Raw genomic sequence first — 288,358 nt, forward strand, 5'->3', positions numbered from 1 at the left:
TGCTTCTCCAAGTAAGTAAGATCATTTGTGACTCACAGACGGTGCTTGACGTCCTGTCATCCGCATCAAGAACATGGAGACTACTGAGAAGGCACGTCACTCTCCCTTAAGTGCTAAGATATACGCATGCGCTGTGTAGCGTTCGAGACATCTCTGTTTCACAGTTGAAAGCAGAGAGAACGACGGAGATTACGAATGGTACACATAAACCACGACGTGAGTGTAAGAAATTATCGTTGCTCAGCCTGTAATCGAAATTATGTTACAAAATGTGGCACACAGGAGATGTAAATGAAAAATTTTCGGCATTCGTTGTAAATATAATAAAGACACATGCAGATTTGAAATCTTAATTTACATGATTGCACATTTTCGACAAAATAAAATGGTGCTCAATGGGCGTTCTAGATGTGTTTCTAAAGGATGAATTTCCTTATTCAATGTAAAATAACTGCATTAAAGAATAGAATAATGTGTTGACATTATCGAGTGCAATATTTTCTTCGCACCACTACCAAGAGAGGGTACATGTGACGGCTAGAGACGGTAATATTGGTTATTAAAGTGGTTTTTTCTTTCTCTAAGTGATGGAAGGAATTGCATTCGAGATTGAAACTGCAACGTGGATCCACAAGGTAACAACAGTTCGTTTCAGATGCGGCAGTGTACTTTCTCTTCGAAACGTGAAGTAAGAAATAAAGAAGTACACTATACACATTAGTTGTCGTGATAAATCGGCGAGTAAGCTGTGAGTATGGAGAAAAAATAGTTCGTTGACATCGCAGATTGTACGTAAAGTAGCGGTGGAAAGGGTTACACTGGCGGCTGGGAGTGGTGGCGTGCTCCTGTAATCCAGCGACCTGGAGGCCGGGTGTAGTGGATAGTCTGAGGATGGGAGTACTGTTTCGCAGCATCCTGTGTTGATCTGGCGTCCGCACTGAGATCGCCGTCTATATGGTCGCTTAAGAGGAATCTTGGGCGACCAGGTTAGCTAAGGAGGGGTGCACCGGGCCAGGCAGGAAACTGAGCAGCCAAAAGTCCCCGTGGCGGTTAGCAGAGGGATAGCGTCAGAGAGTGGGAACTGTGTAGCAGCCTGTCCGATACGACGAGACCTACAACCAACTGTTTTTAGTCTCACTTGCCCTTACTTTCGGTATTCCCTCATATTCCTACGTTTTCTTCTTAGATCAAACAATTACGCACACATTATTTGCTCGAGAGTGTCACCCTTTCTTCGAATTCCGCATTCAGCCATTACAAAATTCAGGCACATACCTCAACACTGGACCACATATTTTTCCATGAATTGTATTTGCAATTGCTAACTGAGATGAGCTGCTTCACTAGTGACTTCAAAAAATAACGAAGGCTAGATTTGACACACTTTTAAAACTATCATCTCTCAGTATATATGTCTGTAGAAATTTATTTCCAAGTATTGGACATGTGTGTTTCTTGCACGCAAGTGCTCAACATAAAGGCACATGCGAGAAAACCTTCTGGAGTGATTGCTTCTCCAAGTAAGTAAGATCATTTGTGACTCACAGACGGTGCTTGACGTCCTGTCATCCGTATCAAGAACATGGAGACTACTGAGGAGGCACGTCACTCTCCTCTAAGTGCTAAGATATACGCATGCGCTGTGTAGCGTTCGAGACATCTCTGTTTCACAGTTGAAAGCAGAGAGAACGACGGAGATTACGAATGGTACACATAAACCACGACGTGAGTGTAAGAAATTATCGTTGCTCAGCCTGTAATCGAAATTATGTTACAAAATGTGGCACACAGGAGATGTAAATGAAAAATTTTCGGCATTCGTTGTAAATATAATAAAGACACATGCAGATTTGAAATCTTAATTTACATGATTGCACATTTTCGACAAAATAAAATGGTGCTCAATGGGCGTTCTAGATGTGTTTCTAAAGGATGAATTTCCTTATTCAATGTAAAATAACTGCATTAAAGAATAGAATAATGTGTTGACATTATCGAGTGCAATATTTTCTTCGCACCACTACCAAGAGAGGGTACATGTGACGGCTAGAGACGGTAATATTGGTTATTAAAGTGGTTTTTTTCTTTCTCTAAGTGATGGAAGGAATTGCATTCGAGATTGAAACTGCAACGTGGATCCACAAGGTAACAACAGTTCGTTTCAGATGCGGCAGTGTACTTTCTCTTCGAAACGTGAAGTAAGAAATAAAGAAGTACACTATACACATTAGTTGTCGTGATAAATCGGCGAGTAAGCTGTGAGTATGGAGAAAAAATAGTTCGTTGACATCGCAGATTGTAGGTAAAGTAGCGGTAGAAAGGATTACACTGGCGGCTGGGAGTGGTGGCGTGCTCCTGTAATCAAGCGACCTGGAGGCCGGGTGTAGTGGATAGTCTGAGGATGGGAGTACTGTTTCGCAGCATCCTGTGTTGATCTGGCGTCCGCACTGAGATCGCCGTCTATATGGTCGCTTAAGAGGAATCTTGGGCGACCAGGTTAGCTAAGGAGGGGTGCACCGGGCCAGGCAGGAAACTGAGCAGCCAAAAGTCCCCGTGGCGGTTAGCAGAGGGATAGCGTCAGAGAGTGGGAACTGTGTAGCAGCCTGTCCGATACGACGAGACCTACAACCAACTGTTTTTAGTCTCACTTGCCCTTACTTTCGGTATTCCCTCATATTCCTACGTTTTCTTCTTAGATCAAACAATTACGCACACATTATTTGCTCGAGAGTGTCACCCTTTCTTCGAATTCCGCATTCAGCCATTACAAAATTCAGGCACATACCTCAACACTGGACCACATATTTTTCCATGAATTGTATTTGCAATTGCTAACTGAGATGAGCTGCTTCACTAGTGACTTCAAAAAATAACGAAGGCTAGATTTGACACACTTTTAAAACTATCATCTCTCAGTATATATGTCTGTAGAAATTTATTTCCAAGTATTGGACATGTGTGTTTCTTGCACGCAAGTGCTCAACATAAAGGCACATGCGAGAAAACCTTCTGGAGTGATTGCTTCTCCAAGTAAGTAAGATCATTTGTGACTCACAGACGGTGCTTGACGTCCTGTCGTCCGTATCAAGAACATGGAGACTACTGAGGAGGCACGTCACTCTCCTCTAAGTGCTAAGATATACGCATGCGCTGTGTAGCGTTCGAGACATCTCTGTTTCACAGTTGAAAGCAGAGAGAACGACGGAGATTACGAATGGTACACATAAACCACGACGTGAGTGTAAGAAATTATCGTTGCTCAGCCTGTAATCGAAATTATGTTACAAAATGTGGCACACAGGAGATGTAAATGAAAAATTTTCGGCATTCGTTGTAAATATAATAAAGACACATGCAGATTTGAAATCTTAATTTACATGATTGCACATTTTCGACAAAATAAAATGGTGCTCAATGGGCGTTCTAGATGTGTTTCTAAAGGATGAATTTCCTTATTCAATGTAAAATAACTGCATTAAAGAATAGAATAATGTGTTGACATTATCGAGTGCAATATTTTCTTCGCACCACTACCAAGAGAGGGTACATGTGACGGCTAGAGACGGTAATATTGGTTATTAAAGTGGTTTTTTCTTTCTCTAAGTGATGGAAGGAATTGCATTCGAGATTGAAACTGCAACGTGGATCCACAAGGTAACAACAGTTCGTTTCAGATGCGGCAGTGTACTTTCTCTTCGAAACGTGAAGTAAGAAATAAAGAAGTACACTATACACATTAGTTGTCGTGATAAATCGGCGAGTAAGCTGTGAGTATGGAGAAAAAATAGTTCGTTGACATCGCAGATTGTAGGTAAAGTAGCGGTAGAAAGGATTACACTGGCGGCTGGGAGTGGTGGCGTGCTCCTGTAATCAAGCGACCTGGAGGCCGGGTGTAGTGGATAGTCTGAGGATGGGAGTACTGTTTCGCAGCATCCTGTGTTGATCTGGCGTCCGCACTGAGATCGCCGTCTATATGGTCGCTTAAGAGGAATCTTGGGCGACCAGGTTAGCTAAGGAGGGGTGCACCGGGCCAGGCAGGAAACTGAGCAGCCAAAAGTCCCCGTGGCGGTTAGCAGAGGGATAGCGTCAGAGAGTGGGAACTGTGTAGCAGCCTGTCCGATACGACGAGACCTACAACCAACTGTTTTTAGTCTCACTTGCCCTTACTTTCGGTATTCCCTCATATTCCTACGTTTTCTTCTTAGATCAAACAATTACGCACACATTATTTGCTCGAGAGTGTCACCCTTTCTTCGAATTCCGCATTCAGCCATTACAAAATTCAGGCACATACCTCAACACTGGACCACATATTTTTCCATGAATTGTATTTGCAATTGCTAACTGAGATGAGCTGCTTCACTAGTGACTTCAAAAAATAACGAAGGCTAGATTTGACACACTTTTAAAACTATCATCTCTCAGTATATATGTCTGTAGAAATTTATTTCCAAGTATTGGACATGTGTGTTTCTTGCACGCAAGTGCTCAACATAAAGGCACATGCGAGAAAACCTTCTGGAGTGATTGCTTCTCCAAGTAAGTAAGATCATTTGTGACTCACAGACGGTGCTTGACGTCCTGTCATCCGTATCAAGAACATGGAGACTACTGAGGAGGCACGTCACTCTCCTCTAAGTGCTAAGATATACGCATGCGCTGTGTAGCGTTCGAGACATCTCTGTTTCACAGTTGAAAGCAGAGAGAACGACGGAGATTACGAATGGTACACATAAACCACGACGTGAGTGTAAGAAATTATCGTTGCTCAGCCTGTAATCGAAATTATGTTACAAAATGTGGCACACAGGAGATGTAAATGAAAAATTTTCGGCATTCGTTGTAAATATAATAAAGACACATGCAGATTTGAAATCTTAATTTACATGATTGCACATTTTCGACAAAATAAAATGGTGCTCAATGGGCGTTCTAGATGTGTTTCTAAAGGATGAATTTCCTTATTCAATGTAAAATAACTGCATTAAAGAATAGAATAATGTGTTGACATTATCGAGTGCAATATTTTCTTCGCACCACTACCAAGAGAGGGTACATGTGACGGCTAGAGACGGTAATATTGGTTATTAAAGTGGTTTTTTCTTTCTCTAAGTGATGGAAGGAATTGCATTCGAGATTGAAACTGCAACGTGGATCCACAAGGTAACAACAGTTCGTTTCAGATGCGGCAGTGTACTTTCTCTTCGAAACGTGAAGTAAGAAATAAAGAAGTACACTATACACATTAGTTGTCGTGATAAATCGGCGAGTAAGCTGTGAGTATGGAGAAAAAATAGTTCGTTGACATCGCAGATTGTAGGTAAAGTAGCGGTAGAAAGGATTACACTGGCGGCTGGGAGTGGTGGCGTGCTCCTGTAATCAAGCGACCTGGAGGCCGGGTGTAGTGGATAGTCTGAGGATGGGAGTACTGTTTCGCAGCATCCTGTGTTGATCTGGCGTCCGCACTGAGATCGCCGTCTATATGGTCGCTTAAGAGGAATCTTGGGCGACCAGGTTAGCTAAGGAGGGGTGCACCGGGCCAGGCAGGAAACTGAGCAGCCAAAAGTCCCCGTGGCGGTTAGCAGAGGGATAGCGTCAGAGAGTGGGAACTGTGTAGCAGCCTGTCCGATACGACGAGACCTACAACCAACTGTTTTTAGTCTCACTTGCCCTTACTTTCGGTATTCCCTCATATTCCTACGTTTTCTTCTTAGATCAAACAATTACGCACACATTATTTGCTCGAGAGTGTCACCCTTTCTTCGAATTCCGCATTCAGCCATTACAAAATTCAGGCACATACCTCAACACTGGACCACATATTTTTCCATGAATTGTATTTGCAATTGCTAACTGAGATGAGCTGCTTCACTAGTGACTTCAAAAAATAACGAAGGCTAGATTTGACACACTTTTAAAACTATCATCTCTCAGTATATATGTCTGTAGAAATTTATTTCCAAGTATTGGACATGTGTGTTTCTTGCACGCAAGTGCTCAACATAAAGGCACATGCGAGAAAACCTTCTGGAGTGATTGCTTCTCCAAGTAAGTAAGATCATTTGTGACTCACAGACGGTGCTTGACGTCCTGTCATCCGTATCAAGAACATGGAGACTACTGAGGAGGCACGTCACTCTCCTCTAAGTGCTAAGATATACGCATGCGCTGTGTAGCGTTCGAGACATCTCTGTTTCACAGTTGAAAGCAGAGAGAACGACGGAGATTACGAATGGTACACATAAACCACGACGTGAGTGTAAGAAATTATCGTTGCTCAGCCTGTAATCGAAATTATGTTACAAAATGTGGCACACAGGAGATGTAAATGAAAAATTTTCGGCATTCGTTGTAAATATAATAAAGACACATGCAGATTTGAAATCTTAATTTACATGATTGCACATTTTCGACAAAATAAAATGGTGCTCAATGGGCGTTCTAGATGTGTTTCTAAAGGATGAATTTCCTTATTCAATGTAAAATAACTGCATTAAAGAATAGAATAATGTGTTGACATTATCGAGTGCAATATTTTCTTCGCACCACTACCAAGAGAGGGTACATGTGACGGCTAGAGACGGTAATATTGGTTATTAAAGTGGTTTTTTCTTTCTCTAAGTGATGGAAGGAATTGCATTCGAGATTGAAACTGCAACGTGGATCCACAAGGTAACAACAGTTCGTTTCAGATGCGGCAGTGTACTTTCTCTTCGAAACGTGAAGTAAGAAATAAAGAAGTACACTATACACATTAGTTGTCGTGATAAATCGGCGAGTAAGCTGTGAGTATGGAGAAAAAATAGTTCGTTGACATCGCAGATTGTAGGTAAAGTAGCGGTAGAAAGGATTACACTGGCGGCTGGGAGTGGTGGCGTGCTCCTGTAATCAAGCGACCTGGAGGCCGGGTGTAGTGGATAGTCTGAGGATGGGAGTACTGTTTCGCAGCATCCTGTGTTGATCTGGCGTCCGCACTGAGATCGCCGTCTATATGGTCGCTTAAGAGGAATCTTGGGCGACCAGGTTAGCTAAGGAGGGGTGCACCGGGCCAGGCAGGAAACTGAGCAGCCAAAAGTCCCCGTGGCGGTTAGCAGAGGGATAGCGTCAGAGAGTGGGAACTGTGTAGCAGCCTGTCCGATACGACGAGACCTACAACCAACTGTTTTTAGTCTCACTTGCCCTTACTTTCGGTATTCCCTCATATTCCTACGTTTTCTTCTTAGATCAAACAATTACGCACACATTATTTGCTCGAGAGTGTCACCCTTTCTTCGAATTCCGCATTCAGCCATTACAAAATTCAGGCACATACCTCAACACTGGACCACATATTTTTCCATGAATTGTATTTGCAATTGCTAACTGAGATGAGCTGCTTCACTAGTGACTTCAAAAAATAACGAAGGCTAGATTTGACACACTTTTAAAACTATCATCTCTCAGTATATATGTCTGTAGAAATTTATTTCCAAGTATTGGACATGTGTGTTTCTTGCACGCAAGTGCTCAACATAAAGGCACATGCGAGAAAACCTTCTGGAGTGATTGCTTCTCCAAGTAAGTAAGATCATTTGTGACTCACAGACGGTGCTTGACGTCCTGTCGTCCGTATCAAGAACATGGAGACTACTGAGGAGGCACGTCACTCTCCTCTAAGTGCTAAGATATACGCATGCGCTGTGTAGCGTTCGAGACATCTCTGTTTCACAGTTGAAAGCAGAGAGAACGACGGAGATTACGAATGGTACACATAAACCACGACGTGAGTGTAAGAAATTATCGTTGCTCAGCCTGTAATCGAAATTATGTTACAAAATGTGGCACACAGGAGATGTAAATGAAAAATTTTCGGCATTCGTTGTAAATATAATAAAGACACATGCAGATTTGAAATCTTAATTTACATGATTGCACATTTTCGACAAAATAAAATGGTGCTCAATGGGCGTTCTAGATGTGTTTCTAAAGGATGAATTTCCTTATTCAATGTAAAATAACTGCATTAAAGAATAGAATAATGTGTTGACATTATCGAGTGCAATATTTTCTTCGCACCACTACCAAGAGAGGGTACATGTGACGGCTAGAGACGGTAATATTGGTTATTAAAGTGGTTTTTTCTTTCTCTAAGTGATGGAAGGAATTGCATTCGAGATTGAAACTGCAACGTGGATCCACAAGGTAACAACAGTTCGTTTCAGATGCGGCAGTGTACTTTCTCTTCGAAACGTGAAGTAAGAAATAAAGAAGTACACTATACACATTAGTTGTCGTGATAAATCGGCGAGTAAGCTGTGAGTATGGAGAAAAAATAGTTCGTTGACATCGCAGATTGTAGGTAAAGTAGCGGTAGAAAGGATTACACTGGCGGCTGGGAGTGGTGGCGTGCTCCTGTAATCAAGCGACCTGGAGGCCGGGTGTAGTGGATAGTCTGAGGATGGGAGTACTGTTTCGCAGCATCCTGTGTTGATCTGGCGTCCGCACTGAGATCGCCGTCTATATGGTCGCTTAAGAGGAATCTTGGGCGACCAGGTTAGCTAAGGAGGGGTGCACCGGGCCAGGCAGGAAACTGAGCAGCCAAAAGTCCCCGTGGCGGTTAGCAGAGGGATAGCGTCAGAGAGTGGGAACTGTGTAGCAGCCTGTCCGATACGACGAGACCTACAACCAACTGTTTTTAGTCTCACTTGCCCTTACTTTCGGTATTCCCTCATATTCCTACGTTTTCTTCTTAGATCAAACAATTACGCACACATTATTTGCTCGAGAGTGTCACCCTTTCTTCGAATTCCGCATTCAGCCATTACAAAATTCAGGCACATACCTCAACACTGGACCACATATTTTTCCATGAATTGTATTTGCAATTGCTAACTGAGATGAGCTGCTTCACTAGTGACTTCAAAAAATAACGAAGGCTAGATTTGACACACTTTTAAAACTATCATCTCTCAGTATATATGTCTGTAGAAATTTATTTCCAAGTATTGGACATGTGTGTTTCTTGCACGCAAGTGCTCAACATAAAGGCACATGCGAGAAAACCTTCTGGAGTGATTGCTTCTCCAAGTAAGTAAGATCATTTGTGACTCACAGACGGTGCTTGACGTCCTGTCATCCGTATCAAGAACATGGAGACTACTGAGGAGGCACGTCACTCTCCTCTAAGTGCTAAGATATACGCATGCGCTGTGTAGCGTTCGAGACATCTCTGTTTCACAGTTGAAAGCAGACAGAACGACGGAGATTACGAATGGTACACATAAACCACGACGTGAGTGTAAGAAATTATCGTTGCTCAGCCTGTAATCGAAATTATGTTACAAAATGTGGCACACAGGAGATGTAAATGAAAAATTTTCGGCATTCGTTGTAAATATAATAAAGACACATGCAGATTTGAAATCTTAATTTACATGATTGCACATTTTCGACAAAATAAAATGGTGCTCAATGGGCGTTCTAGATGTGTTTCTAAAGGATGAATTTCCTTATTCAATGTAAAATAACTGCATTAAAGAATAGAATAATGTGTTGACATTATCGAGTGCAATATTTTCTTCGCACCACTACCAAGAGAGGGTACATGTGACGGCTAGAGACGGTAATATTGGTTATTAAAGTGGTTTTTTCTTTCTCTAAGTGATGGAAGGAATTGCATTCGAGATTGAAACTGCAACGTGGATCCACAAGGTAACAACAGTTCGTTTCAGATGCGGCAGTGTACTTTCTCTTCGAAACGTGAAGTAAGAAATAAAGAAGTACACTATACACATTAGTTGTCGTGATAAATCGGCGAGTAAGCTGTGAGTATGGAGAAAAAATAGTTCGTTGACATCGCAGATTGTAGGTAAAGTAGCGGTAGAAAGGATTACACTGGCGGCTGGGAGTGGTGGCGTGCTCCTGTAATCAAGCGACCTGGAGGCCGGGTGTAGTGGATAGTCTGAGGATGGGAGTACTGTTTCGCAGCATCCTGTGTTGATCTGGCGTCCGCACTGAGATCGCCGTCTATATGGTCGCTTAAGAGGAATCTTGGGCGACCAGGTTAGCTAAGGAGGGGTGCACCGGGCCAGGCAGGAAACTGAGCAGCCAAAAGTCCCCGTGGCGGTTAGCAGAGGGATAGCGTCAGAGAGTGGGAACTGTGTAGCAGCCTGTCCGATACGACGAGACCTACAACCAACTGTTTTTAGTCTCACTTGCCCTTACTTTCGGTATTCCCTCATATTCCTACGTTTTCTTCTTAGATCAAACAATTACGCACACATTATTTGCTCGAGAGTGTCACCCTTTCTTCGAATTCCGCATTCAGCCATTACAAAATTCAGGCACATACCTCAACACTGGACCACATATTTTTCCATGAATTGTATTTGCAATTGCTAACTGAGATGAGCTGCTTCACTAGTGACTTCAAAAAATAACGAAGGCTAGATTTGACACACTTTTAAAACTATCATCTCTCAGTATATATGTCTGTAGAAATTTATTTCCAAGTATTGGACATGTGTGTTTCTTGCACGCAAGTGCTCAGCATAAAGGCACATGCGAGAAAACCTTCTGGAGTGATTGCTTCTCCAAGTAAGTAAGATCATTTGTGACTCACAGACGGTGCTTGACGTCCTGTCATCCGCATCAAGAACATGGAGACTACTGAGAAGGCACGTCACTCTCCCTTAAGTGCTAAGATATACGCATGCGCTGTGTAGCGTTCGAGACATCTCTGTTTCACAGTTGAAAGCAGAGAGAACGACGGAGATTACGAATGGTACACATAAACCACGACGTGAGTGTAAGAAATTATCGTTGCTCAGCCTGTAATCGAAATTATGTTACAAAATGTGGCACACAGGAGATGTAAATGAAAAATTTTCGGCATTCGTTGTAAATATAATAAAGACACATGCAGATTTGAAATCTTAATTTACATGATTGCACATTTTCGACAAAATAAAATGGTGCTCAATGGGCGTTCTAGATGTGTTTCTAAAGGATGAATTTCCTTATTCAATGTAAAACAACTGCATTAAAGAATAGAATAATGTGTTGACATTATCGAGTGCAATATTTTCTTCGCACCACTACCAAGAGAGGGTACATGTGACGGCTAGAGACGGTAATATTGGTTATTAAAGTGGTTTTTTCTTTCTCTAAGTGATGGAAGGAATTGCATTCGAGATTGAAACTGCAACGTGGATCCACAAGGTAACAACAGTTCGTTTCAGATGCGGCAGTGTACTTTCTCTTCGAAACGTGAAGTAAGAAATAAAGAAGTACACTATACACATTAGTTGTCGTGATAAATCGGCGAGTAAGCTGTGAGTATGGAGAAAAAATAGTTCGTTGACATCGCAGATTGTACGTAAAGTAGCGGTGGAAAGGGTTACACTGGCGGCTGGGAGTGGTGGCGTGCTCCTGTAATCCAGCGACCTGGAGGCCGGGTGTAGTGGATAGTCTGAGGATGGGAGTACTGTTTCGCAGCATCCTGTGTTGATCTGGCGTCCGCACTGAGATCGCCGTCTATATGGTCGCTTAAGAGGAATCTTGGGCGACCAGGTTAGCTAAGGAGGGGTGCACCGGGCCAGGCAGGAAACTGAGCAGCCAAAAGTCCCCGTGGCGGTTAGCAGAGGGATAGCGTCAGAGAGTGGGAACTGTGCAGCAGCCTGTCCGATACGACGAGACCTACAACCAACTGTTTTTAGTCTCACTTGCCCTTACTTTCGGTATTCGCTCATATTCCTACGTTTTCTTCTTAGATCAAACAATTACGCACACATTATTTGCTCGAGAGTGTCACCCTTTCTTCGAATTCCGCATTCAGCCATTACAAAATTCAGGCACATACCTCAACACTGGACCACATATTTTTCCATGAATTGTATTTGCAATTGCTAACTGAGATGAGCTGCTTCACTAGTGACTTCAAAAAATAACGAAGGCTAGATTTGACACACTTTTAAAACTATCATCTCTCAGTATATATGTCTGTAGAAATTTATTTCCAAGTATTGGACATGTGTGTTTCTTGCACGCAAGTGCTCAACATAAAGGCACATGCGAGAAAACCTTCTGGAGTGATTGCTTCTCCAAGTAAGTAAGATCATTTGTGACTCACAGACGGTGCTTGACGTCCTGTCATCCGTATCAAGAACATGGAGACTACTGAGGAGGCACGTCACTCTCCTCTAAGTGCTAAGATATACGCATGCGCTGTGTAGCGTTCGAGACATCTCTGTTTCACAGTTGAAAGCAGAGAGAACGACGGAGATTACGAATGGTACACATAAACCACGACGTGAGTGTAAGAAATTATCGTTGCTCAGCCTGTAATCGAAATTATGTTACAAAATGTGGCACACAGGAGATGTAAATGAAAAATTTTCGGCATTCGTTGTAAATATAATAAAGACACATGCAGATTTGAAATCTTAATTTACATGATTGCACATTTTCGACAAAATAAAATGGTGCTCAATGGGCGTTCTAGATGTGTTTCTAAAGGATGAATTTCCTTATTCAATGTAAAATAACTGCATTAAAGAATAGAATAATGTGTTGACATTATCGAGTGCAATATTTTCTTCGCACCACTACCAAGAGAGGGTACATGTGACGGCTAGAGACGGTAATATTGGTTATTAAAGTGGTTTTTTCTTTCTCTAAGTGATGGAAGGAATTGCATTCGAGATTGAAACTGCAACGTGGATCCACAAGGTAACAACAGTTCGTTTCAGATGCGGCAGTGTACTTTCTCTTCGAAACGTGAAGTAAGAAATAAAGAAGTACACTATACACATTAGTTGTCGTGATAAATCGGCGAGTAAGCTGTGAGTATGGAGAAAAAATAGTTCGTTGACATCGCAGATTGTAGGTAAAGTAGCGGTAGAAAGGATTACACTGGCGGCTGGGAGTGGTGGCGTGCTCCTGTAATCAAGCGACCTGGAGGCCGGGTGTAGTGGATAGTCTGAGGATGGGAGTACTGTTTCGCAGCATCCTGTGTTGATCTGGCGTCCGCACTGAGATCGCCGTCTATATGGTCGCTTAAGAGGAATCTTGGGCGACCAGGTTAGCTAAGGAGGGGTGCACCGGGCCAGGCAGGAAACTGAGCAGCCAAAAGTCCCCGTGGCGGTTAGCAGAGGGATAGCGTCAGAGAGTGGGAACTGTGTAGCAGCCTGTCCGATACGACGAGACCTACAACCAACTGTTTTTAGTCTCACTTGCCCTTACTTTCGGTATTCCCTCATATTCCTACGTTTTCTTCTTAGATCAAACAATTACGCACACATTATTTGCTCGAGAGTGTCACCCTTTCTTCGAATTCCGCATTCAGCCATTACAAAATTCAGGCACATACCTCAACACTGGACCACATATTTTTCCATGAATTGTATTTGCAATTGCTAACTGAGATGAGCTGCTTCACTAGTGACTTCAAAAAATAACGAAGGCTAGATTTGACACACTTTTAAAACTATCATCTCTCAGTATATATGTCTGTAGAAATTTATTTCCAAGTATTGGACATGTGTGTTTCTTGCACGCAAGTGCTCAGCATAAAGGCACATGCGAGAAAACCTTCTGGAGTGATTGCTTCTCCAAGTAAGTAAGATCATTTGTGACTCACAGACGGTGCTTGACGTCCTGTCATCCGCATCAAGAACATGGAGACTACTGAGAAGGCACGTCACTCTCCCTTAAGTGCTAAGATATACGCATGCGCTGTGTAGCGTTCGAGACATCTCTGTTTCACAGTTGAAAGCAGAGAGAACGACGGAGATTACGAATGGTACACATAAACCACGACGTGAGTGTAAGAAATTATCGTTGCTCAGCCTGTAATCGAAATTATGTTACAAAATGTGGCACACAGGAGATGTAAATGAAAAATTTTCGGCATTCGTTGTAAATATAATAAAGACACATGCAGATTTGAAATCTTAATTTACATGATTGCACATTTTCGACAAAATAAAATGGTGCTCAATGGGCGTTCTAGATGTGTTTCTAAAGGATGAATTTCCTTATTCAATGTAAAACAACTGCATTAAAGAATAGAATAATGTGTTGACATTATCGAGTGCAATATTTTCTTCGCACCACTACCAAGAGAGGGTACATGTGACGGCTAGAGACGGTAATATTGGTTATTAAAGTGGTTTTTTCTTTCTCTAAGTGATGGAAGGAATTGCATTCGAGATTGAAACTGCAACGTGGATCCACAAGGTAACAACAGTTCGTTTCAGATGCGGCAGTGTACTTTCTCTTCCAAACGTGAAGTAAGAAATAAAGAAGTACACTATACACATTAGTTGTCGTGATAAATCGGCGAGTAAGCTGTGAGTATGGAGAAAAAATAGTTCGTTGACATCGCAGATTGTACGTAAAGTAGCGGTGGAAAGGGTTACACTGGCGGCTGGGAGTGGTGGCGTGCTCCTGTAATCCAGCGACCTGGAGGCCGGGTGTAGTGGATAGTCTGAGGATGGGAGTACTGTTTCGCAGCATCCTGTGTTGATCTGGCGTCCGCACTGAGATCGCCGTCTATATGGTCGCTTAAGAGGAATCTTGGGCGACCAGGTTAGCTAAGGAGGGGTGCACCGGGCCAGGCAGGAAACTGAGCAGCCAAAAGTCCCCGTGGCGGTTAGCAGAGGGATAGCGTCAGAGAGTGGGAACTGTGCAGCAGCCTGTCCGATACGACGAGACCTACAACCAACTGTTTTTAGTCTCACTTGCCCTTACTTTCGGTATTCGCTCATATTCCTACGTTTTCTTCTTAGATCAAACAATTACGCACACATTATTTGCTCGAGAGTGTCACCCTTTCTTCGAATTCCGCATTCAGCCATTACAAAATTCAGGCACATACCTCAACACTGGACCACATATTTTTCCATGAATTGTATTTGCAATTGCTAACTGAGATGAGCTGCTTCACTAGTGACTTCAAAAAATAACGAAGGCTAGATTTGACACACTTTTAAAACTATCATCTCTCAGTATATATGTCTGTAGAAATTTATTTCCAAGTATTGGACATGTGTGTTTCTTGCACGCAAGTGCTCAACATAAAGGCACATGCGAGAAAACCTTCTGGAGTGATTGCTTCTCCAAGTAAGTAAGATCATTTGTGACTCACAGACGGTGCTTGACGTCCTGTCATCCGCATCAAGAACATGGAGACTACTGAGAAGGCACGTCACTCTCCCTTAAGTGCTAAGATATACGCATGCGCTGTGTAGCGTTCGAGACATCTCTGTTTCACAGTTGAAAGCAGAGAGAACGACGGAGATTACGAATGGTACACATAAACCACGACGTGAGTGTAAGAAATTATCGTTGCTCAGCCTGTAATCGAAATTATGTTACAAAATGTGGCACACAGGAGATGTAAATGAAAAATTTTCGGCATTCGTTGTAAATATAATAAAGACACATGCAGATTTGAAATCTTAATTTACATGATTGCACATTTTCGACAAAATAAAATGGTGCTCAATGGGCGTTCTAGATGTGTTTCTAAAGGATGAATTTCCTTATTCAATGTAAAATAACTGCATTAAAGAATAGAATAATGTGTTGACATTATCGAGTGCAATATTTTCTTCGCACCACTACCAAGAGAGGGTACATGTGACGGCTAGAGACGGTAATATTGGTTATTAAAGTGGTTTTTTCTTTCTCTAAGTGATGGAAGGAATTGCATTCGAGATTGAAACTGCAACGTGGATCCACAAGGTAACAACAGTTCGTTTCAGATGCGGCAGTGTACTTTCTCTTCGAAACGTGAAGTAAGAAATAAAGAAGTACACTATACACATTAGTTGTCGTGATAAATCGGCGAGTAAGCTGTGAGTATGGAGAAAAAATAGTTCGTTGACATCGCAGATTGTAGGTAAAGTAGCGGTAGAAAGGATTACACTGGCGGCTGGGAGTGGTGGCGTGCTCCTGTAATCCAGCGACCTGGAGGCCGGGTGTAGTGGATAGTCTGAGGATGGGAGTACTGTTTCGCAGCATCCTGTGTTGATCTGGCGTCCGCACTGAGATCGCCGTCTATATGGTCGCTTAAGAGGAATCTTGGGCGACCAGGTTAGCTAAGGAGGGGTGCACCGGGCCAGGCAGGAAACTGAGCAGCCAAAAGTCCCCGTGGCGGTTAGCAGAGGGATAGCGTCAGAGAGTGGGAACTGTGTAGCAGCCTGTCCGATACGACGAGACCTACAACCAACTGTTTTTAGTCTCACTTGCCCTTACTTTCGGTATTCCCTCATATTCCTACGTTTTCTTCTTAGATCAAACAATTACGCACACATTATTTGCTCGAGAGTGTCACCCTTTCTTCGAATTCCGCATTCAGCCATTACAAAATTCAGGCACATACCTCAACACTGGACCACATATTTTTCCATGAATTTTATTTGCAATTGCTAACTGAGATGAGCTGCTTCACTAGTGACTTCAAACAATAACGAAGGCTAGATTTGACACACTTTTAAAACTATCATCTCTCAGTATATATGTCTGTAGAAATTTATTTCCAAGTATTGGACATGTGTGTTTCTTGCACGCAAGTGCTCAGCATAAAGGCACATGCGAGAAAACCTTCTGGAGTGATTGCTTCTCCAAGTAAGTAAGATCATTTGTGACTCACAGACGGTGCTTGACGTCCTGTCATCCGTATCAAGAACATGGAGACTACTGAGGAGGCACGTCACTCTCCTCTAAGTGCTAAGATATACGCATGCGCTGTGTAGCGTTCGAGACATCTCTGTTTCACAGTTGAAAGCAGAGAGAACGACGGAGATTACGAATGGTACACATAAACCACGACGTGAGTGTAAGAAATTATCGTTGCTCAGCCTGTAATCGAAATTATGTTACAAAATGTGGCACACAGGAGATGTAAATGAAAATTTTCGGCATTCGTTGTAAATATAATAAAGACACATGCAGATTTGAAATCTTAATTTACATGATTGCACATTTTCGACAAAATAAAATGGTGCTCAATGGGCGTTCTAGATGTGTTTCTAAAGGATGAATTTCCTTATTCAATGTAAAATAACTGCATTAAAGAATAGAATAATGTGTTGACATTATCGAGTGCAATATTTTCTTCGCACCACTACCAAGAGAGGGTACATGTGACGGCTAGAGACGGTAATATTGGTTATTAAAGTGGTTTTTTCTTTCTCTAAGTGATGGAAGGAATTGCATTCGAGATTGAAACTGCAACGTGGATCCACAAGGTAACAACAGTTCGTTTCAGATGCGGCAGTGTACTTTCTCTTCGAAACGTGAAGTAAGAAATAAAGAAGTACACTATACACATTAGTTGTCGTGATAAATCGGCGAGTAAGCTGTGAGTATGGAGAAAAAATAGTTCGTTGACATCGCAGATTGTAGGTAAAGTAGCGGTAGAAAGGATTACACTGGCGGCTGGGAGTGGTGGCGTGCTCCTGTAATCCAGCGACCTGGAGGCCGGGTGTAGTGGATAGTCTGAGGATGGGAGTACTGTTTCGCAGCATCCTGTGTTGATCTGGCGTCCGCACTGAGATCGCCGTCTATATGGTCGCTTAAGAGGAATCTTGGGCGACCAGGTTAGCTAAGGAGGGGTGCACCGGGCCAGGCAGGAAACTGAGCAGCCAAAAGTCCCCGTGGCGGTTAGCAGAGGGATAGCGTCAGAGAGTGGGAACTGTGTAGCAGCCTGTCCGATACGACGAGACCTACAACCAACTGTTTTTAGTCTCACTTGCCCTTACTTTCGGTATTCCCTCATATTCCTACGTTTTCTTCTTAGATCAAACAATTACGCACACATTATTTGCTCGAGAGTGTCACCCTTTCTTCGAATTCCGCATTCAGCCATTACAAAATTCAGGCACATACCTCAACACTGGACCACATATTTTTCCATGAATTGTATTTGCAATTGCTAACTGAGATGAGCTGCTTCACTAGTGACTTCAAACAATAACGAAGGCTAGATTTGACACACTTTTAAAACTATCATCTCTCAGTATATATGTCTGTAGAAATTTATTTCCAAGTATTGGACATGTGTGTTTCTTGCACGCAAGTGCTCAGCATAAAGGCACATGCGAGAAAACCTTCTGGAGTGATTGCTTCTCCAAGTAAGTAAGATCATTTGTGACTCACAGACGGTGCTTGACGTCCTGTCATCCGCATCAAGAACATGGAGACTACTGAGAAGGCACGTCACTCTCCCTTAAGTGCTAAGATATACGCATGCGCTGTGTAGCGTTCGAGACATCTCTGTTTCACAGTTGAAAGCAGAGAGAACGACGGAGATTACGAATGGTACACATAAACCACGACGTGAGTGTAAGAAATTATCGTTGCTCAGCCTGTAATCGAAATTATGTTACAAAATGTGGCACACAGGAGATGTAAATGAAAAATTTTCGGCATTCGTTGTAAATATAATAAAGACACATGCAGATTTGAAATCTTAATTTACATGATTGCACATTTTCGACAAAATAAAATGGTGCTCAATGGGCGTTCTAGATGTGTTTCTAAAGGATGAATTTCCTTATTCAATGTAAAATAACTGCATTAAAGAATAGAATAATGTGTTGACATTATCGAGTGCAATATTTTCTTCGCACCACTACCAAGAGAGGGTACATGTGACGGCTAGAGACGGTAATATTGGTTATTAAAGTGGTTTTTTCTTTCTCTAAGTGATGGAAGGAATTGCATTCGAGATTGAAACTGCAACGTGGATCCACAAGGTAACAACAGTTCGTTTCAGATGCGGCAGTGTACTTTCTCTTCGAAACGTGAAGTAAGAAATAAAGAAGTACACTATACACATTAGTTGTCGTGATAAATCGGCGAGTAAGCTGTGAGTATGGAGAAAAAATAGTTCGTTGACATCGCAGATTGTACGTAAAGTAGCGGTGGAAAGGGTTACACTGGCGGCTGGGAGTGGTGGCGTGCTCCTGTAATCCAGCGACCTGGAGGCCGGGTGTAGTGGATAGTCTGAGGATGGGAGTACTGTTTCGCAGCATCCTGTGTTGATCTGGCGTCCGCACTGAGATCGCCGTCTATATGGTCGCTTAAGAGGAATCTTGGGCGACCAGGTTAGCTAAGGAGGGGTGCACCGGGCCAGGCAGGAAACTGAGCAGCCAAAAGTCCCCGTGGCGGTTAGCAGAGGGATAGCGTCAGAGAGTGGGAACTGTGTAGCAGCCTGTCCGATACGACCAGACCTACAACCAACTGTTTTTAGTCTCACTTGCCCTTACTTTCGGTATTCCCTCATATTCCTACGTTTTCTTCTTAGATCAAACAATTACGCACACATTATTTGCTCGAGAGTGTCACCCTTTCTTCGAATTCCGCATTCAGCCATTACAAAATTCAGGCACATACCTCAACACTGGACCACATATTTTTCCATGAATTGTATTTGCAATTGCTAACTGAGATGAGCTGCTTCACTAGTGACTTCAAAAAATAACGAAGGCTAGATTTGACACACTTTTAAAACTATCATCTCTCAGTATATATGTCTGTAGAAATTTATTTCCAAGTATTGGACATGTGTGTTTCTTGCACGCAAGTGCTCAACATAAAGGCACATGCGAGAAAACCTTCTGGAGTGATTGCTTCTCCAAGTAAGTAAGATCATTTGTGACTCACAGACGGTGCTTGACGTCCTGTCATCCGTATCAAGAACATGGAGACTACTGAGGAGGCACGTCACTCTCCTCTAAGTGCTAAGATATACGCATGCGCTGTGTAGCGTTCGAGACATCTCTGTTTCACAGTTGAAAGCAGAGAGAACGACGGAGATTACGAATGGTACACATAAACCACGACGTGAGTGTAAGAAATTATCGTTGCTCAGCCTGTAATCGAAATTATGTTACAAAATGTGGCACACAGGAGATGTAAATGAAAAATTTTCGGCATTCGTTGTAAATATAATAAAGACACATGCAGATTTGAAATCTTAATTTACATGATTGCACATTTTCGACAAAATAAAATGGTGCTCAATGGGCGTTCTAGATGTGTTTCTAAAGGATGAATTTCCTTATTCAATGTAAAATAACTGCATTAAAGAATAGAATAATGTGTTGACATTATCGAGTGCAATATTTTCTTCGCACCACTACCAAGAGAGGGTACATGTGACGGCTAGAGACGGTAATATTGGTTATTAAAGTGGTTTTTTCTTTCTCTAAGTGATGGAAGGAATTGCATTCGAGATTGAAACTGCAACGTGGATCCACAAGGTAACAACAGTTCGTTTCAGATGCGGCAGTGTACTTTCTCTTCGAAACGTGAAGTAAGAAATAAAGAAGTACACTATACACATTAGTTGTCGTGATAAATCGGCGAGTAAGCTGTGAGTATGGAGAAAAAATAGTTCGTTGACATCGCAGATTGTAGGTAAAGTAGCGGTAGAAAGGATTACACTGGCGGCTGGGAGTGGTGGCGTGCTCCTGTAATCAAGCGACCTGGAGGCCGGGTGTAGTGGATAGTCTGAGGATGGGAGTACTGTTTCGCAGCATCCTGTGTTGATCTGGCGTCCGCACTGAGATCGCCGTCTATATGGTCGCTTAAGAGGAATCTTGGGCGACCAGGTTAGCTAAGGAGGGGTGCACCGGGCCAGGCAGGAAACTGAGCAGCCAAAAGTCCCCGTGGCGGTTAGCAGAGGGATAGCGTCAGAGAGTGGGAACTGTGTAGCAGCCTGTCCGATACGACCAGACCTACAACCAACTGTTTTTAGTCTCACTTGCCCTTACTTTCGGTATTCCCTCATATTCCTACGTTTTCTTCTTAGATCAAACAATTACGCACACATTATTTGCTCGAGAGTGTCACCCTTTCTTCGAATTCCGCATTCAGCCATTACAAAATTCAGGCACATACCTCAACACTGGACCACATATTTTTCCATGAATTGTATTTGCAATTGCTAACTGAGATGAGCTGCTTCACTAGTGACTTCAAAAAATAACGAAGGCTAGATTTGACACACTTTTAAAACTATCATCTCTCAGTATATATGTGTGTAGAAATTTATTTCCAAGTATTGGACATGTGTGTTTCTTGCACGCAAGTGCTCAACATAAAGGCACATGCGAGAAAACCTTCTGGAGTGATTGCTTCTCCAAGTAAGTAAGATCATTTGTGACTCACAGACGGTGCTTGACGTCCTGTCATCCGTATCAAGAACATGGAGACTACTGAGGAGGCACGTCACTCTCCTCTAAGTGCTAAGATATACGCATGCGCTGTGTAGCGTTCGAGACATCTCTGTTTCACAGTTGAAAGCAGAGAGAACGACGGAGATTACGAATGGTACACATAAACCACGACGTGAGTGTAAGAAATTATCGTTGCTCAGCCTGTAATCGAAATTATGTTACAAAATGTGGCACACAGGAGATGTAAATGAAAAATTTTCGGCATTCGTTGTAAATATAATAAAGACACATGCAGATTTGAAATCTTAATTTACATGATTGCACATTTTCGACAAAATAAAATGGTGCTCAATGGGCGTTCTAGATGTGTTTCTAAAGGATGAATTTCCTTATTCAATGTAAAATAACTGCATTAAAGAATAGAATAATGTGTTGACATTATCGAGTGCAATATTTTCTTCGCACCACTACCAAGAGAGGGTACATGTGACGGCTAGAGACGGTAATATTGGTTATTAAAGAGGTTTTTTCTTTCTCTAAGTGATGGAAGGAATTGCATTCGAGATTGAAACTGCAACGTGGATCCACAAGGTAACAACAGTTCGTTTCAGATGCGGCAGTGTACTTTCTCTTCGAAACGTGAAGTAAGAAATAAAGAAGTACACTATACACATTAGTTGTCGTGATAAATCGGCGAGTAAGCTGTGAGTATGGAGAAAAAATAGTTCGTTGACATCGCAGATTGTAGGTAAAGTAGCGGTAGAAAGGATTACACTGGCGGCTGGGAGTGGTGGCGTGCTCCTGTAATCAAGCGACCTGGAGGCCGGGTGTAGTGGATAGTCTGAGGATGGGAGTACTGTTTCGCAGCATCCTGTGTTGATCTGGCGTCCGCACTGAGATCGCCGTCTATATGGTCGCTTAAGAGGAATCTTGGGCGACCAGGTTAGCTAAGGAGGGGTGCACCGGGCCAGGCAGGAAACTGAGCAGCCAAAAGTCCCCGTGGCGGTTAGCAGAGGGATAGCGTCAGAGAGTGGGAACTGTGTAGCAGCCTGTCCGATACGACGAGACCTACAACCAACTGTTTTTAGTCTCACTTGCCCTTACTTTCGGTATTCCCTCATATTCCTACGTTTTCTTCTTAGATCAAACAATTACGCACACATTATTTGCTCGAGAGTGTCACCCTTTCTTCGAATTCCGCATTCAGCCATTACAAAATTCAGGCACATACCTCAACACTGGACCACATATTTTTCCATGAATTGTATTTGCAATTGCTAACTGAGATGAGCTGCTTCACTAGTGACTTCAAAAAATAACGAAGGCTAGATTTGACACACTTTTAAAACTATCATCTCTCAGTATATATGTCTGTAGAAATTTATTTCCAAGTATTGGACATGTGTGTTTCTTGCACGCAAGTGCTCAACATAAAGGCACATGCGAGAAAACCTTCTGGAGTGATTGCTTCTCCAAGTAAGTAAGATCATTTGTGACTCACAGACGGTGCTTGACGTCCTGTCATCCGTATCAAGAACATGGAGACTACTGAGGAGGCACGTCACTCTCCTCTAAGTGCTAAGATATACGCATGCGCTGTGTAGCGTTCGAGACATCTCTGTTTCACAGTTGAAAGCAGAGAGAACGACGGAGATTACGAATGGTACACATAAACCACGACGTGAGTGTAAGAAATTATCGTTGCTCAGCCTGTAATCGAAATTATGTTACAAAATGTGGCACACAGGAGATGTAAATGAAAAATTTTCGGCATTCGTTGTAAATATAATAAAGACACATGCAGATTTGAAATCTTAATTTACATGATTGCACATTTTCGACAAAATAAAATGGTGCTCAATGGGCGTTCTAGATGTGTTTCTAAAGGATGAATTTCCTTATTCAATGTAAAATAACTGCATTAAAGAATAGAATAATGTGTTGACATTATCGAGTGCAATATTTTCTTCGCACCACTACCAAGAGAGGGTACATGTGACGGCTAGAGACGGTAATATTGGTTATTAAAGTGGTTTTTTCTTTCTCTAAGTGATGGAAGGAATTGCATTCGAGATTGAAACTGCAACGTGGATCCACAAGGTAACAACAGTTCGTTTCAGATGCGGCAGTGTACTTTCTCTTCGAAACGTGAAGTAAGAAATAAAGAAGTACACTATACACATTAGTTGTCGTGATAAATCGGCGAGTAAGCTGTGAGTATGGAGAAAAAATAGTTCGTTGACATCGCAGATTGTAGGTAAAGTAGCGGTAGAAAGGATTACACTGGCGGCTGGGAGTGGTGGCGTGCTCCTGTAATCAAGCGACCTGGAGGCCGGGTGTAGTGGATAGTCTGAGGATGGGAGTACTGTTTCGCAGCATCCTGTGTTGATCTGGCGTCCGCACTGAGATCGCCGTCTATATGGTCGCTTAAGAGGAATCTTGGGCGACCAGGTTAGCTAAGGAGGGGTGCACCGGGCCAGGCAGGAAACTGAGCAGCCAAAAGTCCCCGTGGCGGTTAGCAGAGGGATAGCGTCAGAGAGTGGGAACTGTGTAGCAGCCTGTCCGATACGACCAGACCTACAACCAACTGTTTTTAGTCTCACTTGCCCTTACTTTCGGTATTCCCTCATATTCCTACGTTTTCTTCTTAGATCAAACAATTACGCACACATTATTTGCTCGAGAGTGTCACCCTTTCTTCGAATTCCGCATTCAGCCATTACAAAATTCAGGCACATACCTCAACACTGGACCACATATTTTTCCATGAATTGTATTTGCAATTGCTAACTGAGATGAGCTGCTTCACTAGTGACTTCAAAAAATAACGAAGGCTAGATTTGACACACTTTTAAAACTATCATCTCTCAGTATATATGTCTGTAGAAATTTATTTCCAAGTATTGGACATGTGTGTTTCTTGCACGCAAGTGCTCAACATAAAGGCACATGCGAGAAAACCTTCTGGAGTGATTGCTTCTCCAAGTAAGTAAGATCATTTGTGACTCACAGACGGTGCTTGACGTCCTGTCATCCGTATCAAGAACATGGAGACTACTGAGGAGGCACGTCACTCTCCTCTAAGTGCTAAGATATACGCATGCGCTGTGTAGCGTTCGAGACATCTCTGTTTCACAGTTGAAAGCAGAGAGAACGACGGAGATTACGAATGGTACACATAAACCACGACGTGAGTGTAAGAAATTATCGTTGCTCAGCCTGTAATCGAAATTATGTTACAAAATGTGGCACACAGGAGATGTAAATGAAAAATTTTCGGCATTCGTTGTAAATATAATAAAGACACATGCAGATTTGAAATCTTAATTTACATGATTGCACATTTTCGACAAAATAAAATGGTGCTCAATGGGCGTTCTAGATGTGTTTCTAAAGGATGAATTTCCTTATTCAATGTAAAATAACTGCATTAAAGAATAGAATAATGTGTTGACATTATCGAGTGCAATATTTTCTTCGCACCACTACCAAGAGAGGGTACATGTGACGGCTAGAGACGGTAATATTGGTTATTAAAGAGGTTTTTTCTTTCTCTAAGTGATGGAAGGAATTGCATTCGAGATTGAAACTGCAACGTGGATCCACAAGGTAACAACAGTTCGTTTCAGATGCGGCAGTGTACTTTCTCTTCGAAACGTGAAGTAAGAAATAAAGAAGTACACTATACACATTAGTTGTCGTGATAAATCGGCGAGTAAGCTGTGAGTATGGAGAAAAAATAGTTCGTTGACATCGCAGATTGTAGGTAAAGTAGCGGTAGAAAGGATTACACTGGCGGCTGGGAGTGGTGGCGTGCTCCTGTAATCAAGCGACCTGGAGGCCGGGTGTAGTGGATAGTCTGAGGATGGGAGTACTGTTTCGCAGCATCCTGTGTTGATCTGGCGTCCGCACTGAGATCGCCGTCTATATGGTCGCTTAAGAGGAATCTTGGGCGACCAGGTTAGCTAAGGAGGGGTGCACCGGGCCAGGCAGGAAACTGAGCAGCCAAAAGTCCCCGTGGCGGTTAGCAGAGGGATAGCGTCAGAGAGTGGGAACTGTGTAGCAGCCTGTCCGATACGACGAGACCTACAACCAACTGTTTTTAGTCTCACTTGCCCTTACTTTCGGTATTCCCTCATATTCCTACGTTTTCTTCTTAGATCAAACAATTACGCACACATTATTTGCTCGAGAGTGTCACCCTTTCTTCGAATTCCGCATTCAGCCATTACAAAATTCAGGCACATACCTCAACACTGGACCACATATTTTTCCATGAATTGTATTTGCAATTGCTAACTGAGATGAGCTGCTTCACTAGTGACTTCAAAAAATAACGAAGGCTAGATTTGACACACTTTTAAAACTATCATCTCTCAGTATATATGTCTGTAGAAATTTATTTCCAAGTATTGGACATGTGTGTTTCTTGCACGCAAGTGCTCAACATAAAGGCACATGCGAGAAAACCTTCTGGAGTGATTGCTTCTCCAAGTAAGTAAGATCATTTGTGACTCACAGACGGTGCTTGACGTCCTGTCATCCGTATCAAGAACATGGAGACTACTGAGGAGGCACGTCACTCTCCTCTAAGTGCTAAGATATACGCATGCGCTGTGTAGCGTTCGAGACATCTCTGTTTCACAGTTGAAAGCAGAGAGAACGACGGAGATTACGAATGGTACACATAAACCACGACGTGAGTGTAAGAAATTATCGTTGCTCAGCCTGTAATCGAAATTATGTTACAAAATGTGGCACACAGGAGATGTAAATGAAAAATTTTCGGCATTCGTTGTAAATATAATAAAGACACATGCAGATTTGAAATCTTAATTTACATGATTGCACATTTTCGACAAAATAAAATGGTGCTCAATGGGCGTTCTAGATGTGTTTCTAAAGGATGAATTTCCTTATTCAATGTAAAATAACTGCATTAAAGAATAGAATAATGTGTTGACATTATCGAGTGCAATATTTTCTTCGCACCACTACCAAGAGAGGGTACATGTGACGGCTAGAGACGGTAATATTGGTTATTAAAGTGGTTTTTTCTTTCTCTAAGTGATGGAAGGAATTGCATTCGAGATTGAAACTGCAACGTGGATCCACAAGGTAACAACAGTTCGTTTCAGATGCGGCAGTGTACTTTCTCTTCGAAACGTGAAGTAAGAAATAAAGAAGTACACTATACACATTAGTTGTCGTGATAAATCGGCGAGTAAGCTGTGAGTATGGAGAAAAAATAGTTCGTTGACATCGCAGATTGTAGGTAAAGTAGCGGTAGAAAGGATTACACTGGCGGCTGGGAGTGGTGGCGTGCTCCTGTAATCAAGCGACCTGGAGGCCGGGTGTAGTGGATAGTCTGAGGATGGGAGTACTGTTTCGCAGCATCCTGTGTTGATCTGGCGTCCGCACTGAGATCGCCGTCTATATGGTCGCTTAAGAGGAATCTTGGGCGACCAGGTTAGCTAAGGAGGGGTGCACCGGGCCAGGCAGGAAACTGAGCAGCCAAAAGTCCCCGTGGCGGTTAGCAGAGGGATAGCGTCAGAGAGTGGGAACTGTGTAGCAGCCTGTCCGATACGACCAGACCTACAACCAACTGTTTTTAGTCTCACTTGCCCTTACTTTCGGTATTCCCTCATATTCCTACGTTTTCTTCTTAGATCAAACAATTACGCACACATTATTTGCTCGAGAGTGTCACCCTTTCTTCGAATTCCGCATTCAGCCATTACAAAATTCAGGCACATACCTCAACACTGGACCACATATTTTTCCATGAATTGTATTTGCAATTGCTAACTGAGATGAGCTGCTTCACTAGTGACTTCAAAAAATAACGAAGGCTAGATTTGACACACTTTTAAAACTATCATCTCTCAGTATATATGTCTGTAGAAATTTATTTCCAAGTATTGGACATGTGTGTTTCTTGCACGCAAGTGCTCAACATAAAGGCACATGCGAGAAAACCTTCTGGAGTGATTGCTTCTCCAAGTAAGTAAGATCATTTGTGACTCACAGACGGTGCTTGACGTCCTGTCATCCGTATCAAGAACATGGAGACTACTGAGGAGGCACGTCACTCTCCTCTAAGTGCTAAGATATACGCATGCGCTGTGTAGCGTTCGAGACATCTCTGTTTCACAGTTGAAAGCAGAGAGAACGACGGAGATTACGAATGGTACACATAAACCACGACGTGAGTGTAAGAAATTATCGTTGCTCAGCCTGTAATCGAAATTATGTTACAAAATGTGGCACACAGGAGATGTAAATGAAAAATTTTCGGCATTCGTTGTAAATATAATAAAGACACATGCAGATTTGAAATCTTAATTTACATGATTGCACATTTTCGACAAAATAAAATGGTGCTCAATGGGCGTTCTAGATGTGTTTCTAAAGGATGAATTTCCTTATTCAATGTAAAATAACTGCATTAAAGAATAGAATAATGTGTTGACATTATCGAGTGCAATATTTTCTTCGCACCACTACCAAGAGAGGGTACATGTGACGGCTAGAGACGGTAATATTGGTTATTAAAGTGGTTTTTTCTTTCTCTAAGTGATGGAAGGAATTGCATTCGAGATTGAAACTGCAACGTGGATCCACAAGGTAACAACAGTTCGTTTCAGATGCGGCAGTGTACTTTCTCTTCGAAACGTGAAGTAAGAAATAAAGAAGTACACTATACACATTAGTTGTCGTGATAAATCGGCGAGTAAGCTGTGAGTATGGAGAAAAAATAGTTCGTTGACATCGCAGATTGTACGTAAAGTAGCGGTGGAAAGGGTTACACTGGCGGCTGGGAGTGGTGGCGTGCTCCTGTAATCCAGCGACCTGGAGGCCGGGTGTAGTGGATAGTCTGAGGATGGGAGTACTGTTTCGCAGCATCCTGTGTTGATCTGGCGTCCGCACTGAGATCGCCGTCTATATGGTCGCTTAAGAGGAATCTTGGGCGACCAGGTTAGCTAAGGAGGGGTGCACCGGGCCAGGCAGGAAACTGAGCAGCCAAAAGTCCCCGTGGCGGTTAGCAGAGGGATAGCGTCAGAGAGTGGGAACTGTGTAGCAGCCTGTCCGATACGACCAGACCTACAACCAACTGTTTTTAGTCTCACTTGCCCTTACTTTCGGTATTCCCTCATATTCCTACGTTTTCTTCTTAGATCAAACAATTACGCACACATTATTTGCTCGAGAGTGTCACCCTTTCTTCGAATTCCGCATTCAGCCATTACAAAATTCAGGCACATACCTCAACACTGGACCACATATTTTTCCATGAATTGTATTTGCAATTGCTAACTGAGATGAGCTGCTTCACTAGTGACTTCAAAAAATAACGAAGGCTAGATTTGACACACTTTTAAAACTATCATCTCTCAGTATATATGTCTGTAGAAATTTATTTCCAAGTATTGGACATGTGTGTTTCTTGCACGCAAGTGCTCAACATAAAGGCACATGCGAGAAAACCTTCTGGAGTGATTGCTTCTCCAAGTAAGTAAGATCATTTGTGACTCACAGACGGTGCTTGACGTCCTGTCATCCGTATCAAGAACATGGAGACTACTGAGGAGGCACGTCACTCTCCTCTAAGTGCTAAGATATACGCATGCGCTGTGTAGCGTTCGAGACATCTCTGTTTCACAGTTGAAAGCAGAGAGAACGACGGAGATTACGAATGGTACACATAAACCACGACGTGAGTGTAAGAAATTATCGTTGCTCAGCCTGTAATCGAAATTATGTTACAAAATGTGGCACACAGGAGATGTAAATGAAAAATTTTCGGCATTCGTTGTAAATATAATAAAGACACATGCAGATTTGAAATCTTAATTTACATGATTGCACATTTTCGACAAAATAAAATGGTGCTCAATGGGCGTTCTAGATGTGTTTCTAAAGGATGAATTTCCTTATTCAATGTAAAATAACTGCATTAAAGAATAGAATAATGTGTTGACATTATCGAGTGCAATATTTTCTTCGCACCACTACCAAGAGAGGGTACATGTGACGGCTAGAGACGGTAATATTGGTTATTAAAGTGGTTTTTTCTTTCTCTAAGTGATGGAAGGAATTGCATTCGAGATTGAAACTGCAACGTGGATCCACAAGGTAACAACAGTTCGTTTCAGATGCGGCAGTGTACTTTCTCTTCGAAACGTGAAGTAAGAAATAAAGAAGTACACTATACACATTAGTTGTCGTGATAAATCGGCGAGTAAGCTGTGAGTATGGAGAAAAAATAGTTCGTTGACATCGCAGATTGTAGGTAAAGTAGCGGTAGAAAGGATTACACTGGCGGCTGGGAGTGGTGGCGTGCTCCTGTAATCAAGCGACCTGGAGGCCGGGTGTAGTGGATAGTCTGAGGATGGGAGTACTGTTTCGCAGCATCCTGTGTTGATCTGGCGTCCGCACTGAGATCGCCGTCTATATGGTCGCTTAAGAGGAATCTTGGGCGACCAGGTTAGCTAAGGAGGGGTGCACCGGGCCAGGCAGGAAACTGAGCAGCCAAAAGTCCCCGTGGCGGTTAGCAGAGGGATAGCGTCAGAGAGTGGGAACTGTGTAGCAGCCTGTCCGATACGACCAGACCTACAACCAACTGTTTTTAGTCTCACTTGCCCTTACTTTCGGTATTCCCTCATATTCCTACGTTTTCTTCTTAGATCAAACAATTACGCACACATTATTTGCTCGAGAGTGTCACCCTTTCTTCGAATTCCGCATTCAGCCATTACAAAATTCAGGCACATACCTCAACACTGGACCACATATTTTTCCATGAATTGTATTTGCAATTGCTAACTGAGATGAGCTGCTTCACTAGTGACTTCAAAAAATAACGAAGGCTAGATTTGACACACTTTTAAAACTATCATCTCTCAGTATATATGTGTGTAGAAATTTATTTCCAAGTATTGGACATGTGTGTTTCTTGCACGCAAGTGCTCAACATAAAGGCACATGCGAGAAAACCTTCTGGAGTGATTGCTTCTCCAAGTAAGTAAGATCATTTGTGACTCACAGACGGTGCTTGACGTCCTGTCATCCGTATCAAGAACATGGAGACTACTGAGGAGGCACGTCACTCTCCTCTAAGTGCTAAGATATACGCATGCGCTGTGTAGCGTTCGAGACATCTCTGTTTCACAGTTGAAAGCAGAGAGAACGACGGAGATTACGAATGGTACACATAAACCACGACGTGAGTGTAAGAAATTATCGTTGCTCAGCCTGTAATCGAAATTATGTTACAAAATGTGGCACACAGGAGATGTAAATGAAAAATTTTCGGCATTCGTTGTAAATATAATAAAGACACATGCAGATTTGAAATCTTAATTTACATGATTGCACATTTTCGACAAAATAAAATGGTGCTCAATGGGCGTTCTAGATGTGTTTCTAAAGGATGAATTTCCTTATTCAATGTAAAATAACTGCATTAAAGAATAGAATAATGTGTTGACATTATCGAGTGCAATATTTTCTTCGCACCACTACCAAGAGAGGGTACATGTGACGGCTAGAGACGGTAATATTGGTTATTAAAGAGGTTTTTTCTTTCTCTAAGTGATGGAAGGAATTGCATTCGAGATTGAAACTGCAACGTGGATCCACAAGGTAACAACAGTTCGTTTCAGATGCGGCAGTGTACTTTCTCTTCGAAACGTGAAGTAAGAAATAAAGAAGTACACTATACACATTAGTTGTCGTGATAAATCGGCGAGTAAGCTGTGAGTATGGAGAAAAAATAGTTCGTTGACATCGCAGATTGTAGGTAAAGTAGCGGTAGAAAGGATTACACTGGCGGCTGGGAGTGGTGGCGTGCTCCTGTAATCAAGCGACCTGGAGGCCGGGTGTAGTGGATAGTCTGAGGATGGGAGTACTGTTTCGCAGCATCCTGTGTTGATCTGGCGTCCGCACTGAGATCGCCGTCTATATGGTCGCTTAAGAGGAATCTTGGGCGACCAGGTTAGCTAAGGAGGGGTGCACCGGGCCAGGCAGGAAACTGAGCAGCCAAAAGTCCCCGTGGCGGTTAGCAGAGGGATAGCGTCAGAGAGTGGGAACTGTGTAGCAGCCTGTCCGATACGACGAGACCTACAACCAACTGTTTTTAGTCTCACTTGCCCTTACTTTCGGTATTCCCTCATATTCCTACGTTTTCTTCTTAGATCAAACAATTACGCACACATTATTTGCTCGAGAGTGTCACCCTTTCTTCGAATTCCGCATTCAGCCATTACAAAATTCAGGCACATACCTCAACACTGGACCACATATTTTTCCATGAATTGTATTTGCAATTGCTAACTGAGATGAGCTGCTTCACTAGTGACTTCAAAAAATAACGAAGGCTAGATTTGACACACTTTTAAAACTATCATCTCTCAGTATATATGTCTGTAGAAATTTATTTCCAAGTATTGGACATGTGTGTTTCTTGCACGCAAGTGCTCAACATAAAGGCACATGCGAGAAAACCTTCTGGAGTGATTGCTTCTCCAAGTAAGTAAGATCATTTGTGACTCACAGACGGTGCTTGACGTCCTGTCATCCGTATCAAGAACATGGAGACTACTGAGGAGGCACGTCACTCTCCTCTAAGTGCTAAGATATACGCATGCGCTGTGTAGCGTTCGAGACATCTCTGTTTCACAGTTGAAAGCAGAGAGAACGACGGAGATTACGAATGGTACACATAAACCACGACGTGAGTGTAAGAAATTATCGTTGCTCAGCCTGTAATCGAAATTATGTTACAAAATGTGGCACACAGGAGATGTAAATGAAAAATTTTCGGCATTCGTTGTAAATATAATAAAGACACATGCAGATTTGAAATCTTAATTTACATGATTGCACATTTTCGACAAAATAAAATGGTGCTCAATGGGCGTTCTAGATGTGTTTCTAAAGGATGAATTTCCTTATTCAATGTAAAATAACTGCATTAAAGAATAGAATAATGTGTTGACATTATCGAGTGCAATATTTTCTTCGCACCACTACCAAGAGAGGGTACATGTGACGGCTAGAGACGGTAATATTGGTTATTAAAGTGGTTTTTTCTTTCTCTAAGTGATGGAAGGAATTGCATTCGAGATTGAAACTGCAACGTGGATCCACAAGGTAACAACAGTTCGTTTCAGATGCGGCAGTGTACTTTCTCTTCGAAACGTGAAGTAAGAAATAAAGAAGTACACTATACACATTAGTTGTCGTGATAAATCGGCGAGTAAGCTGTGAGTATGGAGAAAAAATAGTTCGTTGACATCGCAGATTGTAGGTAAAGTAGCGGTAGAAAGGATTACACTGGCGGCTGGGAGTGGTGGCGTGCTCCTGTAATCAAGCGACCTGGAGGCCGGGTGTAGTGGATAGTCTGAGGATGGGAGTACTGTTTCGCAGCATCCTGTGTTGATCTGGCGTCCGCACTGAGATCGCCGTCTATATGGTCGCTTAAGAGGAATCTTGGGCGACCAGGTTAGCTAAGGAGGGGTGCACCGGGCCAGGCAGGAAACTGAGCAGCCAAAAGTCCCCGTGGCGGTTAGCAGAGGGATAGCGTCAGAGAGTGGGAACTGTGTAGCAGCCTGTCCGATACGACCAGACCTACAACCAACTGTTTTTAGTCTCACTTGCCCTTACTTTCGGTATTCCCTCATATTCCTACGTTTTCTTCTTAGATCAAACAATTACGCACACATTATTTGCTCGAGAGTGTCACCCTTTCTTCGAATTCCGCATTCAGCCATTACAAAATTCAGGCACATACCTCAACACTGGACCACATATTTTTCCATGAATTGTATTTGCAATTGCTAACTGAGATGAGCTGCTTCACTAGTGACTTCAAAAAATAACGAAGGCTAGATTTGACACACTTTTAAAACTATCATCTCTCAGTATATATGTCTGTAGAAATTTATTTCCAAGTATTGGACATGTGTGTTTCTTGCACGCAAGTGCTCAACATAAAGGCACATGCGAGAAAACCTTCTGGAGTGATTGCTTCTCCAAGTAAGTAAGATCATTTGTGACTCACAGACGGTGCTTGACGTCCTGTCATCCGTATCAAGAACATGGAGACTACTGAGGAGGCACGTCACTCTCCTCTAAGTGCTAAGATATACGCATGCGCTGTGTAGCGTTCGAGACATCTCTGTTTCACAGTTGAAAGCAGAGAGAACGACGGAGATTACGAATGGTACACATAAACCACGACGTGAGTGTAAGAAATTATCGTTGCTCAGCCTGTAATCGAAATTATGTTACAAAATGTGGCACACAGGAGATGTAAATGAAAAATTTTCGGCATTCGTTGTAAATATAATAAAGACACATGCAGATTTGAAATCTTAATTTACATGATTGCACATTTTCGACAAAATAAAATGGTGCTCAATGGGCGTTCTAGATGTGTTTCTAAAGGATGAATTTCCTTATTCAATGTAAAATAACTGCATTAAAGAATAGAATAATGTGTTGACATTATCGAGTGCAATATTTTCTTCGCACCACTACCAAGAGAGGGTACATGTGACGGCTAGAGACGGTAATATTGGTTATTAAAGAGGTTTTTTCTTTCTCTAAGTGATGGAAGGAATTGCATTCGAGATTGAAACTGCAACGTGGATCCACAAGGTAACAACAGTTCGTTTCAGATGCGGCAGTGTACTTTCTCTTCGAAACGTGAAGTAAGAAATAAAGAAGTACACTATACACATTAGTTGTCGTGATAAATCGGCGAGTAAGCTGTGAGTATGGAGAAAAAATAGTTCGTTGACATCGCAGATTGTAGGTAAAGTAGCGGTAGAAAGGATTACACTGGCGGCTGGGAGTGGTGGCGTGCTCCTGTAATCAAGCGACCTGGAGGCCGGGTGTAGTGGATAGTCTGAGGATGGGAGTACTGTTTCGCAGCATCCTGTGTTGATCTGGCGTCCGCACTGAGATCGCCGTCTATATGGTCGCTTAAGAGGAATCTTGGGCGACCAGGTTAGCTAAGGAGGGGTGCACCGGGCCAGGCAGGAAACTGAGCAGCCAAAAGTCCCCGTGGCGGTTAGCAGAGGGATAGCGTCAGAGAGTGGGAACTGTGTAGCAGCCTGTCCGATACGACGAGACCTACAACCAACTGTTTTTAGTCTCACTTGCCCTTACTTTCGGTATTCCCTCATATTCCTACGTTTTCTTCTTAGATCAAACAATTACGCACACATTATTTGCTCGAGAGTGTCACCCTTTCTTCGAATTCCGCATTCAGCCATTACAAAATTCAGGCACATACCTCAACACTGGACCACATATTTTTCCATGAATTGTATTTGCAATTGCTAACTGAGATGAGCTGCTTCACTAGTGACTTCAAAAAATAACGAAGGCTAGATTTGACACACTTTTAAAACTATCATCTCTCAGTATATATGTCTGTAGAAATTTATTTCCAAGTATTGGACATGTGTGTTTCTTGCACGCAAGTGCTCAACATAAAGGCACATGCGAGAAAACCTTCTGGAGTGATTGCTTCTCCAAGTAAGTAAGATCATTTGTGACTCACAGACGGTGCTTGACGTCCTGTCATCCGTATCAAGAACATGGAGACTACTGAGGAGGCACGTCACTCTCCTCTAAGTGCTAAGATATACGCATGCGCTGTGTAGCGTTCGAGACATCTCTGTTTCACAGTTGAAAGCAGAGAGAACGACGGAGATTACGAATGGTACACATAAACCACGACGTGAGTGTAAGAAATTATCGTTGCTCAGCCTGTAATCGAAATTATGTTACAAAATGTGGCACACAGGAGATGTAAATGAAAAATTTTCGGCATTCGTTGTAAATATAATAAAGACACATGCAGATTTGAAATCTTAATTTACATGATTGCACATTTTCGACAAAATAAAATGGTGCTCAATGGGCGTTCTAGATGTGTTTCTAAAGGATGAATTTCCTTATTCAATGTAAAATAACTGCATTAAAGAATAGAATAATGTGTTGACATTATCGAGTGCAATATTTTCTTCGCACCACTACCAAGAGAGGGTACATGTGACGGCTAGAGACGGTAATATTGGTTATTAAAGTGGTTTTTTCTTTCTCTAAGTGATGGAAGGAATTGCATTCGAGATTGAAACTGCAACGTGGATCCACAAGGTAACAACAGTTCGTTTCAGATGCGGCAGTGTACTTTCTCTTCGAAACGTGAAGTAAGAAATAAAGAAGTACACTATACACATTAGTTGTCGTGATAAATCGGCGAGTAAGCTGTGAGTATGGAGAAAAAATAGTTCGTTGACATCGCAGATTGTAGGTAAAGTAGCGGTAGAAAGGATTACACTGGCGGCTGGGAGTGGTGGCGTGCTCCTGTAATCAAGCGACCTGGAGGCCGGGTGTAGTGGATAGTCTGAGGATGGGAGTACTGTTTCGCAGCATCCTGTGTTGATCTGGCGTCCGCACTGAGATCGCCGTCTATATGGTCGCTTAAGAGGAATCTTGGGCGACCAGGTTAGCTAAGGAGGGGTGCACCGGGCCAGGCAGGAAACTGAGCAGCCAAAAGTCCCCGTGGCGGTTAGCAGAGGGATAGCGTCAGAGAGTGGGAACTGTGTAGCAGCCTGTCCGATACGACCAGACCTACAACCAACTGTTTTTAGTCTCACTTGCCCTTACTTTCGGTATTCCCTCATATTCCTACGTTTTCTTCTTAGATCAAACAATTACGCACACATTATTTGCTCGAGAGTGTCACCCTTTCTTCGAATTCCGCATTCAGCCATTACAAAATTCAGGCACATACCTCAACACTGGACCACATATTTTTCCATGAATTGTATTTGCAATTGCTAACTGAGATGAGCTGCTTCACTAGTGACTTCAAAAAATAACGAAGGCTAGATTTGACACACTTTTAAAACTATCATCTCTCAGTATATATGTCTGTAGAAATTTATTTCCAAGTATTGGACATGTGTGTTTCTTGCACGCAAGTGCTCAGCATAAAGGCACATGCGAGAAAACCTTCTGGAGTGATTGCTTCTCCAAGTAAGTAAGATCATTTGTGACTCACAGACGGTGCTTGACGTCCTGTCATCCGCATCAAGAACATGGAGACTACTGAGAAGGCACGTCACTCTCCCTTAAGTGCTAAGATATACGCATGCGCTGTGTAGCGTTCGAGACATCTCTGTTTCACAGTTGAAAGCAGAGAGAACGACGGAGATTACGAATGGTACACATAAACCACGACGTGAGTGTAAGAAATTATCGTTGCTCAGCCTGTAATCGAAATTATGTTACAAAATGTGGCACACAGGAGATGTAAATGAAAAATTTTCGGCATTCGTTGTAAATATAATAAAGACACATGCAGATTTGAAATCTTAATTTACATGATTGCACATTTTCGACAAAATAAAATGGTGCTCAATGGGCGTTCTAGATGTGTTTCTAAAGGATGAATTTCCTTATTCAATGTAAAACAACTGCATTAAAGAATAGAATAATGTGTTGACATTATCGAGTGCAATATTTTCTTCGCACCACTACCAAGAGAGGGTACATGTGACGGCTAGAGACGGTAATATTGGTTATTAAAGTGGTTTTTTCTTTCTCTAAGTGATGGAAGGAATTGCATTCGAGATTGAAACTGCAACGTGGATCCACAAGGTAACAACAGTTCGTTTCAGATGCGGCAGTGTACTTTCTCTTCGAAACGTGAAGTAAGAAATAAAGAAGTACACTATACACATTAGTTGTCGTGATAAATCGGCGAGTAAGCTGTGAGTATGGAGAAAAAATAGTTCGTTGACATCGCAGATTGTAGGTAAAGTAGCGGTAGAAAGGATTACACTGGCGGCTGGGAGTGGTGGCGTGCTCCTGTAATCAAGCGACCTGGAGGCCGGGTGTAGTGGATAGTCTGAGGATGGGAGTACTGTTTCGCAGCATCCTGTGTTGATCTGGCGTCCGCACTGAGATCGCCGTCTATATGGTCGCTTAAGAGGAATCTTGGGCGACCAGGTTAGCTAAGGAGGGGTGCACCGGGCCAGGCAGGAAACTGAGCAGCCAAAAGTCCCCGTGGCGGTTAGCAGAGGGATAGCGTCAGAGAGTGGGAACTGTGTAGCAGCCTGTCCGATACGACCAGACCTACAACCAACTGTTTTTAGTCTCACTTGCCCTTACTTTCGGTATTCCCTCATATTCCTACGTTTTCTTCTTAGATCAAACAATTACGCACACATTATTTGCTCGAGAGTGTCACCCTTTCTTCGAATTCCGCATTCAGCCATTACAAAATTCAGGCACATACCTCAACACTGGACCACATATTTTTCCATGAATTGTATTTGCAATTGCTAACTGAGATGAGCTGCTTCACTAGTGACTTCAAAAAATAACGAAGGCTAGATTTGACACACTTTTAAAACTATCATCTCTCAGTATATATGTCTGTAGAAATTTATTTCCAAGTATTGGACATGTGTGTTTCTTGCACGCAAGTGCTCAACATAAAGGCACATGCGAGAAAACCTTCTGGAGTGATTGCTTCTCCAAGTAAGTAAGATCATTTGTGACTCACAGACGGTGCTTGACGTCCTGTCATCCGTATCAAGAACATGGAGACTACTGAGGAGGCACGTCACTCTCCTCTAAGTGCTAAGATATACGCATGCGCTGTGTAGCGTTCGAGACATCTCTGTTTCACAGTTGAAAGCAGAGAGAACGACGGAGATTACGAATGGTACACATAAACCACGACGTGAGTGTAAGAAATTATCGTTGCTCAGCCTGTAATCGAAATTATGTTACAAAATGTGGCACACAGGAGATGTAAATGAAAAATTTTCGGCATTCGTTGTAAATATAATAAAGACACATGCAGATTTGAAATCTTAATTTACATGATTGCACATTTTCGACAAAATAAAATGGTGCTCAATGGGCGTTCTAGATGTGTTTCTAAAGGATGAATTTCCTTATTCAATGTAAAATAACTGCATTAAAGAATAGAATAATGTGTTGACATTATCGAGTGCAATATTTTCTTCGCACCACTACCAAGAGAGGGTACATGTGACGGCTAGAGACGGTAATATTGGTTATTAAAGTGGTTTTTTCTTTCTCTAAGTGATGGAAGGAATTGCATTCGAGATTGAAACTGCAACGTGGATCCACAAGGTAACAACAGTTCGTTTCAGATGCGGCAGTGTACTTTCTCTTCGAAACGTGAAGTAAGAAATAAAGAAGTACACTATACACATTAGTTGTCGTGATAAATCGGCGAGTAAGCTGTGAGTATGGAGAAAAAATAGTTCGTTGACATCGCAGATTGTAGGTAAAGTAGCGGTAGAAAGGATTACACTGGCGGCTGGGAGTGGTGGCGTGCTCCTGTAATCAAGCGACCTGGAGGCCGGGTGTAGTGGATAGTCTGAGGATGGGAGTACTGTTTCGCAGCATCCTGTGTTGATCTGGCGTCCGCACTGAGATCGCCGTCTATATGGTCGCTTAAGAGGAATCTTGGGCGACCAGGTTAGCTAAGGAGGGGTGCACCGGGCCAGGCAGGAAACTGAGCAGCCAAAAGTCCCCGTGGCGGTTAGCAGAGGGATAGCGTCAGAGAGTGGGAACTGTGTAGCAGCCTGTCCGATACGACCAGACCTACAACCAACTGTTTTTAGTCTCACTTGCCCTTACTTTCGGTATTCCCTCATATTCCTACGTTTTCTTCTTAGATCAAACAATTACGCACACATTATTTGCTCGAGAGTGTCACCCTTTCTTCGAATTCCGCATTCAGCCATTACAAAATTCAGGCACATACCTCAACACTGGACCACATATTTTTCCATGAATTGTATTTGCAATTGCTAACTGAGATGAGCTGCTTCACTAGTGACTTCAAAAAATAACGAAGGCTAGATTTGACACACTTTTAAAACTATCATCTCTCAGTATATATGTCTGTAGAAATTTATTTCCAAGTATTGGACATGTGTGTTTCTTGCACGCAAGTGCTCAACATAAAGGCACATGCGAGAAAACCTTCTGGAGTGATTGCTTCTCCAAGTAAGTAAGATCATTTGTGACTCACAGACGGTGCTTGACGTCCTGTCATCCGTATCAAGAACATGGAGACTACTGAGGAGGCACGTCACTCTCCTCTAAGTGCTAAGATATACGCATGCGCTGTGTAGCGTTCGAGACATCTCTGTTTCACAGTTGAAAGCAGAGAGAACGACGGAGATTACGAATGGTACACATAAACCACGACGTGAGTGTAAGAAATTATCGTTGCTCAGCCTGTAATCGAAATTATGTTACAAAATGTGGCACACAGGAGATGTAAATGAAAAATTTTCGGCATTCGTTGTAAATATAATAAAGACACATGCAGATTTGAAATCTTAATTTACATGATTGCACATTTTCGACAAAATAAAATGGTGCTCAATGGGCGTTCTAGATGTGTTTCTAAAGGATGAATTTCCTTATTCAATGTAAAATAACTGCATTAAAGAATAGAATAATGTGTTGACATTATCGAGTGCAATATTTTCTTCGCACCACTACCAAGAGAGGGTACATGTGACGGCTAGAGACGGTAATATTGGTTATTAAAGTGGTTTTTTCTTTCTCTAAGTGATGGAAGGAATTGCATTCGAGATTGAAACTGCAACGTGGATCCACAAGGTAACAACAGTTCGTTTCAGATGCGGCAGTGTACTTTCTCTTCGAAACGTGAAGTAAGAAATAAAGAAGTACACTATACACATTAGTTGTCGTGATAAATCGGCGAGTAAGCTGTGAGTATGGAGAAAAAATAGTTCGTTGACATCGCAGATTGTAGGTAAAGTAGCGGTAGAAAGGATTACACTGGCGGCTGGGAGTGGTGGCGTGCTCCTGTAATCAAGCGACCTGGAGGCCGGGTGTAGTGGATAGTCTGAGGATGGGAGTACTGTTTCGCAGCATCCTGTGTTGATCTGGCGTCCGCACTGAGATCGCCGTCTATATGGTCGCTTAAGAGGAATCTTGGGCGACCAGGTTAGCTAAGGAGGGGTGCACCGGGCCAGGCAGGAAACTGAGCAGCCAAAAGTCCCCGTGGCGGTTAGCAGAGGGATAGCGTCAGAGAGTGGGAACTGTGTAGCAGCCTGTCCGATACGACGAGACCTACAACCAACTGTTTTTAGTCTCACTTGCCCTTACTTTCGGTATTCCCTCATATTCCTACGTTTTCTTCTTAGATCAAACAATTACGCACACATTATTTGCTCGAGAGTGTCACCCTTTCTTCGAATTCCGCATTCAGCCATTACAAAATTCAGGCACATACCTCAACACTGGACCACATATTTTTCCATGAATTGTATTTGCAATTGCTAACTGAGATGAGCTGCTTCACTAGTGACTTCAAAAAATAACGAAGGCTAGATTTGACACACTTTTAAAACTATCATCTCTCAGTATATATGTCTGTAGAAATTTATTTCCAAGTATTGGACATGTGTGTTTCTTGCACGCAAGTGCTCAGCATAAAGGCACATGCGAGAAAACCTTCTGGAGTGATTGCTTCTCCAAGTAAGTAAGATCATTTGTGACTCACAGACGGTGCTTGACGTCCTGTCATCCGCATCAAGAACATGGAGACTACTGAGAAGGCACGTCACTCTCCCTTAAGTGCTAAGATATACGCATGCGCTGTGTAGCGTTCGAGACATCTCTGTTTCACAGTTGAAAGCAGAGAGAACGACGGAGATTACGAATGGTACACATAAACCACGACGTGAGTGTAAGAAATTATCGTTGCTCAGCCTGTAATCGAAATTATGTTACAAAATGTGGCACACAGGAGATGTAAATGAAAAATTTTCGGCATTCGTTGTAAATATAATAAAGACACATGCAGATTTGAAATCTTAATTTACATGATTGCACATTTTCGACAAAATAAAATGGTGCTCAATGGGCGTTCTAGATGTGTTTCTAAAGGATGAATTTCCTTATTCAATGTAAAACAACTGCATTAAAGAATAGAATAATGTGTTGACATTATCGAGTGCAATATTTTCTTCGCACCACTACCAAGAGAGGGTACATGTGACGGCTAGAGACGGTAATATTGGTTATTAAAGTGGTTTTTTCTTTCTCTAAGTGATGGAAGGAATTGCATTCGAGATTGAAACTGCAACGTGGATCCACAAGGTAACAACAGTTCGTTTCAGATGCGGCAGTGTACTTTCTCTTCGAAACGTGAAGTAAGAAATAAAGAAGTACACTATACACATTAGTTGTCGTGATAAATCGGCGAGTAAGCTGTGAGTATGGAGAAAAAATAGTTCGTTGACATCGCAGATTGTAGGTAAAGTAGCGGTAGAAAGGATTACACTGGCGGCTGGGAGTGGTGGCGTGCTCCTGTAATCAAGCGACCTGGAGGCCGGGTGTAGTGGATAGTCTGAGGATGGGAGTACTGTTTCGCAGCATCCTGTGTTGATCTGGCGTCCGCACTGAGATCGCCGTCTATATGGTCGCTTAAGAGGAATCTTGGGCGACCAGGTTAGCTAAGGAGGGGTGCACCGGGCCAGGCAGGAAACTGAGCAGCCAAAAGTCCCCGTGGCGGTTAGCAGAGGGATAGCGTCAGAGAGTGGGAACTGTGTAGCAGCCTGTCCGATACGACCAGACCTACAACCAACTGTTTTTAGTCTCACTTGCCCTTACTTTCGGTATTCCCTCATATTCCTACGTTTTCTTCTTAGATCAAACAATTACGCACACATTATTTGCTCGAGAGTGTCACCCTTTCTTCGAATTCCGCATTCAGCCATTACAAAATTCAGGCACATACCTCAACACTGGACCACATATTTTTCCATGAATTGTATTTGCAATTGCTAACTGAGATGAGCTGCTTCACTAGTGACTTCAAAAAATAACGAAGGCTAGATTTGACACACTTTTAAAACTATCATCTCTCAGTATATATGTCTGTAGAAATTTATTTCCAAGTATTGGACATGTGTGTTTCTTGCACGCAAGTGCTCAACATAAAGGCACATGCGAGAAAACCTTCTGGAGTGATTGCTTCTCCAAGTAAGTAAGATCATTTGTGACTCACAGACGGTGCTTGACGTCCTGTCATCCGTATCAAGAACATGGAGACTACTGAGGAGGCACGTCACTCTCCTCTAAGTGCTAAGATATACGCATGCGCTGTGTAGCGTTCGAGACATCTCTGTTTCACAGTTGAAAGCAGAGAGAACGACGGAGATTACGAATGGTACACATAAACCACGACGTGAGTGTAAGAAATTATCGTTGCTCAGCCTGTAATCGAAATTATGTTACAAAATGTGGCACACAGGAGATGTAAATGAAAAATTTTCGGCATTCGTTGTAAATATAATAAAGACACATGCAGATTTGAAATCTTAATTTACATGATTGCACATTTTCGACAAAATAAAATGGTGCTCAATGGGCGTTCTAGATGTGTTTCTAAAGGATGAATTTCCTTATTCAATGTAAAATAACTGCATTAAAGAATAGAATAATGTGTTGACATTATCGAGTGCAATATTTTCTTCGCACCACTACCAAGAGAGGGTACATGTGACGGCTAGAGACGGTAATATTGGTTATTAAAGTGGTTTTTTCTTTCTCTAAGTGATGGAAGGAATTGCATTCGAGATTGAAACTGCAACGTGGATCCACAAGGTAACAACAGTTCGTTTCAGATGCGGCAGTGTACTTTCTCTTCGAAACGTGAAGTAAGAAATAAAGAAGTACACTATACACATTAGTTGTCGTGATAAATCGGCGAGTAAGCTGTGAGTATGGAGAAAAAATAGTTCGTTGACATCGCAGATTGTAGGTAAAGTAGCGGTAGAAAGGATTACACTGGCGGCTGGGAGTGGTGGCGTGCTCCTGTAATCAAGCGACCTGGAGGCCGGGTGTAGTGGATAGTCTGAGGATGGGAGTACTGTTTCGCAGCATCCTGTGTTGATCTGGCGTCCGCACTGAGATCGCCGTCTATATGGTCGCTTAAGAGGAATCTTGGGCGACCAGGTTAGCTAAGGAGGGGTGCACCGGGCCAGGCAGGAAACTGAGCAGCCAAAAGTCCCCGTGGCGGTTAGCAGAGGGATAGCGTCAGAGAGTGGGAACTGTGTAGCAGCCTGTCCGATACGACCAGACCTACAACCAACTGTTTTTAGTCTCACTTGCCCTTACTTTCGGTATTCCCTCATATTCCTACGTTTTCTTCTTAGATCAAACAATTACGCACACATTATTTGCTCGAGAGTGTCACCCTTTCTTCGAATTCCGCATTCAGCCATTACAAAATTCAGGCACATACCTCAACACTGGACCACATATTTTTCCATGAATTGTATTTGCAATTGCTAACTGAGATGAGCTGCTTCACTAGTGACTTCAAAAAATAACGAAGGCTAGATTTGACACACTTTTAAAACTATCATCTCTCAGTATATATGTCTGTAGAAATTTATTTCCAAGTATTGGACATGTGTGTTTCTTGCACGCAAGTGCTCAACATAAAGGCACATGCGAGAAAACCTTCTGGAGTGATTGCTTCTCCAAGTAAGTAAGATCATTTGTGACTCACAGACGGTGCTTGACGTCCTGTCATCCGTATCAAGAACATGGAGACTACTGAGGAGGCACGTCACTCTCCTCTAAGTGCTAAGATATACGCATGCGCTGTGTAGCGTTCGAGACATCTCTGTTTCACAGTTGAAAGCAGAGAGAACGACGGAGATTACGAATGGTACACATAAACCACGACGTGAGTGTAAGAAATTATCGTTGCTCAGCCTGTAATCGAAATTATGTTACAAAATGTGGCACACAGGAGATGTAAATGAAAAATTTTCGGCATTCGTTGTAAATATAATAAAGACACATGCAGATTTGAAATCTTAATTTACATGATTGCACATTTTCGACAAAATAAAATGGTGCTCAATGGGCGTTCTAGATGTGTTTCTAAAGGATGAATTTCCTTATTCAATGTAAAATAACTGCATTAAAGAATGGAATAATGTGTTGACATTATCGAGTGCAATATTTTCTTCGCACCACTACCAAGAGAGGGTACATGTGACGGCTAGAGACGGTAATATTGGTTATTAAAGTGGTTTTTTCTTTCTCTAAGTGATGGAAGGAATTGCATTCGAGATTGAAACTGCAACGTGGATCCACAAGGTAACAACAGTTCGTTTCAGATGCGGCAGTGTACTTTCTCTTCGAAACGTGAAGTAAGAAATAAAGAAGTACACTATACACATTAGTTGTCGTGATAAATCGGCGAGTAAGCTGTGAGTATGGAGAAAAAATAGTTCGTTGACATCGCAGATTGTAGGTAAAGTAGCGGTAGAAAGGATTACACTGGCGGCTGGGAGTGGTGGCGTGCTCCTGTAATCAAGCGACCTGGAGGCCGGGTGTAGTGGATAGTCTGAGGATGGGAGTACTGTTTCGCAGCATCCTGTGTTGATCTGGCGTCCGCACTGAGATCGCCGTCTATATGGTCGCTTAAGAGGAATCTTGGGCGACCAGGTTAGCTAAGGAGGGGTGCACCGGGCCAGGCAGGAAACTGAGCAGCCAAAAGTCCCCGTGGCGGTTAGCAGAGGGATAGCGTCAGAGAGTGGGAACTGTGTAGCAGCCTGTCCGATACGACGAGACCTACAACCAACTGTTTTTAGTCTCACTTGCCCTTACTTTCGGTATTCCCTCATATTCCTACGTTTTCTTCTTAGATCAAACAATTACGCACACATTATTTGCTCGAGAGTGTCACCCTTTCTTCGAATTCCGCATTCAGCCATTACAAAATTCAGGCACATACCTCAACACTGGACCACATATTTTTCCATGAATTGTATTTGCAATTGCTAACTGAGATGAGCTGCTTCACTAGTGACTTCAAAAAATAACGAAGGCTAGATTTGACACACTTTTAAAACTATCATCTCTCAGTATATATGTCTGTAGAAATTTATTTCCAAGTATTGGACATGTGTGTTTCTTGCACGCAAGTGCTCAGCATAAAGGCACATGCGAGAAAACCTTCTGGAGTGATTGCTTCTCCAAGTAAGTAAGATCATTTGTGACTCACAGACGGTGCTTGACGTCCTGTCATCCGCATCAAGAACATGGAGACTACTGAGAAGGCACGTCACTCTCCCTTAAGTGCTAAGATATACGCATGCGCTGTGTAGCGTTCGAGACATCTCTGTTTCACAGTTGAAAGCAGAGAGAACGACGGAGATTACGAATGGTACACATAAACCACGACGTGAGTGTAAGAAATTATCGTTGCTCAGCCTGTAATCGAAATTATGTTACAAAATGTGGCACACAGGAGATGTAAATGAAAAATTTTCGGCATTCGTTGTAAATATAATAAAGACACATGCAGATTTGAAATCTTAATTTACATGATTGCACATTTTCGACAAAATAAAATGGTGCTCAATGGGCGTTCTAGATGTGTTTCTAAAGGATGAATTTCCTTATTCAATGTAAAACAACTGCATTAAAGAATAGAATAATGTGTTGACATTATCGAGTGCAATATTTTCTTCGCACCACTACCAAGAGAGGGTACATGTGACGGCTAGAGACGGTAATATTGGTTATTAAAGTGGTTTTTTCTTTCTCTAAGTGATGGAAGGAATTGCATTCGAGATTGAAACTGCAACGTGGATCCACAAGGTAACAACAGTTCGTTTCAGATGCGGCAGTGTACTTTCTCTTCCAAACGTGAAGTAAGAAATAAAGAAGTACACTATACACATTAGTTGTCGTGATAAATCGGCGAGTAAGCTGTGAGTATGGAGAAAAAATAGTTCGTTGACATCGCAGATTGTACGTAAAGTAGCGGTGGAAAGGGTTACACTGGCGGCTGGGAGTGGTGGCGTGCTCCTGTAATCCAGCGACCTGGAGGCCGGGTGTAGTGGATAGTCTGAGGATGGGAGTACTGTTTCGCAGCATCCTGTGTTGATCTGGCGTCCGCACTGAGATCGCCGTCTATATGGTCGCTTAAGAGGAATCTTGGGCGACCAGGTTAGCTAAGGAGGGGTGCACCGGGCCAGGCAGGAAACTGAGCAGCCAAAAGTCCCCGTGGCGGTTAGCAGAGGGATAACGTCAGAGAGTGGGAACTGTGCAGCAGCCTGTCCGATACGACGAGACCTACAACCAACTGTTTTTAGTCTCACTTGCCCTTACTTTCGGTATTCGCTCATATTCCTACGTTTTCTTCTTAGATCAAACAATTACGCACACATTATTTGCTCGAGAGTGTCACCCTTTCTTCGAATTCCGCATTCAGCCATTACAAAATTCAGGCACATACCTCAACACTGGACCACATATTTTTCCATGAATTGTATTTGCAATTGCTAACTGAGATGAGCTGCTTCACTAGTGACTTCAAAAAATAACGAAGGCTAGATTTGACACACTTTTAAAACTATCATCTCTCAGTATATATGTCTGTAGAAATTTATTTCCAAGTATTGGACATGTGTGTTTCTTGCACGCAAGTGCTCAACATAAAGGCACATGCGAGAAAACCTTCTGGAGTGATTGCTTCTCCAAGTAAGTAAGATCATTTGTGACTCACAGACGGTGCTTGACGTCCTGTCATCCGTATCAAGAACATGGAGACTACTGAGGAGGCACGTCACTCTCCTCTAAGTGCTAAGATATACGCATGCGCTGTGTAGCGTTCGAGACATCTCTGTTTCACAGTTGAAAGCAGAGAGAACGACGGAGATTACGAATGGTACACATAAACCACGACGTGAGTGTAAGAAATTATCGTTGCTCAGCCTGTAATCGAAATTATGTTACAAAATGTGGCACACAGGAGATGTAAATGAAAAATTTTCGGCATTCGTTGTAAATATAATAAAGACACATGCAGATTTGAAATCTTAATTTACATGATTGCACATTTTCGACAAAATAAAATGGTGCTCAATGGGCGTTCTAGATGTGTTTCTAAAGGATGAATTTCCTTATTCAATGTAAAATAACTGCATTAAAGAATAGAATAATGTGTTGACATTATCGAGTGCAATATTTTCTTCGCACCACTACCAAGAGAGGGTACATGTGACGGCTAGAGACGGTAATATTGGTTATTAAAGTGGTTTTTTCTTTCTCTAAGTGATGGAAGGAATTGCATTCGAGATTGAAACTGCAACGTGGATCCACAAGGTAACAACAGTTCGTTTCAGATGCGGCAGTGTACTTTCTCTTCGAAACGTGAAGTAAGAAATAAAGAAGTACACTATACACATTAGTTGTCGTGATAAATCGGCGAGTAAGCTGTGAGTATGGAGAAAAAATAGTTCGTTGACATCGCAGATTGTAGGTAAAGTAGCGGTAGAAAGGATTACACTGGCGGCTGGGAGTGGTGGCGTGCTCCTGTAATCAAGCGACCTGGAGGCCGGGTGTAGTGGATAGTCTGAGGATGGGAGTACTGTTTCGCAGCATCCTGTGTTGATCTGGCGTCCGCACTGAGATCGCCGTCTATATGGTCGCTTAAGAGGAATCTTGGGCGACCAGGTTAGCTAAGGAGGGGTGCACCGGGCCAGGCAGGAAACTGAGCAGCCAAAAGTCCCCGTGGCGGTTAGCAGAGGGATAGCGTCAGAGAGTGGGAACTGTGTAGCAGCCTGTCCGATACGACGAGACCTACAACCAACTGTTTTTAGTCTCACTTGCCCTTACTTTCGGTATTCCCTCATATTCCTACGTTTTCTTCTTAGATCAAACAATTACGCACACATTATTTGCTCGAGAGTGTCACCCTTTCTTCGAATTCCGCATTCAGCCATTACAAAATTCAGGCACATACCTCAACACTGGACCACATATTTTTCCATGAATTGTATTTGCAATTGCTAACTGAGATGAGCTGCTTCACTAGTGACTTCAAAAAATAACGAAGGCTAGATTTGACACACTTTTAAAACTATCATCTCTCAGTATATATGTCTGTAGAAATTTATTTCCAAGTATTGGACATGTGTGTTTCTTGCACGCAAGTGCTCAGCATAAAGGCACATGCGAGAAAACCTTCTGGAGTGATTGCTTCTCCAAGTAAGTAAGATCATTTGTGACTCACAGACGGTGCTTGACGTCCTGTCATCCGCATCAAGAACATGGAGACTACTGAGAAGGCACGTCACTCTCCCTTAAGTGCTAAGATATACGCATGCGCTGTGTAGCGTTCGAGACATCTCTGTTTCACAGTTGAAAGCAGAGAGAACGACGGAGATTACGAATGGTACACATAAACCACGACGTGAGTGTAAGAAATTATCGTTGCTCAGCCTGTAATCGAAATTATGTTACAAAATGTGGCACACAGGAGATGTAAATGAAAAATTTTCGGCATTCGTTGTAAATATAATAAAGACACATGCAGATTTGAAATCTTAATTTACATGATTGCACATTTTCGACAAAATAAAATGGTGCTCAATGGGCGTTCTAGATGTGTTTCTAAAGGATGAATTTCCTTATTCAATGTAAAACAACTGCATTAAAGAATAGAATAATGTGTTGACATTATCGAGTGCAATATTTTCTTCGCACCACTACCAAGAGAGGGTACATGTGACGGCTAGAGACGGTAATATTGGTTATTAAAGTGGTTTTTTCTTTCTCTAAGTGATGGAAGGAATTGCATTCGAGATTGAAACTGCAACGTGGATCCACAAGGTAACAACAGTTCGTTTCAGATGCGGCAGTGTACTTTCTCTTCCAAACGTGAAGTAAGAAATAAAGAAGTACACTATACACATTAGTTGTCGTGATAAATCGGCGAGTAAGCTGTGAGTATGGAGAAAAAATAGTTCGTTGACATCGCAGATTGTAGGTAAAGTAGCGGTAGAAAGGATTACACTGGCGGCTGGGAGTGGTGGCGTGCTCCTGTAATCAAGCGACCTGGAGGCCGGGTGTAGTGGATAGTCTGAGGATGGGAGTACTGTTTCGCAGCATCCTGTGTTGATCTGGCGTCCGCACTGAGATCGCCGTCTATATGGTCGCTTAAGAGGAATCTTGGGCGACCAGGTTAGCTAAGGAGGGGTGCACCGGGCCAGGCAGGAAACTGAGCAGCCAAAAGTCCCCGTGGCGGTTAGCAGAGGGATAGCGTCAGAGAGTGGGAACTGTGTAGCAGCCTGTCCGATACGACGAGACCTACAACCAACTGTTTTTAGTCTCACTTGCCCTTACTTTCGGTATTCCCTCATATTCCTACGTTTTCTTCTTAGATCAAACAATTACGCACACATTATTTGCTCGAGAGTGTCACCCTTTCTTCGAATTCCGCATTCAGCCATTACAAAATTCAGGCACATACCTCAACACTGGACCACATATTTTTCCATGAATTGTATTTGCAATTGCTAACTGAGATGAGCTGCTTCACTAGTGACTTCAAAAAATAACGAAGGCTAGATTTGACACACTTTTAAAACTATCATCTCTCAGTATATATGTCTGTAGAAATTTATTTCCAAGTATTGGACATGTGTGTTTCTTGCACGCAAGTGCTCAGCATAAAGGCACATGCGAGAAAACCTTCTGGAGTGATTGCTTCTCCAAGTAAGTAAGATCATTTGTGACTCACAGACGGTGCTTGACGTCCTGTCATCCGCATCAAGAACATGGAGACTACTGAGAAGGCACGTCACTCTCCCTTAAGTGCTAAGATATACGCATGCGCTGTGTAGCGTTCGAGACATCTCTGTTTCACAGTTGAAAGCAGAGAGAACGACGGAGATTACGAATGGTACACATAAACCACGACGTGAGTGTAAGAAATTATCGTTGCTCAGCCTGTAATCGAAATTATGTTACAAAATGTGGCACACAGGAGATGTAAATGAAAAATTTTCGGCATTCGTTGTAAATATAATAAAGACACATGCAGATTTGAAATCTTAATTTACATGATTGCACATTTTCGACAAAATAAAATGGTGCTCAATGGGCGTTCTAGATGTGTTTCTAAAGGATGAATTTCCTTATTCAATGTAAAACAACTGCATTAAAGAATAGAATAATGTGTTGACATTATCGAGTGCAATATTTTCTTCGCACCACTACCAAGAGAGGGTACATGTGACGGCTAGAGACGGTAATATTGGTTATTAAAGTGGTTTTTTCTTTCTCTAAGTGATGGAAGGAATTGCATTCGAGATTGAAACTGCAACGTGGATCCACAAGGTAACAACAGTTCGTTTCAGATGCGGCAGTGTACTTTCTCTTCCAAACGTGAAGTAAGAAATAAAGAAGTACACTATACACATTAGTTGTCGTGATAAATCGGCGAGTAAGCTGTGAGTATGGAGAAAAAATAGTTCGTTGACATCGCAGATTGTACGTAAAGTAGCGGTGGAAAGGGTTACACTGGCGGCTGGGAGTGGTGGCGTGCTCCTGTAATCCAGCGACCTGGAGGCCGGGTGTAGTGGATAGTCTGAGGATGGGAGTACTGTTTCGCAGCATCCTGTGTTGATCTGGCGTCCGCACTGAGATCGCCGTCTATATGGTCGCTTAAGAGGAATCTTGGGCGACCAGGTTAGCTAAGGAGGGGTGCACCGGGCCAGGCAGGAAACTGAGCAGCCAAAAGTCCCCGTGGCGGTTAGCAGAGGGATAACGTCAGAGAGTGGGAACTGTGCAGCAGCCTGTCCGATACGACGAGACCTACAACCAACTGTTTTTAGTCTCACTTGCCCTTACTTTCGGTATTCGCTCATATTCCTACGTTTTCTTCTTAGATCAAACAATTACGCACACATTATTTGCTCGAGAGTGTCACCCTTTCTTCGAATTCCGCATTCAGCCATTACAAAATTCAGGCACATACCTCAACACTGGACCACATATTTTTCCATGAATTGTATTTGCAATTGCTAACTGAGATGAGCTGCTTCACTAGTGACTTCAAAAAATAACGAAGGCTAGATTTGACACACTTTTAAAACTATCATCTCTCAGTATATATGTCTGTAGAAATTTATTTCCAAGTATTGGACATGTGTGTTTCTTGCACGCAAGTGCTCAGCATAAAGGCACATGCGAGAAAACCTTCTGGAGTGATTGCTTCTCCAAGTAAGTAAGATCATTTGTGACTCACAGACGGTGCTTGACGTCCTGTCATCCGCATCAAGAACATGGAGACTACTGAGAAGGCACGTCACTCTCCCTTAAGTGCTAAGATATATGCATGCGCTGTGTAGCGTTCGAGACATCTCTGTTTCACAGTTGAAAGCAGAGAGAACGACGGAGATTACGAATGGTACACATAAACCACGACGTGAGTGTAAGAAATTATCGTTGCTCAGCCTGTAATCGAAATTATGTTACAAAATGTGGCACACAGGAGATGTAAATGAAAAATTTTCGGCATTCGTTGTAAATATAATAAAGACACATGCAGATTTGAAATCTTAATTTACATGATTGCACATTTTCGACAAAATAAAATGGTGCTCAATGGGCGTTCTAGATGTGTTTCTAAAGGATGAATTTCCTTATTCAATGTAAAATAACTGCATTAAAGAATAGAATAATGTGTTGACATTATCGAGTGCAATATTTTCTTCGCACCACTACCAAGAGAGGGTACATGTGACGGCTAGAGACGGTAATATTGGTTATTAAAGTGGTTTTTTCTTTCTCTAAGTGATGGAAGGAATTGCATTCGAGATTGAAACTGCAACGTGGATCCACAAGGTAACAACAGTTCGTTTCAGATGCGGCAGTGTACTTTCTCTTCGAAACGTGAAGTAAGAAATAAAGAAGTACACTATACACATTAGTTGTCGTGATAAATCGGCGAGTAAGCTGTGAGTATGGAGAAAAAATAGTTCGTTGACATCGCAGATTGTACGTAAAGTAGCGGTGGAAAGGGTTACACTGGCGGCTGGGAGTGGTGGCGTGCTCCTGTAATCCAGCGACCTGGAGGCCGGGTGTAGTGGATAGTCTGAGGATGGGAGTACTGTTTCGCAGCATCCTGTGTTGATCTGGCGTCCGCACTGAGATCGCCGTCTATATGGTCGCTTAAGAGGAATCTTGGGCGACCAGGTTAGCTAAGGAGGGGTGCACCGGGCCAGGCAGGAAACTGAGCAGCCAAAAGTCCCCGTGGCGGTTAGCAGAGGGATAGCGTCAGAGAGTGGGAACTGTGTAGCAGCCTGTCCGATACGACGAGACCTACAACCAACTGTTTTTAGTCTCACTTGCCCTTACTTTCGGTATTCCCTCATATTCCTACGTTTTCTTCTTAGATCAAACAATTACGCACACATTATTTGCTCGAGAGTGTCACCCTTTCTTCGAATTCCGCATTCAGCCATTACAAAATTCAGGCACATACCTCAACACTGGACCACATATTTTTCCATGAATTGTATTTGCAATTGCTAACTGAGATGAGCTGCTTCACTAGTGACTTCAAAAAATAACGAAGGCTAGATTTGACACACTTTTAAAACTATCATCTCTCAGTATATATGTCTGTAGAAATTTATTTCCAAGTATTGGACATGTGTGTTTCTTGCACGCAAGTGCTCAGCATAAAGGCACATGCGAGAAAACCTTCTGGAGTGATTGCTTCTCCAAGTAAGTAAGATCATTTGTGACTCACAGACGGTGCTTGACGTCCTGTCATCCGCATCAAGAACATGGAGACTACTGAGAAGGCACGTCACTCTCCCTTAAGTGCTAAGATATATGCATGCGCTGTGTAGCGTTCGAGACATCTCTGTTTCACAGTTGAAAGCAGAGAGAACGACGGAGATTACGAATGGTACACATAAACCACGACGTGAGTGTAAGAAATTATCGTTGCTCAGCCTGTAATCGAAATTATGTTACAAAATGTGGCACACAGGAGATGTAAATGAAAAATTTTCGGCATTCGTTGTAAATATAATAAAGACACATGCAGATTTGAAATCTTAATTTACATGATTGCACATTTTCGACAAAATAAAATGGTGCTCAATGGGCGTTCTAGATGTGTTTCTAAAGGATGAATTTCCTTATTCAATGTAAAATAACTGCATTAAAGAATAGAATAATGTGTTGACATTATCGAGTGCAATATTTTCTTCGCACCACTACCAAGAGAGGGTACATGTGACGGCTAGAGACGGTAATATTGGTTATTAAAGTGGTTTTTTCTTTCTCTAAGTGATGGAAGGAATTGCATTCGAGATTGAAACTGCAACGTGGATCCACAAGGTAACAACAGTTCGTTTCAGATGCGGCAGTGTACTTTCTCTTCGAAACGTGAAGTAAGAAATAAAGAAGTACACTATACACATTAGTTGTCGTGATAAATCGGCGAGTAAGCTGTGAGTATGGAGAAAAAATAGTTCGTTGACATCGCAGATTGTACGTAAAGTAGCGGTGGAAAGGGTTACACTGGCGGCTGGGAGTGGTGGCGTGCTCCTGTAATCCAGCGACCTGGAGGCCGGGTGTAGTGGATAGTCTGAGGATGGGAGTACTGTTTCGCAGCATCCTGTGTTGATCTGGCGTCCGCACTGAGATCGCCGTCTATATGGTCGCTTAAGAGGAATCTTGGGCGACCAGGTTAGCTAAGGAGGGGTGCACCGGGCCAGGCAGGAAACTGAGCAGCCAAAAGTCCCCGTGGCGGTTAGCAGAGGGATAGCGTCAGAGAGTGGGAACTGTGTAGCAGCCTGTCCGATACGACGAGACCTACAACCAACTGTTTTTAGTCTCACTTGCCCTTACTTTCGGTATTCCCTCATATTCCTACGTTTTCTTCTTAGATCAAACAATTACGCACACATTATTTGCTCGAGAGTGTCACCCTTTCTTCGAATTCCGCATTCAGCCATTACAAAATTCAGGCACATACCTCAACACTGGACCACATATTTTTCCATGAATTGTATTTGCAATTGCTAACTGAGATGAGCTGCTTCACTAGTGACTTCAAAAAATAACGAAGGCTAGATTTGACACACTTTTAAAACTATCATCTCTCAGTATATATGTCTGTAGAAATTTATTTCCAAGTATTGGACATGTGTGTTTCTTGCACGCAAGTGCTCAACATAAAGGCACATGCGAGAAAACCTTCTGGAGTGATTGCTTCTCCAAGTAAGTAAGATCATTTGTGACTCACAGACGGTGCTTGACGTCCTGTCATCCGTATCAAGAACATGGAGACTACTGAGGAGGCACGTCACTCTCCTCTAAGTGCTAAGATATACGCATGCGCTGTGTAGCGTTCGAGACATCTCTGTTTCACAGTTGAAAGCAGAGAGAACGACGGAGATTACGAATGGTACACATAAACCACGACGTGAGTGTAAGAAATTATCGTTGCTCAGCCTGTAATCGAAATTATGTTACAAAATGTGGCACACAGGAGATGTAAATGAAAAATTTTCGGCATTCGTTGTAAATATAATAAAGACACATGCAGATTTGAAATCTTAATTTACATGATTGCACATTTTCGACAAAATAAAATGGTGCTCAATGGGCGTTCTAGATGTGTTTCTAAAGGATGAATTTCCTTATTCAATGTAAAATAACTGCATTAAAGAATAGAATAATGTGTTGACATTATCGAGTGCAATATTTTCTTCGCACCACTACCAAGAGAGGGTACATGTGACGGCTAGAGACGGTAATATTGGTTATTAAAGTGGTTTTTTCTTTCTCTAAGTGATGGAAGGAATTGCATTCGAGATTGAAACTGCAACGTGGATCCACAAGGTAACAACAGTTCGTTTCAGATGCGGCAGTGTACTTTCTCTTCGAAACGTGAAGTAAGAAATAAAGAAGTACACTATACACATTAGTTGTCGTGATAAATCGGCGAGTAAGCTGTGAGTATGGAGAAAAAATAGTTCGTTGACATCGCAGATTGTACGTAAAGTAGCGGTGGAAAGGGTTACACTGGCGGCTGGGAGTGGTGGCGTGCTCCTGTAATCCAGCGACCTGGAGGCCGGGTGTAGTGGATAGTCTGAGGATGGGAGTACTGTTTCGCAGCATCCTGTGTTGATCTGGCGTCCGCACTGAGATCGCCGTCTATATGGTCGCTTAAGAGGAATCTTGGGCGACCAGGTTAGCTAAGGAGGGGTGCACCGGGCCAGGCAGGAAACTGAGCAGCCAAAAGTCCCCGTGGCGGTTAGCAGAGGGATAGCGTCAGAGAGTGGGAACTGTGTAGCAGCCTGTCCGATACGACGAGACCTACAACCAACTGTTTTTAGTCTCACTTGCCCTTACTTTCGGTATTCCCTCATATTCCTACGTTTTCTTCTTAGATCAAACAATTACGCACACATTATTTGCTCGAGAGTGTCACCCTTTCTTCGAATTCCGCATTCAGCCATTACAAAATTCAGGCACATACCTCAACACTGGACCACATATTTTTCCATGAATTGTATTTGCAATTGCTAACTGAGATGAGCTGCTTCACTAGTGACTTCAAAAAATAACGAAGGCTAGATTTGACACACTTTTAAAACTATCATCTCTCAGTATATATGTCTGTAGAAATTTATTTCCAAGTATTGGACATGTGTGTTTCTTGCACGCAAGTGCTCAACATAAAGGCACATGCGAGAAAACCTTCTGGAGTGATTGCTTCTCCAAGTAAGTAAGATCATTTGTGACTCACAGACGGTGCTTGACGTCCTGTCATCCGTATCAAGAACATGGAGACTACTGAGGAGGCACGTCACTCTCCTCTAAGTGCTAAGATATACGCATGCGCTGTGTAGCGTTCGAGACATCTCTGTTTCACAGTTGAAAGCAGAGAGAACGACGGAGATTACGAATGGTACACATAAACCACGACGTGAGTGTAAGAAATTATCGTTGCTCAGCCTGTAATCGAAATTATGTTACAAAATGTGGCACACAGGAGATGTAAATGAAAAATTTTCGGCATTCGTTGTAAATATAATAAAGACACATGCAGATTTGAAATCTTAATTTACATGATTGCACATTTTCGACAAAATAAAATGGTGCTCAATGGGCGTTCTAGATGTGTTTCTAAAGGATGAATTTCCTTATTCAATGTAAAATAACTGCATTAAAGAATAGAATAATGTGTTGACATTATCGAGTGCAATATTTTCTTCGCACCACTACCAAGAGAGGGTACATGTGACGGCTAGAGACGGTAATATTGGTTATTAAAGTGGTTTTTTCTTTCTCTAAGTGATGGAAGGAATTGCATTCGAGATTGAAACTGCAACGTGGATCCACAAGGTAACAACAGTTCGTTTCAGATGCGGCAGTGTACTTTCTCTTCGAAACGTGAAGTAAGAAATAAAGAAGTACACTATACACATTAGTTGTCGTGATAAATCGGCGAGTAAGCTGTGAGTATGGAGAAAAAATAGTTCGTTGACATCGCAGATTGTAGGTAAAGTAGCGGTAGAAAGGATTACACTGGCGGCTGGGAGTGGTGGCGTGCTCCTGTAATCCAGCGACCTGGAGGCCGGGTGTAGTGGATAGTCTGAGGATGGGAGTACTGTTTCGCAGCATCCTGTGTTGATCTGGCGTCCGCACTGAGATCGCCGTCTATATGGTCGCTTAAGAGGAATCTTGGGCGACCAGGTTAGCTAAGGAGGGGTGCACCGGGCCAGGCAGGAAACTGAGCAGCCAAAAGTCCCCGTGGCGGTTAGCAGAGGGATAGCGTCAGAGAGTGGGAACTGTGTAGCAGCCTGTCCGATACGACCAGACCTACAACCAACTGTTTTTAGTCTCACTTGCCCTTACTTTCGGTATTCCCTCATATTCCTACGTTTTTTTCTTAGATCAAACAATTACGCACACATTATTTGCTCGAGAGTGTCACCCTTTCTTCGAATTCCGCATTCAGCCATTACAAAATTCAGGCACATACCTCAACACTGGACCACATATTTTTCCATGAATTGTATTTGCAATTGCTAACTGAGATGAGCTGCTTCACTAGTGACTTCAAAAAATAACGAAGGCTAGATTTGACACACTTTTAAAACTATCATCTCTCAGTATATATGTCTGTAGAAATTTATTTCCAAGTATTGGACATGTGTGTTTCTTGCACGCAAGTGCTCAACATAAAGGCACATGCGAGAAAACCTTCTGGAGTGATTGCTTCTCCAAGTAAGTAAGATCATTTGTGACTCACAGACGGTGCTTGACGTCCTGTCATCCGTATCAAGAACATGGAGACTACTGAGGAGGCACGTCACTCTCCTTTAAGTGCTAAGATATACGCATGCGCTGTGTAGCGTTCGAGACATCTCTGTTTCACAGTTGAAAGCAGAGAGAACGACGGAGATTACGAATGGTACACATAAACCACGACGTGAGTGTAAGAAATTATCGTTGCTCAGCCTGTAATCGAAATTATGTTACAAAATGTGGCACACAGGAGATGTAAATGAAAAATTTTCGGCATTCGTTGTAAATATAATAAAGACACATGCAGATTTGAAATCTTAATTTACATGATTGCACATTTTCGACAAAATAAAATGGTGCTCAATGGGCGTTCTAGATGTGTTTCTAAAGGATGAATTTCCTTATTCAATGTAAAATAACTGCATTAAAGAATAGAATAATGTGTTGACATTATCGAGTGCAATATTTTCTTCGCACCACTACCAAGAGAGGGTACATGTGACGGCTAGAGACGGTAATATTGGTTATTAAAGTGGTTTTTTCTTTCTCTAAGTGATGGAAGGAATTGCATTCGAGATTGAAACTGCAACGTGGATCCACAAGGTAACAACAGTTCGTTTCAGATGCGGCAGTGTACTTTCTCTTCGAAACGTGAAGTAAGAAATAAAGAAGTACACTATACACATTAGTTGTCGTGATAAATCGGCGAGTAAGCTGTGAGTATGGAGAAAAAATAGTTCGTTGACATCGCAGATTGTAGGTAAAGTAGCGGTAGAAAGGATTACACTGGCGGCTGGGAGTGGTGGCGTGCTCCTGTAATCCAGCGACCTGGAGGCCGGGTGTAGTGGATAGTCTGAGGATGGGAGTACTGTTTCGCAGCATCCTGTGTTGATCTGGCGTCCGCACTGAGATCGCCGTCTATATGGTCGCTTAAGAGGAATCTTGGGCGACCAGGTTAGCTAAGGAGGGGTGCACCGGGCCAGGCAGGAAACTGAGCAGCCAAAAGTCCCCGTGGCGGTTAGCAGAGGGATAGCGTCAGAGAGTGGGAACTGTGTAGCAGCCTGTCCGATACGACCAGACCTACAACCAACTGTTTTTAGTCTCACTTGCCCTTACTTTCGGTATTCCCTCATATTCCTACGTTTTTTTCTTAGATCAAACAATTACGCACACATTATTTGCTCGAGAGTGTCACCCTTTCTTCGAATTCCGCATTCAGCCATTACAAAATTCAGGCACATACCTCAACACTGGACCACATATTTTTCCATGAATTGTATTTGCAATTGCTAACTGAGATGAGCTGCTTCACTAGTGACTTCAAAAAATAACGAAGGCTAGATTTGACACACTTTTAAAACTATCATCTCTCAGTATATATGTCTGTAGAAATTTATTTCCAAGTATTGGACATGTGTGTTTCTTGCACGCAAGTGCTCAGCATAAAGGCACATGCGAGAAAACCTTCTGGAGTGATTGCTTCTCCAAGTAAGTAAGATCATTTGTGACTCACAGACGGTGCTTGACGTCCTGTCATCCGCATCAAGAACATGGAGACTACTGAGAAGGCACGTCACTCTCCCTTAAGTGCTAAGATATACGCATGCGCTGTGTAGCGTTCGAGACATCTCTGTTTCACAGTTGAAAGCAGAGAGAACGACGGAGATTACGAATGGTACACATAAACCACGACGTGAGTGTAAGAAATTATCGTTGCTCAGCCTGTAATCGAAATTATGTTACAAAATGTGGCACACAGGAGATGTATATGAAAAATTTTCGGCATTCGTTGTAAATATAATAAAGACACATGCAGATTTGAAATCTTAATTTACATGATTGCACATTTTCGACAAAATAAAATGGTGCTCAATGGGCGTTCTAGATGTGTTTCTAAAGGATGAATTTCCTTATTCAATGTAAAATAACTGCATTAAAGAATAGAATAATGTGTTGACATTATCGAGTGCAATATTTTCTTCGCACCACTACCAAGAGAGGGTACATGTGACGGCTAGAGACGGTAATATTGGTTATTAAAGTGGTTTTTTCTTTCTCTAAGTGATGGAAGGAATTGCATTCGAGATTGAAACTGCAACGTGGATCCACAAGGTAACAACAGTTCGTTTCAGATGCGGCAGTGTACTTTCTCTTCGAAACGTGAAGTAAGAAATAAAGAAGTACACTATACACATTAGTTGTCGTGATAAATCGGCGAGTAAGCTGTGAGTATGGAGAAAAAATAGTTCGTTGACATCGCAGATTGTACGTAAAGTAGCGGTGGAAAGGGTTACACTGGCGGCTGGGAGTGGTGGCGTGCTCCTGTAATCCAGCGACCTGGAGGCCGGGTGTAGTGGATAGTCTGAGGATGGGAGTACTGTTTCGCAGCATCCTGTGTTGATCTGGCGTCCGCACTGAGATCGCCGTCTATATGGTCGCTTAAGAGGAATCTTGGGCGACCAGGTTAGCTAAGGAGGGGTGCACCGGGCCAGGCAGGAAACTGAGCAGCCAAAAGTCCCCGTGGCGGTTAGCAGAGGGATAGCGTCAGAGAGTGGGAACTGTGTAGCAGCCTGTCCGATACGACCAGACCTACAACCAACTGTTTTTAGTCTCACTTGCCCTTACTTTCGGTATTCCCTCATATTCCTACGTTTTCTTCTTAGATCAAACAATTACGCACACATTATTTGCTCGAGAGTGTCACCCTTTCTTCGAATTCCGCATTCAGCCATTACAAAATTCAGGCACATACCTCAACACTGGACCACATATTTTTCCATGAATTGTATTTGCAATTGCTAACTGAGATGAGCTGCTTCACTAGTGACTTCAAAAAATAACGAAGGCTAGATTTGACACACTTTTAAAACTATCATCTCTCAGTATATATGTCTGTAGAAATTTATTTCCAAGTATTGGACATGTGTGTTTCTTGCACGCAAGTGCTCAACATAAAGGCACATGCGAGAAAACCTTCTGGAGTGATTGCTTCTCCAAGTAAGTAAGATCATTTGTGACTCACAGACGGTGCTTGACGTCCTGTCATCCGCATCAAGAACATGGAGACTACTGAGAAGGCACGTCACTCTCCCTTAAGTGCTAAGATATACGCATGCGCTGTGTAGCGTTCGAGACATCTCTGTTTCACAGTTGAAAGCAGAGAGAACGACGGAGATTACGAATGGTACACATAAACCACGACGTGAGTGTAAGAAATTATCGTTGCTCAGCCTGTAATCGAAATTATGTTACAAAATGTGGCACACAGGAGATGTAAATGAAAAATTTTCGGCATTCGTTGTAAATATAATAAAGACACATGCAGATTTGAAATCTTAATTTACATGATTGCACATTTTCGACAAAATAAAATGGTGCTCAATGGGCGTTCTAGATGTGTTTCTAAAGGATGAATTTCCTTATTCAATGTAAAATAACTGCATTAAAGAATAGAATAATGTGTTGACATTATCGAGTGCAATATTTTCTTCGCACCACTACCAAGAGAGGGTACATGTGACGGCTAGAGACGGTAATATTGGTTATTAAAGTGGTTTTTTCTTTCTCTAAGTGATGGAAGGAATTGCATTCGAGATTGAAACTGCAACGTGGATCCACAAGGTAACAACAGTTCGTTTCAGATGCGGCAGTGTACTTTCTCTTCGAAACGTGAAGTAAGAAATAAAGAAGTACACTATACACATTAGTTGTCGTGATAAATCGGCGAGTAAGCTGTGAGTATGGAGAAAAAATAGTTCGTTGACATCGCAGATTGTACGTAAAGTAGCGGTGGAAAGGGTTACACTGGCGGCTGGGAGTGGTGGCGTGCTCCTGTAATCCAGCGACCTGGAGGCCGGGTGTAGTGGATAGTCTGAGGATGGGAGTACTGTTTCGCAGCATCCTGTGTTGATCTGGCGTCCGCACTGAGATCGCCGTCTATATGGTCGCTTAAGAGAAATCTTGGGCGACCAGGTTAGCTAAGGAGGGGTGCACCGGGCCAGGCAGGAAACTGAGCAGCCAAAAGTCCCCGTGGCGGTTAGCAGAGGGATAGCGTCAGAGAGTGGGAACTGTGTAGCAGCCTGTCCGATACGACCAGACCTACAACCAACTGTTTTTAGTCTCACTTGCCCTTACTTTCGGTATTCCCTCATATTCCTACGTTTTCTTCTTAGATCAAACAATTACGCACACATTATTTGCTCGAGAGTGTCACCCTTTCTTCGAATTCCGCATTCAGCCATTACAAAATTCAGGCACATACCTCAACACTGGACCACATATTTTTCCATGAATTGTATTTGCAATTGCTAACTGAGATGAGCTGCTTCACTAGTGACTTCAAAAAATAACGAAGGCTAGATTTGACACACTTTTAAAACTATCATCTCTCAGTATATATGTCTGTAGAAATTTATTTCCAAGTATTGGACATGTGTGTTTCTTGCACGCAAGTGCTCAACATAAAGGCACATGCGAGAAAACCTTCTGGAGTGATTGCTTCTCCAAGTAAGTAAGATCATTTGTGACTCACAGACGGTGCTTGACGTCCTGTCATCCGCATCAAGAACATGGAGACTACTGAGAAGGCACGTCACTCTCCCTTAAGTGCTAAGATATACGCATGCGCTGTGTAGCGTTCGAGACATCTCTGTTTCACAGTTGAAAGCAGAGAGAACGACGGAGATTACGAATGGTACACATAAACCACGACGTGAGTGTAAGAAATTATCGTTGCTCAGCCTGTAATCGAAATTATGTTACAAAATGTGGCACACAGGAGATGTAAATGAAAAATTTTCGGCATTCGTTGTAAATATAATAAAGACACATGCAGATTTGAAATCTTAATTTACATGATTGCACATTTTCGACAAAATAAAATGGTGCTCAATGGGCGTTCTAGATGTGTTTCTAAAGGATGAATTTCCTTATTCAATGTAAAATAACTGCATTAAAGAATAGAATAATGTGTTGACATTATCGAGTGCAATATTTTCTTCGCACCACTACCAAGAGAGGGTACATGTGACGGCTAGAGACGGTAATATTGGTTATTAAAGTGGTTTTTTCTTTCTCTAAGTGATGGAAGGAATTGCATTCGAGATTGAAACTGCAACGTGGATCCACAAGGTAACAACAGTTCGTTTCAGATGCGGCAGTGTACTTTCTCTTCGAAACGTGAAGTAAGAAATAAAGAAGTACACTATACACATTAGTTGTCGTGATAAATCGGCGAGTAAGCTGTGAGTATGGAGAAAAAATAGTTCGTTGACATCGCAGATTGTACGTAAAGTAGCGGTGGAAAGGGTTACACTGGCGGCTGGGAGTGGTGGCGTGCTCCTGTAATCCAGCGACCTGGAGGCCGGGTGTAGTGGATAGTCTGAGGATGGGAGTACTGTTTCGCAGCATCCTGTGTTGATCTGGCGTCCGCACTGAGATCGCCGTCTATATGGTCGCTTAAGAGGAATCTTGGGCGACCAGGTTAGCTAAGGAGGGGTGCACCGGGCCAGGCAGGAAACTGAGCAGCCAAAAGTCCCCGTGGCGGTTAGCAGAGGGATAGCGTCAGAGAGTGGGAACTGTGTAGCAGCCTGTCCGATACGACCAGACCTACAACCAACTGTTTTTAGTCTCACTTGCCCTTACTTTCGGTATTCCCTCATATTCCTACGTTTTCTTCTTAGATCAAACAATTACGCACACATTATTTGCTCGAGAGTGTCACCCTTTCTTCGAATTCCGCATTCAGCCATTACAAAATTCAGGCACATACCTCAACACTGGACCACATATTTTTCCATGAATTGTATTTGCAATTGCTAACTGAGATGAGCTGCTTCACTAGTGACTTCAAAAAATAACGAAGGCTAGATTTGACACACTTTTAAAACTATCATCTCTCAGTATATATGTCTGTAGAAATTTATTTCCAAGTATTGGACATGTGTGTTTCTTGCACGCAAGTGCTCAACATAAAGGCACATGCGAGAAAACCTTCTGGAGTGATTGCTTCTCCAAGTAAGTAAGATCATTTGTGACTCACAGACGGTGCTTGACGTCCTGTCATCCGTATCAAGAACATGGAGACTACTGAGGAGGCACGTCACTCTCCTCTAAGTGCTAAGATATACGCATGCGCTGTGTAGCGTTCGAGACATCTCTGTTTCACAGTTGAAAGCAGAGAGAACGACGGAGATTACGAATGGTACACATAAACCACGACGTGAGTGTAAGAAATTATCGTTGCTCAGCCTGTAATCGAAATTATGTTACAAAATGTGGCACACAGGAGATGTAAATGAAAAATTTTCGGCATTCGTTGTAAATATAATAAAGACACATGCAGATTTGAAATCTTAATTTACATGATTGCACATTTTCGACAAAATAAAATGGTGCTCAATGGGCGTTCTAGATGTGTTTCTAAAGGATGAATTTCCTTATTCAATGTAAAATAACTGCATTAAAGAATAGAATAATGTGTTGACATTATCGAGTGCAATATTTTCTTCGCACCACTACCAAGAGAGGGTACATGTGACGGCTAGAGACGGTAATATTGGTTATTAAAGTGGTTTTTTCTTTCTCTAAGTGATGGAAGGAATTGCATTCGAGATTGAAACTGCAACGTGGATCCACAAGGTAACAACAGTTCGTTTCAGATGCGGCAGTGTACTTTCTCTTCGAAACGTGAAGTAAGAAATAAAGAAGTACACTATACACATTAGTTGTCGTGATAAATCGGCGAGTAAGCTGTGAGTATGGAGAAAAAATAGTTCGTTGACATCGCAGATTGTAGGTAAAGTAGCGGTAGAAAGGATTACACTGGCGGCTGGGAGTGGTGGCGTGCTCCTGTAATCCAGCGACCTGGAGGCCGGGTGTAGTGGATAGTCTGAGGATGGGAGTACTGTTTCGCAGCATCCTGTGTTGATCTGGCGTCCGCACTGAGATCGCCGTCTATATGGTCGCTTAAGAGGAATCTTGGGCGACCAGGTTAGCTAAGGAGGGGTGCACCGGGCCAGGCAGGAAACTGAGCAGCCAAAAGTCCCCGTGGCGGTTAGCAGAGGGATAGCGTCAGAGAGTGGGAACTGTGTAGCAGCCTGTCCGATACGACCAGACCTACAACCAACTGTTTTTAGTCTCACTTGCCCTTACTTTCGGTATTCCCTCATATTCCTACGTTTTTTTCTTAGATCAAACAATTACGCACACATTATTTGCTCGAGAGTGTCACCCTTTCTTCGAATTCCGCATTCAGCCATTACAAAATTCAGGCACATACCTCAACACTGGACCACATATTTTTCCATGAATTGTATTTGCAATTGCTAACTGAGATGAGCTGCTTCACTAGTGACTTCAAAAAATAACGAAGGCTAGATTTGACACACTTTTAAAACTATCATCTCTCAGTATATATGTCTGTAGAAATTTATTTCCAAGTATTGGACATGTGTGTTTCTTGCACGCAAGTGCTCAGCATAAAGGCACATGCGAGAAAACCTTCTGGAGTGATTGCTTCTCCAAGTAAGTAAGATCATTTGTGACTCACAGACGGTGCTTGACGTCCTGTCATCCGCATCAAGAACATGGAGACTACTGAGAAGGCACGTCACTCTCCCTTAAGTGCTAAGATATACGCATGCGCTGTGTAGCGTTCGAGACATCTCTGTTTCACAGTTGAAAGCAGAGAGAACGACGGAGATTACGAATGGTACACATAAACCACGACGTGAGTGTAAGAAATTATCGTTGCTCAGCCTGTAATCGAAATTATGTTACAAAATGTGGCACACAGGAGATGTATATGAAAAATTTTCGGCATTCGTTGTAAATATAATAAAGACACATGCAGATTTGAAATCTTAATTTACATGATTGCACATTTTCGACAAAATAAAATGGTGCTCAATGGGCGTTCTAGATGTGTTTCTAAAGGATGAATTTCCTTATTCAATGTAAAATAACTGCATTAAAGAATAGAATAATGTGTTGACATTATCGAGTGCAATATTTTCTTCGCACCACTACCAAGAGAGGGTACATGTGACGGCTAGAGACGGTAATATTGGTTATTAAAGTGGTTTTTTCTTTCTCTAAGTGATGGAAGGAATTGCATTCGAGATTGAAACTGCAACGTGGATCCACAAGGTAACAACAGTTCGTTTCAGATGCGGCAGTGTACTTTCTCTTCGAAACGTGAAGTAAGAAATAAAGAAGTACACTATACACATTAGTTGTCGTGATAAATCGGCGAGTAAGCTGTGAGTATGGAGAAAAAATAGTTCGTTGACATCGCAGATTGTACGTAAAGTAGCGGTGGAAAGGGTTACACTGGCGGCTGGGAGTGGTGGCGTGCTCCTGTAATCCAGCGACCTGGAGGCCGGGTGTAGTGGATAGTCTGAGGATGGGAGTACTGTTTCGCAGCATCCTGTGTTGATCTGGCGTCCGCACTGAGATCGCCGTCTATATGGTCGCTTAAGAGGAATCTTGGGCGACCAGGTTAGCTAAGGAGGGGTGCACCGGGCCAGGCAGGAAACTGAGCAGCCAAAAGTCCCCGTGGCGGTTAGCAGAGGGATAGCGTCATAGAGTGGGAACTGTGTAGCAGCCTGTCCGATACGACCAGACCTACAACCAACTGTTTTTAGTCTCACTTGCCCTTACTTTCGGTATTCCCTCATATTCCTACGTTTTCTTCTTAGATCAAACAATTACGCACACATTATTTGCTCGAGAGTGTCACCCTTTCTTCGAATTCCGCATTCAGCCATTACAAAATTCAGGCACATACCTCAACACTGGACCACATATTTTTCCATGAATTGTATTTGCAATTGCTAACTGAGATGAGCTGCTTCACTAGTGACTTCAAAAAATAACGAAGGCTAGATTTGACACACTTTTAAAACTATCATCTCTCAGTATATATGTCTGTAGAAATTTATTTCCAAGTATTGGACATGTGTGTTTCTTGCACGCAAGTGCTCAGCATAAAGGCACATGCGAGAAAACCTTCTGGAGTGATTGCTTCTCCAAGTAAGTAAGATCATTTGTGACTCACAGACGGTGCTTGACGTCCTGTCATCCGCATCAAGAACATGGAGACTACTGAGAAGGCACGTCACTCTCCCTTAAGTGCTAAGATATACGCATGCGCTGTGTAGCGTTCGAGACATCTCTGTTTCACAGTTGAAAGCAGAGAGAACGACGGAGATTACGAATGGTACACATAAACCACGACGTGAGTGTAAGAAATTATCGTTGCTCAGCCTGTAATCGAAATTATGTTACAAAATGTGGCACACAGGAGATGTATATGAAAAATTTTCGGCATTCGTTGTAAATATAATAAAGACACATGCAGATTTGAAATCTTAATTTACATGATTGCACATTTTCGACAAAATAAAATGGTGCTCAATGGGCGTTCTAGATGTGTTTCTAAAGGATGAATTTCCTTATTCAATGTAAAATAACTGCATTAAAGAATAGAATAATGTGTTGACATTATCGAGTGCAATATTTTCTTCGCACCACTACCAAGAGAGGGTACATGTGACGGCTAGAGACGGTAATATTGGTTATTAAAGTGGTTTTTTCTTTCTCTAAGTGATGGAAGGAATTGCATTCGAGATTGAAACTGCAACGTGGATCCACAAGGTAACAACAGTTCGTTTCAGATGCGGCAGTGTACTTTCTCTTCGAAACGTGAAGTAAGAAATAAAGAAGTACACTATACACATTAGTTGTCGTGATAAATCGGCGAGTAAGCTGTGAGTATGGAGAAAAAATAGTTCGTTGACATCGCAGATTGTACGTAAAGTAGCGGTGGAAAGGGTTACACTGGCGGCTGGGAGTGGTGGCGTGCTCCTGTAATCCAGCGACCTGGAGGCCGGGTGTAGTGGATAGTCTGAGGATGGGAGTACTGTTTCGCAGCATCCTCTGTTGATCTGGCGTCCGCACTGAGATCGCCGTCTATATGGTCGCTTAAGAGGAATCTTGGGCGACCAGGTTAGCTAAGGAGGGGTGCACCGGGCCAGGCAGGAAACTGAGCAGCCAAAAGTCCCCGTGGCGGTTAGCAGAGGGATAGCGTCAGAGAGTGGGAACTGTGTAGCAGCCTGTCCGATACGACCAGACCTACAACCAACTGTTTTTAGTCTCACTTGCCCTTACTTTCGGTATTCCCTCATATTCCTACGTTTTCTTCTTAGATCAAACAATTACGCACACATTATTTGCTCGAGAGTGTCACCCTTTCTTCGAATTCCGCATTCAGCCATTACAAAATTCAGGCACATACCTCAACACTGGACCACATATTTTTCCATGAATTGTATTTGCAATTGCTAACTGAGATGAGCTGCTTCACTAGTGACTTCAAAAAATAACGAAGGCTAGATTTGACACACTTTTAAAACTATCATCTCTCAGTATATATGTCTGTAGAAATTTATTTCCAAGTATTGGACATGTGTGTTTCTTGCACGCAAGTGCTCAACATAAAGGCACATGCGAGAAAACCTTCTGGAGTGATTGCTTCTCCAAGTAAGTAAGATCATTTGTGACTCACAGACGGTGCTTGACGTCCTGTCATCCGTATCAAGAACATGGAGACTACTGAGGAGGCACGTCACTCTCCTCTAAGTGCTAAGATATACGCATGCGCTGTGTAGCGTTCGAGACATCTCTGTTTCACAGTTGAAAGCAGAGAGAACGACGGAGATTACGAATGGTACACATAAACCACGACGTGAGTGTAAGAAATTATCGTTGCTCAGCCTGTAATCGAAATTATGTTACAAAATGTGGCACACAGGAGATGTAAATGAAAAATTTTCGGCATTCGTTGTAAATATAATAAAGACACATGCAGATTTGAAATCTTAATTTACATGATTGCACATTTTCGACAAAATAAAATGGTGCTCAATGGGCGTTCTAGATGTGTTTCTAAAGGATGAATTTCCTTATTCAATGTAAAATAACTGCATTAAAGAATAGAATAATGTGTTGACATTATCGAGTGCAATATTTTCTTCGCACCACTACCAAGAGAGGGTACATGTGACGGCTAGAGACGGTAATATTGGTTATTAAAGTGGTTTTTTCTTTCTCTAAGTGATGGAAGGAATTGCATTCGAGATTGAAACTGCAACGTGGATCCACAAGGTAACAACAGTTCGTTTCAGATGCGGCAGTGTACTTTCTCTTCGAAACGTGAAGTAAGAAATAAAGAAGTACACTATACACATTAGTTGTCGTGATAAATCGGCGAGTAAGCTGTGAGTATGGAGAAAAAATAGTTCGTTGACATCGCAGATTGTACGTAAAGTAGCGGTGGAAAGGGTTACACTGGCGGCTGGGAGTGGTGGCGTGCTCCTGTAATCCAGCGACCTGGAGGCCGGGTGTAGTGGATAGTCTGAGGATGGGAGTACTGTTTCGCAGCATCCTGTGTTGATCTGGCGTCCGCACTGAGATCGCCGTCTATATGGTCGCTTAAGAGGAATCTTGGGCGACCAGGTTAGCTAAGGAGGGGTGCACCGGGCCAGGCAGGAAACTGAGCAGCCAAAAGTCCCCGTGGCGGTTAGCAGAGGGATAGCGTCAGAGAGTGGGAACTGTGTAGCAGCCTGTCCGATACGACCAGACCTACAACCAACTGTTTTTAGTCTCACTTGCCCTTACTTTCGGTATTCCCTCATATTCCTACGTTTTCTTCTTAGATCAAACAATTACGCACACATTATTTGCTCGAGAGTGTCACCCTTTCTTCGAATTCCGCATTCAGCCATTACAAAATTCAGGCACATACCTCAACACTGGACCACATATTTTTCCATGAATTGTATTTGCAATTGCTAACTGAGATGAGCTGCTTCACTAGTGACTTCAAAAAATAACGAAGGCTAGATTTGACACACTTTTAAAACTATCATCTCTCAGTATATATGTCTGTAGAAATTTATTTCCAAGTATTGGACATGTGTGTTTCTTGCACGCAAGTGCTCAACATAAAGGCACATGCGAGAAAACCTTCTGGAGTGATTGCTTCTCCAAGTAAGTAAGATCATTTGTGACTCACAGACGGTGCTTGACGTCCTGTCATCCGTATCAAGAACATGGAGACTACTGAGGAGGCACGTCACTCTCCTCTAAGTGCTAAGATATACGCATGCGCTGTGTAGCGTTCGAGACATCTCTGTTTCACAGTTGAAAGCAGAGAGAACGACGGAGATTACGAATGGTACACATAAACCACGACGTGAGTGTAAGAAATTATCGTTGCTCAGCCTGTAATCGAAATTATGTTACAAAATGTGGCACACAGGAGATGTAAATGAAAAATTTTCGGCATTCGTTGTAAATATAATAAAGACACATGCAGATTTGAAATCTTAATTTACATGATTGCACATTTTCGACAAAATAAAATGGTGCTCAATGGGCGTTCTAGATGTGTTTCTAAAGGATGAATTTCCTTATTCAATGTAAAATAACTGCATTAAAGAATAGAATAATGTGTTGACATTATCGAGTGCAATATTTTCTTCGCACCACTACCAAGAGAGGGTACATGTGACGGCTAGAGACGGTAATATTGGTTATTAAAGTGGTTTTTTCTTTCTCTAAGTGATGGAAGGAATTGCATTCGAGATTGAAACTGCAACGTGGATCCACAAGGTAACAACAGTTCGTTTCAGATGCGGCAGTGTACTTTCTCTTCGAAACGTGAAGTAAGAAATAAAGAAGTACACTATACACATTAGTTGTCGTGATAAATCGGCGAGTAAGCTGTGAGTATGGAGAAAAAATAGTTCGTTGACATCGCAGATTGTAGGTAAAGTAGCGGTAGAAAGGATTACACTGGCGGCTGGGAGTGGTGGCGTGCTCCTGTAATCCAGCGACCTGGAGGCCGGGTGTAGTGGATAGTCTGAGGATGGGAGTACTGTTTCGCAGCATCCTGTGTTGATCTGGCGTCCGCACTGAGATCGCCGTCTATATGGTCGCTTAAGAGGAATCTTGGGCGACCAGGTTAGCTAAGGAGGGGTGCACCGGGCCAGGCAGGAAACTGAGCAGCCAAAAGTCCCCGTGGCGGTTAGCAGAGGGATAGCGTCAGAGAGTGGGAACTGTGTAGCAGCCTGTCCGATACGACCAGACCTACAACCAACTGTTTTTAGTCTCACTTGCCCTTACTTTCGGTATTCCCTCATATTCCTACGTTTTTTTCTTAGATCAAACAATTACGCACACATTATTTGCTCGAGAGTGTCACCCTTTCTTCGAATTCCGCATTCAGCCATTACAAAATTCAGGCACATACCTCAACACTGGACCACATATTTTTCCATGAATTGTATTTGCAATTGCTAACTGAGATGAGCTGCTTCACTAGTGACTTCAAAAAATAACGAAGGCTAGATTTGACACACTTTTAAAACTATCATCTCTCAGTATATATGTCTGTAGAAATTTATTTCCAAGTATTGGACATGTGTGTTTCTTGCACGCAAGTGCTCAGCATAAAGGCACATGCGAGAAAACCTTCTGGAGTGATTGCTTCTCCAAGTAAGTAAGATCATTTGTGACTCACAGACGGTGCTTGACGTCCTGTCATCCGCATCAAGAACATGGAGACTACTGAGAAGGCACGTCACTCTCCCTTAAGTGCTAAGATATACGCATGCGCTGTGTAGCGTTCGAGACATCTCTGTTTCACAGTTGAAAGCAGAGAGAACGACGGAGATTACGAATGGTACACATAAACCACGACGTGAGTGTAAGAAATTATCGTTGCTCAGCCTGTAATCGAAATTATGTTACAAAATGTGGCACACAGGAGATGTATATGAAAAATTTTCGGCATTCGTTGTAAATATAATAAAGACACATGCAGATTTGAAATCTTAATTTACATGATTGCACATTTTCGACAAAATAAAATGGTGCTCAATGGGCGTTCTAGATGTGTTTCTAAAGGATGAATTTCCTTATTCAATGTAAAATAACTGCATTAAAGAATAGAATAATGTGTTGACATTATCGAGTGCAATATTTTCTTCGCACCACTACCAAGAGAGGGTACATGTGACGGCTAGAGACGGTAATATTGGTTATTAAAGTGGTTTTTTCTTTCTCTAAGTGATGGAAGGAATTGCATTCGAGATTGAAACTGCAACGTGGATCCACAAGGTAACAACAGTTCGTTTCAGATGCGGCAGTGTACTTTCTCTTCGAAACGTGAAGTAAGAAATAAAGAAGTACACTATACACATTAGTTGTCGTGATAAATCGGCGAGTAAGCTGTGAGTATGGAGAAAAAATAGTTCGTTGACATCGCAGATTGTACGTAAAGTAGCGGTGGAAAGGGTTACACTGGCGGCTGGGAGTGGTGGCGTGCTCCTGTAATCCAGCGACCTGGAGGCCGGGTGTAGTGGATAGTCTGAGGATGGGAGTACTGTTTCGCAGCATCCTGTGTTGATCTGGCGTCCGCACTGAGATCGCCGTCTATATGGTCGCTTAAGAGGAATCTTGGGCGACCAGGTTAGCTAAGGAGGGGTGCACCGGGCCAGGCAGGAAACTGAGCAGCCAAAAGTCCCCGTGGCGGTTAGCAGAGGGATAGCGTCAGAGAGTGGGAACTGTGTAGCAGCCTGTCCGATACGACCAGACCTACAACCAACTGTTTTTAGTCTCACTTGCCCTTACTTTCGGTATTCCCTCATATTCCTACGTTTTCTTCTTAGATCAAACAATTACGCACACATTATTTGCTCGAGAGTGTCACCCTTTCTTCGAATTCCGCATTCAGCCATTACAAAATTCAGGCACATACCTCAACACTGGACCACATATTTTTCCATGAATTGTATTTGCAATTGCTAACTGAGATGAGCTGCTTCACTAGTGACTTCAAAAAATAACGAAGGCTAGATTTGACACACTTTTAAAACTATCATCTCTCAGTATATATGTCTGTAGAAATTTATTTCCAAGTATTGGACATGTGTGTTTCTTGCACGCAAGTGCTCAGCATAAAGGCACATGCGAGAAAACCTTCTGGAGTGATTGCTTCTCCAAGTAAGTAAGATCATTTGTGACTCACAGACGGTGCTTGACGTCCTGTCATCCGCATCAAGAACATGGAGACTACTGAGAAGGCACGTCACTCTCCCTTAAGTGCTAAGATATACGCATGCGCTGTGTAGCGTTCGAGACATCTCTGTTTCACAGTTGAAAGCAGAGAGAACGACGGAGATTACGAATGGTACACATAAACCACGACGTGAGTGTAAGAAATTATCGTTGCTCAGCCTGTAATCGAAATTATGTTACAAAATGTGGCACACAGGAGATGTATATGAAAAATTTTCGGCATTCGTTGTAAATATAATAAAGACACATGCAGATTTGAAATCTTAATTTACATGATTGCACATTTTCGACAAAATAAAATGGTGCTCAATGGGCGTTCTAGATGTGTTTCTAAAGGATGAATTTCCTTATTCAATGTAAAATAACTGCATTAAAGAATAGAATAATGTGTTGACATTATCGAGTGCAATATTTTCTTCGCACCACTACCAAGAGAGGGTACATGTGACGGCTAGAGACGGTAATATTGGTTATTAAAGTGGTTTTTTCTTTCTCTAAGTGATGGAAGGAATTGCATTCGAGATTGAAACTGCAACGTGGATCCACAAGGTAACAACAGTTCGTTTCAGATGCGGCAGTGTACTTTCTCTTCGAAACGTGAAGTAAGAAATAAAGAAGTACACTATACACATTAGTTGTCGTGATAAATCGGCGAGTAAGCTGTGAGTATGGAGAAAAAATAGTTCGTTGACATCGCAGATTGTACGTAAAGTAGCGGTGGAAAGGGTTACACTGGCGGCTGGGAGTGGTGGCGTGCTCCTGTAATCCAGCGACCTGGAGGCCGGGTGTAGTGGATAGTCTGAGGATGGGAGTACTGTTTCGCAGCATCCTGTGTTGATCTGGCGTCCGCACTGAGATCGCCGTCTATATGGTCGCTTAAGAGGAATCTTGGGCGACCAGGTTAGCTAAGGAGGGGTGCACCGGGCCAGGCAGGAAACTGAGCAGCCAAAAGTCCCCGTGGCGGTTAGCAGAGGGATAGCGTCAGAGAGTGGGAACTGTGTAGCAGCCTGTCCGATACGACCAGACCTACAACCAACTGTTTTTAGTCTCACTTGCCCTTACTTTCGGTATTCCCTCATATTCCTACGTTTTCTTCTTAGATCAAACAATTACGCACACATTATTTGCTCGAGAGTGTCACCCTTTCTTCGAATTCCGCATTCAGCCATTACAAAATTCAGGCACATACCTCAACACTGGACCACATATTTTTCCATGAATTGTATTTGCAATTGCTAACTGAGATGAGCTGCTTCACTAGTGACTTCAAAAAATAACGAAGGCTAGATTTGACACACTTTTAAAACTATCATCTCTCAGTATATATGTCTGTAGAAATTTATTTCCAAGTATTGGACATGTGTGTTTCTTGCACGCAAGTGCTCAACATAAAGGCACATGCGAGAAAACCTTCTGGAGTGATTGCTTCTCCAAGTAAGTAAGATCATTTGTGACTCACAGACGGTGCTTGACGTCCTGTCATCCGTATCAAGAACATGGAGACTACTGAGGAGGCACGTCACTCTCCTCTAAGTGCTAAGATATACGCATGCGCTGTGTAGCGTTCGAGACATCTCTGTTTCACAGTTGAAAGCAGAGAGAACGACGGAGATTACGAATGGTACACATAAACCACGACGTGAGTGTAAGAAATTATCGTTGCTCAGCCTGTAATCGAAATTATGTTACAAAATGTGGCACACAGGAGATGTAAATGAAAAATTTTCGGCATTCGTTGTAAATATAATAAAGACACATGCAGATTTGAAATCTTAATTTACATGATTGCACATTTTCGACAAAATAAAATGGTGCTCAATGGGCGTTCTAGATGTGTTTCTAAAGGATGAATTTCCTTATTCAATGTAAAATAACTGCATTAAAGAATAGAATAATGTGTTGACATTATCGAGTGCAATATTTTCTTCGCACCACTACCAAGAGAGGGTACATGTGACGGCTAGAGACGGTAATATTGGTTATTAAAGTGGTTTTTTCTTTCTCTAAGTGATGGAAGGAATTGCATTCGAGATTGAAACTGCAACGTGGATCCACAAGGTAACAACAGTTCGTTTCAGATGCGGCAGTGTACTTTCTCTTCGAAACGTGAAGTAAGAAATAAAGAAGTACACTATACACATTAGTTGTCGTGATAAATCGGCGAGTAAGCTGTGAGTATGGAGAAAAAATAGTTCGTTGACATCGCAGATTGTACGTAAAGTAGCGGTGGAAAGGGTTACACTGGCGGCTGGGAGTGGTGGCGTGCTCCTGTAATCCAGCGACCTGGAGGCCGGGTGTAGTGGATAGTCTGAGGATGGGAGTACTGTTTCGCAGCATCCTGTGTTGATCTGGCGTCCGCACTGAGATCGCCGTCTATATGGTCGCTTAAGAGGAATCTTGGGCGACCAGGTTAGCTAAGGAGGGGTGCACCGGGCCAGGCAGGAAACTGAGCAGCCAAAAGTCCCCGTGGCGGTTAGCAGAGGGATAGCGTCAGAGAGTGGGAACTGTGTAGCAGCCTGTCCGATACGACCAGACCTACAACCAACTGTTTTTAGTCTCACTTGCCCTTACTTTCGGTATTCCCTCATATTCCTACGTTTTCTTCTTAGATCAAACAATTACGCACACATTATTTGCTCGAGAGTGTCACCCTTTCTTCGAATTCCGCATTCAGCCATTACAAAATTCAGGCACATACCTCAACACTGGACCACATATTTTTCCATGAATTGTATTTGCAATTGCTAACTGAGATGAGCTGCTTCACTAGTGACTTCAAAAAATAACGAAGGCTAGATTTGACACACTTTTAAAACTATCATCTCTCAGTATATATGTCTGTAGAAATTTATTTCCAAGTATTGGACATGTGTGTTTCTTGCACGCAAGTGCTCAACATAAAGGCACATGCGAGAAAACCTTCTGGAGTGATTGCTTCTCCAAGTAAGTAAGATCATTTGTGACTCACAGACGGTGCTTGACGTCCTGTCATCCGTATCAAGAACATGGAGACTACTGAGGAGGCACGTCACTCTCCTCTAAGTGCTAAGATATACGCATGCGCTGTGTAGCGTTCGAGACATCTCTGTTTCACAGTTGAAAGCAGAGAGAACGACGGAGATTACGAATGGTACACATAAACCACGACGTGAGTGTAAGAAATTATCGTTGCTCAGCCTGTAATCGAAATTATGTTACAAAATGTGGCACACAGGAGATGTAAATGAAAAATTTTCGGCATTCGTTGTAAATATAATAAAGACACATGCAGATTTGAAATCTTAATTTACATGATTGCACATTTTCGACAAAATAAAATGGTGCTCAATGGGCGTTCTAGATGTGTTTCTAAAGGATGAATTTCCTTATTCAATGTAAAATAACTGCATTAAAGAATAGAATAATGTGTTGACATTATCGAGTGCAATATTTTCTTCGCACCACTACCAAGAGAGGGTACATGTGACGGCTAGAGACGGTAATATTGGTTATTAAAGTGGTTTTTTCTTTCTCTAAGTGATGGAAGGAATTGCATTCGAGATTGAAACTGCAACGTGGATCCACAAGGTAACAACAGTTCGTTTCAGATGCGGCAGTGTACTTTCTCTTCGAAACGTGAAGTAAGAAATAAAGAAGTACACTATACACATTAGTTGTCGTGATAAATCGGCGAGTAAGCTGTGAGTATGGAGAAAAAATAGTTCGTTGACATCGCAGATTGTAGGTAAAGTAGCGGTAGAAAGGATTACACTGGCGGCTGGGAGTGGTGGCGTGCTCCTGTAATCCAGCGACCTGGAGGCCGGGTGTAGTGGATAGTCTGAGGATGGGAGTACTGTTTCGCAGCATCCTGTGTTGATCTGGCGTCCGCACTGAGATCGCCGTCTATATGGTCGCTTAAGAGGAATCTTGGGCGACCAGGTTAGCTAAGGAGGGGTGCACCGGGCCAGGCAGGAAACTGAGCAGCCAAAAGTCCCCGTGGCGGTTAGCAGAGGGATAGCGTCAGAGAGTGGGAACTGTGTAGCAGCCTGTCCGATACGACCAGACCTACAACCAACTGTTTTTAGTCTCACTTGCCCTTACTTTCGGTATTCCCTCATATTCCTACGTTTTTTTCTTAGATCAAACAATTACGCACACATTATTTGCTCGAGAGTGTCACCCTTTCTTCGAATTCCGCATTCAGCCATTACAAAATTCAGGCACATACCTCAACACTGGACCACATATTTTTCCATGAATTGTATTTGCAATTGCTAACTGAGATGAGCTGCTTCACTAGTGACTTCAAAAAATAACGAAGGCTAGATTTGACACACTTTTAAAACTATCATCTCTCAGTATATATGTCTGTAGAAATTTATTTCCAAGTATTGGACATGTGTGTTTCTTGCACGCAAGTGCTCAGCATAAAGGCACATGCGAGAAAACCTTCTGGAGTGATTGCTTCTCCAAGTAAGTAAGATCATTTGTGACTCACAGACGGTGCTTGACGTCCTGTCATCCGCATCAAGAACATGGAGACTACTGAGAAGGCACGTCACTCTCCCTTAAGTGCTAAGATATACGCATGCGCTGTGTAGCGTTCGAGACATCTCTGTTTCACAGTTGAAAGCAGAGAGAACGACGGAGATTACGAATGGTACACATAAACCACGACGTGAGTGTAAGAAATTATCGTTGCTCAGCCTGTAATCGAAATTATGTTACAAAATGTGGCACACAGGAGATGTATATGAAAAATTTTCGGCATTCGTTGTAAATATAATAAAGACACATGCAGATTTGAAATCTTAATTTACATGATTGCACATTTTCGACAAAATAAAATGGTGCTCAATGGGCGTTCTAGATGTGTTTCTAAAGGATGAATTTCCTTATTCAATGTAAAATAACTGCATTAAAGAATAGAATAATGTGTTGACATTATCGAGTGCAATATTTTCTTCGCACCACTACCAAGAGAGGGTACATGTGACGGCTAGAGACGGTAATATTGGTTATTAAAGTGGTTTTTTCTTTCTCTAAGTGATGGAAGGAATTGCATTCGAGATTGAAACTGCAACGTGGATCCACAAGGTAACAACAGTTCGTTTCAGATGCGGCAGTGTACTTTCTCTTCGAAACGTGAAGTAAGAAATAAAGAAGTACACTATACACATTAGTTGTCGTGATAAATCGGCGAGTAAGCTGTGAGTATGGAGAAAAAATAGTTCGTTGACATCGCAGATTGTACGTAAAGTAGCGGTGGAAAGGGTTACACTGGCGGCTGGGAGTGGTGGCGTGCTCCTGTAATCCAGCGACCTGGAGGCCGGGTGTAGTGGATAGTCTGAGGATGGGAGTACTGTTTCGCAGCATCCTGTGTTGATCTGGCGTCCGCACTGAGATCGCCGTCTATATGGTCGCTTAAGAGGAATCTTGGGCGACCAGGTTAGCTAAGGAGGGGTGCACCGGGCCAGGCAGGAAACTGAGCAGCCAAAAGTCCCCGTGGCGGTTAGCAGAGGGATAGCGTCAGAGAGTGGGAACTGTGTAGCAGCCTGTCCGATACGACCAGACCTACAACCAACTGTTTTTAGTCTCACTTGCCCTTACTTTCGGTATTCCCTCATATTCCTACGTTTTCTTCTTAGATCAAACAATTACGCACACATTATTTGCTCGAGAGTGTCACCCTTTCTTCGAATTCCGCATTCAGCCATTACAAAATTCAGGCACATACCTCAACACTGGACCACATATTTTTCCATGAATTGTATTTGCAATTGCTAACTGAGATGAGCTGCTTCACTAGTGACTTCAAAAAATAACGAAGGCTAGATTTGACACACTTTTAAAACTATCATCTCTCAGTATATATGTCTGTAGAAATTTATTTCCAAGTATTGGACATGTGTGTTTCTTGCACGCAAGTGCTCAACATAAAGGCACATGCGAGAAAACCTTCTGGAGTGATTGCTTCTCCAAGTAAGTAAGATCATTTGTGACTCACAGACGGTGCTTGACGTCCTGTCATCCGTATCAAGAACATGGAGACTACTGAGGAGGCACGTCACTCTCCTCTAAGTGCTAAGATATACGCATGCGCTGTGTAGCGTTCGAGACATCTCTGTTTCACAGTTGAAAGCAGAGAGAACGACGGAGATTACGAATGGTACACATAAACCACGACGTGAGTGTAAGAAATTATCGTTGCTCAGCCTGTAATCGAAATTATGTTACAAAATGTGGCACACAGGAGATGTAAATGAAAAATTTTCGGCATTCGTTGTAAATATAATAAAGACACATGCAGATTTGAAATCTTAATTTACATGATTGCACATTTTCGACAAAATAAAATGGTGCTCAATGGGCGTTCTAGATGTGTTTCTAAAGGATGAATTTCCTTATTCAATGTAAAATAACTGCATTAAAGAATAGAATAATGTGTTGACATTATCGAGTGCAATATTTTCTTCGCACCACTACCAAGAGAGGGTACATGTGACGGCTAGAGACGGTAATATTGGTTATTAAAGTGGTTTTTTCTTTCTCTAAGTGATGGAAGGAATTGCATTCGAGATTGAAACTGCAACGTGGATCCACAAGGTAACAACAGTTCGTTTCAGATGCGGCAGTGTACTTTCTCTTCGAAACGTGAAGTAAGAAATAAAGAAGTACACTATACACATTAGTTGTCGTGATAAATCGGCGAGTAAGCTGTGAGTATGGAGAAAAAATAGTTCGTTGACATCGCAGATTGTACGTAAAGTAGCGGTGGAAAGGGTTACACTGGCGGCTGGGAGTGGTGGCGTGCTCCTGTAATCCAGCGACCTGGAGGCCGGGTGTAGTGGATAGTCTGAGGATGGGAGTACTGTTTCGCAGCATCCTGTGTTGATCTGGCGTCCGCACTGAGATCGCCGTCTATATGGTCGCTTAAGAGGAATCTTGGGCGACCAGGTTAGCTAAGGAGGGGTGCACCGGGCCAGGCAGGAAACTGAGCAGCCAAAAGTCCCCGTGGCGGTTAGCAGAGGGATAGCGTCAGAGAGTGGGAACTGTGTAGCAGCCTGTCCGATACGACCAGACCTACAACCAACTGTTTTTAGTCTCACTTGCCCTTACTTTCGGTATTCCCTCATATTCCTACGTTTTCTTCTTAGATCAAACAATTACGCACACATTATTTGCTCGAGAGTGTCACCCTTTCTTCGAATTCCGCATTCAGCCATTACAAAATTCAGGCACATACCTCAACACTGGACCACATATTTTTCCATGAATTGTATTTGCAATTGCTAACTGAGATGAGCTGCTTCACTAGTGACTTCAAAAAATAACGAAGGCTAGATTTGACACACTTTTAAAACTATCATCTCTCAGTATATATGTCTGTAGAAATTTATTTCCAAGTATTGGACATGTGTGTTTCTTGCACGCAAGTGCTCAACATAAAGGCACATGCGAGAAAACCTTCTGGAGTGATTGCTTCTCCAAGTAAGTAAGATCATTTGTGACTCACAGACGGTGCTTGACGTCCTGTCATCCGTATCAAGAACATGGAGACTACTGAGGAGGCACGTCACTCTCCTCTAAGTGCTAAGATATACGCATGCGCTGTGTAGCGTTCGAGACATCTCTGTTTCACAGTTGAAAGCAGAGAGAACGACGGAGATTACGAATGGTACACATAAACCACGACGTGAGTGTAAGAAATTATCGTTGCTCAGCCTGTAATCGAAATTATGTTACAAAATGTGGCACACAGGAGATGTAAATGAAAAATTTTCGGCATTCGTTGTAAATATAATAAAGACACATGCAGATTTGAAATCTTAATTTACATGATTGCACATTTTCGACAAAATAAAATGGTGCTCAATGGGCGTTCTAGATGTGTTTCTAAAGGATGAATTTCCTTATTCAATGTAAAATAACTGCATTAAAGAATAGAATAATGTGTTGACATTATCGAGTGCAATATTTTCTTCGCACCACTACCAAGAGAGGGTACATGTGACGGCTAGAGACGGTAATATTGGTTATTAAAGTGGTTTTTTCTTTCTCTAAGTGATGGAAGGAATTGCATTCGAGATTGAAACTGCAACGTGGATCCACAAGGTAACAACAGTTCGTTTCAGATGCGGCAGTGTACTTTCTCTTCGAAACGTGAAGTAAGAAATAAAGAAGTACACTATACACATTAGTTGTCGTGATAAATCGGCGAGTAAGCTGTGAGTATGGAGAAAAAATAGTTCGTTGACATCGCAGATTGTAGGTAAAGTAGCGGTAGAAAGGATTACACTGGCGGCTGGGAGTGGTGGCGTGCTCCTGTAATCCAGCGACCTGGAGGCCGGGTGTAGTGGATAGTCTGAGGATGGGAGTACTGTTTCGCAGCATCCTGTGTTGATCTGGCGTCCGCACTGAGATCGCCGTCTATATGGTCGCTTAAGAGGAATCTTGGGCGACCAGGTTAGCTAAGGAGGGGTGCACCGGGCCAGGCAGGAAACTGAGCAGCCAAAAGTCCCCGTGGCGGTTAGCAGAGGGATAGCGTCAGAGAGTGGGAACTGTGTAGCAGCCTGTCCGATACGACCAGACCTACAACCAACTGTTTTTAGTCTCACTTGCCCTTACTTTCGGTATTCCCTCATATTCCTACGTTTTTTTCTTAGATCAAACAATTACGCACACATTATTTGCTCGAGAGTGTCACCCTTTCTTCGAATTCCGCATTCAGCCATTACAAAATTCAGGCACATACCTCAACACTGGACCACATATTTTTCCATGAATTGTATTTGCAATTGCTAACTGAGATGAGCTGCTTCACTAGTGACTTCAAAAAATAACGAAGGCTAGATTTGACACACTTTTAAAACTATCATCTCTCAGTATATATGTCTGTAGAAATTTATTTCCAAGTATTGGACATGTGTGTTTCTTGCACGCAAGTGCTCAGCATAAAGGCACATGCGAGAAAACCTTCTGGAGTGATTGCTTCTCCAAGTAAGTAAGATCATTTGTGACTCACAGACGGTGCTTGACGTCCTGTCATCCGCATCAAGAACATGGAGACTACTGAGAAGGCACGTCACTCTCCCTTAAGTGCTAAGATATACGCATGCGCTGTGTAGCGTTCGAGACATCTCTGTTTCACAGTTGAAAGCAGAGAGAACGACGGAGATTACGAATGGTACACATAAACCACGACGTGAGTGTAAGAAATTATCGTTGCTCAGCCTGTAATCGAAATTATGTTACAAAATGTGGCACACAGGAGATGTATATGAAAAATTTTCGGCATTCGTTGTAAATATAATAAAGACACATGCAGATTTGAAATCTTAATTTACATGATTGCACATTTTCGACAAAATAAAATGGTGCTCAATGGGCGTTCTAGATGTGTTTCTAAAGGATGAATTTCCTTATTCAATGTAAAATAACTGCATTAAAGAATAGAATAATGTGTTGACATTATCGAGTGCAATATTTTCTTCGCACCACTACCAAGAGAGGGTACATGTGACGGCTAGAGACGGTAATATTGGTTATTAAAGTGGTTTTTTCTTTCTCTAAGTGATGGAAGGAATTGCATTCGAGATTGAAACTGCAACGTGGATCCACAAGGTAACAACAGTTCGTTTCAGATGCGGCAGTGTACTTTCTCTTCGAAACGTGAAGTAAGAAATAAAGAAGTACACTATACACATTAGTTGTCGTGATAAATCGGCGAGTAAGCTGTGAGTATGGAGAAAAAATAGTTCGTTGACATCGCAGATTGTACGTAAAGTAGCGGTGGAAAGGGTTACACTGGCGGCTGGGAGTGGTGGCGTGCTCCTGTAATCCAGCGACCTGGAGGCCGGGTGTAGTGGATAGTCTGAGGATGGGAGTACTGTTTCGCAGCATCCTGTGTTGATCTGGCGTCCGCACTGAGATCGCCGTCTATATGGTCGCTTAAGAGGAATCTTGGGCGACCAGGTTAGCTAAGGAGGGGTGCACCGGGCCAGGCAGGAAACTGAGCAGCCAAAAGTCCCCGTGGCGGTTAGCAGAGGGATAGCGTCAGAGAGTGGGAACTGTGTAGCAGCCTGTCCGATACGACCAGACCTACAACCAACTGTTTTTAGTCTCACTTGCCCTTACTTTCGGTATTCCCTCATATTCCTACGTTTTCTTCTTAGATCAAACAATTACGCACACATTATTTGCTCGAGAGTGTCACCCTTTCTTCGAATTCCGCATTCAGCCATTACAAAATTCAGGCACATACCTCAACACTGGACCACATATTTTTCCATGAATTGTATTTGCAATTGCTAACTGAGATGAGCTGCTTCACTAGTGACTTCAAAAAATAACGAAGGCTAGATTTGACACACTTTTAAAACTATCATCTCTCAGTATATATGTCTGTAGAAATTTATTTCCAAGTATTGGACATGTGTGTTTCTTGCACGCAAGTGCTCAGCATAAAGGCACATGCGAGAAAACCTTCTGGAGTGATTGCTTCTCCAAGTAAGTAAGATCATTTGTGACTCACAGACGGTGCTTGACGTCCTGTCATCCGCATCAAGAACATGGAGACTACTGAGAAGGCACGTCACTCTCCCTTAAGTGCTAAGATATACGCATGCGCTGTGTAGCGTTCGAGACATCTCTGTTTCACAGTTGAAAGCAGAGAGAACGACGGAGATTACGAATGGTACACATAAACCACGACGTGAGTGTAAGAAATTATCGTTGCTCAGCCTGTAATCGAAATTATGTTACAAAATGTGGCACACAGGAGATGTATATGAAAAATTTTCGGCATTCGTTGTAAATATAATAAAGACACATGCAGATTTGAAATCTTAATTTACATGATTGCACATTTTCGACAAAATAAAATGGTGCTCAATGGGCGTTCTAGATGTGTTTCTAAAGGATGAATTTCCTTATTCAATGTAAAATAACTGCATTAAAGAATAGAATAATGTGTTGACATTATCGAGTGCAATATTTTCTTCGCACCACTACCAAGAGAGGGTACATGTGACGGCTAGAGACGGTAATATTGGTTATTAAAGTGGTTTTTTCTTTCTCTAAGTGATGGAAGGAATTGCATTCGAGATTGAAACTGCAACGTGGATCCACAAGGTAACAACAGTTCGTTTCAGATGCGGCAGTGTACTTTCTCTTCGAAACGTGAAGTAAGAAATAAAGAAGTACACTATACACATTAGTTGTCGTGATAAATCGGCGAGTAAGCTGTGAGTATGGAGAAAAAATAGTTCGTTGACATCGCAGATTGTACGTAAAGTAGCGGTGGAAAGGGTTACACTGGCGGCTGGGAGTGGTGGCGTGCTCCTGTAATCCAGCGACCTGGAGGCCGGGTGTAGTGGATAGTCTGAGGATGGGAGTACTGTTTCGCAGCATCCTGTGTTGATCTGGCGTCCGCACTGAGATCGCCGTCTATATGGTCGCTTAAGAGGAATCTTGGGCGACCAGGTTAGCTAAGGAGGGGTGCACCGGGCCAGGCAGGAAACTGAGCAGCCAAAAGTCCCCGTGGCGGTTAGCAGAGGGATAGCGTCAGAGAGTGGGAACTGTGTAGCAGCCTGTCCGATACGACGAGACCTACAACCAACTGTTTTTAGTCTCACTTGCCCTTACTTTCGGTATTCCCTCATATTCCTACGTTTTCTTCTTAGATCAAACAATTACGCACACATTATTTGCTCGAGAGTGTCACCCTTTCTTCGAATTCCGCATTCAGCCATTACAAAATTCAGGCACATACCTCAACACTGGACCACATATTTTTCCATGAATTGTATTTGCAATTGCTAACTGAGATGAGCTGCTTCACTAGTGACTTCAAAAAATAACGAAGGCTAGATTTGACACACTTTTAAAACTATCATCTCTCAGTATATATGTCTGTAGAAATTTATTTCCAAGTATTGGACATGTGTGTTTCTTGCACGCAAGTGCTCAACATAAAGGCACATGCGAGAAAACCTTCTGGAGTGATTGCTTCTCCAAGTAAGTAAGATCATTTGTGACTCACAGACGGTGCTTGACGTCCTGTCATCCGCATCAAGAACATGGAGACTACTGAGAAGGCACGTCACTCTCCCTTAAGTGCTAAGATATACGCATGCGCTGTGTAGCGTTCGAGACATCTCTGTTTCACAGTTGAAAGCAGAGAGAACGACGGAGATTACGAATGGTACACATAAACCACGACGTGAGTGTAAGAAATTATCGTTGCTCAGCCTGTAATCGAAATTATGTTACAAAATGTGGCACACAGGAGATGTAAATGAAAAATTTTCGGCATTCGTTGTAAATATAATAAAGACACATGCAGATTTGAAATCTTAATTTACATGATTGCACATTTTCGACAAAATAAAATGGTGCTCAATGGGCGTTCTAGATGTGTTTCTAAAGGATGAATTTCCTTATTCAATGTAAAATAACTGCATTAAAGAATAGAATAATGTGTTGACATTATCGAGTGCAATATTTTCTTCGCACCACTACCAAGAGAGGGTACATGTGACGGCTAGAGACGGTAATATTGGTTATTAAAGTGGTTTTTTCTTTCTCTAAGTGATGGAAGGAATTGCATTCGAGATTGAAACTGCAACGTGGATCCACAAGGTAACAACAGTTCGTTTCAGATGCGGCAGTGTACTTTCTCTTCGAAACGTGAAGTAAGAAATAAAGAAGTACACTATACACATTAGTTGTCGTGATAAATCGGCGAGTAAGCTGTGAGTATGGAGAAAAAATAGTTCGTTGACATCGCAGATTGTACGTAAAGTAGCGGTGGAAAGGGTTACACTGGCGGCTGGGAGTGGTGGCGTGCTCCTGTAATCCAGCGACCTGGAGGCCGGGTGTAGTGGATAGTCTGAGGATGGGAGTACTGTTTCGCAGCATCCTGTGTTGATCTGGCGTCCGCACTGAGATCGCCGTCTATATGGTCGCTTAAGAGGAATCTTGGGCGACCAGGTTAGCTAAGGAGGGGTGCACCGGGCCAGGCAGGAAACTGAGCAGCCAAAAGTCCCCGTGGCGGTTAGCAGAGGGATAGCGTCAGAGAGTGGGAACTGTGTAGCAGCCTGTCCGATACGACCAGACCTACAACCAACTGTTTTTAGTCTCACTTGCCCTTACTTTCGGTATTCCCTCATATTCCTACGTTTTCTTCTTAGATCAAACAATTACGCACACATTATTTGCTCGAGAGTGTCACCCTTTCTTCGAATTCCGCATTCAGCCATTACAAAATTCAGGCACATACCTCAACACTGGACCACATATTTTTCCATGAATTGTATTTGCAATTGCTAACTGAGATGAGCTGCTTCACTAGTGACTTCAAAAAATAACGAAGGCTAGATTTGACACACTTTTAAAACTATCATCTCTCAGTATATATGTCTGTAGAAATTTATTTCCAAGTATTGGACATGTGTGTTTCTTGCACGCAAGTGCTCAACATAAAGGCACATGCGAGAAAACCTTCTGGAGTGATTGCTTCTCCAAGTAAGTAAGATCATTTGTGACTCACAGACGGTGCTTGACGTCCTGTCATCCGTATCAAGAACATGGAGACTACTGAGGAGGCACGTCACTCTCCTCTAAGTGCTAAGATATACGCATGCGCTGTGTAGCGTTCGAGACATCTCTGTTTCACAGTTGAAAGCAGAGAGAACGACGGAGATTACGAATGGTACACATAAACCACGACGTGAGTGTAAGAAATTATCGTTGCTCAGCCTGTAATCGAAATTATGTTACAAAATGTGGCACACAGGAGATGTAAATGAAAAATTTTCGGCATTCGTTGTAAATATAATAAAGACACATGCAGATTTGAAATCTTAATTTACATGATTGCACATTTTCGACAAAATAAAATGGTGCTCAATGGGCGTTCTAGATGTGTTTCTAAAGGATGAATTTCCTTATTCAATGTAAAATAACTGCATTAAAGAATAGAATAATGTGTTGACATTATCGAGTGCAATATTTTCTTCGCACCACTACCAAGAGAGGGTACATGTGACGGCTAGAGACGGTAATATTGGTTATTAAAGTGGTTTTTTCTTTCTCTAAGTGATGGAAGGAATTGCATTCGAGATTGAAACTGCAACGTGGATCCACAAGGTAACAACAGTTCGTTTCAGATGCGGCAGTGTACTTTCTCTTCGAAACGTGAAGTAAGAAATAAAGAAGTACACTATACACATTAGTTGTCGTGATAAATCGGCGAGTAAGCTGTGAGTATGGAGAAAAAATAGTTCGTTGACATCGCAGATTGTAGGTAAAGTAGCGGTAGAAAGGATTACACTGGCGGCTGGGAGTGGTGGCGTGCTCCTGTAATCCAGCGACCTGGAGGCCGGGTGTAGTGGATAGTCTGAGGATGGGAGTACTGTTTCGCAGCATCCTGTGTTGATCTGGCGTCCGCACTGAGATCGCCGTCTATATGGTCGCTTAAGAGGAATCTTGGGCGACCAGGTTAGCTAAGGAGGGGTGCACCGGGCCAGGCAGGAAACTGAGCAGCCAAAAGTCCCCGTGGCGGTTAGCAGAGGGATAGCGTCAGAGAGTGGGAACTGTGTAGCAGCCTGTCCGATACGACCAGACCTACAACCAACTGTTTTTAGTCTCACTTGCCCTTACTTTCGGTATTCCCTCATATTCCTACGTTTTCTTCTTAGATCAAACAATTACGCACACATTATTTGCTCGAGAGTGTCACCCTTTCTTCGAATTCCGCATTCAGCCATTACAAAATTCAGGCACATACCTCAACACTGGACCACATATTTTTCCATGAATTGTATTTGCAATTGCTAACTGAGATGAGCTGCTTCACTAGTGACTTCAAAAAATAACGAAGGCTAGATTCGACACACTTTTAAAACTATCATCTCTCAGTATATATGTCTGTAGAAATTTATTTCCAAGTATTGGACATGTGTGTTTCTTGCACGCAAGTGCTCAGCATAAAGGCACATGCGAGAAAACCTTCTGGAGTGATTGCTTCTCCAAGTAAGTAAGATCATTTGTGACTCACAGACGGTGCTTGACGTCCTGTCATCCGCATCAAGAACATGGAGACTACTGGGAAGGCACGTCACTCTCCCTTAAGTGCTAAGATATACGCATGCGCTGTGTAGCGTTCGAGACATCTCTGTTTCACAGTTGAAAGCAGAGAGAACGACGGAGATTACGAATGGTACACATAAACCACGACGTGAGTGTAAGAAATTATCGTTGCTCAGCCTGTAATCGAAATTATGTTACAAAATGTGGCACACAGGAGATGTAAATGAAAAATTTTCGGCATTCGTTGTAAATATAATAAAGACACATGCAGATTTGAAATCTTAATTTACATGATTGCACATTTTCGACAAAATAAAATGGTGCTCAATGGGCGTTCTAGATGTGTTTCTAAAGGATGAATTTCCTTATTCAATGTAAAATAACTGCATTAAAGAATAGAATAATGTGTTGACATTATCGAGTGCAATAGTTTCTTCGCACCACTACCAAGAGAGGGTACATGTGACGGCTAGAGACGGTAATATTGGTTATTAAAGTGGTTTTTTCTTTCTCTAAGTGATGGAAGGAATTGCATTCGAGATTGAAACTGCAACGTGGATCCACAAGGTAACAACAGTTCGTTTCAGATGCGGCAGTGTACTTTCTCTTCGAAACGTGAAGTAAGAAATAAAGAAGTACACTATACACATTAGTTGTCGTGATAAATCGGCGAGTAAGCTGTGAGTATGGAGAAAAAATAGTTCGTTGACATCGCAGATTGTACGTAAAGTAGCGGTGGAAAGGGTTACACTGGCGGCTGGGAGTGGTGGCGTGCTCCTGTAATCCAGCGACCTGGAGGCCGGGTGTAGTGGATAGTCTGAGGATGGGAGTACTGTTTCGCAGCATCCTGTGTTGATCTGGCGTCCGCACTGAGATCGCCGTCTATATGGTCGCTTAAGAGGAATCTTGGGCGACCAGGTTAGCTAAGGAGGGGTGCACCGGGCCACGCAGGAAACTGAGCAGCCAAAAGTCCCCGTGGCGGTTAGCAGAGGGATAGCGTCAGAGAGTGGGAACTGTGTAGCAGCCTGTCCGATACGACCAGACCTACAACCAACTCTTGTTAGTCTCACTTGCCCTTACTTTCGGTATTCCCTCATATTCCTACGTTTTCTTCTTAGATCAAACAATTACGCACACATTATTTGCTCGAGAGTGTCACCCTTTCTTCGAATTCCGCATTCAGCCATTACAAAATTCAGGCACATACCTCAACACTGGACCACATATTTTTCCATGAATTGTATTTGCAATTGCTAACTGAGATGAGCTGCTTCACTAGTGACTTCAAAAAATAACGAAGGCTAGATTTGACACACTTTTAAAACTATCATCTCTCAGTATATATGTCTGTAGAAATTTATTTCCAAGTATTGGACATGTGTGTTTCTTGCACGCAAGTGCTCAACATAAAGGCACATGCGAGAAAACCTTCTGGAGTGATTGCTTCTCCAAGTAAGTAAGATCATTTGTGACTCACAGACGGTGCTTGACGTCCTGTCATCCGTATCAAGAACATGGAGACTACTGAGGAGGCACGTCACTCTCCTCTAAGTGCTAAGATATACGCATGCGCTGTGTAGCGTTCGAGACATCTCTGTTTCACAGTTGAAAGCAGAGAGAACGACGGAGATTACGAATGGTACACATAAACCACGACGTGAGTGTAAGAAATTATCGTTGCTCAGCCTGTAATCGAAATTATGTTACAAAATGTGGCACACAGGAGATGTAAATGAAAAATTTTCGGCATTCGTTGTAAATATAATAAAGACACATGCAGATTTGAAATCTTAATTTACATGATTGCACATTTTCGACAAAATAAAATGGTGCTCAATGGGCGTTCTAGATGTGTTTCTAAAGGATGAATTTCCTTATTCAATGTAAAATAACTGCATTAAAGAATAGAATAATGTGTTGACATTATCGAGTGCAATATTTTCTTCGCACCACTACCAAGAGAGGGTACATGTGACGGCTAGAGACGGTAATATTGGTTATTAAAGTGGTTTTTTCTTTCTCTAAGTGATGGAAGGAATTGCATTCGAGATTGAAACTGCAACGTGGATCCACAAGGTAACAACAGTTCGTTTCAGATGCGGCAGTGTACTTTCTCTTCGAAACGTGAAGTAAGAAATAAAGAAGTACACTATACACATTAGTTGTCGTGATAAATCGGCGAGTAAGCTGTGAGTATGGAGAAAAAATAGTTCGTTGACATCGCAGATTGTACGTAAAGTAGCGGTGGAAAGGGTTACACTGGCGGCTGGGAGTGGTGGCGTGCTCCTGTAATCCAGCGACCTGGAGGCCGGGTGTAGTGGATAGTCTGAGGATGGGAGTACTGTTTCGCAGCATCCTGTGTTGATCTGGCGTCCGCACTGAGATCGCCGTCTATATGGTCGCTTAAGAGGAATCTTGGGCGACCAGGTTAGCTAAGGAGGGGTGCACCGGGCCAGGCAGGAAACTGAGCAGCCAAAAGTCCCCGTGGCGGTTAGCAGAGGGATAGCGTCAGAGAGTGGGAACTGTGTAGCAGCCTGTCCGATACGACCAGACCTACAACCAACTGTTTTTAGTCTCACTTGCCCTTACTTTCGGTATTCCCTCATATTCCTACGTTTTCTTCTTAGATCAAACAATTACGCACACATTATTTGCTCGAGAGTGTCACCCTTTCTTCGAATTCCGCATTCAGCCATTACAAAATTCAGGCACATACCTCAACACTGGACCACATATTTTTCCATGAATTGTATTTGCAATTGCTAACTGAGATGAGCTGCTTCACTAGTGACTTCAAAAAATAACGAAGGCTAGATTTGACACACTTTTAAAACTATCATCTCTCAGTATATATGTCTGTAGAAATTTATTTCCAAGTATTGGACATGTGTGTTTCTTGCACGCAAGTGCTCAACATAAAGGCACATGCGAGAAAACCTTCTGGAGTGATTGCTTCTCCAAGTAAGTAAGATCATTTGTGACTCACAGACGGTGCTTGACGTCCTGTCATCCGTATCAAGAACATGGAGACTACTGAGGAGGCACGTCACTCTCCTCTAAGTGCTAAGATATACGCATGCGCTGTGTAGCGTTCGAGACATCTCTGTTTCACAGTTGAAAGCAGAGAGAACGACGGAGATTACGAATGGTACACATAAACCACGACGTGAGTGTAAGAAATTATCGTTGCTCAGCCTGTAATCGAAATTATGTTACAAAATGTGGCACACAGGAGATGTAAATGAAAAATTTTCGGCATTCGTTGTAAATATAATAAAGACACATGCAGATTTGAAATCTTAATTTACATGATTGCACATTTTCGACAAAATAAAATGGTGCTCAATGGGCGTTCTAGATGTGTTTCTAAAGGATGAATTTCCTTATTCAATGTAAAATAACTGCATTAAAGAATAGAATAATGTGTTGACATTATCGAGTGCAATATTTTCTTCGCACCACTACCAAGAGAGGGTACATGTGACGGCTAGAGACGGTAATATTGGTTATTAAAGTGGTTTTTTCTTTCTCTAAGTGATGGAAGGAATTGCATTCGAGATTGAAACTGCAACGTGGATCCACAAGGTAACAACAGTTCGTTTCAGATGCGGCAGTGTACTTTCTCTTCGAAACGTGAAGTAAGAAATAAAGAAGTACACTATACACATTAGTTGTCGTGATAAATCGGCGAGTAAGCTGTGAGTATGGAGAAAAAATAGTTCGTTGACATCGCAGATTGTAGGTAAAGTAGCGGTAGAAAGGATTACACTGGCGGCTGGGAGTGGTGGCGTGCTCCTGTAATCCAGCGACCTGGAGGCCGGGTGTAGTGGATAGTCTGAGGATGGGAGTACTGTTTCGCAGCATCCTGTGTTGATCTGGCGTCCGCACTGAGATCGCCGTCTATATGGTCGCTTAAGAGGAATCTTGGGCGACCAGGTTAGCTAAGGAGGGGTGCACCGGGCCAGGCAGGAAACTGAGCAGCCAAAAGTCCCCGTGGCGGTTAGCAGAGGGATAGCGTCAGAGAGTGGGAACTGTGTAGCAGCCTGTCCGATACGACCAGACCTACAACCAACTGTTTTTAGTCTCACTTGCCCTTACTTTCGGTATTCCCTCATATTCCTACGTTTTCTTCTTAGATCAAACAATTACGCACACATTATTTGCTCGAGAGTGTCACCCTTTCTTCGAATTCCGCATTCAGCCATTACAAAATTCAGGCACATACCTCAACACTGGACCACATATTTTTCCATGAATTGTATTTGCAATTGCTAACTGAGATGAGCTGCTTCACTAGTGACTTCAAAAAATAACGAAGGCTAGATTCGACACACTTTTAAAACTATCATCTCTCAGTATATATGTCTGTAGAAATTTATTTCCAAGTATTGGACATGTGTGTTTCTTGCACGCAAGTGCTCAGCATAAAGGCACATGCGAGAAAACCTTCTGGAGTGATTGCTTCTCCAAGTAAGTAAGATCATTTGTGACTCACAGACGGTGCTTGACGTCCTGTCATCCGCATCAAGAACATGGAGACTACTGGGAAGGCACGTCACTCTCCCTTAAGTGCTAAGATATACGCATGCGCTGTGTAGCGTTCGAGACATCTCTGTTTCACAGTTGAAAGCAGAGAGAACGACGGAGATTACGAATGGTACACATAAACCACGACGTGAGTGTAAGAAATTATCGTTGCTCAGCCTGTAATCGAAATTATGTTACAAAATGTGGCACACAGGAGATGTAAATGAAAAATTTTCGGCATTCGTTGTAAATATAATAAAGACACATGCAGATTTGAAATCTTAATTTACATGATTGCACATTTTCGACAAAATAAAATGGTGCTCAATGGGCGTTCTAGATGTGTTTCTAAAGGATGAATTTCCTTATTCAATGTAAAATAACTGCATTAAAGAATAGAATAATGTGTTGACATTATCGAGTGCAATAGTTTCTTCGCACCACTACCAAGAGAGGGTACATGTGACGGCTAGAGACGGTAATATTGGTTATTAAAGTGGTTTTTTCTTTCTCTAAGTGATGGAAGGAATTGCATTCGAGATTGAAACTGCAACGTGGATCCACAAGGTAACAACAGTTCGTTTCAGATGCGGCAGTGTACTTTCTCTTCGAAACGTGAAGTAAGAAATAAAGAAGTACACTATACACATTAGTTGTCGTGATAAATCGGCGAGTAAGCTGTGAGTATGGAGAAAAAATAGTTCGTTGACATCGCAGATTGTACGTAAAGTAGCGGTGGAAAGGGTTACACTGGCGGCTGGGAGTGGTGGCGTGCTCCTGTAATCCAGCGACCTGGAGGCCGGGTGTAGTGGATAGTCTGAGGATGGGAGTACTGTTTCGCAGCATCCTGTGTTGATCTGGCGTCCGCACTGAGATCGCCGTCTATATGGTCGCTTAAGAGGAATCTTGGGCGACCAGGTTAGCTAAGGAGGGGTGCACCGGGCCACGCAGGAAACTGAGCAGCCAAAAGTCCCCGTGGCGGTTAGCAGAGGGATAGCGTCAGAGAGTGGGAACTGTGTAGCAGCCTGTCCGATACGACCAGACCTACAACCAACTGTTTTTAGTCTCACTTGCCCTTACTTTCGGTATTCCCTCATATTCCTACGTTTTCTTCTTAGATCAAACAATTACGCACACATTATTTGCTCGAGAGTGTCACCCTTTCTTCGAATTCCGCATTCAGCCATTACAAAATTCAGGCACATACCTCAACACTGGACCACATATTTTTCCATGAATTGTATTTGCAATTGCTAACTGAGATGAGCTGCTTCACTAGTGACTTCAAAAAATAACGAAGGCTAGATTTGACACACTTTTAAAACTATCATCTCTCAGTATATATGTCTGTAGAAATTTATTTCCAAGTATTGGACATGTGTGTTTCTTGCACGCAAGTGCTCAACATAAAGGCACATGCGAGAAAACCTTCTGGAGTGATTGCTTCTCCAAGTAAGTAAGATCATTTGTGACTCACAGACGGTGCTTGACGTCCTGTCATCCGTATCAAGAACATGGAGACTACTGAGGAGGCACGTCACTCTCCTCTAAGTGCTAAGATATACGCATGCGCTGTGTAGCGTTCGAGACATCTCTGTTTCACAGTTGAAAGCAGAGAGAACGACGGAGATTACGAATGGTACACATAAACCACGACGTGAGTGTAAGAAATTATCGTTGCTCAGCCTGTAATCGAAATTATGTTACAAAATGTGGCACACAGGAGATGTAAATGAAAAATTTTCGGCATTCGTTGTAAATATAATAAAGACACATGCAGATTTGAAATCTTAATTTACATGATTGCACATTTTCGACAAAATAAAATGGTGCTCAATGGGCGTTCTAGATGTGTTTCTAAAGGATGAATTTCCTTATTCAATGTAAAATAACTGCATTAAAGAATAGAATAATGTGTTGACATTATCGAGTGCAATATTTTCTTCGCACCACTACCAAGAGAGGGTACATGTGACGGCTAGAGACGGTAATATTGGTTATTAAAGTGGTTTTTTCTTTCTCTAAGTGATGGAAGGAATTGCATTCGAGATTGAAACTGCAACGTGGATCCACAAGGTAACAACAGTTCGTTTCAGATGCGGCAGTGTACTTTCTCTTCGAAACGTGAAGTAAGAAATAAAGAAGTACACTATACACATTAGTTGTCGTGATAAATCGGCGAGTAAGCTGTGAGTATGGAGAAAAAATAGTTCGTTGACATCGCAGATTGTAGGTAAAGTAGCGGTAGAAAGGATTACACTGGCGGCTGGGAGTGGTGGCGTGCTCCTGTAATCCAGCGACCTGGAGGCCGGGTGTAGTGGATAGTCTGAGGATGGGAGTACTGTTTCGCAGCATCCTGTGTTGATCTGGCGTCCGCACTGAGATCGCCGTCTATATGGTCGCTTAAGAGGAATCTTGGGCGACCAGGTTAGCTAAGGAGGGGTGCACCGGGCCAGGCAGGAAACTGAGCAGCCAAAAGTCCCCGTGGCGGTTAGCAGAGGGATAGCGTCAGAGAGTGGGAACTGTGTAGCAGCCTGTCCGATACGACCAGACCTACAACCAACTGTTTTTAGTCTCACTTGCCCTTACTTTCGGTATTCCCTCATATTCCTACGTTTTCTTCTTAGATCAAACAATTACGCACACATTATTTGCTCGAGAGTGTCACCCTTTCTTCGAATTCCGCATTCAGCCATTACAAAATTCAGGCACATACCTCAACACTGGACCACATATTTTTCCATGAATTGTATTTGCAATTGCTAACTGAGATGAGCTGCTTCACTAGTGACTTCAAAAAATAACGAAGGCTAGATTCGACACACTTTTAAAACTATCATCTCTCAGTATATATGTCTGTAGAAATTTATTTCCAAGTATTGGACATGTGTGTTTCTTGCACGCAAGTGCTCAGCATAAAGGCACATGCGAGAAAACCTTCTGGAGTGATTGCTTCTCCAAGTAAGTAAGATCATTTGTGACTCACAGACGGTGCTTGACGTCCTGTCATCCGCATCAAGAACATGGAGACTACTGGGAAGGCACGTCACTCTCCCTTAAGTGCTAAGATATACGCATGCGCTGTGTAGCGTTCGAGACATCTCTGTTTCACAGTTGAAAGCAGAGAGAACGACGGAGATTACGAATGGTACACATAAACCACGACGTGAGTGTAAGAAATTATCGTTGCTCAGCCTGTAATCGAAATTATGTTACAAAATGTGGCACACAGGAGATGTAAATGAAAAATTTTCGGCATTCGTTGTAAATATAATAAAGACACATGCAGATTTGAAATCTTAATTTACATGATTGCACATTTTCGACAAAATAAAATGGTGCTCAATGGGCGTTCTAGATGTGTTTCTAAAGGATGAATTTCCTTATTCAATGTAAAATAACTGCATTAAAGAATAGAATAATGTGTTGACATTATCGAGTGCAATAGTTTCTTCGCACCACTACCAAGAGAGGGTACATGTGACGGCTAGAGACGGTAATATTGGTTATTAAAGTGGTTTTTTCTTTCTCTAAGTGATGGAAGGAATTGCATTCGAGATTGAAACTGCAACGTGGATCCACAAGGTAACAACAGTTCGTTTCAGATGCGGCAGTGTACTTTCTCTTCGAAACGTGAAGTAAGAAATAAAGAAGTACACTATACACATTAGTTGTCGTGATAAATCGGCGAGTAAGCTGTGAGTATGGAGAAAAAATAGTTCGTTGACATCGCAGATTGTACGTAAAGTAGCGGTGGAAAGGGTTACACTGGCGGCTGGGAGTGGTGGCGTGCTCCTGTAATCCAGCGACCTGGAGGCCGGGTGTAGTGGATAGTCTGAGGATGGGAGTACTGTTTCGCAGCATCCTGTGTTGATCTGGCGTCCGCACTGAGATCGCCGTCTATATGGTCGCTTAAGAGGAATCTTGGGCGACCAGGTTAGCTAAGGAGGGGTGCACCGGGCCACGCAGGAAACTGAGCAGCCAAAAGTCCCCGTGGCGGTTAGCAGAGGGATAGCGTCAGAGAGTGGGAACTGTGTAGCAGCCTGTCCGATACGACCAGACCTACAACCAACTCTTGTTAGTCTCACTTGCCCTTACTTTCGGTATTCCCTCATATTCCTACGTTTTCTTCTTAGATCAAACAATTACGCACACATTATTTGCTCGAGAGTGTCACCCTTTCTTCGAATTCCGCATTCAGCCATTACAAAATTCAGGCACATACCTCAACACTGGACCACATATTTTTCCATGAATTGTATTTGCAATTGCTAACTGAGATGAGCTGCTTCACTAGTGACTTCAAAAAATAACGAAGGCTAGATTTGACACACTTTTAAAACTATCATCTCTCAGTATATATGTCTGTAGAAATTTATTTCCAAGTATTGGACATGTGTGTTTCTTGCACGCAAGTGGTCAGCATAAAGGCACATGCGAGAAAACCTTCTGGAGTGATTGCTTCTCCAAGTAAGTAAGATCATTTGTGACTCACAGACGGTGCTTGACGTCCTGTCATCCGCATCAAGAACATGGAGACTACTGAGAAGGCACGTCACTCTCCCTTAAGTGCTAAGATATACGCATGCGCTGTGTAGCGTTCGAGACATCTCTGTTTCACAGTTGAAAGCACAGAGAACGACGGAGATTACGAATGGTACACATAAACCACGACGTGAGTGTAAGAAATTATCGTTGCTCAGCCTGTAATCGAAATTATGTTACAAAATGTGGCACACAGGAGATGTAAATGAAAAATTTTCGGCATTCGTTGTAAATATAATAAAGACACATGCAGATTTGAAACCTTAATTTACATGATTGCACATTTTCGACAAAATAAAATGGTGCTCAATGGGCGTTCTAGATGTGTTTCTAAAGGATGAATTTCCTTATTCAATGTAAAATAACTGCATTAAAGAATAGAATAATGTGTTGACATTATCGAGTGCAATATTTTCTTCGCACCACTACCAAGAGAGGGTACATGTGACGGCTAGAGACGGTAATATTGGTTATTAAAGTGGTTTTTTCTTTCTCTAAGTGATGGAAGGAATTGCATTCGTGATTGAAACTGCAACGTGGATCCACAAGGTAACAACAGTTCGTTTCAGATGCGGCAGTGTACTTTCTCTTCGAAACGTGAAGTAAGAAATAAAGAAGTACACTATACACATTAGTTGTCGTGATAAATCGGCGAGTAAGCTGTGAGTATGGAGAATAAATAGTTCGTTGACATCGCAGATTGTACGTAAAGTAGCGGTGGAAAGGGTTACACTGGCGGCTGGGAGTGGTGGCGTGCTCCTGTAATCCAGCGACCTGGAGGCCGGGTGTAGTGGATAGTCTGAGGATGGGAGTACTGTTTCGCAGCATCCTGTGTTGATCTGGCGTCCGCACTGAGATCGCCGTCTATATGGTCGCTTAAGAGGAATCTTGGGCGACCAGGTTAGCTAAGGAGGGGTGCACCGGGCCAGGCAGGAAACTGAGCAGCCAAAAATCCCCGTGGCGGTTAGCAGAGGGATAGCGTCAGAGAGTGGGAACTGTGTAGCAGCCTGTCCGATACGACCAGACCTACAACCAACTGTTTTTAGTCTCACTTGCCCTTACTTTCGGTATTCCCTCATATTCCTACGTTTTCTTCTTAGATCAAACAATTACGCACACATTATTTGCTCGAGAGTGTCACCCTTTCTTCGAATTCCGCATTCAGCCATTACAAAATTCAGGCACATACCTCAACACTGGACCACATATTTTTCCATGAATTGTATTTGCAATTGCTAACTGAGATGAGCTGCTTCACTAGTGACTTCAAAAAATAACGAAGGCTAGATTTGACACACTTTTAAAACTATCATCTCTCAGTATATATGTCTGTAGAAATTTATTTCCAAGTATTGGACATGTGTGTTTCTTGCACGCAAGTGCTCAGCATAAAGGCACATGCGAGAAAACCTTCTGGAGTGATTGCTTCTCCAAGTAAGTAAGATCATTTGTGACTCACAGACGGTGCTTGACGTCCTGTCATCCGCATCAAGAACATGGAGACTACTGAGAAGGCACGTCACTCTCCCTTAAGTGCTAAGATATACGCATGCGCTGTGTAGCGTTCGAGACATCTCTGTTTCACAGTTGAAAGCAGAGAGAACGACGGAGATTACGAATGGTACACATAAACCACGACGTGAGTGTAAGAAATTATCTTTGCTCAGCCTGTAATCGAAATTATGTTACAAAATGTGGCACACAGGAGATGTAAATGAAAAATTTTCGGCATTCGTTGTAAATATAATAAAGACACATGCAGATTTGAAATCTTAATTTACATGATTGCACATTTTCGACAAAATAAAATGGTGCTCAATGGGCGTTCTAGATGTGTTTCTAAAGGATGAATTTCCTTATTCAATGTAAAATAACTGCATTAAAGAATAGAATAATGTGTTGACATTATCGAGTGCAATATTTTCTTCGCACCACTACCAAGAGAGGGTACATGTGACGGCTAGAGACGGTAATATTGGTTATTAAAGTGGTTTTTTCTTTCTCTAAGTGATGGAAGGAATTGCATTCGTGATTGAAACTGCAACGTGGATCCACAAGGTAACAACAGTTCGTTTCAGATGCGGCAGTGTACTTTCTCTTCGAAACGTGAAGTAAGAAATAAAGAAGTACACTATACACATTAGTTGTCGTGATAAATCGGCGAGTAAGCTGTGAGTATGGAGAAAAAATAGTTCGTTGACATCGCAGATTGTACGTAAAGTAGCGGTGGAAAGGGTTACACTGGCGGCTGGGAGTGGTGGCGTGCTCCTGTAATCCAGCGACCTGGAGGCCGGGTGTAGTGGATAGTCTGAGGATGGGAGTACTGTTTCGCAGCATCCTGTGTTGATCTGGCGTCCGCACTGAGATCGCCGTCTATATGGTCGCTTAAGAGGAATCTTGGGCGACCAGGTTAGCTAAGGAGGGGTGCACCGGGCCAGGCAGGAAACTGAGCAGCCAAAAATCCCCGTGGCGGTTAGCAGAGGGATAGCGTCAGAGAGTGGGAACTGTGTAGCAGCCTGTCCGATACGACCAGACCTACAACCAACTGTTTTTAGTCTCACTTGCCCTTACTTTCGGTATTCCCTCATATTCCTACGTTTTCTTCTTAGATCAAACAATTACGCACACATTATTTGCTCGAGAGTGTCACCCTTTCTTCGAATTCCGCATTCAGCCATTACAAAATTCAGGCACATACCTCAACACTGGACCACATATTTTTCCATGAATTGTATTTGCAATTGCTAACTGAGATGGGCTGCTTCACTAGTGACTTCAAAAAATAACGAAGGCTAGATTTGACACACTTTTAAAACTATCATCTCTCAGTATATATGTCTGTAGAAATTTATTTCCAAGTATTGGACATGTGTGTTTCTTGCACGCAAGTGCTCAGCATAAAGGCACATGCGAGAAAACCTTCTGGAGTGATTGCTTCTCCAAGTAAGTAAGATCATTTGTGACTCACAGACGGTGCTTGACGTCCTGTCATCCGCATCAAGAACATGGAGACTACTGAGAAGGCACGTCACTCTCCCTTAAGTGCTAAGATATACGCATGCGCTGTGTAGCGTTCGAGACATCTCTGTTTCACAGTTGAAAGCACAGAGAACGACGGAGATTACGAATGGTACACATAAACCACGACGTGAGTGTAAGAAATTATCGTTGCTCAGCCTGTAATCGAAATTATGTTACAAAATGTGGCACACAGGAGATGTAAATGAAAAATTTTCGGCATTCGTTGTAAATATAATAAAGACACATGCAGATTTGAAACCTTAATTTACATGATTGCACATTTTCGACAAAATAAAATGGTGCTCAATGGGCGTTCTAGATGTGTTTCTAAAGGATGAATTTCCTTATTCAATGTAAAATAACTGCATTAAAGAATAGAATAATGTGTTGACATTATCGAGTGCAATATTTTCTTCGCACCACTACCAAGAGAGGGTACATGTGACGGCTAGAGACGGTAATATTGGTTATTAAAGTGGTTTTTTCTTTCTCTAAGTGATGGAAGGAATTGCATTCGTGATTGAAACTGCAACGTGGATCCACAAGGTAACAACAGTTCGTTTCAGATGCGGCAGTGTACTTTCTCTTCGAAACGTGAAGTAAGAAATAAAGAAGTACACTATACACATTAGTTGTCGTGATAAATCGGCGAGTAAGCTGTGAGTATGGAGAAAAAATAGTTCGTTGACATCGCAGATTGTACGTAAAGTAGCGGTGGAAAGGGTTACACTGGCGGCTGGGAGTGGTGGCGTGCTCCTGTAATCCAGCGACCTGGAGGCCGGGTGTAGTGGATAGTCTGAGGATGGGAGTACTGTTTCGCAGCATCCTGTGTTGATCTGGCGTCCGCACTGAGATCGCCGTCTATATGGTCGCTTAAGAGGAATCTTGGGCGACCAGGTTAGCTAAGGAGGGGTGCACCGGGCCAGGCAGGAAACTGAGCAGCCAAAAGTCCCCGTGGCGGTTAGCAGAGGGATAGCGTCAGAGAGTGGGAACTGTGTAGCAGCCTGTCCGATACGACCAGACCTACAACCAACTGTTTTTAGTCTCACTTGCCCTTACTTTCGGTATTCCCTCATATTCCTACGTTTTCTTCTTAGATCAAACAATTACGCACACATTATTTGCTCGAGAGTGTCACCCTTTCTTCGAATTCCGCATTCAGCCATTACAAAATTCAGGCACATACCTCAACACTGGACCACATATTTTTCCATGAATTGTATTTGCAATTGCTAACTGAGATGAGCTGCTTCACTAGTGACTTCAAAAAATAACGAAGGCTAGATTTGACACACTTTTAAAACTATCATCTCTCAGTATATATGTCTGTAGAAATTTATTTCCAAGTATTGGACATGTGTGTTTCTTGCACGCAAGTGCTCAACATAAAGGCACATGCGAGAAAACCTTCTGGAGTGATTGCTTCTCCAAGTAAGTAAGATCATTTGTGACTCACAGACGGTGCTTGACGTCCTGTCATCCGCATCAAGAACATGGAGACTACTGAGAAGGCACGTCACTCTCCCTTAAGTGCTAAGATTTACTCATGCGCTGTGTAGCGTTCGAGACATCTCTGTTTCACAGTTGAAAGCACAGAGAACGACGGAGATTACGAATGGTACACATAAACCACGACGTGAGTGTAAGAAATTATCGTTGCTCAGCCTGTAATCGAAATTATGTTACAAAATGTGGCACACAGGAGATGTAAATGAAAAATTTTCGGCATTCGTTGTAAATATAATAAAGACACATGCAGATTTGAAACCTTAATTTACATGATTGCACATTTTCGACAAAATAAAATGGTGCTCAATGGGCGTTCTAGATGTGTTTCTAAAGGATGAATTTCCTTATTCAATGTAAAATAACTGCATTAAAGAATAGAATAATGTGTTGACATTATCGAGTGCAATATTTTCTTCGCACCACTACCAAGAGAGGGTACATGTGACGGCTAGAGACGGTAATATTGGTTATTAAAGTGGTTTTTTCTTTCTCTAAGTGATGGAAGGAATTGCATTCGTGATTGAAACTGCAACGTGGATCCACAAGGTAACAACAGTTCGTTTCAGATGCGGCAGTGTACTTTCTCTTCGAAACGTGAAGTAAGAAATAAAGAAGTACACTATACACATTAGTTGTCGTGATAAATCGGCGAGTAAGCTGTGAGTATGGAGAAAAAATAGTTCGTTGACATCGCAGATTGTACGTAAAGTAGCGGTGGAAAGGGTTACACTGGCGGCTGGGAGTGGTGGCGTGCTCCTGTAATCCAGCGACCTGGAGGCCGGGTGTAGTGGATAGTCTGAGGATGGGAGTACTGTTTCGCAGCATCCTGTGTTGATCTGGCGTCCGCACTGAGATCGCCGTCTATATGGTCGCTTAAGAGGAATCTTGGGCGACCAGGTTAGCTAAGGAGGGGTGCACCGGGCCAGGCAGGAAACTGAGCAGCCAAAAGTCCCCGTGGCGGTTAGCAGAGGGATAGCGTCAGAGAGTGGGAACTGTGTAGCAGCCTGTCCGATACGACCAGACCTACAACCAACCGTTTTTAGTCTCACTTGCCCTTACTTTCGGTATTCCCTCATATTCCTACGTTTTCTTCTTAGATCAAACAATTACGCACACATTATTTGCTCGAGAGTGTCACCCTTTCTTCGAATTCCGCATTCAGCCATTACAAAATTCAGGCACATACCTCAACACTGGACCACATATTTTTCCATGAATTGTATTTGCAATTGCTAACTGAGATGAGCTGCTTCACTAGTGACTTCAAAAAATAACGAAGGCTAGATTTGACACACTTTTAAAACTATCATCTCTCAGTATATATGTCTGTAGAAATTTATTTCCAAGTATTGGACATGTGTGTTTCTTGCACGCAAGTGCTCAACATAAAGGCACATGCGAGAAAACCTTCTGGAGTGATTGCTTCTCCAAGTAAGTAAGATCATTTGTGACTCACAGACGGTGCTTGACGTCCTGTCATCCGCATCAAGAACATGGAGACTACTGAGAAGGCACGTCACTCTCCCTTAAGTGCTAAGATATACGCATGCGCTGTGTAGCGTTCGAGACATCTCTGTTTCACAGTTGAAAGCACAGAGAACGACGGAGATTACGAATGGTACACATAAACCACGACGTGAGTGTAAGAAATTATCGTTGCTCAGCCTGTAATCGAAATTATGTTACAAAATGTGGCACACAGGAGATGTAAATGAAAAATTTTCGGCATTCGTTGTAAATATAATAAAGACACATGCAGATTTGAAACCTTAATTTACATGATTGCACATTTTCGACAAAATAAAATGGTGCTCAATGGGCGTTCTAGATGTGTTTCTAAAGGATGAATTTCCTTATTCAATGTAAAATAACTGCATTAAAGAATAGAATAATGTGTTGACATTATCGAGTGCAATATTTTCTTCGCACCACTACCAAGAGAGGGTACATGTGACGGCTAGAGACGGTAATATTGGTTATTAAAGTGGTTTTTTCTTTCTCTAAGTGATGGAAGGAATTGCATTCGTGATTGAAACTGCAACGTGGATCCACAAGGTAACAACAGTTCGTTTCAGATGCGGCAGTGTACTTTCTCTTCGAAACGTGAAGTAAGAAATAAAGAAGTACACTATACACATTAGTTGTCGTGATAAATCGGCGAGTAAGCTGTGAGTATGGAGAAAAAATAGTTCGTTGACATCGCAGATTGTACGTAAAGTAGCGGTGGAAAGGGTTACACTGGCGGCTGGGAGTGGTGGCGTGCTCCTGTAATCCAGCGACCTGGAGGCCGGGTGTAGTGGATAGTCTGAGGATGGGAGTACTGTTTCGCAGCATCCTGTGTTGATCTGGCGTCCGCACTGAGATCGCCGTCTATATGGTCGCTTAAGAGGAATCTTGGGCGACCAGGTTAGCTAAGGAGGGGTGCACCGGGCCAGGCAGGAAACTGAGCAGCCAAAAGTCCCCGTGGCGGTTAGCAGAGGGATAGCGTCAGAGAGTGGGAACTGTGTAGCAGCCTGTCCGATACGACCAGACCTACAACCAACCGTTTTTAGTCTCACTTGCCCTTACTTTCGGTATTCCCTCATATTCCTACGTTTTCTTCTTAGATCAAACAATTACGCACACATTATTTGCTCGAGAGTGTCACCCTTTCTTCGAATTCCGCATTCAGCCATTACAAAATTCAGGCACATACCTCAACACTGGACCACATATTTTTCCATGAATTGTATTTGCAATTGCTAACTGAGATGAGCTGCTTCACTAGTGACTTCAAAAAATAACGAAGGCTAGATTTGACACACTTTTAAAACTATCATCTCTCAGTATATATGTCTGTAGAAATTTATTTCCAAGTATTGGACATGTGTGTTTCTTGCACGCAAGTGCTCAACATAAAGGCACATGCGAGAAAACCTTCTGGAGTGATTGCTTCTCCAAGTAAGTAAGATCATTTGTGACTCACAGACGGTGCTTGACGTCCTGTCATCCGCATCAAGAACATGGAGACTACTGAGAAGGCACGTCACTCTCCCTTAAGTGCTAAGATATACGCATGCGCTGTGTAGCGTTCGAGACATCTCTGTTTCACAGTTGAAAGCACAGAGAACGACGGAGATTACGAATGGTACACATAAACCACGACGTGAGTGTAAGAAATTATCGTTGCTCAGCCTGTAATCGAAATTATGTTACAAAATGTGGCACACAGGAGATGTAAATGAAAAATTTTCGGCATTCGTTGTAAATATAATAAAGACACATGCAGATTTGAAACCTTAATTTACATGATTGCACATTTTCGACAAAATAAAATGGTGCTCAATGGGCGTTCTAGATGTGTTTCTAAAGGATGAATTTCCTTATTCAATGTAAAATAACTGCATTAAAGAATAGAATAATGTGTTGACATTATCGAGTGCAATATTTTCTTCGCACCACTACCAAGAGAGGGTACATGTGACGGCTAGAGACGGTAATATTGGTTATTAAAGTGGTTTTTTCTTTCTCTAAGTGATGGAAGGAATTGCATTCGTGATTGAAACTGCAACGTGGATCCACAAGGTAACAACAGTTCGTTTCAGATGCGGCAGTGTACTTTCTCTTCGAAACGTGAAGTAAGAAATAAAGAAGTACACTATACACATTAGTTGTCGTGATAAATCGGCGAGTAAGCTGTGAGTATGGAGAAAAAATAGTTCGTTGACATCGCAGATTGTACGTAAAGTAGCGGTGGAAAGGGTTACACTGGCGGCTGGGAGTGGTGGCGTGCTCCTGTAATCCAGCGACCTGGAGGCCGGGTGTAGTGGATAGTCTGAGGATGGGAGTACTGTTTCGCAGCATCCTGTGTTGATCTGGCGTCCGCACTGAGATCGCCGTCTATATGGTCGCTTAAGAGGAATCTTGGGCGACCAGGTTAGCTAAGGAGGGGTGCACCGGGCCAGGCAGGAAACTGAGCAGCCAAAAGTCCCCGTGGCGGTTAGCAGAGGGATAGCGTCAGAGAGTGGGAACTGTGTAGCAGCCTGTCCGATACGACCAGACCTACAACCAACTGTTTTTAGTCTCACTTGCCCTTACTTTCGGTATTCCCTCATATTCCTACGTTTTCTTCTTAGATCAAACAATTACGCACACATTATTTGCTCGAGAGTGTCACCCTTTCTTCGAATTCCGCATTCAGCCATTACAAAATTCAGGCACATACCTCAACACTGGACCACATATTTTTCCATGAATTGTATTTGCAATTGCTAACTGAGATGAGCTGCTTCACTAGTGACTTCAAAAAATAACGAAGGCTAGATTTGACACACTTTTAAAACTATCATCTCTCAGTATATATGTCTGTAGAAATTTATTTCCAAGTATTGGACATGTGTGTTTCTTGCACGCAAGTGCTCAACATAAAGGCACATGCGAGAAAACCTTCTGGAGTGATTGCTTCTCCAAGTAAGTAAGATCATTTGTGACTCACAGACGGTGCTTGACGTCCTGTCATCCGCATCAAGAACATGGAGACTACTGAGAAGGCACGTCACTCTCCCTTAAGTGCTAAGATTTACTCATGCGCTGTGTAGCGTTCGAGACATCTCTGTTTCACAGTTGAAAGCACAGAGAACGACGGAGATTACGAATGGTACACATAAACCACGACGTGAGTGTAAGAAATTATCGTTGCTCAGCCTGTAATCGAAATTATGTTACAAAATGTGGCACACAGGAGATGTAAATGAAAAATTTTCGGCATTCGTTGTAAATATAATAAAGACACATGCAGATTTGAAACCTTAATTTACATGATTGCACATTTTCGACAAAATAAAATGGTGCTCAATGGGCGTTCTAGATGTGTTTCTAAAGGATGAATTTCCTTATTCAATGTAAAATAACTGCATTAAAGAATAGAATAATGTGTTGACATTATCGAGTGCAATATTTTCTTCGCACCACTACCAAGAGAGGGTACATGTGACGGCTAGAGACGGTAATATTGGTTATTAAAGTGGTTTTTTCTTTCTCTAAGTGATGGAAGGAATTGCATTCGTGATTGAAACTGCAACGTGGATCCACAAGGTAACAACAGTTCGTTTCAGATGCGGCAGTGTACTTTCTCTTCGAAACGTGAAGTAAGAAATAAAGAAGTACACTATACACATTAGTTGTCGTGATAAATCGGCGAGTAAGCTGTGAGTATGGAGAAAAAATAGTTCGTTGACATCGCAGATTGTACGTAAAGTAGCGGTGGAAAGGGTTACACTGGCGGCTGGGAGTGGTGGCGTGCTCCTGTAATCCAGCGACCTGGAGGCCGGGTGTAGTGGATAGTCTGAGGATGGGAGTACTGTTTCGCAGCATCCTGTGTTGATCTGGCGTCCGCACTGAGATCGCCGTCTATATGGTCGCTTAAGAGGAATCTTGGGCGACCAGGTTAGCTAAGGAGGGGTGCACCGGGCCAGGCAGGAAACTGAGCAGCCAAAAGTCCCCGTGGCGGTTAGCAGAGGGATAGCGTCAGAGAGTGGGAACTGTGTAGCAGCCTGTCCGATACGACCAGACCTACAACCAACCGTTTTTAGTCTCACTTGCCCTTACTTTCGGTATTCCCTCATATTCCTACGTTTTCTTCTTAGATCAAACAATTACGCACACATTATTTGCTCGAGAGTGTCACCCTTTCTTCGAATTCCGCATTCAGCCATTACAAAATTCAGGCACATACCTCAACACTGGACCACATATTTTTCCATGAATTGTATTTGCAATTGCTAACTGAGATGAGCTGCTTCACTAGTGACTTCAAAAAATAACGAAGGCTAGATTTGACACACTTTTAAAACTATCATCTCTCAGTATATATGTCTGTAGAAATTTATTTCCAAGTATTGGACATGTGTGTTTCTTGCACGCAAGTGCTCAACATAAAGGCACATGCGAGAAAACCTTCTGGAGTGATTGCTTCTCCAAGTAAGTAAGATCATTTGTGACTCACAGACGGTGCTTGACGTCCTGTCATCCGCATCAAGAACATGGAGACTACTGAGAAGGCACGTCACTCTCCCTTAAGTGCTAAGATTTACTCATGCGCTGTGTAGCGTTCGAGACATCTCTGTTTCACAGTTGAAAGCACAGAGAACGACGGAGATTACGAATGGTACACATAAACCACGACGTGAGTGTAAGAAATTATCGTTGCTCAGCCTGTAATCGAAATTATGTTACAAAATGTGGCACACAGGAGATGTAAATGAAAAATTTTCGGCATTCGTTGTAAATATAATAAAGACACATGCAGATTTGAAACCTTAATTTACATGATTGCACATTTTCGACAAAATAAAATGGTGCTCAATGGGCGTTCTAGATGTGTTTCTAAAGGATGAATTTCCTTATTCAATGTAAAATAACTGCATTAAAGAATAGAATAATGTGTTGACATTATCGAGTGCAATATTTTCTTCGCACCACTACCAAGAGAGGGTACATGTGACGGCTAGAGACGGTAATATTGGTTATTAAAGTGGTTTTTTCTTTCTCTAAGTGATGGAAGGAATTGCATTCGTGATTGAAACTGCAACGTGGATCCACAAGGTAACAACAGTTCGTTTCAGATGCGGCAGTGTACTTTCTCTTCGAAACGTGAAGTAAGAAATAAAGAAGTACACTATACACATTAGTTGTCGTGATAAATCGGCGAGTAAGCTGTGAGTATGGAGAAAAAATAGTTCGTTGACATCGCAGATTGTACGTAAAGTAGCGGTGGAAAGGGTTACACTGGCGGCTGGGAGTGGTGGCGTGCTCCTGTAATCCAGCGACCTGGAGGCCGGGTGTAGTGGATAGTCTGAGGATGGGAGTACTGTTTCGCAGCATCCTGTGTTGATCTGGCGTCCGCACTGAGATCGCCGTCTATATGGTCGCTTAAGAGGAATCTTGGGCGACCAGGTTAGCTAAGGAGGGGTGCACCGGGCCAGGCAGGAAACTGAGCAGCCAAAAGTCCCCGTGGCGGTTAGCAGAGGGATAGCGTCAGAGAGTGGGAACTGTGTAGCAGCCTGTCCGATACGACCAGACCTACAACCAACCGTTTTTAGTCTCACTTGCCCTTACTTTCGGTATTCCCTCATATTCCTACGTTTTCTTCTTAGATCAAACAATTACGCACACATTATTTGCTCGAGAGTGTCACCCTTTCTTCGAATTCCGCATTCAGCCATTACAAAATTCAGGCACATACCTCAACACTGGACCACATATTTTTCCATGAATTGTATTTGCAATTGCTAACTGAGATGAGCTGCTTCACTAGTGACTTCAAAAAATAACGAAGGCTAGATTTGACACACTTTTAAAACTATCATCTCTCAGTATATATGTCTGTAGAAATTTATTTCCAAGTATTGGACATGTGTGTTTCTTGCACGCAAGTGCTCAACATAAAGGCACATGCGAGAAAACCTTCTGGAGTGATTGCTTCTCCAAGTAAGTAAGATCATTTGTGACTCACAGACGGTGCTTGACGTCCTGTCATCCGCATCAAGAACATGGAGACTACTGAGAAGGCACGTCACTCTCCCTTAAGTGCTAAGATATACGCATGCGCTGTGTAGCGTTCGAGACATCTCTGTTTCACAGTTGAAAGCACAGAGAACGACGGAGATTACGAATGGTACACATAAACCACGACGTGAGTGTAAGAAATTATCGTTGCTCAGCCTGTAATCGAAATTATGTTACAAAATGTGGCACACAGGAGATGTAAATGAAAAATTTTCGGCATTCGTTGTAAATATAATAAAGACACATGCAGATTTGAAACCTTAATTTACATGATTGCACATTTTCGACAAAATAAAATGGTGCTCAATGGGCGTTCTAGATGTGTTTCTAAAGGATGAATTTCCTTATTCAATGTAAAATAACTGCATTAAAGAATAGAATAATGTGTTGACATTATCGAGTGCAATATTTTCTTCGCACCACTACCAAGAGAGGGTACATGTGACGGCTAGAGACGGTAATATTGGTTATTAAAGTGGTTTTTTCTTTCTCTAAGTGATGGAAGGAATTGCATTCGTGATTGAAACTGCAACGTGGATCCACAAGGTAACAACAGTTCGTTTCAGATGCGGCAGTGTACTTTCTCTTCGAAACGTGAAGTAAGAAATAAAGAAGTACACTATACACATTAGTTGTCGTGATAAATCGGCGAGTAAGCTGTGAGTATGGAGAAAAAATAGTTCGTTGACATCGCAGATTGTACGTAAAGTAGCGGTGGAAAGGGTTACACTGGCGGCTGGGAGTGGTGGCGTGCTCCTGTAATCCAGCGACCTGGAGGCCGGGTGTAGTGGATAGTCTGAGGATGGGAGTACTGTTTCGCAGCATCCTGTGTTGATCTGGCGTCCGCACTGAGATCGCCGTCTATATGGTCGCTTAAGAGGAATCTTGGGCGACCAGGTTAGCTAAGGAGGGGTGCACCGGGCCAGGCAGGAAACTGAGCAGCCAAAAGTCCCCGTGGCGGTTAGCAGAGGGATAGCGTCAGAGAGTGGGAACTGTGTAGCAGCCTGTCCGATACGACCAGACCTACAACCAACTGTTTTTAGTCTCACTTGCCCTTACTTTCGGTATTCCCTCATATTCCTACGTTTTCTTCTTAGATCAAACAATTACGCACACATTATTTGCTCGAGAGTGTCACCCTTTCTTCGAATTCCGCATTCAGCCATTACAAAATTCAGGCACATACCTCAACACTGGACCACATATTTTTCCATGAATTGTATTTGCAATTGCTAACTGAGATGAGCTGCTTCACTAGTGACTTCAAAAAATAACGAAGGCTAGATTTGACACACTTTTAAAACTATCATCTCTCAGTATATATGTCTGTAGAAATTTATTTCCAAGTATTGGACATGTGTGTTTCTTGCACGCAAGTGCTCAACATAAAGGCACATGCGAGAAAACCTTCTGGAGTGATTGCTTCTCCAAGTAAGTAAGATCATTTGTGACTCACAGACGGTGCTTGACGTCCTGTCATCCGCATCAAGAACATGGAGACTACTGAGAAGGCACGTCACTCTCCCTTAAGTGCTAAGATTTACTCATGCGCTGTGTAGCGTTCGAGACATCTCTGTTTCACAGTTGAAAGCACAGAGAACGACGGAGATTACGAATGGTACACATAAACCACGACGTGAGTGTAAGAAATTATCGTTGCTCAGCCTGTAATCGAAATTATGTTACAAAATGTGGCACACAGGAGATGTAAATGAAAAATTTTCGGCATTCGTTGTAAATATAATAAAGACACATGCAGATTTGAAACCTTAATTTACATGATTGCACATTTTCGACAAAATAAAATGGTGCTCAATGGGCGTTCTAGATGTGTTTCTAAAGGATGAATTTCCTTATTCAATGTAAAATAACTGCATTAAAGAATAGAATAATGTGTTGACATTATCGAGTGCAATATTTTCTTCGCACCACTACCAAGAGAGGGTACATGTGACGGCTAGAGACGGTAATATTGGTTATTAAAGTGGTTTTTTCTTTCTCTAAGTGATGGAAGGAATTGCATTCGTGATTGAAACTGCAACGTGGATCCACAAGGTAACAACAGTTCGTTTCAGATGCGGCAGTGTACTTTCTCTTCGAAACGTGAAGTAAGAAATAAAGAAGTACACTATACACATTAGTTGTCGTGATAAATCGGCGAGTAAGCTGTGAGTATGGAGAAAAAATAGTTCGTTGACATCGCAGATTGTACGTAAAGTAGCGGTGGAAAGGGTTACACTGGCGGCTGGGAGTGGTGGCGTGCTCCTGTAATCCAGCGACCTGGAGGCCGGGTGTAGTGGATAGTCTGAGGATGGGAGTACTGTTTCGCAGCATCCTGTGTTGATCTGGCGTCCGCACTGAGATCGCCGTCTATATGGTCGCTTAAGAGGAATCTTGGGCGACCAGGTTAGCTAAGGAGGGGTGCACCGGGCCAGGCAGGAAACTGAGCAGCCAAAAGTCCCCGTGGCGGTTAGCAGAGGGATAGCGTCAGAGAGTGGGAACTGTGTAGCAGCCTGTCCGATACGACCAGACCTACAACCAACCGTTTTTAGTCTCACTTGCCCTTACTTTCGGTATTCCCTCATATTCCTACGTTTTCTTCTTAGATCAAACAATTACGCACACATTATTTGCTCGAGAGTGTCACCCTTTCTTCGAATTCCGCATTCAGCCATTACAAAATTCAGGCACATACCTCAACACTGGACCACATATTTTTCCATGAATTGTATTTGCAATTGCTAACTGAGATGAGCTGCTTCACTAGTGACTTCAAAAAATAACGAAGGCTAGATTTGACACACTTTTAAAACTATCATCTCTCAGTATATATGTCTGTAGAAATTTATTTCCAAGTATTGGACATGTGTGTTTCTTGCACGCAAGTGCTCAACATAAAGGCACATGCGAGAAAACCTTCTGGAGTGATTGCTTCTCCAAGTAAGTAAGATCATTTGTGACTCACAGACGGTGCTTGACGTCCTGTCATCCGCACCAAGAACATGGAGACTACTGAGAAGGCACGTCACTCTCCCTTAAGTGCTAAGATATACGCATGCGCTGTGTAGCGTTCGAGACATCTCTGTTTCACAGTTGAAAGCACAGAGAACGACGGAGATTACGAATGGTACACATAAACCACGACGTGAGTGTAAGAAATTATCGTTGCTCAGCCTGTAATCGAAATTATGTTACAAAATGTGGCACACAGGAGATGTAAATGAAAAATTTTCGGCATTCGTTGTAAATATAATAAAGACACATGCAGATTTGAAACCTTAATTTACATGATTGCACATTTTCGACAAAATAAAATGGTGCTCAATGGGCGTTCTAGATGTGTTTCTAAAGGATGAATTTCCTTATTCAATGTAAAATAACTGCATTAAAGAATAGAATAATGTGTTGACATTATCGAGTGCAATATTTTCTTCGCACCACTACCAAGAGAGGGTACATGTGACGGCTAGAGACGGTAATATTGGTTATTAAAGTGGTTTTTTCTTTCTCTAAGTGATGGAAGGAATTGCATTCGTGATTGAAACTGCAACGTGGATCCACAAGGTAACAACAGTTCGTTTCAGATGCGGCAGTGTACTTTCTCTTCGAAACGTGAAGTAAGAAATAAAGAAGTACACTATACACATTAGTTGTCGTGATAAATCGGCGAGTAAGCTGTGAGTATGGAGAAAAAATAGTTCGTTGACATCGCAGATTGTACGTAAAGTAGCGGTGGAAAGGGTTACACTGGCGGCTGGGAGTGGTGGCGTGCTCCTGTAATCCAGCGACCTGGAGGCCGGGTGTAGTGGATAGTCTGAGGATGGGAGTACTGTTTCGCAGCATCCTGTGTTGATCTGGCGTCCGCACTGAGATCGCCGTCTATATGGTCGCTTAAGAGGAATCTTGGGCGACCAGGTTAGCTAAGGAGGGGTGCACCGGGCCAGGCAGGAAACTGAGCAGCCAAAAGTCCCCGTGGCGGTTAGCAGAGGGATAGCGTCAGAGAGTGGGAACTGTGTAGCAGCCTGTCCGATACGACCAGACCTACAACCAACTGTTTTTAGTCTCACTTGCCCTTACTTTCGGTATTCCCTCATATTCCTACGTTTTCTTCTTAGATCAAACAATTACGCACACATTATTTGCTCGAGAGTGTCACCCTTTCTTCGAATTCCGCATTCAGCCATTACAAAATTCAGGCACATACCTCAACACTGGACCACATATTTTTCCATGAATTGTATTTGCAATTGCTAACTGAGATGAGCTGCTTCACTAGTGACTTCAAAAAATAACGAAGGCTAGATTTGACACACTTTTAAAACTATCATCTCTCAGTATATATGTCTGTAGAAATTTATTTCCAAGTATTGGACATGTGTGTTTCTTGCACGCAAGTGCTCAACATAAAGGCACATGCGAGAAAACCTTCTGGAGTGATTGCTTCTCCAAGTAAGTAAGATCATTTGTGACTCACAGACGGTGCTTGACGTCCTGTCATCCGCATCAAGAACATGGAGACTACTGAGAAGGCACGTCACTCTCCCTTAAGTGCTAAGATATACGCATGCGCTGTGTAGCGTTCGAGACATCTCTGTTTCACAGTTGAAAGCACAGAGAACGACGGAGATTACGAATGGTACACATAAACCACGACGTGAGTGTAAGAAATTATCGTTGCTCAGCCTGTAATCGAAATTATGTTACAAAATGTGGCACACAGGAGATGTAAATGAAAAATTTTCGGCATTCGTTGTAAATATAATAAAGACACATGCAGATTTGAAACCTTAATTTACATGATTGCACATTTTCGACAAAATAAAATGGTGCTCAATGGGCGTTCTAGATGTGTTTCTAAAGGATGAATTTCCTTATTCAATGTAAAATAACTGCATTAAAGAATAGAATAATGTGTTGACATTATCGAGTGCAATATTTTCTTCGCACCACTACCAAGAGAGGGTACATGTGACGGCTAGAGACGGTAATATTGGTTATTAAAGTGGTTTTTTCTTTCTCTAAGTGATGGAAGGAATTGCATTCGTGATTGAAACTGCAACGTGGATCCACAAGGTAACAACAGTTCGTTTCAGATGCGGCAGTGTACTTTCTCTTCGAAACGTGAAGTAAGAAATAAAGAAGTACACTATACACATTAGTTGTCGTGATAAATCGGCGAGTAAGCTGTGAGTATGGAGAAAAAATAGTTCGTTGACATCGCAGATTGTACGTAAAGTAGCGGTGGAAAGGGTTACACTGGCGGCTGGGAGTGGTGGCGTGCTCCTGTAATCCAGCGACCTGGAGGCCGGGTGTAGTGGATAGTCTGAGGATGGGAGTACTGTTTCGCAGCATCCTGTGTTGATCTGGCGTCCGCACTGAGATCGCCGTCTATATGGTCGCTTAAGAGGAATCTTGGGCGACCAGGTTAGCTAAGGAGGGGTGCACCGGGCCAGGCAGGAAACTGAGCAGCCAAAAGTCCCCGTGGCGGTTAGCAGAGGGATAGCGTCAGAGAGTGGGAACTGTGTAGCAGCCTGTCCGATACGACCAGACCTACAACCAACTGTTTTTAGTCTCACTTGCCCTTACTTTCGGTATTCCCTCATATTCCTACGTTTTCTTCTTAGATCAAACAATTACGCACACATTATTTGCTCGAGAGTGTCACCCTTTCTTCGAATTCCGCATTCAGCCATTACAAAATTCAGGCACATACCTCAACACTGGACCACATATTTTTCCATGAATTGTATTTGCAATTGCTAACTGAGATGAGCTGCTTCACTAGTGACTTCAAAAAATAACGAAGGCTAGATTTGACACACTTTTAAATCTATCATCTCTCAGTATATATGTCTGTAGAAATTTATTTCCAAGTATTGGACATGTGTGTTTCTTGCACGCAAGTGCTCAGCATAAAGGCACATGCGAGAAAACCTTCTGGAGTGATTGCTTCTCCAAGTAAGTAAGATCATTTGTGACTCACAGACGGTGCTTGACGTCCTGTCATCCGCATCAAGAACATGGAGACTACTGAGAAGGCACGTCACTCTCCCTTAAGTGCTAAGATATACGCATGCGCTGTGTAGCGTTCGAGACATCTCTGTTTCACAGTTGAAAGCACAGAGAACGACGGAGATTACGAATGGTACACATAAACCACGACGTGAGTGTAAGAAATTATCGTTGCTCAGCCTGTAATCGAAATTATGTTACAAAATGTGGCACACAGGAGATGTAAATGAAAAATTTTCGGCATTCGTTGTAAATATAATAAAGACACATGCAGATTTGAAACCTTAATTTACATGATTGCACATTTTCGACAAAATAAAATGGTGCTCAATGGGCGTTCTAGATGTGTTTCTAAAGGATGAATTTCCTTATTCAATGTAAAATAACTGCATTAAAGAATAGAATAATGTGTTGACATTATCGAGTGCAATATTTTCTTCGCACCACTACCAAGAGAGGGTACATGTGACGGCTAGAGACGGTAATATTGGTTATTAAAGTGGTTTTTTCTTTCTCTAAGTGATGGAAGGAATTGCATTCGTGATTGAAACTGCAACGTGGATCCACAAGGTAACAACAGTTCGTTTCAGATGCGGCAGTGTACTTTCTCTTCGAAACGTGAAGTAAGAAATAAAGAAGTACACTATACACATTAGTTGTCGTGATAAATCGGCGAGTAAGCTGTGAGTATGGAGAAAAAATAGTTCGTTGACATCGCAGATTGTACGTAAAGTAGCGGTGGAAAGGGTTACACTGGCGGCTGGGAGTGGTGGCGTGCTCCTGTAATCCAGCGACCTGGAGGCCGGGTGTAGTGGATAGTCTGAGGATGGGAGTACTGTTTCGCAGCATCCTGTGTTGATCTGGCGTCCGCACTGAGATCGCCGTCTATATGGTCGCTTAAGAGGAATCTTGGGCGACCAGGTTAGCTAAGGAGGGGTGCACCGGGCCAGGCAGGAAACTGAGCAGCCAAAAGTCCCCGTGGCGGTTAGCAGAGGGATAGCGTCAGAGAGTGGGAACTGTGTAGCAGCCTGTCCGATACGACGAGACCTACAACCAACCGTTTTTAGTCTCACTTGCCCTTACTTTCGGTATTCCCTCATATTCCTACGTTTTCTTCTTAGATCAAACAATTACGCACACATTATTTGCTCGAGAGTGTCACCCTTTCTTCGAATTCCGCATTCAGCCATTACAAAATTCAGGCACATACCTCAACACTGGACCACATATTTTTCCATGAATTGTATTTGCAATTGCTAACTGAGATGAGCTGCTTCACTAGTGACTTCAAAAAATAACGAAGGCTAGATTTGACACACTTTTAAAACTATCATCTCTCAGTATATATGTCTGTAGAAATTTATTTCCAAGTATTGGACATGTGTGTTTCTTGCACGCAAGTGCTCAGCATAAAGGCACATGCGAGAAAACCTTCTGGAGTGATTGCTTCTCCAAGTAAGTAAGATCATTTGTGACTCACAGACGGTGCTTGACGTCCTGTCATCCGCATCAAGAACATGGAGACTACTGAGAAGGCACGTCACTCTCCCTTAAGTGCTAAGATATACGCATGCGCTGTGTAGCGTTCGAGACATCTCTGTTTCACAGTTGAAAGCACAGAGAACGACGGAGATTACGAATGGTACACATAAACCACGACGTGAGTGTAAGAAATTATCGTTGCTCAGCCTGTAATCGAAATTATGTTACAAAATGTGGCACACAGGAGATGTAAATGAAAAATTTTCGGCATTCGTTGTAAATATAATAAAGACACATGCAGATTTGAAACCTTAATTTACATGATTGCACATTTTCGACAAAATAAAATGGTGCTCAATGGGCGTTCTAGATGTGTTTCTAAAGGATGAATTTCCTTATTCAATGTAAAATAACTGCATTAAAGAATAGAATAATGTGTTGACATTATCGAGTGCAATATTTTCTTCGCACCACTACCAAGAGAGGGTACATGTGACGGCTAGAGACGGTAATATTGGTTATTAAAGTGGTTTTTTCTTTCTCTAAGTGATGGAAGGAATTGCATTCGTGATTGAAACTGCAACGTGGATCCACAAGGTAACAACAGTTCGTTTCAGATGCGGCAGTGTACTTTCTCTTCGAAACGTGAAGTAAGAAATAAAGAAGTACACTATACACATTAGTTGTCGTGATAAATCGGCGAGTAAGCTGTGAGTATGGAGAAAAAATAGTTCGTTGACATCGCAGATTGTACGTAAAGTAGCGGTGGAAAGGGTTACACTGGCGGCTGGGAGTGGTGGCGTGCTCCTGTAATCCAGCGACCTGGAGGCCGGGTGTAGTGGATAGTCTGAGGATGGGAGTACTGTTTCGCAGCATCCTGTGTTGATCTGGCGTCCGCACTGAGATCGCCGTCTATATGGTCGCTTAAGAGGAATCTTGGGCGACCAGGTTAGCTAAGGAGGGGTGCACCGGGCCAGGCAGGAAACTGAGCAGCCAAAAGTCCCCGTGGCGGTTAGCAGAGGGATAGCGTCAGAGAGTGGGAACTGTGTAGCAGCCTGTCCGATACGACGAGACCTACAACCAACCGTTTTTAGTCTCACTTGCCCTTACTTTCGGTATTCCCTCATATTCCTACGTTTTCTTCTTAGATCAAACAATTACGCACACATTATTTGCTCGAGAGTGTCACCCTTTCTTCGAATTCCGCATTCAGCCATTACAAAATTCAGGCACATACCTCAACACTGGACCACATATTTTTCCATGAATTGTATTTGCAATTGCTAACTGAGATGAGCTGCTTCACTAGTGACTTCAAAAAATAACGAAGGCTAGATTTGACACACTTTTAAAACTATCATCTCTCAGTATATATGTCTGTAGAAATTTATTTCCAAGTATTGGACATGTGTGTTTCTTGCACGCAAGTGCTCAACATAAAGGCACATGCGAGAAAACCTTCTGGAGTGATTGCTTCTCCAAGTAAGTAAGATCATTTGTGACTCACAGACGGTGCTTGACGTCCTGTCATCCGCATCAAGAACATGGAGACTACTGAGAAGGCACGTCACTCTCCCTTAAGTGCTAAGATTTACTCATGCGCTGTGTAGCGTTCGAGACATCTCTGTTTCACAGTTGAAAGCACAGAGAACGACGGAGATTACGAATGGTACACATAAACCACGACGTGAGTGTAAGAAATTATCGTTGCTCAGCCTGTAATCGAAATTATGTTACAAAATGTGGCACACAGGAGATGTAAATGAAAAATTTTCGGCATTCGTTGTAAATATAATAAAGACACATGCAGATTTGAAACCTTAATTTACATGATTGCACATTTTCGACAAAATAAAATGGTGCTCAATGGGCGTTCTAGATGTGTTTCTAAAGGATGAATTTCCTTATTCAATGTAAAATAACTGCATTAAAGAATAGAATAATGTGTTGACATTATCGAGTGCAATATTTTCTTCGCACCACTACCAAGAGAGGGTACATGTGACGGCTAGAGACGGTAATATTGGTTATTAAAGTGGTTTTTTCTTTCTCTAAGTGATGGAAGGAATTGCATTCGTGATTGAAACTGCAACGTGGATCCACAAGGTAACAACAGTTCGTTTCAGATGCGGCAGTGTACTTTCTCTTCGAAACGTGAAGTAAGAAATAAAGAAGTACACTATACACATTAGTTGTCGTGATAAATCGGCGAGTAAGCTGTGAGTATGGAGAAAAAATAGTTCGTTGACATCGCAGATTGTACGTAAAGTAGCGGTGGAAAGGGTTACACTGGCGGCTGGGAGTGGTGGCGTGCTCCTGTAATCCAGCGACCTGGAGGCCGGGTGTAGTGGATAGTCTGAGGATGGGAGTACTGTTTCGCAGCATCCTGTGTTGATCTGGCGTCCGCACTGAGATCGCCGTCTATATGGTCGCTTAAGAGGAATCTTGGGCGACCAGGTTAGCTAAGGAGGGGTGCACCGGGCCAGGCAGGAAACTGAGCAGCCAAAAGTCCCCGTGGCGGTTAGCAGAGGGATAGCGTCAGAGAGTGGGAACTGTGTAGCAGCCTGTCCGATACGACGAGACCTACAACCAACCGTTTTTAGTCTCACTTGCCCTTACTTTCGGTATTCCCTCATATTCCTACGTTTTCTTCTTAGATCAAACAATTACGCACACATTATTTGCTCGAGAGTGTCACCCTTTCTTCGAATTCCGCATTCAGCCATTACAAAATTCAGGCACATACCTCAACACTGGACCACATATTTTTCCATGAATTGTATTTGCAATTGCTAACTGAGATGAGCTGCTTCACTAGTGACTTCAAAAAATAACGAAGGCTAGATTTGACACACTTTTAAAACTATCATCTCTCAGTATATATGTCTGTAGAAATTTATTTCCAAGTATTGGACATGTGTGTTTCTTGCACGCAAGTGCTCAACATAAAGGCACATGCGAGAAAACCTTCTGGAGTGATTGCTTCTCCAAGTAAGTAAGATCATTTGTGACTCACAGACGGTGCTTGACGTCCTGTCATCCGCATCAAGAACATGGAGACTACTGAGAAGGCACGTCACTCTCCCTTAAGTGCTAAGATATACGCATGCGCTGTGTAGCGTTCGAGACATCTCTGTTTCACAGTTGAAAGCACAGAGAACGACGGAGATTACGAATGGTACACATAAACCACGACGTGAGTGTAAGAAATTATCGTTGCTCAGCCTGTAATCGAAATTATGTTACAAAATGTGGCACACAGGAGATGTAAATGAAAAATTTTCGGCATTCGTTGTAAATATAATAAAGACACATGCAGATTTGAAACCTTAATTTACATGATTGCACATTTTCGACAAAATAAAATGGTGCTCAATGGGCGTTCTAGATGTGTTTCTAAAGGATGAATTTCCTTATTCAATGTAAAATAACTGCATTAAAGAATAGAATAATGTGTTGACATTATCGAGTGCAATATTTTCTTCGCACCACTACCAAGAGAGGGTACATGTGACGGCTAGAGACGGTAATATTGGTTATTAAAGTGGTTTTTTCTTTCTCTAAGTGATGGAAGGAATTGCATTCGTGATTGAAACTGCAACGTGGATCCACAAGGTAACAACAGTTCGTTTCAGATGCGGCAGTGTACTTTCTCTTCGAAACGTGAAGTAAGAAATAAAGAAGTACACTATACACATTAGTTGTCGTGATAAATCGGCGAGTAAGCTGTGAGTATGGAGAAAAAATAGTTCGTTGACATCGCAGATTGTACGTAAAGTAGCGGTGGAAAGGGTTACACTGGCGGCTGGGAGTGGTGGCGTGCTCCTGTAATCCAGCGACCTGGAGGCCGGGTGTAGTGGATAGTCTGAGGATGGGAGTACTGTTTCGCAGCATCCTGTGTTGATCTGGCGTCCGCACTGAGATCGCCGTCTATATGGTCGCTTAAGAGGAATCTTGGGCGACCAGGTTAGCTAAGGAGGGGTGCACCGGGCCACGCAGGAAACTGAGCAGCCAAAAGTCCCCGTGGCGGTTAGCAGAGGGATAGCGTCAGAGAGTGGGAACTGTGTAGCAGCCTGTCCGATACGACGAGACCTACAACCAACCGTTTTTAGTCTCACTTGCCCTTACTTTCGGTATTCCCTCATATTCCTACGTTTTCTTCTTAGATCAAACAATTACGCACACATTATTTGCTCGAGAGTGTCACCCTTTCTTCGAATTCCGCATTCAGCCATTACAAAATTCAGGCACATACCTCAACACTGGACCACATATTTTTCCATGAATTGTATTTGCAATTGCTAACTGAGATGAGCTGCTTCACTAGTGACTTCAAAAAATAACGAAGGCTAGATTTGACACACTTTTAAAACTATCATCTCTCAGTATATATGTCTGTAGAAATTTATTTCCAAGTATTGGACATGTGTGTTTCTTGCACGCAAGTGCTCAGCATAAAGGCACATGCGAGAAAACCTTCTGGAGTGATTGCTTCTCCAAGTAAGTAAGATCATTTGTGACTCACAGACGGTGCTTGACGTCCTGTCATCCGCATCAAGAACATGGAGACTACTGAGAAGGCACGTCACTCTCCCTTAAGTGCTAAGATATACGCATGCGCTGTGTAGCGTTCGAGACATCTCTGTTTCACAGTTGAAAGCACAGAGAACGACGGAGATTACGAATGGTACACATAAACCACGACGTGAGTGTAAGAAATTATCGTTGCTCAGCCTGTAATCGAAATTATGTTACAAAATGTGGCACACAGGAGATGTAAATGAAAAATTTTCGGCATTCGTTGTAAATATAATAAAGACACATGCAGATTTGAAACCTTAATTTACATGATTGCACATTTTCGACAAAATAAAATGGTGCTCAATGGGCGTTCTAGATGTGTTTCTAAAGGATGAATTTCCTTATTCAATGTAAAATAACTGCATTAAAGAATAGAATAATGTGTTGACATTATCGAGTGCAATATTTTCTTCGCACCACTACCAAGAGAGGGTACATGTGACGGCTAGAGACGGTAATATTGGTTATTAAAGTGGTTTTTTCTTTCTCTAAGTGATGGAAGGAATTGCATTCGTGATTGAAACTGCAACGTGGATCCACAAGGTAACAACAGTTCGTTTCAGATGCGGCAGTGTACTTTCTCTTCGAAACGTGAAGTAAGAAATAAAGAAGTACACTATACACATTAGTTGTCGTGATAAATCGGCGAGTAAGCTGTGAGTATGGAGAAAAAATAGTTCGTTGACATCGCAGATTGTACGTAAAGTAGCGGTGGAAAGGGTTACACTGGCGGCTGGGAGTGGTGGCGTGCTCCTGTAATCCAGCGACCTGGAGGCCGGGTGTAGTGGATAGTCTGAGGATGGGAGTACTGTTTCGCAGCATCCTGTGTTGATCTGGCGTCCGCACTGAGATCGCCGTCTATATGGTCGCTTAAGAGGAATCTTGGGCGACCAGGTTAGCTAAGGAGGGGTGCACCGGGCCAGGCAGGAAACTGAGCAGCCAAAAGTCCCCGTGGCGGTTAGCAGAGGGATAGCGTCAGAGAGTGGGAACTGTGTAGCAGCCTGTCCGATACGACGAGACCTACAACCAACCGTTTTTAGTCTCACTTGCCCTTACTTTCGGTATTCCCTCATATTCCTACGTTTTCTTCTTAGATCAAACAATTACGCACACATTATTTGCTCGAGAGTGTCACCCTTTCTTCGAATTCCGCATTCAGCCATTACAAAATTCAGGCACATACCTCAACACTGGACCACATATTTTTCCATGAATTGTATTTGCAATTGCTAACTGAGATGAGCTGCTTCACTAGTGACTTCAAAAAATAACGAAGGCTAGATTTGACACACTTTTAAAACTATCATCTCTCAGTATATATGTCTGTAGAAATTTATTTCCAAGTATTGGACATGTGTGTTTCTTGCACGCAAGTGCTCAACATAAAGGCACATGCGAGAAAACCTTCTGGAGTGATTGCTTCTCCAAGTAAGTAAGATCATTTGTGACTCACAGACGGTGCTTGACGTCCTGTCATCCGCATCAAGAACATGGAGACTACTGAGAAGACACGTCACTCTCCCTTAAGTGCTAAGATATACGCATGCGCTGTGTAGCGTTCGAGACATCTCTGTTTCACAGTTGAAAGCACAGAGAACGACGGAGATTACGAATGGTACACATAAACCACGACGTGAGTGTAAGAAATTATCGTTGCTCAGCCTGTAATCGAAATTATGTTACAAAATGTGGCACACAGGAGATGTAAATGAAAAATTTTCGGCATTCGTTGTAAATATAATAAAGACACATGCAGATTTGAAACCTTAATTTACATGATTGCACATTTTCGACAAAATAAAATGGTGCTCAATGGGCGTTCTAGATGTGTTTCTAAAGGATGAATTTCCTTATTCAATGTAAAATAACTGCATTAAAGAATAGAATAATGTGTTGACATTATCGAGTGCAATATTTTCTTCGCACCACTACCAAGAGAGGGTACATGTGACGGCTAGAGACGGTAATATTGGTTATTAAAGTGGTTTTTTCTTTCTCTAAGTGATGGAAGGAATTGCATTCGTGATTGAAACTGCAACGTGGATCCACAAGGTAACAACAGTTCGTTTCAGATGCGGCAGTGTACTTTCTCTTCGAAACGTGAAGTAAGAAATAAAGAAGTACACTATACACATTAGTTGTCGTGATAAATCGGCGAGTAAGCTGTGAGTATGGAGAAAAAATAGTTCGTTGACATCGCAGATTGTACGTAAAGTAGCGGTGGAAAGGGTTACACTGGCGGCTGGGAGTGGTGGCGTGCTCCTGTAATCCAGCGACCTGGAGGCCGGGTGTAGTGGATAGTCTGAGGATGGGAGTACTGTTTCGCAGCATCCTGTGTTGATCTGGCGTCCGCACTGAGATCGCCGTCTATATGGTCGCTTAAGAGGAATCTTGGGCGACCAGGTTAGCTAAGGAGGGGTGCACCGGGCCAGGCAGGAAACTGAGCAGCCAAAAGTCCCCGTGGCGGTTAGCAGAGGGATAGCGTCAGAGAGTGGGAACTGTGTAGCAGCCTGTCCGATACGACGAGACCTACAACCAACCGTTTTTAGTCTCACTTGCCCTTACTTTCGGTATTCCCTCATATTCCTACGTTTTCTTCTTAGATCAAACAATTACGCACACATTATTTGCTCGAGAGTGTCACCCTTTCTTCGAATTCCGCATTCAGCCATTACAAAATTCAGGCACATACCTCAACACTGGACCACATATTTTTCCATGAATTGTATTTGCAATTGCTAACTGAGATGAGCTGCTTCACTAGTGACTTCAAAAAATAACGAAGGCTAGATTTGACACACTTTTAAAACTATCATCTCTCAGTATATATGTCTGTAGAAATTTATTTCCAAGTATTGGACATGTGTGTTTCTTGCACGCAAGTGCTCAACATAAAGGCACATGCGAGAAAACCTTCTGGAGTGATTGCTTCTCCAAGTAAGTAAGATCATTTGTGACTCACAGACGGTGCTTGACGTCCTGTCATCCGCATCAAGAACATGGAGACTACTGAGAAGACACGTCACTCTCCCTTAAGTGCTAAGATATACGCATGCGCTGTGTAGCGTTCGAGACATCTCTGTTTCACAGTTGAAAGCACAGAGAACGACGGAGATTACGAATGGTACACATAAACCACGACGTGAGTGTAAGAAATTATCGTTGCTCAGCCTGTAATCGAAATTATGTTACAAAATGTGGCACACAGGAGATGTAAATGAAAAATTTTCGGCATTCGTTGTAAATATAATAAAGACACATGCAGATTTGAAACCTTAATTTACATGATTGCACATTTTCGACAAAATAAAATGGTGCTCAATGGGCGTTCTAGATGTGTTTCTAAAGGATGAATTTCCTTATTCAATGTAAAATAACTGCATTAAAGAATAGAATAATGTGTTGACATTATCGAGTGCAATATTTTCTTCGCACCACTACCAAGAGAGGGTACATGTGACGGCTAGAGACGGTAATATTGGTTATTAAAGTGGTTTTTTCTTTCTCTAAGTGATGGAAGGAATTGCATTCGTGATTGAAACTGCAACGTGGATCCACAAGGTAACAACAGTTCGTTTCAGATGCGGCAGTGTACTTTCTCTTCGAAACGTGAAGTAAGAAATAAAGAAGTACACTATACACATTAGTTGTCGTGATAAATCGGCGAGTAAGCTGTGAGTATGGAGAAAAAATAGTTCGTTGACATCGCAGATTGTACGTAAAGTAGCGGTGGAAAGGGTTACACTGGCGGCTGGGAGTGGTGGCGTGCTCCTGTAATCCAGCGACCTGGAGGCCGGGTGTAGTGGATAGTCTGAGGATGGGAGTACTGTTTCGCAGCATCCTGTGTTGATCTGGCGTCCGCACTGAGATCGCCGTCTATATGGTCGCTTAAGAGGAATCTTGGGCGACCAGGTTAGCTAAGGAGGGGTGCACCGGGCCAGGCAGGAAACTGAGCAGCCAAAAGTCCCCGTGGCGGTTAGCAGAGGGATAGCGTCAGAGAGTGGGAACTGTGTAGCAGCCTGTCCGATACGACGAGACCTACAACCAACCGTTTTTAGTCTCACTTGCCCTTACTTTCGGTATTCCCTCATATTCCTACGTTTTCTTCTTAGATCAAACAATTACGCACACATTATTTGCTCGAGAGTGTCACCCTTTCTTCGAATTCCGCATTCAGCCATTACAAAATTCAGGCACATACCTCAACACTGGACCACATATTTTTCCATGAATTGTATTTGCAATTGCTAACTGAGATGAGCTGCTTCACTAGTGACTTCAAAAAATAACGAAGGCTAGATTTGACACACTTTTAAAACTATCATCTCTCAGTATATATGTCTGTAGAAATTTATTTCCAAGTATTGGACATGTGTGTTTCTTGCACGCAAGTGCTCAACATAAAGGCACATGCGAGAAAACCTTCTGGAGTGATTGCTTCTCCAAGTAAGTAAGATCATTTGTGACTCACAGACGGTGCTTGACGTCCTGTCATCCGTATCAAGAACATGGAGACTACTGAGGAGGCACGTCACTCTCCTCTAAGTGCTAAGATATACGCATGCGCTGTGTAGCGTTCGAGACATCTCTGTTTCACAGTTGAAAGCAGAGAGAACGACGGAGATTACGAATGGTACACATAAACCACGACGTGAGTGTAAGAAATTATCGTTGCTCAGCCTGTAATCGAAATTATGTTACAAAATGTGGCACACAGGAGATGTAAATGAAAAATTTTCGGCATTCGTTGTAAATATAATAAAGACACATGCAGATTTGAAACCTTAATTTACATGATTGCACATTTTCGACAAAATAAAATGGTGCTCAATGGGCGTTCTAGATGTGTTTCTAAAGGATGAATTTCCTTATTCAATGTAAAATAACTGCATTAAAGAATAGAATAATGTGTTGACATTATCGAGTGCAATATTTTCTTCGCACCACTACCAAGAGAGGGTACATGTGACGGCTAGAGACGGTAATATTGGTTATTAAAGTGGTTTTTTCTTTCTCTAAGTGATGGAAGGAATTGCATTCGTGATTGAAACTGCAACGTGGATCCACAAGGTAACAACAGTTCGTTTCAGATGCGGCAGTGTACTTTCTCTTCGAAACGTGAAGTAAGAAATAAAGAAGTACACTATACACATTAGTTGTCGTGATAAATCGGCGAGTAAGCTGTGAGTATGGAGAAAAAATAGTTCGTTGACATCGCAGATTGTACGTAAAGTAGCGGTGGAAAGGGTTACACTGGCGGCTGGGAGTGGTGGCGTGCTCCTGTAATCCAGCGACCTGGAGGCCGGGTGTAGTGGATAGTCTGAGGATGGGAGTACTGTTTCGCAGCATCCTGTGTTGATCTGGCGTCCGCACTGAGATCGCCGTCTATATGGTCGCTTAAGAGGAATCTTGGGCGACCAGGTTAGCTAAGGAGGGGTGCACCGGGCCAGGCAGGAAACTGAGCAGCCAAAAGTCCCCGTGGCGGTTAGCAGAGGGATAGCGTCAGAGAGTGGGAACTGTGTAGCAGCCTGTCCGATACGACGAGACCTACAACCAACCGTTTTTAGTCTCACTTGCCCTTACTTTCGGTATTCCCTCATATTCCTACGTTTTCTTCTTAGATCAAACAATTACGCACACATTATTTGCTCGAGAGTGTCACCCTTTCTTCGAATTCCGCATTCAGCCATTACAAAATTCAGGCACATACCTCAACACTGGACCACATATTTTTCCATGAATTGTATTTGCAATTGCTAACTGAGATGAGCTGCTTCACTAGTGACTTCAAAAAATAACGAAGGCTAGATTTGACACACTTTTAAAACTATCATCTCTCAGTATATATGTCTGTAGAAATTTATTTCCAAGTATTGGACATGTGTGTTTCTTGCACGCAAGTGCTCAACATAAAGGCACATGCGAGAAAACCTTCTGGAGTGATTGCTTCTCCAAGTAAGTAAGATCATTTGTGACTCACAGACGGTGCTTGACGTCCTGTCATCCGCATCAAGAACATGGAGACTACTGAGAAGGCACGTCACTCTCCCTTAAGTGCTAAGATATACGCATGCGCTGTGTAGCGTTCGAGACATCTCTGTTTCACAGTTGAAAGCACAGAGAACGACGGAGATTACGAATGGTACACATAAACCACGACGTGAGTGTAAGAAATTATCGTTGCTCAGCCTGTAATCGAAATTATGTTACAAAATGTGGCACACAGGAGATGTAAATGAAAAATTTTCGGCATTCGTTGTAAATATAATAAAGACACATGCAGATTTGAAACCTTAATTTACATGATTGCACATTTTCGACAAAATAAAATGGTGCTCAATGGGCGTTCTAGATGTGTTTCTAAAGGATGAATTTCCTTATTCAATGTAAAATAACTGCATTAAAGAATAGAATAATGTGTTGACATTATCGAGTGCAATATTTTCTTCGCACCACTACCAAGAGAGGGTACATGTGACGGCTAGAGACGGTAATATTGGTTATTAAAGTGGTTTTTTCTTTCTCTAAGTGATGGAAGGAATTGCATTCGTGATTGAAACTGCAACGTGGATCCACAAGGTAACAACAGTTCGTTTCAGATGCGGCAGTGTACTTTCTCTTCGAAACGTGAAGTAAGAAATAAAGAAGTACACTATACACATTAGTTGTCGTGATAAATCGGCGAGTAAGCTGTGAGTATGGAGAAAAAATAGTTCGTTGACATCGCAGATTGTACGTAAAGTAGCGGTGGAAAGGGTTACACTGGCGGCTGGGAGTGGTGGCGTGCTCCTGTAATCCAGCGACCTGGAGGCCGGGTGTAGTGGATAGTCTGAGGATGGGAGTACTGTTTCGCAGCATCCTGTGTTGATCTGGCGTCCGCACTGAGATCGCCGTCTATATGGTCGCTTAAGAGGAATCTTGGGCGACCAGGTTAGCTAAGGAGGGGTGCACCGGGCCAGGCAGGAAACTGAGCAGCCAAAAGTCCCCGTGGCGGTTAGCAGAGGGATAGCGTCAGAGAGTGGGAACTGTGTAGCAGCCTGTCCGATACGACGAGACCTACAACCAACCGTTTTTAGTCTCACTTGCCCTTACTTTCGGTATTCCCTCATATTCCTACGTTTTCTTCTTAGATCAAACAATTACGCACACATTATTTGCTCGAGAGTGTCACCCTTTCTTCGAATTCCGCATTCAGCCATTACAAAATTCAGGCACATACCTCAACACTGGACCACATATTTTTCCATGAATTGTATTTGCAATTGCTAACTGAGATGAGCTGCTTCACTAGTGACTTCAAAAAATAACGAAGGCTAGATTTGACACACTTTTAAAACTATCATCTCTCAGTATATATGTCTGTAGAAATTTATTTCCAAGTATTGGACATGTGTGTTTCTTGCACGCAAGTGCTCAACATAAAGGCACATGCGAGAAAACCTTCTGGAGTGATTGCTTCTCCAAGTAAGTAAGATCATTTGTGACTCACAGACGGTGCTTGACGTCCTGTCATCCGTATCAAGAACATGGAGACTACTGAGGAGGCACGTCACTCTCCTTGAAGTGCTAAGATTTACGCATGCGCTGTGTAGCGTTCGAGACATCTCTGTTTCACAGTTGAAAGCAGAGAGAACGACGGAGATTACGAATGGTACACATAAACCACGACGTGAGTGTAAGAAATTATCGTTGCTCAGCCTGTAATCGAAATTATGTTACAAAATGTGGCACACAGGAGATGTAAATGAAAAATTTTCGGCATTCGTTGTAAATATAATAAAGACACATGCAGATTTGAAACCTTAATTTACATGATTGCACATTTTCGACAAAATAAAATGGTGCTCAATGGGCGTTCTAGATGTGTTTCTAAAGGATGAATTTCCTTATTCAATGTAAAATAACTGCATTAAAGAATAGAATAATGTGTTGACATTATCGAGTGCAATATTTTCTTCGCACCACTACCAAGAGAGGGTACATGTGACGGCTAGAGACGGTAATATTGGTTATTAAAGTGGTTTTTTCTTTCTCTAAGTGATGGAAGGAATTGCATTCGTGATTGAAACTGCAACGTGGATCCACAAGGTAACAACAGTTCGTTTCAGATGCGGCAGTGTACTTTCTCTTCGAAACGTGAAGTAAGAAATAAAGAAGTACACTATACACATTAGTTGTCGTGATAAATCGGCGAGTAAGCTGTGAGTATGGAGAAAAAATAGTTCGTTGACATCGCAGATTGTACGTAAAGTAGCGGTGGAAAGGGTTACACTGGCGGCTGGGAGTGGTGGCGTGCTCCTGTAATCCAGCGACCTGGAGGCCGGGTGTAGTGGATAGTCTGAGGATGGGAGTACTGTTTCGCAGCATCCTGTGTTGATCTGGCGTCCGCACTGAGATCGCCGTCTATATGGTCGCTTAAGAGGAATCTTGGGCGACCAGGTTAGCTAAGGAGGGGTGCACCGGGCCAGGCAGGAAACTGAGCAGCCAAAAGTCCCCGTGGCGGTTAGCAGAGGGATAGCGTCAGAGAGTGGGAACTGTGTAGCAGCCTGTCCGATACGACGAGACCTACAACCAACCGTTTTTAGTCTCACTTGCCCTTACTTTCGGTATTCCCTCATATTCCTACGTTTTCTTCTTAGATCAAACAATTACGCACACATTATTTGCTCGAGAGTGTCACCCTTTCTTCGAATTCCGCATTCAGCCATTACAAAATTCAGGCACATACCTCAACACTGGACCACATATTTTTCCATGAATTGTATTTGCAATTGCTAACTGAGATGAGCTGCTTCACTAGTGACTTCAAAAAATAACGAAGGCTAGATTTGACACACTTTTAAAACTATCATCTCTCAGTATATATGTCTGTAGAAATTTATTTCCAAGTATTGGACATGTGTGTTTCTTGCACGCAAGTGCTCAACATAAAGGCACATGCGAGAAAACCTTCTGGAGTGATTGCTTCTCCAAGTAAGTAAGATCATTTGTGACTCACAGACGGTGCTTGACGTCCTGTCATCCGCATCAAGAACATGGAGACTACTGAGAAGGCACGTCACTCTCCCTTAAGTGCTAAGATATACGCATGCGCTGTGTAGCGTTCGAGACATCTCTGTTTCACAGTTGAAAGCACAGAGAACGACGGAGATTACGAATGGTACACATAAACCACGACGTGAGTGTAAGAAATTATCGTTGCTCAGCCTGTAATCGAAATTATGTTACAAAATGTGGCACACAGGAGATGTAAATGAAAAATTTTCGGCATTCGTTGTAAATATAATAAAGACACATGCAGATTTGAAACCTTAATTTACATGATTGCACATTTTCGACAAAATAAAATGGTGCTCAATGGGCGTTCTAGATGTGTTTCTAAAGGATGAATTTCCTTATTCAATGTAAAATAACTGCATTAAAGAATAGAATAATGTGTTGACATTATCGAGTGCAATATTTTCTTCGCACCACTACCAAGAGAGGGTACATGTGACGGCTAGAGACGGTAATATTGGTTATTAAAGTGGTTTTTTCTTTCTCTAAGTGATGGAAGGAATTGCATTCGTGATTGAAACTGCAACGTGGATCCACAAGGTAACAACAGTTCGTTTCAGATGCGGCAGTGTACTTTCTCTTCGAAACGTGAAGTAAGAAATAAAGAAGTACACTATACACATTAGTTGTCGTGATAAATCGGCGAGTAAGCTGTGAGTATGGAGAAAAAATAGTTCGTTGACATCGCAGATTGTACGTAAAGTAGCGGTGGAAAGGGTTACACTGGCGGCTGGGAGTGGTGGCGTGCTCCTGTAATCCAGCGACCTGGAGGCCGGGTGTAGTGGATAGTCTGAGGATGGGAGTACTGTTTCGCAGCATCCTGTGTTGATCTGGCGTCCGCACTGAGATCGCCGTCTATATGGTCGCTTAAGAGGAATCTTGGGCGACCAGGTTAGCTAAGGAGGGGTGCACCGGGCCAGGCAGGAAACTGAGCAGCCAAAAGTCCCCGTGGCGGTTAGCAGAGGGATAGCGTCAGAGAGTGGGAACTGTGTAGCAGCCTGTCCGATACGACGAGACCTACAACCAACCGTTTTTAGTCTCACTTGCCCTTACTTTCGGTATTCCCTCATATTCCTACGTTTTCTTCTTAGATCAAACAATTACGCACACATTATTTGCTCGAGAGTGTCACCCTTTCTTCGAATTCCGCATTCAGCCATTACAAAATTCAGGCACATACCTCAACACTGGACCACATATTTTTCCATGAATTGTATTTGCAATTGCTAACTGAGATGAGCTGCTTCACTAGTGACTTCAAAAAATAACGAAGGCTAGATTTGACACACTTTTAAAACTATCATCTCTCAGTATATATGTCTGTAGAAATTTATTTCCAAGTATTGGACATGTGTGTTTCTTGCACGCAAGTGCTCAACATAAAGGCACATGCGAGAAAACCTTCTGGAGTGATTGCTTCTCCAAGTAAGTAAGATCATTTGTGACTCACAGACGGTGCTTGACGTCCTGTCATCCGTATCAAGAACATGGAGACTACTGAGGAGGCACGTCACTCTCCTTGAAGTGCTAAGATTTACGCATGCGCTGTGTAGCGTTCGAGACATCTCTGTTTCACAGTTGAAAGCAGAGAGAACGACGGAGATTACGAATGGTACACATAAACCACGACGTGAGTGTAAGAAATTATCGTTGCTCAGCCTGTAATCGAAATTATGTTACAAAATGTGGCACACAGGAGATGTAAATGAAAAATTTTCGGCATTCGTTGTAAATATAATAAAGACACATGCAGATTTGAAACCTTAATTTACATGATTGCACATTTTCGACAAAATAAAATGGTGCTCAATGGGCGTTCTAGATGTGTTTCTAAAGGATGAATTTCCTTATTCAATGTAAAATAACTGCATTAAAGAATAGAATAATGTGTTGACATTATCGAGTGCAATATTTTCTTCGCACCACTACCAAGAGAGGGTACATGTGACGGCTAGAGACGGTAATATTGGTTATTAAAGTGGTTTTTTCTTTCTCTAAGTGATGGAAGGAATTGCATTCGTGATTGAAACTGCAACGTGGATCCACAAGGTAACAACAGTTCGTTTCAGATGCGGCAGTGTACTTTCTCTTCGAAACGTGAAGTAAGAAATAAAGAAGTACACTATACACATTAGTTGTCGTGATAAATCGGCGAGTAAGCTGTGAGTATGGAGAAAAAATAGTTCGTTGACATCGCAGATTGTACGTAAAGTAGCGGTGGAAAGGGTTACACTGGCGGCTGGGAGTGGTGGCGTGCTCCTGTAATCCAGCGACCTGGAGGCCGGGTGTAGTGGATAGTCTGAGGATGGGAGTACTGTTTCGCAGCATCCTGTGTTGATCTGGCGTCCGCACTGAGATCGCCGTCTATATGGTCGCTTAAGAGGAATCTTGGGCGACCAGGTTAGCTAAGGAGGGGTGCACCGGGCCACGCAGGAAACTGAGCAGCCAAAAGTCCCCGTGGCGGTTAGCAGAGGGATAGCGTCAGAGAGTGGGAACTGTGTAGCAGCCTGTCCGATACGACGAGACCTACAACCAACCGTTTTTAGTCTCACTTGCCCTTACTTTCGGTATTCCCTCATATTCCTACGTTTTCTTCTTAGATCAAACAATTACGCACACATTATTTGCTCGAGAGTGTCACCCTTTCTTCGAATTCCGCATTCAGCCATTACAAAATTCAGGCACATACCTCAACACTGGACCACATATTTTTCCATGAATTGTATTTGCAATTGCTAACTGAGATGAGCTGCTTCACTAGTGACTTCAAAAAATAACGAAGGCTAGATTTGACACACTTTTAAAACTATCATCTCTCAGTATATATGTCTGTAGAAATTTATTTCCAAGTATTGGACATGTGTGTTTCTTGCACGCAAGTGCTCAGCATAAAGGCACATGCGAGAAAACCTTCTGGAGTGATTGCTTCTCCAAGTAAGTAAGATCATTTGTGACTCACAGACGGTGCTTGACGTCCTGTCATCCGCATCAAGAACATGGAGACTACTGAGAAGGCACGTCACTCTCCCTTAAGTGCTAAGATATACGCATGCGCTGTGTAGCGTTCGAGACATCTCTGTTTCACAGTTGAAAGCACAGAGAACGACGGAGATTACGAATGGTACACATAAACCACGACGTGAGTGTAAGAAATTATCGTTGCTCAGCCTGTAATCGAAATTATGTTACAAAATGTGGCACACAGGAGATGTAAATGAAAAATTTTCGGCATTCGTTGTAAATATAATAAAGACACATGCAGATTTGAAACCTTAATTTACATGATTGCACATTTTCGACAAAATAAAATGGTGCTCAATGGGCGTTCTAGATGTGTTTCTAAAGGATGAATTTCCTTATTCAATGTAAAATAACTGCATTAAAGAATAGAATAATGTGTTGACATTATCGAGTGCAATATTTTCTTCGCACCACTACCAAGAGAGGGTACATGTGACGGCTAGAGACGGTAATATTGGTTATTAAAGTGGTTTTTTCTTTCTCTAAGTGATGGAAGGAATTGCATTCGTGATTGAAACTGCAACGTGGATCCACAAGGTAACAACAGTTCGTTTCAGATGCGGCAGTGTACTTTCTCTTCGAAACGTGAAGTAAGAAATAAAGAAGTACACTATACACATTAGTTGTCGTGATAAATCGGCGAGTAAGCTGTGAGTATGGAGAAAAAATAGTTCGTTGACATCGCAGATTGTACGTAAAGTAGCGGTGGAAAGGGTTACACTGGCGGCTGGGAGTGGTGGCGTGCTCCTGTAATCCAGCGACCTGGAGGCCGGGTGTAGTGGATAGTCTGAGGATGGGAGTACTGTTTCGCAGCATCCTGTGTTGATCTGGCGTCCGCACTGAGATCGCCGTCTATATGGTCGCTTAAGAGGAATCTTGGGCGACCAGGTTAGCTAAGGAGGGGTGCACCGGGCCAGGCAGGAAACTGAGCAGCCAAAAGTCCCCGTGGCGGTTAGCAGAGGGATAGCGTCAGAGAGTGGGAACTGTGTAGCAGCCTGTCCGATACGACGAGACCTACAACCAACCGTTTTTAGTCTCACTTGCCCTTACTTTCGGTATTCCCTCATATTCCTACGTTTTCTTCTTAGATCAAACAATTACGCACACATTATTTGCTCGAGAGTGTCACCCTTTCTTCGAATTCCGCATTCAGCCATTACAAAATTCAGGCACATACCTCAACACTGGACCACATATTTTTCCATGAATTGTATTTGCAATTGCTAACTGAGATGAGCTGCTTCACTAGTGACTTCAAAAAATAACGAAGGCTAGATTTGACACACTTTTAAAACTATCATCTCTCAGTATATATGTCTGTAGAAATTTATTTCCAAGTATTGGACATGTGTGTTTCTTGCACGCAAGTGCTCAACATAAAGGCACATGCGAGAAAACCTTCTGGAGTGATTGCTTCTCCAAGTAAGTAAGATCATTTGTGACTCACAGACGGTGCTTGACGTCCTGTCATCCGCATCAAGAACATGGAGACTACTGAGAAGACACGTCACTCTCCCTTAAGTGCTAAGATATACGCATGCGCTGTGTAGCGTTCGAGACATCTCTGTTTCACAGTTGAAAGCACAGAGAACGACGGAGATTACGAATGGTACACATAAACCACGACGTGAGTGTAAGAAATTATCGTTGCTCAGCCTGTAATCGAAATTATGTTACAAAATGTGGCACACAGGAGATGTAAATGAAAAATTTTCGGCATTCGTTGTAAATATAATAAAGACACATGCAGATTTGAAACCTTAATTTACATGATTGCACATTTTCGACAAAATAAAATGGTGCTCAATGGGCGTTCTAGATGTGTTTCTAAAGGATGAATTTCCTTATTCAATGTAAAATAACTGCATTAAAGAATAGAATAATGTGTTGACATTATCGAGTGCAATATTTTCTTCGCACCACTACCAAGAGAGGGTACATGTGACGGCTAGAGACGGTAATATTGGTTATTAAAGTGGTTTTTTCTTTCTCTAAGTGATGGAAGGAATTGCATTCGTGATTGAAACTGCAACGTGGATCCACAAGGTAACAACAGTTCGTTTCAGATGCGGCAGTGTACTTTCTCTTCGAAACGTGAAGTAAGAAATAAAGAAGTACACTATACACATTAGTTGTCGTGATAAATCGGCGAGTAAGCTGTGAGTATGGAGAAAAAATAGTTCGTTGACATCGCAGATTGTACGTAAAGTAGCGGTGGAAAGGGTTACACTGGCGGCTGGGAGTGGTGGCGTGCTCCTGTAATCCAGCGACCTGGAGGCCGGGTGTAGTGGATAGTCTGAGGATGGGAGTACTGTTTCGCAGCATCCTGTGTTGATCTGGCGTCCGCACTGAGATCGCCGTCTATATGGTCGCTTAAGAGGAATCTTGGGCGACCAGGTTAGCTAAGGAGGGGTGCACCGGGCCAGGCAGGAAACTGAGCAGCCAAAAGTCCCCGTGGCGGTTAGCAGAGGGATAGCGTCAGAGAGTGGGAACTGTGTAGCAGCCTGTCCGATACGACGAGACCTACAACCAACCGTTTTTAGTCTCACTTGCCCTTACTTTCGGTATTCCCTCATATTCCTACGTTTTCTTCTTAGATCAAACAATTACGCACACATTATTTGCTCGAGAGTGTCACCCTTTCTTCGAATTCCGCATTCAGCCATTACAAAATTCAGGCACATACCTCAACACTGGACCACATATTTTTCCATGAATTGTATTTGCAATTGCTAACTGAGATGAGCTGCTTCACTAGTGACTTCAAAAAATAACGAAGGCTAGATTTGACACACTTTTAAAACTATCATCTCTCAGTATATATGTCTGTAGAAATTTATTTCCAAGTATTGGACATGTGTGTTTCTTGCACGCAAGTGCTCAACATAAAGGCACATGCGAGAAAACCTTCTGGAGTGATTGCTTCTCCAAGTAAGTAAGATCATTTGTGACTCACAGACGGTGCTTGACGTCCTGTCATCCGTATCAAGAACATGGAGACTACTGAGGAGGCACGTCACTCTCCTCTAAGTGCTAAGATATACGCATGCGCTGTGTAGCGTTCGAGACATCTCTGTTTCACAGTTGAAAGCAGAGAGAACGACGGAGATTACGAATGGTACACATAAACCACGACGTGAGTGTAAGAAATTATCGTTGCTCAGCCTGTAATCGAAATTATGTTACAAAATGTGGCACACAGGAGATGTAAATGAAAAATTTTCGGCATTCGTTGTAAATATAATAAAGACACATGCAGATTTGAAACCTTAATTTACATGATTGCACATTTTCGACAAAATAAAATGGTGCTCAATGGGCGTTCTAGATGTGTTTCTAAAGGATGAATTTCCTTATTCAATGTAAAATAACTGCATTAAAGAATAGAATAATGTGTTGACATTATCGAGTGCAATATTTTCTTCGCACCACTACCAAGAGAGGGTACATGTGACGGCTAGAGACGGTAATATTGGTTATTAAAGTGGTTTTTTCTTTCTCTAAGTGATGGAAGGAATTGCATTCGTGATTGAAACTGCAACGTGGATCCACAAGGTAACAACAGTTCGTTTCAGATGCGGCAGTGTACTTTCTCTTCGAAACGTGAAGTAAGAAATAAAGAAGTACACTATACACATTAGTTGTCGTGATAAATCGGCGAGTAAGCTGTGAGTATGGAGAAAAAATAGTTCGTTGACATCGCAGATTGTACGTAAAGTAGCGGTGGAAAGGGTTACACTGGCGGCTGGGAGTGGTGGCGTGCTCCTGTAATCCAGCGACCTGGAGGCCGGGTGTAGTGGATAGTCTGAGGATGGGAGTACTGTTTCGCAGCATCCTGTGTTGATCTGGCGTCCGCACTGAGATCGCCGTCTATATGGTCGCTTAAGAGGAATCTTGGGCGACCAGGTTAGCTAAGGAGGGGTGCACCGGGCCAGGCAGGAAACTGAGCAGCCAAAAGTCCCCGTGGCGGTTAGCAGAGGGATAGCGTCAGAGAGTGGGAACTGTGTAGCAGCCTGTCCGATACGACGAGACCTACAACCAACCGTTTTTAGTCTCACTTGCCCTTACTTTCGGTATTCCCTCATATTCCTACGTTTTCTTCTTAGATCAAACAATTACGCACACATTATTTGCTCGAGAGTGTCACCCTTTCTTCGAATTCCGCATTCAGCCATTACAAAATTCAGGCACATACCTCAACACTGGACCACATATTTTTCCATGAATTGTATTTGCAATTGCTAACTGAGATGAGCTGCTTCACTAGTGACTTCAAAAAATAACGAAGGCTAGATTTGACACACTTTTAAAACTATCATCTCTCAGTATATATGTCTGTAGAAATTTATTTCCAAGTATTGGACATGTGTGTTTCTTGCACGCAAGTGCTCAACATAAAGGCACATGCGAGAAAACCTTCTGGAGTGATTGCTTCTCCAAGTAAGTAAGATCATTTGTGACTCACAGACGGTGCTTGACGTCCTGTCATCCGCATCAAGAACATGGAGACTACTGAGAAGGCACGTCACTCTCCCTTAAGTGCTAAGATATACGCATGCGCTGTGTAGCGTTCGAGACATCTCTGTTTCACAGTTGAAAGCACAGAGAACGACGGAGATTACGAATGGTACACATAAACCACGACGTGAGTGTAAGAAATTATCGTTGCTCAGCCTGTAATCGAAATTATGTTACAAAATGTGGCACACAGGAGATGTAAATGAAAAATTTTCGGCATTCGTTGTAAATATAATAAAGACACATGCAGATTTGAAACCTTAATTTACATGATTGCACATTTTCGACAAAATAAAATGGTGCTCAATGGGCGTTCTAGATGTGTTTCTAAAGGATGAATTTCCTTATTCAATGTAAAATAACTGCATTAAAGAATAGAATAATGTGTTGACATTATCGAGTGCAATATTTTCTTCGCACCACTACCAAGAGAGGGTACATGTGACGGCTAGAGACGGTAATATTGGTTATTAAAGTGGTTTTTTCTTTCTCTAAGTGATGGAAGGAATTGCATTCGTGATTGAAACTGCAACGTGGATCCACAAGGTAACAACAGTTCGTTTCAGATGCGGCAGTGTACTTTCTCTTCGAAACGTGAAGTAAGAAATAAAGAAGTACACTATACACATTAGTTGTCGTGATAAATCGGCGAGTAAGCTGTGAGTATGGAGAAAAAATAGTTCGTTGACATCGCAGATTGTACGTAAAGTAGCGGTGGAAAGGGTTACACTGGCGGCTGGGAGTGGTGGCGTGCTCCTGTAATCCAGCGACCTGGAGGCCGGGTGTAGTGGATAGTCTGAGGATGGGAGTACTGTTTCGCAGCATCCTGTGTTGATCTGGCGTCCGCACTGAGATCGCCGTCTATATGGTCGCTTAAGAGGAATCTTGGGCGACCAGGTTAGCTAAGGAGGGGTGCACCGGGCCAGGCAGGAAACTGAGCAGCCAAAAGTCCCCGTGGCGGTTAGCAGAGGGATAGCGTCAGAGAGTGGGAACTGTGTAGCAGCCTGTCCGATACGACGAGACCTACAACCAACCGTTTTTAGTCTCACTTGCCCTTACTTTCGGTATTCCCTCATATTCCTACGTTTTCTTCTTAGATCAAACAATTACGCACACATTATTTGCTCGAGAGTGTCACCCTTTCTTCGAATTCCGCATTCAGCCATTACAAAATTCAGGCACATACCTCAACACTGGACCACATATTTTTCCATGAATTGTATTTGCAATTGCTAACTGAGATGAGCTGCTTCACTAGTGACTTCAAAAAATAACGAAGGCTAGATTTGACACACTTTTAAAACTATCATCTCTCAGTATATATGTCTGTAGAAATTTATTTCCAAGTATTGGACATGTGTGTTTCTTGCACGCAAGTGCTCAACATAAAGGCACATGCGAGAAAACCTTCTGGAGTGATTGCTTCTCCAAGTAAGTAAGATCATTTGTGACTCACAGACGGTGCTTGACGTCCTGTCATCCGTATCAAGAACATGGAGACTACTGAGGAGGCACGTCACTCTCCTTGAAGTGCTAAGATTTACGCATGCGCTGTGTAGCGTTCGAGACATCTCTGTTTCACAGTTGAAAGCAGAGAGAACGACGGAGATTACGAATGGTACACATAAACCACGACGTGAGTGTAAGAAATTATCGTTGCTCAGCCTGTAATCGAAATTATGTTACAAAATGTGGCACACAGGAGATGTAAATGAAAAATTTTCGGCATTCGTTGTAAATATAATAAAGACACATGCAGATTTGAAACCTTAATTTACATGATTGCACATTTTCGACAAAATAAAATGGTGCTCAATGGGCGTTCTAGATGTGTTTCTAAAGGATGAATTTCCTTATTCAATGTAAAATAACTGCATTAAAGAATAGAATAATGTGTTGACATTATCGAGTGCAATATTTTCTTCGCACCACTACCAAGAGAGGGTACATGTGACGGCTAGAGACGGTAATATTGGTTATTAAAGTGGTTTTTTCTTTCTCTAAGTGATGGAAGGAATTGCATTCGTGATTGAAACTGCAACGTGGATCCACAAGGTAACAACAGTTCGTTTCAGATGCGGCAGTGTACTTTCTCTTCGAAACGTGAAGTAAGAAATAAAGAAGTACACTATACACATTAGTTGTCGTGATAAATCGGCGAGTAAGCTGTGAGTATGGAGAAAAAATAGTTCGTTGACATCGCAGATTGTACGTAAAGTAGCGGTGGAAAGGGTTACACTGGCGGCTGGGAGTGGTGGCGTGCTCCTGTAATCCAGCGACCTGGAGGCCGGGTGTAGTGGATAGTCTGAGGATGGGAGTACTGTTTCGCAGCATCCTGTGTTGATCTGGCGTCCGCACTGAGATCGCCGTCTATATGGTCGCTTAAGAGGAATCTTGGGCGACCAGGTTAGCTAAGGAGGGGTGCACCGGGCCAGGCAGGAAACTGAGCAGCCAAAAGTCCCCGTGGCGGTTAGCAGAGGGATAGCGTCAGAGAGTGGGAACTGTGTAGCAGCCTGTCCGATACGACGAGACCTACAACCAACCGTTTTTAGTCTCACTTGCCCTTACTTTCGGTATTCCCTCATATTCCTACGTTTTCTTCTTAGATCAAACAATTACGCACACATTATTTGCTCGAGAGTGTCACCCTTTCTTCGAATTCCGCATTCAGCCATTACAAAATTCAGGCACATACCTCAACACTGGACCACATATTTTTCCATGAATTGTATTTGCAATTGCTAACTGAGATGAGCTGCTTCACTAGTGACTTCAAAAAATAACGAAGGCTAGATTTGACACACTTTTAAAACTATCATCTCTCAGTATATATGTCTGTAGAAATTTATTTCCAAGTATTGGACATGTGTGTTTCTTGCACGCAAGTGCTCAACATAAAGGCACATGCGAGAAAACCTTCTGGAGTGATTGCTTCTCCAAGTAAGTAAGATCATTTGTGACTCACAGACGGTGCTTGACGTCCTGTCATCCGCATCAAGAACATGGAGACTACTGAGAAGGCACGTCACTCTCCCTTAAGTGCTAAGATATACGCATGCGCTGTGTAGCGTTCGAGACATCTCTGTTTCACAGTTGAAAGCACAGAGAACGACGGAGATTACGAATGGTACACATAAACCACGACGTGAGTGTAAGAAATTATCGTTGCTCAGCCTGTAATCGAAATTATGTTACAAAATGTGGCACACAGGAGATGTAAATGAAAAATTTTCGGCATTCGTTGTAAATATAATAAAGACACATGCAGATTTGAAACCTTAATTTACATGATTGCACATTTTCGACAAAATAAAATGGTGCTCAATGGGCGTTCTAGATGTGTTTCTAAAGGATGAATTTCCTTATTCAATGTAAAATAACTGCATTAAAGAATAGAATAATGTGTTGACATTATCGAGTGCAATATTTTCTTCGCACCACTACCAAGAGAGGGTACATGTGACGGCTAGAGACGGTAATATTGGTTATTAAAGTGGTTTTTTCTTTCTCTAAGTGATGGAAGGAATTGCATTCGTGATTGAAACTGCAACGTGGATCCACAAGGTAACAACAGTTCGTTTCAGATGCGGCAGTGTACTTTCTCTTCGAAACGTGAAGTAAGAAATAAAGAAGTACACTATACACATTAGTTGTCGTGATAAATCGGCGAGTAAGCTGTGAGTATGGAGAAAAAATAGTTCGTTGACATCGCAGATTGTACGTAAAGTAGCGGTGGAAAGGGTTACACTGGCGGCTGGGAGTGGTGGCGTGCTCCTGTAATCCAGCGACCTGGAGGCCGGGTGTAGTGGATAGTCTGAGGATGGGAGTACTGTTTCGCAGCATCCTGTGTTGATCTGGCGTCCGCACTGAGATCGCCGTCTATATGGTCGCTTAAGAGGAATCTTGGGCGACCAGGTTAGCTAAGGAGGGGTGCACCGGGCCAGGCAGGAAACTGAGCAGCCAAAAGTCCCCGTGGCGGTTAGCAGAGGGATAGCGTCAGAGAGTGGGAACTGTGTAGCAGCCTGTCCGATACGACGAGACCTACAACCAACCGTTTTTAGTCTCACTTGCCCTTACTTTCGGTATTCCCTCATATTCCTACGTTTTCTTCTTAGATCAAACAATTACGCACACATTATTTGCTCGAGAGTGTCACCCTTTCTTCGAATTCCGCATTCAGCCATTACAAAATTCAGGCACATACCTCAACACTGGACCACATATTTTTCCATGAATTGTATTTGCAATTGCTAACTGAGATGAGCTGCTTCACTAGTGACTTCAAAAAATAACGAAGGCTAGATTTGACACACTTTTAAAACTATCATCTCTCAGTATATATGTCTGTAGAAATTTATTTCCAAGTATTGGACATGTGTGTTTCTTGCACGCAAGTGCTCAACATAAAGGCACATGCGAGAAAACCTTCTGGAGTGATTGCTTCTCCAAGTAAGTAAGATCATTTGTGACTCACAGACGGTGCTTGACGTCCTGTCATCCGTATCAAGAACATGGAGACTACTGAGGAGGCACGTCACTCTCCTTGAAGTGCTAAGATTTACGCATGCGCTGTGTAGCGTTCGAGACATCTCTGTTTCACAGTTGAAAGCAGAGAGAACGACGGAGATTACGAATGGTACACATAAACCACGACGTGAGTGTAAGAAATTATCGTTGCTCAGCCTGTAATCGAAATTATGTTACAAAATGTGGCACACAGGAGATGTAAATGAAAAATTTTCGGCATTCGTTGTAAATATAATAAAGACACATGCAGATTTGAAACCTTAATTTACATGATTGCACATTTTCGACAAAATAAAATGGTGCTCAATGGGCGTTCTAGATGTGTTTCTAAAGGATGAATTTCCTTATTCAATGTAAAATAACTGCATTAAAGAATAGAATAATGTGTTGACATTATCGAGTGCAATATTTTCTTCGCACCACTACCAAGAGAGGGTACATGTGACGGCTAGAGACGGTAATATTGGTTATTAAAGTGGTTTTTTCTTTCTCTAAGTGATGGAAGGAATTGCATTCGTGATTGAAACTGCAACGTGGATCCACAAGGTAACAACAGTTCGTTTCAGATGCGGCAGTGTACTTTCTCTTCGAAACGTGAAGTAAGAAATAAAGAAGTACACTATACACATTAGTTGTCGTGATAAATCGGCGAGTAAGCTGTGAGTATGGAGAAAAAATAGTTCGTTGACATCGCAGATTGTACGTAAAGTAGCGGTGGAAAGGGTTACACTGGCGGCTGGGAGTGGTGGCGTGCTCCTGTAATCCAGCGACCTGGAGGCCGGGTGTAGTGGATAGTCTGAGGATGGGAGTACTGTTTCGCAGCATCCTGTGTTGATCTGGCGTCCGCACTGAGATCGCCGTCTATATGGTCGCTTAAGAGGAATCTTGGGCGACCAGGTTAGCTAAGGAGGGGTGCACCGGGCCAGGCAGGAAACTGAGCAGCCAAAAGTCCCCGTGGCGGTTAGCAGAGGGATAGCGTCAGAGAGTGGGAACTGTGTAGCAGCCTGTCCGATACGACGAGACCTACAACCAACCGTTTTTAGTCTCACTTGCCCTTACTTTCGGTATTCCCTCATATTCCTACGTTTTCTTCTTAGATCAAACAATTACGCACACATTATTTGCTCGAGAGTGTCACCCTTTCTTCGAATTCCGCATTCAGCCATTACAAAATTCAGGCACATACCTCAACACTGGACCACATATTTTTCCATGAATTGTATTTGCAATTGCTAACTGAGATGAGCTGCTTCACTAGTGACTTCAAAAAATAACGAAGGCTAGATTTGACACACTTTTAAAACTATCATCTCTCAGTATATATGTCTGTAGAAATTTATTTCCAAGTATTGGACATGTGTGTTTCTTGCACGCAAGTGCTCAACATAAAGGCACATGCGAGAAAACCTTCTGGAGTGATTGCTTCTCCAAGTAAGTAAGATCATTTGTGACTCACAGACGGTGCTTGACGTCCTGTCATCCGCATCAAGAACATGGAGACTACTGAGAAGGCACGTCACTCTCCCTTAAGTGCTAAGATATACGCATGCGCTGTGTAGCGTTCGAGACATCTCTGTTTCACAGTTGAAAGCACAGAGAACGACGGAGATTACGAATGGTACACATAAACCACGACGTGAGTGTAAGAAATTATCGTTGCTCAGCCTGTAATCGAAATTATGTTACAAAATGTGGCACACAGGAGATGTAAATGAAAAATTTTCGGCATTCGTTGTAAATATAATAAAGACACATGCAGCTTTGAAACCTTAATTTACATGATTGCACATTTTCGACAAAATAAAATGGTGCTCAATGGGCGTTCTAGATGTGTTTCTAAAGGATGAATTTCCTTATTCAATGTAAAATAACTGCATTAAAGAATAGAATAATGTGTTGACATTATCGAGTGCAATATTTTCTTCGCACCACTACCAAGAGAGGGTACATGTGACGGCTAGAGACGGTAATATTGGTTATTAAAGTGGTTTTTTCTTTCTCTAAGTGATGGAAGGAATTGCATTCGTGATTGAAACTGCAACGTGGATCCACAAGGTAACAACAGTTCGTTTCAGATGCGGCAGTGTACTTTCTCTTCGAAACGTGAAGTAAGAAATAAAGAAGTACACTATACACATTAGTTGTCGTGATAAATCGGCGAGTAAGCTGTGAGTATGGAGAAAAAATAGTTCGTTGACATCGCAGATTGTACGTAAAGTAGCGGTGGAAAGGGTTACACTGGCGGCTGGGAGTGGTGGCGTGCTCCTGTAATCCAGCGACCTGGAGGCCGGGTGTAGTGGATAGTCTGAGGATGGGAGTACTGTTTCGCAGCATCCTGTGTTGATCTGGCGTCCGCACTGAGATCGCCGTCTATATGGTCGCTTAAGAGGAATCTTGGGCGACCAGGTTAGCTAAGGAGGGGTGCACCGGGCCAGGCAGGAAACTGAGCAGCCAAAAGTCCCCGTGGCGGTTAGCAGAGGGATAGCGTCAGAGAGTGGGAACTGTGTAGCAGCCTGTCCGATACGACCAGACCTACAACCAACTGTTTTTAGTCTCACTTGCCCTTACTTTCGGTATTCCCTCATATTCCTACGTTTTCTTCTTAGATCAAACAATTACGCACACATTATTTGCTCGAGAGTGTCACCCTTTCTTCGAATTCCGCATTCAGCCATTACAAAATTCAGGCACATACCTCAACACTGGACCACATATTTTTCCATGAATTGTATTTGCAATTGCTAACTGAGATGAGCTGCTTCACTAGTGACTTCAAAAAATAACGAAGGCTAGATTTGACACACTTTTAAAACTATCATCTCTCAGTATATATGTCTGTAGAAATTTATTTCCAAGTATTGGACATGTGTGTTTCTTGCACGCAAGTGCTCAGCATAAAGGCACATGCGAGAAAACCTTCTGGAGTGATTGCTTCTCCAAGTAAGTAAGATCATTTGTGACTCACAGACGGTGCTTGACGTCCTGTCATCCGCATCAAGAACATGGAGACTACTGAGAAGGCACGTCACTCTCCCTTAAGTGCTAAGATATACGCATGCGCTGTGTAGCGTTCGAGACATCTCTGTTTCACAGTTGAAAGCACAGAGAACGACGGAGATTACGAATGGTACACATAAACCACGACGTGAGTGTAAGAAATTATCGTTGCTCAGCCTGTAATCGAAATTATGTTACAAAATGTGGCACACAGGAGATGTAAATGAAAAATTTTCGGCATTCGTTGTAAATATAATAAAGACACATGCAGATTTGAAACCTTAATTTACATGATTGCACATTTTCGACAAAATAAAATGGTGCTCAATGGGCGTTCTAGATGTGTTTCTAAAGGATGAATTTCCTTATTCAATGTAAAATAACTGCATTAAAGAATAGAATAATGTGTTGACATTATCGAGTGCAATATTTTCTTCGCACCACTACCAAGAGAGGGTACATGTGACGGCTAGAGACGGTAATATTGGTTATTAAAGTGGTTTTTTCTTTCTCTAAGTGATGGAAGGAATTGCATTCGTGATTGAAACTGCAACGTGGATCCACAAGGTAACAACAGTTCGTTTCAGATGCGGCAGTGTACTTTCTCTTCGAAACGTGAAGTAAGAAATAAAGAAGTACACTATACACATTAGTTGTCGTGATAAATCGGCGAGTAAGCTGTGAGTATGGAGAAAAAATAGTTCGTTGACATCGCAGATTGTACGTAAAGTAGCGGTGGAAAGGGTTACACTGGCGGCTGGGAGTGGTGGCGTGCTCCTGTAATCCAGCGACCTGGAGGCCGGGTGTAGTGGATAGTCTGAGGATGGGAGTACTGTTTCGCAGCATCCTGTGTTGATCTGGCGTCCGCACTGAGATCGCCGTCTATATGGTCGCTTAAGAGGAATCTTGGGCGACCAGGTTAGCTAAGGAGGGGTGCACCGGGCCAGGCAGGAAACTGAGCAGCCAAAAGTCCCCGTGGCGGTTAGCAGAGGGATAGCGTCAGAGAGTGGGAACTGTGTAGCAGCCTGTCCGATACGACCAGACCTACAACCAACTGTTTTTAGTCTCACTTGCCCTTACTTTCGGTATTCCCTCATATTCCTACGTTTTCTTCTTAGATCAAACAATTACGCACACATTATTTGCTCGAGAGTGTCACCCTTTCTTCGAATTCCGCATTCAGCCATTACAAAATTCAGGCACATACCTCAACACTGGACCACATATTTTTCCATGAATTGTATTTGCAATTGCTAACTGAGATGAGCTGCTTCACTAGTGACTTCAAAAAATAACGAAGGCTAGATTTGACACACTTTTAAAACTATCATCTCTCAGTATATATGTCTGTAGAAATTTATTTCCAAGTATTGGACATGTGTGTTTCTTGCACGCAAGTGCTCAACATAAAGGCACATGCGAGAAAACCTTCTGGAGTGATTGCTTCTCCAAGTAAGTAAGATCATTTGTGACTCACAGACGGTGCTTGACGTCCTGTCATCCGCATCAAGAACATGGAGACTACTGAGAAGGCACGTCACTCTCCCTTAAGTGCTAAGATATACGCATGCGCTGTGTAGCGTTCGAGACATCTCTGTTTCACAGTTGAAAGCACAGAGAACGACGGAGATTACGAATGGTACACATAAACCACGACGTGAGTGTAAGAAATTATCGTTGCTCAGCCTGTAATCGAAATTATGTTACAAAATGTGGCACACAGGAGATGTAAATGAAAAATTTTCGGCATTCGTTGTAAATATAATAAAGACACATGCAGATTTGAAACCTTAATTTACATGATTGCACATTTTCGACAAAATAAAATGGTGCTCAATGGGCGTTCTAGATGTGTTTCTAAAGGATGAATTTCCTTATTCAATGTAAAATAACTGCATTAAAGAATAGAATAATGTGTTGACATTATCGAGTGCAATATTTTCTTCGCACCACTACCAAGAGAGGGTACATGTGACGGCTAGAGACGGTAATATTGGTTATTAAAGTGGTTTTTTCTTTCTCTAAGTGATGGAAGGAATTGCATTCGTGATTGAAACTGCAACGTGGATCCACAAGGTAACAACAGTTCGTTTCAGATGCGGCAGTGTACTTTCTCTTCGAAACGTGAAGTAAGAAATAAAGAAGTACACTATACACATTAGTTGTCGTGATAAATCGGCGAGTAAGCTGTGAGTATGGAGAAAAAATAGTTCGTTGACATCGCAGATTGTACGTAAAGTAGCGGTGGAAAGGGTTACACTGGCGGCTGGGAGTGGTGGCGTGCTCCTGTAATCCAGCGACCTGGAGGCCGGGTGTAGTGGATAGTCTGAGGATGGGAGTACTGTTTCGCAGCATCCTGTGTTGATCTGGCGTCCGCACTGAGATCGCCGTCTATATGGTCGCTTAAGAGGAATCTTGGGCGACCAGGTTAGCTAAGGAGGGGTGCACCGGGCCAGGCAGGAAACTGAGCAGCCAAAAGTCCCCGTGGCGGTTAGCAGAGGGATAGCGTCAGAGAGTGGGAACTGTGTAGCAGCCTGTCCGATACGACGAGACCTACAACCAACCGTTTTTAGTCTCACTTGCCCTTACTTTCGGTATTCCCTCATATTCCTACGTTTTCTTCTTAGATCAAACAATTACGCACACATTATTTGCTCGAGAGTGTCACCCTTTCTTCGAATTCCGCATTCAGCCATTACAAAATTCAGGCACATACCTCAACACTGGACCACATATTTTTCCATGAATTGTATTTGCAATTGCTAACTGAGATGAGCTGCTTCACTAGTGACTTCAAAAAATAACGAAGGCTAGATTTGACACACTTTTAAAACTATCATCTCTCAGTATATATGTCTGTAGAAATTTATTTCCAAGTATTGGACATGTGTGTTTCTTGCACGCAAGTGCTCAGCATAAAGGCACATGCGAGAAAACCTTCTGGAGTGATTGCTTCTCCAAGTAAGTAAGATCATTTGTGACTCACAGACGGTGCTTGACGTCCTGTCATCCGCATCAAGAACATGGAGACTACTGAGAAGGCACGTCACTCTCCCTTAAGTGCTAAGATTTACTCATGCGCTGTGTAGCGTTCGAGACATCTCTGTTTCACAGTTGAAAGCACAGAGAACGACGGAGATTACGAATGGTACACATAAACCACGACGTGAGTGTAAGAAATTATCGTTGCTCAGCCTGTAATCGAAATTATGTTACAAAATGTGGCACACAGGAGATGTAAATGAAAAATTTTCGGCATTCGTTGTAAATATAATAAAGACACATGCAGATTTGAAACCTTAATTTACATGATTGCACATTTTCGACAAAATAAAATGGTGCTCAATGGGCGTTCTAGATGTGTTTCTAAAGGATGAATTTCCTTATTCAATGTAAAATAACTGCATTAAAGAATAGAATAATGTGTTGACATTATCGAGTGCAATATTTTCTTCGCACCACTACCAAGAGAGGGTACATGTGACGGCTAGAGACGGTAATATTGGTTATTAAAGTGGTTTTTTCTTTCTCTAAGTGATGGAAGGAATTGCATTCGTGATTGAAACTGCAACGTGGATCCACAAGGTAACAACAGTTCGTTTCAGATGCGGCAGTGTACTTTCTCTTCGAAACGTGAAGTAAGAAATAAAGAAGTACACTATACACATTAGTTGTCGTGATAAATCGGCGAGTAAGCTGTGAGTATGGAGAAAAAATAGTTCGTTGACATCGCAGATTGTACGTAAAGTAGCGGTGGAAAGGGTTACACTGGCGGCTGGGAGTGGTGGCGTGCTCCTGTAATCCAGCGACCTGGAGGCCGGGTGTAGTGGATAGTCTGAGGATGGGAGTACTGTTTCGCAGCATCCTGTGTTGATCTGGCGTCCGCACTGAGATCGCCGTCTATATGGTCGCTTAAGAGGAATCTTGGGCGACCAGGTTAGCTAAGGAGGGGTGCACCGGGCCAGGCAGGAAACTGAGCAGCCAAAAGTCCCCGTGGCGGTTAGCAGAGGGATAGCGTCAGAGAGTGGGAACTGTGTAGCAGCCTGTCCGATACGACGAGACCTACAACCAACCGTTTTTAGTCTCACTTGCCCTTACTTTCGGTATTCCCTCATATTCCTACGTTTTCTTCTTAGATCAAACAATTACGCACACATTATTTGCTCGAGAGTGTCACCCTTTCTTCGAATTCCGCATTCAGCCATTACAAAATTCAGGCACATACCTCAACACTGGACCACATATTTTTCCATGAATTGTATTTGCAATTGCTAACTGAGATGAGCTGCTTCACTAGTGACTTCAAAAAATAACGAAGGCTAGATTTGACACACTTTTAAAACTATCATCTCTCAGTATATATGTCTGTAGAAATTTATTTCCAAGTATTGGACATGTGTGTTTCTTGCACGCAAGTGCTCAACATAAAGGCACATGCGAGAAAACCTTCTGGAGTGATTGCTTCTCCAAGTAAGTAAGATCATTTGTGACTCACAGACGGTGCTTGACGTCCTGTCATCCGCATCAAGAACATGGAGACTACTGAGAAGGCACGTCACTCTCCCTTAAGTGCTAAGATATACGCATGCGCTGTGTAGCGTTCGAGACATCTCTGTTTCACAGTTGAAAGCACAGAGAACGACGGAGATTACGAATGGTACACATAAACCACGACGTGAGTGTAAGAAATTATCGTTGCTCAGCCTGTAATCGAAATTATGTTACAAAATGTGGCACACAGGAGATGTAAATGAAAAATTTTCGGCATTCGTTGTAAATATAATAAAGACACATGCAGATTTGAAACCTTAATTTACATGATTGCACATTTTCGACAAAATAAAATGGTGCTCAATGGGCGTTCTAGATGTGTTTCTAAAGGATGAATTTCCTTATTCAATGTAAAATAACTGCATTAAAGAATAGAATAATGTGTTGACATTATCGAGTGCAATATTTTCTTCGCACCACTACCAAGAGAGGGTACATGTGACGGCTAGAGACGGTAATATTGGTTATTAAAGTGGTTTTTTCTTTCTCTAAGTGATGGAAGGAATTGCATTCGTGATTGAAACTGCAACGTGGATCCACAAGGTAACAACAGTTCGTTTCAGATGCGGCAGTGTACTTTCTCTTCGAAACGTGAAGTAAGAAATAAAGAAGTACACTATACACATTAGTTGTCGTGATAAATCGGCGAGTAAGCTGTGAGTATGGAGAAAAAATAGTTCGTTGACATCGCAGATTGTACGTAAAGTAGCGGTGGAAAGGGTTACACTGGCGGCTGGGAGTGGTGGCGTGCTCCTGTAATCCAGCGACCTGGAGGCCGGGTGTAGTGGATAGTCTGAGGATGGGAGTACTGTTTCGCAGCATCCTGTGTTGATCTGGCGTCCGCACTGAGATCGCCGTCTATATGGTCGCTTAAGAGGAATCTTGGGCGACCAGGTTAGCTAAGGAGGGGTGCACCGGGCCACGCAGGAAACTGAGCAGCCAAAAGTCCCCGTGGCGGTTAGCAGAGGGATAGCGTCAGAGAGTGGGAACTGTGTAGCAGCCTGTCCGATACGACGAGACCTACAACCAACCGTTTTTAGTCTCACTTGCCCTTACTTTCGGTATTCCCTCATATTCCTACGTTTTCTTCTTAGATCAAACAATTACGCACACATTATTTGCTCGAGAGTGTCACCCTTTCTTCGAATTCCGCATTCAGCCATTACAAAATTCAGGCACATACCTCAACACTGGACCACATATTTTTCCATGAATTGTATTTGCAATTGCTAACTGAGATGAGCTGCTTCACTAGTGACTTCAAAAAATAACGAAGGCTAGATTTGACACACTTTTAAAACTATCATCTCTCAGTATATATGTCTGTAGAAATTTATTTCCAAGTATTGGACATGTGTGTTTCTTGCACGCAAGTGCTCAGCATAAAGGCACATGCGAGAAAACCTTCTGGAGTGATTGCTTCTCCAAGTAAGTAAGATCATTTGTGACTCACAGACGGTGCTTGACGTCCTGTCATCCGCATCAAGAACATGGAGACTACTGAGAAGGCACGTCACTCTCCCTTAAGTGCTAAGATATACGCATGCGCTGTGTAGCGTTCGAGACATCTCTGTTTCACAGTTGAAAGCACAGAGAACGACGGAGATTACGAATGGTACACATAAACCACGACGTGAGTGTAAGAAATTATCGTTGCTCAGCCTGTAATCGAAATTATGTTACAAAATGTGGCACACAGGAGATGTAAATGAAAAATTTTCGGCATTCGTTGTAAATATAATAAAGACACATGCAGATTTGAAACCTTAATTTACATGATTGCACATTTTCGACAAAATAAAATGGTGCTCAATGGGCGTTCTAGATGTGTTTCTAAAGGATGAATTTCCTTATTCAATGTAAAATAACTGCATTAAAGAATAGAATAATGTGTTGACATTATCGAGTGCAATATTTTCTTCGCACCACTACCAAGAGAGGGTACATGTGACGGCTAGAGACGGTAATATTGGTTATTAAAGTGGTTTTTTCTTTCTCTAAGTGATGGAAGGAATTGCATTCGTGATTGAAACTGCAACGTGGATCCACAAGGTAACAACAGTTCGTTTCAGATGCGGCAGTGTACTTTCTCTTCGAAACGTGAAGTAAGAAATAAAGAAGTACACTATACACATTAGTTGTCGTGATAAATCGGCGAGTAAGCTGTGAGTATGGAGAAAAAATAGTTCGTTGACATCGCAGATTGTACGTAAAGTAGCGGTGGAAAGGGTTACACTGGCGGCTGGGAGTGGTGGCGTGCTCCTGTAATCCAGCGACCTGGAGGCCGGGTGTAGTGGATAGTCTGAGGATGGGAGTACTGTTTCGCAGCATCCTGTGTTGATCTGGCGTCCGCACTGAGATCGCCGTCTATATGGTCGCTTAAGAGGAATCTTGGGCGACCAGGTTAGCTAAGGAGGGGTGCACCGGGCCAGGCAGGAAACTGAGCAGCCAAAAGTCCCCGTGGCGGTTAGCAGAGGGATAGCGTCAGAGAGTGGGAACTGTGTAGCAGCCTGTCCGATACGACGAGACCTACAACCAACCGTTTTTAGTCTCACTTGCCCTTACTTTCGGTATTCCCTCATATTCCTACGTTTTCTTCTTAGATCAAACAATTACGCACACATTATTTGCTCGAGAGTGTCACCCTTTCTTCGAATTCCGCATTCAGCCATTACAAAATTCAGGCACATACCTCAACACTGGACCACATATTTTTCCATGAATTGTATTTGCAATTGCTAACTGAGATGAGCTGCTTCACTAGTGACTTCAAAAAATAACGAAGGCTAGATTTGACACACTTTTAAAACTATCATCTCTCAGTATATATGTCTGTAGAAATTTATTTCCAAGTATTGGACATGTGTGTTTCTTGCACGCAAGTGCTCAGCATAAAGGCACATGCGAGAAAACCTTCTGGAGTGATTGCTTCTCCAAGTAAGTAAGATCATTTGTGACTCACAGACGGTGCTTGACGTCCTGTCATCCGCATCAAGAACATGGAGACTACTGAGAAGGCACGTCACTCTCCCTTAAGTGCTAAGATATACGCATGCGCTGTGTAGCGTTCGAGACATCTCTGTTTCACAGTTGAAAGCACAGAGAACGACGGAGATTACGAATGGTACACATAAACCACGACGTGAGTGTAAGAAATTATCGTTGCTCAGCCTGTAATCGAAATTATGTTACAAAATGTGGCACACAGGAGATGTAAATGAAAAATTTTCGGCATTCGTTGTAAATATAATAAAGACACATGCAGATTTGAAACCTTAATTTACATGATTGCACATTTTCGACAAAATAAAATGGTGCTCAATGGGCGTTCTAGATGTGTTTCTAAAGGATGAATTTCCTTATTCAATGTAAAATAACTGCATTAAAGAATAGAATAATGTGTTGACATTATCGAGTGCAATATTTTCTTCGCACCACTACCAAGAGAGGGTACATGTGACGGCTAGAGACGGTAATATTGGTTATTAAAGTGGTTTTTTCTTTCTCTAAGTGATGGAAGGAATTGCATTCGTGATTGAAACTGCAACGTGGATCCACAAGGTAACAACAGTTCGTTTCAGATGCGGCAGTGTACTTTCTCTTCGAAACGTGAAGTAAGAAATAAAGAAGTACACTATACACATTAGTTGTCGTGATAAATCGGCGAGTAAGCTGTGAGTATGGAGAAAAAATAGTTCGTTGACATCGCAGATTGTACGTAAAGTAGCGGTGGAAAGGGTTACACTGGCGGCTGGGAGTGGTGGCGTGCTCCTGTAATCCAGCGACCTGGAGGCCGGGTGTAGTGGATAGTCTGAGGATGGGAGTACTGTTTCGCAGCATCCTGTGTTGATCTGGCGTCCGCACTGAGATCGCCGTCTATATGGTCGCTTAAGAGGAATCTTGGGCGACCAGGTTAGCTAAGGAGGGGTGCACCGGGCCAGGCAGGAAACTGAGCAGCCAAAAGTCCCCGTGGCGGTTAGCAGAGGGATAGCGTCAGAGAGTGGGAACTGTGTAGCAGCCTGTCCGATACGACGAGACCTACAACCAACCGTTTTTAGTCTCACTTGCCCTTACTTTCGGTATTCCCTCATATTCCTACGTTTTCTTCTTAGATCAAACAATTACGCACACATTATTTGCTCGAGAGTGTCACCCTTTCTTCGAATTCCGCATTCAGCCATTACAAAATTCAGGCACATACCTCAACACTGGACCACATATTTTTCCATGAATTGTATTTGCAATTGCTAACTGAGATGAGCTGCTTCACTAGTGACTTCAAAAAATAACGAAGGCTAGATTTGACACACTTTTAAAACTATCATCTCTCAGTATATATGTCTGTAGAAATTTATTTCCAAGTATTGGACATGTGTGTTTCTTGCACGCAAGTGCTCAGCATAAAGGCACATGCGAGAAAACCTTCTGGAGTGATTGCTTCTCCAAGTAAGTAAGATCATTTGTGACTCACAGACGGTGCTTGACGTCCTGTCATCCGCATCAAGAACATGGAGACTACTGAGAAGGCACGTCACTCTCCCTTAAGTGCTAAGATATACGCATGCGCTGTGTAGCGTTCGAGACATCTCTGTTTCACAGTTGAAAGCACAGAGAACGACGGAGATTACGAATGGTACACATAAACCACGACGTGAGTGTAAGAAATTATCGTTGCTCAGCCTGTAATCGAAATTATGTTACAAAATGTGGCACACAGGAGATGTAAATGAAAAATTTTCGGCATTCGTTGTAAATATAATAAAGACACATGCAGATTTGAAACCTTAATTTACATGATTGCACATTTTCGACAAAATAAAATGGTGCTCAATGGGCGTTCTAGATGTGTTTCTAAAGGATGAATTTCCTTATTCAATGTAAAATAACTGCATTAAAGAATAGAATAATGTGTTGACATTATCGAGTGCAATATTTTCTTCGCACCACTACCAAGAGAGGGTACATGTGACGGCTAGAGACGGTAATATTGGTTATTAAAGTGGTTTTTTCTTTCTCTAAGTGATGGAAGGAATTGCATTCGTGATTGAAACTGCAACGTGGATCCACAAGGTAACAACAGTTCGTTTCAGATGCGGCAGTGTACTTTCTCTTCGAAACGTGAAGTAAGAAATAAAGAAGTACACTATACACATTAGTTGTCGTGATAAATCGGCGAGTAAGCTGTGAGTATGGAGAAAAAATAGTTCGTTGACATCGCAGATTGTACGTAAAGTAGCGGTGGAAAGGGTTACACTGGCGGCTGGGAGTGGTGGCGTGCTCCTGTAATCCAGCGACCTGGAGGCCGGGTGTAGTGGATAGTCTGAGGATGGGAGTACTGTTTCGCAGCATCCTGTGTTGATCTGGCGTCCGCACTGAGATCGCCGTCTATATGGTCGCTTAAGAGGAATCTTGGGCGACCAGGTTAGCTAAGGAGGGGTGCACCGGGCCAGGCAGGAAACTGAGCAGCCAAAAGTCCCCGTGGCGGTTAGCAGAGGGATAGCGTCAGAGAGTGGGAACTGTGTAGCAGCCTGTCCGATACGACGAGACCTACAACCAACCGTTTTTAGTCTCACTTGCCCTTACTTTCGGTATTCCCTCATATTCCTACGTTTTCTTCTTAGATCAAACAATTACGCACACATTATTTGCTCGAGAGTGTCACCCTTTCTTCGAATTCCGCATTCAGCCATTACAAAATTCAGGCACATACCTCAACACTGGACCACATATTTTTCCATGAATTGTATTTGCAATTGCTAACTGAGATGAGCTGCTTCACTAGTGACTTCAAAAAATAACGAAGGCTAGATTTGACACACTTTTAAAACTATCATCTCTCAGTATATATGTCTGTAGAAATTTATTTCCAAGTATTGGACATGTGTGTTTCTTGCACGCAAGTGCTCAACATAAAGGCACATGCGAGAAAACCTTCTGGAGTGATTGCTTCTCCAAGTAAGTAAGATCATTTGTGACTCACAGACGGTGCTTGACGTCCTGTCATCCGCATCAAGAACATGGAGACTACTGAGAAGGCACGTCACTCTCCCTTAAGTGCTAAGATATACGCATGCGCTGTGTAGCGTTCGAGACATCTCTGTTTCACAGTTGAAAGCACAGAGAACGACGGAGATTACGAATGGTACACATAAACCACGACGTGAGTGTAAGAAATTATCGTTGCTCAGCCTGTAATCGAAATTATGTTACAAAATGTGGCACACAGGAGATGTAAATGAAAAATTTTCGGCATTCGTTGTAAATATAATAAAGACACATGCAGATTTGAAACCTTAATTTACATGATTGCACATTTTCGACAAAATAAAATGGTGCTCAATGGGCGTTCTAGATGTGTTTCTAAAGGATGAATTTCCTTATTCAATGTAAAATAACTGCATTAAAGAATAGAATAATGTGTTGACATTATCGAGTGCAATATTTTCTTCGCACCACTACCAAGAGAGGGTACATGTGACGGCTAGAGACGGTAATATTGGTTATTAAAGTGGTTTTTTCTTTCTCTAAGTGATGGAAGGAATTGCATTCGTGATTGAAACTGCAACGTGGATCCACAAGGTAACAACAGTTCGTTTCAGATGCGGCAGTGTACTTTCTCTTCGAAACGTGAAGTAAGAAATAAAGAAGTACACTATACACATTAGTTGTCGTGATAAATCGGCGAGTAAGCTGTGAGTATGGAGAAAAAATAGTTCGTTGACATCGCAGATTGTACGTAAAGTAGCGGTGGAAAGGGTTACACTGGCGGCTGGGAGTGGTGGCGTGCTCCTGTAATCCAGCGACCTGGAGGCCGGGTGTAGTGGATAGTCTGAGGATGGGAGTACTGTTTCGCAGCATCCTGTGTTGATCTGGCGTCCGCACTGAGATCGCCGTCTATATGGTCGCTTAAGAGGAATCTTGGGCGACCAGGTTAGCTAAGGAGGGGTGCACCGGGCCAGGCAGGAAACTGAGCAGCCAAAAGTCCCCGTGGCGGTTAGCAGAGGGATAGCGTCAGAGAGTGGGAACTGTGTAGCAGCCTGTCCGATACGACGAGACCTACAACCAACCGTTTTTAGTCTCACTTGCCCTTACTTTCGGTATTCCCTCATATTCCTACGTTTTCTTCTTAGATCAAACAATTACGCACACATTATTTGCTCGAGAGTGTCACCCTTTCTTCGAATTCCGCATTCAGCCATTACAAAATTCAGGCACATACCTCAACACTGGACCACATATTTTTCCATGAATTGTATTTGCAATTGCTAACTGAGATGAGCTGCTTCACTAGTGACTTCAAAAAATAACGAAGGCTAGATTTGACACACTTTTAAAACTATCATCTCTCAGTATATATGTCTGTAGAAATTTATTTCCAAGTATTGGACATGTGTGTTTCTTGCACGCAAGTGCTCAACATAAAGGCACATGCGAGAAAACCTTCTGGAGTGATTGCTTCTCCAAGTAAGTAAGATCATTTGTGACTCACAGACGGTGCTTGACGTCCTGTCATCCGCATCAAGAACATGGAGACTACTGAGAAGGCACGTCACTCTCCCTTAAGTGCTAAGATATACGCATGCGCTGTGTAGCGTTCGAGACATCTCTGTTTCACAGTTGAAAGCACAGAGAACGACGGAGATTACGAATGGTACACATAAACCACGACGTGAGTGTAAGAAATTATCGTTGCTCAGCCTGTAATCGAAATTATGTTACAAAATGTGGCACACAGGAGATGTAAATGAAAAATTTTCGGCATTCGTTGTAAATATAATAAAGACACATGCAGATTTGAAACCTTAATTTACATGATTGCACATTTTCGACAAAATAAAATGGTGCTCAATGGGCGTTCTAGATGTGTTTCTAAAGGATGAATTTCCTTATTCAATGTAAAATAACTGCATTAAAGAATAGAATAATGTGTTGACATTATCGAGTGCAATATTTTCTTCGCACCACTACCAAGAGAGGGTACATGTGACGGCTAGAGACGGTAATATTGGTTATTAAAGTGGTTTTTTCTTTCTCTAAGTGATGGAAGGAATTGCATTCGTGATTGAAACTGCAACGTGGATCCACAAGGTAACAACAGTTCGTTTCAGATGCGGCAGTGTACTTTCTCTTCGAAACGTGAAGTAAGAAATAAAGAAGTACACTATACACATTAGTTGTCGTGATAAATCGGCGAGTAAGCTGTGAGTATGGAGAAAAAATAGTTCGTTGACATCGCAGATTGTACGTAAAGTAGCGGTGGAAAGGGTTACACTGGCGGCTGGGAGTGGTGGCGTGCTCCTGTAATCCAGCGACCTGGAGGCCGGGTGTAGTGGATAGTCTGAGGATGGGAGTACTGTTTCGCAGCATCCTGTGTTGATCTGGCGTCCGCACTGAGATCGCCGTCTATATGGTCGCTTAAGAGGAATCTTGGGCGACCAGATTAGCTAAGGAGGGGTGCACCGGGCCAGGCAGGAAACTGAGCAGCCAAAAGTCCCCGTGGCGGTTAGCAGAGGGATAGCGTCAGAGAGTGGGAACTGTGTAGCAGCCTGTCCGATACGACCAGACCTACAACCAACTGTTTTTAGTCTCACTTGCATTTACTTTCGGTATTCCCTCATATTCCTACGTTTTCTTCTTAGATCAAACAATTACGCACACATTATTTGCTCGAGAGTGTCACCCTTTCTTCGAATTCCGCATTCAGCCATTACAAAATTCAGGCACATACCTCAACACTGGACCACATATTTTTCCATGAATTGTATTTGCAATTGCTAACTGAGATGAGCTGCTTCACTAGTGACTTCAAAAAATAACGAAGGCTAGATTTGACACACTTTTAAAACTATCATCTCTCAGTATATATGTCTGTAGAAATTTATTTCCAAGTATTGGACATGTGTGTTTCTTGCACGCAAGTGCTCAACATAAAGGCACATGCGAGAAAACCTTCTGGAGTGATTGCTTCTCCAAGTAAGTAAGATCATTTGTGACTCACAGACGGTGCTTGACGTCCTGTCATCCGTATCAAGAACATGGAGACTACTGAGGAGGCACGTCACTCTCCTTGAAGTGCTAAGATTTACGCATGCGCTGTGTAGCGTTCGAGACATCTCTGTTTCACAGTTGAAAGCAGAGAGAACGACGGAGATTACGAATGGTACACATAAACCACGACGTGAGTGTAAGAAATTATCGTTGCTCAGCCTGTAATCGAAATTATGTTACAAAATGTGGCACACAGGAGATGTAAATGAAAAATTTTCGGCATTCGTTGTAAATATAATAAAGACACATGCAGATTTGAAACCTTAATTTACATGATTGCACATTTTCGACAAAATAAAATGGTGCTCAATGGGCGTTCTAGATGTGTTTCTAAAGGATGAATTTCCTTATTCAATGTAAAATAACTGCATTAAAGAATAGAATAATGTGTTGACATTATCGAGTGCAATATTTTCTTCGCACCACTACCAAGAGAGGGTACATGTGACGGCTAGAGACGGTAATATTGGTTATTAAAGTGGTTTTTTCTTTCTCTAAGTGATGGAAGGAATTGCATTCGTGATTGAAACTGCAACGTGGATCCACAAGGTAACAACAGTTCGTTTCAGATGCGGCAGTGTACTTTCTCTTCGAAACGTGAAGTAAGAAATAAAGAAGTACACTATACACATTAGTTGTCGTGATAAATCGGCGAGTAAGCTGTGAGTATGGAGAAAAAATAGTTCGTTGACATCGCAGATTGTACGTAAAGTAGCGGTGGAAAGGGTTACACTGGCGGCTGGGAGTGGTGGCGTGCTCCTGTAATCCAGCGACCTGGAGGCCGGGTGTAGTGGATAGTCTGAGGATGGGAGTACTGTTTCGCAGCATCCTGTGTTGATCTGGCGTCCGCACTGAGATCGCCGTCTATATGGTCGCTTAAGAGGAATCTTGGGCGACCAGGTTAGCTAAGGAGGGGTGCACCGGGCCAGGCAGGAAACTGAGCAGCCAAAAGTCCCCGTGGCGGTTAGCAGAGGGATAGCGTCAGAGAGTGGGAACTGTGTAGCAGCCTGTCCGATACGACGAGACCTACAACCAACCGTTTTTAGTCTCACTTGCCCTTACTTTCGGTATTCCCTCATATTCCTACGTTTTCTTCTTAGATCAAACAATTACGCACACATTATTTGCTCGAGAGTGTCACCCTTTCTTCGAATTCCGCATTCAGCCATTACAAAATTCAGGCACATACCTCAACACTGGACCACATATTTTTCCATGAATTGTATTTGCAATTGCTAACTGAGATGAGCTGCTTCACTAGTGACTTCAAAAAATAACGAAGGCTAGATTTGACACACTTTTAAAACTATCATCTCTCAGTATATATGTCTGTAGAAATTTATTTCCAAGTATTGGACATGTGTGTTTCTTGCACGCAAGTGCTCAACATAAAGGCACATGCGAGAAAACCTTCTGGAGTGATTGCTTCTCCAAGTAAGTAAGATCATTTGTGACTCACAGACGGTGCTTGACGTCCTGTCATCCGCATCAAGAACATGGAGACTACTGAGAAGGCACGTCACTCTCCCTTAAGTGCTAAGATATACGCATGCGCTGTGTAGCGTTCGAGACATCTCTGTTTCACAGTTGAAAGCACAGAGAACGACGGAGATTACGAATGGTACACATAAACCACGACGTGAGTGTAAGAAATTATCGTTGCTCAGCCTGTAATCGAAATTATGTTACAAAATGTGGCACACAGGAGATGTAAATGAAAAATTTTCGGCATTCGTTGTAAATATAATAAAGACACATGCAGATTTGAAACCTTAATTTACATGATTGCACATTTTCGACAAAATAAAATGGTGCTCAATGGGCGTTCTAGATGTGTTTCTAAAGGATGAATTTCCTTATTCAATGTAAAATAACTGCATTAAAGAATAGAATAATGTGTTGACATTATCGAGTGCAATATTTTCTTCGCACCACTACCAAGAGAGGGTACATGTGACGGCTAGAGACGGTAATATTGGTTATTAAAGTGGTTTTTTCTTTCTCTAAGTGATGGAAGGAATTGCATTCGTGATTGAAACTGCAACGTGGATCCACAAGGTAACAACAGTTCGTTTCAGATGCGGCAGTGTACTTTCTCTTCGAAACGTGAAGTAAGAAATAAAGAAGTACACTATACACATTAGTTGTCGTGATAAATCGGCGAGTAAGCTGTGAGTATGGAGAAAAAATAGTTCGTTGACATCGCAGATTGTACGTAAAGTAGCGGTGGAAAGGGTTACACTGGCGGCTGGGAGTGGTGGCGTGCTCCTGTAATCCAGCGACCTGGAGGCCGGGTGTAGTGGATAGTCTGAGGATGGGAGTACTGTTTCGCAGCATTCTGTGTTGATCTGGCGTCCGCACTGAGATCGCCGTCTATATGGTCGCTTAAGAGGAATCTTGGGCGACCAGGTTAGCTAAGGAGGGGTGCACCGGGCCAGGCAGGAAACTGAGCAGCCAAAAGTCCCCGTGGCGGTTAGCAGAGGGATAGCGTCAGAGAGTGGGAACTGTGTAGCAGCCTGTCCGATACGACCAGACCTACAACCAACTGTTTTTAGTCTCACTTGCCCTTACTTTCGGTATTCCCTCATATTCCTACGTTTTCTTCTTAGATCAAACAATTACGCACACATTATTTGCTCGAGAGTGTCACCCTTTCTTCGAATTCCGCATTCAGCCATTACAAAATTCAGGCACATACCTCAACACTGGACCACATATTTTTCCATGAATTGTATTTGCAATTGCTAACTGAGATGAGCTGCTTCACTAGTGACTTCAAAAAATAACGAAGGCTAGATTTGACACACTTTTAAAACTATCATCTCTCAGTATATATGTCTGTAGAAATTTATTTCCAAGTATTGGACATGTGTGTTTCTTGCACGCAAGTGCTCAACATAAAGGCACATGCGAGAAAACCTTCTGGAGTGATTGCTTCTCCAAGTAAGTAAGATCATTTGTGACTCACAGACGGTGCTTGACGTCCTGTCATCCGCATCAAGAACATGGAGACTACTGAGAAGGCACGTCACTCTCCCTTAAGTGCTAAGATATACGCATGCGCTGTGTAGCGTTCGAGACATCTCTGTTTCACAGTTGAAAGCACAGAGAACGACGGAGATTACGAATGGTACACATAAACCACGACGTGAGTGTAAGAAATTATCGTTGCTCAGCCTGTAATCGAAATTATGTTACAAAATGTGGCACACAGGAGATGTAAATGAAAAATTTTCGGCATTCGTTGTAAATATAATAAAGACACATGCAGATTTGAAACCTTAATTTACATGATTGCACATTTTCGACAAAATAAAATGGTGCTCAATGGGCGTTCTAGATGTGTTTCTAAAGGATGAATTTCCTTATTCAATGTAAAATAACTGCATTAAAGAATAGAATAATGTGTTGACATTATCGAGTGCAATATTTTCTTCGCACCACTACCAAGAGAGGGTACATGTGACGGCTAGAGACGGTAATATTGGTTATTAAAGTGGTTTTTTCTTTCTCTAAGTGATGGAAGGAATTGCATTCGTGATTGAAACTGCAACGTGGATCCACAAGGTAACAACAGTTCGTTTCAGATGCGGCAGTGTACTTTCTCTTCGAAACGTGAAGTAAGAAATAAAGAAGTACACTATACACATTAGTTGTCGTGATAAATCGGCGAGTAAGCTGTGAGTATGGAGAAAAAATAGTTCGTTGACATCGCAGATTGTACGTAAAGTAGCGGTGGAAAGGGTTACACTGGCGGCTGGGAGTGGTGGCGTGCTCCTGTAATCCAGCGACCTGGAGGCCGGGTGTAGTGGATAGTCTGAGGATGGGAGTACTGTTTCGCAGCATTCTGTGTTGATCTGGCGTCCGCACTGAGATCGCCGTCTATATGGTCGCTTAAGAGGAATCTTGGGCGACCAGGTTAGCTAAGGAGGGGTGCACCGGGCCAGGCAGGAAACTGAGCAGCCAAAAGTCCCCGTGGCGGTTAGCAGAGGGATAGCGTCAGAGAGTGGGAACTGTGTAGCAGCCTGTCCGATACGACCAGACCTACAACCAACTGTTTTTAGTCTCACTTGCCCTTACTTTCGGTATTCCCTCATATTCCTACGTTTTCTTCTTAGATCAAACAATTACGCACACATTATTTGCTCGAGAGTGTCACCCTTTCTTCGAATTCCGCATTCAGCCATTACAAAATTCAGGCACATACCTCAACACTGGACCACATATTTTTCCATGAATTGTATTTGCAATTGCTAACTGAGATGAGCTGCTTCACTAGTGACTTCAAAAAATAACGAAGGCTAGATTTGACACACTTTTAAAACTATCATCTCTCAGTATATATGTCTGTAGAAATTTATTTCCAAGTATTGGACATGTGTGTTTCTTGCACGCAAGTGCTCAACATAAAGGCACATGCGAGAAAACCTTCTGGAGTGATTGCTTCTCCAAGTAAGTAAGATCATTTGTGACTCACAGACGGTGCTTGACGTCCTGTCATCCGCATCAAGAACATGGAGACTACTGAGAAGGCACGTCACTCTCCCTTAAGTGCTAAGATATACGCATGCGCTGTGTAGCGTTCGAGACATCTCTGTTTCACAGTTGAAAGCACAGAGAACGACGGAGATTACGAATGGTACACATAAACCACGACGTGAGTGTAAGAAATTATCGTTGCTCAGCCTGTAATCGAAATTATGTTACAAAATGTGGCACACAGGAGATGTAAATGAAAAATTTTCGGCATTCGTTGTAAATATAATAAAGACACATGCAGATTTGAAACCTTAATTTACATGATTGCACATTTTCGACAAAATAAAATGGTGCTCAATGGGCGTTCTAGATGTGTTTCTAAAGGATGAATTTCCTTATTCAATGTAAAATAACTGCATTAAAGAATAGAATAATGTGTTGACATTATCGAGTGCAATATTTTCTTCGCACCACTACCAAGAGAGGGTACATGTGACGGCTAGAGACGGTAATATTGGTTATTAAAGTGGTTTTTTCTTTCTCTAAGTGATGGAAGGAATTGCATTCGTGATTGAAACTGCAACGTGGATCCACAAGGTAACAACAGTTCGTTTCAGATGCGGCAGTGTACTTTCTCTTCGAAACGTGAAGTAAGAAATAAAGAAGTACACTATACACATTAGTTGTCGTGATAAATCGGCGAGTAAGCTGTGAGTATGGAGAAAAAATAGTTCGTTGACATCGCAGATTGTACGTAAAGTAGCGGTGGAAAGGGTTACACTGGCGGCTGGGAGTGGTGGCGTGCTCCTGTAATCCAGCGACCTGGAGGCCGGGTGTAGTGGATAGTCTGAGGATGGGCGTACTGTTTCGCAGCATCCTGTGTTGATCTGGCGTCCGCACTGAGATCGCCGTCTATATGGTCGCTTAAGAGGAATCTTGGGCGACCAGGTTAGCTAAGGAGGGGTGCACCGGGCCAGGCAGGAAACTGAGCAGCCAAAAGTCCCCGTGGCGGTTAGCAGAGGGATAGCGTCAGAGAGTGGGAACTGTGTAGCAGCCTGTCCGATACGACGAGACCTACAACCAACCGTTTTTAGTCTCACTTGCCCTTACTTTCGGTATTCCCTCATATTCCTACGTTTTCTTCTTAGATCAAACAATTACGCACACATTATTTGCTCGAGAGTGTCACCCTTTCTTCGAATTCCGCATTCAGCCATTACAAAATTCAGGCACATACCTCAACACTGGACCACATATTTTTCCATGAATTGTATTTGCAATTGCTAACTGAGATGAGCTGCTTCACTAGTGACTTCAAAAAATAACGAAGGCTAGATTTGACACACTTTTAAAACTATCATCTCTCAGTATATATGTCTGTAGAAATTTATTTCCAAGTATTGGACATGTGTGTTTCTTGCACGCAAGTGCTCAACATAAAGGCACATGCGAGAAAACCTTCTGGAGTGATTGCTTCTCCAAGTAAGTAAGATCATTTGTGACTCACAGACGGTGCTTGACGTCCTGTCATCCGCATCAAGAACATGGAGACTACTGAGAAGGCACGTCACTCTCCCTTAAGTGCTAAGATATACGCATGCGCTGTGTAGCGTTCGAGACATCTCTGTTTCACAGTTGAAAGCACAGAGAACGACGGAGATTACGAATGGTACACATAAACCACGACGTGAGTGTAAGAAATTATCGTTGCTCAGCCTGTAATCGAAATTATGTTACAAAATGTGGCACACAGGAGATGTAAATGAAAAATTTTCGGCATTCGTTGTAAATATAATAAAGACACATGCAGATTTGAAACCTTAATTTACATGATTGCACATTTTCGACAAAATAAAATGGTGCTCAATGGGCGTTCTAGATGTGTTTCTAAAGGATGAATTTCCTTATTCAATGTAAAATAACTGCATTAAAGAATAGAATAATGTGTTGACATTATCGAGTGCAATATTTTCTTCGCACCACTACCAAGAGAGGGTACATGTGACGGCTAGAGACGGTAATATTGGTTATTAAAGTGGTTTTTTCTTTCTCTAAGTGATGGAAGGAATTGCATTCGTGATTGAAACTGCAACGTGGTTCCACAAGGTAACAACAGTTCGTTTCAGATGCGGCAGTGTACTTTCTCTTCGAAACGTGAAGTAAGAAATAAAGAAGTACACTATACACATTAGTTGTCGTGATAAATCGGCGAGTAAGCTGTGAGTATGGAGAAAAAATAGTTCGTTGACATCGCAGATTGTACGTAAAGTAGCGGTGGAAAGGGTTACACTGGCGGCTGGGAGTGGTGGCGTGCTCCTGTAATCCAGCGACCTGGAGGCCGGGTGTAGTGGATAGTCTGAGGATGGGAGTACTGTTTCGCAGCATTCTGTGTTGATCTGGCGTCCGCACTGAGATCGCCGTCTATATGGTCGCTTAAGAGGAATCTTGGGCGACCAGGTTAGCTAAGGAGGGGTGCACCGGGCCAGGCAGGAAACTGAGCAGCAAGAAGTCCCCGTGGCGGTTAGCAGAGGGATAGCGTCAGAGAGTGGGAACTGTGTAGCAGCCTGTCCGATACGACCAGACCTACAACCAACTGTTTTTAGTCTCACTTGCCCTTACTTTCGGTATTCCCTCATATTCCTACGTTTTCTTCTTAGATCAAACAATTACGCACACATTATTTGCTCGAGAGTGTCACCCTTTCTTCGAATTCCGCATTCAGCCATTACAAAATTCAGGCACATACCTCAACACTGGACCACATATTTTTCCATGAATTGTATTTGCAATTGCTAACTGAGATGAGCTGCTTCACTAGTGACTTCAAAAAATAACGAAGGCTAGATTTGACACACTTTTAAAACTATCATCTCTCAGTATATATGTCTGTAGAAATTTATTTCCAAGTATTGGACATGTGTGTTTCTTGCACGCAAGTGCTCAGCATAAAGGCACATGCGAGAAAACCTTCTGGAGTGATTGCTTCTCCAAGTAAGTAAGATCATTTGTGACTCACAGACGGTGCTTGACGTCCTGTCATCCGCATCAAGAACATGGAGACTACTGAGAAGGCACGTCACTCTCCCTTAAGTGCTAAGATATACGCATGCGCTGTGTAGCGTTCGAGACATCTCTGTTTCACAGTTGAAAGCACAGAGAACGACGGAGATTACGAATGGTACACATAAACCACGACGTGAGTGTAAGAAATTATCGTTGCTCAGCCTGTAATCGAAATTATGTTACAAAATGTGGCACACAGGAGATGTAAATGAAAAATTTTCGGCATTCGTTGTAAATATAATAAAGACACATGCAGATTTGAAACCTTAATTTACATGATTGCACATTTTCGACAAAATAAAATGGTGCTCAATGGGCGTTCTAGATGTGTTTCTAAAGGATGAATTTCCTTATTCAATGTAAAATAACTGCATTAAAGAATAGAATAATGTGTTGACATTATCGAGTGCAATATTTTCTTCGCACCACTACCAAGAGAGGGTACATGTGACGGCTAGAGACGGTAATATTGGTTATTAAAGTGGTTTTTTCTTTCTCTAAGTGATGGAAGGAATTGCATTCGTGATTGAAACTGCAACGTGGATCCACAAGGTAACAACAGTTCGTTTCAGATGCGGCAGTGTACTTTCTCTTCGAAACGTGAAGTAAGAAATAAAGAAGTACACTATACACATTAGTTGTCGTGATAAATCGGCGAGTAAGCTGTGAGTATGGAGAAAAAATAGTTCGTTGACATCGCAGATTGTACGTAAAGTAGCGGTGGAAAGGGTTACACTGGCGGCTGGGAGTGGTGGCGTGCTCCTGTAATCCAGCGACCTGGAGGCCGGGTGTAGTGGATAGTCTGAGGATGGGAGTACTGTTTCGCAGCATCCTGTGTTGATCTGGCGTCCGCACTGAGATCGCCGTCTATATGGTCGCTTAAGAGGAATCTTGGGCGACCAGGTTAGCTAAGGAGGGGTGCACCGGGCCACGCAGGAAACTGAGCAGCCAAAAGTCCCCGTGGCGGTTAGCAGAGGGATAGCGTCAGAGAGTGGGAACTGTGTAGCAGCCTGTCCGATACGACCAGACCTACAACCAACTGTTTTTAGTCTCACTTGCCCTTACTTTCGGTATTCCCTCATATTCCTACGTTTTCTTCTTAGATCAAACAATTACGCACACATTATTTGCTCGAGAGTGTCACCCTTTCTTCGAATTCCGCATTCAGCCATTACAAAATTCAGGCACATACCTCAACACTGGACCACATATTTTTCCATGAATTGTATTTGCAATTGCTAACTGAGATGAGCTGCTTCACTAGTGACTTCAAAAAATAACGAAGGCTAGATTTGACACACTTTTAAAACTATCATCTCTCAGTATATATGTCTGTAGAAATTTATTTCCAAGTATTGGACATGTGTGTTTCTTGCACGCAAGTGCTCAGCATAAAGGCACATGCGAGAAAACCTTCTGGAGTGATTGCTTCTCCAAGTAAGTAAGATCATTTGTGACTCACAGACGGTGCTTGACGTCCTGTCATCCGCATCAAGAACATGGAGACTACTGAGAAGGCACGTCACTCTCCCTTAAGTGCTAAGATATACGCATGCGCTGTGTAGCGTTCGAGACATCTCTGTTTCACAGTTGAAAGCACAGAGAACGACGGAGATTACGAATGGTACACATAAACCACGACGTGAGTGTAAGAAATTATCGTTGCTCAGCCTGTAATCGAAATTATGTTACAAAATGTGGCACACAGGAGATGTAAATGAAAAATTTTCGGCATTCGTTGTAAATATAATAAAGACACATGCAGATTTGAAACCTTAATTTACATGATTGCACATTTTCGACAAAATAAAATGGTGCTCAATGGGCGTTCTAGATGTGTTTCTAAAGGATGAATTTCCTTATTCAATGTAAAATAACTGCATTAAAGAATAGAATAATGTGTTGACATTATCGAGTGCAATATTTTCTTCGCACCACTACCAAGAGAGGGTACATGTGACGGCTAGAGACGGTAATATTGGTTATTAAAGTGGTTTTTTCTTTCTCTAAGTGATGGAAGGAATTGCATTCGTGATTGAAACTGCAACGTGGATCCACAAGGTAACAACAGTTCGTTTCAGATGCGGCAGTGTACTTTCTCTTCGAAACGTGAAGTAAGAAATAAAGAAGTACACTATACACATTAGTTGTCGTGATAAATCGGCGAGTAAGCTGTGAGTATGGAGAAAAAATAGTTCGTTGACATCGCAGATTGTACGTAAAGTAGCGGTGGAAAGGGTTACACTGGCGGCTGGGAGTGGTGGCGTGCTCCTGTAATCCAGCGACCTGGAGGCCGGGTGTAGTGGATAGTCTGAGGATGGGAGTACTGTTTCGCAGCATCCTGTGTTGATCTGGCGTCCGCACTGAGATCGCCGTCTATATGGTCGCTTAAGAGGAATCTTGGGCGACCAGGTTAGCTAAGGAGGGGTGCACCGGGCCAGGCAGGAAACTGAGCAGCCAAAAGTCCCCGTGGCGGTTAGCAGAGGGATAGCGTCAGAGAGTGGGAACTGTGTAGCAGCCTGTCCGATACGACCAGACCTACAACCAACTGTTTTTAGTCTCACTTGCCCTTACTTTCGGTATTCCCTCATATTCCTACGTTTTCTTCTTAGATCAAACAATTACGCACACATTATTTGCTCGAGAGTGTCACCCTTTCTTCGAATTCCGCATTCAGCCATTACAAAATTCAGGCACATACCTCAACACTGGACCACATATTTTTCCATGAATTGTATTTGCAATTGCTAACTGAGATGAGCTGCTTCACTAGTGACTTCAAAAAATAACGAAGGCTAGATTTGACACACTTTTAAAACTATCATCTCTCAGTATATATGTACTGTAGAAATTTATTTCCAAGTATTGGACATGTGTGTTTCTTGCACGCAAGTGCTCAACATAAAGGCACATGCGAGAAAACCTTCTGGAGTGATTGCTTCTCCAAGTAAGTAAGATCATTTGTGACTCACAGACGGTGCTTGACGTCCTGTCATCCGCATCAAGAACATGGAGACTACTGAGAAGGCACGTCACTCTCCCTTAAGTGCTAAGATATACGCATGCGCTGTGTAGCGTTCGAGACATCTCTGTTTCACAGTTGAAAGCACAGAGAACGACGGAGATTACGAATGGTACACATAAACCACGACGTGAGTGTAAGAAATTATCGTTGCTCAGCCTGTAATCGAAATTATGTTACAAAATGTGGCACACAGGAGATGTAAATGAAAAATTTTCGGCATTCGTTGTAAATATAATAAAGACACATGCAGATTTGAAACCTTAATTTACATGATTGCACATTTTCGACAAAATAAAATGGTGCTCAATGGGCGTTCTAGATGTGTTTCTAAAGGATGAATTTCCTTATTCAATGTAAAATAACTGCATTAAAGAATAGAATAATGTGTTGACATTATCGAGTGCAATATTTTCTTCGCACCACTACCAAGAGAGGGTACATGTGACGGCTAGAGACGGTAATATTGGTTATTAAAGTGGTTTTTTCTTTCTCTAAGTGATGGAAGGAATTGCATTCGTGATTGAAACTGCAACGTGGATCCACAAGGTAACAACAGTTCGTTTCAGATGCGGCAGTGTACTTTCTCTTCGAAACGTGAAATAAGAAATAAAGAAGTACACTATACACATTAGTTGTCGTGATAAATCGGCGAGTAAGCTGTGAGTATGGAGAAAAAATAGTTCGTTGACATCGCAGATTGTACGTAAAGTAGCGGTGGAAAGGGTTACACTGGCGGCTGGGAGTGGTGGCGTGCTCCTGTAATCCAGCGACCTGGAGGCCGGGTGTAGTGGATAGTCTGAGGATGGGAGTACTGTTTCGCAGCATCCTGTGTTGATCTGGCGTCCGCACTGAGATCGCCGTCTATATGGTCGCTTAAGAGGAATCTTGAGCGACCAGGTTAGCTAAGGAGGGGTGCACCGGGCCAGGCAGGAAACTGAGCAGCCAAAAGTCCCCGTGGCGGTTAGCAGAGGGATAGCGTCAGAGAGTGGGAACTGTGTAGCAGCCTGTCCGATACGACCAGACCTACAACCAACTGTTTTTAGTCTCACTTGCCCTTACTTTCGGTATTCCCTCATATTCCTACGTTTTCTTCTTAGATCAAACAATTACGCACACATTATTTGCTCGAGAGTGTCACCCTTTCTTCGAATTCCGCATTCAGCCATTACAAAATTCAGGCACATACCTCAACACTGGACCACATATTTTTCCATGAATTGTATTTGCAATTGCTAACTGAGATGAGCTGCTTCACTAGTGACTTCAAAAAATAACGAAGGCTAGATTTGACACACTTTTAAAACTATCATCTCTCAGTATATATGTACTGTAGAAATTTATTTCCAAGTATTGGACATGTGTGTTTCTTGCACGCAAGTGCTCAACATAAAGGCACATACGAGAAAACCTTCTGGAGTGATTGCTTCTCCAAGTAAGTAAGATCATTTGTGACTCACAGACGGTGCTTGACGTCCTGTCATCCGCATCAAGAACATGGAGACTACTGAGAAGGCACGTCACTCTCCCTTAAGTGCTAAGATATACGCATGCGCTGTGTAGCGTTCGAGACATCTCTGTTTCACAGTTGAAAGCACAGAGAACGACGGAGATTACGAATGGTACACATAAACCACGACGTGAGTGTAAGAAATTATCGTTGCTCAGCCTGTAATCGAAATTATGTTACAAAATGTGGCACACAGGAGATGTAAATGAAAAATTTTCGGCATTCGTTGTAAATATAATAAAGACACATGCAGATTTGAAACCTTAATTTACATGATTGCACATTTTCGACAAAATAAAATGGTGCTCAATGGGCGTTCTAGATGTGTTTCTAAAGGATGAATTTCCTTATTCAATGTAAAATAACTGCATTAAAGAATAGAATAATGTGTTGACATTATCGAGTGCAATATTTTCTTCGCACCACTACCAAGAGAGGGTACATGTGACGGCTAGAGACGGTAATATTGGTTATTAAAGTGGTTTTTTCTTTCTCTAAGTGATGGAAGGAATTGCATTCGTGATTGAAACTGCAACGTGGATCCACAAGGTAACAACAGTTCGTTTCAGATGCGGCAGTGTACTTTCTCTTCGAAACGTGAAGTAAGAAATAAAGAAGTACACTATACACATTAGTTGTCGTGATAAATCGGCGAGTAAGCTGTGAGTATGGAGAAAAAATAGTTCGTTGACATCGCAGATTGTACGTAAAGTAGCGGTGGAAAGGGTTACACTGGCGGCTGGGAGTGGTGGCGTGCTCCTGTAATCCAGCGACCTGGAGGCCGGGTGTAGTGGATAGTCTGAGGATGGGAGTACTGTTTCGCAGCATCCTGTGTTGATCTGGCGTCCGCACTGAGATCGCCGTCTATATGGTCGCTTAAGAGGAATCTTGGGCGACCAGGTTAGCTAAGGAGGGGTGCACCGGGCCAGGCAGGAAACTGAGCAGCCAAAAGTCCCCGTGGCGGTTAGCAGAGGGATAGCGTCAGAGAGTGGGAACTGTGTAGCAGCCTGTCCGATACGACCAGACCTACAACCAACTGTTTTTAGTCTCACTTGCCCTTACTTTCGGTATTCCCTCATATTCCTACGTTTTCTTCTTAGATCAAACAATTACGCACACATTATTTGCTCGAGAGTGTCACCCTTTCTTCGAATTCCGCATTCAGCCATTACAAAATTCAGGCACATACCTCAACACTGGACCACATATTTTTCCATGAATTGTATTTGCAATTGCTAACTGAGATGAGCTGCTTCACTAGTGACTTCAAAAAATAACGAAGGCTAGATTTGACACACTTTTAAAACTATCATCTCTCAGTATATATGTACTGTAGAAATTTATTTCCAAGTATTGGACATGTGTGTTTCTTGCACGCAAGTGCTCAACATAAAGGCACATGCGAGAAAACCTTCTGGAGTGATTGCTTCTCCAAGTAAGTAAGATCATTTGTGACTCACAGACGGTGCTTGACGTCCTGTCATCCGCATCAAGAACATGGAGACTACTGAGAAGGCACGTCACTCTCCCTTAAGTGCTAAGATATACGCATGCGCTGTGTAGCGTTCGAGACATCTCTGTTTCACAGTTGAAAGCACAGAGAACGACGGAGATTACGAATGGTACACATAAACCACGACGTGAGTGTAAGAAATTATCGTTGCTCAGCCTGTAATCGAAATTATGTTACAAAATGTGGCACACAGGAGATGTAAATGAAAAATTTTCGGCATTCGTTGTAAATATAATAAAGACACATGCAGATTTGAAACCTTAATTTACATGATTGCACATTTTCGACAAAATAAAATGGTGCTCAATGGGCGTTCTAGATGTGTTTCTAAAGGATGAATTTCCTTATTCAATGTAAAATAACTGCATTAAAGAATAGAATAATGTGTTGACATTATCGAGTGCAATATTTTCTTCGCACCACTACCAAGAGAGGGTACATGTGACGGCTAGAGACGGTAATATTGGTTATTAAAGTGGTTTTTTCTTTCTCTAAGTGATGGAAGGAATTGCATTCGTGATTGAAACTGCAACGTGGATCCACAAGGTAACAACAGTTCGTTTCAGATGCGGCAGTGTACTTTCTCTTCGAAACGTGAAATAAGAAATAAAGAAGTACACTATACACATTAGTTGTCGTGATAAATCGGCGAGTAAGCTGTGAGTATGGAGAAAAAATAGTTCGTTGACATCGCAGATTGTACGTAAAGTAGCGGTGGAAAGGGTTACACTGGCGGCTGGGAGTGGTGGCGTGCTCCTGTAATCCAGCGACCTGGAGGCCGGGTGTAGTGGATAGTCTGAGGATGGGAGTACTGTTTCGCAGCATCCTGTGTTGATCTGGCGTCCGCACTGAGATCGCCGTCTATATGGTCGCTTAAGAGGAATCTTGAGCGACCAGGTTAGCTAAGGAGGGGTGCACCGGGCCAGGCAGGAAACTGAGCAGCCAAAAGTCCCCGTGGCGGTTAGCAGAGGGATAGCGTCAGAGAGTGGGAACTGTGTAGCAGCCTGTCCGATACGACCAGACCTACAACCAACTGTTTTTAGTCTCACTTGCCCTTACTTTCGGTATTCCCTCATATTCCTACGTTTTCTTCTTAGATCAAACAATTACGCACACATTATTTGCTCGAGAGTGTCACCCTTTCTTCGAATTCCGCATTCAGCCATTACAAAATTCAGGCACATACCTCAACACTGGACCACATATTTTTCCATGAATTGTATTTGCAATTGCTAACTGAGATGAGCTGCTTCACTAGTGACTTCAAAAAATAACGAAGGCTAGATTTGACACACTTTTAAAACTATCATCTCTCAGTATATATGTACTGTAGAAATTTATTTCCAAGTATTGGACATGTGTGTTTCTTGCACGCAAGTGCTCAACATAAAGGCACATACGAGAAAACCTTCTGGAGTGATTGCTTCTCCAAGTAAGTAAGATCATTTGTGACTCACAGACGGTGCTTGACGTCCTGTCATCCGCATCAAGAACATGGAGACTACTGAGAAGGCACGTCACTCTCCCTTAAGTGCTAAGATATACGCATGCGCTGTGTAGCGTTCGAGACATCTCTGTTTCACAGTTGAAAGCACAGAGAACGACGGAGATTACGAATGGTACACATAAACCACGACGTGAGTGTAAGAAATTATCGTTGCTCAGCCTGTAATCGAAATTATGTTACAAAATGTGGCACACAGGAGATGTAAATGAAAAATTTTCGGCATTCGTTGTAAATATAATAAAGACACATGCAGATTTGAAACCTTAATTTACATGATTGCACATTTTCGACAAAATAAAATGGTGCTCAATGGGCGTTCTAGATGTGTTTCTAAAGGATGAATTTCCTTATTCAATGTAAAATAACTGCATTAAAGAATAGAATAATGTGTTGACATTATCGAGTGCAATATTTTCTTCGCACCACTACCAAGAGAGGGTACATGTGACGGCTAGAGACGGTAATATTGGTTATTAAAGTGGTTTTTTCTTTCTCTAAGTGATGGAAGGAATTGCATTCGTGATTGAAACTGCAACGTGGATCCACAAGGTAACAACAGTTCGTTTCAGATGCGGCAGTGTACTTTCTCTTCGAAACGTGAAGTAAGAAATAAAGAAGTACACTATACACATTAGTTGTCGTGATAAATCGGCGAGTAAGCTGTGAGTATGGAGAAAAAATAGTTCGTTGACATCGCAGATTGTACGTAAAGTAGCGGTGGAAAGGGTTACACTGGCGGCTGGGAGTGGTGGCGTGCTCCTGTAATCCAGCGACCTGGAGGCCGGGTGTAGTGGATAGTCTGAGGATGGGAGTACTGTTTCGCAGCATCCTGTGTTGATCTGGCGTCCGCACTGAGATCGCCGTCTATATGGTCGCTTAAGAGGAATCTTGGGCGACCAGGTTAGCTAAGGAGGGGTGCACCGGGCCAGGCAGGAAACTGAGCAGCCAAAAGTCCCCGTGGCGGTTAGCAGAGGGATAGCGTCAGAGAGTGGGAACTGTGTAGCAGCCTGTCCGATACGACCAGACCTACAACCAACTGTTTTTAGTCTCACTTGCCCTTACTTTCGGTATTCCCTCATATTCCTACGTTTTCTTCTTAGATCAAACAATTACGCACACATTATTTGCTCGAGAGTGTCACCCTTTCTTCGAATTCCGCATTCAGCCATTACAAAATTCAGGCACATACCTCAACACTGGACCACATATTTTTCCATGAATTGTATTTGCAATTGCTAACTGAGATGAGCTGCTTCACTAGTGACTTCAAAAAATAACGAAGGCTAGATTTGACACACTTTTAAAACTATCATCTCTCAGTATATATGTCTGTAGAAATTTATTTCCAAGTATTGGACATGTGTGTTTCTTGCACGCAAGTGCTCAACATAAAGGCACATGCGAGAAAACCTTCTGGAGTGATTGCTTCTCCAAGTAAGTAAGATCATTTGTGACTCACAGACGGTGCTTGACGTCCTGTCATCCGCATCAAGAACATGGAGACTACTGAGAAGGCACGTCACTCTCCCTTAAGTGCTAAGATATACGCATGCGCTGTGTAGCGTTCGAGACATCTCTGTTTCACAGTTGAAAGCACAGAGAACGACGGAGATTACGAATGGTACACATAAACCACGACGTGAGTGTAAGAAATTATCGTTGCTCAGCCTGTAATCGAAATTATGTTACAAAATGTGGCACACAGGAGATGTAAATGAAAAATTTTCGGCATTCGTTGTAAATATAATAAAGACACATGCAGATTTGAAACCTTAATTTACATGATTGCACATTTTCGACAAAATAAAATGGTGCTCAATGGGCGTTCTAGATGTGTTTCTAAAAGATGAATTTCCTTATTCAATGTAAAATAACTGCATTAAAGAATAGAATAATGTGTTGACATTATCGAGTGCAATATTTTCTTCGCACCACTACCAAGAGAGGGTACATGTGACGGCTAGAGACGGTAATATTGGTTATTAAAGTGGTTTTTTCTTTCTCTAAGTGATGGAAGGAATTGCATTCGTGATTGAAACTGCAACGTGGATCCACAAGGTAACAACAGTTCGTTTCAGATGCGGCAGTGTACTTTCTCTTCGAAACGTGAAGTAAGAAATAAAGAAGTACACTATACACATTAGTTGTCGTGATAAATCGGCGAGTAAGCTGTGAGTATGGAGAAAAAATAGTTCGTTGACATCGCAGATTGTACGTAAAGTAGCGGTGGAAAGGGTTACACTGGCGGCTGGGAGTGGTGGCGTGCTCCTGTAATCCAGCGACCTGGAGGCCGGGTGTAGTGGATAGTCTGAGGATGGGAGTACTGTTTCGCAGCATCCTGTGTTGATCTGGCGTCCGCACTGAGATCGCCGTCTATATGGTCGCTTAAGAGGAATCTTGGGCGACCAGGTTAGCTAAGGAGGGGTGCACCGGGCCAGGCAGGAAACTGAGCAGCCAAAAGTCCCCGTGGCGGTTAGCAGAGGGATAGCGTCAGAGAGTGGGAACTGTGTAGCAGCCTGTCCGATACGACCAGACCTACAACCAACTGTTTTTAGTCTCACTTGCATTTACTTTCGGTATTCCCTCATATTCCTACGTTTTCTTCTTAGATCAAACAATTACGCACACATTATTTGCTCGAGAGTGTCACCCTTTCTTCGAATTCCGCATTCAGCCATTACAAAATTCAGGCACATACCTCAACACTGGACCACATATTTTTCCATGAATTGTATTTGCAATTGCTAACTGAGATGAGCTGCTTCACTAGTGACTTCAAAAAATAACGAAGGCTAGATTTGACACACTTTTAAAACTATCATCTCTCAGTATATATGTACTGTAGAAATTTATTTCCAAGTATTGGACATGTGTGTTTCTTGCACGCAAGTGCTCAACATAAAGGCACATGCGAGAAAACCTTCTGGAGTGATTGCTTCTCCAAGTAAGTAAGATCATTTGTGACTCACAGACGGTGCTTGACGTCCTGTCATCCGCATCAAGAACATGGAGACTACTGAGAAGGCACGTCACTCTCCCTTAAGTGCTAAGATATACGCATGCGCTGTGTAGCGTTCGAGACATCTCTGTTTCACAGTTGAAAGCACAGAGAACGACGGAGATTACGAATGGTACACATAAACCACGACGTGAGTGTAAGAAATTATCGTTGCTCAGCCTGTAATCGAAATTATGTTACAAAATGTGGCACACAGGAGATGTAAATGAAAAATTTTCGGCATTCGTTGTAAATATAATAAAGACACATGCAGATTTGAAACCTTAATTTACATGATTGCACATTTTCGACAAAATAAAATGGTGCTCAATGGGCGTTCTAGATGTGTTTCTAAAGGATGAATTTCCTTATTCAATGTAAAATAACTGCATTAAAGAATAGAATAATGTGTTGACATTATCGAGTGCAATATTTTCTTCGCACCACTACCAAGAGAGGGTACATGTGACGGCTAGAGACGGTAATATTGGTTATTAAAGTGGTTTTTTCTTTCTCTAAGTGATGGAAGGAATTGCATTCGTGATTGAAACTGCAACGTGGATCCACAAGGTAACAACAGTTCGTTTCAGATGCGGCAGTGTACTTTCTCTTCGAAACGTGAAATAAGAAATAAAGAAGTACACTATACACATTAGTTGTCGTGATAAATCGGCGAGTAAGCTGTGAGTATGGAGAAAAAATAGTTCGTTGACATCGCAGATTGTACGTAAAGTAGCGGTGGAAAGGGTTACACTGGCGGCTGGGAGTGGTGGCGTGCTCCTGTAATCCAGCGACCTGGAGGCCGGGTGTAGTGGATAGTCTGAGGATGGGAGTACTGTTTCGCAGCATCCTGTGTTGATCTGGCGTCCGCACTGAGATCGCCGTCTATATGGTCGCTTAAGAGGAATCTTGAGCGACCAGGTTAGCTAAGGAGGGGTGCACCGGGCCAGGCAGGAAACTGAGCAGCCAAAAGTCCCCGTGGCGGTTAGCAGAGGGATAGCGTCAGAGAGTGGGAACTGTGTAGCAGCCTGTCCGATACGACCAGACCTACAACCAACTGTTTTTAGTCTCACTTGCCCTTACTTTCGGTATTCCCTCATATTCCTACGTTTTCTTCTTAGATCAAACAATTACGCACACATTATTTGCTCGAGAGTGTCACCCTTTCTTCGAATTCCGCATTCAGCCATTACAAAATTCAGGCACATACCTCAACACTGGACCACATATTTTTCCATGAATTGTATTTGCAATTGCTAACTGAGATGAGCTGCTTCACTAGTGACTTCAAAAAATAACGAAGGCTAGATTTGACACACTTTTAAAACTATCATCTCTCAGTATATATGTACTGTAGAAATTTATTTCCAAGTATTGGACATGTGTGTTTCTTGCACGCAAGTGCTCAACATAAAGGCACATACGAGAAAACCTTCTGGAGTGATTGCTTCTCCAAGTAAGTAAGATCATTTGTGACTCACAGACGGTGCTTGACGTCCTGTCATCCGCATCAAGAACATGGAGACTACTGAGAAGGCACGTCACTCTCCCTTAAGTGCTAAGATATACGCATGCGCTGTGTAGCGTTCGAGACATCTCTGTTTCACAGTTGAAAGCACAGAGAACGACGGAGATTACGAATGGTACACATAAACCACGACGTGAGTGTAAGAAATTATCGTTGCTCAGCCTGTAATCGAAATTATGTTACAAAATGTGGCACACAGGAGATGTAAATGAAAAATTTTCGGCATTCGTTGTAAATATAATAAAGACACATGCAGATTTGAAACCTTAATTTACATGATTGCACATTTTCGACAAAATAAAATGGTGCTCAATGGGCGTTCTAGATGTGTTTCTAAAGGATGAATTTCCTTATTCAATGTAAAATAACTGCATTAAAGAATAGAATAATGTGTTGACATTATCGAGTGCAATATTTTCTTCGCACCACTACCAAGAGAGGGTACATGTGACGGCTAGAGACGGTAATATTGGTTATTAAAGTGGTTTTTTCTTTCTCTAAGTGATGGAAGGAATTGCATTCGTGATTGAAACTGCAACGTGGATCCACAAGGTAACAACAGTTCGTTTCAGATGCGGCAGTGTACTTTCTCTTCGAAACGTGAAGTAAGAAATAAAGAAGTACACTATACACATTAGTTGTCGTGATAAATCGGCGAGTAAGCTGTGAGTATGGAGAAAAAATAGTTCGTTGACATCGCAGATTGTACGTAAAGTAGCGGTGGAAAGGGTTACACTGGCGGCTGGGAGTGGTGGCGTGCTCCTGTAATCCAGCGACCTGGAGGCCGGGTGTAGTGGATAGTCTGAGGATGGGAGTACTGTTTCGCAGCATCCTGTGTTGATCTGGCGTCCGCACTGAGATCGCCGTCTATATGGTCGCTTAAGAGGAATCTTGGGCGACCAGGTTAGCTAAGGAGGGGTGCACCGGGCCAGGCAGGAAACTGAGCAGCCAAAAGTCCCCGTGGCGGTTAGCAGAGGGATAGCGTCAGAGAGTGGGAACTGTGTAGCAGCCTGTCCGATACGACCAGACCTACAACCAACTGTTTTTAGTCTCACTTGCCCTTACTTTCGGTATTCCCTCATATTCCTACGTTTTCTTCTTAGATCAAACAATTACGCACACATTATTTGCTCGAGAGTGTCACCCTTTCTTCGAATTCCGCATTCAGCCATTACAAAATTCAGGCACATACCTCAACACTGGACCACATATTTTTCCATGAATTGTATTTGCAATTGCTAACTGAGATGAGCTGCTTCACTAGTGACTTCAAAAAATAACGAAGGCTAGATTTGACACACTTTTAAAACTATCATCTCTCAGTATATATGTACTGTAGAAATTTATTTCCAAGTATTGGACATGTGTGTTTCTTGCACGCAAGTGCTCAACATAAAGGCACATGCGAGAAAACCTTCTGGAGTGATTGCTTCTCCAAGTAAGTAAGATCATTTGTGACTCACAGACGGTGCTTGACGTCCTGTCATCCGCATCAAGAACATGGAGACTACTGAGAAGGCACGTCACTCTCCCTTAAGTGCTAAGATATACGCATGCGCTGTGTAGCGTTCGAGACATCTCTGTTTCACAGTTGAAAGCACAGAGAACGACGGAGATTACGAATGGTACACATAAACCACGACGTGAGTGTAAGAAATTATCGTTGCTCAGCCTGTAATCGAAATTATGTTACAAAATGTGGCACACAGGAGATGTAAATGAAAAATTTTCGGCATTCGTTGTAAATATAATAAAGACACATGCAGATTTGAAACCTTAATTTACATGATTGCACATTTTCGACAAAATAAAATGGTGCTCAATGGGCGTTCTAGATGTGTTTCTAAAGGATGAATTTCCTTATTCAATGTAAAATAACTGCATTAAAGAATAGAATAATGTGTTGACATTATCGAGTGCAATATTTTCTTCGCACCACTACCAAGAGAGGGTACATGTGACGGCTAGAGACGGTAATATTGGTTATTAAAGTGGTTTTTTCTTTCTCTAAGTGATGGAAGGAATTGCATTCGTGATTGAAACTGCAACGTGGATCCACAAGGTAACAACAGTTCGTTTCAGATGCGGCAGTGTACTTTCTCTTCGAAACGTGAAATAAGAAATAAAGAAGTACACTATACACATTAGTTGTCGTGATAAATCGGCGAGTAAGCTGTGAGTATGGAGAAAAAATAGTTCGTTGACATCGCAGATTGTACGTAAAGTAGCGGTGGAAAGGGTTACACTGGCGGCTGGGAGTGGTGGCGTGCTCCTGTAATCCAGCGACCTGGAGGCCGGGTGTAGTGGATAGTCTGAGGATGGGAGTACTGTTTCGCAGCATCCTGTGTTGATCTGGCGTCCGCACTGAGATCGCCGTCTATATGGTCGCTTAAGAGGAATCTTGAGCGACCAGGTTAGCTAAGGAGGGGTGCACCGGGCCAGGCAGGAAACTGAGCAGCCAAAAGTCCCCGTGGCGGTTAGCAGAGGGATAGCGTCAGAGAGTGGGAACTGTGTAGCAGCCTGTCCGATACGACCAGACCTACAACCAACTGTTTTTAGTCTCACTTGCCCTTACTTTCGGTATTCCCTCATATTCCTACGTTTTCTTCTTAGATCAAACAATTACGCACACATTATTTGCTCGAGAGTGTCACCCTTTCTTCGAATTCCGCATTCAGCCATTACAAAATTCAGGCACATACCTCAACACTGGACCACATATTTTTCCATGAATTGTATTTGCAATTGCTAACTGAGATGAGCTGCTTCACTAGTGACTTCAAAAAATAACGAAGGCTAGATTTGACACACTTTTAAAACTATCATCTCTCAGTATATATGTACTGTAGAAATTTATTTCCAAGTATTGGACATGTGTGTTTCTTGCACGCAAGTGCTCAACATAAAGGCACATACGAGAAAACCTTCTGGAGTGATTGCTTCTCCAAGTAAGTAAGATCATTTGTGACTCACAGACGGTGCTTGACGTCCTGTCATCCGCATCAAGAACATGGAGACTACTGAGAAGGCACGTCACTCTCCCTTAAGTGCTAAGATATACGCATGCGCTGTGTAGCGTTCGAGACATCTCTGTTTCACAGTTGAAAGCACAGAGAACGACGGAGATTACGAATGGTACACATAAACCACGACGTGAGTGTAAGAAATTATCGTTGCTCAGCCTGTAATCGAAATTATGTTACAAAATGTGGCACACAGGAGATGTAAATGAAAAATTTTCGGCATTCGTTGTAAATATAATAAAGACACATGCAGATTTGAAACCTTAATTTACATGATTGCACATTTTCGACAAAATAAAATGGTGCTCAATGGGCGTTCTAGATGTGTTTCTAAAGGATGAATTTCCTTATTCAATGTAAAATAACTGCATTAAAGAATAGAATAATGTGTTGACATTATCGAGTGCAATATTTTCTTCGCACCACTACCAAGAGAGGGTACATGTGACGGCTAGAGACGGTAATATTGGTTATTAAAGTGGTTTTTTCTTTCTCTAAGTGATGGAAGGAATTGCATTCGTGATTGAAACTGCAACGTGGATCCACAAGGTAACAACAGTTCGTTTCAGATGCGGCAGTGTACTTTCTCTTCGAAACGTGAAGTAAGAAATAAAGAAGTACACTATACACATTAGTTGTCGTGATAAATCGGCGAGTAAGCTGTGAGTATGGAGAAAAAATAGTTCGTTGACATCGCAGATTGTACGTAAAGTAGCGGTGGAAAGGGTTACACTGGCGGCTGGGAGTGGTGGCGTGCTCCTGTAATCCAGCGACCTGGAGGCCGGGTGTAGTGGATAGTCTGAGGATGGGAGTACTGTTTCGCAGCATCCTGTGTTGATCTGGCGTCCGCACTGAGATCGCCGTCTATATGGTCGCTTAAGAGGAATCTTGGGCGACCAGGTTAGCTAAGGAGGGGTGCACCGGGCCAGGCAGGAAACTGAGCAGCCAAAAGTCCCCGTGGCGGTTAGCAGAGGGATAGCGTCAGAGAGTGGGAACTGTGTAGCAGCCTGTCCGATACGACCAGACCTACAACCAACTGTTTTTAGTCTCACTTGCCCTTACTTTCGGTATTCCCTCATATTCCTACGTTTTCTTCTTAGATCAAACAATTACGCACACATTATTTGCTCGAGAGTGTCACCCTTTCTTCGAATTCCGCATTCAGCCATTACAAAATTCAGGCACATACCTCAACACTGGACCACATATTTTTCCATGAATTGTATTTGCAATTGCTAACTGAGATGAGCTGCTTCACTAGTGACTTCAAAAAATAACGAAGGCTAGATTTGACACACTTTTAAAACTATCATCTCTCAGTATATATGTCTGTAGAAATTTATTTCCAAGTATTGGACATGTGTGTTTCTTGCACGCAAGTGCTCAACATAAAGGCACATGCGAGAAAACCTTCTGGAGTGATTGCTTCTCCAAGTAAGTAAGATCATTTGTGACTCACAGACGGTGCTTGACGTCCTGTCATCCGCATCAAGAACATGGAGACTACTGAGAAGGCACGTCACTCTCCCTTAAGTGCTAAGATATACGCATGCGCTGTGTAGCGTTCGAGACATCTCTGTTTCACAGTTGAAAGCACAGAGAACGACGGAGATTACGAATGGTACACATAAACCACGACGTGAGTGTAAGAAATTATCGTTGCTCAGCCTGTAATCGAAATTATGTTACAAAATGTGGCACACAGGAGATGTAAATGAAAAATTTTCGGCATTCGTTGTAAATATAATAAAGACACATGCAGATTTGAAACCTTAATTTACATGATTGCACATTTTCGACAAAATAAAATGGTGCTCAATGGGCGTTCTAGATGTGTTTCTAAAGGATGAATTTCCTTATTCAATGTAAAATAACTGCATTAAAGAATAGAATAATGTGTTGACATTATCGAGTGCAATATTTTCTTCGCACCACTACCAAGAGAGGGTACATGTGACGGCTAGAGACGGTAATATTGGTTATTAAAGTGGTTTTTTCTTTCTCTAAGTGATGGAAGGAATTGCATTCGTGATTGAAACTGCAACGTGGATCCACAAGGTAACAACAGTTCGTTTCAGATGCGGCAGTGTACTTTCTCTTCGAAACGTGAAGTAAGAAATAAAGAAGTACACTATACACATTAGTTGTCGTGATAAATCGGCGAGTAAGCTGTGAGTATGGAGAAAAAATAGTTCGTTGACATCGCAGATTGTACGTAAAGTAGCGGTGGAAAGGGTTACACTGGCGGCTGGGAGTGGTGGCGTGCTCCTGTAATCCAGCGACCTGGAGGCCGGGTGTAGTGGATAGTCTGAGGATGGGAGTACTGTTTCGCAGCATCCTGTGTTGATCTGGCGTCCGCACTGAGATCGCCGTCTATATGGTCGCTTAAGAGGAATCTTGGGCGACCAGGTTAGCTAAGGAGGGGTGCACCGGGCCAGGCAGGAAACTGAGCAGCCAAAAGTCCCCGTGGCGGTTAGCAGAGGGATAGCGTCAGAGAGTGGGAACTGTGTAGCAGCCTGTCCGATACGACGAGACCTACAACCAACCGTTTTTAGTCTCACTTGCCCTTACTTTCGGTATTCCCTCATATTCCTACGTTTTCTTCTTAGATCAAACAATTACGCACACATTATTTGCTCGAGAGTGTCACCCTTTCTTCGAATTCCGCATTCAGCCATTACAAAATTCAGGCACATACCTCAACACTGGACCACATATTTTTCCATGAATTGTATTTGCAATTGCTAACTGAGATGAGCTGCTTCACTAGTGACTTCAAAAAATAACGAAGGCTAGATTTGACACACTTTTAAAACTATCATCTCTCAGTATATATGTCTGTAGAAATTTATTTCCAAGTATTGGACATGTGTGTTTCTTGCATGCAAGTGCTCAACATAAAGGCACATGCGAGAAAACCTTCTGGAGTGATTGCTTCTCCAAGTAAGTAAGATCATTTGTGACTCACAGACGGTGCTTGACGTCCTGTCATCCGCATCAAGAACATGGAGACTACTGAGAAGGCACGTCACTCTCCCTTAAGTGCTAAGATATACGCATGCGCTGTGTAGCGTTCGAGACATCTCTGTTTCACAGTTGAAAGCACAGAGAACGACGGAGATTACGAATGGTACACATAAACCACGACGTGAGTGTAAGAAATTATCGTTGCTCAGCCTGTAATCGAAATTATGTTACAAAATGTGGCACACAGGAGATGTAAATGAAAAATTTTCGGCATTCGTTGTAAATATAATAAAGACACATGCAGATTTGAAACCTTAATTTACATGATTGCACATTTTCGACAAAATAAAATGGTGCTCAATGGGCGTTCTAGATGTGTTTCTAAAGGATGAATTTCCTTATTCAATGTAAAATAACTGCATTAAAGAATAGAATAATGTGTTGACATTATCGAGTGCAATATTTTCTTCGCACCACTACCAAGAGAGGGTACATGTGACGGCTAGAGACGGTAATATTGGTTATTAAAGTGGTTTTTTCTTTCTCTAAGTGATGGAAGGAATTGCATTCGTGATTGAAACTGCAACGTGGTTCCACAAGGTAACAACAGTTCGTTTCAGATGCGGCAGTGTACTTTCTCTTCGAAACGTGAAGTAAGAAATAAAGAAGTACACTATACACATTAGTTGTCGTGATAAATCGGCGAGTAAGCTGTGAGTATGGAGAAAAAATAGTTCGTTGACATCGCAGATTGTACGTAAAGTAGCGGTGGAAAGGGTTACACTGGCGGCTGGGAGTGGTGGCGTGCTCCTGTAATCCAGCGACCTGGAGGCCGGGTGTAGTGGATAGTCTGAGGATGGGAGTACTGTTTCGCAGCATTCTGTGTTGATCTGGCGTCCGCACTGAGATCGCCGTCTATATGGTCGCTTAAGAGGAATCTTGGGCGACCAGGTTAGCTAAGGAGGGGTGCACCGGGCCAGGCAGGAAACTGAGCAGCAAGAAGTCCCCGTGGCGGTTAGCAGAGGGATAGCGTCAGAGAGTGGGAACTGTGTAGCAGCCTGTCCGATACGACCAGACCTACAACCAACTGTTTTTAGTCTCACTTGCCCTTACTTTCGGTATTCCCTCATATTCCTACGTTTTCTTCTTAGATCAAACAATTACGCACACATTATTTGCTCGAGAGTGTCACCCTTTCTTCGAATTCCGCATTCAGCCATTACAAAATTCAGGCACATACCTCAACACTGGACCACATATTTTTCCATGAATTGTATTTGCAATTGCTAACTGAGATGAGCTGCTTCACTAGTGACTTCAAAAAATAACGAAGGCTAGATTTGACACACTTTTAAAACTATCATCTCTCAGTATATATGTCTGTAGAAATTTATTTCCAAGTATTGGACATGTGTGTTTCTTGCACGCAAGTGCTCAGCATAAAGGCACATGCGAGAAAACCTTCTGGAGTGATTGCTTCTCCAAGTAAGTAAGATCATTTGTGACTCACAGACGGTGCTTGACGTCCTGTCATCCGCATCAAGAACATGGAGACTACTGAGAAGGCACGTCACTCTCCCTTAAGTGCTAAGATATACGCATGCGCTGTGTAGCGTTCGAGACATCTCTGTTTCACAGTTGAAAGCACAGAGAACGACGGAGATTACGAATGGTACACATAAACCACGACGTGAGTGTAAGAAATTATCGTTGCTCAGCCTGTAATCGAAATTATGTTACAAAATGTGGCACACAGGAGATGTAAATGAAAAATTTTCGGCATTCGTTGTAAATATAATAAAGACACATGCAGATTTGAAACCTTAATTTACATGATTGCACATTTTCGACAAAATAAAATGGTGCTCAATGGGCGTTCTAGATGTGTTTCTAAAGGATGAATTTCCTTATTCAATGTAAAATAACTGCATTAAAGAATAGAATAATGTGTTGACATTATCGAGTGCAATATTTTCTTCGCACCACTACCAAGAGAGGGTACATGTGACGGCTAGAGACGGTAATATTGGTTATTAAAGTGGTTTTTTCTTTCTCTAAGTGATGGAAGGAATTGCATTCGTGATTGAAACTGCAACGTGGATCCACAAGGTAACAACAGTTCGTTTCAGATGCGGCAGTGTACTTTCTCTTCGAAACGTGAAGTAAGAAATAAAGAAGTACACTATACACATTAGTTGTCGTGATAAATCGGCGAGTAAGCTGTGAGTATGGAGAAAAAATAGTTCGTTGACATCGCAGATTGTACGTAAAGTAGCGGTGGAAAGGGTTACACTGGCGGCTGGGAGTGGTGGCGTGCTCCTGTAATCCAGCGACCTGGAGGCCGGGTGTAGTGGATAGTCTGAGGATGGGAGTACTGTTTCGCAGCATCCTGTGTTGATCTGGCGTCCGCACTGAGATCGCCGTCTATATGGTCGCTTAAGAGGAATCTTGGGCGACCAGGTTAGCTAAGGAGGGGTGCACCGGGCCACGCAGGAAACTGAGCAGCCAAAAGTCCCCGTGGCGGTTAGCAGAGGGATAGCGTCAGAGAGTGGGAACTGTGTAGCAGCCTGTCCGATACGACCAGACCTACAACCAACTGTTTTTAGTCTCACTTGCCCTTACTTTCGGTATTCCCTCATATTCCTACGTTTTCTTCTTAGATCAAACAATTACGCACACATTATTTGCTCGAGAGTGTCACCCTTTCTTCGAATTCCGCATTCAGCCATTACAAAATTCAGGCACATACCTCAACACTGGACCACATATTTTTCCATGAATTGTATTTGCAATTGCTAACTGAGATGAGCTGCTTCACTAGTGACTTCAAAAAATAACGAAGGCTAGATTTGACACACTTTTAAAACTATCATCTCTCAGTATATATGTCTGTAGAAATTTATTTCCAAGTATTGGACATGTGTGTTTCTTGCACGCAAGTGCTCAGCATAAAGGCACATGCGAGAAAACCTTCTGGAGTGATTGCTTCTCCAAGTAAGTAAGATCATTTGTGACTCACAGACGGTGCTTGACGTCCTGTCATCCGCATCAAGAACATGGAGACTACTGAGAAGGCACGTCACTCTCCCTTAAGTGCTAAGATATACGCATGCGCTGTGTAGCGTTCGAGACATCTCTGTTTCACAGTTGAAAGCACAGAGAACGACGGAGATTACGAATGGTACACATAAACCACGACGTGAGTGTAAGAAATTATCGTTGCTCAGCCTGTAATCGAAATTATGTTACAAAATGTGGCACACAGGAGATGTAAATGAAAAATTTTCGGCATTCGTTGTAAATATAATAAAGACACATGCAGATTTGAAACCTTAATTTACATGATTGCACATTTTCGACAAAATAAAATGGTGCTCAATGGGCGTTCTAGATGTGTTTCTAAAGGATGAATTTCCTTATTCAATGTAAAATAACTGCATTAAAGAATAGAATAATGTGTTGACATTATCGAGTGCAATATTTTCTTCGCACCACTACCAAGAGAGGGTACATGTGACGGCTAGAGACGGTAATATTGGTTATTAAAGTGGTTTTTTCTTTCTCTAAGTGATGGAAGGAATTGCATTCGTGATTGAAACTGCAACGTGGATCCACAAGGTAACAACAGTTCGTTTCAGATGCGGCAGTGTACTTTCTCTTCGAAACGTGAAGTAAGAAATAAAGAAGTACACTATACACATTAGTTGTCGTGATAAATCGGCGAGTAAGCTGTGAGTATGGAGAAAAAATAGTTCGTTGACATCGCAGATTGTACGTAAAGTAGTGGTGGAAAGGGTTACACTGGCGGCTGGGAGTGGTGGCGTGCTCCTGTAATCCAGCGACCTGGAGGCCGGGTGTAGTGGATAGTCTGAGGATGGGAGTACTGTTTCGCAGCATCCTGTGTTGATCTGGCGTCCGCACTGAGATCGCCGTCTATATGGTCGCTTAAGAGGAATCTTGGGCGACCAGGTTAGCTAAGGAGGGGTGCACCGGGCCACGCAGGAAACTGAGCAGCCAAAAGTCCCCGTGGCGGTTAGCAGAGGGATAGCGTCAGAGAGTGGGAACTGTGTAGCAGCCTGTCCGATACGACCAGACCTACAACCAACTGTTTTTAGTCTCACTTGCCCTTACTTTCGGTATTCCCTCATATTCCTACGTTTTCTTCTTAGATCAAACAATTACGCACACATTATTTGCTCGAGAGTGTCACCCTTTCTTCGAATTCCGCATTCAGCCATTACAAAATTCAGGCACATACCTCAACACTGGACCACATATTTTTCCATGAATTGTATTTGCAATTGCTAACTGAGATGAGCTGCTTCACTAGTGACTTCAAAAAATAACGAAGGCTAGATTTGACACACTTTTAAAACTATCATCTCTCAGTATATATGTCTGTAGAAATTTATTTCCAAGTATTGGACATGTGTGTTTCTTGCACGCAAGTGCTCAGCATAAAGGCACATGCGAGAAAACCTTCTGGAGTGATTGCTTCTCCAAGTAAGTAAGATCATTTGTGACTCACAGACGGTGCTTGACGTCCTGTCATCCGCATCAAGAACATGGAGACTACTGAGAAGGCACGTCACTCTCCCTTAAGTGCTAAGATATACGCATGCGCTGTGTAGCGTTCGAGACATCTCTGTTTCACAGTTGAAAGCACAGAGAACGACGGAGATTACGAATGGTACACATAAACCACGACGTGAGTGTAAGAAATTATCGTTGCTCAGCCTGTAATCGAAATTATGTTACAAAATGTGGCACACAGGAGATGTAAATGAAAAATTTTCGGCATTCGTTGTAAATATAATAAAGACACATGCAGATTTGAAACCTTAATTTACATGATTGCACATTTTCGACAAAATAAAATGGTGCTCAATGGGCGTTCTAGATGTGTTTCTAAAGGATGAATTTCCTTATTCAATGTAAAATAACTGCATTAAAGAATAGAATAATGTGTTGACATTATCGAGTGCAATATTTTCTTCGCACCACTACCAAGAGAGGGTACATGTGACGGCTAGAGACGGTAATATTGGTTATTAAAGTGGTTTTTTCTTTCTCTAAGTGATGGAAGGAATTGCATTCGTGATTGAAACTGCAACGTGGATCCACAAGGTAACAACAGTTCGTTTCAGATGCGGCAGTGTACTTTCTCTTCGAAACGTGAAGTAAGAAATAAAGAAGTACACTATACACATTAGTTGTCGTGATAAATCGGCGAGTAAGCTGTGAGTATGGAGAAAAAATAGTTCGTTGACATCGCAGATTGTACGTAAAGTAGCGGTGGAAAGGGTTACACTGGCGGCTGGGAGTGGTGGCGTGCTCCTGTAATCCAGCGACCTGGAGGCCGGGTGTAGTGGATAGTCTGAGGATGGGAGTACTGTTTCGCAGCATCCTGTGTTGATCTGGCGTCCGCACTGAGATCGCCGTCTATATGGTCGCTTAAGAGGAATCTTGGGCGACCAGGTTAGCTAAGGAGGGGTGCACCGGGCCAGGCAGGAAACTGAGCAGCCAAAAGTCCCCGTGGCGGTTAGCAGAGGGATAGCGTCAGAGAGTGGGAACTGTGTAGCAGCCTGTCCGATACGACCAGACCTACAACCAACTGTTTTTAGTCTCACTTGCCCTTACTTTCGGTATTCCCTCATATTCCTACGTTTTCTTCTTAGATCAAACAATTACGCACACATTATTTGCTCGAGAGTGTCACCCTTTCTTCGAATTCCGCATTCAGCCATTACAAAATTCAGGCACATACCTCAACACTGGACCACATATTTTTCCATGAATTGTATTTGCAATTGCTAACTGAGATGAGCTGCTTCACTAGTGACTTCAAAAAATAACGAAGGCTAGATTTGACACACTTTTAAAACTATCATCTCTCAGTATATATGTACTGTAGAAATTTATTTCCAAGTATTGGACATGTGTGTTTCTTGCACGCAAGTGCTCAACATAAAGGCACATGCGAGAAAACCTTCTGGAGTGATTGCTTCTCCAAGTAAGTAAGATCATTTGTGACTCACAGACGGTGCTTGACGTCCTGTCATCCGCATCAAGAACATGGAGACTACTGAGAAGGCACGTCACTCTCCCTTAAGTGCTAAGATATACGCATGCGCTGTGTAGCGTTCGAGACATCTCTGTTTCACAGTTGAAAGCACAGAGAACGACGGAGATTACGAATGGTACACATAAACCACGACGTGAGTGTAAGAAATTATCGTTGCTCAGCCTGTAATCGAAATTATGTTACAAAATGTGGCACACAGGAGATGTAAATGAAAAATTTTCGGCATTCGTTGTAAATATAATAAAGACACATGCAGATTTGAAACCTTAATTTACATGATTGCACATTTTCGACAAAATAAAATGGTGCTCAATGGGCGTTCTAGATGTGTTTCTAAAGGATGAATTTCCTTATTCAATGTAAAATAACTGCATTAAAGAATAGAATAATGTGTTGACATTATCGAGTGCAATATTTTCTTCGCACCACTACCAAGAGAGGGTACATGTGACGGCTAGAGACGGTAATATTGGTTATTAAAGTGGTTTTTTCTTTCTCTAAGTGATGGAAGGAATTGCATTCGTGATTGAAACTGCAACGTGGATCCACAAGGTAACAACAGTTCGTTTCAGATGCGGCAGTGTACTTTCTCTTCGAAACGTGAAGTAAGAAATAAAGAAGTACACTATACACATTAGTTGTCGTGATAAATCGGCGAGTAAGCTGTGAGTATGGAGAAAAAATAGTTCGTTGACATCGCAGATTGTACGTAAAGTAGCGGTGGAAAGGGTTACACTGGCGGCTGGGAGTGGTGGCGTGCTCCTGTAATCCAGCGACCTGGAGGCCGGGTGTAGTGGATAGTCTGAGGATGGGAGTACTGTTTCGCAGCATCCTGTGTTGATCTGGCGTCCGCACTGAGATCGCCGTCTATATGGTCGCTTAAGAGGAATCTTGAGCGACCAGGTTAGCTAAGGAGGGGTGCACCGGGCCAGGCAGGAAACTGAGCAGCCAAAAGTCCCCGTGGCGGTTAGCAGAGGGATAGCGTCAGAGAGTGGGAACTGTGTAGCAGCCTGTCCGATACGACCAGACCTACAACCAACTGTTTTTAGTCTCACTTGCCCTTACTTTCGGTATTCCCTCATATTCCTACGTTTTCTTCTTAGATCAAACAATTACGCACACATTATTTGCTCGAGAGTGTCACCCTTTCTTCGAATTCCGCATTCAGCCATTACAAAATTCAGGCACATACCTCAACACTGGACCACATATTTTTCCATGAATTGTATTTGCAATTGCTAACTGAGATGAGCTGCTTCACTAGTGACTTCAAAAAATAACGAAGGCTAGATTTGACACACTTTTAAAACTATCATCTCTCAGTATATATGTACTGTAGAAATTTATTTCCAAGTATTGGACATGTGTGTTTCTTGCACGCAAGTGCTCAACATAAAGGCACATGCGAGAAAACCTTCTGGAGTGATTGCTTCTCCAAGTAAGTAAGATCATTTGTGACTCACAGACGGTGCTTGACGTCCTGTCATCCGCATCAAGAACATGGAGACTACTGAGAAGGCACGTCACTCTCCCTTAAGTGCTAAGATATACGCATGCGCTGTGTAGCGTTCGAGACATCTCTGTTTCACAGTTGAAAGCACAGAGAACGACGGAGATTACGAATGGTACACATAAACCACGACGTGAGTGTAAGAAATTATCGTTGCTCAGCCTGTAATCGAAATTATGTTACAAAATGTGGCACACAGGAGATGTAAATGAAAAATTTTCGGCATTCGTTGTAAATATAATAAAGACACATGCAGATTTGAAACCTTAATTTACATGATTGCACATTTTCGACAAAATAAAATGGTGCTCAATGGGCGTTCTAGATGTGTTTCTAAAGGATGAATTTCCTTATTCAATGTAAAATAACTGCATTAAAGAATAGAATAATGTGTTGACATTATCGAGTGCAATATTTTCTTCGCACCACTACCAAGAGAGGGTACATGTGACGGCTAGAGACGGTAATATTGGTTATTAAAGTGGTTTTTTCTTTCTCTAAGTGATGGAAGGAATTGCATTCGTGATTGAAACTGCAACGTGGATCCACAAGGTAACAACAGTTCGTTTCAGATGCGGCAGTGTACTTTCTCTTCGAAACGTGAAGTAAGAAATAAAGAAGTACACTATACACATTAGTTGTCGTGATAAATCGGCGAGTAAGCTGTGAGTATGGAGAAAAAATAGTTCGTTGACATCGCAGATTGTACGTAAAGTAGCGGTGGAAAGGGTTACACTGGCGGCTGGGAGTGGTGGCGTGCTCCTGTAATCCAGCGACCTGGAGGCCGGGTGTAGTGGATAGTCTGAGGATGGGAGTACTGTTTCGCAGCATCCTGTGTTGATCTGGCGTCCGCACTGAGATCGCCGTCTATATGGTCGCTTAAGAGGAATCTTGAGCGACCAGGTTAGCTAAGGAGGGGTGCACCGGGCCAGGCAGGAAACTGAGCAGCCAAAAGTCCCCGTGGCGGTTAGCAGAGGGATAGCGTCAGAGAGTGGGAACTGTGTAGCAGCCTGTCCGATACGACCAGACCTACAACCAACTGTTTTTAGTCTCACTTGCCCTTACTTTCGGTATTCCCTCATATTCCTACGTTTTCTTCTTAGATCAAACAATTACGCACACATTATTTGCTCGAGAGTGTCACCCTTTCTTCGAATTCCGCATTCAGCCATTACAAAATTCAGGCACATACCTCAACACTGGACCACATATTTTTCCATGAATTGTATTTGCAATTGCTAACTGAGATGAGCTGCTTCACTAGTGACTTCAAAAAATAACGAAGGCTAGATTTGACACACTTTTAAAACTATCATCTCTCAGTATATATGTACTGTAGAAATTTATTTCCAAGTATTGGACATGTGTGTTTCTTGCACGCAAGTGCTCAACATAAAGGCACATACGAGAAAACCTTCTGGAGTGATTGCTTCTCCAAGTAAGTAAGATCATTTGTGACTCACAGACGGTGCTTGACGTCCTGTCATCCGCATCAAGAACATGGAGACTACTGAGAAGGCACGTCACTCTCCCTTAAGTGCTAAGATATACGCATGCGCTGTGTAGCGTTCGAGACATCTCTGTTTCACAGTTGAAAGCACAGAGAACGACGGAGATTACGAATGGTACACATAAACCACGACGTGAGTGTAAGAAATTATCGTTGCTCAGCCTGTAATCGAAATTATGTTACAAAATGTGGCACACAGGAGATGTAAATGAAAAATTTTCGGCATTCGTTGTAAATATAATAAAGACACATGCAGATTTGAAACCTTAATTTACATGATTGCACATTTTCGACAAAATAAAATGGTGCTCAATGGGCGTTCTAGATGTGTTTCTAAAGGATGAATTTCCTTATTCAATGTAAAATAACTGCATTAAAGAATAGAATAATGTGTTGACATTATCGAGTGCAAAAATTTCTTCGCACCACTACCAAGAGAGGGTACATGTGACGGCTAGAGACGGTAATATTGGTTATTAAAGTGGTTTTTTCTTTCTCTAAGTGATGGAAGGAATTGCATTCGTGATTGAAACTGCAACGTGGATCCACAAGGTAACAACAGTTCGTTTCAGATGCGGCAGTGTACTTTCTCTTCGAAACGTGAAGTAAGAAATAAAGAAGTACACTATACACATTAGTTGTCGTGATAAATCGGCGAGTAAGCTGTGAGTATGGAGAAAAAATAGTTCGTTGACATCGCAGATTGTACGTAAAGTAGCGGTGGAAAGGGTTACACTGGCGGCTGGGAGTGGTGGCGTGCTCCTGTAATCCAGCGACCTGGAGGCCGGGTGTAGTGGATAGTCTGAGGATGGGAGTACTGTTTCGCAGCATCCTGTGTTGATCTGGCGTCCGCACTGAGATCGCCGTCTATATGGTCGCTTAAGAGGAATCTTGGGCGACCAGGTTAGCTAAGGAGGGGTGCACCGGGCCAGGCAGGAAACTGAGCAGCCAAAAGTCCCCGTGGCGGTTAGCAGAGGGATAGCGTCAGAGAGTGGGAACTGTGTAGCAGCCTGTCCGATACGACCAGACCTACAACCAACTGTTTTTAGTCTCACTTGCCCTTACTTTCGGTATTCCCTCATATTCCTACGTTTTCTTCTTAGATCAAACAATTACGCACACATTATTTGCTCGAGAGTGTCACCCTTTCTTCGAATTCCGCATTCAGCCATTACAAAATTCAGGCACATACCTCAACACTGGACCACATATTTTTCCATGAATTGTATTTGCAATTGCTAACTGAGATGAGCTGCTTCACTAGTGACTTCAAAAAATAACGAAGGCTAGATTTGACACACTTTTAAAACTATCATCTCTCAGTATATATGTACTGTAGAAATTTATTTCCAAGTATTGGACATGTGTGTTTCTTGCACGCAAGTGCTCAACATAAAGGCACATACGAGAAAACCTTCTGGAGTGATTGCTTCTCCAAGTAAGTAAGATCATTTGTGACTCACAGACGGTGCTTGACGTCCTGTCATCCGCATCAAGAACATGGAGACTACTGAGAAGGCACGTCACTCTCCCTTAAGTGCTAAGATATACGCATGCGCTGTGTAGCGTTCGAGACATCTCTGTTTCACAGTTGAAAGCACAGAGAACGACGGAGATTACGAATGGTACACATAAACCACGACGTGAGTGTAAGAAATTATCGTTGCTCAGCCTGTAATCGAAATTATGTTACAAAATGTGGCACACAGGAGATGTAAATGAAAAATTTTCGGCATTCGTTGTAAATATAATAAAGACACATGCAGATTTGAAACCTTAATTTACATGATTGCACATTTTCGACAAAATAAAATGGTGCTCAATGGGCGTTCTAGATGTGTTTCTAAAGGATGAATTTCCTTATTCAATGTAAAATAACTGCATTAAAGAATAGAATAATGTGTTGACATTATCGAGTGCAATATTTTCTTCGCACCACTACCAAGAGAGGGTACATGTGACGGCTAGAGACGGTAATATTGGTTATTAAAGTGGTTTTTTCTTTCTCTAAGTGATGGAAGGAATTGCATTCGTGATTGAAACTGCAACGTGGATCCACAAGGTAACAACAGTTCGTTTCAGATGCGGCAGTGTACTTTCTCTTCGAAACGTGAAGTAAGAAATAAAGAAGTACACTATACACATTAGTTGTCGTGATAAATCGGCGAGTAAGCTGTGAGTATGGAGAAAAAATAGTTCGTTGACATCGCAGATTGTACGTAAAGTAGCGGTGGAAAGGGTTACACTGGCGGCTGGGAGTGGTGGCGTGCTCCTGTAATCCAGCGACCTGGAGGCCGGGTGTAGTGGATAGTCTGAGGATGGGAGTACTGTTTCGCAGCATCCTGTGTTGATCTGGCGTCCGCACTGAGATCGCCGTCTATATGGTCGCTTAAGAGGAATCTTGGGCGACCAGGTTAGCTAAGGAGGGGTGCACCGGGCCAGGCAGGAAACTGAGCAGCCAAAAGTCCCCGTGGCGGTTAGCAGAGGGATAGCGTCAGAGAGTGGGAACTGTGTAGCAGCCTGTCCGATACGACCAGACCTACAACCAACTGTTTTTAGTCTCACTTGCCCTTACTTTCGGTATTCCCTCATATTCCTACGTTTTCTTCTTAGATCAAACAATTACGCACACATTATTTGCTCGAGAGTGTCACCCTTTCTTCGAATTCCGCATTCAGCCATTACAAAATTCAGGCACATACCTCAACACTGGACCACATATTTTTCCATGAATTGTATTTGCAATTGCTAACTGAGATGAGCTGCTTCACTAGTGACTTCAAAAAATAACGAAGGCTAGATTTGACACACTTTTAAATCTATCATCTCTCAGTATATATGTCTGTAGAAATTTATTTCCAAGTATTGGACATGTGTGTTTCTTGCACGCAAGTGCTCAGCATAAAGGCACATGCGAGAAAACCTTCTGGAGTGATTGCTTCTCCAAGTAAGTAAGATCATTTGTGACTCACAGACGGTGCTTGACGTCCTGTCATCCGCATCAAGAACATGGAGACTACTGAGAAGGCACGTCACTCTCCCTTAAGTGCTAAGATATACGCATGCGCTGTGTAGCGTTCGAGACATCTCTGTTTCACAGTTGAAAGCACAGAGAACGACGGAGATTACGAATGGTACACATAAACCACGACGTGAGTGTAAGAAATTATCGTTGCTCAGCCTGTAATCGAAATTATGTTACAAAATGTGGCACACAGGAGATGTAAATGAAAAATTTTCGGCATTCGTTGTAAATATAATAAAGACACATGCAGATTTGAAACCTTAATTTACATGATTGCACATTTTCGACAAAATAAAATGGTGCTCAATGGGCGTTCTAGATGTGTTTCTAAAGGATGAATTTCCTTATTCAATGTAAAATAACTGCATTAAAGAATAGAATAATGTGTTGACATTATCGAGTGCAATATTTTCTTCGCACCACTACCAAGAGAGGGTACATGTGACGGCTAGAGACGGTAATATTGGTTATTAAAGTGGTTTTTTCTTTCTCTAAGTGATGGAAGGAATTGCATTCGTGATTGAAACTGCAACGTGGATCCACAAGGTAACAACAGTTCGTTTCAGATGCGGCAGTGTACTTTCTCTTCGAAACGTGAAGTAAGAAATAAAGAAGTACACTATACACATTAGTTGTCGTGATAAATCGGCGAGTAAGCTGTGAGTATGGAGAAAAAATAGTTCGTTGACATCGCAGATTGTACGTAAAGTAGCGGTGGAAAGGGTTACACTGGCGGCTGGGAGTGGTGGCGTGCTCCTGTAATCCAGCGACCTGGAGGCCGGGTGTAGTGGATAGTCTGAGGATGGGTGTACTGTTTCGCAGCATCCTGTGTTGATCTGGCGTCCGCACTGAGATCGCCGTCTATATGGTCGCTTAAGAGGAATCTTGGGCGACCAGGTTAGCTAAGGAGGGGTGCACCGGGCCAGGCAGGAAACTGAGCAGCCAAAAGTCCCCGTGGCGGTTAGCAGAGGGATAGCGTCAGAGAGTGGGAACTGTGTAGCAGCCTGTACGATACGACCAGACCTACAACCAACTGTTTTTAGTCTCACTTGCCCTTACTTTCGGTATTCCCTCATATTCCTACGTTTTCTTCTTAGATCAAACAATTACGCACACATTATTTGCTCGAGAGTGTCACCCTTTCTTCGAATTCCGCATTCAGCCATTACAAAATTCAGGCACATACCTCAACACTGGACCACATATTTTTCCATGAATTGTATTTGCAATTGCTAACTGAGATGAGCTGCTTCACTAGTGACTTCAAAAAATAACGAAGGCTAGATTTGACACACTTTTAAAACTATCATCTCTCAGTATATATGTACTGTAGAAATTTATTTCCAAGTATTGGACATGTGTGTTTCTTGCACGCAAGTGCTCAACATAAAGGCACATGCGAGAAAACCTTCTGGAGTGATTGCTTCTCCAAGTAAGTAAGATCATTTGTGACTCACAGACGGTGCTTGACGTCCTGTCATCCGCATCAAGAACATGGAGACTACTGAGAAGGCACGTCACTCTCCCTTAAGTGCTAAGATATACGCATGCGCTGTGTAGCGTTCGAGACATCTCTGTTTCACAGTTGAAAGCACAGAGAACGACGGAGATTACGAATGGTACACATAAACCACGACGTGAGTGTAAGAAATTATCGTTGCTCAGCCTGTAATCGAAATTATGTTACAAAATGTGGCACACAGGAGATGTAAATGAAAAATTTTCGGCATTCGTTGTAAATATAATAAAGACACATGCAGATTTGAAACCTTAATTTACATGATTGCACATTTTCGACAAAATAAAATGGTGCTCAATGGGCGTTCTAGATGTGTTTCTAAAGGATGAATTTCCTTATTCAATGTAAAATAACTGCATTAAAGAATAGAATAATGTGTTGACATTATCGAGTGCAATATTTTCTTCGCACCACTACCAAGAGAGGGTACATGTGACGGCTAGAGACGGTAATATTGGTTATTAAAGTGGTTTTTTCTTTCTCTAAGTGATGGAAGGAATTGCATTCGTGATTGAAACTGCAACGTGGATCCACAAGGTAACAACAGTTCGTTTCAGATGCGGCAGTGTACTTTCTCTTCGAAACGTGAAGTAAGAAATAAAGAAGTACACTATACACATTAGTTGTCGTGATAAATCGGCGAGTAAGCTGTGAGTATGGAGAAAAAATAGTTCGTTGACATCGCAGATTGTACGTAAAGTAGCGGTGGAAAGGGTTACACTGGCGGCTGGGAGTGGTGGCGTGCTCCTGTAATCCAGCGACCTGGAGGCCGGGTGTAGTGGATAGTCTGAGGATGGGAGTACTGTTTCGCAGCATCCTGTGTTGATCTGGCGTCCGCACTGAGATCGCCGTCTATATGGTCGCTTAAGAGGAATCTTGGGCGACCAGGTTAGCTAAGGAGGGGTGCACCGGGCCAGGCAGGAAACTGAGCAGCCAAAAGTCCCCGTGGCGGTTAGCAGAGGGATAGCGTCAGAGAGTGGGAACTGTGTAGCAGCCTGTCCGATACGACCAGACCTACAACCAACTGTTTTTAGTCTCACTTGCCCTTACTTTCGGTATTCCCTCATATTCCTACGTTTTCTTCTTAGATCAAACAATTACGCACACATTATTTGCTCGAGAGTGTCACCCTTTCTTCGAATTCCGCATTCAGCCATTACAAAATTCAGGCACATACCTCAACACTGGACCACATATTTTTCCATGAATTGTATTTGCAATTGCTAACTGAGATGAGCTGCTTCACTAGTGACTTCAAAAAATAACGAAGGCTAGATTTGACACACTTTTAAAACTATCATCTCTCAGTATATATGTACTGTAGAAATTTATTTCCAAGTATTGGACATGTGTGTTTCTTGCACGCAAGTGCTCAACATAAAGGCACATACGAGAAAACCTTCTGGAGTGATTGCTTCTCCAAGTAAGTAAGATCATTTGTGACTCACAGACGGTGCTTGACGTCCTGTCATCCGCATCAAGAACATGGAGACTACTGAGAAGGCACGTCACTCTCCCTTAAGTGCTAAGATATACGCATGCGCTGTGTAGCGTTCGAGACATCTCTGTTTCACAGTTGAAAGCACAGAGAACGACGGAGATTACGAATGGTACACATAAACCACGACGTGAGTGTAAGAAATTATCGTTGCTCAGCCTGTAATCGAAATTATGTTACAAAATGTGGCACACAGGAGATGTAAATGAAAAATTTTCGGCATTCGTTGTAAATATAATAAAGACACATGCAGATTTGAAACCTTAATTTACATGATTGCACATTTTCGACAAAATAAAATGGTGCTCAATGGGCGTTCTAGATGTGTTTCTAAAGGATGAATTTCCTTATTCAATGTAAAATAACTGCATTAAAGAATAGAATAATGTGTTGACATTATCGAGTGCAATATTTTCTTCGCACCACTACCAAGAGAGGGTACATGTGACGGCTAGAGACGGTAATATTGGTTATTAAAGTGGTTTTTTCTTTCTCTAAGTGATGGAAGGAATTGCATTCGTGATTGAAACTGCAACGTGGATCCACAAGGTAACAACAGTTCGTTTCAGATGCGGCAGTGTACTTTCTCTTCGAAACGTGAAGTAAGAAATAAAGAAGTACACTATACACATTAGTTGTCGTGATAAATCGGCGAGTAAGCTGTGAGTATGGAGAAAAAATAGTTCGTTGACATCGCAGATTGTACGTAAAGTAGCGGTGGAAAGGGTTACACTGGCGGCTGGGAGTGGTGGCGTGCTCCTGTAATCCAGCGACCTGGAGGCCGGGTGTAGTGGATAGTCTGAGGATGGGAGTACTGTTTCGCAGCATCCTGTGTTGATCTGGCGTCCGCACTGAGATCGCCGTCTATATGGTCGCTTAAGAGGAATCTTGGGCGACCAGGTTAGCTAAGGAGGGGTGCACCGGGCCAGGCAGGAAACTGAGCAGCCAAAAGTCCCCGTGGCGGTTAGCAGAGGGATAGCGTCAGAGAGTGGGAACTGTGTAGCAGCCTGTCCGATACGACCAGACCTACAACCAACTGTTTTTAGTCTCACTTGCCCTTACTTTCGGTATTCCCTCATATTCCTACGTTTTCTTCTTAGATCAAACAATTACGCACACATTATTTGCTCGAGAGTGTCACCCTTTCTTCGAATTCCGCATTCAGCCATTACAAAATTCAGGCACATACCTCAACACTGGACCACATATTTTTCCATGAATTGTATTTGCAATTGCTAACTGAGATGAGCTGCTTCACTAGTGACTTCAAAAAATAACGAAGGCTAGATTTGACACACTTTTAAATCTATCATCTCTCAGTATATATGTCTGTAGAAATTTATTTCCAAGTATTGGACATGTGTGTTTCTTGCACGCAAGTGCTCAGCATAAAGGCACATGCGAGAAAACCTTCTGGAGTGATTGCTTCTCCAAGTAAGTAAGATCATTTGTGACTCACAGACGGTGCTTGACGTCCTGTCATCCGCATCAAGAACATGGAGACTACTGAGAAGGCACGTCACTCTCCCTTAAGTGCTAAGATATACGCATGCGCTGTGTAGCGTTCGAGACATCTCTGTTTCACAGTTGAAAGCACAGAGAACGACGGAGATTACGAATGGTACACATAAACCACGACGTGAGTGTAAGAAATTATCGTTGCTCAGCCTGTAATCGAAATTATGTTACAAAATGTGGCACACAGGAGATGTAAATGAAAAATTTTCGGCATTCGTTGTAAATATAATAAAGACACATGCAGATTTGAAACCTTAATTTACATGATTGCACATTTTCGACAAAATAAAATGGTGCTCAATGGGCGTTCTAGATGTGTTTCTAAAGGATGAATTTCCTTATTCAATGTAAAATAACTGCATTAAAGAATAGAATAATGTGTTGACATTATCGAGTGCAATATTTTCTTCGCACCACTACCAAGAGAGGGTACATGTGACGGCTAGAGACGGTAATATTGGTTATTAAAGTGGTTTTTTCTTTCTCTAAGTGATGGAAGGAATTGCATTCGTGATTGAAACTGCAACGTGGATCCACAAGGTAACAACAGTTCGTTTCAGATGCGGCAGTGTACTTTCTCTTCGAAACGTGAAGTAAGAAATAAAGAAGTACACTATACACATTAGTTGTCGTGATAAATCGGCGAGTAAGCTGTGAGTATGGAGAAAAAATAGTTCGTTGACATCGCAGATTGTACGTAAAGTAGCGGTGGAAAGGGTTACACTGGCGGCTGGGAGTGGTGGCGTGCTCCTGTAATCCAGCGACCTGGAGGCCGGGTGTAGTGGATAGTCTGAGGATGGGTGTACTGTTTCGCAGCATCCTGTGTTGATCTGGCGTCCGCACTGAGATCGCCGTCTATATGGTCGCTTAAGAGGAATCTTGGGCGACCAGGTTAGCTAAGGAGGGGTGCACCGGGCCAGGCAGGAAACTGAGCAGCCAAAAGTCACCGTGGCGGTTAGCAGAGGGATAGCGTCAGAGAGTGGGAACTGTGTAGCAGCCTGTACGATACGACCAGACCTACAACCAACTGTTTTTAGTCTCACTTGCCCTTACTTTCGGTATTCCCTCATATTCCTACGTTTTCTTCTTAGATCAAACAATTACGCACACATTATTTGCTCGAGAGTGTCACCCTTTCTTCGAATTCCGCATTCAGCCATTACAAAATTCAGGCACATACCTCAACACTGGACCACATATTTTTCCATGAATTGTATTTGCAATTGCTAACTGAGATGAGCTGCTTCACTAGTGACTTCAAAAAATAACGAAGGCTAGATTTGACACACTTTTAAAACTATCATCTCTCAGTATATATGTACTGTAGAAATTTATTTCCAAGTATTGGACATGTGTGTTTCTTGCACGCAAGTGCTCAACATAAAGGCACATGCGAGAAAACCTTCTGGAGTGATTGCTTCTCCAAGTAAGTAAGATCATTTGTGACTCACAGACGGTGCTTGACGTCCTGTCATCCGCATCAAGAACATGGAGACTACTGAGAAGGCACGTCACTCTCCCTTAAGTGCTAAGATATACGCATGCGCTGTGTAGCGTTCGAGACATCTCTGTTTCACAGTTGAAAGCACAGAGAACGACGGAGATTACGAATGGTACACATAAACCACGACGTGAGTGTAAGAAATTATCGTTGCTCAGCCTGTAATCGAAATTATGTTACAAAATGTGGCACACAGGAGATGTAAATGAAAAATTTTCGGCATTCGTTGTAAATATAATAAAGACACATGCAGATTTGAAACCTTAATTTACATGATTGCACATTTTCGACAAAATAAAATGGTGCTCAATGGGCGTTCTAGATGTGTTTCTAAAGGATGAATTTCCTTATTCAATGTAAAATAACTGCATTAAAGAATAGAATAATGTGTTGACATTATCGAGTGCAATATTTTCTTCGCACCACTACCAAGAGAGGGTACATGTGACGGCTAGAGACGGTAATATTGGTTATTAAAGTGGTTTTTTCTTTCTCTAAGTGATGGAAGGAATTGCATTCGTGATTGAAACTGCAACGTGGATCCACAAGGTAACAACAGTTCGTTTCAGATGCGGCAGTGTACTTTCTCTTCGAAACGTGAAGTAAGAAATAAAGAAGTACACTATACACATTAGTTGTCGTGATAAATCGGCGAGTAAGCTGTGAGTATGGAGAAAAAATAGTTCGTTGACATCGCAGATTGTACGTAAAGTAGCGGTGGAAAGGGTTACACTGGCGGCTGGGAGTGGTGGCGTGCTCCTGTAATCCAGCGACCTGGAGGCCGGGTGTAGTGGATAGTCTGAGGATGGGAGTACTGTTTCGCAGCATCCTGTGTTGATCTGGCGTCCGCACTGAGATCGCCGTCTATATGGTCGCTTAAGAGGAATCTTGGGCGACCAGGTTAGCTAAGGAGGGGTGCACCGGGCCAGGCAGGAAACTGAGCAGCCAAAAGTCCCCGTGGCGGTTAGCAGAGGGATAGCGTCAGAGAGTGGGAACTGTGTAGCAGCCTGTCCGATACGACCAGACCTACAACCAACTGTTTTTAGTCTCACTTGCCCTTACTTTCGGTATTCCCTCATATTCCTACGTTTTTTTCTTAGATCAAACAATTACGCACACATTATTTGCTCGAGAGTGTCACCCTTTCTTCGAATTCCGCATTCAGCCATTACAAAATTCAGGCACATACCTCAACACTGGACCACATATTTTTCCATGAATTGTATTTGCAATTGCTAACTGAGATGAGCTGCTTCACTAGTGACTTCAAAAAATAACGAAGGCTAGATTTGACACACTTTTAAAACTATCATCTCTCAGTATATATGTCTGTAGAAATTTATTTCCAAGTATTGGACATGTGTGTTTCTTGCACGCAAGTGCTCAGCATAAAGGCACATGCGAGAAAACCTTCTGGAGTGATTGCTTCTCCAAGTAAGTAAGATCATTTGTGACTCACAGACGGTGCTTGACGTCCTGTCATCCGCATCAAGAACATGGAGACTACTGAGAAGGCACGTCACTCTCCCTTAAGTGCTAAGATATACGCATGCGCTGTGTAGCGTTCGAGACATCTCTGTTTCACAGTTGAAAGCACAGAGAACGACGGAGATTACGAATGGTACACATAAACCACGACGTGAGTGTAAGAAATTATCGTTGCTCAGCCTGTAATCGAAATTATGTTACAAAATGTGGCACACAGGAGATGTAAATGAAAAATTTTCGGCATTCGTTGTAAATATAATAAAGACACATGCAGATTTGAAACCTTAATTTACATGATTGCACATTTTCGACAAAATAAAATGGTGCTCAATGGGCGTTCTAGATGTGTTTCTAAAGGATGAATTTCCTTATTCAATGTAAAATAACTGCATTAAAGAATAGAATAATGTGTTGACATTATCGAGTGCAATATTTTCTTCGCACCACTACCAAGAGAGGGTACATGTGACGGCTAGAGACGGTAATATTGGTTATTAAAGTGGTTTTTTCTTTCTCTAAGTGATGGAAGGAATTGCATTCGTGATTGAAACTGCAACGTGGATCCACAAGGTAACAACAGTTCGTTTCAGATGCGGCAGTGTACTTTCTCTTCGAAACGTGAAGTAAGAAATAAAGAAGTACACTATACACATTAGTTGTCGTGATAAATCGGCGAGTAAGCTGTGAGTATGGAGAAAAAATAGTTCGTTGACATCGCAGATTGTACGTAAAGTAGCGGTGGAAAGGGTTACACTGGCGGCTGGGAGTGGTGGCGTGCTCCTGTAATCCAGCGACCTGGAGGCCGGGTGTAGTGGATAGTCTGAGGATGGGTGTACTGTTTCGCAGCATCCTGTGTTGATCTGGCGTCCGCACTGAGATCGCCGTCTATATGGTCGCTTAAGAGGAATCTTGGGCGACCAGGTTAGCTAAGGAGGGGTGCACCGGGCCAGGCAGGAAACTGAGCAGCCAAAAGTCCCCGTGGCGGTTAGCAGAGGGATAGCGTCAGAGAGTGGGAACTGTGTAGCAGCCTGTCCGATACGACCAGACCTACAACCAACTGTTTTTAGTCTCACTTGCCCTTACTTTCGGTATTCCCTCATATTCCTACGTTTTCTTCTTAGATCAAACAATTACGCACACATTATTTGCTCGAGAGTGTCACCCTTTCTTCGAATTCCGCATTCAACCATTACAAAATTCAGGCACATACCTCAACACTGGACCACATATTTTTCCATGAATTGTATTTGCAATTGCTAACTGAGATGAGCTGCTTCACTAGTGACTTCAAAAAATAACGAAGGCTAGATTTGACACACTTTTAAAACTATCATCTCTCAGTATATATGTACTGTAGAAATTTATTTCCAAGTATTGGACATGTGTGTTTCTTGCACGCAAGTGCTCAACATAAAGGCATATGCGAGAAAACCTTCTGGAGTGATTGCTTCTCCAAGTAAGTAAGATCATTTGTGACTCACAGACGGTGCTTGACGTCCTGTCATCCGCATCAAGAACATGGAGACTACTGAGAAGGCACGTCACTCTCCCTTAAGTGCTAAGATATACGCATGCGCTGTGTAGCGTTCGAGACATCTCTGTTTCACAGTTGAAAGCACAGAGAACGACGGAGATTGCGAATGGTACACATAAACCACGACGTGAGTGTAAGAAATTATCGTTGCTCAGCCTGTAATCGAAATTATGTTACAAAATGTGGCACACAGGAGATGTAAATGAAAAATTTTCGGCATTCGTTGTAAATATAATAAAGACACATGCAGATTTGAAACCTTAATTTACATGATTGCACATTTTCGACAAAATAAAATGGTGCTCAATGGGCGTTCTAGATGTGTTTCTAAAGGATGAATTTCCTTATTCAATGTAAAATAACTGCATTAAAGAATAGAATAATGTGTTGACATTATCGAGTGCAATATTTTCTTCGCACCACTACCAAGAGAGGGTACATGTGACGGCTAGAGACGGTAATATTGGTTATTAAAGTGGTTTTTTCTTTCTCTAAGTGATGGAAGGAATTGCATTCGTGATTGAAACTGCAACGTGGATCCACAAGGTAACAACAGTTCGTTTCAGATGCGGCAGTGTACTTTCTCTTCGAAACGTGAAGTAAGAAATAAAGAAGTACACTATACACATTAGTTGTCGTGATAAATCGGCGAGTAAGCTGTGAGTATGGAGAAAAAATAGTTCGTTGACATCGCAGATTGTACGTAAAGTAGCGGTGGAAAGGGTTACACTGGCGGCTGGGAGTGGTGGCGTGCTCCTGTAATCCAGCGACCTGGAGGCCGGGTGTAGTGGATAGTCTGAGGATGGGAGTACTGTTTCGCAGCATCCTGTGTTGATCTGGCGTCCGCACTGAGATCGCCGTCTATATGGTCGCTTAAGAGGAATCTTGGGCGACCAGGTTAGCTAAGGAGGGGTGCACCGGGCCAGGCAGGAAACTGAGCAGCCAAAAGTCCCCGTGGCGGTTAGCAGAGGGATAGCGTCAGAGAGTGGGAACTGTGTAGCAGCCTGTCCGATACGACCAGACCTACAACCAACTGTTTTTAGTCTCACTTGCCCTTACTTTCGGTATTCCCTCATATTCCTACGTTTTTTTCTTAGATCAAACAATTACGCACACATTATTTGCTCGAGAGTGTCACCCTTTCTTCGAATTCCGCATTCAGCCATTACAAAATTCAGGCACATACCTCAACACTGGACCACATATTTTTCCATGAATTGTATTTGCAATTGCTAACTGAGATGAGCTGCTTCACTAGTGACTTCAAAAAATAACGAAGGCTAGATTTGACACACTTTTAAAACTATCATCTCTCAGTATATATGTCTGTAGAAATTTATTTCCAAGTATTGGACATGTGTGTTTCTTGCACGCAAGTGCTCAGCATAAAGGCACATGCGAGAAAACCTTCTGGAGTGATTGCTTCTCCAAGTAAGTAAGATCATTTGTGACTCACAGACGGTGCTTGACGTCCTGTCATCCGCATCAAGAACATGGAGACTACTGAGAAGGCACGTCACTCTCCCTTAAGTGCTAAGATATACGCATGCGCTGTGTAGCGTTCGAGACATCTCTGTTTCACAGTTGAAAGCAGAGAGAACGACGGAGATTAGGAATGGTACACATAAACCACGACGTGAGTGTAAGAAATTATCGTTGCTCAGCCTGTAATCGAAATTATGTTAGAAAAAGTGGCACTCAGGAGATGTAAATGAAAAATTTCGGCATTCGTTGTAAATATAATAAAGACACATGCAGATTTGAAAACTTTCTTTACATGATTGCACATTTTCGACAAAATAAAATGGTGCTCAATAAGCATTCTAGAAGTGTTTCTAAAGGATGAATTTCCATATTCAATGTAAAATAACTGCATTAAAGAATAGATTAATATGTTGACATTATCGAGTGCAATATTTTCTTCGCACCACTACCAACAGAGGGTACATGTGACGGCTAGAGACGGTACCATTAGTTATTAAAGTGGTTTTTTCTTTCTCTAAGTGATGGAAGGAATTGCATTCGTGATTGAAACTGCAACGTGGATCCACAAGGTAACAACAGTTCGTTTCAGATGCGGCAGTGTACTTTCTCTTCGAAACGTGAAGTAAGAAATAAAGAAGTACACTATACACATTAGTTGTCGTGATAAATCGGCGAGTAAGCTGTGAGTATGGAGAAAAAATAGTTCGTTGACATCGCAGATTGTACGTAAAGTAGCGGTGGAAAGGGTTACACTGGCGGCTGGGAGTGGTGGCGTGCTCCTGTAATCCAGCGACCTGGAGGCCGGGTGTAGTGGATAGTCTGAGGATGGGTGTACTGTTTCGCAGCATCCTGTGTTGATCTGGCGTCCGCACTGAGATCGCCGTCTATATGGTCGCTTAAGAGGAATCTTGGGCGACCAGGTTAGCTAAGGAGGGGTGCACCGGGCCAGGCAGGAAACTGAGCAGCCAAAAGTCCCCGTGGCGGTTAGCAGAGGGATAGCGTCAGAGAGTGGGAACTGTGTAGCAGCCTGTCCGATACGACCAGACCTACAACCAACTGTTTTTAGTCTCACTTGCCCTTACTTTCGGTATTCCCTCATATTCCTACGTTTTCTTCTTAGATCAAACAATTACGCACACATTATTTGCTCGAGAGTGTCACCCTTTCTTCGAATTCCGCATTCAGCCATTACAAAATTCAGGCACATACCTCAACACTGGACCACATATTTTTCCATGAATTGTATTTGCAATTGCTAACTGAGATGAGCTGCTTCACTAGTGACTTCAAAAAATAACGAAGGCTAGATTTGACACACTTTTAAAACTATCATCTCTCAGTATATATGTACTGTAGAAATTTATTTCCAAGTATTGGACATGTGTGTTTCTTGCACGCAAGTGCTCAACATAAAGGCACATGCGAGAAAACCTTCTGGAGTGATTGCTTCTCCAAGTAAGTAAGATCATTTGTGACTCACAGACGGTGCTTGACGTCCTGTCATCCGCATCAAGAACATGGAGACTACTGAGAAGGCACGTCACTCTCCCTTAAGTGCTAAGATATACGCATGCGCTGTGTAGCGTTCGAGACATCTCTGTTTCACAGTTGAAAGCACAGAGAACGACGGAGATTGCGAATGGTACACATAAACCACGACGTGAGTGTAAGAAATTATCGTTGCTCAGCCTGTAATCGAAATTATGTTACAAAATGTGGCACACAGGAGATGTAAATGAAAAATTTTCGGCATTCGTTGTAAATATAATAAAGACACATGCAGATTTGAAACCTTAATTTACATGATTGCACATTTTCGACAAAATAAAATGGTGCTCAATGGGCGTTCTAGATGTGTTTCTAAAGGATGAATTTCCTTATTCAATGTAAAATAACTGCATTAAAGAATAGAATAATGTGTTGACATTATCGAGTGCAATATTTTCTTCGCACCACTACCAAGAGAGGGTACATGTGACGGCTAGAGACGGTAATATTGGTTATTAAAGTGGTTTTTTCTTTCTCTAAGTGATGGAAGGAATTGCATTCGTGATTGAAACTGCAACGTGGATCCACAAGGTAACAACAGTTCGTTTCAGATGCGGCAGTGTACTTTCTCTTCGAAACGTGAAGTAAGAAATAAAGAAGTACACTATACACATTAGTTGTCGTGATAAATCGGCGAGTAAGCTGTGAGTATGGAGAAAAAATAGTTCGTTGACATCGCAGATTGTACGTAAAGTAGCGGTGGAAAGGGTTACACTGGCGGCTGGGAGTGGTGGCGTGCTCCTGTAATCCAGCGACCTGGAGGCCGGGTGTAGTGGATAGTCTGAGGATGGGAGTACTGTTTCGCAGCATCCTGTGTTGATCTGGCGTCCGCACTGAGATCGCCGTCTATATGGTCGCTTAAGAGGAATCTTGGGCGACCAGGTTAGCTAAGGAGGGGTGCACCGGGCCAGGCAGGAAACTGAGCAGCCAAAAGTCCCCGTGGCGGTTAGCAGAGGGATAGCGTCAGAGAGTGGGAACTGTGTAGCAGCCTGTCCGATACGACCAGACCTACAACCAACTGTTTTTAGTCTCACTTGCCCTTACTTTCGGTATTCCCTCATATTCCTACGTTTTTTTCTTAGATCAAACAATTACGCACACATTATTTGCTCGAGAGTGTCACCCTTTCTTCGAATTCCGCATTCAGCCATTACAAAATTCAGGCACATACCTCAACACTGGACCACATATTTTTCCATGAATTGTATTTGCAATTGCTAACTGAGATGAGCTGCTTCACTAGTGACTTCAAAAAATAACGAAGGCTAGATTTGACACACTTTTAAAACTATCATCTCTCAGTATATATGTCTGTAGAAATTTATTTCCAAGTATTGGACATGTGTGTTTCTTGCACGCAAGTGCTCAGCATAAAGGCACATGCGAGAAAACCTTCTGGAGTGATTGCTTCTCCAAGTAAGTAAGATCATTTGTGACTCACAGACGGTGCTTGACGTCCTGTCATCCGCATCAAGAACATGGAGACTACTGAGAAGGCACGTCACTCTCCCTTAAGTGCTAAGATATACGCATGCGCTGTGTAGCGTTCGAGACATCTCTGTTTCACAGTTGAAAGCACAGAGAACGACGGAGATTACGAATGGTACACATAAACCACGACGTGAGTGTAAGAAATTATCGTTGCTCAGCCTGTAATCGAAATTATGTTACAAAATGTGGCACACAGGAGATGTAAATGAAAAATTTTCGGCATTCGTTGTAAATATAATAAAGACACATGCAGATTTGAAACCTTAATTTACATGATTGCACATTTTCGACAAAATAAAATGGTGCTCAATGGGCGTTCTAGATGTGTTTCTAAAGGATGAATTTCCTTATTCAATGTAAAATAACTGCATTAAAGAATAGAATAATGTGTTGACATTATCGAGTGCAATATTTTCTTCGCACCACTACCAAGAGAGGGTACATGTGACGGCTAGAGACGGTAATATTGGTTATTAAAGTGGTTTTTTCTTTCTCTAAGTGATGGAAGGAATTGCATTCGTGATTGAAACTGCAACGTGGATCCACAAGGTAACAACAGTTCGTTTCAGATGCGGCAGTGTACTTTCTCTTCGAAACGTGAAGTAAGAAATAAAGAAGTACACTATACACATTAGTTGTCGTGATAAATCGGCGAGTAAGCTGTGAGTATGGAGAAAAAATAGTTCGTTGACATCGCAGATTGTACGTAAAGTAGCGGTGGAAAGGGTTACACTGGCGGCTGGGAGTGGTGGCGTGCTCCTGTAATCCAGCGACCTGGAGGCCGGGTGTAGTGGATAGTCTGAGGATGGGTGTACTGTTTCGCAGCATCCTGTGTTGATCTGGCGTCCGCACTGAGATCGCCGTCTATATGGTCGCTTAAGAGGAATCTTGGGCGACCAGGTTAGCTAAGGAGGGGTGCACCGGGCCAGGCAGGAAACTGAGCAGCCAAAAGTCCCCGTGGCGGTTAGCAGAGGGATAGCGTCAGAGAGTGGGAACTGTGTAGCAGCCTGTCCGATACGACCAGACCTACAACCAACTGTTTTTAGTCTCACTTGCCCTTACTTTCGGTATTCCCTCATATTCCTACGTTTTCTTCTTAGATCAAACAATTACGCACACATTATTTGCTCGAGAGTGTCACCCTTTCTTCGAATTCCGCATTCAGCCATTACAAAATTCAGGCACATACCTCAACACTGGACCACATATTTTTCCATGAATTGTATTTGCAATTGCTAACTGAGATGAGCTGCTTCACTAGTGACTTCAAAAAATAACGAAGGCTAGATTTGACACACTTTTAAAACTATCATCTCTCAGTATATATGTACTGTAGAAATTTATTTCCAAGTATTGGACATGTGTGTTTCTTGCACGCAAGTGCTCAACATAAAGGCACATGCGAGAAAACCTTCTGGAGTGATTGCTTCTCCAAGTAAGTAAGATCATTTGTGACTCACAGACGGTGCTTGACGTCCTGTCATCCGCATCAAGAACATGGAGACAACTGAGAAGGCACGTCACTCTCCCTTAAGTGCTAAGATATACGCATGCGCTGTGTAGCGTTCGAGACATCTCTGTTTCACAGTTGAAAGCACAGAGAACGACGGAGATTGCGAATGGTACACATAAACCACGACGTGAGTGTAAGAAATTATCGTTGCTCAGCCTGTAATCGAAATTATGTTACAAAATGTGGCACACAGGAGATGTAAATGAAAAATTTTCGGCATTCGTTGTAAATATAATAAAGACACATGCAGATTTGAAACCTTAATTTACATGATTGCACATTTTCGACAAAATAAAATGGTGCTCAATGGGCGTTCTAGATGTGTTTCTAAAGGATGAATTTCCTTATTCAATGTAAAATAACTGCATTAAAGAATAGAATAATGTGTTGACATTATCGAGTGCAATATTTTCTTCGCACCACTACCAAGAGAGGGTACATGTGACGGCTAGAGACGGTAATATTGGTTATTAAAGTGGTTTTTTCTTTCTCTAAGTGATGGAAGGAATTGCATTCGTGATTGAAACTGCAACGTGGATCCACAAGGTAACAACAGTTCGTTTCAGATGCGGCAGTGTACTTTCTCTTCGAAACGTGAAGTAAGAAATAAAGAAGTACACTATACACATTAGTTGTCGTGATAAATCGGCGAGTAAGCTGTGAGTATGGAGAAAAAATAGTTCGTTGACATCGCAGATTGTACGTAAAGTAGCGGTGGAAAGGGTTACACTGGCGGCTGGGAGTGGTGGCGTGCTCCTGTAATCCAGCGACCTGGAGGCCGGGTGTAGTGGATAGTCTGAGGATGGGAGTACTGTTTCGCAGCATCCTGTGTTGATCTGGCGTCCGCACTGAGATCGCCGTCTATATGGTCGCTTAAGAGGAATCTTGGGCGACCAGGTTAGCTAAGGAGGGGTGCACCGGGCCAGGCAGGAAACTGAGCAGCCAAAAGTCCCCGTGGCGGTTAGCAGAGGGATAGCGTCAGAGAGTGGGAACTGTGTAGCAGCCTGTCCGATACGACCAGACCTACAACCAACTGTTTTTAGTCTCACTTGCCCTTACTTTCGGTATTCCCTCATATTCCTACGTTTTTTTCTTAGATCAAACAATTACGCACACATTATTTGCTCGAGAGTGTCACCCTTTCTTCGAATTCCGCATTCAGCCATTACAAAATTCAGGCACATACCTCAACACTGGACCACATATTTTTCCATGAATTGTATTTGCAATTGCTAACTGAGATGAGCTGCTTCACTAGTGACTTCAAAAAATAACGAAGGCTAGATTTGACACACTTTTAAAACTATCATCTCTCAGTATATATGTCTGTAGAAATTTATTTCCAAGTATTGGACATGTGTGTTTCTTGCACGCAAGTGCTCAGCATAAAGGCACATGCGAGAAAACCTTCTGGAGTGATTGCTTCTCCAAGTAAGTAAGATCATTTGTGACTCACAGACGGTGCTTGACGTCCTGTCATCCGCATCAAGAACATGGAGACTACTGAGAAGGCACGTCACTCTCCCTTAAGTGCTAAGATATACGCATGCGCTGTGTAGCGTTCGAGACATCTCTGTTTCACAGTTGAAAGCACAGAGAACGACGGAGATTACGAATGGTACACATAAACCACGACGTGAGTGTAAGAAATTATCGTTGCTCAGCCTGTAATCGAAATTATGTTACAAAATGTGGCACACAGGAGATGTAAATGAAAAATTTTCGGCATTCGTTGTAAATATAATAAAGACACATGCAGATTTGAAACCTTAATTTACATGATTGCACATTTTCGACAAAATAAAATGGTGCTCAATGGGCGTTCTAGATGTGTTTCTAAAGGATGAATTTCCTTATTCAATGTAAAATAACTGCATTAAAGAATAGAATAATGTGTTGACATTATCGAGTGCAATATTTTCTTCGCACCACTACCAAGAGAGGGTACATGTGACGGCTAGAGACGGTAATATTGGTTATTAAAGTGGTTTTTTCTTTCTCTAAGTGATGGAAGGAATTGCATTCGTGATTGAAACTGCAACGTGGATCCACAAGGTAACAACAGTTCGTTTCAGATGCGGCAGTGTACTTTCTCTTCGAAACGTGAAGTAAGAAATAAAGAAGTACACTATACACATTAGTTGTCGTGATAAATCGGCGAGTAAGCTGTGAGTATGGAGAAAAAATAGTTCGTTGACATCGCAGATTGTACGTAAAGTAGCGGTGGAAAGGGTTACACTGGCGGCTGGGAGTGGTGGCGTGCTCCTGTAATCCAGCGACCTGGAGGCCGGGTGTAGTGGATAGTCTGAGGATGGGTGTACTGTTTCGCAGCATCCTGTGTTGATCTGGCGTCCGCACTGAGATCGCCGTCTATATGGTCGCTTAAGAGGAATCTTGGGCGACCAGGTTAGCTAAGGAGGGGTGCACCGGGCCAGGCAGGAAACTGAGCAGCCAAAAGTCCCCGTGGCGGTTAGCAGAGGGATAGCGTCAGAGAGTGGGAACTGTGTAGCAGCCTGTCCGATACGACCAGACCTACAACCAACTGTTTTTAGTCTCACTTGCCCTTACTTTCGGTATTCCCTCATATTCCTACGTTTTCTTCTTAGATCAAACAATTACGCACACATTATTTGCTCGAGAGTGTCACCCTTTCTTCGAATTCCGCATTCAGCCATTACAAAATTCAGGCACATACCTCAACACTGGACCACATATTTTTCCATGAATTGTATTTGCAATTGCTAACTGAGATGAGCTGCTTCACTAGTGACTTCAAAAAATAACGAAGGCTAGATTTGACACACTTTTAAAACTATCATCTCTCAGTATATATGTACTGTAGAAATTTATTTCCAAGTATTGGACATGTGTGTTTCTTGCACGCAAGTGCTCAACATAAAGGCACATGCGAGAAAACCTTCTGGAGTGATTGCTTCTCCAAGTAAGTAAGATCATTTGTGACTCACAGACGGTGCTTGACGTCCTGTCATCCGCATCAAGAACATGGAGACTACTGAGAAGGCACGTCACTCTCCCTTAAGTGCTAAGATATACGCATGCGCTGTGTAGCGTTCGAGACATCTCTGTTTCACAGTTGAAAGCACAGAGAACGACGGAGATTGCGAATGGTACACATAAACCACGACGTGAGTGTAAGAAATTATCGTTGCTCAGCCTGTAATCGAAATTATGTTACAAAATGTGGCACACAGGAGATGTAAATGAAAAATTTTCGGCATTCGTTGTAAATATAATAAAGACACATGCAGATTTGAAACCTTAATTTACATGATTGCACATTTTCGACAAAATAAAATGGTGCTCAATGGGCGTTCTAGATGTGTTTCTAAAGGATGAATTTCCTTATTCAATGTAAAATAACTGCATTAAAGAATAGAATAATGTGTTGACATTATCGAGTGCAATATTTTCTTCGCACCACTACCAAGAGAGGGTACATGTGACGGCTAGAGACGGTAATATTGGTTATTAAAGTGGTTTTTTCTTTCTCTAAGTGATGGAAGGAATTGCATTCGTGATTGAAACTGCAACGTGGATCCACAAGGTAACAACAGTTCGTTTCAGATGCGGCAGTGTACTTTCTCTTCGAAACGTGAAGTAAGAAATAAAGAAGTACACTATACACATTAGTTGTCGTGATAAATCGGCGAGTAAGCTGTGAGTATGGAGAAAAAATAGTTCGTTGACATCGCAGATTGTACGTAAAGTAGCGGTGGAAAGGGTTACACTGGCGGCTGGGAGTGGTGGCGTGCTCCTGTAATCCAGCGACCTGGAGGCCGGGTGTAGTGGATAGTCTGAGGATGGGAGTACTGTTTCGCAGCATCCTGTGTTGATCTGGCGTCCGCACTGAGATCGCCGTCTATATGGTCGCTTAAGAGGAATCTTGGGCGACCAGGTTAGCTAAGGAGGGGTGCACCGGGCCAGGCAGGAAACTGAGCAGCCAAAAGTCCCCGTGGCGGTTAGCAGAGGGATAGCGTCAGAGAGTGGGAACTGTGTAGCAGCCTGTCCGATACGACCAGACCTACAACCAACTGTTTTTAGTCTCACTTGCCCTTACTTTCGGTATTCCCTCATATTCCTACGTTTTTTTCTTAGATCAAACAATTACGCACACATTATTTGCTCGAGAGTGTCACCCTTTCTTCGAATTCCGCATTCAGCCATTACAAAATTCAGGCACATACCTCAACACTGGACCACATATTTTTCCATGAATTGTATTTGCAATTGCTAACTGAGATGAGCTGCTTCACTAGTGACTTCAAAAAATAACGAAGGCTAGATTTGACACACTTTTAAAACTATCATCTCTCAGTATATATGTCTGTAGAAATTTATTTCCAAGTATTGGACATGTGTGTTTCTTGCACGCAAGTGCTCAGCATAAAGGCACATGCGAGAAAACCTTCTGGAGTGATTGCTTCTCCAAGTAAGTAAGATCATTTGTGACTCACAGACGGTGCTTGACGTCCTGTCATCCGCATCAAGAACATGGAGACTACTGAGAAGGCACGTCACTCTCCCTTAAGTGCTAAGATATACGCATGCGCTGTGTAGCGTTCGAGACATCTCTGTTTCACAGTTGAAAGCACAGAGAACGACGGAGATTACGAATGGTACACATAAACCACGACGTGAGTGTAAGAAATTATCGTTGCTCAGCCTGTAATCGAAATTATGTTACAAAATGTGGCACACAGGAGATGTAAATGAAAAATTTTCGGCATTCGTTGTAAATATAATAAAGACACATGCAGATTTGAAACCTTAATTTACATGATTGCACATTTTCGACAAAATAAAATGGTGCTCAATGGGCGTTCTAGATGTGTTTCTAAAGGATGAATTTCCTTATTCAATGTAAAATAACTGCATTAAAGAATAGAATAATGTGTTGACATTATCGAGTGCAATATTTTCTTCGCACCACTACCAAGAGAGGGTACATGTGACGGCTAGAGACGGTAATATTGGTTATTAAAGTGGTTTTTTCTTTCTCTAAGTGATGGAAGGAATTGCATTCGTGATTGAAACTGCAACGTGGATCCACAAGGTAACAACAGTTCGTTTCAGATGCGGCAGTGTACTTTCTCTTCGAAACGTGAAGTAAGAAATAAAGAAGTACACTATACACATTAGTTGTCGTGATAAATCGGCGAGTAAGCTGTGAGTATGGAGAAAAAATAGTTCGTTGACATCGCAGATTGTACGTAAAGTAGCGGTGGAAAGGGTTACACTGGCGGCTGGGAGTGGTGGCGTGCTCCTGTAATCCAGCGACCTGGAGGCCGGGTGTAGTGGATAGTCTGAGGATGGGTGTACTGTTTCGCAGCATCCTGTGTTGATCTGGCGTCCGCACTGAGATCGCCGTCTATATGGTCGCTTAAGAGGAATCTTGGGCGACCAGGTTAGCTAAGGAGGGGTGCACCGGGCCAGGCAGGAAACTGAGCAGCCAAAAGTCCCCGTGGCGGTTAGCAGAGGGATAGCGTCAGAGAGTGGGAACTGTGTAGCAGCCTGTCCGATACGACCAGACCTACAACCAACTGTTTTTAGTCTCACTTGCCCTTACTTTCGGTATTCCCTCATATTCCTACGTTTTCTTCTTAGATCAAACAATTACGCACACATTATTTGCTCGAGAGTGTCACCCTTTCTTCGAATTCCGCATTCAGCCATTACAAAATTCAGGCACATACCTCAACACTGGACCACATATTTTTCCATGAATTGTATTTGCAATTGCTAACTGAGATGAGCTGCTTCACTAGTGACTTCAAAAAATAACGAAGGCTAGATTTGACACACTTTTAAAACTATCATCTCTCAGTATATATGTACTGTAGAAATTTATTTCCAAGTATTGGACATGTGTGTTTCTTGCACGCAAGTGCTCAACATAAAGGCACATGCGAGAAAACCTTCTGGAGTGATTGCTTCTCCAAGTAAGTAAGATCATTTGTGACTCACAGACGGTGCTTGACGTCCTGTCATCCGCATCAAGAACATGGAGACTACTGAGAAGGCACGTCACTCTCCCTTAAGTGCTAAGATATACGCATGCGCTGTGTAGCGTTCGAGACATCTCTGTTTCACAGTTGAAAGCACAGAGAACGACGGAGATTGCGAATGGTACACATAAACCACGACGTGAGTGTAAGAAATTATCGTTGCTCAGCCTGTAATCGAAATTATGTTACAAAATGTGGCACACAGGAGATGTAAATGAAAAATTTTCGGCATTCGTTGTAAATATAATAAAGACACATGCAGATTTGAAACCTTAATTTACATGATTGCACATTTTCGACAAAATAAAATGGTGCTCAATGGGCGTTCTAGATGTGTTTCTAAAGGATGAATTTCCTTATTCAATGTAAAATAACTGCATTAAAGAATAGAATAATGTGTTGACATTATCGAGTGCAATATTTTCTTCGCACCACTACCAAGAGAGGGTACATGTGACGGCTAGAGACGGTAATATTGGTTATTAAAGTGGTTTTTTCTTTCTCTAAGTGATGGAAGGAATTGCATTCGTGATTGAAACTGCAACGTGGATCCACAAGGTAACAACAGTTCGTTTCAGATGCGGCAGTGTACTTTCTCTTCGAAACGTGAAGTAAGAAATAAAGAAGTACACTATACACATTAGTTGTCGTGATAAATCGGCGAGTAAGCTGTGAGTATGGAGAAAAAATAGTTCGTTGACATCGCAGATTGTACGTAAAGTAGCGGTGGAAAGGGTTACACTGGCGGCTGGGAGTGGTGGCGTGCTCCTGTAATCCAGCGACCTGGAGGCCGGGTGTAGTGGATAGTCTGAGGATGGGAGTACTGTTTCGCAGCATCCTGTGTTGATCTGGCGTCCGCACTGAGATCGCCGTCTATATGGTCGCTTAAGAGGAATCTTGGGCGACCAGGTTAGCTAAGGAGGGGTGCACCGGGCCAGGCAGGAAACTGAGCAGCCAAAAGTCCCCGTGGCGGTTAGCAGAGGGATAGCGTCAGAGAGTGGGAACTGTGTAGCAGCCTGTCCGATACGACCAGACCTACAACCAACTGTTTTTAGTCTCACTTGCCCTTACTTTCGGTATTCCCTCATATTCCTACGTTTTTTTCTTAGATCAAACAATTACGCACACATTATTTGCTCGAGAGTGTCACCCTTTCTTCGAATTCCGCATTCAGCCATTACAAAATTCAGGCACATACCTCAACACTGGACCACATATTTTTCCATGAATTGTATTTGCAATTGCTAACTGAGATGAGCTGCTTCACTAGTGACTTCAAAAAATAACGAAGGCTAGATTTGACACACTTTTAAAACTATCATCTCTCAGTATATATGTCTGTAGAAATTTATTTCCAAGTATTGGACATGTGTGTTTCTTGCACGCAAGTGCTCAGCATAAAGGCACATGCGAGAAAACCTTCTGGAGTGATTGCTTCTCCAAGTAAGTAAGATCATTTGTGACTCACAGACGGTGCTTGACGTCCTGTCATCCGCATCAAGAACATGGAGACTACTGAGAAGGCACGTCACTCTCCCTTAAGTGCTAAGATATACGCATGCGCTGTGTAGCGTTCGAGACATCTCTGTTTCACAGTTGAAAGCACAGAGAACGACGGAGATTACGAATGGTACACATAAACCACGACGTGAGTGTAAGAAATTATCGTTGCTCAGCCTGTAATCGAAATTATGTTACAAAATGTGGCACACAGGAGATGTAAATGAAAAATTTTCGGCATTCGTTGTAAATATAATAAAGACACATGCAGATTTGAAACCTTAATTTACATGATTGCACATTTTCGACAAAATAAAATGGTGCTCAATGGGCGTTCTAGATGTGTTTCTAAAGGATGAATTTCCTTATTCAATGTAAAATAACTGCATTAAAGAATAGAATAATGTGTTGACATTATCGAGTGCAATATTTTCTTCGCACCACTACCAAGAGAGGGTACATGTGACGGCTAGAGACGGTAATATTGGTTATTAAAGTGGTTTTTTCTTTCTCTAAGTGATGGAAGGAATTGCATTCGTGATTGAAACTGCAACGTGGATCCACAAGGTAACAACAGTTCGTTTCAGATGCGGCAGTGTACTTTCTCTTCGAAACGTGAAGTAAGAAATAAAGAAGTACACTATACACATTAGTTGTCGTGATAAATCGGCGAGTAAGCTGTGAGTATGGAGAAAAAATAGTTCGTTGACATCGCAGATTGTACGTAAAGTAGCGGTGGAAAGGGTTACACTGGCGGCTGGGAGTGGTGGCGTGCTCCTGTAATCCAGCGACCTGGAGGCCGGGTGTAGTGGATAGTCTGAGGATGGGTGTACTGTTTCGCAGCATCCTGTGTTGATCTGGCGTCCGCACTGAGATCGCCGTCTATATGGTCGCTTAAGAGGAATCTTGGGCGACCAGGTTAGCTAAGGAGGGGTGCACCGGGCCAGGCAGGAAACTGAGCAGCCAAAAGTCCCCGTGGCGGTTAGCAGAGGGATAGCGTCAGAGAGTGGGAACTGTGTAGCAGCCTGTCCGATACGACCAGACCTACAACCAACTGTTTTTAGTCTCACTTGCCCTTACTTTCGGTATTCCCTCATATTCCTACGTTTTCTTCTTAGATCAAACAATTACGCACACATTATTTGCTCGAGAGTGTCACCCTTTCTTCGAATTCCGCATTCAGCCATTACAAAATTCAGGCACATACCTCAACACTGGACCACATATTTTTCCATGAATTGTATTTGCAATTGCTAACTGAGATGAGCTGCTTCACTAGTGACTTCAAAAAATAACGAAGGCTAGATTTGACACACTTTTAAAACTATCATCTCTCAGTATATATGTACTGTAGAAATTTATTTCCAAGTATTGGACATGTGTGTTTCTTGCACGCAAGTGCTCAACATAAAGGCACATGCGAGAAAACCTTCTGGAGTGATTGCTTCTCCAAGTAAGTAAGATCATTTGTGACTCACAGACGGTGCTTGACGTCCTGTCATCCGCATCAAGAACATGGAGACTACTGAGAAGGCACGTCACTCTCCCTTAAGTGCTAAGATATACGCATGCGCTGTGTAGCGTTCGAGACATCTCTGTTTCACAGTTGAAAGCACAGAGAACGACGGAGATTGCGAATGGTACACATAAACCACGACGTGAGTGTAAGAAATTATCGTTGCTCAGCCTGTAATCGAAATTATGTTACAAAATGTGGCACACAGGAGATGTAAATGAAAAATTTTCGGCATTCGTTGTAAATATAATAAAGACACATGCAGATTTGAAACCTTAATTTACATGATTGCACATTTTCGACAAAATAAAATGGTGCTCAATGGGCGTTCTAGATGTGTTTCTAAAGGATGAATTTCCTTATTCAATGTAAAATAACTGCATTAAAGAATAGAATAATGTGTTGACATTATCGAGTGCAATATTTTCTTCGCACCACTACCAAGAGAGGGTACATGTGACGGCTAGAGAAGGTAATATTGGTTATTAAAGTGGTTTTTTCTTTCTCTAAGTGATGGAAGGAATTGCATTCGTGATTGAAACTGCAACGTGGATCCACAAGGTAACAACAGTTCGTTTCAGATGCGGCAGTGTACTTTCTCTTCGAAACGTGAAGTAAGAAATAAAGAAGTACACTATACACATTAGTTGTCGTGATAAATCGGCGAGTAAGCTGTGAGTATGGAGAAAAAATAGTTCGTTGACATCGCAGATTGTACGTAAAGTAGCGGTGGAAAGGGTTACACTGGCGGCTGGGAGTGGTGGCGTGCTCCTGTAATCCAGCGACCTGGAGGCCGGGTGTAGTGGATAGTCTGAGGATGGGAGTACTGTTTCGCAGCATCCTGTGTTGATCTGGCGTCCGCACTGAGATCGCCGTCTATATGGTCGCTTAAGAGGAATCTTGGGCGACCAGGTTAGCTAAGGAGGGGTGCACCGGGCCAGGCAGGAAACTGAGCAGCCAAAAGTCCCCGTGGCGGTTAGCAGAGGGATAGCGTCAGAGAGTGGGAACTGTGTAGCAGCCTGTCCGATACGACCAGACCTACAACCAACTGTTTTTAGTCTCACTTGCCCTTACTTTCGGTATTCCCTCATATTCCTACGTTTTTTTCTTAGATCAAACAATTACGCACACATTATTTGCTCGAGAGTGTCACCCTTTCTTCGAATTCCGCATTCAGCCATTACAAAATTCAGGCACATACCTCAACACTGGACCACATATTTTTCCATGAATTGTATTTGCAATTGCTAACTGAGATGAGCTGCTTCACTAGTGACTTCAAAAAATAACGAAGGCTAGATTTGACACACTTTTAAAACTATCATCTCTCAGTATATATGTCTGTAGAAATTTATTTCCAAGTATTGGACATGTGTGTTTCTTGCACGCAAGTGCTCAGCATAAAGGCACATGCGAGAAAACCTTCTGGAGTGATTGCTTCTCCAAGTAAGTAAGATCATTTGTGACTCACAGACGGTGCTTGACGTCCTGTCATCCGCATCAAGAACATGGAGACTACTGAGAAGGCACGTCACTCTCCCTTAAGTGCTAAGATATACGCATGCGCTGTGTAGCGTTCGAGACATCTCTGTTTCACAGTTGAAAGCACAGAGAACGACGGAGATTACGAATGGTACACATAAACCACGACGTGAGTGTAAGAAATTATCGTTGCTCAGCCTGTAATCGAAATTATGTTACAAAATGTGGCACACAGGAGATGTAAATGAAAAATTTTCGGCATTCGTTGTAAATATAATAAAGACACATGCAGATTTGAAACCTTAATTTACATGATTGCACATTTTCGACAAAATAAAATGGTGCTCAATGGGCGTTCTAGATGTGTTTCTAAAGGATGAATTTCCTTATTCAATGTAAAATAACTGCATTAAAGAATAGAATAATGTGTTGACATTATCGAGTGCAATATTTTCTTCGCACCACTACCAAGAGAGGGTACATGTGACGGCTAGAGACGGTAATATTGGTTATTAAAGTGGTTTTTTCTTTCTCTAAGTGATGGAAGGAATTGCATTCGTGATTGAAACTGCAACGTGGATCCACAAGGTAACAACAGTTCGTTTCAGATGCGGCAGTGTACTTTCTCTTCGAAACGTGAAGTAAGAAATAAAGAAGTACACTATACACATTAGTTGTCGTGATAAATCGGCGAGTAAGCTGTGAGTATGGAGAAAAAATAGTTCGTTGACATCGCAGATTGTACGTAAAGTAGCGGTGGAAAGGGTTACACTGGCGGCTGGGAGTGGTGGCGTGCTCCTGTAATCCAGCGACCTGGAGGCCGGGTGTAGTGGATAGTCTGAGGATGGGTGTACTGTTTCGCAGCATCCTGTGTTGATCTGGCGTCCGCACTGAGATCGCCGTCTATATGGTCGCTTAAGAGGAATCTTGGGCGACCAGGTTAGCTAAGGAGGGGTGCACCGGGCCAGGCAGGAAACTGAGCAGCCAAAAGTCCCCGTGGCGGTTAGCAGAGGGATAGCGTCAGAGAGTGGGAACTGTGTAGCAGCCTGTCCGATACGACCAGACCTACAACCAACTGTTTTTAGTCTCACTTGCCCTTACTTTCGGTATTCCCTCATATTCCTACGTTTTCTTCTTAGATCAAACAATTACGCACACATTATTTGCTCGAGAGTGTCACCCTTTCTTCGAATTCCGCATTCAGCCATTACAAAATTCAGGCACATACCTCAACACTGGACCACATATTTTTCCATGAATTGTATTTGCAATTGCTAACTGAGATGAGCTGCTTCACTAGTGACTTCAAAAAATAACGAAGGCTAGATTTGACACACTTTTAAAACTATCATCTCTCAGTATATATGTACTGTAGAAATTTATTTCCAAGTATTGGACATGTGTGTTTCTTGCACGCAAGTGCTCAACATAAAGGCACATGCGAGAAAACCTTCTGGAGTGATTGCTTCTCCAAGTAAGTAAGATCATTTGTGACTCACAGACGGTGCTTGACGTCCTGTCATCCGCATCAAGAACATGGAGACTACTGAGAAGGCACGTCACTCTCCCTTAAGTGCTAAGATATACGCATGCGCTGTGTAGCGTTCGAGACATCTCTGTTTCACAGTTGAAAGCACAGAGAACGACGGAGATTGCGAATGGTACACATAAACCACGACGTGAGTGTAAGAAATTATCGTTGCTCAGCCTGTAATCGAAATTATGTTACAAAATGTGGCACACAGGAGATGTAAATGAAAAATTTTCGGCATTCGTTGTAAATATAATAAAGACACATGCAGATTTGAAACCTTAATTTACATGATTGCACATTTTCGACAAAATAAAATGGTGCTCAATGGGCGTTCTAGATGTGTTTCTAAAGGATGAATTTCCTTATTCAATGTAAAATAACTGCATTAAAGAATAGAATAATGTGTTGACATTATCGAGTGCAATATTTTCTTCGCACCACTACCAAGAGAGGGTACATGTGACGGCTAGAGACGGTAATATTGGTTATTAAAGTGGTTTTTTCTTTCTCTAAGTGATGGAAGGAATTGCATTCGTGATTGAAACTGCAACGTGGATCCACAAGGTAACAACAGTTCGTTTCAGATGCGGCAGTGTACTTTCTCTTCGAAACGTGAAGTAAGAAATAAAGAAGTACACTATACACATTAGTTGTCGTGATAAATCGGCGAGTAAGCTGTGAGTATGGAGAAAAAATAGTTCGTTGACATCGCAGATTGTACGTAAAGTAGCGGTGGAAAGGGTTACACTGGCGGCTGGGAGTGGTGGCGTGCTCCTGTAATCCAGCGACCTGGAGGCCGGGTGTAGTGGATAGTCTGAGGATGGGAGTACTGTTTCGCAGCATCCTGTGTTGATCTGGCGTCCGCACTGAGATCGCCGTCTATATGGTCGCTTAAGAGGAATCTTGGGCGACCAGGTTAGCTAAGGAGGGGTGCACCGGGCCAGGCAGGAAACTGAGCAGCCAAAAGTCCCCGTGGCGGTTAGCAGAGGGATAGCGTCAGAGAGTGGGAACTGTGTAGCAGCCTGTCCGATACGACCAGACCTACAACCAACTGTTTTTAGTCTCACTTGCCCTTACTTTCGGTATTCCCTCATATTCCTACGTTTTTTTCTTAGATCAAACAATTACGCACACATTATTTGCTCGAGAGTGTCACCCTTTCTTCGAATTCCGCATTCAGCCATTACAAAATTCAGGCACATACCTCAACACTGGACCACATATTTTTCCATGAATTGTATTTGCAATTGCTAACTGAGATGAGCTGCTTCACTAGTGACTTCAAAAAATAACGAAGGCTAGATTTGACACACTTTTAAAACTATCATCTCTCAGTATATATGTCTGTAGAAATTTATTTCCAAGTATTGGACATGTGTGTTTCTTGCACGCAAGTGCTCAGCATAAAGGCACATGCGAGAAAACCTTCTGGAGTGATTGCTTCTCCAAGTAAGTAAGATCATTTGTGACTCACAGACGGTGCTTGACGTCCTGTCATCCGCATCAAGAACATGGAGACTACTGAGAAGGCACGTCACTCTCCCTTAAGTGCTAAGATATACGCATGCGCTGTGTAGCGTTCGAGACATCTCTGTTTCACAGTTGAAAGCAGAGAGAACGACGGAGATTAGGAATGGTACACATAAACCACGACGTGAGTGTAAGAAATTATCGTTGCTCAGCCTGTAATCGAAATTATGTTAGAAAAAGTGGCACTCAGGAGATGTAAATGAAAAATTTCGGCATTCGTTGTAAATATAATAAAGACACATGCAGATTTGAAAACTTTCTTTACATGATTGCACATTTTCGACAAAATAAAATGGTGCTCAATAAGCATTCTAGAAGTGTTTCTAAAGGATGAATTTCCATATTCAATGTAAAATAACTGCATTAAAGAATAGATTAATATGTTGACATTATCGAGTGCAATATTTTCTTCGCACCACTACCAACAGAGGGTACATGTGACGGCTAGAGACGGTACCATTAGTTATTAAAGTGGTTTTTTCTTTCTCTAAGTGATGGAAGGAATTGCATTCGTGATTGAAACTGCAACGTGGATCCACAAGGTAACAACAGTTCGTTTCAGATGCGGCAGTGTACTTTCTCTTCGAAACGTGAAGTAAGAAATAAAGAAGTACACTATACACATTAGTTGTCGTGATAAATCGGCGAGTAAGCTGTGAGTATGGAGAAAAAATAGTTCGTTGACATCGCAGATTGTACGTAAAGTAGCGGTGGAAAGGGTTACACTGGCGGCTGGGAGTGGTGGCGTGCTCCTGTAATCCAGCGACCTGGAGGCCGGGTGTAGTGGATAGTCTGAGGATGGGTGTACTGTTTCGCAGCATCCTGTGTTGATCTGGCGTCCGCACTGAGATCGCCGTCTATATGGTCGCTTAAGAGGAATCTTGGGCGACCAGGTTAGCTAAGGAGGGGTGCACCGGGCCAGGCAGGAAACTGAGCAGCCAAAAGTCCCCGTGGCGGTTAGCAGAGGGATAGCGTCAGAGAGTGGGAACTGTGTAGCAGCCTGTCCGATACGACCAGACCTACAACCAACTGTTTTTAGTCTCACTTGCCCTTACTTTCGGTATTCCCTCATATTCCTACGTTTTCTTCTTAGATCAAACAATTACGCACACATTATTTGCTCGAGAGTGTCACCCTTTCTTCGAATTCCGCATTCAGCCATTACAAAATTCAGGCACATACCTCAACACTGGACCACATATTTTTCCATGAATTGTATTTGCAATTGCTAACTGAGATGAGCTGCTTCACTAGTGACTTCAAAAAATAACGAAGGCTAGATTTGACACACTTTTAAAACTATCATCTCTCAGTATATATGTACTGTAGAAATTTATTTCCAAGTATTGGACATGTGTGTTTCTTGCACGCAAGTGCTCAACATAAAGGCACATGCGAGAAAACCTTCTGGAGTGATTGCTTCTCCAAGTAAGTAAGATCATTTGTGACTCACAGACGGTGCTTGACGTCCTGTCATCCGCATCAAGAACATGGAGACTACTGAGAAGGCACGTCACTCTCCCTTAAGTGCTAAGATATACGCATGCGCTGTGTAGCGTTCGAGACATCTCTGTTTCACAGTTGAAAGCACAGAGAACGACGGAGATTGCGAATGGTACACATAAACCACGACGTGAGTGTAAGAAATTATCGTTGCTCAGCCTGTAATCGAAATTATGTTACAAAATGTGGCACACAGGAGATGTAAATGAAAAATTTTCGGCATTCGTTGTAAATATAATAAAGACACATGCAGATTTGAAACCTTAATTTACATGATTGCACATTTTCGACAAAATAAAATGGTGCTCAATGGGCGTTCTAGATGTGTTTCTAAAGGATGAATTTCCTTATTCAATGTAAAATAACTGCATTAAAGAATAGAATAATGTGTTGACATTATCGAGTGCAATATTTTCTTCGCACCACTACCAAGAGAGGGTACATGTGACGGCTAGAGACGGTAATATTGGTTATTAAAGTGGTTTTTTCTTTCTCTAAGTGATGGAAGGAATTGCATTCGTGATTGAAACTGCAACGTGGATCCACAAGGTAACAACAGTTCGTTTCAGATGCGGCAGTGTACTTTCTCTTCGAAACGTGAAGTAAGAAATAAAGAAGTACACTATACACATTAGTTGTCGTGATAAATCGGCGAGTAAGCTGTGAGTATGGAGAAGAAATAGTTCGTTGACATCGCAGATTGTACGTAAAGTAGCGGTGGAAAGGGTTACACTGGCGGCTGGGAGTGGTGGCGTGCTCCTGTAATCCAGCGACCTGGAGGCCGGGTGTAGTGGATAGTCTGAGGATGGGAGTACTGTTTCGCAGCATCCTGTGTTGATCTGGCGTCCGCACTGAGATCGCCGTCTATATGGTCGCTTAAGAGGAATCTTGGGCGACCAGGTTAGCTAAGGAGGGGTGCACCGGGCCAGGCAGGAAACTGAGCAGCCAAAAGTCCCCGTGGCGGTTAGCAGAGGGATAGCGTCAGAGAGTGGGAACTGTGTAGCAGCCTGTCCGATACGACCAGACCTACAACCAACTGTTTTTAGTCTCACTTGCCCTTACTTTCGGTATTCCCTCATATTCCTACGTTTTTTTCTTAGATCAAACAATTACGCACACATTATTTGCTCGAGAGTGTCACCCTTTCTTCGAATTCCGCATTCAGCCATTACAAAATTCAGGCACATACCTCAACACTGGACCACATATTTTTCCATGAATTGTATTTGCAATTGCTAACTGAGATGAGCTGCTTCACTAGTGACTTCAAAAAATAACGAAGGCTAGATTTGACACACTTTTAAAACTATCATCTCTCAGTATATATGTCTGTAGAAATTTATTTCCAAGTATTGGACATGTGTGTTTCTTGCACGCAAGTGCTCAGCATAAAGGCACATGCGAGAAAACCTTCTGGAGTGATTGCTTCTCCAAGTAAGTAAGATCATTTGTGACTCACAGACGGTGCTTGACGTCCTGTCATCCGCATCAAGAACATGGAGACTACTGAGAAGGCACGTCACTCTCCCTTAAGTGCTAAGATATACGCATGCGCTGTGTAGCGTTCGAGACATCTCTGTTTCACAGTTGAAAGCAGAGAGAACGACGGAGATTAGGAATGGTACACATAAACCACGACGTGAGTGTAAGAAATTATCGTTGCTCAGCCTGTAATCGAAATTATGTTAGAAAAAGTGGCACTCAGGAGATGTAAATGAAAAATTTCGGCATTCGTTGTAAATATAATAAAGACACATGCAGATTTGAAAACTTTCTTTACATGATTGCACATTTTCGACAAAATAAAATGGTGCTCAATAAGCATTCTAGAAGTGTTTCTAAAGGATGAATTTCCATATTCAATGTAAAATAACTGCATTAAAGAATAGATTAATATGTTGACATTATCGAGTGCAATATTTTCTTCGCACCACTACCAACAGAGGGTACATGTGACGGCTAGAGACGGTACCATTAGTTATTAAAGTGGTTTTTTCTTTCTCTAAGTGATGGAAGGAATTGCATTCGTGATTGAAACTGCAACGTGGATCCACAAGGTAACAACAGTTCGTTTCAGATGCGGCAGTGTACTTTCTCTTCGAAACGTGAAGTAAGAAATAAAGAAGTACACTATACACATTAGTTGTCGTGATAAATCGGCGAGTAAGCTGTGAGTATGGAGAAAAAATAGTTCGTTGACATCGCAGATTGTACGTAAAGTAGCGGTGGAAAGGGTTACACTGGCGGCTGGGAGTGGTGGCGTGCTCCTGTAATCCAGCGACCTGGAGGCCGGGTGTAGTGGATAGTCTGAGGATGGGAGTACTGTTTCGCAGCATCCTGTGTTGATCTGGCGTCCGCACTGAGATCGCCGTCTATATGGTCGCTTAAGAGGAATCTTGGGCGACCAGGTTAGCTAAGGAGGGGTGCACCGGGCCAGGCAGGAAACTGAGCAGCCAAAAGTCCCCGTGGCGGTTAGCAGAGGGATAGCGTCAGAGAGTGGGAACTGTGTAGCAGCCTGTCCGATACGACCAGACCTACAACCAACTGTTTTTAGTCTCACTTGCCCTTACTTTCGGTATTCCCTCATATTCCTACGTTTTTTTCTTAGATCAAACAATTACGCACACATTATTTGCTCGAGAGTGTCACCCTTTCTTCGAATTCCGCATTCAGCCATTACAAAATTCAGGCACATACCTCAACACTGGACCACATATTTTTCCATGAATTGTATTTGCAATTGCTAACTGAGATGAGCTGCTTCACTAGTGACTTCAAAAAATAACGAAGGCTAGATTTGACACACTTTTAAAACTATCATCTCTCAGTATATATGTCTGTAGAAATTTATTTCCAAGTATTGGACATGTGTGTTTCTTGCACGCAAGTGCTCAGCATAAAGGCACATGCGAGAAAACCTTCTGGAGTGATTGCTTCTCCAAGTAAGTAAGATCATTTGTGACTCACAGACGGTGCTTGACGTCCTGTCATCCGCATCAAGAACATGGAGACTACTGAGAAGGCACGTCACTCTCCCTTAAGTGCTAAGATATACGCATGCGCTGTGTAGCGTTCGAGACATCTCTGTTTCACAGTTGAAAGCAGAGAGAACGACGGAGATTAGGAATGGTACACATAAACCACGACGTGAGTGTAAGAAATTATCGTTGCTCAGCCTGTAATCGAAATTATGTTAGAAAAAGTGGCACTCAGGAGATGTAAATGAAAAATTTCGGCATTCGTTGTAAATATAATAAAGACACATGCAGATTTGAAAACTTTCTTTACATGATTGCACATTTTCGACAAAATAAAATGGTGCTCAATAAGCATTCTAGAAGTGTTTCTAAAGGATGAATTTCCATATTCAATGTAAAATAACTGCATTAAAGAATAGATTAATATGTTGACATTATCGAGTGCAATATTTTCTTCGCACCACTACCAACAGAGGGTACATGTGACGGCTAGAGACGGTACCATTAGTTATTAAAGTGGTTTTTTCTTTCTCTAAGTGATGGAAGGAATTGCATTCGTGATTGAAACTGCAACGTGGATCCACAAGGTAACAACAGTTCGTTTCAGATGCGGCAGTGTACTTTCTCTTCGAAACGTGAAGTAAGAAATAAAGAAGTACACTATACACATTAGTTGTCGTGATAAATCGGCGAGTAAGCTGTGAGTATGGAGAAAAAATAGTTCGTTGACATCGCAGATTGTAGGTAAAGTAGCGGTAGAAAGGATTACACTGGCGGCTGGGAGTGGTGCCGTGCTCCTGTAATCCAGCGACCTGGAGGCCGGGTGTAGTGGATAGTCTGAGGATGGGAGTACTGTTTCGCAGCATCCTGTGTTGATGTGGTGTCCGCACTGAGATCGTCATCAATACGGTCGCTTAAGAGGAGTCCTGGGCGACCAGGTTAGCTAAGGAGGGGTGCACCGGGCCACGCAGGAAACTGAGCAGCCAAAAGTCCCCGTGGCGGTTAGCAGAGGGATAGCGTCAGAGAGTGGGAACTGTGTAGCAGCCTGTCCGATACGACGAGACCTACAACCAACTGTTTGTAGTCTCACTTGTCCTTACTTTCGGTATTCGCTCATATTCCTACGTTTTCTTCCTAGATCAAACAATTACGCACACATTATTTGCTAGAGAGTGTCACCCTTCCTTCCAATTCCGCATTCAGCCATTACAAAATTCACGCACATTCCTCAACACTGGACCACATATTTTTCCATGAATTGTATTTGCAATTGCTATCTGAGATGAGCTGCTTCACTAGTGACTTCAAAAAATAACGAAGGCTAGATTTGACACACTTTTAAAACTATCATCTCTCAGTATATATGTCTGTCGAAATTTATTTCCAAGTATTGGACATGTGTGTTTCTTGCACGCAAGTGGTCAGCATAAAGGCACATGGGAGAAAAACTTCTGGAGTGATTGCTTCTCCAAGTAAGTAAGATCATTTGTGACTCACAGACGGTGCTTGACGTCCTGTCATCCGCATCAAGAACATGGAGACTACTGAGGAGGCACGTCACTCTCCTTGAAGTGCTAAGATTTACGCATGCGCTGTGTAGCGTTCGAGACATCTCTGTTTCACAGTTGAAAGCAGAGAGAACGACGGAGATTACGAATGGTACACATAAACCACGACGTGAGTGTAAGAAATTATCGTTGCTCAGCCTGTAATCGAAATTATGTTACAAAATGTGGCACACAGGAGATGTAAATGAAAAATTTTCGGCATTCGTTGTAAATATAACAAAGACACATGCAGATTTGAAAACTTAATTTACATGATTGCACATTTTCGGCAAAATAAAATGGTGCTCAATGGGCGTTCTAGATGTGTTTCTAAAGGATGAATTTCCATATTCAATGTAAAATAACTGCATTAAAGAATAGAATAATGTGTTGACATTATCGAGTGCAATATTTTCTTCGCACCACTACCAAGAGAGGGTACATATGACGGCTAGAGACGGTACCATTAGTTATTAAAGTGGTTTTTTCTTTCTCTAAGTGATGGAAGGAATTGCATTCGTGATTGAAACTGCAACGTGGATTCACAAGGTAACAACAGTTCGTTTCAGATGCGGCAGTGTACTTTCTCTTCGAAACGTGAAGTAAGAAATAAAGAAGTACACTATACACATTAGTTGTCGTGATAAATCGGCGAGTAAGCTGTGAGTATGGAGAAAAAATAGTTCGTTGACATCGCAGATTGTACGTAAAGCAGCGGTAGAAAGAATTACACTGGCGGCTGGGAGTGGTGGCGTGCTCCTGTAATCTAGCGACCTGGAGGCCGGGTGTAGTGGATAGTCTGAGGATGGGAGTACTGTTTCGCAGCATCCTGTGTTGATCTGGCGTCCGCACTGAGATCGCCGTCTATATGGTCGCTTAAGAGGAGTCTTGGGCGACCAGGTTAGCTAAGGAGGGGTGCACCGGGCCAGGCAGGAACCTGAGCAGCCAAAAGTCCCCGTGGCGGTTAGCAGAGGGATAGCGTCAGAGAGTGGGAACTGTGTAGCAGCCTGTCCGATACGACCAGACCTACAACCACCTCTTGTTAGTCTCACTTGCCCTTACTTTCGGTATTCCCTCATATTCCTACGTTTTCTTCTTAGATCAAACAATTACGCACACATTATTTGCTCGAGAGTGTCACCCTTTCTTCGAATTCCGCATTCAGCCATTACAAAATTCAGGCACATACCTCAACACTGGACCACATATTTTTCCATGAATTGTATTTGCAATTGCTAACTGAGATGAGCTGCTTCACTAGTGACTTCAAAAAATAACGAAGGCCAGATTTGACACACTTTTAAAACTATCATCTCTCAGTATATATGTCTGTCAAAATTTATTTCCAAGTACTGGACATGTGTGTTTCTTGCACGCAAGTGGTCAGCATAAAGGCACATGGGAGAAAACCTCCTGGAGTGATTGCTTCTCCAAGTAAGTAAGATCATTTGTGACTCACAGACGGTGCTTGACGTCCTGTCATCCGCATCAAGAACATGGAGACTACTGAGGAGGCACGTCACTCTCCTTGAAGTGCTAAGATTTACGCATGCGCTGTGTAGCGTTCGAGACATCTCTGTTTCACCAGTTGAAAGCAGAGAGAACGACGGAGATTACGAATGGTACACATAAACCACGACGTGAGTGTAAGAAATTATCGTTGCTCAGCCTGTAATCGAAATTATGTTACAAAATGTGGCACACAGGAGATGTAAATGAAAAATTTTCGGCATTCGTTGTAAATATAATAAAGACACATGCAGATTTGAAAACTTAATTTACATGATTGCACATTTTCGACAAAATAAAATGGTGCTCAATGGGCGTTCTAGATGTGTTTCTAAAGGATGAATTTCCATATTCAATGTAAAATAACTGCATTAAAGAATAGAATAATGTGTTGACATTATCGAGTGCAATATTTTCTTCGCACCACTACCAAGAGAGGTTACATGTGACGGCTAAAGACGGTACCATTAGTTACCAAAGTGGTTTTTTCTTTCTCTAAGTGATGGAAGGAATTGCATTCGTGATTGAAACTGTAACGTGGATCAGCGAGGTAACAACACTTCGTTTCAGATGCGGCAGTGTACTTTCTCTTCCAAACGTGAAGCAAGAAATAAAGAAGTACACTATACACATTAGTTGTCGTGATAAATCGGCGAGTAAGCTGTGAGTATGGAGAAAAAATAGTTCGTTGACATCGCAGATTGTAGGTAAAGTAGCGGTAGAAAGGATTACACTGGCGCCTGGGAGTGGTGGCGTGCTCCTGTAATCCAGCGACCTGGAGGCCGGGTGTAGTGGATAGTCTGAGGATGGGAGTACTGTTTCGCAGCATCCTGTGTTGATGTGGCGTCCGCACTGAGATCGTCATCAATATGGTCGCTTAAGAGGAGTCTTGGGCGACCAGGTTAGCTAAGGAGGGGTGCAGCTGGCCAGGCAAGAAACTGAGCAGCCAAAAGTCCCCGTGGCGGTTAGCAGTGGGATAGCGTCAGAGAGTGGGAACTGTGTAGCGGCCTGTCCGATACGACCAGACCTACAACCAACTGTTTTTAGTCTCACTTGCCCTTACTTTCGGTATTCGCTCATATTCCTACGTTTTCTTCTTATATCAAACAATTACGCACACATTATTTGCTCCAAGGTGTCACCCATTCTTCGAATTCCGCATTCAGCCATTACAAAATTCAGGCACATACCTCAACACTGGACCACATATTTTTCCATGAATTGTATTTGCAATTGCTAACTGAGATGAGCTGCTTCACTAGTGACTTCAAAAAATAACGAAGGCCAGATTTGACACACTTTTAAAACTATCATCTCTCAGTATATATGTCTGTCAAAATTTATTTCCAAGTACTGGACATGTGTGTTTCTTGCACGCAAGTGGTCAGCATAAAGGCACATGGGAGAAAACCTCCTGGAGTGATTGCTTCTCCAAGTAAGTAAGATCATTTGTGGCTCACAGACGGTGCTTGACGTCCTGTCATCCGCATCAAGAACATGGAGACCACTGAGGAGGCACGTCACTCTCCTTGAAGTGCTACGATTTACGCATGCGCTGTGTAGCGTTCGAGACATCTCTGTTTCACAGCTGAAAGCAGAGAGAACGACGGAGATTACGGATGGTACACATAAACCACGACGTGAGTGTAAGAAATTATCGTTGCTCAGCCTGTAATCGAAATTATGTTACAAAATGTGGCACACAGGAGATGTAAATGAAAAATTTTCGGCATTCGTTGTAAATATAATAAAGACACATGCAGATTTGAAAACTTAATTTACATGATTGCACATTTTCGACAAAATAAAATGGTGCTCAATGGGCGTTCTAGATGTGTTTCTAAAGGATGAATTTCCATATTCAATGTAAAATAACTGCATTAAAGAATAGAATAATGTGTTGACATTATCGAGTGCAATATTTTCTTCGCACCACTACCAAGAGAGGTTACATGTGACGGCTAAAGACGGTACCATTAGTTACCAAAGTGGTTTTTCTTTCTCTAAGTGATGGAAGGAATTGCATTCGTGATTGAAACTGCAACGTGGATCCACAAGGTAACAACAGTTCGTTTCAGATGCGGCAGTGTACTTTCTCTTCGAAACGTGAAGTAAGAAATAAAGAAGTACACTATACACATTAGTTGTCGTGATAAATCGGCGAGTAAGCTGTGAGTATGGAGAAAAAATAGTTCGTTGACATCGCAGATTGTACGTAAAGCAGCGGTAGAAAGAATTACACTGGCGGCTGGGAGTGGTGGCGTGCTCCTGTAATCCAGCGACCTGGAGGCCGGGTGTAGTGGATAGTCTGAGGATGGGAGTACTGTTTCGCAGCATCCTGTGTTGATCTGGCGTCCGCACTGAGATCGCCGTCTATATGGTCGCTTAAGAGGAATCTTGGGCGACCAGGTTAGCTAAGGAGGGGTGCACCGGGCCAGGCAGGAAACTGAGCAGCCAAAAGTCCCCGTGGCGGTTAGCAGAGGGATAGCGTCAGAGAGTGGGAACTGTGTAGCAGCCTGTCCGATACGACCAGACCTACAACCAACTGTTTTTAGTCTCACTTGCCCTTACTTTCGGTATTCCCTCATATTCCTACGTTTTTTTCTTAGATCAAACAATTACGCACACATTATTTGCTCGAGAGTGTCACCCTTTCTTCGAATTCCGCATTCAGCCATTACAAAATTCAGGCACATACCTCAACACTGGACCACATATTTTTCCATGAATTGTATTTGCAATTGCTAACTGAGATGAGCTGCTTCACTAGTGACTTCAAAAAATAACGAAGGCTAGATTTGACACACTTTTAAAACTATCATCTCTCAGTATATATGTCTGTAGAAATTTATTTCCAAGTATTGGACATGTGTGTTTCTTGCACGCAAGTGCTCAGCATAAAGGCACATGCGAGAAAACCTTCTGGAGTGATTGCTTCTCCAAGTAAGTAAGATCATTTGTGACTCACAGACGGTGCTTGACGTCCTGTCATCCGCATCAAGAACATGGAGACTACTGAGAAGGCACGTCACTCTCCCTTAAGTGCTAAGATATACGCATGCGCTGTGTAGCGTTCGAGACATCTCTGTTTCACAGTTGAAAGCAGAGAGAACGACGGAGATTAGGAATGGTACACATAAACCACGACGTGAGTGTAAGAAATTATCGTTGCTCAGCCTGTAATCGAAATTATGTTAGAAAAAGTGGCACTCAGGAGATGTAAATGAAAAATTTCGGCATTCGTTGTAAATATAATAAAGACACATGCAGATTTGAAAACTTTCTTTACATGATTGCACATTTTCGACAAAATAAAATGGTGCTCAATATGCATTCTAGAAGTGTTTCTAAAGGATGAATTTCCATATTCAATGTAAAATAACTGCATTAAAGAATAGATTAATATGTTGACATTATCGAGTGCAATATTTTCTTCGCACCACTACCAACAGAGGGTACATGTGACGGCTAGAGACGGTACCATTAGTTATTAAAGTGGTTTTTTCTTTCTCTAAGTGATGGAAGGAATTGCATTCGTGATTGAAACTGCAACGTGGATCCACAAGGTAACAACAGTTCGTTTCAGATGCGGCAGTGTACTTTCTCTTCGAAACGTGAAGTAAGAAATAAAGAAGTACACTATACACATTAGTTGTCGTGATAAATCGGCGAGTAAGCTGTGAGTATGGAGAAAAAATAGTTCGTTGACATCGCAGATTGTACGTAAAGTAGCGGTGGAAAGGGTTACACTGGCGGCTGGGAGTGGTGGCGTGCTCCTGTAATCCAGCGACCTGGAGGCCGGGTGTAGTGGATAGTCTGAGGATGGGAGTACTGTTTCGCAGCATCCTGTGTTGATCTGGCGTCCGCACTGAGATCGCCGTCTATATGGTCGCTTAAGAGGAATCTTGGGCGACCAGGTTAGTTAAGGAGGGGTGCACCGGGCCAGGCAGGAAACTGAGCAGCCAAAAGTCCCCGTGGCGGTTAGCAGAGGGATAGCGTCAGAGAGTGGGAACTGTGTAGCAGCCTGTCCGATACGACCAGACCTACAACCAACTGTTTTTAGTCTCACTTGCCCTTACTTTCGGTATTCCCTCATATTCCTACGTTTTTTTCTTAGATCAAACAATTACGCACACATTATTTGCTCGAGAGTGTCACCCTTTCTTCGAATTCCGCATTCAGCCATTACAAAATTCAGGCACATACCTCAACACTGGACCACATATTTTTCCATGAATTGTATTTGCAATTGCTAACTGAGATGAGCTGCTTCACTAGTGACTTCAAAAAATAACGAAGGCTAGATTTGACACACTTTTAAAACTATCATCTCTCAGTATATATGTCTGTAGAAATTTATTTCCAAGTATTGGACATGTGTGTTTCTTGCACGCAAGTGCTCAGCATAAAGGCACATGCGAGAAAACCTTCTGGAGTGATTGCTTCTCCAAGTAAGTAAGATCATTTGTGACTCACAGACGGTGCTTGACGTCCTGTCATCCGCATCAAGAACATGGAGACTACTGAGAAGGCACGTCACTCTCCCTTAAGTGCTAAGATATACGCATGCGCTGTGTAGCGTTCGAGACATCTCTGTTTCACAGTTGAAAGCAGAGAGAACGACGGAGATTAGGAATGGTACACATAAACCACGACGTGAGTGTAAGAAATTATCGTTGCTCAGCCTGTAATCGAAATTATGTTAGAAAAAGTGGCACTCAGGAGATGTAAATGAAAAATTTCGGCATTCGTTGTAAATATAATAAAGACACATGCAGATTTGAAAACTTTCTTTACATGATTGCACATTTTCGACAAAATAAAATGGTGCTCAATAAGCATTCTAGAAGTGTTTCTAAAGGATGAATTTCCATATTCAATGTAAAATAACTGCATTAAAGAATAGATTAATATGTTGACATTATCGAGTGCAATATTTTCTTCGCACCACTACCAACAGAGGGTACATGTGACGGCTAGAGACGGTACCATTAGTTATTAAAGTGGTTTTTTCTTTCTCTAAGTGATGGAAGGAATTGCATTCGTGATTGAAACTGCAACGTGGATCCACAAGGTAACAACAGTTCGTTTCAGATGCGGCAGTGTACTTTCTCTTCGAAACGTGAAGTAAGAAATAAAGAAGTACACTATACACATTAGTTGTCGTGATAAATCGGCGAGTAAGCTGTGAGTATGGAGAAAAAATAGTTCGTTGACATCGCAGATTGTAGGTAAAGTAGCGGTAGAAAGGATTACACTGGCGGCTGGGAGTGGTGCCGTGCTCCTGTAATCCAGCGACCTGGAGGCCGGGTGTAGTGGATAGTCTGAGGATGGGAGTACTGTTTCGCAGCATCCTGTGTTGATGTGGTGTCCGCACTGAGATCGTCATCAATACGGTCGCTTAAGAGGAGTCCTGGGCGACCAGGTTAGCTAAGGAGGGGTGCACCGGGCCACGCAGGAAACTGAGCAGCCAAAAGTCCCCGTGGCGGTTAGCAGAGGGATAGCGTCAGAGAGTGGGAACTGTGTAGCAGCCTGTCCGATACGACGAGACCTACAACCAACTGTTTGTAGTCTCACTTGTCCTTACTTTCGGTATTCGCTCATATTCCTACGTTTTCTTCCTAGATCAAACAATTACGCACACATTATTTGCTAGAGAGTGTCACCCTTCCTTCCAATTCCGCATTCAGCCATTACAAAATTCACGCACATTCCTCAACACTGGACCACATATTTTTCCATGAATTGTATTTGCAATTGCTATCTGAGATGAGCTGCTTCACTAGTGACTTCAAAAAATAACGAAGGCTAGATTTGACACACTTTTAAAACTATCATCTCTCAGTATATATGTCTGTCGAAATTTATTTCCAAGTATTGGACATGTGTGTTTCTTGCACGCAAGTGGTCAGCATAAAGGCACATGGGAGAAAAACTTCTGGAGTGATTGCTTCTCCAAGTAAGTAAGATCATTTGTGACTCACAGACGGTGCTTGACGTCCTGTCATCCGCATCAAGAACATGGAGACTACTGAGGAGGCACGTCACTCTCCTTGAAGTGCTAAGATTTACGCATGCGCTGTGTAGCGTTCGAGACATCTCTGTTTCACAGTTGAAAGCAGAGAGAACGACGGAGATTACGAATGGTACACATAAACCACGACGTGAGTGTAAGAAATTATCGTTGCTCAGCCTGTAATCGAAATTATGTTACAAAATGTGGCACACAGGAGATGTAAATGAAAAATTTTCGGCATTCGTTGTAAATATAACAAAGACACATGCAGATTTGAAAACTTAATTTACATGATTGCACATTTTCGGCAAAATAAAATGGTGCTCAATGGGCGTTCTAGATGTGTTTCTAAAGGATGAATTTCCATATTCAATGTAAAATAACTGCATTAAAGAATAGAATAATGTGTTGACATTATCGAGTGCAATATTTTCTTCGCACCACTACCAAGAGAGGGTACATATGACGGCTAGAGACGGTACCATTAGTTACCAAAGTGGTTTTTCTTTCTCTAAGTGATGGAAGGAATTGCATTCGTGATTGAAACTGCAACGTGGATCCACAAGGTAACAACAGTTCGTTTCAGATGCGGCAGTGTACTTTCTCTTCGAAACGTGAAGTAAGAAATAAAGAAGTACACTATACACATTAGTTGTCGTGATAAATCGGCGAGTAAGCTGTGAGTATGGAGAAAAAATAGTTCGTTGACATCGCAGATTGTACGTAAAGTAGCGGTGGAAAGGGTTACACTGGCGGCTGGGAGTGGTGGCGTGCTCCTGTAATCCAGCGACCTGGAGGCCGGGTGTAGTGGATAGTCTGAGGATGGGAGTACTGTTTCGCAGCATCCTGTGTTGATCTGGCGTCCGCACTGAGATCGCCGTCTATATGGTCGCTTAAGAGGAATCTTGGGCGACCAGGTTAGCTAAGGAGGGGTGCACCGGGCCAGGCAGGAAACTGAGCAGCCAAAAGTCCCCGTGGCGGTTAGCAGAGGGATAGCGTCAGAGAGTGGGAACTGTGTAGCAGCCTGTCCGATACGACCAGACCTACAACCAACTGTTTTTAGTCTCACTTGCCCTTACTTTCGGTATTCCCTCATATTCCTACGTTTTCTTCTTAGATCAAACAATTACGCACACATTAATTGCTCGAGAGTGTCACCCTTTCTTCGAATTCCGCATTCAGCCATTACAAAATTCAGGCACATACCTCAACACTGGACCACATATTTTTCCATGAATTGTATTTGCAATTGCTAACTGAGATGAGCTGCTTCACTAGTGGCTTCAAAAAATAACGAAGGCTAGATTTGACACACTTTTAAAACTATCATCTCTCAGTATATATGTCTGTAGAAATTTATTTCCAAGTATTGGACATGTGTGTTTCTTGCACGCAAGTGCTCAGCATAAAGGCACATGCGAGAAAACCTTCTGGAGTGATTGCTTCTCCAAGTAAGTAAGATCATTTGTGACTCACAGACGGTGCTTGACGTCCTGTCATCCGCATCAAGAACATGGAGACTACTGAGAAGGCACGTCACTCTCCCTTAAGTGCTAAGATATACGCATGCGCTGTGTAGCGTTCGAGACATCTCTGTTTCACAGTTGAAAGCAGAGAGAACGACGGAGATTAGGAATGGTACACATAAACCACGACGTGAGTGTAAGAAATTATCGTTGGTCAGCCTGTAATCGAAATTATGTTAGAAAAAGTGGCACTCAGGAGATGTAAATGAAAAATTTCGGCATTCGTTGTAAATATAATAAAGACACATGCAGATTTGAAAACTTTCTTTACATGATTGCACATTTTCGACAAAATAAAATGGTGCTCAATAAGCATTCTAGAAGTGTTTCTAAAGGATGAATTTCCTTATTCAATGTAAAATAACTGCATTAAAGAATAGATTAATATGTTGACATTATCGAGTGCAATATTTTCTTCGCACCACTACCAACAGAGGGTACATGTGACGGCTAGAGACGGTACCATTAGTTATTAAAGTGGTTTTTTCTTTCTCTAAGTGATGGAAGGAATTGCATTCGTGATTGAAACTGCAACGTGGATCCACAAGGTAACAACAGTTCGTTTCAGATGCGGCAGTGTACTTTCTCTTCGAAACGTGAAGTAAGAAATAAAGAAGTACACTATACACATTAGTTGTCGTGATAAATCGGCGAGTAAGCTGTGAGTATGGAGAAAAAATAGTTCGTTGACATCGCAGATTGTACGTAAAGCAGCGGTAGAAAGGATTACACTGGCGGCTGGGAGTGGTGCCGTGCTCCTGTAATCCAGCGACCTGGAGGCCGGGTGTAGTGGATAGTCTGAGGATGGGAGTACTGTTTCGCAGCATCCTGTGTTGATGTGGTGTCCGCACTGAGATCGTCATCAATACGGTCGCTTAAGAGGAGTCCTGGGCGACCAGGTTAGCTAAGGAGGGGTGCACCGGGCCACGCATGAAACTGAGCAGCCAAAAGTCCCCGTGGCGGTTAGCAGAGGGATAGCGTCAGAGAGTGGGAACTGTGTAGCAGCCTGTCCGATACGACCAGACCTACAACCAACTGTTTGTAGTCTCACTTGTCCTTACTTTCGGTATTCGCTCATATTCCTACGTTTTCTTCCTAGATCAAACAATTACGCACACATTATTTGCTAGAGAGTGTCACCCTTCCTTCCAATTCCGCATTCAGCCATTACAAAATTCACGCACATTCCTCAACACTGGACCACATATTTTTCCATGAATTGTATTTGCAATTGCTATCTGAGATGAGCTGCTTCACTAGTGACTTCAAAAAATAACGAAGGCTAGATTTGACACACTTTTAAAACTATCATCTCTCAGTATATATGTCTGTCGAAATTTATTTCCAAGTATTGGACATGTGTGTTTCTTGCACGCAAGTGGTCAGCATAAAGGCACATGGGAGAAAAACTTCTGGAGTGATTGCTTCTCCAAGTAAGTAAGATCATTTGTGACTCACAGACGGTGCTTGACGTCCTGTCATCCGCATCAAGAACATGGAGACTACTGAGGAGGCACGTCACTCTCCTTGAAGTGCTAAGATTTACGCATGCGCTGTGTAGCGTTCGAGACATCTCTGTTTCACAGTTGAAAGCAGAGAGAACGACGGAGATTACGAATGGTACACATAAACCACGACGTGAGTGTAAGAAATTATCGTTGCTCAGCCTGTAATCGAAATTATGTTACAAAATGTGGCACACAGGAGATGTAAATGAAAAATTTTCGGCATTCGTTGTAAATATAACAAAGACACATGCAGTTTTGAAAACTTAATTTACATGATTGCACATTTTCGGCAAAATAAAATGGTGCTCAATGGGCGTTCTAGATGTGTTTCTAAAGGATGAATTTCCTTATTCAATGTAAAATAACTGCATTAAAGAATAGAATAATGTGTTGACATTATCGAGTGCAATATTTTCTTCGCACCACTACCAAGAGAGGGTACATATGACGGCTAGAGACGGTACCATTAGTTATTAAAGTGGTTTTTTCTTTCTCTAAGTGATGGAAGGAATTGCATTCGTGATTGAAACTGCAACGTGGATCCACAAGGTAACAACAGTTCGTTTCAGATGCGGCAGTGTACTTTCTCTTCGAAACGTGAAGTAAGAAATAAAGAAGTACACTATACACATTAGTTGTCGTGATAAATCGGCGAGTAAGCTGTGAGTATGGAGAAAAAATAGTTCGTTGACATCGCAGATTGTACGTAAAGCAGCGGTAGAAAGGATTACACTGGCGGCTGGGAGTGGTGCCGTGCTCCTGTAATCCAGCGACCTGGAGGCCGGGTGTAGTGGATAGTCTGAGGATGGGAGTACTGTTTCGCAGCATCCTGTGTTGATGTGGTGTCCGCACTGAGATCGTCATCAATACGGTCGCTTAAGAGGAGTCCTGGGCGACCAGGTTAGCTAAGGAGGGGTGCACCGGGCCACGCATGAAACTGAGCAGCCAAAAGTCCCCGTGGCGGTTAGCAGAGGGATAGCGTCAGAGAGTGGGAACTGTGTAGCAGCCTGTCCGATACGACCAGACCTACAACCAACTGTTTGTAGTCTCACTTGTCCTTACTTTCGGTATTCGCTCATATTCCTACGTTTTCTTCCTAGATCAAACAATTACGCACACATTATTTGCTAGAGAGTGTCACCCTTCCTTCCAATTCCGCATTCAGCCATTACAAAATTCACGCACATTCCTCAACACTGGACCACATATTTTTCCATGAATTGTATTTGCAATTGCTATCTGAGATGAGCTGCTTCACTAGTGACTTCAAAAAATAACGAAGGCTAGATTTGACACACTTTTAAAACTATCATCTCTCAGTATATATGTCTGTCGAAATTTATTTCCAAGTATTGGACATGTGTGTTTCTTGCACGCAAGTGGTCAGCATAAAGGCACATGGGAGAAAAACTTCTGGAGTGATTGCTTCTCCAAGTAAGTAAGATCATTTGTGACTCACAGACGGTGCTTGACGTCCTGTCATCCGCATCAAGAACATGGAGACTACTGAGGAGGCACGTCACTCTCCTTGAAGTGCTAAGATTTACGCATGCGCTGTGTAGCGTTCGAGACATCTCTGTTTCACAGTTGAAAGCAGAGAGAACGACGGAGATTACGAATGGTACACATAAACCACGACGTGAGTGTAAGAAATTATCGTTGCTCAGCCTGTAATCGAAATTATGTTACAAAATGTGGCACACAGGAGATGTAAATGAAAAATTTTCGGCATTCGTTGTAAATATAACAAAGACACATGCAGTTTTGAAAACTTAATTTACATGATTGCACATTTTCGGCAAAATAAAATGGTGCTCAATGGGCGTTCTAGATGTGTTTCTAAAGGATGAATTTCCTTATTCAATGTAAAATAACTGCATTAAAGAATAGAATAATGTGTTGACATTATCGAGTGCAATATTTTCTTCGCACCACTACCAAGAGAGGGTACATATGACGGCTAGAGACGGTACCATTAGTTATTAAAGTGGTTTTTTCTTTCTCTAAGTGATGGAAGGAATTGCATTCGTGATTGAAACTGCAATGTGGATCCACAAGGTAACAACAGTTCGTTTCAGATGCGGCAGTGTACTTTCTCTTCGAAACGTGAAGTAAGAAATAAAGAAGTACACTATACACATTAGTTGTCGTGATAAATCGGCGAGTAAGCTGTGAGTATGGAGAAAAAATAGTTCGTTGACATCGCAGATTGTACGTAAAGCAGCGGTAGAAAGAATTACACTGGCGGCTGGGAGTGGTGGCGTGCTCCTGTAATCTAGCGACCTGGAGGCCGGGTGTAGTGGATAGTCTGAGGATGGGAGTACTGTTTCGCAGCATCCTGTGTTGATCTGGCGTCCGCACTGAGATCGCCGTCTATATGGTCGCTTAAGAGGAGTCTTGGGCGACCAGGTTAGCTAAGGAGGGGTGCACCAGGCCACGCAGGAAACTGAGCAGCCAAAAGTCCCCGTGGCGGTTAGCAGAGGGATAGCGTCAGAGAGTGGGAACTGTGTAGCAGCCTGTCCGATACGACCAGACCTACAACCAACTCTTGTTAGTCTCACTTGCCCTTACTTTCGGTATTCCCTCATATTCCTACGTTTTCTTCTTAGATCAAACAATTACGCACACATTATTTGCTCGAGAGTGTCACCCTTTCTTCGAATTCCGCATTCAGCCATTACAAAATTCAGGCACATACCTCAACACTGGACCACATATTTTTCCATGAATTGTATTTGCAATTGCTAACTGAGATGAGCTGCTTCACTAGTGACTTCAAAAAATAACGAAGGCTAGATTTGACACACTTTTAAAACTATCATCTCTCAGTATATATGTCTGTCGAAATTTATTTCCAAGTATTGGACATGTGTGTTTCTTGCACGCAAGTGGTCAGCATAAAGGCACATGGGAGTAAACCTTCTGGAGTGATTGCTTCTCCAAGTAAGTAAGATCATTTGTGACTCACAGACGGTGCTTGACGTCCTGTCATCCGCATCAAGAACATGGAGACTACTGAGGAGGCACGTCACACTCCTTGAAGTGCTAAGATTTACGCATGCGCTGTGTAGCGTTCGAGACATCTCTGTTTCACAGTTGAAAGCAGAGAGAACGACGGAGATTACGAATGGTACACATAAACCACGACGTGAGTGTAAGAAATTATCGTTGCTCAGCCTGTAATCGAAATTATGTTAGAAAAAGTGGCACTCAGGAGATGTAAATGAAAAATTTCGGCATTCGTTGTAAATATAATAAAGACACATGCAGATTTGAAAACTTTCTTTGCATGATTGCACATTTTCGACAAAATAAAATGGTGCTCAATAAGCATTCTAGAAGTGTTTCTAAAGGATGAATTTCCTTATTCAATGTAAAATAACTGCATTAAAGAATAGATTAATATGTTGACATTATCGAGTGCAATATTTTCTTCGCACCACTACCGAGAGAGGGTACATGTGACGGCTAGAGACGGTACCATTAGTTACCAAAGTGGTTTTTTCTTTCTCTAAGTGATGGAAGGAATTGCATTCGTGATTGAAACTGTAACGTGGATCAGCGAGGTAACAACACTTCGTTTCAGATGCGGCAGTGTACTTTCTCTTCCAAACGTGAAGCAAGAAATAAAGAAGTACACTATACACATTAGTTGTCGTGATAAATCGGCGAGTAAGCTGTGAGTATGGAGAAAAAATAGTTCGTTGACATCGCAGATTGTAGGTAAAGTAGCGGTAGAAAGGATTACGCTGGCGCCTGGGAGTGGTGGCGTGCTCCTGTAATCCAGCGACCTGGAGGCCGGGTGTAGTGGATAGTCTGAGGATGGGAGTACTGTTTCGCAGCATCCTGTGTTGATGTGGCGTCCGCACTGAGATCGTCATCAATATGGTCGCTTAAGAGGAGTCTTGGGCGACCAGGTTAGCTAAGGAGGGGTGCAGCTGGCCAGGCAAGAAACTGAGCAGCCAAAAGTCCCCGTGGCGGTTAGCAGTGGGATAGCGTCAGAGAGTGGGAACTGTGTAGCGGCCTGTCCGATACGACCAGACCTACAACCAACTGTTTTTAGTCTCACTTGCCCTTGCTTTCGGTATTCGCTCATATTCCTACGTTTTCTTCTTAGATCAAACAATTACGCACACATTATTTGCTCCAGAGTGTCACCCATTCTTCGAATTCCGCATTCAGCCATTACAAAATTCAGGCACATACCTCAACACTGGACCACATATTTTTCCATGAATTGTATTTGCAATTGCCAACTGAGATGAGCTGCTTCACTAGTGACTTCAAAAAATAACGAAGGCCAGATTTGACACACTTTTAAAACTATCATCTCTCAGTATATATGTCTGTCGAAATTTATTTCCAAGTACTGGACATGTGTGTTTCTTGCACGCAAGTGGTCAGCATAAAGGCACATGGGAGAAAACCTCCTGGAGTGATTGCTTCTCCAAGTAAGTAAGATCATTTGTGGCTCACAGACGGTGCTTGACGTCCTGTCATCCGCATCAAGAACATGGAGACCACTGAGGAGGCACGTCACTCTCCTTGAAGTGCTAAGATTTACGCATGCGCTGTGTAGCGTTCGAGACATCTCTGTTTCACAGCTGAAAGCAGAGAGAACGACGGAGATTACGAATGGTACACATAAACCACGACGTGAGTGTAAGAAATTATCGTTGCTCAGCCTGTAATCGAAATTATGTTACAAAATGTGGCACACAGGAGATGTAAATGAAAAATTTTCGGCATTCGTTGTAAATATAATAAAGACACATGCAGATTTGAAAACTTAATTTACATGATTGCACATTTTCGACAAAATAAAATGGTGCTCAATGGGCGTTCTAGATGTGTTTCTAAAGGATGAATTTCCATATTCAATGTAAAATAACTGCATTAAAGAATAGAATAATGTGTTGACATTATCGAGTGCAATATTTTCTTCGCACCACTACCAAGAGAGGTTACATGTGACGGCTAAAGACGGTACCATTAGTTACCAAAGTGGTTTTTCTTTCTCTAAGTGATGGAAGGAATTGCATTCGTGATTGAAACTGCAACGTGGATCCACAAGGTAACAACAGTTCGTTTCAGATGCGGCAGTGTACTTTCTCTTCGAAACGTGAAGTAAGAAATAAAGAAGTACACTATACACATTAGTTGTCGTGATAAATCGGCGAGTAAGCTGTGAGTATGGAGAAAAAATAGTTCGTTGACATCGCAGATTGTAGGTAAAGTAGCGGTAGAAAGGATTACACTGGCGGCTGGGAGTGGTGGCGTGCTCCTGTAATCCAGCGACCTGGAGGCCGGGTGTAGTGGATAGTCTGAGGATGGGAGTACTGTTTCGCAGCATCCTGTGTTGATGTGGCGTCCGCACTGAGATCGTCATCAATATGGTCGCTTAAGAGGAGTCTTGGGCGACCAGGTTAGCTAAGGAGGGGTGAACTGGGCCAGGCAGGAAACTGAGCAGCCAAAAGTCCCCGTGGCGGTTAGCAGTGGGATAGCGTCAGAGAGTGGGAACTGTGTAGCGGCCTGTCCGATACGACCAGACCTACAACCAACTGTTTTTAGTCTCACTTGCCCTTACTTTCGGTATTCGCTCATATTCCTACGTTTTCTTCTTAGATCAAACAATTACGCACACATTATTTGCTCGAGAGTGTCACCCTATCTTCGAATTCCGCATTCAGCCATTACAAAATTCAGGCACATACCTCAACACTGGACCACATATTTTTCCATGAATTGTATTTGCAATTGCTAACTGAGATGAGCTGCTTCACTAGTGACTTCAAAAAATAACGAAGGCTAGATTTGACACACTTTTAAAACTATCATCTCTCAGTATATATGTCTGTCGTAATTTAATTCCAAGTATTGGACATGTGTGTTTCTTGCACGCAAGTGGTCAGCATAAAGGCACATGGGAGAAAACCTCCTGGAGTGATTGCTTCTCCAAGTAAGTAAGATCATTTGTGGCTCACAGACGGTGCTTGACGTCCTGTCATCCGCATCAAGAACATGGAGACTACTGAGGAGGCACGTCACTCTCCTTGAAGTGCTAAGATTTACGCATGCGCTGTGTAGCGTTCGAGACATCTCTGTTTCACCAGTTGAAAGCAGAGAGAACGACGGAGATTACGAATGGTACGCATAAACTACGACGTGAGTGTAAGAAATTATCGTTGCTCAGCCTGTAATCGAAATTATGTTACAAAATGTGGCACACAGGAGATGTAAATGAAAGATTTTCGGCATTCGTTGTAAATATAATAAAGACACATGCAGATTTGAAAACTTAATTTACATGATTGCACATTTTCGACAAAATAAAATGGTGCTCAATGGGCGTTCTAGATGTGTTTCTAAAGGATGAATTTCCATATTCAATGTAAAATAACTGCATTAAAGAATAGAATGATGTGTTGACATTATCGAGTGCAATATTTTCTTCGCACCACTACCAAGAGAGGTTACATGTGACGGCTAAAGACGGTACCATTAGTTACCAAAGTGGTTTTTCTTTCTCTAAGTGATGGAAGGAATTGCATTCGTGATAGAAACTGCAACGTGGATCCACAAGGTAACAACAGTTCGTTTCAGATGCGGCAGTGTACTTTCTCTTCGAAACGTGAAGTAAGAAATAAAGAAGTACACTATACACATTAGTTGTCGTGATAAATCGGCGAGTAAGCTGTGAGTATGGAGAAAAAATAGTTCGTTGACATCGCAGATTGTAGGTAAAGTAGCGGTAGAAAGGACTACACTGGCGGCTGGGAGTGGTGGCGTGCTCCTGTAATCCAGCGACCTGGAGGCCGGGTGTAGTGGATAGTCTGAGGATGGGAGTACTGTTTCGCAGCATCCTGTGTTGATGTGGCGTCCGCACTGAGATCGTCATCAATATGGTCGCTTAAGAGAAGTCTTGGGCGACCAGGTTAGCTAAGGAGGGGTGCACCGGGCCAGGCAGGAAACTGAGCAGCCAAAAGTCCCCGTGGCGGTTAGCAGTGGGATAGCGTCAGAGAGTGGGAACTGTGTAGCAGCCTGTCCGATACGACCAGACCTACAACCAACTGTTTTTAGTCTCACTTGCCCTTACTTTCGGTATTCGCTCATATTCCTACGTTTTCTTCTTAGATCAAACAATTACGCACACATTATTTGCTCGAGAGTGTCACCCTATCTTCGAATTCCGCATTCAGCCATTACAAAATTCAGGCACATACCTCAACACTGTACCACATATTTTTCCATGAATTGTATTTGCAATTGCTAACTGAGATGAGCTGCTTCACTAGTGACTTCAAAAAATAACGAAGGCTAGATTTGACACACTTTTAAAACTATCATCTCTCAGTATATATGTCTGTCGTAATTTAATTCCAAGTATTGGACATGTGTGTTTCTTGCACGCAAGTGGTCAGCATAAAGGCACATGGGAGAAAACCTCCTGGAGTGATTGCTTCTCCAAGTAAGTAAGATCATTTGTGACTCACAGACGGTGCTTGACGTCCTGTCATCCGCATCAAGAACATGGAGACTACTGAGGAGGCACGTCACTCTCCCTTAAGTGCTAAGATATACGCATGCGCTGTGTAGCGTTCGAGACATCTCTGTTTCACAGTTGAAAGCAGAGAGAACGACGGAGATTAGGAATGGTACACATAAACCACGACGTGAGTGTAAGAAATTATCGTTGCTCAGCCTGTAATCGAAATTATGTTAGAAAAAGTGGCACTCAGGAGATGTAAATGAAAAATTTCGGCATTCGTTGTAAATATAATAAAGACACATGCAGATTTGAAAACTTTCTTTACATGATTGCACATTTTCGACAAAATAAAATGGTGCTCAATAAGCATTCTAGAAGTGTTTCTAAAGGATGAATTTCCTTATTCAATGTAAAATAACTGCATTAAAGAATAGATTAATATGTTGACATTATCGAGTGCAATATTTTCTTCGCACCACTACCGAGAGAGGGTACATGTGACGGCTAGAGACGGTACCATTAGTTACCAAAGTGGTTTTTTCTTTCTCTAAGTGATGGAAGGAATTGCATTCGTGATTGAAACTGTAACGTGGATCAGCGAGGTAACAACACTTCGTTTCAGATGCGGCAGTGTACTTTCTCTTCCAAACGTGAAGCAAGAAATAAAGAAGTACACTATACACATTAGTTGTCGTGATAAATCGGCGAGTAAGCTGTGAGTATGGAGAAAAAATAGTTCGTTGACATCGCAGATTGTAGGTAAAGTAGCGGTAGAAAGGATTACACTGGCGGCTGGGAGTGGTGCCGTGCTCCTGTAATCCAGCGACCTGGAGGCCGGGTGTAGTGGATAGTCTGAGGATGGGAGTACTGTTTCGCAGCATCCTGTGTTGATGTGGTGTCCGCACTGAGATCGTCATCAATACGGTCGCTTAAGAGGAGTCCTGGGCGACCAGGTTAGCTAAGGAGGGGTGCACCGGGCCACGCATGAAACTGAGCAGCCAAAAGTCCCCGTGGCGGTTAGCAGAGGGATAGCGTCAGAGAGTGGGAACTGTGTAGCAGCCTGTCCGATACGACCAGACCTACAACCAACTGTTTGTAGTCTCACTTGTCCTTACTTTCGGTATTCGCTCATATTCCTACGTTTTCTTCCTAGATCAAACAATTACGCACACATTATTTGCTAGAGAGTGTCACCCTTCCTTCCAATTCCGCATTCAGCCATTACAAAATTCACGCACATTCCTCAACACTGGACCACATATTTTTCCATGAATTGTATTTGCAATTGCTATCTGAGATGAGCTGCTTCACTAGTGACTTCAAAAAATAACGAAGGCTAGATTTGACACACTTTTAAAACTATCATCTCTCAGTATATATGTCTGTCGAAATTTATTTCCAAGTATTGGACATGTGTGTTTCTTGCACGCAAGTGGTCAGCATAAAGGCACATGGGAGAAAAACTTCTGGAGTGATTGCTTCTCCAAGTAAGTAAGATCATTTGTGACTCACAGACGGTGCTTGACGTCCTGTCATCCGCATCAAGAACATGGAGACTACTGAGGAGGCACGTCACTCTCCTTGAAGTGCTAAGATTTACGCATGCGCTGTGTAGCGTTCGAGACATCTCTGTTTCACAGTTGAAAGCAGAGAGAACGACGGAGATTACGAATGGTACACATAAACCACGACGTGAGTGTAAGAAATTATCGTTGCTCAGCCTGTAATCGAAATTATGTTACAAAATGTGGCACACAGGAGATGTAAATGAAAAATTTTCGGCATTCGTTGTAAATATAACAAAGACACATGCAGTTTTGAAAACTTAATTTACATGATTGCACATTTTCGGCAAAATAAAATGGTGCTCAATGGGCGTTCTAGATGTGTTTCTAAAGGATGAATTTCCTTATTCAATGTAAAATAACTGCATTAAAGAATAGAATAATGTGTTGACATTATCGAGTGCAATATTTTCTTCGCACCACTACCAAGAGAGGGTACATATGACGGCTAGAGACGGTACCATTAGTTATTAAAGTGGTTTTTTCTTTCTCTAAGTGATGGAAGGAATTGCATTCGTGATTGAAACTGCAACGTGGATCCACAAGGTAACAACAGTTCGTTTCAGATGCGGCAGTGTACTTTCTCTTCGAAACGTGAAGTAAGAAATAAAGAAGTACACTATACACATTAGTTGTCGTGATAAATCGGCGAGTAAGCTGTGAGTATGGAGAAAAAATAGTTCGTTGACATCGCAGATTGTACGTAAAGCAGCGGTAGAAAGAATTACACTGGCGGCTGGGAGTGGTGGCGTGCTCCTGTAATCTAGCGACCTGGAGGCCGGGTGTAGTGGATAGTCTGAGGATGGGAGTACTGTTTCGCAGCATCCTGTGTTGATCTGGCGTCCGCACTGAGATCGCCGTCTATATGGTCGCTTAAGAGGAGTCTTGGGCGACCAGGTTAGCTAAGGAGGGGTGCACCGGGCCACGCAGGAAACTGAGCAGCCAAAAGTCCCCGTGGCGGTTAGCAGAGGGATAGCGTCAGAGAGTGGGAACTGTGTAGCAGCCTGTCCGATACGACCAGACCTACAACCAACTCTTGTTAGTCTCACTTGCCCTTACTTTCGGTATTCCCTCATATTCCTACGTTTTCTTCTTAGATCAAACAATTACGCACACATTATTTGCTCGAGAGTGTCACCCTTTCTTCGAATTCCGCATTCAGCCATTACAAAATTCAGGCACATACCTCAACACTGGACCACATATTTTTCCATGAATTGTATTTGCAATTGCTAACTGAGATGAGCTGCTTCACTAGTGACTTCAAAAAATAACGAAGGCTAGATTTGACACACTTTTAAAACTATCATCTCTCAGTATATATGTCTGTCGAAATTTATTTCCAAGTATTGGACATGTGTGTTTCTTGCACGCAAGTGGTCAGCATAAAGGCACATGGGAGTAAACCTTCTGGAGTGATTGCTTCTCCAAGTAAGTAAGATCATTTGTGACTCACAGACGGTGCTTGACGTCCTGTCATCCGCATCAAGAACATGGAGACTACTGAGGAGGCACGTCACACTCCTTGAAGTGCTAAGATTTACGCATGCGCTGTGTAGCGTTCGAGACATCTCTGTTTCACAGTTGAAAGCAGAGAGAACGACGGAGATTACGAATGGTACACATAAACCACGACGTGAGTGTAAGAAATTATCGTTGCTCAGCCTGTAATCGAAATTATGTTAGAAAAAGTGGCACTCAGGAGATGTAAATGAAAAATTTCGGCATTCGTTGTAAATATAATAAAGACACATGCAGATTTGAAAACTTTCTTTGCATGATTGCACATTTTCGACAAAATAAAATGGTGCTCAATAAGCATTCTAGAAGTGTTTCTAAAGGATGAATTTCCTTATTCAATGTAAAATAACTGCATTAAAGAATAGATTAATATGTTGACATTATCGAGTGCAATATTTTCTTCGCACCACTACCGAGAGAGGGTACATGTGACGGCTAGAGACGGTACCATTAGTTACCAAAGTGGTTTTTTCTTTCTCTAAGTGATGGAAGGAATTGCATTCGTGATTGAAACTGTAACGTGGATCAGCGAGGTAACAACACTTCGTTTCAGATGCGGCAGTGTACTTTCTCTTCCAAACGTGAAGCAAGAAATAAAGAAGTACACTATACACATTAGTTGTCGTGATAAATCGGCGAGTAAGCTGTGAGTATGGAGAAAAAATAGTTCGTTGACATCGCAGATTGTAGGTAAAGTAGCGGTAGAAAGGATTACACTGGCGCCTGGGAGTGGTGGCGTGCTCCTGTAATCCAGCGACCTGGAGGCCGGGTGTAGTGGATAGTCTGAGGATGGGAGTACTGTTTCGCAGCATCCTGTGTTGATGTGGCGTCCGCACTGAGATCGTCATCAATATGGTCGCTTAAGAGGAGTCTTGGGCGACCAGGTTAGCTAAGGAGGGGTGCAGCTGGCCAGGCAAGAAACTGAGCAGCCAAAAGTCCCCGTGGCGGTTAGCAGTGGGATAGCGTCAGAGAGTGGGAACTGTGTAGCGGCCTGTCCGATACGACCAGACCTACAACCAACTGTTTTTAGTCTCACTTGCCCTTGCTTTCGGTATTCGCTCATATTCCTACGTTTTCTTCTTAGATCAAACAATTACGCACACATTATTTGCTCCAGAGTGTCACCCATTCTTCGAATTCCGCATTCAGCCATTACAAAATTCAGGCACATACCTCAACACTGGACCACATATTTTTCCATGAATTGTATTTGCAATTGCCAACTGAGATGAGCTGCTTCACTAGTGACTTCAAAAAATAACGAAGGCCAGATTTGACACACTTTTAAAACTATCATCTCTCAGTATATATGTCTGTCGAAATTTATTTCCAAGTACTGGACATGTGTGTTTCTTGCACGCAAGTGGTCAGCATAAAGGCACATGGGAGAAAACCTCCTGGAGTGATTGCTTCTCCAAGTAAGTAAGATCATTTGTGGCTCACAGACGGTGCTTGACGTCCTGTCATCCGCATCAAGAACATGGAGACCACTGAGGAGGCACGTCACTCTCCTTGAAGTGCTAAGATTTACGCATGCGCTGTGTAGCGTTCGAGACATCTCTGTTTCACAGCTGAAAGCAGAGAGAACGACGGAGATTACGAATGGTACACATAAACCACGACGTGAGTGTAAGAAATTATCGTTGCTCAGCCTGTAATCGAAATTATGTTACAAAATGTGGCACACAGGGGATGTAAATGAAAAATTTTCGGCATTCGTTGTAAATATAATAAAGACACATGCAGATTTGAAAACTTAATTTACATGATTGCACATTTTCGACAAAATAAAATGGTGCTCAATGGGCGTTCTAGATGTGTTTCTAAAGGATGAATTTCCATATTCAATGTAAAATAACTGCATTAAAGAATAGAATAATGTGTTGACATTATCGAGTGCAATATTTTCTTCGCACCACTACCAAGAGAGGTTACATGTGACGGCTAAAGACGGTACCATTAGTTACCAAAGTGGTTTTTCTTTCTCTAAGTGATGGAAGGAATTGCATTCGTGATTGAAACTGCAACGTGGATCCACAAGGTAACAACAGTTCGTTTCAGATGCGGCAGTGTACTTTCTCTTCGAAACGTGAAGTAAGAAATAAAGAAGTACACTATACACATTAGTTGTCGTGATAAATCGGCGAGTAAGCTGTGAGTATGGAGAAAAAATAGTTCGTTGACATCGCAGATTGTAGGTAAAGTAGCGGTAGAAAGGATTACACTGGCGGCTGGGAGTGGTGGCGTGCTCCTGTAATCCAGCGACCTGGAGGCCGGGTGTAGTGGATAGTCTGAGGATGGGAGTACTGTTTCGCAGCATCCTGTGTTGATGTGGCGTCCGCACTGAGATCGTCATCAATATGGTCGCTTAAGAGGAGTCTTGGGCGACCAGGTTAGCTAAGGAGGGGTGCAGCTGGCCAGGCAAGAAACTGAGCAGCCAAAAGTCCCCGTGGCGGTTAGCAGTGGGATAGCGTCAGAGAGTGGGAACTGTGTAGCGGCCTGTCCGATACGACCAGACCTACAACCAACTGTTTTTAGTCTCACTTGCCCTTGCTTTCGGTATTCGCTCATATTCCTACGTTTTCTTCTTAGATCAAACAATTACGCACACATTATTTGCTCCAGAGTGTCACCCATTCTTCGAATTCCGCATTCAGCCATTACAAAATTCAGGCACATACCTCAACACTGGACCACATATTTTTCCATGAATTGTATTTGCAATTGCCAACTGAGATGAGCTGCTTCACTAGTGACTTCAAAAAATAACGAAGGCCAGATTTGACACACTTTTAAAACTATCATCTCTCAGTATATATGTCTGTCGAAATTTATTTCCAAGTACTGGACATGTGTGTTTCTTGCACGCAAGTGGTCAGCATAAAGGCACATGGGAGAAAACCTCCTGGAGTGATTGCTTCTCCAAGTAAGTAAGATCATTTGTGGCTCACAGACGGTGCTTGACGTCCTGTCATCCGCATCAAGAACATGGAGACCACTGAGGAGGCACGTCACTCTCCTTGAAGTGCTAAGATTTACGCATGCGCTGTGTAGCGTTCGAGACATCTCTGTTTCACAGCTGAAAGCAGAGAGAACGACGGAGATTACGAATGGTACACATAAACCACGACGTGAGTGTAAGAAATTATCGTTGCTCAGCCTGTAATCGAAATTATGTTACAAAATGTGGCACACAGGGGATGTAAATGAAAAATTTTCGGCATTCGTTGTAAATATAATAAAGACACATGCAGATTTGAAAACTTAATTTACATGATTGCACATTTTCGACAAAATAAAATGGTGCTCAATGGGCGTTCTAGATGTGTTTCTAAAGGATGAATTTCCATATTCAATGTAAAATAACTGCATTAAAGAATAGAATAATGTGTTGACATTATCGAGTGCAATATTTTCTTCGCACCACTACCAAGAGAGGTTACATGTGACGGCTAAAGACGGTACCATTAGTTACCAAAGTGGTTTTTCTTTCTCTAAGTGATGGAAGGAATTGCATTCGTGATTGAAACTGCAACGTGGATCCACAAGGTAACAACAGTTCGTTTCAGATGCGGCAGTGTACTTTCTCTTCGAAACGTGAAGTAAGAAATAAAGAAGTACACTATACACATTAGTTGTCGTGATAAATCGGCGAGTAAGCTGTGAGTATGGAGAAAAAATAGTTCGTTGACATCGCAGATTGTAGGTAAAGTAGCGGTAGAAAGGATTACACTGGCGGCTGGGAGTGGTGGCGTGCTCCTGTAATCCAGCGACCTGGAGGCCGGGTGTAGTGGATAGTCTGAGGATGGGAGTACTGTTTCGCAGCATCCTGTGTTGATGTGGCGTCCGCACTGAGATCGTCATCAATATGGTCGCTTAAGAGGAGTCTTGGGCGACCAGGTTAGCTAAGGAGGGGTGCACTGGGCCAGGCAGGAAACTGAGCAGCCAAAAGTCCCCGTGGCGGTTAGCAGTGGGATAGCGTCAGAGAGTGGGAACTGTGTAGCGGCCTGTCCGATACGACCAGACCTACAACCAACTGTTTTTAGTCTCACTTGCCCTTACTTTCGGTATTCGCTCATATTCCTACGTTTTCTTCTTAGATCAAACAATTACGCACACATTATTTGCTCGAGAGTGTCACCCTATCTTCGAATTCCGCATTCAGCCATTACAAAATTCAGGCACATACCTCAACACTGGACCACATATTTTTCCATGAATTGTATTTGCAATTGCTAACTGAGATGAGCTGCTTCACTAGTGACTTCAAAAAATAACGAAGGCTAGATTTGACACACTTTTAAAACTATCATCTCTCAGTATATATGTCTGTCGTAATTTAATTCCAAGTATTGGACATGTGTGTTTCTTGCACGCAAGTGGTCAGCATAAAGGCACATGGGAGAAAACCTCCTGGAGTGATTGCTTCTCCAAGTAAGTAAGATCATTTGTGGCTCACAGACGGTGCTTGACGTCCTGTCATCCGCATCAAGAACATGGAGACTACTGAGGAGGCACGTCACTCTCCTTGAAGTGCTAAGATTTACGCATGCGCTGTGTAGCGTTCGAGACATCTCTGTTTCACCAGTTGAAAGCAGAGAGAACGACGGAGATTACGAATGGTACGCATAAACTACGACGTGAGTGTGAGAAATTATCGTTGCTCAGCCTGTAATCGAAATTATGTTACAAAATGTGGCACACAGGAGATGTAAATGAAAGATTTTCGGCATTCGTTGTAAATATAATAAAGACACATGCAGATTTGAAAACTTAATTTACATGATTGCACATTTTCGACAAAATAAAATGGTGCTCAATGGGCGTTCTAGATGTGTTTCTAAAGGATGAATTTCCATATTCAATGTAAAATAACTGCATTAAAGAATAGAATAATGTGTTGACATTATCGAGTGCAATATTTTCTTCGCACCACTACCAAGAGAGGTTACATGTGACGGCTAAAGACGGTACCATTAGTTACCAAAGTGGTTTTTCTTTCTCTAAGTGATGGAAGGAATTGCATTCGTGATAGAAACTGCAACGTGGATCCACAAGGTAACAACAGTTCGTTTCAGATGCGGCAGTGTACTTTCTCTTCGAAACGTGAAGTAAGAAATAAAGAAGTACACTATACACATTAGTTGTCGTGATAAATCGGCGAGTAAGCTGTGAGTATGGAGAAAAAATAGTTCGTTGACATCGCAGATTGTAGGTAAAGTAGCGGTAGAAAGGACTACACTGGCGGCTGGGAGTGGTGGCGTGCTCCTGTAATCCAGCGACCTGGAGGCCGGGTGTAGTGGATAGTCTGAGGATGGGAGTACTGTTTCGCAGCATCCTGTGTTGATGTGGCGTCCGCACTGAGATCGTCATCAATATGGTCGCTTAAGAGAAGTCTTGGGCGACCAGGTTAGCTAAGGAGGGGTGCACCGGGCCAGGCAGGAAACTGAGCAGCCAAAAGTCCCCGTGGCGGTTAGCAGTGGGATAGCGTCAGAGAGTGGGAACTGTGTAGCAGCCTGTCCGATACGACCAGACCTACAACCAACTGTTTTTAGTCTCACTTGCCCTTACTTTCGGTATTCGCTCATATTCCTACGTTTTCTTCTTAGATCAAACAATTACGCACACATTATTTGCTCGAGAGTGTCACCCTATCTTCGAATTCCGCATTCAGCCATTACAAAATTCAGGCACATACCTCAACACTGGACCACATATTTTTCCATGAATTGTATTTGCAATTGCTAACTGAGATGAGCTGCTTCACTAGTGACTTCAAAAAATAACGAAGGCTAGATTTGACACACTTTTAAAACTATCATCTCTCAGTATATATGTCTGTCGTAATTTAATTCCAAGTATTGGACATGTGTGTTTCTTGCACGCAAGTGGTCAGCATAAAGCACATGGGAGAAAACCTCCTGGAGTGATTGCTTCTCCAAGTAAGTAAGATCATTTGTGACTCACAGACGGTGCTTGACGTCCTGTCATCCGCATCAAGAACATGGAGACTACTGAGGAGGCACGTCACTCTCCCTTAAGTGCTAAGATATACGCATGCGCTGTGTAGCGTTCGAGACATCTCTGTTTCACAGTTGAAAGCAGAGAGAACGACGGAGATTAGGAATGGTACACATAAACCACGACGTGAGTGTAAGAAATTATCGTTGCTCAGCCTGTAATCGAAATTATGTTAGAAAAAGTGGCACTCAGGAGATGTAAATGAAAAATTTCGGCATTCGTTGTAAATATAATAAAGACACATGCAGATTTGAAAACTTTCTTTACATGATTGCACATTTTCGACAAAATAAAATGGTGCTCAATAAGCATTCTAGAAGTGTTTCTAAAGGATGAATTTCCTTATTCAATGTAAAATAACTGCATTAAAGAATAGATTAATATGTTGACATTATCGAGTGCAATATTTTCTTCGCACCACTACCGAGAGAGGGTACATGTGACGGCTAGAGACGGTACCATTAGTTACCAAAGTGGTTTTTTCTTTCTCTAAGTGATGGAAGGAATTGCATTCGTGATTGAAACTGTAACGTGGATCAGCGAGGTAACAACACTTCGTTTCAGATGCGGCAGTGTACTTTCTCTTCCAAACGTGAAGCAAGAAATAAAGAAGTACACTATACACATTAGTTGTCGTGATAAATCGGCGAGTAAGCTGTGAGTATGGAGAAAAAATAGTTCGTTGACATCGCAGATTGTAGGTAAAGTAGCGGTAGAAAGGATTACACTGGCGCCTGGGAGTGGTGGCGTGCTCCTGTAATCCAGCGACCTGGAGGCCGGGTGTAGTGGATAGTCTGAGGATGGGAGTACTGTTTCGCAGCATCCTGTGTTGATGTGGCGTCCGCACTGAGATCGTCATCAATATGGTCGCTTAAGAGGAGTCTTGGGCGACCAGGTTAGCTAAGGAGTGGTGCAGCTGGCCAGGCAAGAAACTGAGCAGCCAAAAGTCCCCGTGGCGGTTAGCAGTGGGATAGCGTCAGAGAGTGGGAACTGTGTAGCGGCCTTTCCGATACGACCAGACCTACAACCAACTGTTTTTAGTCTCACTTGCCCTTACTTTCGGTATTCGCTCATATTCCTACGTTTTCTTCTTAGATCAAACAATTACGCACACATTATTTGCTCCAGAGTGTCACCCATTCTTCAAATTCCGCATTCAGCCATTACAAAATTCAGGCACATACCTCAACACTGGACCACATATTTTTCCATGAATTGTATTTGCAATTGCTAACTGAGATGAGCTGCTTCACTAGTGACTTCAAAAAATAACGAAGGCCAGATTTGACACACTTTTAAAACTATCATCTCTCAGTATATATGTCTGTCAAAATTTATTTCCAAGTATTGGACATGTGTGTTTCTTGCACGCAAGTGGTCAGCATAAAGGCACATGGGAGAAAACCTCCTGGAGTGATTGCTTCTCCAAGTAAGTAAGATCATTTGTGGCTCACAGACGGTGCTTGACGTCCTGTCATCCGCATCAAGAACATGGAGACCACTGAGGAGGCACGTCACTCTCCTTGAAGTGCTAAGATTTACGCATGCGCTGTGTAGCGTTCGAGACATCTCTGTTTCACAGCTGAAAGCAGAGAGAACGACGGAGATTACGAATGGTACACATAAACCACGACGTGAGTGTAAGAAATTATCGTTGCTCAGCCTGTAATCGAAATTATGTTACAAAATATGGCACACAGGAGATGTAAATGAAAAATTTTCGGCATTCGTTGTAAATATAATAAAGACACATGCAGATTTGAAAACTTAATTTACATGATTGCACATTTTCGACAAAATAAAATGGTGCTCAATGGGCGTTCTAGATGTGTTTCTAAAGGATGAATTTCCATATTCAATGTAAAATAACTGCATTAAAGAATAGAATAATGTGTTGACATTATCGAGTGCAATATTTTCTTCGCACCACTACCGAGAGAGGGTACATGTGACGGCTAGAGACGGTACCATTAGTTACCAAAGTGGTTTTTTCTTTCTCTAAGTGATGGAAGGAATTGCATTCGTGATTGAAACTGCAACGTGGATCCACAAGGTAACAACAGTTCGTTTCAGATGCGGCAGTGTACTTTCTCTTCGAAACGTGAAGTAAGAAATAAAGAAGTACACTATACACATTAGTTGTCGTGATAAATCGGCGAGTAAGCTGTGAGTATGGAGAAAAAATAGTTCGTTGACATCGCAGATTGTAGGTAAAGTACCGGTAGAAAGGATTACACTGGCGGCTGGGAGTGGTGGCGTGCTCCTGTAATCCAGCGACCTGGAGGCCGGGTGTAGTGGATAGTCTGAGGATGGGAGTACTGTTTCGCAGCATCCTGTGTTGATGTGGCGTCCGCACTGAGATCGTCATCAATATGGTCGCTTAAGAGGAGTCTTGGGCGACCAGGTTAGCTAAGGAGGGGTGCACTGGGCCAGGCAGGAAACTGAGCAGCCAAAAGTCCCCGTGGCGGTTAGCAGTGGGATAGCGTCAGAGAGTGGGAACTGTGTAGCAGCCTGTCCGATACGACCAGACCTACAACCAGCTGTTTTTAGTCTCACTTGCCCTTACTTTCGGTATTCGCTCATATTCCTATGTTTTCTTCTTAGATCAAACAATTACGCACACATTATTTGCTCGAGAGTGTCACCCTATCTTCGAATTCCGCATTCAGCCATTACAAAATTCAGGCACATACCTCAACACTGGACCACATATTTTTCCATGAATTGTATTTGCAATTGCTAACTGAGATGAGCTGCTTCACTAGTGACTTCAAAAAATAACGAAGGCTAGATTTGACACACTTTTAAAACTATCATCTCTCAGTATATATGTCTGTCGTAATTTAATTCCAAGTATTGGACATGTGTGTTTCTTGCAAGCAAGTGGTCAGCATAAATGCACATGGGAGAAAACCTCCTGGAGTGATTGCTTCTCCAAGTAAGTAAGATCATTTGTGGCTCACAGACGGTGCTTGACGTCCTGTCATCCGCATCAAGAACATGGAGACTACTGAGGAGGCACGTCACTCTCCTTGAAGTGCTAAGATTTACGCATGCGCTGTGTAGCGTTCGAGACATCTCTGTTTCACCAGTTGAAAGCAGAGAGAACGACGGAGATTACGAATGGTACACATAAACTACGACGTGAGTGTAAGAAATTATCGTTGCTCAGCCTGTAATCGAAATTATGTTACAAAATGTGGCACACAGGAGATGTAAATGAAAGATTTTCGGCATTCGTTGTAAATATAATAAAGACACATGCAGATTTGAAAACTTAATTTACATGATTGCACATTTTCGACAAAATAAAATGGTGCTCAATGGGCGTTCTAGATGTGTTTCTAAAGGATGAATTTCCATATTCAATGTAAAATAACTGCATTAATGAATAGAATAATGTGTTGACATTATCGAGTGCAATATTTTCTTCGCACCACTACCAAGAGAGGTTACATGTGACGGCTAAAGACGGTACCATTAGTTACCAAAGTGGTTTTTTCTTTCTCTAAGTGATGGAAGGAATTGCATTCGTGATTGAAACTGCAACGTGGATCCACAAGGTAACAACAGTTCGTTTCAGATGCGGCAGTGTACTTTCTCTTCGAAACGTGAAGTAAGAAATAAAGAAATACACTATACACATTAGTTGTCGTGATAAATCGGCGAGTAAGCTGTGAGTATGGAGAAAAAATAGTTCCTTGACATCGCAGATTGTAGGTAAAGTAGCGGTAGAAAGGATTACACTGGCGGCTGGGAGTGGTGGCGTGCTCCTGTAATCCAGCGACCTGGAGGCCGGGTGTAGTGGATAGTCTGAGGATGGGAGTACTGTTTCGCAGCATCCTGTGTTGATGTGGCGTCCGCACTGAGATCGTCATCAATATGGTCGCTTAAGAGGAGTCTTGGGCGACCAGGTTAGCTAAGGAGGGGTGCACTGGGCCAGGCAGGAAACTGAGCAGCCAAAAGTCCCCGTGGCGGTTAGCAGTGGGATAGCGTCAGAGAGTGGGAACTGTGTAGCGGCCTGTCCGATACGACCAGACCTACAACCAACTGTTTTTAGTCTCACTTGCCCTTACTTTCGGTATTCGCTCATATTCCTACGTTTTCTTCTAGATCAAACAATTACGCACACATTATTTGCTCGAGAGTGTCACCCTATCTTCGAATTCCGCATTCAGCCATTACAAAATTCAGGCACATACCTCAACACTGGACCACATATTTTTCCATGAATTGTATTTGCAATTGCTAACTGAGATGAGCTGCTTCACTAGTGACTTCAAAAAATAACGAAGGCTAGATTTGACACACTTTTAAAACTATCATCTCTCAGTATATATGTCTGTCGTAATTTAATTCCAAGTATTGGACATGTGTGTTTCTTGCACGCAAGTGGTCAGCATAAAGGCACATGGGAGAAAACCTCCTGGAGTGATTGCTTCTCCAAGTAAGTAAGATCATTTGTGGCTCACAGACGGTGCTTGACGTCCTGTCATCCGCATCAAGAACATGGAGACTACTGAGGAGGCACGTCACTCTCCTTGAAGTGCTAAGATTTACGCATGCGCTGTGTAGCGTTCGAGACATCTCTGTTTCACCAGTTGAAAGCAGAGAGAACGACGGAGATTACGAATGGTACACATAAACTACGACGTGAGTGTAAGAAATTATCGTTGCTCAGCCTGTAATCGAAATTATGTTACAAAATGTGGCACACAGGAGATGTAAATGAAAAATTTTCGGCATTCGTTGTAAATATAATAAAGACACATGCAGATTTGAAAACTTAATTTACATGATTGCACATTTTCGACAAAATAAAATGGTGCTCAATGGGCGTTCTAGATGTGTTTCTAAAGGATGAATTTCCATATTCAATGTAAAATAACTGCATTAAAGAATAGAATAATGTGTTGACATTATCGAGTGCAATATTTTCTTCGCACCACTACCAAGAGAGGTTACATGTGACGGCTAAAGACGGTACCATTAGTTACCAAAGTGGTTTTTCTTTCTCTAAGTGATGGAAGGAATTGCATTCGTGATTGAAACTGCAACGTGGATCCACAAGGTAACAACAGTTCGTTTCAGATGCGGCAGTGTACTTTCTCTTCGAAACGTGAAGTAAGAAATAAAGAAGTACACTATACACATTAGTTGTCGTGATAAATCGGCGAGTAAGCTGTGAGTATGGAGAAAAAATAGTTCGTTGACATCGCAGATTGTAGGTAAAGTAGCGGTAGAAAGGACTACACTGGCGGCTGGGAGTGGTGGCGTGCTCCTGTAATCCAGCGACCTGGAGGCCGGGTGTAGTGGATAGTCTGAGGATGGGAGTACTGTTTCGCAGCATCCTGTGTTGATGTGGCGTCCGCACTGAGATCGTCATAAATATGGTCGCTTAAGAGAAGTCTTGGGCGACCAGGTTAGCTAAGGAGGGGTGCACCGGGCCAGGCAGGAAACTGAGCAGCCAAAAGTCCCCGTGGCGGTTAGCAGTGGGATAGCGTCAGAGAGTGGGAACTGTGTAGCAGCCTGTCCGATACGACCAGACCTACAACCAACTGTTTTTAGTCTCACTTGCCCTTACTTTCGGTATTCGCTCATATTCCTACGTTTTCTTCTTAGAACAAACAATTACGCACACATTATTTGCTGGAGAGTGTCACCCTATCTTCGAATTCCGCATTCAGCCATTACAAAATTCAGGCACATACCTCAACACTGGACCACATATTTTTCCATGAATTGTATTTGCAATTGCTAACTGAGATGAGCTGCTTCACTAGTGACTTCAAAAAATAACGAAGGCTAGATTTGACACACTTTTAAAACTATCATCTCTCAGTATATATGTCTGTCGTAATTTAATTCCAAGTATTGGACATGTGTGTTTCTTGCACGCAAGTGGTCAGCATAAAGGCACATGGGAGAAAACCTCCTGGAGTGATTGCTTCTCCAAGTAAGTAAGATCATTTGTGGCTCACAGACGGTGCTTGACGTCCTGTCATCCGCATCAAGAACATGGAGACTACTGAGGAGGCACGTCACTCTCCTTGAAGTGCTAAGATTTACGCATGCGCTGTGTAGCGTTCGAGACATCTCTGTTTCACCAGTTGAAAGCAGAGAGAACGACGGAGATTACGAATGGTACACATAAACTACGACGTGAGTGTAAGAAATTATCGTTGCTCAGCCTGTAATCGAAATTATGTTACAAAATGTGGCACACAGGAGATGTAAATGAAAAATTTTCGGCATTCGTTGTAAATATAATAAAGACACATGCAGATTTGAAAACTTAATTTACATGATTGCACATTTTCGACAAAATAAAATGGTGCTCAATGGGCGTTCTAGATGTGTTTCTAAAGGATGAATTTCCATATTCAATGTAAAATAACTGCATTAAAGAATAGAATAATGTGTTGACATTATCGAGTGCAATATTTTCTTCGCACCACTACCAAGAGAGGTTACATGTGACGGCTAAAGACGGTACCATTAGTTACCAAAGTGGTTTTTCTTTCTCTAAGTGATGGAAGGAATTGCATTCGTGATTGAAACTGCAACGTGGATCCACAAGGTAACAACAGTTCGTTTCAGATGCGGCAGTGTACTTTCTCTTCGAAACGTGAAGTAAGAAATAAAGAAGTACACTATACACATTAGTTGTCGTGATAAATCGGCGAGTAAGCTGTGAGTATGGAGAAAAAATAGTTCGTTGACATCGCAGATTGTAGGTAAAGTAGCGGTAGAAAGGACTACACTGGCGGCTGGGAGTGGTGGCGTGCTCCTGTAATCCAGCGACCTGGAGGCCGGGTGTAGTGGATAGTCTGAGGATGGGAGTACTGTTTCGCAGCATCCTGTGTTGATGTGGCGTCCGCACTGAGATCGTCATAAATATGGTCGCTTAAGAGAAGTCTTGGGCGACCAGGTTAGCTAAGGAGGGGTGCACCGGGCCAGGCAGGAAACTGAGCAGCCAAAAGTCCCCGTGGCGGTTAGCAGTGGGATAGCGTCAGAGAGTGGGAACTGTGTAGCAGCCTGTCCGATACGACCAGACCTACAACCAACTGTTTTTAGTCTCACTTGCCCTTACTTTCGGTATTCGCTCATATTCCTACGTTTTCTTCTTAGATCAAACAATTACGCACACATTATTTGCTGGAGAGTGTCACCCTATCTTCGAATTCCGCATTCAGCCATTACAAAATTCAGGCACATACCTCAACACTGGACCACATATTTTTCCATGAATTGTATTTGCAATTGCTAACTGAGATGAGCTGCTTCACTAGTGACTTCAAAAAATAACGAAGGCTAGATTTGACACACTTTTAAAACTATCATCTCTCAGTATATATGTCTGTCGTAATTTAATTCCAAGTATTGGACATGTGTGTTTCTTGCACGCAAGTGGTCAGCATAAAGGCACATGGGAGAAAACCTCCTGGAGTGATTGCTTCTCCAAGTAAGTAAGATCATTTGTGACTCACAGACGGTGCTTGACGTCCTGTCATCCGCATCAAGAACATGGAGACTACTGAGGAGGCACGTCACTCTCCTTGAAGTGCTAAGATTTACTCATGCGCTGTGTAGCGTTCGAGACATCTCTGTTTCACAGTTGAAAGCAGAGAGAACGACGGAGATTACGAATGGTACACATAAACCACGACGTGAGTGTAAGAAATTATCGTTGCTCAGCCTGTAATCGAAATTATGTTACAAAATGTGGCACACAGGAGATGTAAATGAAAAATTTTCGGCATTCGTTGTAAATATAATAAAGACACATGCAGATTTGAAAACTTAATTTACATGATTGCACATTTTCGACAAAATAAAATGGTGCTCAATGGGCGTTCTAGATGTGTTTCTAAAGGATGAATTTCCATATTCAATGTAAAATAACTGCATTAAAGAATAGAATAATGTGTTGACATTATCGAGTGCAATATTTTCTTCGCACCACTACCAAGAGAGGTTACATGTGACGGCTAAAGACGGTACCATTAGTTACCAAAGTGGTTTTTCTTTCTCTAAGTGATGGAAGGAATTGCATTCGTGATTGAAACTGCAACGTGGATCCACAAGGTAACAACAGTTCGTTTCAGATGCGGCAGTGTACTTTCTCTTCGAAACGTGAAGTAAGAAATAAAGAAGTACACTATACACATTAGTTGTCGTGATAAATCGGCGAGTAAGCTGTGAGTATGGAGAAAAAATAGTTCGTTGACATCGCAGATTGTAGGTAAAGTAGCGGTAGAAAGGACTACACTGGCGGCTGGGAGTGGTGGCGTGCTCCTGTAATCCAGCGACCTGGAGGCCGGGTGTAGTGGATAGTCTGAGGATGGGAGTACTGTTTCGCAGCATCCTGTGTTGATGTGGCGTCCGCACTGAGATCGTCATCAATATGGTCGCTTAAGAGGAGTCTTGGGCGACCAGGTTAGCTAAGGAGCGGTGCACTGGGCCAGGCAGGAAACTGAGCAGCCAAAAGTCCCCGTGGCGGTTAGCAGTGGGATAGCGTCAGAGAGTGGGAACTGTGTAGCAGCCTGTCCGATACGACCAGACCTACAACCAACTGTTTTTAGTCTCACTTGCCCTTACTTTCGGTATTCGCTCATATTCCTACGTTTTCTTCTTAGATCAAACAATTACGCACACATTATTTGCTGGAGAGTGTCACCCTATCTTCGAATTCCGCATTCAGCCATTACAAAATTCAGGCACATACCTCAACACTGGACCACATATTTTTCCATGAATTGTATTTGCAATTGCTAACTGAGATGAGCTGCTTCACTAGTGACTTCAAAAAATAACGAAGGCTAGATTTGACACACTTTTAAAACTATCATCTCTCAGTATATATGTCTGTCGTAATTTAATTCCAAGTATTGGACATGTGTGTTTCTTGCACGCAAGTGGTCAGCATAAAGGCACATGGGAGAAAACCTCCTGGAGTGATTGCTTCTCCAAGTAAGTAAGATCATTTGTGACTCACAGACGGTGCTTGACGTCCTGTCATCCGCATCAAGAACATGGAGACTACTGAGGAGGCACGTCACTCTCCTTGAAGTGCTAAGATTTACTCATGCGCTGTGTAGCGTTCGAGACATCTCTGTTTCACAGTTGAAAGCAGAGAGAACGACGGAGATTACGAATGGTACACATAAACCACGACGTGAGTGTAAGAAATTATCGTTGCTCAGCCTGTAATCGAAATTATGTTACAAAATGTGGCACACAGGAGATGTAAATGAAAAATTTTCGGCATTCGTTGTAAATATAATAAAGACACATGCAGATTTGAAAACTTAATTTACATGATTGCACATTTTCGACAAAATAAAATGGTGCTCAATGGGCGTTCTAGATGTGTTTCTAAAGGATGAATTTCCATATTCAATGTAAAATAACTGCATTAAAGAATAGAATAATGTGTTGACATTATCGAGTGCAATATTTTCTTCGCACCACTACCAAGAGAGGTTACATGTGACGGCTAAAGACGGTACCATTAGTTACCAAAGTGGTTTTTCTTTCTCTAAGTGATGGAAGGAATTGCATTCGTGATTGAAACTGCAACGTGGATCCACAAGGTAACAACAGTTCGTTTCAGATGCGGCAGTGTACTTTCTCTTCGAAACGTGAAGTAAGAAATAAAGAAGTACACTATACACATTAGTTGTCGTGATAAATCGGCGAGTAAGCTGTGAGTATGGAGAAAAAATAGTTCGTTGACATCGCAGATTGTAGGTAAAGTAGCGGTAGAAAGGACTACACTGGCGGCTGGGAGTGGTGGCGTGCTCCTGTAATCCAGCGACCTGGAGGCCGGGTGTAGTGGATAGTCTGAGGATGGGAGTACTGTTTCGCAGCATCCTGTGTTGATGTGGCGTCCGCACTGAGATCGTCATCAATATGGTCGCTTAAGAGGAGTCTTGGGCGACCAGGTTAGCTAAGGAGGGGTGCACTGGGCCAGGCAGGAAACTGAGCAGCCAAAAGTCCCCGTGGCGGTTAGCAGTGGGATAGCGTCAGAGAGTGGGAACTGTGTAGCGGCCTGTCCGATACGACCAGACCTACAACCAACTGTTTTTAGTCTCACTTGCCCTTACTTTCGGTATTCGCTCATATTCCTACGTTTTCTTCTAGATCAAACAATTACGCACACATTATTTGCTCGAGAGTGTCACCCTATCTTCGAATTCCGCATTCAGCCATTACAAAATTCAGGCACATACCTCAACACTGGACCACATATTTTTCCATGAATTGTATTTGCAATTGCTAACTGAGATGAGCTGCTTCACTAGTGACTTCAAAAAATAACGAAGGCTAGATTTGACACACTTTTAAAACTATCATCTCTCAGTATATATGTCTGTCGTAATTTAATTCCAAGTATTGGACATGTGTGTTTCTTGCACGCAAGTGGTCAGCATAAAGGCACATGGGAGAAAACCTCTTGGAGTGATTGCTTCTCCAAGTAAGTAAGATCATTTGTGGCTCACAGACGGTGCTTGACGTCCTGTCATCCGCATCAAGAACATGGAGACTACTGAGGAGGCACGTCACTCTCCTTGAAGTGCTAAGATTTACGCATGCGCTGTGTAGCGTTCGAGACATCTCTGTTTCACCAGTTGAAAGCAGAGAGAACGACGGAGATTACGAATGGTACACATAAACTACGACGTGAGTGTAAGAAATTATCGTTGCTCAGCCTGTAATCGAAATTATGTTACAAAATGTGGCACACAGGAGATGTAAATGAAAAATTTTCGGCATTCGTTGTAAATATAATAAAGACACATGCAGATTTGAAAACTTAATTTACATGATTGCACATTTTCGACAAAATAAAATGGTGCTCAATGGGCGTTCTAGATGTGTTTCTAAAGGATGAATTTCCATATTCAATGTAAAATAACTGCATTAAAGAATAGAATAATGTGTTGACATTATCGAGTGCAATATTTTCTTCGCACCACTACCAAGAGAGGTTACATGTGACGGCTAAAGACGGTACCATTAGTTACCAAAGTGGTTTTTCTTTCTCTAAGTGATGGAAGGAATTGCATTCGTGATTGAAACTGCAACGTGGATCCACAAGGTAACAACAGTTCGTTTCAGATGCGGCAGTGTACTTTCTCTTCGAAACGTGAAGTAAGAAATAAAGAAGTACACTATACACATTAGTTGTCGTGATAAATCGGCGAGTAAGCTGTGAGTATGGAGAAAAAATAGTTCGTTGACATCGCAGATTGTAGGTAAAGTAGCGGTAGAAAGGACTACACTGGCGGCTGGGAGTGGTGGCGTGCTCCTGTAATCCAGCGACCTGGAGGCCGGGTGTAGTGGATAGTCTGAGGATGGGAGTACTGTTTCGCAGCATCCTGTGTTGATGTGGCGTCCGCACTGAGATCGTCATCAATATGGTCGCTTAAGAGAAGTCTTGGGCGACCAGGTTAGCTAAGGAGGGGTGCACCGGGCCAGGCAGGAAACTGAGCAGCCAAAAGTCCCCGTGGCGGTTAGCAGTGGGATAGCGTCAGAGAGTGGGAACTGTGTAGCAGCCTGTCCGATACGACCAGACCTACAACCAACTGTTTTTAGTCTCACTTGCCCTTACTTTCGGTATTCGCTCATATTCCTACGTTTTCTTCTTAGATCAAACAATTACGCACACATTATTTGCTGGAGAGTGTCACCCTATCTTCGAATTCCGCATTCAGCCATTACAAAATTCAGGCACATACCTCAACACTGGACCACATATTTTTCCATGAATTGTATTTGCAATTGCTAACTGAGATGAGCTGCTTCACTAGTGACTTCAAAAAATAACGAAGGCTAGATTTGACACACTTTTAAAACTATCATCTCTCAGTATATATGTCTGTCGTAATTTAATTCCAAGTATTGGACATGTGTGTTTCTTGCACGCCAGTGGTCAGCATAAAGGCACATGGGAGAAAACACCCTGGAGTGATTGCTTCTCCAAGTAAGTAAGATCATTTGTGGCTCACAGACGGTGCTTGACGTCCTGTCATCCGCATCAAGAACATGGAGACTACTGAGGAGGCACGTCACTCTCCTTGAAGTGCTAAGATTTACGCATGCGCTGTGTAGCGTTCGAGACATCTCTGTTTCACCAGTTGAAAGCAGAGAGAACGACGGAGATTACGAATGGTACACATAAACTACGACGTGAGTGTAAGAAATTATCGTTGCTCAGCCTGTAATCGAAATTATGTTACAAAATGTGGCACACAGGAGATGTAAATGAAAAATTTTCGGCATTCGTTGTAAATATAATAAAGACACATGCAGATTTGAAAACTTAATTTACATGATTGCACATTTTCGACAAAATAAAATGGTGCTCAATGGGCGTTCTAGATGTGTTTCTAAAGGATGAATTTCCATATTCAATGTAAAATAACTGCATTAAAGAATAGAATAATGTGTTGACATTATCGAGTGCAATATTTTCTTCGCACCACTACCAAGAGAGGTTACATGTGACGGCTAAAGACGGTACCATTAGTTACCAAAGTGGTTTTTCTTTCTCTAAGTGATCGAAGGAATTGCATTCGTGATTGAAACTGCAAAGTGGATCCACAAGGTAACAACAGTTCGTTTCAGATGCGGCAGTGTACTTTCTCTTCGAAACGTGAAGTAAGAAATAAAGAAGTACACTATACACATTAGTTGTCGTGATAAATCGGCGAGTAAGCTGTGAGTATGGAGAAAAAATAGTTCGTTGACATCGCAGATTGTAGGTAAAGTAGCGGTAGAAAGGACTACACTGGCGGCTGGGAGTGGTGGCGTGCTCCTGTAATCCAGCGACCTGGAGGCCGGGTGTAGTGGATAGTCTGAGGATGGGAGTACTGTTTCGCAGCATCCTGTGTTGATGTGGCGTCCGCACTGAGATCGTCATCAATATGGTCGCTTAAGAGAAGTCTTGGGCGACCAGGTTAGCTAAGGAGGGGTGCACCGGGCCAGGCAGGAAACTGAGCAGCCAAAAGTCCCCGTGGCGGTTAGCAGTGGGATAGCGTCAGAGAGTGGGAACTGTGTAGCAGCCTGTCCGATACGACCAGACCTACAACCAACTGTTTTTAGTCTCACTTGCGCTTACTTTCGGTATTCGCTCATATTCCTACGTTTTCTTCTTAGATCAAACAATTACGCACACATTATTTGCTCGAGAGTGTCACCCTATCTTCGAATTCCGCATTCAGCCATTACAAAATTCAGGCACATACCTCAACACTGGACCACATATTTTTCCATGAATTGTATTTGCAATTGCTAACTGAGATGAGCTGCTTCACTAGTGACTTCAAAAAATAACGAAGGCTAGATTTGACACACTTTTAAAACTATCATCTCTCAGTATATATGTCTGTCGTAATTTAATTCCAAGTATTGGACATGTGTGTTTCTTGCACGCAAGTGGTCAGCATAAAGGCACATGGGAGAAAACCTCCTGGAGTGATTGCTTCTCCAAGTAAGTAAGATCATTTGTGACTCACAGACGGTGCTTGACGTCCTGTCATCCGCATCAAGAACATGGAGACTACTGAGGAGGCACGTCACTCTCCTTGAAGTGCTAAGATTTACTCATGCGCTGTGTAGCGTTCGAGACATCTCTGTTTCACAGTTGAAAGCAGAGAGAACGACGGAGATTACGAATGGTACACATAAACCACGACGTGAGTGTAAGAAATTATCGTTGCTCAGCCTGTAATCGAAATTATGTTACAAAATGTGGCACACAGGAGATGTAAATGAAAAATTTTCGGAATTCGTTGTAAATATAATAAAGACACATGCAGATTTGAAAACTTAATTTACATGATTGCACATTTTCGGCAAAATAAAATGGTGCTCAATGGGCGTTCTAGATGTGTTTCTAAAGGATGAATTTCCATATTCAATGTAAAATAACTGCATTAAAGATTAGAATAATGTGTTGACATTATCGAGTGCAATATTTTCTTCGCACCACTACCAAAAGAGGTTACATGTGACGGCTAAAGACGGTACCATTAGTTACCAAAGTGGTTTTTTCTTTCTCTAAGTGATGGAAGGAATTGCATTCGTGATTGAAACTGTAACGTGGATCCACAAGGTAACAACAGTTCGTTTCAGATGCGGCAGTGTACTTTCTCTTCGAAACGTGAAGTAAGAAATAAAGAAATACACTATACACATTAGTTGTCGTGATAAATGGGAGAGTAAGCTGTGAGTATGGAGAAAAAATAGTTCGTTGACATCGCAGATTGTAGGGAAAGTAGCGGTAGAAAGGATTACACTGGCGGCTGGGAGTGGTGGCGTGCTCCTGTAATCCAGCGACCTGGAGGCCGGGTGTAGTGGATAGTCTGAGGATGGGAGTACTGTTTCGCAGCATCCTGTGTTGATGTGGCGTCCGCACTGAGATCGTCATCAATATGGTCGCTTAAGAGAAGTCTTGGGCGACCAGGTTAGCTAAGGAGGGGTGCACCGGGCCAGGCAGGAAACTGAGCAGCCAAAAGTCCCCGTGGCGGTTAGCAGTGGGATAGCGTCAGAGAGTGGGAACTGTGTAGCAGCCTGTCCGATACGACCAGACCTACAACCAACTGTTTTTAGTCTCACTTGCCCTTACTTTCGGTATTCGCTCATATTCCTACGTTTTCTTCTTAGATCAAACAATTACGCACACATTATTTGCTGGAGAGTGTCACCCTATCTTCGAATTCCGCATTCAGCCATTACAAAATTCAGGCACATACCTCAACACTGTACCACATATTTTTCCATGAATTGTATTTGCAATTGCTAACTGAGATGAGCTGCTTCACTAGTGACTTCAAAAAATAACGAAGGCTAGATTTGACACACTTTTAAAACTATCATCTCTCAGTATATATGTCTGTCGTAATTTAATTCCAAGTATTGGACATGTGTGTTTCTTGCACGCCAGTGGTCAGCATAAAGGCACATGGGAGAAAACACCCTGGAGTGATTGCTTCTCCAAGTAAGTAAGATCATTTGTGGCTCACAGACGGTGCTTGACGTCCTGTCATCCGCATCAAGAACATGGAGACTACTGAGGAGGCACGTCACTCTCCTTGAAGTGCTAAGATTTACTCATGCGCTGTGTAGCGTTCGAGACATCTCTGTTTCACAGTTGAAAGCAGAGAGAACGACGGAGATTACGAATGGTACACATAAACCACGACGTGAGTGTAAGAAATTATCGTTGCTCAGCCTGTAATCGAAATTATGTTACAAAATGTGGCACACAGGAGATGTAAATGAAAAATTTTCGGAATTCGTTGTAAATATAATAAAGACACATGCAGATTTGAAAACTTAATTTACATGATTGCACATTTTCGGCAAAATAAAATGGTGCTCAATGGGCGTTCTAGATGTGTTTCTAAAGGATGAATTTCCATATTCAATGTAAAATAACTGCATTAAAGATTAGAATAATGTGTTGACATTATCGAGTGCAATATTTTCTTCGCACCACTACCAAAAGAGGTTACATGTGACGGCTAAAGACGGTACCATTAGTTACCAAAGTGGTTTTTTCTTTCTCTAAGTGATGGAAGGAATTGCATTCGTGATTGAAACTGTAACGTGGATCCACAAGGTAACAACAGTTCGTTTCAGATGCGGCAGTGTACTTTCTCTTCGAAACGTGAAGTAAGAAATAAAGAAATACACTATACACATTAGTTGTCGTGATAAATGGGAGAGTAAGCTGTGAGTATGGAGAAAAAATAGTTCGTTGACATCGCAGATTGTAGGGAAAGTAGCGGTAGAAAGGATTACACTGGCGGCTGGGAGTGGTGGCGTGCTCCTGTAATCCAGCGACCTGGAGGCCGGGTGTAGTGGATAGTCTGAGGATGGGAGTACTGTTTCGCAGCATCCTGTGTTGATGTGGCGTCCGCACTGAGATCGTCATCAATATGGTCGCTTAAGAGAAGTCTTGGGCGACCAGGTTAGCTAACGAGGGGTGCACCGGGCCAGGCAGGAAACTGAGCAGCCAAAAGTCCCCGTGGCGGTTAGCAGTGGGATAGCGTCAGAGAGTGGGAACTGTGTAGCAGCCTGTCCGATACGACCAGACCTACAACCAACTGTTTTTAGTCTCACTTGCCCTTACTTTCGGTATTCGCTCATATTCCTACGTTTTCTTCTTAGATCAAACAATTACGCACACATTATTTGCTCGAGAGTGTCACCCTATCTTCGAATTCCGCATTCAGCCATTACAAAATTCAGGCACATACCTCAACACTGTACCACATATTTTTCCATGAATTGTATTTGCAATTGCTAACTGAGATGAGCTGCTTCACTAGTGACTTCAAAAAATAACGAAGGCTAGATTTGACACACTTTTAAAACTATCATCTCTCAGTATATATGTCTGTCGTAATTTAATTCCAAGTATTGGACATGTGTGTTTCTTGCACGCAAGTGGTCAGCATAAAGGCACATGGGAGAAAACCTCCTGGAGTGATTGCTTCTCCAAGTAAGTAAGATCATTTGTGGCTCACAGACGGTGCTTGACGTCCTGTCATCCGCATCAAGAACATGGAGACTACTGAGGAGGCACGTCACTCTCCTTGAAGTGCTAAGATTTACGCATGCGCTGTGTAGCGTTCGAGACATCTCTGTTTCACCAGTTGAAAGCAGAGAGAACGACGGAGATTACGAATGGTACACATAAACTACGACGTGAGTGTAAGAAATTATCGTTGCTCAGCCTGTAATCGAAATTATGTTACAAAATGTGGCACACAGGAGATGTAAATGAAAAATTTTCGGCATTCGTTGTAAATATAATAAAGACACATGCAGATTTGAAAACTTAATTTACATGATTGCACATTTTCGACAAAATAAAATGGTGCTCAATGGGCGTTCTAGATGTGTTTCTAAAGGATGAATTTCCATATTCAATGTAAAATAACTGCATTAAAGAATAGAATAATGTGTTGACATTATCGAGTGCAATATTTTCTTCGCACCACTACCAAAAGAGGTTACATGTGACGGCTAAAGACGGTACCATTAGTTACCAAAGTGGTTTTTCTTTCTCTAAGTGATGGAAGGAATTGCATTCGTGATTGAAACTGCAACGTGGATCCACAAGGTAACAACAGTTCGTTTCAGATGCGGCAGTGTACTTTCTCTTCGAAACGTGAAGTAAGAAATAAAGAAGTACACTATACACATTAGTTGTCGTGATGAATCGGCGAGTAAGCTGTGAGTATGGAGAAAAAATAGTTCGTTGACATCGCAGATTGTAGGTAAAGTAGCGGTAGAAAGGACTACACTGGCGGCTGGGAGTGGTGGCGTGCTCCTGTAATCCAGCGACCTGGAGGCCGGGTGTAGTGGATAGTCTGAGGATGGGAGTACTGTTTCGCAGCATCCTGTGTTGATGTGGCGTCCGCACTGAGATCGTCATCAATATGGTCGCTTAAGAGAAGTCTTGGGCGACCAGGTTAGCTAACGAGGGGTGCACCGGGCCAGGCAGGAAACTGAGCAGCCAAAAGTCCCCGTGGCGGTTAGCAGTGGGATAGCGTCAGAGAGTGGGAACTGTGTAGCAGCCTGTCCGATACGACCAGACCTACAACCAACTGTTTTTAGTCTCACTTGCCCTTACTTTCGGTATTCGCTCATATTCCTACGTTTTCTTCTTAGATCAAACAATTACGCACACATTATTTGCTCGAGAGTGTCACCCTATCTTCGAATTCCGCATTCAGCCATTACAAAATTCAGGCACATACCTCAACACTGTACCACATATTTTTCCATGAATTGTATTTGCAATTGCTAACTGAGATGAGCTGCTTCACTAGTGACTTCAAAAAATAACGAAGGCTAGATTTGACACACTTTTAAAACTATCATCTCTCAGTATATATGTCTGTCGTAATTTAATTCCAAGTATTGGACATGTGTGTTTCTTGCACGCAAGTGGTCAGCATAAAGGCACATGGGAGAAAACCTCCTGGAGTGATTGCTTCTCCAAGTAAGTAAGATCATTTGTGACTCACAGACGGTGCTTGACGTCCTGTCATCCGCATCAAGAACATGGAGACTACTGAGGAGGCACGTCACTCTCCTTGAAGTGCTAAGATTTACTCATGCGCTGTGTAGCGTTCGAGACATCTCTGTTTCACAGTTGAAAGCAGAGAGAACGACGGAGATTACGAATGGTACACATAAACCACGACGTGAGTGTAAGAAATTATCGTTGCTCAGCCTGTAATCGAAATTATGTTACAAAATGTGGCACACAGGAGATGTAAATGAAAAATTTTCGGAATTCGTTGTAAATATAATAAAGACACATGCAGATTTGAAAACTTAATTTACATGATTGCACATTTTCGGCAAAATAAAATGGTGCTCAATGGGCGTTCTAGATGTGTTTCTAAAGGATGAATTTCCATATTCAATGTAAAATAACTGCATTAAAGATTAGAATAATGTGTTGACATTATCGAGTGCAATATTTTCTTCGCACCACTACCAAAAGAGGTTACATGTGACGGCTAAAGACGGTACCATTAGTTACCAAAGTGGTTTTTTCTTTCTCTAAGTGATGGAAGGAATTGCATTCGTGATTGAAACTGTAACGTGGATCCACAAGGTAACAACAGTTCGTTTCAGATGCGGCAGTGTACTTTCTCTTCGAAACGTGAAGTAAGAAATAAAGAAATACACTATACACATTAGTTGTCGTGATAAATGGGAGAGTAAGCTGTGAGTATGGAGAAAAAATAGTTCGTTGACATCGCAGATTGTAGGGAAAGTAGCGGTAGAAAGGATTACACTGGCGGCTGGGAGTGGTGGCGTGCTCCTGTAATCCAGCGACCTGGAGGCCGGGTGTAGTGGATAGTCTGAGGATGGGAGTACTGTTTCGCAGCATCCTGTGTTGATGTGGCGTCCGCACTGAGATCGTCATCAATATGGTCGCTTAAGAGAAGTCTTGGGCGACCAGGTTAGCTAACGAGGGGTGCACCGGGCCAGGCAGGAAACTGAGCAGCCAAAAGTCCCCGTGGCGGTTAGCAGTGGGATAGCGTCAGAGAGTGGGAACTGTGTAGCAGCCTGTCCGATACGACCAGACCTACAACCAACTGTTTTTAGTCTCACTTGCCCTTACTTTCGGTATTCGCTCATATTCCTACGTTTTCTTCTTAGATCAAACAATTACGCACACATTATTTGCTCGAGAGTGTCACCCTATCTTCGAATTCCGCATTCAGCCATTACAAAATTCAGGCACATACCTCAACACTGTACCACATATTTTTCCATGAATTGTATTTGCAATTGCTAACTGAGATGAGCTGCTTCACTAGTGACTTCAAAAAATAACGAAGGCTAGATTTGACACACTTTTAAAACTATCATCTCTCAGTATATATGTCTGTCGTAATTTAATTCCAAGTATTGGACATGTGTGTTTCTTGCACGCAAGTGGTCAGCATAAAGGCACATGGGAGAAAACCTCCTGGAGTGATTGCTTCTCCAAGTAAGTAAGATCATTTGTGGCTCACAGACGGTGCTTGACGTCCTGTCATCCGCATCAAGAACATGGAGACTACTGAGGAGGCACGTCACTCTCCTTGAAGTGCTAAGATTTACGCATGCGCTGTGTAGCGTTCGAGACATCTCTGTTTCACCAGTTGAAAGCAGAGAGAACGACGGAGATTACGAATGGTACACATAAACTACGACGTGAGTGTAAGAAATTATCGTTGCTCAGCCTGTAATCGAAATTATGTTACAAAATGTGGCACACAGGAGATGTAAATGAAAAATTTTCGGCATTCGTTGTAAATATAATAAAGACACATGCAGATTTGAAAACTTAATTTACATGATTGCACATTTTCGACAAAATAAAATGGTGCTCAATGGGCGTTCTAGATGTGTTTCTAAAGGATGAATTTCCATATTCAATGTAAAATAACTGCATTAAAGAATAGAATAATGTGTTGACATTATCGAGTGCAATATTTTCTTCGCACCACTACCAAGAGAGGTTACATGTGACGGCTAAAGACGGTACCATTAGTTACCAAAGTGGTTTTTCTTTCTCTAAGTGATGGAAGGAATTGCATTCGTGATTGAAACTGCAACGTGGATCCACAAGGTAACAACAGTTCGTTTCAGATGCGGCAGTGTACTTTCTCTTCGAAACGTGAAGTAAGAAATAAAGAAGTACACTATACACATTAGTTGTCGTGATAAATCGGCGAGTAAGCTGTGAGTATGGAGAAAAAATAGTTCGTTGACATCGCAGATTGTAGGTAAAGTAGCGGTAGAAAGGACTACACTGGCGGCTGGGAGTGGTGGCGTGCTCCTGTAATCCAGCGACCTGGAGGCCGGGTGTAGTGGATAGTCTGAGGATGGGAGTACTGTTTCGCAGCATCCTGTGTTGATGTGGCGTCCGCACTGAGATCGTCATCAATATGGTCGCTTAAGAGAAGTCTTGGGCGACCAGGTTAGCTAAGGAGGGGTGCACCGGGCCAGGCAGGAAACTGAGCAGCCAAAAGTCCCCGTGGCGGTTAGCAGTGGGATAGCGTCAGAGAGTGGGAACTGTGTAGCAGCCTGTCCGATACGACCAGACCTACAACCAACTGTTTTTAGTCTCACTTGCCCTTACTTTCGGTATTCGCTCATATTCCTACGTTTTCTTCTTAGATCAAACAATTACGCACACATTATTTGCTCGAGAGTGTCACCCTATCTTCGAATTCCGCATTCAGCCATTACAAAATTCAGGCACATACCTCAACACTGTACCACATATTTTTCCATGAATTGTATTTGCAATTGCTAACTGAGATGAGCTGCTTCACTAGTGACTTCAAAAAATAACGAAGGCTAGATTTGACACACTTTTAAAACTATCATCTCTCAGTATATATGTCTGTCGTAATTTAATTCCAAGTATTGGACATGTGTGTTTCTTGCACGCAAGTGGTCAGCGTAAAGGCACATGGGAGAAAACCTCCTGGAGTGATTGCTTCTCCAAGTAAGTAAGATCATTTGTGGCTCACAGACGGTGCTTGACGTCCTGTCATCCGCATCAAGAACATGGAGACTACTGAGGAGGCACGTCACTCTCCTTGAAGTGCTAAGATTTACGCATGCGCTGTGTAGCGTTCGAGACATCTCTGTTTCACCAGTTGAAAGCAGAGAGAACGACGGAGATTACGAATGGTACACATAAACTACGACGTGAGTGTAAGAAATTATCGTTGCTCAGCCTGTAATCGAAATTATGTTACAAAATGTGGCACACAGGAGATGTAAATGAAAAATTTTCGGCATTCGTTGTAAATATAATAAAGACACATGCAGATTTGAAAACTTAATTTACATGATTGCACATTTTCGACAAAATAAAATGGTGCTCAATGGGCGTTCTAGATGTGTTTCTAAAGGATGAATTTCCATATTCAATGTAAAATAACTGCATTAAAGAATAGAATAATGTGTTGACATTATCGAGTGCAATATTTTCTTCGCACCACTACCAAGAGAGGTTACATGTGACGGCTAAAGACGGTACCATTAGTTACCAAAGTGGTTTTTCTTTCTCTAAGTGATGGAAGGAATTGCATTCGTGATTGAAACTGCAACGTGGATCCACAAGGTAACAACAGTTCGTTTCAGATGCGGCAGTGTACTTTCTCTTCGAAACGTGAAGTAAGAAATAAAGAAGTACACTATACACATTAGTTGTCGTGATAAATCGGCGAGTAAGCTGTGAGTATGGAGAAAAAATAGTTCGTTGACATCGCAGATTGTAGGTAAAGTAGCGGTAGAAAGGACTACACAGGCGGCTGGGAGTGGTGGCGTGCTCCTGTAATCCAGCGACCTGGAGGCCGGGTGTAGTGGATAGTCTGAGGATGGGAGTACTGTTTCGCAGCATCCTGTGTTGATGTGGCGTCCGCACTGAGATCGTCATCAATATGGTCGCTTAAGAGAAGTCTTGGGCGACCAGGTTAGCTAAGGAGGGGTGCACCGGGCCAGGCAGGAAACTGAGCAGCCAAAAGTCCCCGTGGCGGTTAGCAGTGGGATAGCGTCAGAGAGTGGGAACTGTGTAGCAGCCTGTCCGATACGACCAGACCTACAACCAACTGTTTTTAGTCTCACTTGCCCTTACTTTCGGTATTCGCTCATATTCCTACGTTTTCTTCTTAGATCAAACAATTACGCACACATTATTTGCTCGAGAGTGTCACCCTATCTTCGAATTCCGCATTCAGCCATTACAAAATTCAGGCACATACCTCAACACTGGACCACATATTTTTCCATGAATTGTATTTGCAATTGCTAACTGAGATGAGCTGCTTCACTAGTGACTTCAAAAAATAACGAAGGCTAGATTTGACACACTTTTAAAACTATCATCTCTCAGTATATATGTCTGTCGTAATTTAATTCCAAGTATTGGACATGTGTGTTTCTTGCACGCAAGTGGTCAGCATAAAGGCACATGGGAGAAAACCTCCTGGAGTGATTGCTTCTCCAAGTAAGTAAGATCATTTGTGACTCACAGACGGTGCTTGACGTCCTGTCATCCGCATCAAGAACATGGAGACTACTGAGGAGGCACGTCACTCTCCTTGAAGTGCTAAGATTTACTCATGCGCTGTGTAGCGTTCGAGACATCTCTGTTTCACAGTTGAAAGCAGAGAGAACGACGGAGATTACGAATGGTAGACATAAACCACGACGTGAGTGTAAGAAATTATCGTTGCTCAGCCTGTAATCGAAATTATGTTACAAAATGTGGCACACAGGAGATGTAAATGAAAAATTTTCGGAATTCGTTGTAAATATAATAAAGACACATGCAGATTTGAAAACTTAATTTACATGATTGCACATTTTCGGCAAAATAAAATGGTGCTCAATGGGCGTTCTAGATGTGTTTCTAAAGGATGAATTTCCATATTCAATGTAAAATAACTGCATTAAAGATTAGAATAATGTGTTGACATTATCGAGTGCAATATTTTCTTCGCACCACTACCAAAAGAGGTTACATGTGACGGCTAAAGACGGTACCATTAGTTACCAAAGTGGTTTTTTCTTTCTCTAAGTGATGGAAGGAATTGCATTCGTGATTGAAACTGTAACGCGGATCCACAAGGTAACAACAGTTCGTTTCAGATGCGGCAGTGTACTTTCTCTTCGAAACGTGAAGTAAGAAATAAAGAAATACACTATACACATTAGTTGTCGTGATAAATGGGAGAGTAAGCTGTGAGTATGGAGAAAAAATAGTTCGTTGACATCGCAGATTGTAGGGAAAGTAGCGGTAGAAAGGATTACACTGGCGGCTGGGAGTGGTGGCGTGCTCCTGTAATCCAGCGACCTGGAGGCCGGGTGTAGTGGATAGTCTGAGGATGGGAGTACTGTTTCGCAGCATCCTGTGTTGATGTGGCGTCCGCACTGAGATCGTCATCAATATGGTCGCTTAAGAGAAGTCTTGGGCGACCAGGTTAGCTAAGGAGGGGTGCACCGGGCCAGGCAGGAAACTGAGCAGCCAAAAGTCCCCGTGGCGGTTAGCAGTGGGATAGCGTCAGAGAGTGGGAACTGTGTAGCAGCCTGTCCGATACGACCAGACCTACAACCAACTGTTTTTAGTCTCACTTGCCCTTACTTTCGGTATTCGCTCATATTCCTACGTTTTCTTCTTAGATCAAACAATTACGCACACATTATTTGCTCGAGAGTGTCACCCTATCTTCGAATTCCGCATTCAGCCATTACAAAATTCAGGCACATACCTCAACACTGTACCACATATTTTTCCATGAATTGTATTTGCAATTGCTAACTGAGATGAGCTGCTTCACTAGTGACTTCAAAAAATAACGAAGGCTAGATTTGACACACTTTTAAAACTATCATCTCTCAGTATATATGTCTGTCGTAATTTAATTCCAAGTATTGGACATGTGTGTTTCTTGCACGCAAGTGGTCAGCATAAAGGCACATGGGAGAAAACCTCCTGGAGTGATTGCTTCTCCAAGTAAGTAAGATCATTTGTGGCTCACAGACGGTGCTTGACGTCCTGTCATCCGCATCAAGAACATGGAGACTACTGAGGAGGCACGTCACTCTCCTTGAAGTGCTAAGATTTACGCATGCGCTGTGTAGCGTTCGAGACATCTCTGTTTCACCAGTTGAAAGCAGAGAGAACGACGGAGATTACGAATGGTACACATAAACTACGACGTGAGTGTAAGAAATTATCGTTGCTCAGCCTGTAATCGAAATTATGTTACAAAATGTGGCACACAGGAGATGTAAATGAAAAATTTTCGGCATTCGTTGTAAATATAATAAAGACACATGCAGATTTGAAAACTTAATTTACATGATTGCACATTTTCGACAAAATAAAATGGTGCTCAATGGGCGTTCTAGATGTGTTTCTAAAGGATGAATTTCCATATTCAATGTAAAATAACTGCATTAAAGAATAGAATAATGTGTTGACATTATCGAGTGCAATATTTTCTTCGCACCACTACCAAGAGAGGTTACATGTGACGGCTAAAGACGGTACCATTAGTTACCAAAGTGGTTTTTCTTTCTCTAAGTGATGGAAGGAATTGCATTCGTGATTGAAACTGCAACGTGGATCCACAAGGTAACAACAGTTCGTTTCAGATGCGGCAGTGTACTTTCTCTTCGAAACGTGAAGTAAGAAATAAAGAAGTACACTATACACATTAGTTGTCGTGATAAATCGGCGAGTAAGCTGTGAGTATGGAGAAAAAATAGTTCGTTGACATCGCAGATTGTAGGTAAAGTAGCGGTAGAAAGGACTACACTGGCGGCTGGGAGTGGTGGCGTGCTCCTGTAATCCAGCGACCTGGAGGCCGGGTGTAGTGGATAGTCTGAGGATGGGAGTACTGTTTCGCAGCATCCTGTGTTGATGTGGCGTCCGCACTGAGATCGTCATCAATATGGTCGCTTAAGAGAAGTCTTGGGCGACCAGGTTAGCTAAGGAGGGGTGCACCGGGCCAGGCAGGAAACTGAGCAGCCAAAAGTCCCCGTGGCGGTTAGCAGTGGGATAGCGTCAGAGAGTGGGAACTGTGTAGCAGCCTGTCCGATACGACCAGACCTACAACCAGCTGTTTTTAGTCTCACTTGCCCTTACTTTCGGTATTCGCTCATATTCCTACGTTTTCTTCTTAGATCAAACAATTACGCACACATTATTTGCTCGAGAGTGTCACCCTTTCTTCGAATTCCGCATTCAGCCATTACAAAATTCAGGCACATACCTCAACACTGGACCACATATTTTTCCATGAATTGTATTTGCAATTGCTAACTGAGATGAGCTGCTTCACTAGTGACTTCAAAAAATAACGAAGGCTAGATTTGACACACTTTTAAAACTATCATCTCTCAGTATATATGTCTGTCGAAATTTATTTCCAAGTATTGGACATGTGTGTTTCTTGCACGCAAGTGGTCAGCATAAAGGCACATGGGAGAAAACCTTCTGGAGTGATTGCTTCTCCAAGTAAGTAAGATCATTTGTGACTCACAGACGGTGCTAGACGTCCTGTCATCCGCGTCAAGAACATGGAGACTACTGAGGAGACACGTCACTCTCCTTGAAGTGCTAAGATTTACGCATGCGCTGTGTAGCGTTCGAGACATCTCTGTTTCACAGTTGAAAGCAGAGAGAACGACGGAGATTACGAATGGTACACATAAACCACGACGTGAGTGTAAGAAATTATCGTTGCTCAGCCTGTAATCGAAATTATGTTACAAAATGTGGCACACAAGAGATGTAAATGAAAAATTTTCGGCATTCGTTGTAAATATAATAAAGACACATGCAGATTTGAAAACTTAATTTACATGATTGCACATTTTCGACAAAATAAAATGGTGCTCAATGGGCGTTCTAGATGTGTTTCTAAAGGATGAATTTCCATATTCAATGTAAAATAACTGCATTAAAGAATAGAATAATGTGTTGACATTATCGAGTGCAATATTTTCTTCGCACCACTACCAAGAGAGGGTACATGTGACGGCTAGAGACGGTACCATTAGTTACCAAAGTGGTTTTTTCTTTCTCTAAGTGATGGAAGGAATTGCATTCGTGATTGAAACTGCAACGTGGATCCACAAGGTAACAACAGTTCGTTTCAGATGCGGCAGTGTACTTTCTCTTCGAAACGTGAAGTAAGAAATAAAGAAGTACACTATACACATTAGTTGTCGTGATAAATCGGCGAGTAAGCTGTGAGTATGGAGAAAAAATAGTTCGTTGACATCGCAGATTGTAGGTAAAGTAGCGGTAGAAAGGATTACACTGGCGGCTGGGAGTGGTGGCGTGCTCCTGTAATCCAGCGACCTGGAGGCCGGGTGTAGTGGATAGTCTGAGGATGGGAGTACTGTTTCGCAGCATCCTGTGTTGATGTGGCGTCCGTACTGAGATCGTCATCAATATGATCGCTTAAGAGGAGTCTTGGGCGACCAGGTTAGCTAAGGAGGGGTGCACCGGGCCAGGCAGGAAACTGAGCAGCCAAAAGTCCCCGTGGCGGTTAGCAGTGGGATAGCGTCAGAGAGTGGGAACTGTGTAGCAGCCTGTCCGATACGACCAGACCTACAACCAACTGTTTTTAGTCTCACTTGCCCTTACTTTCGGTATTCGCTCATATTCCTACGTTTTCTTCTTAGATCAAACAATTACGCACACATTATTTGCTCGAGAGTGTCACCCTATCTTCGAATTCCGCATTCAGCCATTACAAAATTCAGGCACATACCTCAACACTGTACCACATATTTTTCCATGAATTGTATTTGCAATTGCTAACTGAGATGAGCTGCTTCACTAGTGACTTCAAAAAATAACGAAGGCTAGATTTGACACACTTTTAAAACTATCATCTCTCAGTATATATGTCTGTCGTAATTTAATTCCAAGTATTGGACATGTGTGTTTCTTGCACGCAAGTGGTCAGCATAAAGGCACATGGGAGAAAACCTCCTGGAGTGATTGCTTCTCCAAGTAAGTAAGATCATTTGTGACTCACAGACGGTGCTTGACGTCCTGTCATCCGCATCAAGAACATGGAGACTACTGAGGAGGCACGTCACTCTCCTTGAAGTGCTAAGATTTACTCATGCGCTGTGTAGCGTTCGAGACATCTCTGTTTCACAGTTGAAAGCAGAGAGAACGACGGAGATTACGAATGGTACACATAAACCACGACGTGAGTGTAAGAAATTATCGTTGCTCAGCCTGTAATCGAAATTATGTTACAAAATGTGGCACACAGGAGATGTAAATGAAAAATTTTCGGAATTCGTTGTAAATATAATAAAGACACATGCAGATTTGAAAACTTAATTTACATGATTGCACATTTTCGGCAAAATAAAATGGTGCTCAATGGGCGTTCTAGATGTGTTTCTAAAGGATGAATTTCCATATTCAATGTAAAATAACTGCATTAAAGATTAGAATAATGTGTTGACATTATCGAGTGCAATATTTTCTTCGCACCACTACCAAAAGAGGTTACATGTGACGGCTAAAGACGGTACCATTAGTTACCAAAGTGGTTTTTTCTTTCTCTAAGTGATGGAAGGAATTGCATTCGTGATTGAAACTGCAACGTGGATCCACAAGGTAACAACAGTTCGTTTCAGATGCGGCAGTGTACTTTCTCTTCGAAACGTGAAGTAAGAAATAAAGAAATACACTATACACATTAGTTGTCGTGATAAATCGGAGAGTAAGCTGTGAGTATGGAGAAAAAATAGTTCGTTGACATCGCAGATTGTAGGGAAAGTAGCGGTAGAAAGGATTACACTGGCGGCTGGGAGTGGTGGCGTGCTCCTGTAATCCAGCGACCTGGAGGCCGGGTGTAGTGGATAGTCTGAGGATGGGAGTACTGTTTCGCAGCATCCTGTGTTGATGTGGCGTCCGTACTGAGATCGTCATCAATATGGTCGCTTAAGAGGAGTCTTGGGCGACCAGGTTAGCTAAGGAGGGGTGCACCGGGCCAGGCAGGAAACTGAGCAGCCAAAAGTCCCCGTGGCGGTTAGCAGTGGGATAGCGTCAGAGAGTGGGAACTGTGTAGCAGCCTGTCCGATACGACCAGACCTACAACCAACTGTTTTTAGTCTCACTTGCCCTTACTTTCGGTATTCGCTCATATTCCTACGTTTTCTTCTTAGATCAAACAATTACGCACACATTATTTGCTCGAGAGTGTCACCCTTTCTTCGAATTCCGCATTCAGCCATTACAAAATTCAGGCACATACCTCAACACTGGACCACATATTTTTCCATGAATTGTATTTCCAATTGCTAACTGAGATGAGCTGCTTCACTAGTGACTTCAAAAAATAACGAAGGCTAGATTTGACACATTTTTAAAACTATCATCTCTCAGTATATATGTCTGTCGAAATTTATTTCCAAGTATTGGACATGTGTGTTTCTTGCACGCAAGTGGTCAGCATAAAGGCACATGGGAGAAAACCTCCTGGAGTGATTGCTTCTCCAAGTAAGTAAGATCATTTGTGACTCACAGACGGTGCTTGACGTCCTGTCATCCGCATCAAGAACATGGAGACTACTGAGGAGGCACGTCACTCTCCTTGAAGTGCTAAGATTTACTCATGCGCTGTGTAGCGTTCGAGACATCTCTGTTTCACAGTTGAAAGCAGAGAGAACGACGGAGATTACGAATGGTACACATAAACCACGACGTGAGTGTAAGAAATTATCGTTGCTCAGCCTGTAATCGAAATTATGTTACAAAATGTGGCACACAGGAGATGTAAATGAAAAATTTTCGGAATTCGTTGTAAATATAATAAAGACACATGCAGATTTGAAAACTTAATTTACATGATTGCACATTTTCGGCAAAATAAAATGGTGCTCAATGGGCGTTCTAGATGTGTTTCTAAAGGATGAATTTCCATATTCAATGTAAAATAACTGCATTAAAGATTAGAATAATGTGTTGACATTATCGAGTGCAATATTTTCTTCGCACCACTACCAAAAGAGGTTACATGTGACGGCTAAAGACGGTACCATTAGTTACCAAAGTGGTTTTTTCTTTCTCTAAGTGATGGAAGGAATTGCATTCGTGATTGAAACTGCAACGTGGATCCACAAGGTAACAACAGTTCGTTTCAGATGCGGCAGTGTACTTTCTCTTCGAAACGTGAAGTAAGAAATAAAGAAATACACTATACACATTAGTTGTCGTGATAAATCGGAGAGTAAGCTGTGAGTATGGAGAAAAAATAGTTCGTTGACATCGCAGATTGTAGGGAAAGTAGCGGTAGAAAGGATTACACTGGCGGCTGGGAGTGGTGGCGTGCTCCTGTAATCCAGCGACCTGGAGGCCGGGTGTAGTGGATAGTCTGAGGATGGGAGTACTGTTTCGCAGCATCCTGTGTTGATGTGGCGTCCGTACTGAGATCGTCATCAATATGGTCGCTTAAGAGGAGTCTTGGGCGACCAGGTTAGCTAAGGAGGGGTGCACCGGGCCAGGCAGGAAACTGAGCAGCCAAAAGTCCCCGTGGCGGTTAGCAGTGGGATAGCGTCAGAGAGTGGGAACTGTGTAGCAGCCTGTCCGATACGACCAGACCTACAACCAACTGTTTTTAGTCTCACTTGCCCTTACTTTCGGTATTCGCTCATATTCCTACGTTTTCTTCTTAGATCAAACAATTACGCACACATTATTTGCTCGAGAGTGTCACCCTTTCTTCGAATTCCGCATTCAGCCATTACAAAATTCAGGCACATACCTCAACACTGGACCACATATTTTTCCATGAATTGTATTTCCAATTGCTAACTGAGATGAGCTGCTTCACTAGTGACTTCAAAAAATAACGAAGGCTAGATTTGACACATTTTTAAAACTATCATCTCTCAGTATATATGTCTGTCGAAATTTATTTCCAAGTATTGGACATGTGTGTTTCTTGCACGCAAGTGGTCAGCATAAAGGCACATGGGAGAAAACCTCCTGGAGTGATTGCTTCTCCAAGTAAGTAAGATCATTTGTGACTCACAGACGGTGCTTGACGTCCTGTCATCCGCATCAAGAACATGGAGACTACTGAGGAGGCACGTCACTCTCCTTGAAGTGCTAAGATTTACTCATGCGCTGT

The sequence above is a fragment of the Schistocerca piceifrons genome, chromosome 2 (assembly GCF_021461385.2).
Source record: "Schistocerca piceifrons isolate TAMUIC-IGC-003096 chromosome 2, iqSchPice1.1, whole genome shotgun sequence".
Taxonomy (NCBI): Eukaryota; Metazoa; Arthropoda; class Insecta; order Orthoptera; family Acrididae; genus Schistocerca; species Schistocerca piceifrons.